General features: G+C 44.7%; 1 protein-coding gene across 1 annotated transcript; it reads right to left on the bottom strand.

The window, feature by feature from the left end:
* Positions 1-5,134: 5,134 nt before the first annotated feature.
* NDUFA6 (NADH:ubiquinone oxidoreductase subunit A6) lies at positions 5,135-129,963 on the bottom strand. Its single transcript, XM_044301706.1, has 3 exons — positions 129,775-129,963; positions 76,396-76,511; positions 5,135-5,371 (listed from the first exon to the last, which is right to left on the bottom strand). Exons 1-3 carry the CDS (start codon positions 129,902-129,904, stop codon positions 5,240-5,242), a joined length of 378 nt encoding a protein of 125 aa, XP_044157641.1. The 5' UTR covers positions 129,905-129,963; the 3' UTR covers positions 5,135-5,239.
* Positions 129,964-288,358: the final 158,395 nt, after the last annotated feature.

A 288,358-nucleotide genomic window follows, 5' to 3' on the forward strand; every position in this document is an offset into this window, starting at 1 on the left:
TATTTTTTTTTCCAGTTACAAAGCAAGGGTTAACAGCCAAACAAAACTCAATATTTATGGCCCTGATTCTGTAGTTTACAGAAACACCCCATATGTGGTCGTAAACTACTGTACGGGCACACGGCAGGGCGCAGAAGGAAAGTAATGCCATACGGTTTTTAGACGGCAGATTTTGCTGGACTGTTTTTTTTTGATACCATGTCCCATTTGAAGCCCCCCTGATGCACCCCTAGAGTAGAAACTCCCAAAAAAGTGACCCCATTTTAGAAACTACAGGATAGGGTGGCAGATTTGTTGGTAATAGTTTAGGGTACATATGATTTTTGGTTGCTCTATAATTACACTTTTTGTGAGGCAAGGTAACAAGAAATAGCCGTTTTGGCACAGTTTATTTATAACATTCATCTGACAGGTTAGATCGTGGTATTTTTATAAACTAGGTTGTCACGGACACGGCGATACATAAATTTAAAAAACAAAGTATGCATATTATGTATCGCCGCGTCCATATCGACCGGCTCTATAAAAATATCACATGACCTAACCCCTCAGGTGAATACCGGAAAAAAATAAAATAAAAACTGTGCTAAATAAACAATTTGTCACCTTACATCACAAAAAGTGTAATAGCAAGCGATCAAAAAGTCACACGCACCCCAAAATAGTGCCAAACCATCATCTCATCCCGCAAAAATCATACCCTACTGAAGATAATCGCCCAAAAACTGAAAAAATAATGGCTCTCTGACTACGGAAACACTAAAATATGATATTTTTTGTTTCAAAAAAGAAATCATTGCGTAAAACTTACCTACCGTATTTTTCGCCCTATAAGACGCACCGGCCTATAAGACGCACCTAGGTTTTTGAGGAGGAAAATAAGAAAAAAAATATTTTGAACCAAAAGGTGTGCTTTTGGTGGGTTTTGAACTAATTGTGGTCTGTGGGTGACGCACACTTATGGGGGATCTGTGGGTGACGCACACTTATGGGGGATCTGTGGGTGACGCACACTTATGGGGGATCTGTGGGTGACGCACACTTATGGGGGATCTGTGGGTGACGCACACTTATGGGGGATCTGTGGGTGACGCACACTTATGGGGGATCTGTGGGTGACGCACACTTATGGGGGATCTGTGGGTGACGCACACTTATGGGGGATCTGTGGGTGACGCACACTTATGGGGGATCTGTGGGTGACGCACACTTATGGGGGATCTGTGGGTGACGCACACTTATGGGGGATCTGTGGGTGACGCACACTTATGGGGGATCTGTGGGTGACGCACACTTATGGGGGATCTGTGGGTGACGCACACTTATGGGGGATCTGTGGGTGACGCACACTTATGGGGGATCTGTGGGTGACGCACACTTATGGGGGATCTGTGGGTGACGCACACTTATGGGGGATCTGTGGGTGACGCACACTTATGGGGGATCTGTGGGTGACGCACACTTATGGGGGATCTGTGGGTGACGCACACTTATGGGGGATCTGTGGGTGACGCACACTTATGGGGGATCTGTGGGTGACGCACACTTATGGGGGATCTGTGGGTGACGCACACTTATGGGGATCTGTGGGTGACGCACACTTATGGGGGATCTGTGGGTGACGCACACTTATGGGGGATCTGTGGGTGACGCACACTTATGGGGGATCTGTGGGTGACGCACACTTATGGGGGATCTGTGGGTGACGCACACTTATGGGGGATCTGTGGGTGACGCACACTTATGGGGGTCTGTGGTGACGCACACTTATGGGGGATCTGTGGGTGACGCACACTTATGGGGGATCTGTGGGTGACGCACTTATGGGGGATCTGTGGGTGACGCACACTTATGGGGGATCTGTGGGTGACGCACACTTATGGGGGATCTGTGGGTGACGCACACTTATGGGGGATCTGTGGGTGACGCACACTTATGGGGATCTGTGGGTGACGCACACTTATGGGGGATCTGTGGGTGACGCACACTTATGGGGGATCTGTGGGTGACGCACACTTATGGGGGATCTGTGGGTGACGCACACTTATGGGGGATCTGTGGGTGACGCACACTTATGGGGGATCTGTGGGTGACGCACACTTATGGGGATCTGTGGGTGACGCACACTTATGGGGGATCTGTGGGTGACGCACACTTATGGGGGATCTGTGGGTGACGCACACTTATGGGGGATCTGTGGGTGACGCACACTTATGGGGGATCTGTGTGTGACGCACACTTATGGGGGGATCTGTGGGTGACGCACACTTATGGGGGATCTGTGGGTGACGCACACTTATGGGGATCTGTGGGTGACGCACACTTATGGGGGATCTGTGGGTGACGCACACTTATGGGGGATCTGTGGGTGACGCACACTTATGGGGATCTGTGGGTGACGCACACTTATGGGGGATCTGTGGGTGACGCACACTTATGGGGGGATCTGTGGGTGACGCACACTTATGGGGGATCTGTGGGTGACGCACACTTATGGGGGGATCTGTGGGTGACGCACACTTATGGGGATCTGTGGGTGACGCACTTATGGGGGATCTGTGGGTGACACTTATGGGGGATCTGTGGGTGACACTTATGGGGATCTGTGGGTGACACTTATGGGGGATCTGTGGTGACACTTATGGGGGATCTGTGGGTGACACTTATGGGGGATCTGTGGGTGACACTTATGGGGGATCTGTGGGTGACTCTTATTGGGATCTCTGTGTATGACAGTTATGGGGGGGATCTGTGGATGACACATATATAGCATCTTATGCTATGTGTCATCCACAGATCCCCTCCATAAGTGTCCCTGTAGTGAATGACCCTCAATACAGGGCTGGGGGCCGGCATCTGGCTTTATAATGACAGCGGGGCCCATGCAGTGACTGTATTCTACTACACGGGGCCCGCTGACTGTATAATCGTATGTCTAATAGTAAATAGTTATGTGCATAATCGCATAATGAGCGGAGTACTTACAACTACAAGCGCTCGCCGAGAGGAGGCAGGAGGCAGGCCGGGAGGACAGGCGCTGGCAGCGTGAGTCATACGTCATGCGCCCACGCCGCCTGCTTCATTCATAAAGTCGGCGGCACAGGCGTGTGACGTATGACTCACACTGCCAGCGCCCGTCCTCCCAGCCTGCCTCCTCCTTCCTCTCGGCGAGCGTTTGTAGTTGTAAGTACTCCGCTCATTATGCGATTATGTACATAACTATTTACTATTAGACATACGATTATACAGTGAGCGGGGCCCGTGTAGTAGAATAGTCACTGCACGGGCCCCGCTGTCATTATAAAAGCAGACGCCGGCCTCCAGCCCCTCCTCCCTCACAGCTGATACACCCGCCGCGCGGCATCGCGGCGGGTGTATCATTGAAAATCGCAAAATAATTTGCTCCAAAAATTCGCGCAAAAATTCGCACGAAAATTCGCAAATCGCAAAATAAGCTGCATTCGCCGTATAAGACGCACTGCTATTTTTCCCCCACTTTTGGGGGGAAAAAAGTGCGTCTTATACGGCGAAAAATACGGTAATATGTATACTTTTTAAAAAAACTTTTTTTTTTATGTACGTTTTACACAATAACAGCTTTTTTAAAACAAAAAAAATTATGTTTTAGTGTCTCCATATTCTGAGCCATATTTTTTTTTTATTTTTTTGGGCGATTGTCTCGGGTAGGGGCTCATTTTTTGTGGGATGAGGTGACTGTTAGATTGGTACTATTTTGGTGGGCAAACGCCTTTTTGATCGCTTGCTGTTGTACTTTTTGTGATGTAAGGTGACAAATATTTATTTAGCACAGTTTTTATTTTTTATGGTGTTCATCTGAGGGGTTAGATCATGTGATATCTTTATAGAGCCGGTCAATACGGACGCAGCGATACCCAGTATACATCCTTTTTCCCCCCCTTATTTTTTACCAATTTTTTGCAACTTTATTTGGGGAAAATTACGTTTTTGTTTATTTTTACTTGAAATGTAATTTTTGGGGGGACAACTTTATTTTTTCAACTTTTTTTGTTTATCTAATTTTTGGGGGTCTAATCCTTTACAATGCATTCCAATACTTCTATATTGGAATGCATTGGCTGTATGAGTAATACAGTGAGTATTACTCATACAGCTTCCGGCCTGTGAGATCCAGGGGGCTGGATCTCACAGGCTCGTCACCGGAAGGCATCGCACTGCCTTCCATGCCACCTGGTCCCCCCTACAGCCGCATGGGGACCCGATGGCACCGCTGCCAGCCGCCGCAACCACAGGTAAAAGCCGCAAACCGCAGGTCTGAATTGACCTGCGGTTTGGGGGGGGTCACGGGACCGCCCTGCGCATTTAGCAAGGTGCCTGCTCAATGATTTGAGCAGGCACTGGGTTCCGATCACCGCCTGCCGGTGTTCTGAACTATACATGACGTTCCGGTACGTCATGTGTCCTGAAGAGGTTAAGTGGTTATTTGCCCTCTGGAGGACACTGAATTATTTATTTTTACAGTTTCCACTGTAACTCGTGCATCCACAGAAGCCCCAGTTACAGGGGTAAACAGTCCCCTGTGGGGGTATTAAGACCATGCAGAGCTTATCAGGGTCTCCTTAGACCATGCAGCTCTGCTCCTGTCCCAGACACCCCCAGAGGTCACGTGACCGCCAGGACTAACAGAAGAAGCAGCTCCACCGCTTCCTGCTTTCCCGCCGGCACAGGTGAAGGCAGAAGCGGTAATAAACCGCTCCTGTTTTCTTCTCAGGGTCCGCGCTGTGTCTTACAGCCGGGACCTGACCTGCTCCTGCTAGATTGCAGGAGCTTTAATCTCAGTGCTGGGATCGAATCGCTGCCTGAACACTTATATATGTGCTATCTGCATGGGGCATGTGCACATAGGACGTATATACCCGGTGGGCAGTCGGAAAGGGATTAAGAATGGATCCTATTGTCGCTAGGACCAGCTCATCTTCTGTACTATACTATCCATTCAATCTGTTTATAAGTACTTACACCCTTCTGTACTTCATATATACAGCACCTTACAAATAATGGCACTATAATAAATCATAAAATGAATCCGTCATAATACAAATGCTCTCACAAAATCAGTCTCTAGAGCAGGAAAATAATACGTTGCAACTTTAAATAGGTATATATCAATTTATTATTATTTTTTTAACATTTGCACACTAGTTTTAAGTTTGCCACATAGTCCTGCTTGAGTAACGTTAAATATAATTTTTATGAACTCTTAATGGTCCTGGCCAACATAGAAGTTAGAAAGAAAATCATCAGGTTGTAGACTCTCAGTCTCATGGAAAAATCGCATAATGTGTGTCCGTTGCTTCCATACCTTTATGGTTTCTTCTAAATCCATCTTCCCCTAAGAAAAAAAACACAATATTACAATTTAATTGCATTTTATTTTAGGACTACCAATTTTGTGGGTCATACTGTATTTTGAAGAATGATCAGAAAAGAACAAATTCATAAAAAGTATTGTATTTTTCGCTGTATAAGGCCTCATGCACACAGCTTATCCTTGTTCGTGAAATGGACAAGAATAGGATATGTTCTATTTTTTCCGTGTAATGGAGGTATGAGGCCTTAAGACACATTGCCCACCCCCACGAAAAAAAAAAAAAAAGTGGATGGAAAATTGAAGTGCATCTTTTAATGTGAATACTAGTGAGTGCTTCCATTATGGAAGAGCTCACTAGCATGAAGTAGGCGCAGGGAGTGGTGAGTGAAGCACTTCAAGCATTGGATGTACTCACCTCTCCCTGGTCTTCCCCAGGCCCCTGATGCACTATCCTGACTGAATACAGATTCAGGATGTAGTATGCACATTATGACCTGCCACTGTGCAACATCAGGTCAAGTGCAGTGCGGGCCAAAAGGGAGCAGTGAGTGAAGGAAGAGCGGGTACCAAGTGGTGGCACCATCTGAAGAGTTAAGTTTGTTTGATAGATATTTTTTCTCACAATGACATTTTAGTTAGGCTGTAATAACTTTTTTTTTTTTTTTTAAGGGGGGGGGGGAGATATGCAGAGACAATTAAAATACATCATATGAACAAAAGCATTTGGGCACCTACATATGCCTAGTTGAGTTTTTATGGCATCCCATTCTAAATCCATTCACATTAATATGGAGTTCACCTCCCTTTGCAGCTAAAAAACTTGCACTCTTCTGGGGAGTTGTTCTACAGGATTTCGGAGTGTCTCTTGGGGACAGTTTGCCCTTTAATCAAGAACATTTGAGTCAGACACTGATCTTGGGCCTTGCTTGCAATCTCTGTTCTAATTCATGCCAAAGGTATTCCATGCGGTTAAGGTCAGGGCTCTGTGCAGATCAGTCAAGTTCTTCCACACCAAACTCACACAAGATGCTTTGCTTTGGGCAATGGGACACAGTCAATCTGGAAAATAATATGGCATTCCCCAACTGTTCCCACAATATTGAAAGCATACAATTGTCCAAAATGTCTTGGAGCCTATAGTATTTAAACTATGTGGACGAAAGTATTGAGAGTTGGGACACATTTTTTAATAATTTAATTCAGTAGGGGGTGGAATAATGCTACGGGGCTGTCTTTCAGAGGTTGGCCGCGGCCCCTTAGCTCCAATGAAGAGAAATTTTAATGCTTTACCATTGGGTTGTTCAATCATTTACATCATTAGATTAAATATGCAAGAAATTATGAGAGAACTGGTAACAACTGGTAGAATGGAAAGATCAGCATCATACCAACATACCAAATGATCAAATATGATCTTATAAGAAATAAAGTTAAAGTTAAACAGATGCCCGTGATAAGAACATAGTCCTACCACTTTACAAATCGCTAGTCAGACCACACATGGAGAACTGTGCACAGCTCTGGGCTCCTGTGAACAAGGCAGACATAGCAGAGCTGGAGAGGGTACAGAGGAGGGCAACTAAAGTAATAACTGGAATGGGGCAACTACAGTACCCTGAAAGATTGTCATAATTAGGGTTATTCACTTTAGAAAAAAGACGACTGAGGGGAGATCTAATTACTATGTATAAATATATCAGGGGTCAGTACAGAGATCTATCCCATCATCTATTTATCCGCAGGACTGTGATGAGGGGACATCCTCTGCATCTGGAGGAAACAAGGTTTGTACACAAACATAGAGGAGGATTATTTGCAGTAGGAGCAGTGAGACTATGGAACTCTCTGCCTGAGGAGGTGGTGATGGTGAGTACAATAAAGGAATTCAAGAGGGACCTCAATGTATTTCTGGAGCGTAATATTATAGGCCACGGGTGTCAAACACAAGGCCCGCGGGCCGTATCCGGCCCGCCAGACCTAGTCATGTGGCCCGCGTAGCCGCCGGCCGCCAGCCTTCACCTTTTATCATCACTACTACAAGCGCTTGCCGAGAGGAGGGAGGAGGCAGGCTGGGAGGACGGGCGCTGGCAGTGTGAGTCATACGTCACGCGCCACCCACTTTATGAATGAAGCAGGCGGCGTGGACGCATGACGTATGACTCACGCTGCCAGCGCCTGTCCTCCTGACCTGCCTCCTCTCGGCGAGCGCTTGTAGTTGTAAGTACCGGTAATACACAGCGCTCCTTATGCGATTATATACATACGGTAACTATTAGAGATACAATTATACAGTGAGCGGGGCCAGTGTAGTAGAATAGTCACTGCACGGGCCCCACTGTCATTAGAAAAGCAGATGCCGGCCCCTAGCCCGTGTATTGAGGGTCATTCACTAATACAGGGACACTTATGGAGGGGATCTGTGGATGACACACAGCATAAGATGCTATATATGTGTCATCCACATATCCCCCATAAGAGCCACACACAGATCCCCCATAAGAGCCACCCACAGATCCCCCATAACAGTGCGTCACCCACAGAAAACCCATAATAGTGCCATCCACAGATCCCCCATAACAGTGCCACCCACAGACCACAATTAGTTCAAAACCCACCAAAAGCACACCTTTTGGTTCAAAATATTTTTTTTCTTATTTTCCTCCTCAAAAACCTAGGTGCGTCTTATATGGCAAAAAATACGGTAACCCTTACAGTTCTGGAATGTGTTGGATAACACTGACAGAAATTATGTCAGTGTTATCCAACACATTCCAGAAATGTAAGGGTTACATAGCATCATAAATCAGTATAATGCTATGTGACCCCAGTCAGCAATTGCAGGTCAAGCTTTCAGAGCTAGTTACCGTATTTTTCGCCGTATAAGACGCACCGGCGTATAAGACGCACCTAGGTTTTTGGGGAGGAAAATAAGAAAAAAAATATTTTTAACCAAAAGGTGTGCTGTGGGTTTGGAACTAGGTGGTCTGTGGATGGCACTATTACTGGGGATCTGTGGATGACGGACACTGTTATGGGGGGATCTGTGGATGACGGACACTGTTATGGGGGGATCTGTAGATGACGGACACTGTTATGGGGGGATCTGTGGATGACTGACACTGTTATGGGGGGATCTGTGGATGACGGACACTTATGGGGGGATCTGTGGATGACGGACACTTATGGGGGGAACTGTGGATGACGGACACTGTTAGGGGGGAACTGTGGATGACAGACACTGTTATGGGGGGATCTGTGGCTTTCACTGTTACAGGGGGATCTGTGGCTGGCACTGTTACAGGGGGGGATCTGTGGATGGCACTGTTATACATGTGTCATCCACAGACCCTCCCAGCCCATAACTGTGCCATCCACAGATCCCCCGCCGCTCCTGTATACTAATATAATATGTCTTATTCAATTAATAGTTATTAAATATGCCTCTTTATTCCTAAAAGTACCTTAAATCCGAAGCGCTTCAGTACAATGCCGGCAGGCCGGGCAGCCGGCGCGGCGCGTCACTCACTGACGTCACTTGCCTGCGCTGCCTGCTTCATTCATAAAGTAGGCGGCGCAGGCACGTGACATCAGGGAGTTACGCTGCCGCCCGCCCAGCCTGCATACTACTGAAGCGCTAAGGATTTAAGGTACTATTAGGCATAAAGGGGCATATTTAATAACCATTCATTGAATATGACATATTATATTAGTATAGCGACGGGGCGGGCCTTTAGTACAGTGACTGCACCGCCCCGCCGCTATTGCCGGCCCCAGCTCCTCCTCCCAGTCCCTCCCCGAGTCCTCGCTCTCTTTACATCGCTGCCAGCGATGTAAAACTGACTGCATTCGCCGTATAAGACGCAGGGGCATTTCTCCCCCATTTTGGGGGAAGAAAAAGTGCGTCTTATACGGCGAAAAATACGGTTACTTACATTATTACAAAAAACAGTAATAATTGAATGCAGTGTAGAGTTGTTGCGATACCAATTTTTTGATTCGGTTTCGATACCATGAAAAAGTATTGCGATACTCGATACCATTCGATACCACGCGAAAAAAATAAACAAAAAAAGCCACGTGCATTCCTCATTTTTAAAAATGGCGAATCGCGCAGTTTTTATTTTATTTTTTCTGTTCCGGCATTCACCACCTAGATTTTTTTAATATATTTTAATAGTTTGGACTTTTCTGACGTGGCGATGTAATATGTTTATTATTTATATATTTTATATGTGAAATTGGGAAAAGGGGGTGATTTATACTTCATATTTTAGTGTTTTTTTTTTTACACTTTTTATTTAATAACTATTTCCCCCTTAGGGGCTAGAACCTGGGATCTTTCATCCCTTTTCCTATTCAGCCTGATAGATCTCTATCAGGGTGAATAGGACTCCACACTGTCCCTGCTGCTCTGTGCTTTGTGCACACAGCATCAGGGATGTTACCATGGCAACCAGGGCTTCTGTAGCGTCCTGGCTGCCATGGTAACCGATCGGAGCCCCAGGCTTACACAGCTGGGGCTCCGATCAGAAGCTGCCACTGCACCACCAATGAGGGGGGGGGGGGGGGAGAGGTCCCTGTGGCCACTGCCACCAATGATTTTAATACTGGGGGGTTGAGAGGGGCCGGCGCACTGTGCCACCAATGATTTTAATGGGATGGGTGGGTTGAGGGGGGGGGCAATGATAACTACCTCTTTATACAGGAGGCGGGTACTGGCAGATCAGCGGCAGTTAACTGCCGCTGATCGCAGCTCCCTGTCAGGGGCAGGGTGCCGGCAATGCGATTCTGCTGCCGGCACCCGCCTCCTGTATGTGTTAAAGACTGACTACTGTATATGAGTCCAGACTTTCACTATCAGGCCACACAGAGCGGCGCCCAGCAATGTCCCAGCACTCACCATTAGTCCTGGGCGCCGCTCCGTTCGCCCGCAGTGCCCCATTACTGTCTCCTGTCCTGCTCCACATGCTGCTGATTACTATCGGAGCGATGGGAGGAGACATCAGATTCACTAGTGGGCGTTCCTTCTCCCTGGCTGTAGCGCTGTCCAATCGCAGCGCAGGGAGAAGGAACGCCCACTAGTGAAGCTGATGTCTCCTCCCATCGCTCCGATAGTAATCAGCAGCATGTGGAGCAGGAGAGGAGACAGTAATGGGGCACTGCAGGCGAACGGAGCGGCGCCCAGGACTAATGGTGAGTGCTGGGACATCGCTGGGCGCCGCTCTGTGTGGAAATAATCCTATCATTGGTGGCGCAGTGCGCCCGCCCCTCCTCCGCCCCTCGCTTCTCATTGCCGCCCCTCCTCCGCCCCTCGCTTCTCATTGCCGCCCCTCCTCCGCCCCTCGCTTCTCATTGCCGCCCCTCCTCCGCCCCTCGCTTCTCATTGGTGGCAGCGGCAGCAGCACAGGGGGAGGGAGGACAGCTTCCTTCTCCCCGTGCTGCTGAGAGAGAACATGAGCGCGCCGATAGCAGCGCGCTCATGTTCAGAGATACTAGACTGCGCAGAAGCGCAGCCCAGTATCGAAAAAACGGAAATCCCGGTATCGTATCGATACCGGGACAAAAGTATCGATTGGGTATTGAAATTTCGATACCCGCAACAACCCTAATGCAGTGACAATAATTTATGATGATAAAGAGTGGACACATAGTCCTACAGATACAACCGGCCCTTTGAGGGTGACCAAACTGCTGATGCGGCCCCTGATGAATTTGAGTTTGACACCCCTGTTATAGGCTATAGCTACTAGAGAGGGGTCGTTGATCCAGGGAGTTATTCTGATAGCCTGAATGGAGTCGGGAAGAATTTTTTTATTCCCCTAAAGTGAGGAAAATTGGCTTCTAACTCAGTTTGTTTTTTGCCTTCTTATGGATCAACTTGCAGGATGACAGGCCGAACTGGATGAACAGTTTTTTTTATACATAAGGCCAAAAAAAGACAACAACACACAATCACAATAATAAAATAAAACCTGGTGATTCTTGTCCATTCAGCTGCCAGTGTGGGGCCAATATGGCTGCTGATATACTGCTAAGACAAATTAAAAGTAGGGCTTTGTCTAATTATTAATCAATAGAGTACAATGTATTCAATGCAATGAATATTTCATCCAATAATGAATAGTAGATCGTCCTTTGTTTTTTTCTTTCACCATGCATTAACATCTCCATATACTAACAACTGCCGGTCATTTAGTATTTGTCCCACACTACAAATCTATTCACAATCCACACATACAGATAGGCCAATATCAATCCAATGCTGATGAAAGGATCTCTCCACAACAGATGTTAGTGGAATGTGGTGACAGAGGTATCCAGATATCAAAATAAGGAGTAGGCACCCCTCCCTTTACATTCCTGTAGTGGGTCATCACCTCATCGGTGTCCCCTTCCCAGGTCAGGAGATTGTAGCAATAAAACCAATAAGAAGGAACCACTTCCATAGTCCCCTCTGATAAAACTCTAAGACAGTGTGTGGGTCATACACAAATCTCTCACAGATCAGAACAGTTAGAGGGGTCAGGAAAAGACTAACGTCCTCTCCAGCTGAGGTCACACATAAAACCCCTATTTTACAATATACATCAAAGAAATACATGGCCTAATCCATATTTGGGCCATGTGCTTCCTCCTTAGAACTCAGGGCATGTATATGCTTCTATGGTATGAAAGTCAAATCATTCAAACAGGGAGAAATTAAATAACTCCAGCCATCTAGCCATTGCCTCCACGCAAGTGTGCAGGACATTAGGACGGAGTTAATGGAGGAAATGTGGAGATGTTAGGATGCATGCCCAAAAAGATCTTTAATACAAAGATTTTGAGGCAGACCTAGTGTTCAGCAGTTATTAGGTTCTGCTTAAAAAGTTAGGGGTATTTGGCTTTCGGGTGAAATTTATGGAAAACAAACTTCACGCTACAGTGATATTATATTAGGAAAATAGGGCATTTAAATAGAAGCATGCAATGGCCATTTCCTCATCTCAAACAATTTATTGAAACAAAGCCAACAACATTGTTGGGTATCCCTTCGCCGCGCCCCCTCCCCCTCCCCCCCAAAAATTTTTGCGGAACTAAATTGCGGACCCATTCATTTCCGTGTCCGCAATTCTGTTCCCGAAAAAAATAGAACATATCCTATTCTTGTCCGCAATTGCGGACAGGAATAGGCATATTCTATTAGTGCTGGCAATGTGCGGTCCGCAAAATGCAAAACGCACATTGCCACCGTTCGTGTTTTGCGGATCCACAAGACGCGTTGCGGACGTGTAAATGGACCCTTATTTGCATATTAATAAAATGCTGGATTTCTGTGCTTCCGACCTAAGTAGTTAGTTTACTATGGGTAAGGGTGCATTCACACAGCAGCCCCCCAGCATACAATCCCACACATCCACCCCCCCAGTATATAATTTCACACAGTCCCCTCCCCCCAGCATACAGTCCCACACAGAATCCCCCCCATAACATACAATTCTCAACCCCTCCCCAGTAGTTACATCCACCTCTCCAGCACTTTCAGACGCTCTCCCCTCTCAGTGCTGCAGACCTTCCTACTCCATAAACATTCGGCCAGTGCCTATGATAACAGAGCACTCTGGCTGCCGACCCACGTGACCTAGGGATGTCATGTGATATTGTGACATCAGCAGGTCCTTACAGTGTCTCTGAAGTCTGCACTGCAAACAGAGCATGCGCGGCTCTGTTTCAGACGTGCTCGTTCATAAATGAATTGAAAGGCCAGCCACTGAATAGATGTGGTTCATCTGAGCAGGCGCGGCCCATGGAATAGTCAGGCAGCTGTGGCCGTAACTATGGAAGACCAAAGGACAACACGAGGTAGGAGAAATAATTTTATCAAGAAGGGTGGGAATTTGCTTATACAATATATTTACAAAAATTATCATTGGCACCCTATTAACATAATAAAATGTGATCATTTAATGATTTAAATCAAGTAGTATGGACTTGACACAGTACCATTCACAAAGTGTAGTGTATTGACTACACACACCTACCCAAACTGTAACACCTGGTGACAACAAGGACTGATGCACAATGCTCTCTTTGACGTCTCCAACATAGTTGGCGACCATTTCTGCTCAGCGTGAATCGACTTTCATCAGTGAAAGCACTGAGACCTACTGGTCCCTCATACAGCTTAGATGCTCCCTGGCACATGCAAGATGATGACGTCTGTACCTGGTGATGTGGTCCTGTACCCTATTAAGCAGACCAAGCTGATGTAAACAGTTTTCGAATGTTCTGACGTAACACTTGGTTGCCTCTCACCTCCCTTAAAGTGTAACTGTCTTTTTTTTGTTGGCGTATTAGATTGTGGTGATTAATATCTCATTGGTGGCCCTAATTCAACTTTTCACTGTGTAGTCAATTACCCCTTAATTCCACAGTTTTGTTCCCTGTACTGCCTACCTATAACTGCTTAAAATAAGGTTGCTAGGCATGGTCCGTCTATGTGTTGAAGAACGGAGGACGCAGAAGCACGCAGCGTGCAGGGTCACATTACTGACAGCCAGGGACTATAAGAAAATGATTAAAGCCAGGTCCTCCCCAGCAGCTGATAACAGTGCCTGGGCTGTGTGCACTTCTCCTTGTCCCTGCGCTTGGCAGATGCTCCCTCACTCAGCAGAGCTGGAGAAGTAGAGTCGAAGCAGCGCAGACCAGGGAAGGGAGATCTGCCATCTGCTCAGTGTATAAATTAAAGCAACATGTGGTAAGAGGACCCCTTTGTGCTGCAGGAGATTAACCCTTTGGGGGGGGGGGGGGCTCTAGTTACTGACACTTTTGGGGGGCTATTGTTACTGGCTAGTGAGGGCAGGCGGGATTAGCCTCAGAGTGAGGGCAGTGGCGGCCATCTTAACTGAATAGTGAGATTGCAGTTTTATGCAGACTGGTTGCTAAGGGCTGAATCTTATTGAATATGGGGTAAGTCAGTCTAATAGTAACTGATTTTGGAATATTATGTTATTAGTAACTATATATATGAAAATTGAAATTAGGGTCTAAGTGTGACAGTTATCCTTTAAGCACTTCACATCCGCCAATAGTATATAAACGTCCTATGGGTGGATATTTCTCTCTGAATGGATGTTCTGGAAGGTTCATTCAGAGATGGCAGCTGCATGCTAATTGTGCAGCTGCCGAGCGGGGAGCCCGCTGTCAGTGATAGCAGGGCAACCAAGAGAGAAGGCAGGGGCAGTTCCCAGGTGTCCATGCCTTCTAGATCGCTGTATACACAGCGCTCAACGAGCGCTGTGTATACATATCAGCGCTATGCTTCCTGTCACAGCCCAGTGGTCATGTGACCGCCAGGGCGGGAGAGTGCAGGAGCTGTCGGGTCTTCTACAGACCGCAATCAGCCCTGCATTGAGGCTGTACAACGTTGTATTCTGCTGTACAGCCTCTCTGGGGGCCGTTTTTCCCCTGTAACTACTATGTCAGCCCCAGTTAGAGGAGAAATCAATGGTGAAAAAATAAATAAAAAATTGACGGTATGGAAGGCCTTGTATGGGCTTGTATGACCTTATGGGGGACGCAAAGTGTAAAATAAAAAAAATAAAAAAATAAAATGTTCTCACATGTAAAAAAAAATTATTCCCCAATTAAGTAGGTAATTAAAAATAAAATGTTAAAAATAAAAAAATAAAATAGACATTTGGTATTGCCACATCCTTAACGACCGATTCTATAAATATATCACAAGATCCACCCTGTCCGATAAACACCATAAAAAAATTAAAATAAAAACAGTCAATAAAAGCCATTTTTGCCACCGTGCATCACAAAAAGTGCAACTCCAAGTGATCAAAAAGGCTTATGTCCCACAAAATGGTACCAATAAAACCATCACCTCATCCCGCAAAAACATAAGAAAATCGCTCAAAAAATAAAATAATAAACTATAGCTCTCAGAACATGGACACATTAAAAGATTTTTTGTTAAAAAATGCTATTATTGTATTAAAGTATAATAAATAAATAAAAATACATATTTTTAGGTATCGCCGCATCTGTAACACCCAGCTCTATAAAAATATCCCATGACCCTCAGGTGAAAACCGTAAAAAAATAACAGTGCCAAAACAGAGCCATTTTTTGTCACCTTACATCACAAAAATTGCAACACCAAGTGATCAAAAAGGCGTATGTCCCCCCAAATAGTACCAAACAGTCACCTCATCCCGAAAAAAATGAGACCCTACCTATGACAAATCGGTCAAAAAATAAAAAAGCTATGACTCTCAGACTATGGAGACACTAAAACATCATTTTTTTGTTTCAAAAATGCTATTATTGTGTAAAACTTAAATAAATAAAAAAGTATCCATATTAGGTATTGCCACGTCCGCAATGATCTGCTCTATAAAAAATGTCACATTACCTAACCCAGCATTTTACAGGTGAATGCTGCAAAAATAAATTAAAACCACCAATTTTTTGGTCACCTTGCCCCATAAAATGAAATAATAAATGATCAAAAAAATCATGGTACCAATAAAAACCTCAACTCTTCCGTAACTACTTGGTCTATAAAAATAGCACATGATCTACCCGGTCAGATGAATGTTGTAAAAAATAAAAACTGTGCCAAAACAGCCATATTACCAAAAAAAATATAATATAGAGCAATTAAAAATGATATGTACCCCAAAATAGTACCAATAAAACTGGCACCTTATCCCCTAGTTTCCAAAATGGGGCCACTTTTTTGGGAGTTTCTACTGTAAGGGTGCATCAGGGGGACTTCAAAAGGGACATGTTTTATTTGGCTGTTAACCATCGATATGTTAAAGAAAAAAATGGATTGATTTTGAAATGGAAAATCTGCCAAAAAAGTGAAATTTATAAATGTCATCTCCATTTTCCTTTAATTCTTGTAAAGTTTGTAAAATCAGTTTTGAGTAACTTTAGAGGTATAGTTTCTACAATGGGGTCATTTATGGGGGGTTTCCAGTATGTAACTCCCACAAAGTGACTTCAGACCTGATCTGATCCTTAAAAAGTGGGTTTTGGAAATTTTCTTAAAAATTCTAAGCCTTCTAACATCCTAAATTTTTCCCCCAAAATGATGGCAACATAAAGCAGACATATGGGGAATGGTAAGTAATAAATATTTTATGAGGCATCACTTTGTTTTAAAAGCAGAGAAATGTTCATTTTGAAAATTGGTAAATTTTGGATTATTTTATAAATAAAGGTGAATTATATTGACTCAAATTTACCACTGTCATGAAGTAAAATGTGTCACAAGAAAATCTCAGACTGGCTTGGATAAGTAAAAGCGTTCCAAAGCTATTACCACATAATGTGACATGTCAGATTTGCAAAATTAGGCTCTGTCAGGAAGGGGGAAATGGCCCGGATAGGAAGTGGTTAAAGGGTTTCTGTCAGCAGGAAAATGGTTATTAACCTGCGCCCTTTAAATGTGCCTGCAGTTGTGTGCCATTCATTTTCCAATTCTACAGAGCTTCACAATTAAGCTGTCATCAAGTGTGGAAGGTGGCCAAAGGAAGTCCACTTTTATGCCTGTGACTTCCAGTTTCTCTGTTGCGACCTGCTGACGACACTAAGCTCAATGGCCACTTTCGTATGAGAATATCCTGCTTAAAGCCTCGCAATCTTTATCAATTGTTGTTAGGTGTCCTCTTGGTATCATTATGTCAAAATGTGAACAGCATGATAAGGAGGACTGTTTAACCACTTCAACCCCCCTAGCTGAAACCCCCTTAATGACCAGGCCACTTTTTACACTTCTGCACTACACTACTTTCACCGTTTATTGCTCGGTCATGCAACTTACCACCCAAATGAATTGTACCTCCTTTTCTTCTCACTAATAGAGCTTTCATTTGGTGGCATTTCATTGCTGCTGACTTTTTTACTTTTTTTGTTATTAATCGAAATTTACCGATTTCTTTTTGCAAAGAAATGACATTTTTCACTTTCAGTTGTAAAATTTTACAAAAGAACCAACATCCATATATACATTTTTCACTAAATTTATTGTTCTACATGTCTTTGATTAAAAAAAAATAATAATGTTTCGGCAAAAAAAAAAAATAATGGTTTGGGTAAAAGTTATAGCGTTTACAAACTATGGTACAAAAATGTGAATTTCCGCTTTTTGAAGCAGCTCTGACTTTCTGAGCACCTGTCATGTTTCCTGAGGTTCTACAATGCCCAAGACAGTACAGACAACCCACAAATGACCCCATTTCGGAAAGTAGACACCCTAAAGTATTCGCTGATGGGCATAGTGAATTCATAGAACTTTTTATTTTTTGTCACAAGGTCACAAGTTAGCGGAAAATGATTTTTATTTTTTTTCCTTACAAAGTATCATATTCCACTAACTTGTGACAAAAAATAAAAACTTCCATGAACTCACTATGCCCACCACAAAATACCTTGGGGTGTCTTCTTTCCAAAATGGGGTCACTTGTGGGGTAGTTATACTGCCCTGGCATTTTAGGGGCCCAGATGCGCGAGTAGTTTGCAATCAAAATCTGTAAAAAATGACCGGTGAAATCCGAAAGGTGCTCTTTGGAATGTGTGCCCCTTTGCCCACCTAGGCTGCAAAAAAGTGTCACATAATCTGGTATCGCCGTACTCAGGAGAAGTTGGGAAATGTGTTTTGGGGTGTCATTTTACATATACCCATGCTGGGTGAGAGAAATATCTTGGCAAAAGACAACTTTTCCCATTTTTTTTTTTATACAAAGTTGGCACTTGACCAAGATATTTCTCTCACCCAGCATGGGTATATGTAAAATGACACCCCAAAACACATTCCCCAACTTCTCCTGAGTACGGCGATACCACGTGTGACACTTTTTTGCAGCCTAGATGCGCAAAGCGGCCCAAATTCCTTTTAGGAGGGCATTTTTAGACATTTGGATCCCAGACATCTTCTCACGCTTTAGGGCCCCCTAAAAAGTCAGGGCAGTATAAATACCCCACATGTGACCCCATTTTGGAAAGAAGACACCCCAAGGTATTCAATGAGGGGCATGGAGAGTTCATAAAAAAAAATTTTTGGGGGCACAAGTTAGCGGAAATTTTTTTTTTTTTTTTTTTCCTCACAAAGTCTCCCTTTCTGCTAACTTGGGACAAAAATTTAAATCTTTCTTGGACTCAATATGCCCCTCACGGAATACCTTGGGGTGTCTTCTTTCCGAAATGGGGTCACATGTGGGGTATTTCTACTGCCCTGGCATTTTAGGGGCCCTAAAGAGTGAGAAGAAGTCTGGAATATAAATGTCAAAAAAAAAATTACGCATTTGGATTCCGTGAGGGGTATGGTGAGTTCATGTGAGATTTTATTTTTTGACACTATGCAGTGGAATATGAGACTTTGTAAGAAAAAATAAAATAAATGGAGCCTTACAGGGGGAGCCTTACAGGGGGGTGATCAATGAAAGGGGGTGATCAGGGAGTGTATATGAGGTGATCACCCCCCTGTAAGGCTCCATTCAGACGTCCGTATGTGTTTTGCGGATCCGATCCATGTATCCGTGGATCTGCAAAAATCATACGGACGTCTGAATGGAGCCTGATGGGGGGGTGATCAGGGAGTCTATATGGGTGATCACCCCCCTGAAATTGATCACCCCCCTGTAAGGCTCCATTCAGACGTCCGTATGTGTTTTGCGGAACCGATCCATGTATCCGTAAAAATCATACGGACGTCTGAATGGAGCCCGACAGGGGGGTGATCAATGACAGGGGGGTGATCACCCCCCTGTAAGGCTCCATTCAGACGTCCGTATGTGTTTTGCGGAACCGATCCATGTATCCGTGGATCCGTAAAAATCATAATGACGTCTGAACTGAGCCTGACAGGGGGGTGATCAATGACAGGGGGGGTGATCAGGGAGTCTATATGGGGTGATCAGGGAGTCTATATGGGGTGATCATGGGTTCATAATAAGTGACTGGGGGGGGGGGTGTAGTGTAGTGTTTTGTGGTACTTTACTGAGCTACCCGTGTCCTCTGGTGGTCGATCCAAACAAAAGGGACCACCAGAGGACCAGGTAGCAGCTATATTAGACGCTGTTCTCAAAACAGATTATACCTGTTAGGGGTTAAAAAAAAAAATTGCATCTCCAGCCTGCCAGCGAACGATCGCCGCTGGCAGGCTGGAGATCCTGTCTCTTACTTTCCGATCCTGTGAACGCACGCGCGCCTGCGTCCGTTCACAGGAAATCTCGCCTCTCGCGAGATGATGCACGGATGCGTCCAGGAGGAATAAATCAACCGCCTCCCGGACGCAGCGGTCGGGAGGCGGTTAAAGAGGACCCTTCAGTTTTTTTTTGTTTTTTTTGCTTAAATACCTCCCCCCCCCCCCCCCGCTGATGCTGCCACCCTGCCTGTTTTTTCAAATAACGCTCCCCTGCTGTGCCCCCCCTGCAGTTTTCCCGCTCAGTATGTTAATCCTGAGCAACGGTCTAGGGAGGAGGAGGAGACGCCAGGGTTTCTCAATGGGTGTTTCCTTCTCCCTGGCAGTGCCGCGGCACAATCACAGCGGAGAGCGTCTCAGCCAGAAAAAAAATAAAAAAAAATAAAAATAAAAATAAAAAATAAAAGCACACCTTCTCCCTGGCTGTGACAGTTCTCCGCTGTGATTGGATCGCGGCACAGCCAAAGAGAAGGAGACGCCCATTGAGAAACCCTGGCATATCCTCCTCCCTGTACCAATGCTCAGGATTAACATACCGAGCAGGAAAACTGCAGGAGGGGAGAGTGGGGCGTACAAGAGATATTTGAAAAAAAAAATACATGGCAGGGTGGTACCCCGCAAGGAAAGGTATTTAAACTAAAAAAATAAACTAAAAAACATGAAAGGTCCTCTTTAAATATCAACTCTAATTTAACCAGGGTGATTCATGGATCAAATACCTGTTGTCAATTTTGACATGAACTCCTTAAGGATCGGGCTCATTTTCACCTTAAAGAACAGGCCATTTTTTCCAAATCTGACCATTGTCACTTTATGTGGTGATAACTTTAAAATGCTTTGACTTATCCAGGACATTCTGAGATTGTTTTTTCGTCACATATTGTACTTCATGACACTGGCAAAATTGAGTCAAAAAAATTCATTTTTTTAAATAAAAAAATACTAAATTTACCCAAAATTTGGAGAAATTTGCAAATTTCCATGTTTCAATTTCTCTACTTCTATAATACATAGTAATACCTACAAAAATAGTTACTACTTTACATTCCCCATATGTCTACTTCATGTGTTCCACAAGAATTTATGGAAAATAGAGACAATTTAAAAATTATTTTTTTGGCAGATTTTCAATTTTAATATTTTTTTTCCCAGTTACAAAGCAAGGGTTAACAGGGAAACAAAACAATATTTATGGCTCTGATTCTGTAGTTTACAGACACATCCCATATGTGGTCAGAAACCTCTGTATGGGCACACGGCAGGGCGCAGAAGGAAAGGAATGTCATATGTTTTTTGGAAGGCAGATTTTGCTGGACTGGTTTTTTGACACCGTGTCCTATTTGAAGCCCCCCTGATGAACCCCTAGAGTAGAAACTCCAAAAAAGTGACCCCATTTTAGAAACTACGGAATAGGGTGTCAGTTTTGTTGGTACTATTTTAGGGTACATATGATTTTTGGTTGTTCTATATTACACATTTTGTGAGGCAAGGTAACCAGAAATAGCTGTTTTGGCACCGTTTATATTTTTTTGTTATTTACAACATTCATCTGACAGGTTAGATCATGTGGTATTTTTATAGACCAGGTTGTGACGGACGCGGCAATACCCAATATGTATACTATTTTTAATTATGTAAGTTTTACACAATGATTTCATTTTTGAAACAAAAAATTATAATGTGTTAGTGTTTCCATAGTTTCAAAGCCATAGTTTTTTCAGTTTTTGGGCGATTATCTTGGGTAGGGTATGATTTTTGCGGGATGAGATGACTGTTTAATCGGCTCTATTTTGGGGTGCGTATGACTTTTTGACCGCTTGCTATTACACTTTTTGTGATGTAAGGTGAAAAAAAAATTTTTACACCTTTTTTTTTTATGGTATTCACCTGAGGGGTTAGGTCATGTGATATTTTTTACAGAGCAAGTTATTAAGAACGCGGTGATACCTAATATGTATACTTTTTTATTTATGTAAGTTTTACACAATGATTTCATTTTTGAAACAAAAAATTATAATGTTTTAGTGTTTCCATAGACTAAGAGCCATAGTTTTTTCAGTTTTTGGGCGATTATCTTAGGCAGCGTCTCCTTTTTTATGGGATGAGATGACTGTTTAATTGGCACTATTTTGGGGTGCATATAGCTTTTTGATCACTTGCTATTACACTTTTTGTGATGTAAGTTGACAAAAAATGGCTTATTTAGCACAAAATGGTTTATTTTTTACAGTGTTAATCTGAGGTCATGTGATATTTTTATAGAGCCGGTCAATACTGACACAATATCATCTTTAAAAAAACAAACATGTTTTAGTGTCTCCATATTCTGAGAGCCATAGTTTTTTCAGTTTTTGGGCAATTGTCTCAGGTAGGGGCTAATTTTTTGCGTGATGGAGGTGACGGTTAGATTGGTACTATTTTGGTGGGCATGATTGCTTGCTGTTGTACTTTTTGTGATGTAAGGTGACAAAAATTGTTTTTTAGCACAGTTTTAATTTTTTACAGTATTCATCTGAGGGGTTAGGTCATGTGATATGTTTATAGAGCCAGTCGATACGGACGCGGAAATAACTAACTTTTTTTACCCCCTATTTTTTTTAACAAATTTTTTTCACTTTATTTGAGGAAAATAACGTTTGTTTATTTTTACTTGAAACTTAATCATTTGGGGGGAACTATTTATTTAAACTTTTTTTTGTCCCACTTTGGGACTTCAACTTTTGGGGGTCTAATCCTTTACAATGCATTCCAATTCTTCTGTATTGGAATGCATTGGCTGTATGAGTAATACAGTGAAGCTCATACAGCTTCCGGCCTGTGAGATCCAGGGGGCTGGATCTCACAGGCTCGTCACCGAAAGGCATCGCGCTGCCTTCCATGCCATCGGGTCCCCCCTACAGCCCCACGTGGACCCGATGGACTGCCGCCAGCCGCAACATTGAAAAGCCGCAAACCGCAGGTCTGAATTGACCTGCGGTTTGCGGCAATCGCCGACACAGGGAGGGGGTCACAGGACTCCACCGCACCTTGTTCCGATCACCGCCCGCTGATCGGAAATACACATATGTACACATCCTCATATGTTCAGATGTCATAATTAAATGTTCCCTTTATGATATGAAATGTATACTAAAATTATATATCTTCTGTTCACGGCCATCTGAAGAAGGCCACATGGCCGAAACGTAACATTTAAAGCCGCAGTAACCATACAATAAAAATACATCAAGTAAATCCAAATTACGCTGGAGTCTTTCTTGATGTGTGTGTTTATAATATATATATATATATATATATATATATATAAATATAAGAGAGAGAGAGAGAGAGAGAGAGAGAGAGAGAGAGAGAGAGAGAGAGAGAGAGAGAGAGAGAGAGAGAGAGAGAGAGAGAGAGAGAGAGAGAGAGAGAGAGAGAGAGAGAGAGAGATTCTCACAAATGAAAAATTGAGCACAAAAGCGACCAGTAAAAAAGGTACTTAATGGTACTCAGGGCTGCATGACGCATGCAAGCTGACGTTTCGTGCGTCCATGCAGACACTACAGTATAAAAATTTACTGCAGATACAAAAAAAAAGAACACTATCTAAAAATCCACATATATACAGGTCCTTCTCAAAAAATTTGCATATTGCGATAAAGTTCATTATTTTCTGTAATGTACTGATAAACATTAGACTTTCATATATTTTCGATTCATTACACACAATTGAAGTAGTTCAAGCCTTTTATTGTTTTAATATTGATTTTGGCATACAGCTCATGAAAACCCCAAATTCCTATCTAAAAAAAATTAGCATATTTCATCCGACCAATAAAAGAAAAAAGTGTTTTTAATACAAAAAAAGTCAACCTTCAAATAATTATGTTCAGTTATGCACTCAATACGGGAATCCTTTTGCAGAAATGACTGCTTCAATGCGGCATGGCATGGAGGCAATCAGCCTGTAGCACTGCTGAGGTGTTATGGAGGCCCAGGATGCTTCGATAGCGGCCTTTAGCTCATCCAGAGTGTTGGGTCTTGCGTCTCTAAACTTTCTCTTCCCAATATCCCACAGATTCTCTATGGGGTTCAGGTCAGGAGAGTTGGCAGGCCAATTGAGCACAGTAATACCATGGTCAGTAAACCATTTACCAGTGGTTTTGGCACTGTGAGCAGGTGCCAGGTCGTGCTGAAAAATGAAATCTTCATCTCCATAAAACTTTTCAGCAAATAGAAGCATGAAGTGCTCCAAAATCTCCTGATAGCTAGCTGCATTGACCCTGCCCTTGATAAAACACAGTGGACCAACACCAGCAGCTGACATGGCACCCCAGACCATCACTGACTGTGGGTACTTGACACTGGACTTAAGGCATTTTGGCATTTCCCTCTCCCCAGTCTTCCTCCAGACTCTGGCACTTTGATTTCCGAATGACATGCAACAGTCCAGTGTTGCTTCTCTGTAGCCCAGGTCAGGCGCTTCTGCCGCTGTTTCTGGTTCAAAAGTGGCTTGACCTGGTGAATGCGGCACCTGTAGCCCATTTCCTGCACATGCCTGTACACGGTGGCTCTGGATGTTTCTACTCCAGACTTAGTCCACTGCTTCCGCAGGTCCCCCAAGGTCTGGAATCGGTCCTTCTCCACAATCTTCCTCAGGGTCCGGTCACCCCTTCTCGTTGTGCAGCGTTTTCTGACACTTTTTCCTTCCCACAGACTTCCCACTGAGGTGCCTTGATACAGCACTCTGGGAACAGCCTATGCGTTCAGAAATTTCTTTCTGTGTCTTACCCTCTTGCTTGAGGGTGTCAATGATGGCCTTCTGGACAGCAGTCAGGTCGGCAGTCTTAGGCTACTTTCACACTAGCGTTCGGGCGGATCCGCTCATAATAATGCAGACGGAGTCTCCGTTCAGAACAGATCCGTCTGCATTATTTTTAGCATAGAACAGCTAAGTGTGAAAATAGCCTAGTACGGATCCGTCCAGACTTTCAATGTAAAGTCAATGGGGGACGGATCCGCTTGAAGATTGAGCCACATTGTGGCATCTTCAAACGGATCCGTCCCCATTGACTTACATTGAAAGTCTGGACGGATCCGCACGGATCCGCACGGCCAGGCGGACACCCGAACGCTGCAAGCAGCGTTCAGCTGTCCGCCTGTCCGTGCGGAGGCGAGCGGAGCGGAGGCTGAACGCCGCCAGACTGATGCAGTCTGAGCGGATCCGCCTCCATTCAGACTGCATCAGGGCTGGACGGCTGCGTTCGGGTCCGCTCGTGAGCTCCTTCAAACGGAGCTCACGAGCGGACACCCGAACGCTAGTGTGAAAGCAGCCTTACCCATGATCTTTTGCAGGTGTTTAGAGTTAATTAGTTGATTCAGATGATTAGGTTAATAGCTTGTTTAGAGAACCTTTTCATGATATGCAAATTTTTTTAGATAGGAATTTGGGGTTTTCATGAGCTGTATGCCAAAATCATCATTATTAAAACAATAAAAGGCTTGAACTACTTCAGTTGTGTGTAATGATTCTAAAATATATGAAAGTCTAATGTTTATCAGTACATTACAGAAAATAATTAACTTTATCACAATATGCAATTTTTTTTTTAGAAGGACCTGTATAATATAAAAAAAAAAGCTTGATAAAAGTTTGTTTTCTTAGCAGACAGGGAGGAGGGGTATAGGGATTAGCTTGCACACAGAAAAAGTGGCACAGAGCAGGGGGGGGGGGGGGGGATAAAAACCGTGAAAAAAGTGACTGAAAAAATTGTTCACCATCTGGAAAAAGCGGACAGTGGGGAGGGACAGGGATTAGGGTTTGGAAAGGTGGATTAAGAATCTGGAGCTTCTGCTTCAAAAAAACAACAAACAACAACAACAACAAAAAAACACTGCAGCAGATGTCTTGGATGTTCTTTCTTTGCGGGAATCAGTAAATCGTTTCATTTGGTCTCATTGTTTCCATTTTTGTAATCCATCTGCTTTCGTGTTGTAATAATTAAAAAATTATTATATTCTGGTGTATTACCTAGACTAATATATTCCAATATTGTTAATTTTATTTCATGCCATTTATGTCTCATTTCATGACAGTGTTGCAATAATGTAGTTTCACTAGATTTCCTCTTTTTTCTTCTTTATTTTTATCTGGGGCTTCTATATATCGTTTAATATTAGACTTATGTTATCGTATTTTTCGCTTTATAAGACGCACTCCACCCCCCAAAAAAGGGGGGGGGGGATAGCTGTGCGTCTTATAAAGGCGGATACCTCGCTGGCTGCTATGCTGCACAGCGAAGTATCAGTGTGGAGGTCGGAGGCGGAGACACTCATGGCAGGCCTGATGCAGTGATTCTACTCTAATACACCGGGCCCCGCAACTGTTAAATACATTCGATCCGATCTATATCTAAATGTATACCACACTGTTCGGTACTTACTGTAGTACCGTAAGTTTAGCATTTATACTTGCACCGTCTCGCCCTAAATACACCAACATGCCCTCAAATTCTTGTAGTGGTGACCAGACCAGTCAGCCGAAAGGATCCTTCAAGCGCAGTTCTAGACGCTGTATGTGCTGTCTTAGCATATCCGATCATGTGGATACAGTCATCATTTCCAACACAGGCGAAAGTATCCCACTCAAATATAGTATGAATTGTGGCTCCAGATATGTCATCTACATGTTAGACTAACCGTGTAGCCTACAGTATATAGGTCGCACCACTCAAATCTTGAGAGAAAGTCTAACATTCAACGGGAATACCTAAAACATGGAGTATCCAAACATTTTTCGGAAGTCCATGGGGCAATATTACGGGTCTAAAATTGACCCCCATAGACTCAGTTCCACAATCTTATTTACAGCTCTGCAAGAGAGAGGTTTATTGGATTTTTAGGTTCAATATTTTGGCTCCATTTGGTCTTAATGAGTCCTTGGAATATAGTCATTACTGTAGATATCCGCCCACCTTTTGACAAACAAATGGAGCCCAATATTGAATATACAATATAAGATTTGCCCTAATAAAATAAAATCAATGATATAAAATCCACATTTATCAGCATATGGGGTATTACCATAATGAAAAAGGGCAACCTGGTGTACCCCAGAAAAATATCATTGACAAACAGAATGGGGGCCCGTGAACAAATAAATAGAGAAATAAATAACAGATTCACAGAACCCCCCATAACAGTGCGTCATCCACAGATCCCCCCATAACAGCGCGTCATCCACAGATCCCCCCCATAACAGCGCGTCATCCACAGATCCCCCCCATAACAGCGCGTCATCCACAGATCCCCCATAACAGCGCGTCATCCACAGATCCCCCATAACAGCGCGTCATCCACAGATCCCCCATAACAGCGCGTCATCCACAGATCCCCCCCATAACAGCGCGTCATCCACAGATCCCCCCCATAACAGCGCGTCATCCACAGATCCCCCCCATAACAGTGCGTCATCCACAGATCCCTCCCATAACAGTGCGTCATCCACAGATCCCTCCCATAACAGTGCGTCATCCACAGATCCCTCCCATAACAGTGCGTCATCCACAGATCCCCCCATAACAGTGCGTCATCCACAGATCCCCCCATAACAGTGCGTCATCCACAGATCCCCCCATAACAGTGCGTCATCCACAGATCCCCCCCATAACAGTGCGTCATCCACAGATCCCCCCCATAACAGTGCGTCATCCACAGATCCCCCCCATAACAGTGCGTCATCCACAGATCCCCCCATAACAGTGCGTCATCCACAGATCCCCCCATAACAGTGCGTCATCCACAGATCCCCCCATAACAGTGCGTCATCCACAGATCCCCCCATAACAGTGCGTCATCCACAGATCCCCCCCATAACAGTGCGTCATCCACAGATCCCCCCCATAACAGTGCGTCATCCACAGATCCCCCCATAACAGTGCGTCATCCACAGATCCCCCCCATAACAGTGCGTCATCCACAGACCACCATTAGTTTAAAACCTACCAAAAGCACACCTTTTGGGTCAAAATATTTTTCTTAATTTCCTCCTCAAAAACCTAGGTGCATCTTATAAAGCGAAAAATACAGTAATTTAACCGTATCCGCACTTCTCTTTTTGTTTGTCCGATATACCACATGCTACATGGACATCGAATGCCATAAATTACATTTTCAATCATATATTTAAGTATAATTTATATAAAAACATTTGTATATGACGTAACATACTTAGAGCATATCTAAGGAGCCCGATTACATTCCATGATCAAGCATGAGTAAGGGGACGTGTCCCACAAAACATCGTGCAGCATGGGATAGAGATCAGCTCAGAGTTCTCAAAGAAAAAGTACGTACAAAAATTATGAAATGTATATAAAGAATAAAAGAAATTGAAAACGCAACCTGTGTTCAGAAGAGTGAGTACTATTTATTCCTCACTTATGATTATTGAGCAGAAGATACGGCCAAGTGAAGTATATTGCCTACAGTCAAGCATGGTGGGTGGTGGGAGTGTCATGGTTTGGGGCTGCATGAGTGCTGCCGGCTGTGGGATGCTATAGTTCATTGAGGGAAACATGAATGCCAACATGTACTGTGACATACTGAAGTAGAGCATGATCTCCTCCCTTCGGAAACTGGGCTGCAGGGCAGTATGCCAACAAGATAATGACCCTAAACCCACCTCTAAGCTGACCACTGCCTTGGTAAAGAAACTGAGGATGAAGATGGTGGACTTGTGGGGCTTCCTCAAATGGAAGATGGAGCACAAGGTCTCTAACATCCACATCTCTGTGATGTCGTCATTGAGGAGTTGAAGAAGCTCTATACAACTCCATGGCCAAGAGAGTTAAGGCAGTGCTGGAAAACAATGGTGGTCACACAAAATATTGACACTTTGGGCACAATTTGGCCATTACTCACTTTTGTTGCCAGTGGTTTAGACATTAATGGCTGTGTGTTGAGTTATTTTGAGGGCACACCAAATTTACAATCTTTACATTGTATCAAAGTGTCATATCTTCAGTGTTGTACCATGAAAATATATAAAATATTTACAAAAATGCAAGGGGTGTACTCACTTTTGTGAGATACTGTACATTATAAAAACTTGACTGCAATTCTGGTAGCTGATCGATTCACCCTGCTATATAGCCAAATGTGTTTCAGAGAAAATATGCTCCATCATTAGTATCATGAACTATGAAATATACAGAGGGGATATGTAGTTTACATCTCTATACATTGACCAAGAAGGAGAACTAAAATATGGACCGGATCTGTTCTCTGAGGACATTTAACCCCTTCAAGACCCTGCCAATTTTTGCAAATCTGACGTGTCACTTTATGTGGTGATAACTTTAAAACGCTTTTACTTATCCAAGCCATTCTAAGATTGTTTCTGGTCACATATCGTACTTCATGACAGTGGTAAATTTAAGTCAAAATATTTCACATTTATAAAAAAAAATACCAAATTTACCAAAAATGTTGAAAAATTTTCAATTTTCTAAATTTCATTTTCTCTGCTTTTAAAACGGATAGTGATACTGTACCTCCTTAAATAGTTATTACTTTACATTTCCCATATGTCTACTTCAGGTTTGGATAATTTTGTAAATTACATTTTCTTGTTTTGGGACATTAGAATCCCATTTTAGAAACTACAGTCGTGGCCAAAAGTTTTGAGAATTACATAAATATTGGAAATTGGAAAACTTGCTGCTTAAGTTTTTATAATGGCAATTTCCATATACTCCAGAATGTTATGAAGAGTGATCAGATGAATTGCATAGTCCTTTGCCATGAAAATTAACTTAATCCCCAAAAAACCTTTCCACTGCATTTCATTTCTGTCATTAAAGGTCCTGCTGAGATCATTTCAGTAATAGTCTTGTTAACTCAGGTGAGGAGCACAAGGCTGGAGATCATTATGTCAGGCTGATTTGGTTAAAATGGCAGACTTGACCTGTTAAAAGGAGGGTGATGCTTGAAATCATTGTTCTTCCATTGTTAACCATGGTGACCTGCAAAGAAACGCGTGCAGCCATTATTGCATTGCATAAAAATTGCTTCACAGGCAAGGATATTGTGGCTACTAAGATTGCACCTCAATCAACAATTTAAAGGATCATCAAGAACTTCAAGGAAAGAGGTTCAATCTTGTTAAGAAAGCTTCAGGGCATCCAAGAAAGTTCAGCAAGTGCCAGAATCGTCTCTAAAAGAGGATTCAGCTGCGGGATTGGAGTGCCACCAGTGCAGAGCTTGCTCAGGAATGGCAACAGGCAGATGTGAGCGCATCTGCATGCACAGTGAGGCGAAGACTTTTGGAAGATGGCCTGGTGTCAAGAAGGGCAGCAAAGAAGCCACTTCTCTCCCAAAAAAATTTCAGGGACAGATTGATCTTCTGCAGAAAATATAGTGAACGGACTGCTGAGGACTGGGGCAAAGTCATATTCTCCGATGAAGCCTCTTTCCGATTATTTGGGGCATCAGGAAAAAGGCTTGTCTGGAGAAGAAAAGGTGAGCGCTACCATCAGTCCTGTGTCATGCCAACAGTAAAGCATCCTGAGACCATTCATGTGTGGGGTTGCTTCTCATCCAAGGGAGGGGGCTCGCTCACAATTTTGCCCCAAAACACAGCCAAGGTACCAAAACACCCTCCAACAGCAACTTCTTCCAACAATCCAACAACAGTTTGGTGAAGAACAATGCATTTTTCAGCGCGATGGAGCAAAAGTGATAACTAAGTGGCTCGGGGACCAAAACGTTGACATTTTAGGTCCATGGCCTGGAAACTCCCAGATCTTAATCCCATTGAGAACTTGTGGTCAATCCTCAAGAGCCGGGTGGACAAACAAAAACCCACTAATTCTGACAAACTCCAAGAAGTGATTATGAAAGAATGGGTTGCCATCAGTCAGGAATTGGCCCAGAAGTTGATTGAGAGCATGCCCAGTCCAATTGCAGAGGTCCTGAAAAAGAAGGGCCAACACTGCAAATACTGACTCTTTGCATAAATGCACAGAAAGTGGAGCAAACAAACGTTTTTCACCCCTTTACAAGGCGCCACCATCCCTTAGATAAGCGATATACAAAAAAGAAAAATATATATATAAAAGTGATTTGCTTTTTTAGATAGATTATTAAAATTCACATTTTATGCGTTTAAAATTCAAATTACTAGCATATATATTCTCACAGGTTCAAATAGTGGCTATGATGTCATATTATAAAAAATATATTAGATATATTATATATATTAAAAACAATTTTCACTCACTTCACCCAGGAGGTACCGGATGGGATAAACTCAAAACACCCACCGGATCACCTCCTGCGCCTGGGTCGCCTATAAGATCCCACGGAATGACAGCAGTCCAGTCAAGCTTCTTGTCAATCGACTTTTATTCAAACCACAGGGTGGGGTGAAGGTATCTTGCTCTACGCGTTTCGGGGTATAAAGGACCCCTTCATCAGGAGCATATGACATCATACATCTTTTGGGGGGTATAAATACACAAACTGTTTGTGGAAAAAGCGCCAAAAAACGCTGGAAAACGTCACTTCCGGTTTGCGTTCCAGCATGGAACGCACCGGAAGCGGCGTCTCCTCTTACATGCACATATTGTTCTATAGAGATCATAACATATAGGTAATAGAATACAGTTTCAGTAATAGAATGTAGTTTCCGTTATTTTAGCATAAGATTTAGATTTATTAGCATAATTTGTCCTGCAGTCTGGACAGGGTCCTAGGCGTCACTTCCGGTTTGCGTTCCACTAGGAACAAGCCGAAGGTGGCGTTTTTTTACAGGTTATTGTGATTGGATACTGATTATTATGGTTGGATGCTCTTATCTCAGCGGCTAGTGTTTACAGCATTCATTTTAGTGCTGGATTTTAGCTATCTACTGGTATCGGAACGTCACTTCCGGTGTGCGTTCCAGCATGGAGCGCACCGGAAGTGGCGATCTCCTCATCCAAAAGACTCGATTAGGGGGATATAGGGAAATTGTTTTTTAATCTCCGTTTTTATTTTGTTTAGATTGTTGGGACCCTATGGCCAGGCCTCTCATTGTTTTTTATTTATTATTTACTTAGAACATTCTCTCCATATGGAGAGAATGTTCTAAGTAAATAATAAATAAAAAACAATGAGAGGCCTGGCCATAGGGTCCCAACAATCTAAACAAAATAAAAACAGAGATTAAAAAACAATTTCCCTATATCCCCCTAATCGAGTCTTTTGGATGAGGAGATCGCCACTTCCGGTGCGCTCCATGCTGGAACGCACACCGGAAGTGACGTTCCGATACCAGTAGATAGCTAAAATCCAGCACTAAAATGAATGCTGTAAACACTAGCCGCTGAGATAAGAGCATCCAACCATAATAATCAGTATCCAATCACAATAACCTGTAAAAAAAACGCCACCTTCGGCTTGTTCCTAGTGGAACGCAAACCGGAAGTGACGCCTAGGACCCTGTCCAGACTGCAGGACAAATTATGCTAATAAATCTAAATCTTATGCTAAAATAACGGAAACTATATTCTATTACTGAAACTGTATTCTATTACCTATATGTTATGATCTCTATAGAACAATATGTGCATGTAAGAGGAGACGCCGCTTCCGGTGCGTTCCATGCTGGACCGCAAACCGGAAGTGACGTTTTCCAGCGTTTTTTGGCGCTTTTTCCACAAACAGTTTGTGTATTTATACCCCCCAAAAGATGTATGATGTCATATGCTCCTGATGAAGGGGTCCTTTATACCCCGAAACGCGTAGAGCAAGATACCTTCACCCCACCCTGTGGTTTGAATAAAAGTCGATTGACAAGAAGCTTGACTGGACTGCTGTCATTCCGTGGGATCTTATAGGCGACCCAGGCGCAGGAGGTGATCCGGTGGGTGTTTTGAGTTTATCCCATCCGGTACCTCCTGGGTGAAGTGAGTGAAAATTGTTTTTAATATATATAATATATCTAATATATTTTTTATAATATGACATCATAGCCACTATTTGAACCTGTGAGAATATATATGCTAGTAATTTGAATTTTAAACGCATAAAATTTGAATTTTAATAATCTATCTAAAAAGCAAATCACTTTTATATATATATTTTTCTTTTTTGTATATCGCTTATCTAAGGGATGGTGGCGCCTTGTAAAGGGGTGAAAAACGTTTGTTTGCTCCACTTTGTGCTTATATCTCCTCCATTAGGGGACTCCCCCAGATGGTTTGTTTACCCCTGGCAGCCTAATATCCCTCTAACACCAAAAATACCAAAATATATAATACCTCCTTGCTTTGGCAAATACAAATACATTTTTAAATCCTTCCTCTGGCGCCCTGCTGGAAACTCTCAAAACTTCCTTTGGGAAGAATAGAGATTAACCCCCCCCCCCTCTTTTTTTTCTCCTTTTCTCCATCTTTGCATAAATGTCATGCAATTGTCGATAAAAGCCTTTGAAACGTATGAAGTGTGTGTAATTATATTTCACTACATCACAGAAACAACTGAAACAAAGATCTAAAAGCAGTTTAGCAGCAAACTTTGTGAAAACTAATATTTGTGTCATTCTCAAAACTTTTGGCCACGACTGTACACCCCTCAAAGTATTCAAAACTCATTCTACAAACTTTCTTAACCCTTTAGGTGTTCCACAAGAATGAAAGGAAAATGGAGGTGAAATTTCAGAATTTCACTTTTTGGCAGATTTTACATTTTAATCCATTTTTTCCAGAAACAAAGCAAGGGTTAACAGCCAAACAAAACTTAATATTTACAAACCAGATTCCAAAAAAGTTGGGACACTATACAAATCGTGAATAAAAACTGAATGCAATGATGTGGAGGTTCCAACTTATAATATTTTATTCAGAATAGAACATAAATCACGGAACACAAGTTTAAACGTACCATTTTAAGGGAAAAATATGTTGAATCAGAATTTCATGGTGTCAACAAATCCCCAAAAAGTTGGGACAAGGCCATTTTCACCAGTGTGTGGCATCTCCCCTTCTTACAACACTCAGACGTCGGGGGACCGAGGAGACCAGTTTCTCAAGTTTAGAAATAGGAATGCTCTCCCATTCTTGTCTAATACAGGCCTCTAACTGTTCAATCGTCTTGGGCCTTCTTTGTTGCACCTTCCTCTTTACGATACGCCAAATTTGAAAGATCTGGACTGCAGACTGGCCATTTCAGTACCCGGATCCTTCTAAACAGCCATGATGTTGTGATTGATGCAAAATGTGGTCTGGCATTATCTTGTTGAAAAATGCAGATGACGTCTGGGTGGGAGCATATGTTGTTCTAGAACCTGAATATATTTTTCTGCATTGATGGTGCCTTTCCAGACATGCAAGCTGCCCATGCCACACGCACTCATGCAACCCCATACCATCAGAGATGCAGGCTTCTGAACTGAGCGTTGATAACAACTTGGTCCTCTTTGGTCCGGATGACATGGCGTCCCAGACTTCCAAAAAGAACTTTGAATCGTGACTCGTCTGACCACAGAACAGTCTTCCATTTTGCCACACTCCATTTTAAATGATCCCTGGCCCAGTGAAACCGCCTGAGCTTGTGGATCTTGCTTAGAAATGGCTTCTTTGCACTGTAGAGTTTCAGCTGGCAACGGCGGATGGCAAGGTGGATTGTGTTCACTGACAATGGTTTATGGAAGTATTCCTGAGCCCATTCTGTGATTTCCTTTACAGTAGCATTCCTGTTTGTGGTGCAGTGTCGTTTAAGGGCCCGGAGATCACGGGCATCCAGTATGGTTTTACGGCCTTGACCCTTACGCACAGAGATTGTTCCAGATTCTCTGAATCTTCGGCTGATGTTATGCACAGTTGATGAACATAGTTGCAAAGTCTTTGCAATTTTTCGCTGAGTAACACCTTTCTGAAATTGCTCCACTATTTTTCTGCGCAACATTGTGGGAATTGGTGATCCTCTACCCATCTTGGCTTCTGAGAGACACTGCCACTCTGAGAAGCTCTTTTTATACCCAATCATGTTGCCAATTGATCTAATTAGTGTTAATTGGTCTTCCAGCTCTTCGTTATGCTCAAATTTACTTTTTCCAGAAGTTATTGCTACTTGTCCCAACTTTTTGGGGATTTGTTGACACCGTGAAAATTTGAATCAACGTATTTTTCCTTTAAAATGATACATTTACTCGGATTAAACGTTTGATCTGTCATCTACAAATAAAATATTGACATTTGCTACCTCCACATCATTGCATTCAGTTTTTATTCACAATTTGTTTAGTGTCCCAACTTTTTTGGAATCCGGTTTGTATTAGGCTGAATGCACACGGCCATTTTTCACGGCCGTGCGCGGTCCGTGGAACCGCAGCCTGGATTCCTGCTGAGAGCAGGAGCGCACGGCGTCATTGGTTGCTACATGATCTATACCAGTGTAGTACTGTACTGTGGTGGCAGCAGGGAGCGCACGGCGTCATAGCAACCAATGACGCAGTGCGCTCCTGCTCTAAGCAGGAATCCAGGCCGCGGTTCCACGGACCGCTCACGGCCGTGAAAAACGGCCGTGTGCATTCGGCCTTACCTTGATTCTCTAGTTTACAGAAACTCGCCATATGTGGTTGTAAACTGCTGTACGGGCACACGGCAGGACGCAGAAGGAAAGGAACGCCATATGGTTTTTGGAGGGCAGATTTCACTGGGATAATTTTAAGTTGCCATGTCACAATTAAAGACCTAGAGTATTAACTCCAATAAAAATACCCCATTTTGGAAACTACGGGATAAGGTGGCAGTTTTGTTTGGTACTATTTTAGGGTACATATGATTTTTGGTTGCTCTATATTACACTTTTTGTGAGGCAAGGTAACAAAAAAAATTGCTGTTTTGGCACCATTTAAATTTGTTGTTATTTACAATGTTCATCTGACAGGTTAGATCATGTGTTTTTTTTTTTATAGAGCAAGTTGTTACAGACATGACAATACCAAATATGACTACTTATTTTAGTTGTTTGTTTCAGTTTTACATAATAAAGCATTTTTTTTTAAACATTTGTGTCTCCATATTCTGAAAGCCATATATTTTTTTATTTTTAAGGCGACTGTCTTATGTAGGGGCTCATTTTTTTTGTATAAGATAACGGTTTGATTGGTACTATTTTAGAGTGCATATGACTTTTTGATCGCTTGCTATTACACTTTTTGTGATGTAAGGTGACAAAATGGCTTTATTTTTTTACGGTGTTCATCTGAGGGTTTAGGACATGTGATATTTTTTACGGACGTGGCAATACCCAATATGAATACTTTTTATTCATTTAAGTTTTACACAATAAAAAATTTTAACCCAAAAATCAAGTTTTAGTGTCTCCATTAGAGATGTGCAATTTTTTTTTAAATCAATTAGCCAAATTTGGGGATTTTTTTTAAAATTAAAACCGAATATATTCGCAGCGAATTTAGTTAAAAAGCGCCTATTTCCTGGCTGCAGAGAGCATTTATAGTGGTGTGGAACACTGTGCCTTGCAGTAACACACAGAGAGTCTGCTTTGGTAGTGAAATAATACTGTGAGTTAGTATGACATTCAGATGACAGGCATCGCTCTTATTTGGGCAGTCAATCAACTCAGCCTTACAGGTCGATGTTAGCTCCAATAAGAAGCACACTCCTTTTACACCGTTGTCAGCTGATTCTACATAGATGCCTACAGAACCGGTTCTATTAAACGCTTATATAAGTAGAGCCCCCGACAGAATGGAGAGGGTGTCAGCAGTAAGTTTGTGTCATCACTGATTATTTTGCCCTTCCTCTGGTTCGTCAGACCAAAAAAAAAAAAAAAAAAAAAAAGATCCTGTCCGTTGAGCATCTGCCTTCACTCGGTCAGCATTTGGTTAGTAATCCATCGGTATTGCTAATGTAAAAAATATAAAAATATAAAAAAACAGGAGAGGATCCAAAACAGAGAGGACACGTGAAACTGAAAATTTGCATCTCTTGTGTTTTGTACCCACTCCTGCTTTCGGCTACCAAATCATAAGCCAATTCTGATTGGACTATTCAGGCCTTACAGCTGCTACACAGGGAGGATCCGTTGCAAGTCTTGTTTTTCCTTCCTTCTGACAGATCAGAAGGGTCAAATAAATGATGTCAACCAGGCCAAAAAGGCAAAGTAGTGGCCCAGTCATGGAGTGGGGAGGTGGCAGCAGCATGAGGAGAAAACATAGTGGCCCAGTGACATAGTGGTGAGGTGGCAGCAGCATGAGGAGGTGGGTGGCAATAACAGTACCTGCTGATGATGGTGGTTGTAAGAAGGAGCACTTGGCATCCGATGTGTGGCATCATCAGAATAGTAGCTGAGGCAGGTAGCCAGAAGAAACTGGACTCTTGTTAAAATTTTGGTGTGGCACCATGGATGATCTAGTCTGATGCATCAGGCATTGGTGGGTGGAAATCCTGGCTGATCCATGCCCGATTCATCTTGACAATGGTCAGTCTTCCCACATTTAGGGTGCACAGGCGAGTTCTCCTTGGAGCAGTTCCTCCCCTGTGTGACTGTTCGACCAGGCAAACCAGGTGCAGAACAGCGTGAGAGTGATGAGAGGGGTTGCACATGGCTTGCATACACTACATGCCTCCAACATAATTCTTGGATCTCTACATGAAAATCATCTATTTGCTGTAAATAGCGAGAGGGGCATAGTTTGAGACATTGACTTCACAAGATATACAGAGCTGTGAAATTCAGCCACCTCCATTTGCTTACTGCTGTTTACTACTCCTGAATTAAAATTGGGGAAACCAGCTTCAGCCTCCTCTGATGTGTATGCCTCCTTTTGTAATGGCTTTGCACAGGGTGCAAGAATGTTACGCACAATTCAGAAAAAACTCATGTTAAGAAACTGGACTTGGACTCCAAGGCAAAGGCTCTCCTGTCATGTTTTATGTGCTGTGGAGATCGAATGCAGACGGAGCAGATAAAAACACATGAATATTTTCAACTTGCAGAAACTGCTTGATTTAATTGTGAATAGATGGTAAAGGCAAAGTCTGCTGGTATGTGGTCATCAGCATCTTTATTAGGTTTACTGCAGGACCCAGGAGAACATAATTTAGTCCATACAGCAAAAGCTATATGTGACAAAACCAACCTCGCCACTGGGTTTTGGAGGGGACTGGTTGCCAGCCTCTTGCCCCAGGATTATGGCCCATACTAACTTTGAAGGAGAAGACAGACCAGCCGCACAGCTTAAATCTGTGGAACTGTTTTGGGCAGGAAAGCCATGCTTGCGGCCGGCCAAATGTGACTTCCATGGAATTCGGGAACCCCTGCTCGGATCTGGGTGATTTTTGGATATGTTGTTCACCCAGATCAGAGCTATCCATGGATGTATACATTATGGGGATGTGTGGGGTTGTGAGGTGTTTTCTGTGTGTTGGGAAAAATGTGTGTTTTCTGTGAGTGATTAAGTTAGCCCATTACGTTTGGCAATTGTATTTTGTTGATTGCGTCTCAGACAATGCCAGTGTGTTAGTTAACTGCGTCAAAGACAATGCTCATTTTATTATGTTGATTGCGTTACAGACAGAGGGAAGGGGGTTTTGTGTACAATTGCTGGGAAGGTTTCAATACAAATGCATGTAAATGCATGTGATTGGCTAAAATATAAACTGTCACAGTCTTCTACAAGGGCCCCAGGGGGAATGTCCCTTGCTAGGAGACCTGCATAAAAGGCTGAAAAATAACCCATTAAAAAGTTGCTGTTTTACATTCAACATAGAGCTTCGTCTCATGTGTGTGGGGATTGCTATACGCTGAAGATTTGCTATACGCCCCTGGCTATAACTACTAGCTCTTGCAAGAGCTGTTCCTGGTTCCTGTGGTGGTTTTGGTGTAGAGCGCAGTGCTTGCAGTCCTCGGGAAGCACTGGGAGCATCCATCAACGGAGGTACCCGGTCAGGGTGCTAGGAGATCGGTTACACTGTATCATTACATAATTAGAATGACAGATAAGACAGGAGCCACGAGTCACAGTAGGTGATTCTCAAAGCTTATCTAATCTTTCCTTGTAGAATGACCACTGCACAGGTCACAGAACATGGCTAGAAAATTCTCCCATAGAAGTCAATGAGATCCCCTTCCAACCATTGTGTCTATGGACCATGAGACTGCTGTAAAGCAATTTTTTTATGCTCTGTAAACGCTGTTAACAGCAGGAAGGCAGCCACATAATCGTGTTCATAAAATAGCATGAATAAATAAATCTGCAACCAGAAAAATAAAAATCTGATTAGAAAACAAATTCATGTGTGTGTTACTATCTGGTTTTAACTGGCAGAAAACATTTTTTGTGACTTTTCCTTTAAGTCACGGTGGCTATTAAACCTTTGATAGGATTGCTGGATGATCGTGGCTATGATTAGGCTGAATTATCAGTACTTATTGTGGACATAATTTTATTTGGAAGTCATTAGTTCATTGCCATGCGTGATTTAGAAATACATTTGCATAAGGCTAGTTTCACACTAGCGGCAAGGGACTCCGGCAGGCTGTTCCAGCAGATGAACAGCCTGTCGGATCCATGCTGCAGCTAGTGCACGCGTGCCCCCGGTCTACCGCTCTGGCCCCATTCACTATAATGGGGGCGGAATTCTGGAGGCAGCATATGCCGAGAGGAGGCCGAAATAAAAGTATGACATGCCTCCTGCACATGACCATATGTCTTTTTCAGTGATTTGCGGGCCGTTTTTGACAGATCCGTTGTTCCGTTTTTTTGTTTCAGTTTCATATGGCCGCAAAAACATATCCATATGGTTCCCACGGATCGCAAACGGAAGAAAAGATTTGACATTTTTGGAGACATACATTTTTTCACTCCCCCTATTTAACTTGGTCATGTGATAGTTGTGACTCCATTTAATGCAGCTTGTTGCAGCATTGAGAGCGCATTTGGAATCCTGTGTTTGGCAGACATACATTTCTTGCTATAATTTTCTGTTGTATCATGGCTGAGGAGTAAATGCTTCTCTTGTGCTGGCTGATTTATCAGGAATACGAACAGCAGCCAATTACGCTGAACGTGGAACAGAGGAGGCAGCGGCATTAGGTTCACCCAATTCTGTCAGCGGCATAGGAAGGGTCATTTTCAAGGGTTTTGTCATATGGCTAAACAGCTTTGACTTGTTGTTAGTGTCTCTGCGCCCTGGCCTCACACACCAGGACACAAATATGGGGCGCTGTATTTCTCCTGAGGAACGGCTCACCGTGACGTTAAGATAAGTCTATTTTACCTCATTTATATGTTTATGTGATAGTTTAAATGCAATGTGATTACAGTATATCTGTGTTGCATGACTGTGCAGTCCAGATTTTTGGCATCTGGAAATTCATTTGTATCTCTGCATTTTGAGTTTCTGCTGGGAGTCTCGACGATTTCTCGGATAGTTTGTCAAACCTGTGATTTGATATTTTTCAAGTCCTGAGGGAGCATTGCCGTGGCAGATGGATGTAGTTCATGGCAGACTATGAAGTGTCTGGACTCTGGTCATCTTCGTTTTTTTTGTTTTTATAGTGAGATGTTTTTTTATGTTCGTGGGGGGGTTATATGTAGATAGTGTAGGGACTCAAAAGACAAAGAGGACCCTTGATGTGGGCTTGTGGGCTGGGGTTAAAATGTAGCCACTTAAAAAAATAAAAGTATGCTGTAAATCATGTTCTATGTTAACATGTTCATGATTATATAATTATTTTTTATAGTTGTCTACTATAACCCTCTAATACCTCCTAATACTTATATGTAAATGACCTATTGTGTGCTGATATGGCGTCATGTTTCTAATCATTTTACAACATATTTTCTTTCCTTAGCCATGCAGAGCACTTCAAGATGCTGTCCAAGGTCCAGCCATTGGAGGTTACCCCAGTACTTAGAACATTTTGGCTATAAATCCATTTGGCATATGTATGTTTGTCTTACGGCATATGAATGTTTTTGTCTTACAGCTGTCCACCCAGCGACCCTTCAGCTGTTGCAATACTTAATTTTAAATCATGTCTGGACATACTACAGCTATTAGGACATGCAGGTAGTTGCAGTTTTGAATCAGCTGTAGGGTGGCAGGTTGAGCATAGCTGTCAAAGTATATGTACAGCCCTAGTTGTAAGTTATAGAAAATTTTCACAAATCACCTATGTTGATGTTTGCATGTGAATAAAAAAATGTAATGTAATTTTTGCATTTATTTAGAAGTTTTCTTATTCTTTTCTTATGGAGCAGGAGAACGGAAAGGCTGAACGCTGGTGAGAACTCAGCCTAAGTTTGATGTGTCACATGACCCTCTTCCTATTGAAAAAACAAAAGTTGGATTCAAAATGGCCGACTTCATCACCACCCATCTTGAAAAGTTCCCCCCCCCCCTCACATATACTAATGTGCCACAAACAGGAAGTTAATCTCTATATCTGTATGTATGTATAGCTCTCTATATCTAACTCTATATATATCTATATCTCTATATATCTATACACACACACACACGTGCATCACACACATATGCATGGGTTACCTTACCTAAACTGCGCCGTTTAGAGGCCTTCTCACACTCTCTGGCCAGCATCTCCTGAGTGATCTCCTCCCAGGCACGCTCCTTAAGATTTCGGTCGTGGTACGCATCCGTGCGGGTGTCCCATAGCTGGGGACGCTCTTGGATCAAACAGATTAGTTTCTCAACATCCATCTTGGTTTGCAGCCAATCCGGACAGGTTGGGGCCAGTTTCAGCACCTGGACACGTGCTCAGCTCGAAGTTTGTAAACACCAAACATATGGACACAGTGGGCTGAGCCTATCATTTGTAAATCACGGATCCGCAAAAAAAAGGGATGACATACTATTCCGTATGCATTCTTTTTTTTTTTTTTTTTTTTTTTTTGAGGACCCATTGACTTGAATGGTTCCGTACACTGAACTATAAAAAAAAAAAAAAACGGCACGCAAACGGAAAAAAATAATGTTTGTGTGCAAGAGGCCTAAGGCCCCTTTCACACGGGCAAGTATTCCGCGCGGATGCGATGCGCAAGTTGAACGCATTGCACCCGCACTGAATCCCGACCATTCATTTCTATGGGGCTGTTCACAAGAGCGGCGATTTTCACACATCACTTATGCGTTGCGTGAAAATCGCAGCATGTTCTATTTTGTGCGTGTTTCACCTAACGCAGGCCCCATAGAAATGAATGGGGCTGCGTGAAAATCTCAAGCACCTGCAAGTAAGTGCGGATCCGGTGCGATTTTCACACACGGTTGCTAGGAGACGATCGGGATGGAGACCCGATCATTATTATTTTCCCTTATAACATGCTTATAAGGGAAAATAATAGCATTCTGAATACAGAATGCATAGTACAATAGCGCTGGAGATGTTTAAAAATGTATTTATTTTTTCTCACCTTCATCCACTTGCTCGCGCAGCCCGGCATCTCTTCTGTCTGTCTTCTGTGCTGTGTGGAGGAACAGGACCTGTGGTGACGTCGGATCATGTGATGGATCACGTGACGTCACCACAGGTCCTGTTACTGCACATATCTAAGAAGAAGACAGGAGATGCCGGCTGCGCGATCAAGTTATTTTTTAACCCCTCTAGCGCTATTTTACTATGCATTCTGTATTCATAAATTATATTATTTTCCCTTATAACCATCTACAATCTACAGAACACCGATCCCAAGCCCGAACTTCTGTGAAGAATTTCGGGTTTGGGTACCAAACATGCACGATTTTTCTCACGCAAGTGCAAAACGCATTACAATGTTTTGCACTCGCGCTGAAAAATCGTGTGTTCCCACAACGCACCCACACATTTCCCCGCAACGCCCGTGTGAAAGAGGCCTAAGAGGGTTGTGGAATGAAAATACAGATGGTGGCTATGATTACTCCATAATTAGTAACATCCACTAAGGCCCCTTTCACATGGGCGAGAAGTCCGCGCGGGTGCAGTGCGTGAGGGGAACGCATTGCACCCGGACCCATTCACCTCAATGGGGCTGTTCAGATGAGCGGTGAGTTTTCACGCATCATTGTGCGTTGCGTGAAAAATAGAAGCATGTTCTATGTTCTGCGTTTTTCATGCAGGGCCCATAGAAATGAACAGGGATGCATGAAAAGCGCATAGCATCCGCAAGCAAGTGCGGATGCAATGTGATTTTCACGCATGGTTTCTAGGAGATGATGATGTAGTAAATTGATAAAAGTCAATTTACTGTATTATTTTCCCTTATAACATGGTTATAAAGGAAAATAATAGCATTCTTAATACAGAATTATTACTAAAAGGATGCTTGAGAGGTTAAAAAAAATATAATAAAATGAACTTGCCTCATCCTGTTTCCGCAGCCAGCATGGTCTTTCTTCATCTTTCAGGACCTGTAAAAGGACCTTTGATGACGTAATCGTGACGTCAGCGCAGGTCCTGCTGAATGAAGATAAAAGATTCTATCTTTATTCAGCACGACCTACGATGACTTCAAATGTCCTTTTGCAGGTCCTGAAAGATGAAGAAAGAAGACCATTCCGGCTGCGTGAACAATAGGATGAGCCGAGTTAATATTTTTAATAATAATAAAAATAATTATTATTAGAACACCTAACCCAAACCCGAACTTGGGTTCTGGGTACCACATTCAGTTTTTTCCTCACGCACTTGCAAAACACATTGCACTCGCGCAGACAAAAAAAAAAAGCATCGGAACGCAATCGCAGTAAAAAATTACTGCAATTGAGTGCCTACTCGCGCAGTTTTACCGCAATGCATCTGGAGCAAATCCGGGCCTAACATCTATTGTGGACAGATTCAGTCATCATCATTGAAATGACATTGGCCTTTGTAGGTGTGGATTGTGAATAGATTTATATTATGGTACTTTAATCAATCATATGTACTTAAAGGGAACCTGTCACCTTCAAAAACCATCCCAAGTCGGCAGCAGTACCCGAGAGTAGCCAGCAGCGTGTTTGTAACGATAATTTTCTTTCTGCAGGCAGATGAAGCAAAAGCTGTTCTAAGGTTAGTGACCCTTAGGGACCACTAATACGCCTTTTTACTGACGTAAACAACGGGGTTTTTAGCTAAGCAGCTGGCTTTAATGAAGCATTACATGTTCCCAAAATGATGCATTAAAAACTATAACTTATCCTGAAAAAACTCATACAAGTACATTGATGAAAAAAAAAAAATATATATAAAGTTATAGCTTATGGAATGCGATTTTTTTTAAAATTGGGTGGTCACTAAGGGGTTAATCCCCTGCCGATGTGCTTCTCTAGTCAGGCTTGAAGTCACGGAGGCAGCAGCCTCCTTGCTTCAAGTCACGGTAACCCCGCCTCCTTCCCTGCCCCTTCGCTGTGAATGACATCGCTTATGCACGACAGTTCGGCTGGCTTTGCCGAACTGCCGGCTGTCAGTCACAGCGAAGGGGCAGGGAAGGGGGCATGGTTACCGTGATTTGAAGCAAGGAGGCCGCTGCCTCTGACTTCAAGGCTGACTAGAGAAGCGCGCCGGCAAGGGATTAAATAACTTTTTTACAGCTTTTGCTTCATCTGCCTGCAGGAAGAAAATGATTGTTACAAACACGCTGATGGCTCTCTCAGGTACTGCTGCCGGTTTGGGATGGTCTCTGGGGACCTGACAGGATGGTGGTGATCGGTGGTGTGACATCACCTCTCAGGATCGCTCTCATTGGTCGGCTGGGCGGGCATTTCAAATTGCATCAGCGCTCCTCTCCTTCTCCTTTTCAGTCTGGGAGCCGAGGAGACCGGATCTCCAGCCAGCACCCCCATCTGAAAAAAGCTCAGGATCGTCAGCCAGGACCCCCAACTGTGCCCCAGCACCCACAGGTATTTAGGAAAAGGCTAGGGACAGGTTAGATTAGGCAGGGATATTTAGGGAAAGTTAATGGAAGAAAGAAAAAAGAAAGAAAAAAAAAAACAAACGTTACTGATTGCATCACCCTAAATCGGGTGTCTGGGGTCCACAGCACAGGTGTGCAGGGGAGCACCCAGGAATTTTGTCTAGGGGGGGTCCGAAAGGCAAAAAAATGTGGCATGTGTAGTGCGCTGTGCTAATTCAATTTTTCAAAGCCCCCTTTATATTTAAAACTGCAGGGACGGGGGTGTAGCGTGTTGCGCTGATTCTTTTACTTGGCGATTCTATAAGCTCTGCAGGAAAACAACAATGCGGCGCGCGAAGGGCGACGCAATTTTTTTGGGCCACGCCCATTATTAAATGCCCCTCCTACATATAATAGGCCACTCCCAACAAACACTGTACAGCTGACATTCTATAGTTGCGGCCTGTCTCTACACATCATACGGAGAGGGGGGGGGGAAGTCTGTCCTGGCTGCTCTGCCTGCTTCAAATCATACAATAGACAGCAGGCTGCAGCCAGGAAGCTCCTCTGCTCTCCTCCCTCCCCAGATCCTGCTCAAGGCCTGTGGTTTCCCCCACCATCTGCCTGCTGCCCCCTTTGGCTGTCCTCACCCAGCTCTGAATCCTCCTTCTGCAAGTGGCAGGGGAGGAGCCAGAGCATCTCCCATACCTCTTACATCCAGTGATGTCACCTTTGTTGTAGACGTTCTCTTTCCTCATCTTCTCCATTCAGACCAGACCGCCATGATGATTTTTCTGCCATCTCCCGTCTCTGCAGAGATTAACAAACAGACATTAGTTTCCCACATTTCCATCCTCTTCACATCTTCTGAACACCCTTTCCTGCCACCCCCAATACTGTTCTCACTGTGCCCCCAATACTATACTGCAGAAACAGTCCCCCTGGAAATACTGCTACCACACAGATAGTGCCCCCTTCAACAATTATTGGCACACAGTGCTCTAAAAAAAAAATATAACTGCGCCCAGACACTACTAGTATAAAGATAATGTCCCCCAAAAATTATTGTACCCCCGCTTAGTACCCGCTGTTGAGCTAATGTCCCCATAATGTATGCCAGTATAAAATACCCCTATATAGTGCCCCAGTAAATGCCCTCAGTGCTCCTCTCCCCTTCCCCATAGTGTCGCCCATAATATGCCAGTAAAAAATGCCCCTTCTAAGTGCCACCATATGCCCCAATAGTGCTCCTTTCCCCCATAGTGCATAGTGCCTTTAGAGCCCCCACTTCCCCTTAGTGCCCCCAAATAATGCCCCTATAGTGCCACCAGATGCCCCATAGTGCCATTCTCCCCTATAGTGCCCCCATAATGTGTAAAAAAAAAAAAAAAAAAAAGCCCCTTTAGAGCCCCCAATCTTCCTCTCCCCCATGGTGCCCCCCAAATAATGCCCCCATAGTGCCGTTCTCCCCTTTAGTGCCCCCCATAGTGCCGTTCTCCCCTTTAGTGCCCCCCATAGTGCCGTTCTCCCCTTTAGTGCCCCCCATAGTGCCGTTCTCCCCTTTAGTGCCCCCCATAGTGCCGTCCTCCCCTTTAGTGCCCCCCATAGTGCCATCCTCCCCTTTAGTGCCCCCAATAGTGCCGTTTTCCCCTTTAGTGCCCCCATAGTGCCGTTCTCCCCATTAGTGCCCCCCATAGTGCTGTTCTCCCCATAGTGCCAGCTCCCCCCCTCAAAAAATAAAAAAAATAAAAATACACAGATACTTACCAGCAGCGATGCGATGCAGCCTCTTCCGGCCCGAGTCCCTGCTGTGTGCTGCCTGGCTCAGGCGGCGCGATGATGACGTCATCGCGCCGCCAGAGCCGGCCTCTGATAGGCTGCAGGCATTAGTGCCTGCGGCCTATCAGAAGAACAGAGGAGGGACACACCTCTCCCTCCCCTGCCACAGCACAGATATGGAGATGAGCGCTTCCACAATGGAAGCGCTCATCTGCTACTGCCCCCCCGCCCCCCAAAAAAATTAAAAATGACTTTAGTGGGGTGACAGAAGCCCTTTAAACTTTTGCTTCCAAATACCATTTGGTTTGCTCAAAAGGAAACATCAATTCCTTGATTTCCTCTCTCGTCAGGATATGTTCAACCAGCTTCCTCCACTTTATGAATTTTGCCACTGCCTTATCCTTACTTTTACCCGCTTCCAGCCTCTCCAAATAAAGTATCCTCTTTACCAGACCTACAACTTAATCTTTTGTAGGATATGTACTAGACAGCCAGTGACGCAATAAACATTTTTTAACTGCCATGAGGACAATATGTATCCCTGGTTCCGCCACCCCTTTCCCCTGAGAGTCATGTTGTCCCACCGGGATATATTGAAATATACATTGCTTGGTTCTGCCTTCACCTCTACCTCCCAAACCTCTCTAATAAAGAAAATTATGTTGTTCCACAATGGCTTGATATGTGGGCAACTCCATAAATTATGTAAGAGATCTGCTTTTGGTTGTGACCATTTAGGTCACTCCCTAAGATAGTGAGCCGGGGCATTGAAATACTAAAGGTTAAAAGCATATGTTGCTTTATGCAGGATTCTTAATTGCGTTTTTGCATTTTTTTTTGTCTGTTAGATTTAGGGTAAGTTCGCGAACACCCATGCCCACGCACACACGCGCGCGCACTCCCCTATGGCCTGCCGGATGTTCTCGGCCGAGGAGGCATACGTCCAGCTTGCCTCCGACTCAGGGTTCCAGTGAGGATGAGGATGACCCCACTTTCCTTTCGTCATCCGCGTCTTCCTCATCATCTAGCGATGATGAGCCCCCAAGCGGAGCAAGGGGACTGCCATGCTAGGGACCCTGTGGCCCACCCTAGTATGAGCAGCTCTGGGGCTCGTACTAGTTTTACCTGCTAGTGAACTTGTCTGGTATACCGCAGAGCGTTTTGAGCCTGTGATTCCTGATTTTGATGGCCAACCAAGAATCCAGATTTCCACAGTGGGCTTCACTGAATAGACTATTTTAGTCTTTTTTTCAGTGACCACTTTGTAAATCTGATGGTGGAGCAAACAAACCTGTACGCCCAACAGTGTGTTGCTCAACACCCGGGCTCCTTTTTGGCTAGGCCTGGTGGCTGGACCCCGGTCAGTGCAGCCGACATCATGACATTTTGGGGGATAGTGCTGCACATGGGCCTAGTCAAGAAACCTAGTGTCAGGCATTACTGGAGTGAGGACGTCCTCTACCAGACCCCACTTTACAGTATGGCCATGACACGCTCCCGGTTTGAGGCCACCCAGAAATGCCTGCATTATTTAGATAATGCAGCATGTCCCCCGATCCTGCCTATGACTGCCTGTACAAAATCAGGCTGGTCATCGATCACTTTGGGGCCAAATTTGTACAGGCCTATGTACCTGGAAGGGAGGTCACGGTTGAGGAGTCTCTCATTGATTTCAAGGGGAGACTCATTTTCCGCCAGTATGTTCCCTCAAAGTGGGCGAGGTATGGCGTGAAGCTGTACAAACTTTGTGAGAGTACCTCAGGGTACATTTTCAAGTTTTGTGTGTACAAGGGGCGATATTCCCGTATTCAACCCCCAGAATGTCCCCCCACTCTGGGGGTTAGCGGGAAACTTGTGTGGGACCTTATGCACCCACTGCTAGATAAGGGTTATCACGTGTACGTGGATAACTTTTATACTAGTATCCCCTTGTTCCAGTCCCTTGCCGCCAGATCCACGTCCGCTTGTGGGACCGTGCGGAAAAATCAACGCAGCCTACCTACCCCCTCCAGGTACCTATCCCCAGGGGTGCGACCCGTGCCCTTACTAGCAGAAACCTGTTGCTGGTCAGATATAAGGACAAGAGGGATGTCCTAGTACTGTCCACAATTCATGGTCCCTGTGCGAGGTACCGCGGCAACGGTCCTCAAGCACGATTGCATCGTCGACTACAAATCGGTATATGGGAGGAGTTGATCTCTCTGATCAAGTCCTCAAGCCATATAATGCAAATTTTCCATTTTATGGCAAATTTTCCATTTTAATACATTTTTGTTACAGGGAAAAAATTAAAATGGAAAATTTGCCCAAAAAATCTAAATTCTGAAATGTTATCACTATTTGACATTAACTCTTGTGGAACACCTAAAGGGTTAACGACGTTTGTAAAATCAGTTTTCAATACCTTGAGGGGTGTAGTTTCTAGAATGCGGTTATTTTGGGGTGCTTTCTATTATGTAAGCCTCACAAAAGTGACTTCAGACCTGAACTGGTCCCTAAAAAGTGGGTTTTTGAAAATTTCACAAAATTTTCAAGATTTGCTTCTAAACTTCTAAGCCTTGTAACATCCCCCAAAAATAAATCATTCCCAAATTGATCCAAACATGAAGTAGACATATGGGGAATGTAAAGTTATAACTATTTTTGTAGGTATTATTTTGTATTACTGAAGTAGAGAAATTGAAACTTTGAAATTTTTGGTAGATTTGGTATTTTTTTTTATAAATTATTTATTTTTTTAACTTTATTTTACCAGTGTCATGAAGTACAATATGTGACGAAAAACAATCTCAGAATGGCCTGGATAAGTCAAAGCGTTTTAAAGTTATCACCACTGGTCAGATTTGCAAAAAATGGCCTGGCCCTAAGGTGAAATAAGGCCGTGTCCGCGTCATGTGTATATGATTGATTGCCTAGATTTATTGTATACAACATGGATGTCAAACTCATGGCCCTCCAGATGTTGCAAAACTACAACTCCCATCATTCCCTGATAGCTGTAGTATGCCCAGGCATGATGTGAGTTGTAGTTTTGCAACAGCTGGAGGGCCACGAGTTTGACATCCCTGGTATACAATGATTTTAAACATTCCTGTTGTGTCTGTTGCTTTAAATAAATTTGATATATTTTTTAGATGTGCGTATCTCAGTATTTTTTTATTTATTTTTTTAGCTATATTGTGTATTTAATACCGTGTGCCGGCACTCATTTTATTTTTGATGTGCCCCCGTTCTTTGAATCATATGATCACCACTTAAAGTGACACTGGTCAGATTTGCAAAAAATGGCCTGGTCCTTAAGGTGAAATATGGCTATGTCCTAAAGGGGTGAACTTATCCTGCAAAAAATAAGACCTCATACAAATACATTGATGAAAAAACTAAAGTTATAGCTTTTGGAATGCAATTTTTAAAAAATGCACATGGTCACTAAGGGGTTAATTTATCTTACCAGCAGCCATAGTGTATGTGGGCTCTGCAGGGGAAGCCGATTGGACCAGTATCACATTCATCTTAGGTTTTATTTTATTGTGTTACTGTTTTTGGATTTTTATCGTGCTATAACATTTGTGATTAAACAATACTTGGGAATATATAAGATTCCCTATTATATATTTTTTCAGACATTGCAACTTGTAGAGTCAGTCATTTCAAATGACATGAAAACCTTGCATACAAAGTAAATTTACAATGTCAAATTTACAGAGCTTGATGGTGTCAGTCAAGCACTCCTATCATGAAGTGAAAGCACACAGTGGCTCTATGAATTTCATCCTTAAAGGGGTTCTGCAGGTTTTTTTTTTTAACCGATTATCTATTCTCTGGATAGATAATTAGCATTTGATCGGCAGAGTTCTGACACTCGGGACCCCTGCCAATCAGCTGTTTGAGAAGGCATCGGTAGTGCCGCGGCCTTCTCGCTGTTTACCGCAGGCCCAGTGACATCACGACTTTTATCAATGGCCTGGACAGGGCTAAGCTCCATTCAAGTGAACCCCACCGATCAGATGCTGATCTATCCAGAGAATAGATCATCAGTTTAAAAAAAATGCAGAATCCCTTTAATTTTCTAGAGTATGCCAAGAATCATAGGAATAACATTTTTAGACTCAGAATAAAAGAAAATCCAATATGGAAAGCAGCGTCATCGCCAATATGAGTGAGCATATTCAAAATAACCATTGTCCAACAATAACTGTTATTGTTAAAGGTTCTAAAACGTGTTTCCACTGTTTGCAGTAATGAATTTTATGGAATCTTGAAATTAAGTCTGACGATTTTATTGCTATACCCGATTCTTTTGAGGTTTTCCCTGCTTCCTGTGTAAAATAAACATGGCTACTGATTCTTCTGCTGATCCATCCGAAGGGCTCCTGTTGGGGACTCGGTGTAATTAAAACCTACTAAGGACTGCTAAGAGCACATCAGTAAGATGGAGGAAATATTTTACAGTCACATATGGAACACTTAGTTAAAGGCGTTATCAGAGTCTAAAAAAAAATGCCCCCCATATGCCCGGGCCCATCATACTGAATCTACTTACCTGGCCCAATAGCAGGTGGTGACGGGGCCCCCCTAGCATTGCGGGTGACGATCGGAATGGCTCGTCCCAGTCTGCCATTGGCTCCTAAACCCCCACACCAGAAGTTTTCATCCGCGCAGGGGGAGAAGCGGTAGCAGTGGTGCAAGGACCAGGAACAGTGGGAGGAGCATTTTTTAGTCCCTGATAACCCCTTTAATTATCCAGAAGTCCTCCTGTACAAGGCTACTTGTACAGGAAATAAAGACTTGGTGGGACTTGACCATTATATGTACCTACATTGAAAAGCATATGCTGCTGCAAGGACTGTGGACTAAGAAAATGACTGGCTGCTATTTCTTATTGGCTTTATACTCAGCAAATGTAGTCAATTGTCAGACTGATCCTTAAAAACTCATGGGACTTAGTTGCACATGAAGAAAACAATTTTGCTGAACGTCCACCAACAGATTGAGTCCACCCAGGAATCAAAATGTGTTTCTCTAATCATTTGCACAATTGGATAAGATACTGAAGGAAATTGCAAAACAAGAGGCTAACATTATTAAACTAAGGCTACTTTCACACTGGCGTTTTGGCTTTCCGTTTGTGAGATCCGTTCAGGGCTCTCACAAGCAGTCCAAAACAGATCGTTTTTTCCCTAATGCATTTTGAATGGAAAAGGATTCGCTCAGAATGCATCAGTTTGCCTCCATTCCGTCTCCATTCCGCTTTGGAGGCGGACACCAAAATGCTGCTTGCATTGTAAAGATAATACAAACGTTCTGAACGGAAGCAGGCGGTTGTATTATCCGAATGGATCCGCCTGTGCAGATCCATGACGGACCCGCACCAAAACGAGAGTGAAAGTAGCCTAATGCATAGGTCATCAATATCGGATCGGCAGGGGCCCAACATCTTGCACCTCCACCTATCAGCTGCTTCAAGAAAAGGCCAGTGTGTCTGACCCCTGCTGATCTGATATTGATGACTTAACCTGAGGATAGGTAATCAACAAAAATAACTTTGACAACCCCTTAAAGGGACATGCAGTACTAAAAAACAGCAGGTATAATTAGACAATGTCCAAACCTACTTCGAGATGCCTTGTAAGAAAGGATCAATTATCTATTAGTCCAAGATCTGTGTTTGGCTCTGACAAAGCACTTCTATACCAGACTATTTTAGATGCCAATCACTTTACACATAATCTAACAGTTAAAAAAAAAATCAGAACTCATCATGCACCATTCTGTGATAATGTAAAAAATGAAGTTTCCATTTTAAGTACAACCATCGAGCTTGTTAATACCATAACATCTGATTGTATAGATTTAGGGAAATCAAGGTGTTATATATGATTGATAATCCACTACCTAAATTTATGTTTCATTAATAGGTTTTATCGGAATTAAAGTGTCTAGACGATGAATCAAGAATCAAATATGTCATCATCACATGGCCATTTTTTTCCAAGTGCTGGTAGAAAGGAATTGGACTACAGAGGACAAAAAAAGTAGCTCACCAGAACTGAAGAAAAAAAAAAAATATGAGAAAAGTGGAACTTAAAGCGGTATTCTGGTAAAGTAACGTAATTTTTTAAAAACTGTATTAAGGCTGCAAGCTGTGACCCAACCAGAACATATAACCAGAGCGTTAATTTAGGCTACTTTCACACTAGCGTTCGGGCGGATCCGTTCTGAACGGATCCGCTCATAATAATGCAGACGGAGGCTCCGTTCAGAACGGATCCGTCTGCATTAAAATGGTAAAAAAAAAAGCTAAGTGTGAAAATAGCCTCGGACGGATCCGTCCAGACTTTCAATGTAAAGTCAATGGGGGACGGATCCGCTTGAAGATTGAGCCACATTGTGGCATCTTCAAACGGATCCGTCCCCATTGACTTACATTGTAAGTCTGGACGGATCCGCACGGATCCGCACGCCTCCGCACGGCCAGGCGGACACCCCAACGCTGCAAGCAGCGTTCAGCTGTCCGCCTGTCCGTGCGGAGGCGAGCGGAGCGGAGGCTGAACGCCGCCAGACTGATGCAGTCTGAGCGGATCCGCATCCATTCAGACTGCATCAGGGCTGGACGGCTGCGTTCGGGTCCGCTCGTGAGCCCCTTCAAACGGAGCTCACGAGCGGACACCCGAACGCTAGTGTGAAAGTAGCCTTACCTTGCAATCCATTTGTGAGCCTACAACACAGTATCAAGGCGCCTGATCTTCAAAGACTACAATTCCCACAATCCCTAGTTTGTGCTGATTAATGAGTGTTGATGCTTATTGATTGGCTTTATAGGTAATGTTACCCAGCTCACCTGGTCGGCGTGTAATATCCCATGTGCACGGAGTCAAGCCAAGTTCCTGGGCGTAGACAAAGTGAAATAGAAAAAACGATTCCGGCACCTATTTTTCTTCCCATAAAATCTTCCTCTTTATTCAATCATATCATATGCGGGACAGTGCCACAAACAAGCCGTTTACGCGTTTCGGAGACCTTCTCCTAAGGCCTCATGCACACGGACGTTTTTTTTCACGGTCCGCAAAACGGGGTTCCGTTGGTCCGTGATCCGTGACCGTTTTTCCGTCCGTGGGTCTTCCTTGATTTTTGGAGGATCCACGGACATGAAAAAAAAGTCATTTTGGTGTCCGCCTGGCCGTGCGGAGCCAAACGGATCCGTCCTGAATTACAATGCAAGTCAATGGGGACGGATCCGTTTGATGTTGACACAATATGGTGCCATTTCAAACGGATCCGTCCCCATTGACTTTCAATGTAAAGTCTGGAGTTCTGTTATACCATCGGATTGGAGTTTTCTCCAATCCGATGGTATATTTTAACTTGTAGCGTCCCCATCACCATGGGAACGCCTCTATGTTAGAATATACTGTCGGATATGAGCTACATCGTGAAACTCATTTCCGACAGTATATTCTAACACAGAGGCGTTCCCATGGTGATGGAGACGCTTCAGGTTAGAATATACAAAAAAAACTGTGTACATGACTGTCCCCTGCTGCCTGGCAGGTGCTGCCAGGCAGCAGGGGGCAGACCCCCCCCCCCCTGTTTTTAACTCATTGGTGGCCAGTGGGCCCCCCCTCCCCTGTTGTTAACTCGTTGGTGGCCAGTGTGCGCACCCCCCTCCCTCCCTCCCTCTATTGTTTTAATACATTGGGGCCAGTGTGCGCACCCCCCCAACCCCCCCCCCCCCCCTCCCTCCCTCTATTGTAATCATCATCGGTGGCAGCGGAGTAGAAGATTCATACTTACCTGGCTGCTGGCTGCTGCGATCTCTGTGTCCGGCCGGGAGCTCCTCCTACTGGTAAGTGACAGGTCTGTGCAGCGCATTGCTGTCACTTACCAGTAGGAGGAGCTCCCGGCCGGACGCAGACATCGCAGCAGCCAGCAGCCAGGTAAGTATGAAAATCTTCCACTCCGCTGCCACCGATGATGATTACAATAGAGGGAGGGAGGGGGGGGGGGGGGGTTGGGGGGGCGCGCGCACACTGGCCCCAATGTATTAAAACAATAGAGGGAGGGAGGGAGGGGGGGTTGGGGGGGCGCGCGCACACTGGCCCCAATGTATTAAAACAATAGAGGGAGGGAGGGGGGGTTGGGGGGGCGCGCGCACACTGGCCCCAATGTATTAAAACAATAGAGGGAAGGAGGGAGGGGGGTGCGCACACTGGCCACCAACTAGTTAACAACAGGGGGGGGGGGGCCGCACAATGATATTCAAACTGGGGAGGGGGGGGGGGGTCTGCCCCCTGCTGCCTGGCAGCCCTGATCTCTTACAGGGGGATATGATGGGGTTAATTGTACTATCATATCCCCCTGTAAGAGATCGGGTGCTGCCAGGCAGCAGGGGGCAGTCTTGTACAAAGTTTGCAGTGTATTCTAACTAGAAGCGTCCCCATCACCATGGGAACGCTTCTGTGTTAGAATATACTGTCGGAAATGAGTTTTCACGAAGTGAAAACTTAGATCAGAAAAAGCTTTTATGCAGACGGATCTTCAGATCCGTCTGTATGAAAGCAACCTACGGCCACGGATCACGGACACGGATGCCAATCTTGTGTGCATCCGTGTTCTTTCACGGACCCATTGACTTGAATGGGCCCGTGAACCGTTGGCCGTGAAAAAAATAGGACAGGTCATATTTTTTTCACGGCCAGGAAACACGGCTCACGGATGCGGCTGCCAAACGGTGCATTTTCCGATTTTTCCACGGACCCATTGAAAGTCAATGGGTCTGTGAAAAAAAACGGAAAACGGCACAACGGCCACGGATGCACACAACGGTCGTGTGCATGAGGCCTTAGTCATAACGTTATGACTAAGGAGAAGGTCTCCAAAACGCGTAAACAGCATGTTTGTGGTACTGTCCCGCATATGATATGATTGAATAAAGAGGAAGATTTTATGGGAAGAAAAATAGGTGCCGGAATCGTTTTTTCTATTTCACTTATTGATTGGCTGACTGATACGTCCGTCACAGCGCCGATATACTGCCAGTCTTCATGCCACTATGTGCGATTGTTGAATATCTGTTGATACTCTGTTACAACACCTGCTCCTGATGACATGCGAGGTTACTTTTGGCTGTAGTTTGCCCATCACTGCTCTAGACCATACAAACTAAGGTCCTGGTCAAAACCAGCAGGTCCCTTTAGCCGTTTCTCAAATAGGCAGTTAAGTGTAGCAATACTACTTACCGGTTCCACACGGGAACGGTTACTGTAATGTTTGTGCTACAGCAACATTGTGACTACTATGTTTTAACACAATGTTAACTGTTATGGGTACATGGCTGCCATTACGGGCTGATTTAGTGTAACCCATTCCTTTATAGGGTATATCATTATACCTCTCCCCATTGTCTGGGTTTATATCCTGCCTGAACACCAAGTTAAAAATGAGAGGTTATGACTTCAATTTTAATTGCAAGATATAATAAAGATTTATTATTTTATTTTTAACGTCCTAGTCTGGCAAGTTTTCTAATGTGAATATTGGGGACGTATACCACTGAACATGTTCGATTGTATTTAGTACTGTGGAGGTCACTGATAAAGGGGCGGCCACTGTGGAGGTCACTGTTAAAAGGGCGGAATGCTGTCGAGGTCACAGTTAAGGGGATGGTCTGCTATGGAGGGGAGGTCAGTGTTAAGGGGCAGGGTGCTGTAGAGGTCACTGTTAAGGGGGCGGGTGTTGTGGAGGTCACAGTTTAAAAGAACGGAGCTCTGTGGCAGTCACTGTTAGGGGGAGAGTTATTGTGGAAATCACTTAACGAGACCAGGTACTGTGGAGGTCACTAATAAAGGGGCAGGCCGCTGTGGAGGTCACTTTTAAAGGTGTGGGGTACTGTAGAGGTCAGTGTTATAGTGGATACTGTTGATATATTTTAATAAGACAAACAAACATTAAATGAAATATAGCTATGCGAAGTCGGGTCCTTCTGCTAGTTCAATATAAATCTGAGTTGGAAGTGTTAGTCTAAACCAGGTTTCCTTCCTCCCCTATATTCAACTGCTTGTGACAAAAATCTTGTGAATGGGTTTACTACAACCATTTATCCCTTTCATCCCTGGGTTCATTCTACACGCCAAATATGTTTGGTCAGCCCTACATCAAGTTAAATGAAAACAATCTTGTATAGATTATAGCAGATGTCATGTCATCAAGCACAGTGATCAGCCATGATATTGGTATTATCGTTCAGAGATGGTTCTTCTCCAAAGCAATTATACACCAGTGTTAACCATTTTTTTGTGTAATGTCGTTTGGCGTCTTGTGAAATTATTTTTTTGCTATAAAAATATTTTTTCCTCCAGGCTACTGGGCACTTCTATGAGGCAATGTTCTCTCCTTTATTTGTCAATACAGTATTTTTATGACATGACTACCTCCATAGTGTCATCTTTCATCTAGTATGGCCACGACATAGATGACCTTTTTATCAAGGATTCGGAAGTGGCGGTCATACCAGATTTTGCTACTTCCCTGAACAATATACTTATTTTGGTCTTTGATTCATTAGAAAATTGGCATTCTGGATTTCAATCTTAATGGTGATGTTCAGGAATTAATCAAAAATAGGGTCCGCTCACCTTTGTCCCCTCAGGGCAGGTGCTCTAGTCCAAAAATTGAGACACCCCTCAAAGCAAATTAGTAATAGAAAAATGGGTTGGACTGGCACTCATAAGGAATAACACGGTTTATTACATATGAATACAATGTAAAATATAGTTTTCTTCACCTGTCACAAATAAAATACGAATAAAATACAATGAATACACTATTCAAACCTAAAAACTTGGAAAATAAAAATTCTAAAAATTGCAGGAACCGCAGGCACCAACCGTTCACAGAATTCAATGGTTCTGGTTGTATATCCAAAGGTCAATGATGCCACCGGTTACTGCAAACCCATATGGTATTAAAACAACAGTTTCGTTTCCACGTGTTATTCCACCTTTAAAATTCCACAAGTTAGGAGATCTCAGAAGCGCAAGGTTCAGAGCTTTCAATATGTTGGTACTAGTATTTTCAAAAGTATAGCAACTTTTCAATATAATATTGTGGCTTTATCCTCAATGTTGCAAGACAACGTTTAATAGTCAGTGTTTAGGATGATAGTTCCTGCACAGCAAATTTTCAGGAAGACAGTGTAGCAATTTCCACAGCTGACACTGTTCAAGCAAATTATCAGCTGTTTAGAGTTACCCGCAGAGATATTTTCTTTAGGTGGAAAGCTGTTATTTAATCCACTGTGTAATGCGGTTCTATTATTTTCTTATATGGTAGCGGCAATGATCGCTGTAGTGGGTGTCAATTCAGTGAAAGGGTTGTAAGTTTTCCCACAGGTGTGGGCTTACCTCCGCCTGCGCTCTGCTCAGTGGGACTAGTAGATGGTCTTTTTCAGCCGCTCAATGTGCCGGCGTCCCGGCTGCGGTATTCGCGTCCCTCGTGTCTCTTCACTGCTGCTTCTCACGTGATGTACTTGCGTGAGGTATGAAGTCGCTTGTTTCTGAGCGCTGGCGGGATGATGTAATCACTCTTTTCCAGTGCGTGTCCAGGAAATCTCTCTTTGTATAAGTGCACTTATTCTCCAAGATAGGATTCGGGGTCTTTTAGTCTGGGATGTTACCCAGATGCTCACCAAACACGTTTCGGGGAGACGCTGTCCCCTTCCTCAGTGGACCACTGTGGTGTCAGCTGTGGAAATTGCTACACTGTCTTCCTGAAAATTTGCTGTGCAGGAACTATCATCCTAAACACTGACTATTAAACGTTGTCTTGCAACATTGAGGATAAAGACACAATATTATATTGAAAAGTTGCTATACTTTTGAAAATACTAGTACCAACATATTGAAAGCTCTGAACCTTGCGCTTCTGAGATCTCCTAACTTGTGGAATTTTAAAGGTGGAATAACACGTGGAAACGAAACTGTTGTTTTAATACCATATGGGTTTGCAGTAACCGGTGGCATCATTGACCTTTGGATATACAACCAGAACCATTGAATTCTGTGAACGGTTGGTGCCTGCGGTTCCTGCAATTTTTAGAATTTTTATTTTCCAAGTTTTTAGGTTTGAATAGTGTATTCATTGTATTTTATTCATATTTTATTTGTGACAGGTGAAGAAAACTATATTTTACATTGTATTCATATGTAATAAACCGTGTTATTCCTTATATGAGTGCCAGTCCAACCCATTAATGGTGATGTTGTTAGCAAAGCTATTGCAAGAAGTCAGTTGTAAACTTCAAACCACTTCTTGCCACCCTTCATATGTCCTCAAAAATATTCCTCTTAGCAAAATTATCAAGGCTAGGGGACAGGGGATTTTAATATAGAAGTTGATAACATTACTAACAGACCTAGATGATGAGGCATTTCTGACCCATCCATTAGTAGACAGATATACAGAGTAGCTCAGAGAAGGGGGGAACTCCTAGGGTTAAGTCTGTGAAGGTTCTTATTTATCCAGGTCATGGTATATCTGTAAAGAATCAAATCAAGGCAACTGGACTTACTGTAGATTTCTTGAAAACGTTTCACTCGTTCTTCCAACGAGCTTTCTCAATTCTGAGTGACTGTACAATAATTATCTGGGAATAAATATGTAACTGAATCAACATCTGGCAATTATACCCATAATTATACCCACGCTTGACTGCCACATACAATGCTGTCTTGACACCTTTTTCTGGGAGGTCATTATCACCTACTGATTCCAATTAGGGGAATGGTATCAGCACCTTTGACCCCATGCTGGGTATAATTACCAGATGTTGATTCAATAGAGATGTGAATCTCCTGGCACTCTGGAGAATGTTGCTTGGAGTCGGGTTCCCACCCCATATAATAAAGAGAAAACTCCAGCACTTTTTGCCGCTGTCTGCACTTCTATAGGCCTTCTCCCTACCTATATACAGTGGGATGCGAAAGTTTAGGCAACCCTGTTAGTCGTCATGATTTTCCTGTATAAATCGTTGGCTGTTACGATAAAAAATGTCAGTTAAATATATCATATAGGAGACACACACAGTGATATTTGAGAAGTGAAATGAAGTTTATTGGATTTACAGAAAGTGTGCTATAACTGTTCAAACAAAATGAGGCAGGTGCATAAATTTGGGCACCACACAAAAATAAATTAAATCAATATTTAGTAGATCCTCCTTTTGCAGAAATTACAGCCTCTAAACGCTTCCTGTAGGTTCCAATGAGAGTCTGGATTCTGGTTGAAGGTATTTTGGACCATTCCTCTTTACAAAACATCTTTAGTTCATTCAGGTTTGATGGTTTCCGAGCATGGACAGCTCTCTTTAAGTCACACCACAGATTTTCAATTATATTCAGGTCTGGGGACTGAGATGGCCATTCCAGAATGTTGCACTTGTTCCTCTGCATAAATGCCTTAGTGGATTTTGAGCAGTGTTTAGGGTCGTTGTCTTCTTGAAAGACCCAGTCCCGACGCAGCTTCAGCTTTGTCACTGATTCCTGGACAATGGTCTCCAGAATCTGCCGATACTGAGTGGAATCCATGCGTCCCTCAACTTTGACAAGATTCCCAGTCCCTGCACTGGCCACACAGCCCCACAGCATGATGGAACCACCACCATATTTTACTGTAGGTAGCAGGTGTTTTTCTTGGAATGCTGTGTTTTTTCCTCCATGCATAACGCCCCTTGTTATGGCTAAATAACTAAATTTTAGTTTCATCAGTCCACAGCACCTTATTCCAAAATGAAGCTGGCCTGTCCAAATGTGCTTTAACCCACCTCAAGCGGCACTTTTTGTGCTGTGGGCGGAGAAAAGGCTTCCTCTGCATCACACTCGCATACAGCATCTCCTTGTGTAAAGTGCGCCAAATGGTTGAACGATGCACAGTGACTCCATCTGCAGCAAGATGATGTTGCAGGTCTTTGGTGCTGGTCTGTGGGTTGACTCTGACTGTTCTCACCATTCATCGCTTCTGTCTATCCGAGATTCTTCTTGGTCTGCCACTTTGAGCCTTAACTTGAACTGAGATTGTGGTCTTCCATTTCCTCAATATGTTCCTAACTGTGGAAACAGACAGCTGAAATCTCTGAGACAGCTTTCTGTATCCCTCCCCTAAACCATGATGGTGAACAATCTTTGTCTGCAGGTCATTTGAGAGTTGTTTTGAGACCCCCATGTTGCTACACTTCAGAGAAAATTAAAAGAGGAGGGAAACTTAAAATTGACCCCCTTAAATACTCTCTCATAATTGGATTCACCTGTGTATGTAGGTCAGGGGTCACTGAGCTTACCAAGCCAATTTGAGTTCCAATAATTAGTTCTAAAGCAGGGGTGTCAAACTCAAATTCATCGGGGGCCACATCAGCAGTTTGGTCACCCTCAAAGGGCCGGTTATATCTGTAGGACTATGTGTCCACTCTTTATTATCATAAATTATTGTCACTGCATTCAATTATTACTGTTGTTTGTAATAATGTAAGTAATAACTACAATCTGTGGGTGGCTCTTAGGGGGGGGATCTGTGGGTGGCTCTTAGGGGGGGGAATCTGTGGGTGGCTCTTATGGGGGGGATCTGTGGGTGGCTCTTATGGGGGGGATCTGTGGGTGGCTCTTATGGGGGGGATCTGTGGGTGGCTCTTATGGGGGGGATCTGTGGGTGGCTCTTATGGGGGGGATCTGTGGGTGGCTCTTATGGGGGGGATCTGTGGGTGGCTCTTATGGGGGGGATCTGTGGGTGGCTCTTATGGGGGGATCTGTGGGTGGCTCTTATGGGGGGATCTGTGGGTGGCTCTTATGGGGGGGATCTGTGGGTGGCTCTTATGGGGGGGGATCTGTGGGTGGCTCTTATGGGGGGGGATCTGTGGGTGGCTCTTATGGGGGGGGGATCTGTGGGTGGCTCTTATGGGGGGGGATCTGTGGGTGGCTCTTATGGGGGGGATCTGTGGGTGGCTCTTATGGGGGGGGGGGGGGGGGGATCTGTATCATCCACAGATCCCCTCCATAAGTGTCCCAGTAGTAGTGAATGACCCTCAATACACGGGCTAGAGGCCAGCATCTGCTTTTATAATGACAGCGGGGCCCGTGCAGTGACTATTCTACTACACGGGCCCCGCTCACTGTATAATTGTATCTCTAATAGTTACCATATGTATATAATCGCATAAGGAGCGCTGTGTATTACCGGTACTTACAACTACAAGCACTCGCCGAGAGGAGGCAGGCCGGGAGGACAGGCGCTGGCAGCGTGAGTCATAAGTCATGCGCCCACGCCGCCTGCTTCGTTCATAAAGTGGGCGGCGCAGGCGCGCGACGTATGACTCACACTGCCAGCGCCCGTCCTCCCAGCCTGCCTCCTTCCTCCTCTCGGCGCGCTTGTAGTAGTGATAATAAAAGGTGAAGGCTGGTGGCCGGAGGCGGCTACGCGGGCCTTGTGTTTGACACCCGTGTTCTAAAGGTTTTGGAATCAATAAAATGACAACAGTGCCCAAATTTAGGCACCTGCCTATTTATAAATTTTTTTTTTTTTATAATAATTATAGCACACTTTCTGTAAATCCAATTAACTTCATTTCACTTCTCAAATAGCACTGTGTGCGTCTCCTATAGGATATATTTAACTGACATTTTTTATCGTAACAACCAACGATTTATACAGGAAAATCATGACGATTAACAAGGTTGCCCAAACTTTCGTATCCCACTGTATATGTAGGATAGGAGATCCACTTACCATGTTCTATACAGAGTATTTGTCCTTAACCTTTATGTACGGATATCACCCCCACAGGTCTCCATCGACTATATGAGTATTAACTCACCCCACTATGATTATTAACTTGAATTTGATGCCTCTCTCTGATGTTTATTTATGTATTTATAATGTTTTGGTTTTTCCTGTATATAATGCTATTGTGGGCATTTGTGTCCTAGACCATCCTATGTTAGTATCACCCATAATTTACACGATGTGTTGGATTTGATGCACGATTGTAATTATTGCTTCTTTGTATTTCTTGTCACATAGTTTGATAAAGGCCTTTTGTGGCTGAAACATCACGTTGTTACGACGCCGCATTCCAAATAAACAAGCTTTGACGCACAGATGTTGATTCAGTTACATATTTATTTCCAGAGAATTCTTGTACAGTCACTCAGAATTGAGAAAGCTTGTTGGAAGAACGAGTGAAACATTTTCAAGAAATCTACAGTAAGTCCAGTTGCCTTGATTTATTTATAGGGTTAAGCCATGTTAACTTTTGGCTGGCTCTATTAAAGAGGATAAGTCACCTTTCCTGATATTCTTACGACTCTGTTGTGCTATTCTTTGATTATACCTGCTAGAAGTTTGTGAAGAAGTTGCTAGCAGTCTGCAATAAAGGACAAATTGTGCGATTCCAGTTCAGGATCCCTGAACACTCTGACACTATCCCATCGGTGTTGCCAGTGTCAAATTAAGCAGGGACATACTCCGTCTGGTAACACCAAGTTGGACCTTTATTGCAGACTGCTGGCAATTAAATCAAAAACTTCTGATGTCTCCTGCCCATCGCTCCAATAGTAGTAATTAGCATAAAGAGCAGGAGACCATAATAGGGCACAGCGGGCGAACGGAGCAGCGCCCAGGAATAATAACAGGTGCAGGGAGATCCTTGGGCGCCGCTCTACATGTCCTGCTAACTAAGTCCGAACCCATAAAAAAGGTCATCCTATCATTGGTGGCGCAGTGCACCCGCCCCTCCTCCTCCCCTCTCCCCCCATTGGTGGTGGCAACAGCATCACAGGGGGAGGGAGAGACTGCTTCCTTCTCCCCGTGCTGCTGAGGGAACATGAGCACGCTGACAGCAGCACGCTCATTTTCAGTGATACTGGGCTGTGCAGTAGCACAGGCCAGTATCGATTGAGTATCGAAATTTCGATACCCGCAACAACCCTAAGGGTCCATTCACATGTCCACAAATGGGTCCGCATCCGTTCCGCAATTTTGCGAAACGGGTGCGGACCCATTCATTTTCTATTGGGACGGATCCACATTTGCATCCACATTTGCAGAGCAAGGCCCCTATCTTCGGGTCCGCAGCTCCACAAAAGATAGAACATGTCAGCTGCAGACAAGAATAGGTATTTCTACATTAATGTAGGGCTGCAGTAAATTATTATTAATTAGTAATCGAGTATTCTACCGATTAATCGAGTACTCCAATAAGAAAAAATGAATAGGCTGTTTTCCTTATATAAAAACTCAGACCCCCCTGCCATCAGTCCCCGACACCCTTCGTTCCCCCTATGTGATCAGCCCAAGTGCATCAGTTCCCCCCCAGAGCAATCAGCTCCACTATCTCCCAGTGCCATCAGCTCCGTTCCCCTACCCCAGTGCATCAGCTTGCCCCCCCCTAAGCGCCAATAGCTTACCCCCCCTAAGAGCCAATAGCTTACCCCCCCAAAAGCCAGTCCGAGTGATGAACCTGGCGGCAGCGGTCCAGAGTGCCCTGGACAGCAGGAGGCAAGTCATCCAGCCATGGAGCATGAGTCTGACATATATTACAGAGAAGAAGCAGTGACCCCCCCCACCCCCCCACACATGCATCAGTCTTTTACCGTTCTTATTGTACCGTTATTGCTGAGCGTGCAGCTCACACCCTGGTGTTTATTACATACACCCCCTCTATGCAGACTCTGCCCTTCCCTTTCCCAGACTCGCCAGCTTCTTGATAATCGTCCCATTGACTGCGGAGTGTTAGTGCCGCTCATTCGCAATCCTGACACCTAGTCGGGATGCTTTTCATAGATTATCTATCCGGCCTCTGGAAGCCCTGAGCTCGGCAGTAATGAAACTCGCAAGTGCGCATTGCCTGCAGTCCCCGGCTCAATTCAATCGAGCAATCGTTTCAGCCCTACATTGATGCAATCAGTTTTTGATATCTTTTTCATGCATTTGATGAAAAACATCTGGATGCCTTCTGTTTTTCCCGCAAGCACGATTCATTTCTGTGGAGCCAGGGGTGCATGAAAAACTCAGATTTTTCCTAAAAGCAGTGCAACAGCACTCTTCAAACCAGATAGAGTACAATAATGCCATAGTCACAAAAAATATTATAGTGCTAATGCTAAGCTTATTTATGAAGTGAGATGCTTGGCAAATGCATTTTGTGCAAAACCATTTGAGCCCGTCTGCCGAACGTCAAGGTGATCTCTGCAAGACGGGAACCTAACGCTAAATACTACTTGTTATGCGCCGAAAATATCTCTCGCTTAATCATTGGGGGACACAGGACCATGGGTATAGCTTTCTGCTGCCACTAGACACTAGGCTGAAAACTGTTAGCTCCTCCCCTGCAGGCTATACCCCCTCCAGCCTGGAGAGATCACATCAGTTTGTGCTCCAGCAGTAGAAGAAGCAGAATTAAACTGAAAACCAACAGGAACTGCACAATGCCGTAAGACCGAACCATAAACAAGGTCCCAACTGGCAAAACATTGACCCCACTTGCCGTACAAAGAACACTGGGTGGGTGACGTGTCCCCCAATGAATAAAGCGAGAAAGATTTTACAGGCGAGTTCACAAAAATCTCGTTTTCTCGCTCATATCATTGGGGGACACAGGACCGTGGGACGTCCTAAAGCAGTCCCCGGGGAGGGAAAAAACAAATCCCCTGAAACGAGCTCCCTCATGGAAGTCACTACACTTCAGCCTGCAAGACTTTGCTAAAGAATGAACTCGGTAAAATTTTGTGAAGATGTGTAGGGAGTACCAAGTCGCCACCTTACACAACAGACGCAGAAGCGTGGTGGAGGTGAGCCCAAGAAGCCCCGACCACTCTGTTAGAGTGAGCCGCGATCCCGGGCAGAGGCACCTTGTCCCTGGAGCGATAGGCCTCGGTAATGGCTGACCGAATCCACCGGTTAAATAGTTACCTTGGAAGCCGCCAAACCTCTAGGAGGACCTTCTGATATTAAAAACGGAGCATCCGTGCGCCTAAAAGGGGCCACAACAGACAGGTATATCTTCAAAGCCCGCACCACATCCAGACGATGGAGAGAAACCTCCCGTGGATGAGAAAGTTTAAGGCAAAACAAGGGTAGAACAATGTCCTCGTTAACGTGAAATGCGGAAAATACCTTCGGTAGAAAAGACAGCACTGGACGGAGTACCACCGTGTCTTGATGGAACACCAAGAAGGGTTCCTTGTAGGAAAAAGCCGCCAGTTCTGAAACCCTTCGAAAACCAAGTGAGACCTCTCTCAGAGGTTCAAATGGAGCGGCCTGGAGCGAACCCAGAACCAGGTTCAGGTCCCAAGAGTGGAAGGGCGGCCGATAGGGAGGCACGGTGTGAGCTACCCTTGTATAAAAAGGTCTTGATTGGACTTAAGACGGCCAGTGTACGCTGTAAAAAAAAAAAAAAAAAAAAAAAAAAAAAAAAAAAAAAATGGATAGGGCTGAGACCTGCCCTTTCAGGGAACTAAGAGCCATACCCAGTTCCAATCCAGACTAAAGAAACGCCAGTACCGTAGGAAGGGAAAACCTCCTGGGAGGAAGACCACGTTCCTTACAGAAGCTCAGGAAGGACTTCCAGGTCAGATAGTAAATCCTGGAAGAGGAGGACTTCCTGGCCCTAATCATAGTTCAAATGACCGCATGAGAAAACAATATTGCTTACCGGTAATCGTTTATCTCGATACCCATGATAGCACCCCATGCGACTCAGGACCTCCCACCTTGACAGGAAACCTGAGAAGAGAAAAAAGGTTCACACCCCCACCAAGCCTCAGTGGAAGAAATACATTGTACTCCATATAAAGCTGTGGTAGGAATTCCTAACATTCAAGGTACATACACCCATATTACATCATATAGGTATATAAATATATACACAAAGAAAATAATTCTCTCTATATCTACAAACTTTTTAATTTTTTATTTTTTATTTTTTTTAGGGAAGGGAATTTAAGGGGGTGCTGTCAAGGGTATCGAGAAAAACGATTACCGGTAAGCAATATTGTTTTCCCCTAACCCATGACGGCACCCCACGCGAGATAGACTATAAATTGGACAGCCGACGCTGCGCTCAGCCCTGATCACGCACTCATGCGATGACGCCCATGAGTGCGCCGTGACGTCGCGTTGAAGCCGCACGGTGAATGGGCTGCCCTCATGGCAGGTGCGCATGCGCAAGTGGGTACGTGGTTCGCCTCATCGGGTGACATACACCTCATCACGTGGGCGGCGGCCACGTCCATCACACATGCGCACAGCCACCCCGCTCCTATCTTTTCTAGGATGTCATCCAAAAAGGATCCAAAAAGTCTGTTGCCTTCACATGGAAGGGAGCAGAGTCTAGCTTTTGAGCAGTGATCCCCTTTCTAAGATTTGAGCCATATTGCCCTTCTAGCTGCGTTTGTCATAGCAGAGGACTTTGCAGCAAACCGGATGACGTCTGTAGATGCGTTTGTTAAAAAATCTGCAGCCTTAGAAAAGGTAGGTAGTGAAGCTAGGATCTCTTCTCTGGATTTCTTTTCTTTAAGGTGAATTTCCAGTTGGTCTAACCAAAGACGGAGAGACCTAGATACCCAGGTGGCTGCGATAGCCGGTCTAAGGCATGTGGCTGCCGTCTCCCAAGCCCGTTTTAAATTGATATCAGCTTTCTTATCTAACGGATCAGCCAGGCAACCCAGGTCATCAAAAGGAAGAGACGCTTTTTCGCTATTTTGGCGACCGGGGAATCCACTGTCTGAGCCTTATCCCACACTGTGGACACAGATTCGTCATATGGGTATTTCCTCTTAACAGAATTAAGGATGAAGAATTCTCTGTCAGGGGTCTTCCATTCTTTCCCAATTAAGGCCTGTAAATTTTCGTGAATAGTGAATACTTGGTGCTTCTTAGGGCCTAGGGCTTGAAAAGCTTGGTCCGCAAGTGACAGATTGTTTAAGATACTCCAGTTGCATGGTAGATCTGACTGCCTTAAGTAAGGCTGCGTATCCTCAGTAGGAAAAAAGGATCTCCCAGAATATTCCGCTTCTGAAGAATCAGAGTTACTGGAAAATAATTAGCCCGATTCTTTATCTTCATTGCCGGAGGAGTCATTATCTGAACTGTCATACTCCGGGGATTTATCCGGGGATCTGGGATGACACTTAGTGAACGCTTTAAGAGAGGCTTTGACTTCTGACCTAATTAGCGACTTAATGGATCTGGTTAAATTCTGGGACTCTTCCGCCACTAGCTTATAAATACATGTTGGACATAACGGATTAAGATATGAAGCTGCTAGGGCTGTTTTACATCCTGCACACTCTTTGTGCTTGGTCTTGCCAATAGATTTTTTTGGGGGGGCTTTGAGATCTACAAAGAATAAGAACAACCCCCCTCACCAACAGATGTAGACATTTTTCCTTCCCCACTCCTTAAGGACCTGTACCGGACTGAAGGGCCTCAAGGGTTCCAGGGGTTCAGCGCGTTCATCTGAGGGTTCAGACATACTGCCACAAGTTAGAATGCTCTGAGCAGAAACACTGTGCCAATCCGCTGGCTGCCTGCTCCTGAAGCCGCATTTCTAGCTTTTAAAGGACGCGCAACGGCTCTACTTCCAGCCCTGCGGCCAGGGAGGAGGCTCCGCCCCTTCAGCTGACATCACCGAATAAGCACCAGGCAGAACGCAGCCATGCGCATAAGCGCCGATGCATGCGGCCTACCCGAATGCTGGCGGAGGTCCCAACCCGGAAGTAGACCTGGGGAGCCGCCAGAACACAGCCACAGCAGCACCTCGCAGGTCCAGGCAGTAGGCAGGACCCAGGCAGACTTATGGGAGCAGCTTCCGGACACGGCCACAGGACTACCGCTCCTCTGGGAAAGGGTCCCCTACGGTGGAGGCTGCCCTGGCCCCCCCCCCCCCAGCAGCAGGGGCTATAGATGAGGTGAGGAATCCCAGCGGATCTCCGCTGGTCATGCTTCTCAGGATCTCCCATCCGGAGGACAGGAAACCTGAACTGGGGCGGGGTGAGGGTGTGAACCTTTTATCTTCTCATATTTCCTGCCCAGGTGGGAGGTCCTGAGTCGCATGGGGTGCCGTCATGGGTGAGGCGAAAAACCCCTCTGTTTCAACAGCCACGCAGTTAAACGGAGCGTATCTAAACTCTGATAGAAGACTGGGCCCTGGGACAGCAGGTCGGCTCTGAGCCATGAGGCATCCCCCAGAAGAATGAGCTCAGGATTGTCTGTATGCCCTCCATCCTGATTCTGCGCAGGAACCGAGGCGGGAGTGGTAAGGGTGGGAACACAAAAGGAACGAGAAGCTGTTCCATGGTGCCACGAGAGTGTCTACGTTGTACGCCGCTGGATCTCTTGCGTGAGACAAGAAGCACGGGAGCTTGTGATTGAGTCTGGATGCCATCAAGTCCACTTCCGGACGTCCCCACTGGAGACAGAGATCCTCAAACACCTCCGGGTGGAGAGACCACTCCTCCAGGTCTACAAGACCTTGCGGCCGATCTTCCCCTTGCGAAGCTCCAGTCATTGGCGATACAAATTTTGCAGGCAGGGAAGTATCTCTGTGAAGTGGCTCTGGACACGGGGACGATGGTCGCCCGCTCCTCAGTCTCTGTATCTCTGTATCCGAATCCACAATCTTACCCTCTGATAGCGCTACACCTAAGAGGGAGGACGCCTGTGATCGGAAACCGGGAGGTGGAGGGGATGCGGAGGAGTCAGAGGAGGAATGGGGACCTGTCCTAGGACGCTTGCTAGGAAGCCTACTCCTGGTTTGTACGCCTAGCGATGGTGTGGATTTCTCAACCAAACTACCCAGCAAAGAAAGGGTGGAATGGGAGATTTTATAGAGGTCTTCCACTGCCCGGGACAGGGACCTTGCCCAGTCAGGTTCCCCACAGCCAGGATGGCCCTGCACTTCTGTGGGCTGCTGTAAAATGGAGGGATGGCTCTGTGCAGGCGCATGACATGCAGAGCATAGTGAAAGTGACTGGCCACGAGGGAACTTTACCGTGCATGAAGTGCAGGCATAAAAGTGGTCCTGCAGGGTTCCTGAGGGGAGGTATTGGACGGATCAGACATTGTGGCACAGATCTCTATGCTGGAGGGGGTAGCGATCTCCTACCAGACAAAACTGATTAACCCTTTTGCCACCAGCACCATACATGTACAGCACTAGAGCGATAGGAAAACATGGCGCCCGCTCACAGGTGCAGCTGGCGTCATGGCCAGCAGGTCTCTGCTGTTTCAAACATGCGGAGACCTGATGCTAATTACCGCAACCAGCAATAATGCCGATTGAGTTAATAAAAGCCTTTAGATGCCGTGATCAAGTGAGCTTGTAACCGGCCCCCTGAAGAGGCCGAGAGACATGAAGTTGCAATTTTTAGGGCTCTTTCACAAGAGCCGATGCTGTGCGGCTAATCCGCTGCGTGAAAGAGTGCCAAGCCCCACTCAGTTGCCTCTCAGATCTTTTTACTACAAAATCACGGTGACAACTTTATCTCACTGTGATTTTGGAGTAAAAAGATCACAGAGAGACTTAGAGCATTATTAATCATGTTAATGCTCTGTGTCTCTGCTGTCCGGAGCAGAGCTTGGCACTCTTTCACGCAGCGGATTACCCACACAGCATCAGCTTGTGTGAAAGAGCCCTTATTTTGGCCACCAGGTGGCAGGCCAACATAAGAAATGAGCAATAGTCAATAATAAATGCATTTTAAAAATCCATGATTGTTCAAGATTAAAAAATCAAAAATGCATTTTGTACTCATATACGAGTACTCATATTCATTACAAAAGTAAAAAAAAAAACAAAAAAAAAACTTGATATTAAATAAAATATAAAAGTTAAAAAAAAAAAAAATCACCCTCGTACCTTTCCGTATAATAAAAAAAAAATATATAAACATCATTTTGTAAATGTCATTTTATTTTTTTAAGACATTAGGAAGATTTATTTAAGTTTTAGAAGCAATTTTGACATTTTTAAAGAAAATTTCAAAACCCACTTTAAGTACTAATTCAGCTATGAAGTCATTTTGTAGGGTTTACATAGTAGAAACCACCCATAAATTACTCAATTTTAGAACCTACTCCCCTCAAATTATATAAACACCAATAGTAAATGTCTCCAGGACAGAGGACATTGTGCATTGTCCTGCCTGGGATAGTTATGTTAACCATTGTACCATAATTATATCACAGGCAGACGGGAGGATGTTATGTGGGCTTCCAGTAAAGTATTTCTAGCATTCTGCTTCGGCTCATGTATAGACTTATTTGGCGATACCAGCGATAAAGATACCAGCGTGCTATTTCAAGGGAAGACTGTGACATGGATGATACCGTCACAACTGGTGGCAAGCAGCGGGATTTTCCCTTCTTTTTGCCTGCACAGAGGATTCAAGGAAGGCACTAGTGTATGGTGCATGGAGGGCAACGCTGGCACTCGTGCAGCGACCCTGGCTTTGAAGGAGCTCAAGGGACAGAGCTAGCTACCGGGCAGCGTTCCTATCCACAGCAACATGGAAGAGGAGTTTTGCTGGAGGTTGCAGCAGTACTTGGCCCAAGAGGATGGGCCTGTATCAGAGGAGGGCATACTGGACTACAGAGATGCCACTCGAAAGGGGCTGTGGTATGACGCCTTAGAGGAGGTACAGCGGAGAGAGAGCCTTCCCGATGAGGAACAGAGGTTCCAGGTACTCGTGGCCCTGCGGTCACCCTTCATAGGAAAGCAACCCTTGGCTGAGTGGGTGACAGAACAGTGGACCCTGATTTGGAGGGAGTTGTGGCTGGACCAGAAACTAAAGTGGTATGCCACCCATGGATGACTAACCACTATCTGCCGGAGGGAGAGGATTATAATGGTCCGGGCTTACTGTGGGAAGCCTTTGATGAGGGCAATGACTTTGGATGCCCCACAGAATGTCGGTTCTGGGACATCCACGACATCAGTGAAACCGAGCTGGACCTTCCCCAAGCAGACGGCCTTGGGCCAGACCTGATTCATCTAGTCACCATGGAGTGGGAGCTGGAGCAGAGCTACCGTCAACTGTTTAACCTAGCTCAACCACCATCCCTCAGCCCAGAGGATTGCCTGGAAATTATACCCTCTTTTGCCTGAGAGGTGAGCAACCTCATAGCCTTGTCCTGGGAGGACCCACAGATGGCAGGTGGAGATGGGACAGAGGTCTCTCTACCAGCCCTACAGGGATGCTGGGCCGCCTGCCCTCTATCTGCATCTCCAGCGGCAGTGCATATCACAGGGAGAGGAGACAACCGGTCTCTCTCCCCAGCGGCAACCTGAGTTCCAGGGGGAGGAGATGCTGGGTCCCTCTGCCCCACAGCAACCAGAGTCCTGGGGAGGAGAGGCAACCGGCCTCACCTTCCAACAGCAGCCGGAGGTACCGGGAAAAAGGGAACACAAACCCCTCTACACGGCGGAGATGAGACCGCGGGCTCTGTGCCAGTCCTACAGGGATGCTGGACGGTCGGTCCAGATCCCCAGCAATCTCCGGAGGGATACCAGGAGGAGGAGGTAAGCGAGCCCTCCCCTTCCCAGCTACTTCCCACAGAGTTCTGGGGGCAGGGGATGAGCCTGTGATACCCACTGATCCCTTCCCAATGGAAGAGCTGGCATCCGGGCAGAGCGCCGCTAGCCTCTGCTCCACCGACCCCCTTGTTACAGGGCTGGCTTGCCAGCACTTCTGCTGGGGCGAGGGGGGTGCATCAGTGCAGAACACCGCTGGCAGCTGTTCCCCAAGTAGCCCCAGCGGTCTGCCTAGCTGCCCCAGGGAGACTGAGGATGCAGAACTCTTTCACCACAACCTGGGACCTACAGACCAGCACTGTCCCTGGTGGGTGAGCTACCCTGTTAACCATTTACCGTGGGTGGGCAACTCTGCTAATGTTTCTTTGTGGGTGGGCTTCCCAACTAATCTAGGTACTGACCGACAGGAGGTCAGATACCTGTTTAGTCTTAACCCCAAAGGGAAGATATGTGACAAACTCCCCTCTTTTGAGGTTGCCACGAGTGCTTGGAGAGGACTACTCGCCTGCCTCTTACCATGTGATTACGGTCCCATGTTGTATGTACCTGTTTTATGCAATAGCAGCATAGTTATATAAGTTCATGTATTTTGCTGTCTTTTGCTGCCATGTGGCTAATTGAGTCTGGCCTCTGTCCTTGGGAGATAAGTAGATCACTTCTCAATTGTCTCCAGGACAAAAGACTGTGTAGAACTGGTTTTGGATAGAAAAGCCATGAGTACAGCCAGGCCCAAGAGACTTGTACAAAATTTTGAATTCCTGGTCTAATTCATGCCATTTTGGGATGTATTAAATGTATATGTGTATTGTAAAGGGTGGGACATTGTATATTTGAGTAAGTGATGTCTGTCCTATTGTCTCCCCGTGTGTATTGGCGATTTCCCTTTGTCCTGATAGATAATTGACTTACACCTCGGTTGTCTCCAGGACAGAGGACATTGTGCATTGCCCTGCCTGGGATGGTTATGTTAACCATTGTACCATAATTATATCACAGGCAGACGGGAGGATGTTATGTGGGTTGTAACCTTTGTGTTATGGGTTAATGTATATTTGTTGTGGGTGTCTCCCTTGCATGGGAGCAGGGGATAAAATAAATTGTATTTTTGAATGTGGGGCCTTCCAGTAAAGTATTTCTAGCATTCAGCTTGGGCTCATGTATAGACTTATTTGGCGATACCAACGATACCAGCGATAATAGCGATTTATTGCTCTGTGGATTACTTGGCGGTGCTATTTCAAGGGAAGAAGGGAATACTAGACGGTGACACGGATGATACCGTCACACATATAGCTAACCAAAGCTATCAGGACAGAATCAGAATCTAATACAATACACAAAAAGGTATAAAGTGCATAGTGCAAATATAACAAACGCACGTTTCGCATAAGCTTCTTCAGGGGGAGAATGTGCGTTTCTTCCCCTGAAGAAGCTTACGCGAAACGTGCGTTGGGGCTCTGCTGGTTCACCACTCAGGTATTCACTTTATGGCTCCCTAATGGGCATTTCAGCATAATATATCCATGCACTTTGCTATATTTGCACTATGCACGTTATACCTTTTTGTGTATTGCATTAGATTCTGATTCTGTCCTGATAGCTTTGGTTAGCTATATGTATTTGACATCTTGTCTGGGCCATACATACATTTTATGATATTTATATCATCTCTTTAGCCTTGATACGTTTACTGGTGTACCATATCATTCTGTGTGCTCTCTATCCACCATTACATTGTCTTTTATTTGTATTTTTATGCATTCTGTCTCGTGTTGAGACAATAAAAGTTTATATTTATTACTATTTGTGCTAGCCTCGTTTTCTTTTTTGGTGTCTTGCCCTCAAATAATTAAAAACTGATTTTACAAACTACAAACAAGCTGATACCTAATACGTGTACTTTTTATTTTCAAGTTTTACACAGTAAAAGCATTTTTAAAAAGAAAAAAAAGCCTTTTTATGTTGATTATCTTATGTGGAGCATCATCTTTTGCAGGATGTGATGATGGTTTCATTGGTACCATTTTGGGGTGCATAAGACTTTTTGATCGCTTGCGATTACGTTTTTCATGAGGTAAGGTGACAAAATGGCTATATTGGCACAGTTTTTATTTATTTTTATGGCGTTCGCCTAACAGCACTCCAGCTGTTCAGAAACTACAACTCCAAGAATGCTTCACTACACTTCTGTGGAAGTTAGAAGAACAACTGAGCATATTTGCATTCTGGGAGTTGTAGTTTCACAGCAGCTGGAGTGCTGAAAGTTGCTGATGCCTGGCATAGATCATGTCACATTTGTACAGAGCCTGTCATTACGGACACAGCGATACCCAATATGTATTTTTTATATTTATTATTATACATTCACTTTTTATTTTTGTCCCACTGTGGGACTTCAACTTTTCAGGGTCTGATACCTGTTTCAATGCAGTACAATGCATGCTGTATTGCACAGCATTGAACTATCAGTTTAGTACACTGACCGTTGCCTAGGAGACCCAGCATGGGGGCTGGATCTCCTAGGCTTCTCTAGATGGCATTCTCTGATGCTTGTGTAAGGCATCAGCGCTGCCATAGCAACCATCATCCCTGTCAACTCAGGGGGCCGATTGTGTCAGAGGGAGCCCCCTCCCTCTGTAAACCCTGTATGTGCCGCAGTCAGCGCTGACAACTGAATGTGAATGGTTAATCCGCTGATAATGGCTTTTTCAGTAATGTCAGCAGATACAAAAGGGGCCGAGCTGTCAGTAACAGCTGGGCCAGTGATGCTGATGGCACAGGCGCTGCTCCTGCAGCCACCTGATCACATGACGTACATGCACGTGAGAATGCGGCAAAGGGTTAAGGAGCAATACAGTTTTGAAGAAGTGACTTTGAGGGGCTTACATAATAGAAAACCACCCATAAATTACCGCTTTATAGAAACTATTCCCTCAAATTATTCAAAACTAATTTTACAAAGGAATTAAAGCAAAATGGAAGTGACTTTATTTGCAGATTTTTCATATTAATTATTTTTTTTCATGCAACACACAAGTCTTAACAGCAAAACAAACTTCAATTTTTTATTACCCCAATTCTGCATTTTAAATAATCACCCCAAATGTGGTGGTAAACTACTGTATGTGCACACAGCAGGACTTAAGGGAGAGAGTGCCATTATGTCTTTTGGAGGGCAGATTCTTCTGAGATGGTCATTGGGCGCAATGTCACATTTGAAGAGCCCTAAGGTACACTCCCACAGTGGAAACTCCCCAAGCAATTACTCCAATTTGGAAACTAAGCCCGTCAAGCAATTTATTCAGGGGTGCAGTGAACATTTTGACCCCATGTCAAGTGTTTTCCAGAAATTATTGTGCGGTGGATGGTGAAAAGTGAATATGCAAGCTGTGTAGAAATATCAATGTTTTATTAGAGGCAGTAGCGAAGCCTACTAATAAAAAAATGCAAATCCTGGCATTGTACCGAAGCAGGTGAAAAAAAATGTCAAATATTGAATGTTCGATACCCGACACAACCCTATATGGCAGTTTTAAATAGAGACAGTTTTTCACAGAAAAATGCTGCATATAAATCAATATATAGCGCATCACGTAAATGTCATTTTTAATACTTTGAGGGGTGCAGTTTTGACAATGGAGTAAACAATGGGGAGGGTTCTAATATATAAGCCTCTCAAAGTCACTCCAGAGCTAAAAAGGAACCTAAAAAAATTGGATTTGGAAATATTTAGCAAAAATTGCCAAAGTATTAAAGGGATCTTCAAAGAGTCAGTAGCCAGGTACACATAAGGTAAAAAATAAAATAAAAATAAATGTATGTGAAAATGGAGTTGTTCCACTTAGAATAGTCTTTATAGTCAATTCTAGACCATAATTAAATATTTTTTGTATTTATACTTATAGACCCATATATTCCTGGAATAAAGTTAGAATAGCACTACCTGCTCTTTCTATGGATCAGTCTCAGTAATGCTACATTCACACATCCGTGGTGTTTTGCGGATCCGCAAAACACAGATACCGGCCCATGTGTGTTCCGCAATTATCGGACCGCACATGCCGCTGCCATCATAGAAAATGCCTATTCTTGTCCACAATTGCGGACAAGAATAGGACATGTTCTATTTATTCTCATTGAAATGAATGGTTCCGCACCCATTCCACAATATTGCGGAACGGATGCAAACTCATTCATACAATTGTGTGAATGTAGCCTAAATGTGTTGAGGTGGATACACATGCTCAGTCTTGCTTCTCTCTCTTCACCTTTTCATTTGTGGATCCCTGGTGTGGCAACCTGGCTGTAGCAGAAGCTGCATAGTCTTCTTTGCTTCTAAACTGCAGTAACACTATCTCACTCCCAAATTACTTGCTTGTCATCTCGTCCGAGAAGAAGAAAAGTCTCAGAAGGAGCCAGTTCACCACACCAGGGATCTGATACCTGATAAAACGAAGAGAGGCAGGACTGAGCAAGTGTGTCCATCCCAGCACCTTTATGGAGGCGGCACCTTTATGGAGGTACCGTAGAAACAGAAGGGGTGTCATTTTAAAAAGGGGCTATCCGGGAATTTATATTGATGACTAGGTAGAACTCAACATTTACAGAGACAAAAAAGGTTTTACCTTGATTACAAGAAGATCAATGAGCCTAGGATCGGTTACATCAGCATTTCTTTGAAACCTCTCTCTCACCATTTCCCTTCCTTGTTTCACAGTGATATCTAGCTGAAACACATGCACTGCAAAGCAAAACAAAAAATATATTAGCAATTAGACCTTGAGTATTTTTTTCTTCTAATGTGTAGGGACAGTGATGGGGAAAATTTGTCTAATGCACTTTATTTAGAGTACTTTACAGAAGAGACTTTTATATGACAAAACTTGTCCCAAAATGTCTTAGGCTACTTTCACACTAGCAGCACAGACCTCCGGCAGGCTGGTCTGTCGGGAGAACAGCCTGTCGGATCCGTTCTGCCGCTAGTGAACGCGTGCCCTCGGACTGCCGCTCTGTCCCTGGAGAGGCACGACGAGAGTTTGCCAGAAAAAATTTCTGACATGTCGCAGTTTTATTTCAGGAGCCTCTCGCAGTGCCTCGCCGGGGAACTCCACCCCCATTATAGTCAATGGCATTCCTGGGGCACACGTTCACTAGCAGCAGGACGGATGGAACAGCCTGCCGGAGGTTCGTGCCGCTAGTGTGAAAGTAGCCTTAGCAGTGTTCTCTAAATGAGTAATGTTAAGGCATGTCCATTTACACAAAGGGTACCGTTTTGTGGTATATTTGGCTTTTCCGATTGGTTTTTATTTAAGCAGATTTTCTCACTTCAGCAAATGGCATTTGCCATGTAGACAATTTTTTTAACCCTTTCAGGCCAAGCCATTTTTCACCTTTCTGCCCCGGCCAGTCAAAAAAATGTAATTTTTATTTATAATAAATATAAAATACCAAATTTACCAAAAATTTAGAAAAATTTGCAAATTTCTATTTCTCTACTTTTATAATAGATAGTAATAACTCCAAAAATAGTTACCAATTTCCGATATGTCTACTTCATGTTTGGATAATTTTGTGAATGCCATTTTATTTTTTGGGGACATTAGAAGGCTTAGAAGTTTAGAAGCAAATCTTGAAATTTTTCAGAAAATTTCCAAAACTCACTTTTTAAAAGTACCAATTCAGGTCGGAAGTCACTTTGTGAGGCTTACATAATAGAATCCACCCAAAAATGACCCTGTTTAAAAACTACACCCCTCAAGGTATTTAAAACTGGATTTTACAAACTTTGTCAACCTGGTGTTCCACAAGAATGGAAAAATGGAGATGAAATTTCATAATTTCACTTTTTGGCCAGATTTTCCATTTTTATACATTTTTTTCCCCACTAACAAAGCAAGTGTCAACAGCCAAACAAAACTCATTATTTATTGCCCTGATTCTGTAGATGAGCAGAAGGAAAGGAACGCCATATGGTTTTTGGAAAGCAGATTTCACTGGGATAATTTTAAGCTGCCATGTCACATTTGAAGACCCCCTGATGTGCCCCTAGAGTAGAAACTCCAAATAAATGACCTTATTTTGGAAACTACGAGATAAGGTGGCAGTTTTGTTGGTATTCTATGATTTTTGGTTGCTCTATATTACACCTTTTGTGAGGTAAGATAACAAAAAAAAATGTTTTGGCACCTTTTTTGTTATTTACAATGTTCATCTGACAGGTTAGATCATGTGCTATTTTTATAGAGCAGGTTGTTACTGACGCGGCAATGAATATGACAACTTTTTTGGTTGTTGGTTACAGTTTTACATAAAGCATTTTTGAAAAATTATTTTAGTGTCTTCATAGTCAGAGCCATAGGTTTTTTTTTTGTTTTTTTAGACGATTGTCTTAGGTAGGGGCTAATTTTTGCGAGATGAGGTAATGGTTTGATCACTTGCAATTACACTTTGTGATGTAAGGTGACAAAAAAAAACGCTTTAATTTCTTTTACGGTGTTCATCCGAGGGGTTAGGCCAAGTGGTATTTTTATAGAGCAGGTTGTTACGGACACGGCGATACCTAATATGTCAACTTTTTTTTTCTTACATTACATTTTAACACAATAAAAGCATTTTTGAAAATAAAAAATAATCATGTCTTATAGTGTCTCCATAGTCTGAGAGCCATAGTTTTTTTTTATTTTTTGGGCGATTGTCTGCGGGATGAGGTGACGGTTAGATTGGTACTATTTTGGGGAGCCTTTTTGATTGCTTGGTGTTGCACTTTTAGTTATGTAAGGTGACTCTTTTTAGCACAGTTTAAGCACACTTTTTAGCACAGGGGTTAAGTCATGTGATATTTTTATAGAGAGCCAGTCGATACAGATGCGGCGATACCCAATTTTTATTTTAAATTTTATTTTGGGAAAAGGATGCTTTTATTTTAACTTGAAACGTAATTTTTTTTTTCGGTAAAAAAACTTTTTTTTCACTTTTTTACGCTTTTTTTTGTCCCACTCTGGGACTTTTGGGGGTCTGATACCCTTTACAATACATCACAATACTTCCATATTGTGATGCATTGGTTGTAAGTGTATTACCAGTGTAATACATTTACAGCCTGCTTACGTGTGTGAGACCCAGGGGTCTGGATCTTACAGACTCTCACGGAAGGCAGCCAAAATGCCTAAGGAATGCATTAGGCTGCCTTCCCTGCCCTCAGGTCCCCGTCACAGCAGCGCGTCTGAAGTCCGCATGTGCCGGCGCATACAGCAGGGGTCCAGCTATCATCGACTGCCGGACCCCTGCCGCTGATCGAGCAGGTGCAGGAGCACTAGGCGTCATGTCACGTCCAGTTGCGCCGTTCATGTACAGCGCTGGGCTTTAAGGGTTTAAAGGCTTTATCATTTTAAAAGAGAAAAATAAAAATACAATAACAAAATAAATAAACAAATGACATCCAGACTCGCTCTAATTGATAAACAGTGTCTCCAAAGAATCACAAAACAGTGACATTTCACAGAGGCTCAAGTAGAAGGTAGACAGCTGTAGCATCCAATACAATCCAATGTGTCCAAACTTTGTCAAACTTCGGAGGACACTGTCTATTAGCATAAAGTTTTGCATAACGGAACATACTTATTAACTAATCCAGTGGGTCAGACTAGGCAGGGCAATGAATTTCCAAGATCTTATCAACATTTTCCGAGCAGAGAAAAGAACAAAGTGAAAGAATAAATCTACCATATGCCTACCCGACTACATCTTCCATGATGTCGAGCAGACAAATCTGGGAAGTGAGGATTCTAAGAAATTGAAAGCGAGTGTACAGGAAAAGAAGTACACAGCCAAACATACATTTGAGTCTTCTCAGGGCTGTAATATACCCCGTTAGGCTTCTTACAGACGACAGTGTCCAGATTAGGTTTGGATGTGTTGCGTCTGCGATCAGGAAAAATTGTGCGAGTAGGTACGCAATTGCAGTCAGTTTTGACTGTGATTGCGTTCTGATGTTTAGTTTTTAATCGGGCGGGTGCAATACGATAAACTGACTGTGGTACCCAGACCCAAACCCCTTCACTGAAGTCCGGGTTCGGGTTAGGTGTTCTGTATTTTTTCTTTATAACATGGTTATAAGGGAAAATAATAATAAATAGCAAAAAAAATAGCATTCATGCAGCCAGCATTCATCATGATCCTGCTGAATGACGATAGTGAGCACGTTGTGAGCGCGATTACGTCATCAAAAGGTCCTTTGGCAGGTCCTGAAAGAAGATGATGCCGGCTGCGCGAACAACAGGATGAGGTGAGTTATTTTTTTTTATTTTTTAACCTCTCAAGCATCATTTTAGTGGGCATTCTGTATTAAGAATGCTATTATTTTCATCTATAACCATGTTTTAAAGGGAAAATAATACAGTAAATTGACTTAATTTACTTACATCATCTCCTAGCAACCATGCGTGAAAATTGCACTGCATCCGCACTTGCTTGCAATTTTCACTCAGACCCATTTCTATGGGGCCTGCGTTGCGTGAAAACGGGGCATGCGCAGAATACAGAACATGCTGCGATTTTCACGCAACATACAAGTGATGCGTGAAAATCACCACTCATCTGAACAGCCCCATTGAAGAGAATTAGTCTGCATTCAGTGCGGGTGCAATGCGTTAACCGCACGCATTGCATCCACATGGAATTCTCGCCCGTGTGAAAGGGGCCTTAAAGAACGTTGTTCGAATAAGCAGATCACTGGCATTAAGAGAAGCAAAAGCTCTCCACCTCCCTGGAGAGACTTTTCCTGCGGCTGCCTTGCTCGTGTGCTCTGAGGACGAAATTACAAAACGTATTACTTCCCGCAGTGGGCCGCCCCCGGCTCTCCCTCCTCCTTGCTCCCATATTCAAATCTCCACCCACCGTCATCTCATGTCAGAATCAGAGCACACAAGCGAAGCAGCCGCGAAAAAGTCTCTCCAGACTCCCTCCACAGAAGAGTTTGCCACTTCGCCCGACTCCTGGCCTGCGAGGAGTGTCCAGGCAGAGGAACAGGAGTGAGTGAGAGACCCTAAAAAGCATAGAATAGTGTCAGCACATTGATCTATAATAGCAGGAATTAGGGAATAATGGGTCACATTAGTCCCCCAAACATGAGCAACAAGACTATTATAACGTCTCCTTGTGGCTGCCCCCATACAGTATAACGTCTCCTTGTGGCTGCCCCCATACAGTATAACGTCTCCTTGTGGCTGCCCCCATACAGTATAACGTCTCCTTGTGGCTGCCCCCATACAGTATAACGTCTCCTTGTGGCTGCCCCCATACAGTATAACGTCTCCTTGTGGCTGCCCCCATACAGTATAACGTCTCCTTGTGGCTGCCCCCATACAGTATAACGTCTCCTTGTGGCTGCCCCCATACAGTATAACGTCTCCTTGTGGCTGCCCCCATACAGTATAACGTCTCCTTGTGGCTGCCCCCATACAGTATAACGTCTCCTTGTGGCTGCCCCCATACAGTATAACGTCTCCTTGTGGCTGCCCCCATACAGTATAACGTCTCCTTGTGGCTGCCCCCATACAGTATAACGTCTCCTTGTGGCTGCCCCCATACAGTATAACGTCTCCTTGTGGCTGCCCCCATACAGTAGAATGTCTCCTTGTGGCTGCCCCCATACAGTAGAATGTCTCCTTGTGTTTTTTTCTTTTAAACAGGTATTTTTCACAATATATATCGTTATTGCAATACATTTCTTAATATAGTTATCGTCTGAATATTTTTGATATCGCCCAACCCTACCCTGGGCCCCATAGATGTGAATGGGGCTTTAGTGAAAAATGCATTGTATCCGGATGTAACCTAGATGCAGTCTGGGTGTGATGCATTTTTCACTCATGGTTTCTAAGAGATATTGTTTGTAAACCTTCAGGTTTTTTTGTTTGGTTTTTCACGCACGTGAAAAACTCATCAAAATACATTGCACCCACAGGGAAAAACCTGAAACACTGAATGCAATTGCAGACAAAACTGCTTTCTTTGCTTGCAAATGGCACTGAATGCATCCTGATCGTTTGTGCGAAAGAGGCCTAAATCTTGGTACCAATTCCCAGAGGTAGGGCCACTCAATTGAATCAAAGGCTTTGCAAGCTATCCAAGAACACAACAAAGCCTGGGGTTAGAAGAGCCCCCCACAGCTTCCAAGTTTAAATATAACCTCCGAATATTAATATCAGTGGTCCTCCCTGGCATGAAACCAGTTTGGTCAGAATGGACCAGAGACGCTATTACATTCTTCAGCCTCATGGCTAGTATCTTGGCCAGAAATTGATTATCAGAGTTAAAGGTGTTTTGTCACTTCAGCAAGTGGCATTTATCATGTAGAGAAAGTTAAAGGGGTTAGGCTACTTTCACACTAGTGTTTTTCTTCTCCGGTATTGAGTTCCATCCTAGGGGCTCAATACCGGAAAAAACTCATCAGCTTTATCCTAATGCATTCTGAAAGGAAAGCAATCCGTTCAGTCTGCATCAATTCAGTCCTTCTTACGTTTTACGGCATTAAAATTGGCGCATTCGTTCTTCCGGATCCGTCTGACAAATGCATCTGTTTGTGTCCGGCAGGCAGTTCCGGCGATGGCGCAAGTGTGAAAGTAGGCTTATCCGACCCCTGAAATACCCCCCCCATAGGCCCCTCACACACAATGTACTTACCTAATGAGTATTAGGGCTCATGCACATAAACGTATTTTTTATTTTTTGTGGACCACAAAATAAAAACTGATGACATCCGTGTGCAATCAGTGTTTTGCGGAACGGAACAGCTGGCCCCTAATAGAACAGTACTATCCTTGTCCGTAATGCGGACAATAATAGGACATGTTCTATTCTTTTGCGGAACGGAAATATGGACATACGGAAATTGAATGCACACGGAGTAACTTCCGTTTCTTTTTGCAGACCCATTGAAATGAATGGTTCCGCATACGAAACGCAGAAGGGGGAAAAAAAAAAAAAACACAACAACGGAACGGTCACGGAAAGAAAATCTGTTTATGAGCATGAGCCCTTACACTCACCAGTAATCCGATTTCCTGGAAGTCTCCATGACCACACATCCCAAGACCGACTTCCTCTGATAGGGGGAATAAAAAAAATAAACGTTTTAATCCGCACCCCTTCCCCTCACCACCAGTGCATTTCTTAACGGAAAATGATAATTACTCTTAGCGGTAATTTGATTTTCCAGAACCCAAGACAGCACCATAGAGAGAGATGGATCCGCCCCCACAATTAGGGCTGTTTCACACGAGCGGATGCCGTGCGTGACATCCGCTGCGTGAATGACAGCCAAGACCCGATGCGGACAGCAGAAGGACGGAGCATTAACATGATTGATAATGCTCTGTGCCTCTCTGTGATCTCTTTACTACGAAAATCACAGCGAGATAAAGTTGTCACTGTGATTTCGTAGTAAATGATCCGTGCTTCTGCTGTCCGCATCGGGTCTTGGCTGTCATTCACGCAGCGGATGTCACGCACAGCATCCGCTCATGTGAAACAGCCCTTAGAGCAATCAAAATAGGAACACCCACTTCCTACCTCAGTGTTGATTCCAGAGTAGTTCAGTAGGAGCCATAGAAATAATTCCTATTACTTCATTTTTTTAATTTTTATACTTGAAAGACAAACAATTCTCATCAACCATAAGCACCAGGGAGGGAATTAGAGGGGTGCTGTCATGGGTTCTGGAAAATCCAATTACCGGTAAGTGCAATTATAATTTTTCCCTTCACCCATGACAGCATCACCATAGAGAGACCGAATAGCAGAGATATAAAAACGCCCCCAGGGCGGGACCGTGCTTGAAAAGTAATCTAAGCTAAGAATACCCAGATGGAAGCATAGTGAACCCAAAGGTTAACAAGAGATCCGAACTAAAAAATACTAGACATTATACTTAAAATCCAGCATAATCTTATAAAAAAATAAAAATAAATCTCATATGGGTTTCTCATCAAGTGTTTATCAAAATAATCATAACAGTCCTAACAAAACATCTTAGGCTACTTTCACACTTGCGGCAGTGTGATCCGGCGGACAGTTCCATCATTGGTACTGCCCACCGGATCCGCCGATCTGGCTGTGACTGAAAGCATTTGCGAGACGGATCCGGATCAGTCTCACAAATGCATTGCAAGAACGGATCCGTCTCTCCGCTTGTCTTGTATCTAACATTTTTACCGGTCTGCACAGGCCTGAAGGACTGATCCGGCATTCCGGTATTTTGAATGCCGGATCCGGCACTAATACATTCCTATGGGGAAAAATGACGGCATTCAGGCAAGTCTTCCATTTTTTCCGCCGGAGATAAAACCGTAGCATTCTACGGTTTAATCTATTGCCTGATCAGTCAAAACGACTGAACTGAAGACATCCTGAATGGATTACTCTCCATTCAGAATGCATGGGGATATATCTGATCAGTTTTTTTCCGGTATAGAGCCCCTGTGACGGAACTCTATGACTGAAAAGAAAAACGCTAGTGTGAAAGTACCGTTAACGCCCCAGGACGAGATGGCTCGTCCTCAAACGCCGGGACTTAGGGCTCGAGAACGAACGCTCTCGTCCTGGAGTCTTTCCTCCTTCCGGTCAGCAGCAGAGATCCAGCGGATCTGCCGGATCCCTGCTGCATCCACCATCATCGGCGATAACGCAGATGCCGGTGGATTAACCCCTCATATGCCACGGTCAGCGCTGACCGCGGCATATAGGAGGTTTGTGCTCCCTCACCTGATGGATCAGGTTCCCGCTGTGCTGTGGCGGGGACTCAATCGTTGCCATGGCAGCCCCAAGCCATTCCAAGGCTTGGGGCCTGTTAACTATGGAAGCCTGAGAGGCCCAGCCCCCAGGCTAGGTCTTCTAGGCAACTGTTAGCGTCTTACAGCGTTAGACACTAACAGTTCAATACAGCACAATACCTGGGCGTAGGCGCCACAGGCGCTTGGCCGACCGGGCTTAGGCGCCACAGGCGCTTGGCCGACCGGGCGTAGGCGCCACAGGCGCTTGGCCGACCGGGCGTAGGCGCCACAGGCGCTTGGCCGACCGGGCGTAGGCGCCACAGGCGCTTGGCCGACCGGGCGTAGGCGCCACAGGCGCTTGGCCGACCGGGCGTAGGCGCCACAGGCGCTTGGCCGACCGGGCGTAGGCGCCACAGGCGCTTGGCCGACCGGGCGTAGGCGCCACAGGCGCTTGGCCGACCGGGCGTAGGCGCCACAGGCGCTTGGCCGACCGGGCGTAGGCGCCACAGGCGCTTGGCCGACCGGGCGTAGGCGCCACAGGCGCTTGGCCGACCGGGCGTAGGCGCCACAGGCGCTTGGCCGACCGGCGTAGGCGCCACAGGCGCTTGGCCGACCGGGCGTAGGCGCCACAGGCGCTTGGCCGACCGGGCGTAGGCGCCACAGGCGCTTGGCCGACCGGGCGTAGGCGCCACAGGCGCTTGGCCGACCGGGCGTAGGCGCCACAGGCGCTTGGCCGACCGGGCGTAGGCGCCACAGGCGCTTGGCCGACCGGGCGTAGGCGCCACAGGCGCTTGGCCGACCGGGCGTAGGCGCCACAGGCGCTTGGCCGACCGGGCGTAGGCGCCACAGGCGCTTGGCCGACCGGGCGTAGGCGCCACAGGCGCTTGGCCGACCGGGCGTAGGCGCCACAGGCGCTTGGCCGACCGGGCGTAGGCGCCACAGGCGCTTGGCCGACCGGGCGTAGGCGCCACAGGCGCTTGGCCGACCGGGCGTAGGCGCCACAGGCGCTTGGCCGACCGGGCGTAGGCGCCACAGGCGCTTGGCCGACCGGGCGTAGGCGCCACAGGCGCTTGGCCGACCGGGCGTAGGCGCCACAGGCGCTTGGCCGACCGGGAGTTCAACAAAGCAGGTAAAGATGCAAGACATTTAACCAAGCAGGCATAGATGCAAAAGCGTTCAGCCAGACATGCATCAGAATTCAGCCAAACCAGATTAATACCAACCACATAACACAAATATTCGCTGTATAACCGAAGTTCAATCCATCAAAAGGTGTTCCTTGTTTCACAGCCCTGGAGGCTGCTTGCTCCAGACTCCTCTGTCCGGAGGACAGGAAACCACATAGAGAGGAAGTGGGTGTTCCCTTTTTGATTGCTCTGAGGCTTCCTGTCCAATTGTGGGAGCGGATCCATCTTGCTCTATGATGCCGTTATGGTTGAAGGGAAAAACCAGGGTAAAGGGAACCTTATCAAAATAGCATATCAAAACAAGAACAAAATCAAAAGATAGGGTGGGAAATGTGTATGTGCCAGATTACCGGTGAGTGTAATACTCATTTTCCCAGTCACCTCCATGACAGCACATCCTGAGAAAAAGTAAAAATACAGGCTCTTTTCCAAGTGGCAGCCCTACAAATTTGTTCTGAAGAAGCAAAAGATCTCTCTGCCCAGGAGGCAGAGACAGCTCTGGAGGAATGGGCCTTAAGAGAAAGATGGGGAATTTTCCCTACTGCTCTATAGGCTTCTGAAATTGCCAATCTTATCCAGCAGGAAATTGAACATGCTGCCTCTATTCACTTGTTAAGCCCACACAACTGAATAAATCGTTTTTTGTCATTTCTCCAGTCCTTGGTGGACTCTAGGTAATGAAGAACTGCATGTCTGACATCGAGATTATGGAATTTAGCTTCTTGTTCATTTTTAGGGTTGGCAAAGAACCGTACAGAACAGTATTATGATGTCTTGGGACCTGTGGAACAAGGTAACTACTTTAGGTAAAAAATGTGGATCCAGCTTGAATGTTAGGATGTACGACTGAAGACTCCTGGACCAGAACTGAGACAATTTTACCACCAGAATGCATGACGTCATCAACTCTAACACTGACATGGCTTCCCTTTAGAGTAGATACTTTGTCACAATCCCTCAGATGACTGATGTCAGGAAATCAAGGAGACTGGCTGAGCGTGGAGGAATCTAACGGCCTCCTTGATTTCTCTTGATTCAGTGTTGATAAGGTTAAAAGGGCTTCTGTCGCCCCCAAAACTCATTTTTAAATTTAATTTTTAGGCATATTAACCCCTTAGGGACACATGACAAATCATTCAGCGGGAATCCTGTAACAACGCCTGTAATACTAGCCCCCCCCCCCCCATCCCGTATGGGATTAAACTTTAAAATGCCCCAAATAAAGTTTTTTATGCCAGCGGGAGGTGCAGGGGGGGGGGGGGTGTTGCGGGCAGTGCGGGAGGTGCAGCAGGCGGGATCTCGATCCCCCACCCGCCTCCTCTTGAATATTCATTGGCGTCCAGTGGTATACCAGAGTGTCAGCACATTGCTGACACTCTGGTATAAACGGCTGACATCGGTGATGCGATGTCAGTCGTTTAACCCTTTCCATACCACGGTCCATATGGACCGCGATATGGAAGAGCAAAGGTTAACAGTCGGGAGCTCCCCCCCTCTCCCATCGGGGGGCTGCTGTGCCTTTGCAGCCCCCAGACAAGATGGGGGTCACAGAGGGAGGGAGTCCCCCTCCTTACCCTTCCCCGACTGCTCAGTTGTGGCCACAACTGAGCAGACGGAAAAGGTTCCCATGGCAACAGGACGCCTTCTCAGGCATCCTGCTGTCCATTGTGCTGAACAGATCTGTGCTAAAGGCATAGATCTGTTCAGACAAAGTGTAAGTAAAATACAGTACACTATATAGGATATCAGACCCACTGGATCTTCAAGAACCAAGTGGGTCTGGGTCAAAAAAATGTAAAAAGTGAAAAAAGAAAAAAAAAAACATTTATCACTAAATAAAATAAAAATAAAACACACTACACATATTAGGTATCGCCATGTCCGTAACGACCTGATCTATAAAAAAACGGTCATGTTACTTTCCCCGCATGGTGAACGCCATAAAAATAAAAACTATGCGAAAATAGAAATTTTGCCCACCTTACTTCCCAAAAAAGGTAATAAAATTAATCAAAAAAGTCACATGTACGCCAAAACAGTACCAATCAGTCATCTCATCCCGTAGAAATCATACCCTACCCAAGATAATCGCCCAAAAACTGAAAAAACTATGGCTCTTAGACTATGGAAACACTAAAACATGAATTTTTTTGTTTCAAAAATGAAATCATTGTGTAAAACTTACATAAATTAAAAAAAAAGTATACATATTAGGTATCACCGCGTCCGTATCGACCAGCTCTATAAAAATATCACATGACCTAACCCCTCAGATGAACAGCGTAAAAAATGAAAATAAAAACGGTGTAAAAAAAAAAAAAAAACTATTTTTTTGTCATCTTACATCACAAAAAGTGTAATAGCAAGCGATCAAAAAGTCATATGCACCCCAAAATAGTGCCAAACCGTCATCTCATCCCACAAAAAATGAAACCCTACCTAAGATAATCGCCCAAAAACTGAAAAAACTATGGCTCTCAGACTATGGAGACACCAAAACATTTTTATTTATTTTTTCAAAAATGAAATCGATGTGTAAAACTTACATAAATAAAAAAAATGTATACATATTAGGTATCGCCGCGTCCATGACAACCTGCTCTATAAAAATACCACATGATCTAACCTGTCAGATGAATGTTGTAACATAGTACATAAGGCCGAAAAAAGACATTTGTCCATCCAGTTCGGCCTGTTATCCCGCAAGTTGATCCAGAGGAAGACCCCTCTCTAGTAGCTATAGCCTGTAATATTATTAAGCTCCAGAAATACATCCAGGCCCCTCTTGAATTCCTTTATTGTACTCACCATCACCACCTCCTCAGGCAGAGAGTTCCAGAGTCTCACTGCTCTTACCGTAAAGAATCCTTTTCTATGTTTGTGTACAAACCTTCTTTCCTCTAGACGCAGAGGATGTCCCCTCGTCACAAATAAAAAAATAAAAAATAAAAAAATGGTGCCAAAAAAGCTATTTCTTGTTACCTTGCCTCACAAAGCGTGTAATATAGAGCAACCAAAAATCATATGTACCCTAAACTAGTACCAACAAAACTGCCACCCTATCCCGTAGTTTCTAAAATGGGGTCACTTTTTTGGAGTTTCTACTCTAGGGGTGCATCAGGGGGGCTTCAAATGGGACATGTGTCCAAAAAAACTGTCTAGCAAAATCTGCCTAACAAAAACCGTATGGCATTCCTTTCCTTCTGCGCCCTGCCGTGTGCCCATACAGCAGTTTACGACCACATATGGGGTATTTCTGTAAACTACAGAATCAGGGCCATAAATATTGAGTTTTGTTTGGCTGTTAAAGGGCTTCTGCCACCCCACTAAACTGATATATATATTTTTGTGCACTTATAATCCCTATCCTGCGATATTGCTATACCTTATGTTATTAATAATTTTCGTTCAGTAGATTTTGCTAAAAACTTACTTTTAGGATATGCAAATTACCTTTCTACCGCCTCTTGTTGATTGACAGGGCCAGCCGCGATCTCCTCCTCCGGCTGGCCCTGTCAGCATTTCAAAAATCGCGTGCCTGTGTTGATTCGGCGCAGGCGCTCTGAGATAAGGAGGCTCGCCTCCTCAGCACTCCCTCAGTGTGCCTGTGCCAATGACGTCAGGCGGGCAATTTTTGAAATGCTGACAGGGCTGGCTGGAAGAGAAGATCGCGGCTAGCCCTGTTGTGGCGAAACCAACCTCGCCACTGGGTTTTGGAGAGGACTGTTTAAAAGCCTCTTGCCTCAGGATTATGGCCCATAGTAACTTTAAAGGAGAAAACAGACCGGCCGCACAGCTTAAATCTGTCTGTAGAATTGTATTTTATGTTATTATGCGTTCGGTTAAATTGTATGTTATGTGAGGGCACCCAGATAGCTAATATTATTGTATTCATGTATTCTGAGTGCCATTCACCTAATGATATGCACTCAGACTTGAGCTATCTGGGGATATGTTAAATGTCTGTGTTTGCTGTGGGGTGTGCCATTGTGTGTTTGGGTGGTGATTCCTGTCCTGTTGTCTCCACATGTGTATTGGTGATCTCCCTTTTGTCCTGAGAGATAATTGGATTGTCTTCGGTCGTCTCCGGGACAGAGGGGAGGAAACCATGATGCATTGTGGGGATATGTTGTATCTGTCCTGTATTTGCAACAACTAATAAAAACCAGGCTGGGTGTGCCAGCACGTCAGATCACTGCTGACCCTCAAGACGGAGCCTTGTCTCGTTATTGGGGGGATTCCCTGTATGCTGTTGGAGACTGATTGCCAGGAGTGTAAGCTGACTGAATGCTTTTCCTGTTCGCCTGCTGACAGCTACTTGCGAGGTTCCAGTTTGGAGTGCTATTTTGTATCCAGTTCGGGAGGTTGGTGTTCTGCAGTAGCTGTGCCCGTCTCTCGGAAAGGGGCATATCGCCTAAACGGATTTTAACCCCTTGTCTGCGGAAACGGTTCGTTACATTGGTGGCAGCAGTGGGATCGTTCCTACAGCCAGAAGGACAGCTACAGGAGACACCATTTCTTTGGATTTTACAACTTAAGGGCAACGCATGTCTCAGTACAGTGACCCTAAAAGCACCAGGATGGAACCAGCAGTGGAGTACAGATACTCTGTGGAGGAATTTGACCGTATGATGTGGTTGCGGCTGAACTTCTTCGGACCCAATCCAGCTGAGAAATACGTGAAGTTCGTGAGGAATCTAGTGTCTAAGACCCTACTATACCGGGCAGAAGGTGACGGTCAGCTGCCACGTTGGGTGGACCTCCATCGGAGGTTACGGTTGCGGGACAGTGGGAGCCTAGTCTCCATTCCCCAGCGTCAGTGTGAAGTGCAGGGAGAGGAGAGCAGCGGCCTCCCTCCCCAGCGGCAGGCTGAGTTACAGGGGGCAGAGGTAGTTGTTCCTGCCCCCCAGCAGCAGAGTGATGTGCCGGGAAGGCAGTGTGAAGTGCAGGAAGAGGAGAGCAGCGGCCTCCCTCCCCAGCGGCAGGCTGAGTTACAGGGGGCAGAGGTAGTTGTTCCTGCCCCCCAGCAGCAGAGTGATGCGCCGGGAAGGCAGTGTGAAGTGCAGGGAGGGGAGAGCAGCGGCCTCCCTCCCCAGCGGCAGGCTGAGTTACAGGGGGCAGAGGTAGTTGTTCCTGCCCCCCAGCAGCAGAGTGATGTGCCGGGAAGGCAGTGTGAAGTGCAGGGAGGGGAGAGCAGCGGCCTCCCTCCCCAGCGGCAGGCTGAGTTACAGGGGGCAGAGGTAGTTGTTCCTGCCCCCCAGCAGCAGTATGATTTTTTGGGAATTGGGAGCAGAGTCTCCATTCCCCAGCGGCAGGCGGAGTTACAGGGGGCAGAGACAGTCGGTCCTGTCCCCCAGCGGAAGAGTGTCCTACAGGGAATAGAGAGCCCAGTCTCCTTTCCCCAGCAGCAGGACACTGTATTGGGAGCGGAGGCGGTCGGTCGCACTCCCCAGCGGCTGGAAGTATGTATGGGAGAGGAGCTCGTTACCCCCTCTCCCCAGCAGCAGCTTAACGCACCAGGGGGAGACAGTAAGCCCCACAACAGTGCAGATGGGACCGTGGTCTCTGCACTTACAGCACAGGGGGTAGAGACAGTCGGTCTCCCCCTCCAACAACCAGGCTCCAACCAGGCTTCTTCCGTGGTAGCGCTGGCACCAGGGCTGAGTACCGCTGATCCCTGCCCACAAAGCAACCTCCACTCCAAACCAGGGAGCAACACAGAGACCGGGAGTACCAGCTTCCAACATCACCTTGGTGGACTTACTGGACAGAGACGGGCTACGAAATTCAGCAGGTCCAGTATTGGGTTGTGGGTGGGCTGCCAGACTAACTCAGGTACCGACCGGCGTGAGGTCAGGTATCTGGTTAGTCTTCCCTGGGGGGGGGGGGGGGGGGGAGATGTGTGGCGAAACCAACCTCGCCACTGGGTTTTGGAGAGGACTGTTTAAAAGCCTCTTGCCTCAGGATTATGGCCCATAGTAACTTTAAAGGAGAAAACAGACCGGCCGCACAGCTTAAATCTGTCTGTAGAATTGTATTTTATGTTATTATGCGTTCGGTTAAATTGTATGTTATGTGAGGGCACCCAGATAGCTAATATTAATGTATTCCGAGTGCCATTCACCTAATGATATGCACTCAGACTTGAGCTATCTGGGGATATGTTAAATGTCTGTGTTTGCTGTGGGGTGTGCCATTGTGTGTTTGGGTGGTGATTCCTGTCCTGTTGTCTCCACATGTGTATTAGTGATCTCCCTTTTGTCCTGAGAGATAATTGGATTGTCTGCGGTCGTCTCCGGGACAGAGGGGAGGAAACCATGATGCATTGTGGGGATATGTTGTATCTGTCCTGTATTTGCAACAACTAATAAAAACCAGGCTGGGTGTGCCAGCACGTCAGATCACTGCTGACCCTCAAGACGGAGCCTTGTCTCGTTATTGGGGGGATTCCCTGTATGCTGTTGGAGACTGATTGCCAGGAGTGTAAGCTGACTGAATGCTTTTCCTGTTCGCCTGCTGACAGCTACTTGCGAGGTTCCAGTTTGGAGTGCTATTTTGTATCCAGTTCGGGAGGTTGGTGTTCTGCAGTAGCTGTGCCCGTCTCTCGGAAAGGGGCATATCGCCTAAACGGATTTTAACCCCTTGTCTGCGGAAACGGTTCGTTACACCTGTCAATCAACAAGAGGATGGGGGCGGTTTTCTGTGGCTGCTACCAGGAAGTAGACTCCCTACTTGCTGGTAGAAAGGTAATTAGCATATCATAAAAGTATTTAGCAAAATCTACTGAACGAAAATTATTAATAACATAAGGTATAGCAATATCGGAGGATTATAAGTACACAAAAATAAAATTAAAAAAAAAAAACAGTTTAGTGGGGTGACAGAAGCCCTTAAACCCTCGCTTTGCAACTGGAAAAAAAAAATATTAAAATGGAAAATTTGCCAAAAAAGTGAACTTTTGAAATGTTATCTCTATTTTCAATTAAATCTTGTGCAACACTTAAAGCGTTAAAGTTTGTAAAATCAGTTTTGAATACCTTGAGGGGTGTAGTTTCTTAGATGGGGTCACTTTTATGGAGTTTCTACTCTAGGGGTGCATCAGGGGGGCTTTAAATGGGACATGGTGAAAAAATAAAAATAAATCTGCCTTCCAAAAACCATACGGCGCACCTTTCCCTCCACGCCCTACTGTGTGCCCGTACAGTAGTTTACGGCCACATATGGGGTGTTTCTGCAAACTACAGAATAGGGGCAATAAATATAGCATTTTGTTTGGCTGTTAACCCTTGCTTTGTTACTGGAAAAAATGGATTAAAATGGAAAATTTGCCCAAAAATTTAAATTCTCAAATTTTATCTTCATTTGCCAATAACTCTTGTGCAACACCTAAAGGGTTAACAAGGTTTGTAAAATCAGCCTTGAATACCTTGAGTGGTGTAGTTTCTAGAATGGGGTCATTTTTGGGCGGTTTCTATTATGTAAGCCTCACAAAGTGACTTCATACCTGAACTGGTCCCTAAAAAGTGGGTTTTTAAAAATTTCTGAAAAATGTCAAGATTTTCTTCAAAACTTCTAAGCCTTGTAACATCCCCCAAAAATAAAATATAATTCCAAAATGGATCCAAACATGAAGTGGACATATGGGGAATGTAAAATTATAACTATTTTTGGAGGTATTACTATGTATTATAGAAGTAGAGCAATTGAAACTTGGAATTTTAGAAATAAAAATTGGTAAATTTGGTATCATTTTAATAGTGTCATAAAGTACAATATGTGACGAAAAAAAAAAATCTCAAAATTGCCTGGATAAGTCAAAGCGTTTTAAAGTTATCAGCACTTAAAGTGACACTGGTCAGATTTGCAAAAAATGGCCAAGTCCTTAAAGGGGTATTATCATCTTAGGGCTCTTTCACACTTGCGTTGTCCGGATCCGTCGTGTACTCCATTTGCCGGAATTACACGCTGGATCCGCAAAAAAGCAAGTGAACTGAAAGCATTTGAAGTCTTCAAAATGCGTTCAGTGTTACTATGGCAGCCAGGATGCTATTAAAGTCCTGGTTGCCATAGTAGTAGTGGGGAGCAGTATACTTACCGCCCGTGCAGCTCCCGGGGTGTTCCAGAATGACGTCAGAGCGCCACATGCGATCACGTCATCCATGAGTGTGGGGCGCCCTGACGTCACTCCCTACTACACTTTACCATGGCAAACAGGACTTTAGCGTCCTGGCAGCCATGGTAACCATTCAGAAAAATGCGCCGAAACGACATTTAGCTTAAGGCCGGATCCGGATTAATGCCTTTCAATGGGCATTAATTCCGGATCCGGCCTTGCGGCAAGTGTTCAGGATTTTTGGCCGGAGAAAGAAGCGCAGCATGCTGCAGTATTTTCTCCGGCCAAAAAACGTTCCGGTCCTGAACTGAAGACATCCTGATGCATCCTGAACGGATTTCTCTCCATTCAGAATGCATGGGGATAATCCTGATCAGGATTCTTCTGGCATAGAGCCCCGACTACGGAACTCTATGCCGGAAAAGAACAACGCAAGTGTGAAAGAGCCCTTACTTAGTCCCTGGCTGTCAGTAATGTGACATTGCACGCAGCCTGCTTGCAGAAGGTGCTCCGTCTATCAACAGATAGACGGACCATGCCTAGCAACCCTATTTTAAGCACAGGTAAAAATAGGCAGCACAGGGAACAAAAATGTGGAATTAAGGGGTAATTGAATACACACTACTGGGAAGAGATACGAGAAATCATAGCCGTAACAACTCAGATACGATTGCCCAATAATCCCAGAATCTGTGTGCTGGGTATACTAGACTCCATAGGATTAAAATGATAAACTATCCTTATGGCCTCATGCACACGACCGTTGTGTGCATCCGTGGCCGTTGTGCCGTTTTCCGTTTTTTTTTCGCGGACCCTGGCCGTGAAAAAAATAAGACCTGTCCTATTTTTTTTTCACGGCCAACGGTTCACGGACCCATTCAAGTCAATGGGTCCGTGAAAAAACACGGATGCACACAAGATTGTCATCCGCGTCCGTGATCCGTGTCCGTTTTTTCCTATCATTTCCATGGCAAACTTGACTTAGATTTTTTTTTTCATTTTTCATGTCCGTGGATTCTCCAAAAATCAAGGAAGACCCACGGACGAAAAAACGGTCACGGATCACGGACCAACGGAACCCCGTTTTGCAGACCGTGAAAAAATACTGTCGTGTGAATGAGGCCTATGTATTCACAGAATGTTGCTCCAGGCAAGGGTCTTAATAACTAAGCATTGGATAAGAAATAGGCCTCCTAGCAAGCAAGAATATAAATAGGATGAATACAATTCAACGTCTTGAAAGTGGGGTATATGTCAAAAGAAAATGCCAAAACACTGTCAATGTGGCAGGGCTGGATTGAATCTGGAAGCTTAGCTTCGTTGGCACTGGCTAGGGATTGTTTGAGAAGAAAACTGTTCTTTATGGGATGTCTATCTTCGTTTTAGCTACATTTTAATGAGGATCGAGTGTTCAACTTATTGTTATCTTAGGTGGATATGACATCCTTTGTGAAATGTTTAATACAATTCACTGAGGTTAAGATCATCTCTCTGTTGGGTGAAAGTTAAATTTGTTATTTAACAAAATCTCTGTACTATTCTGTAATGTCATTGCACCAGATTTCTGTCCATGTAAATGACTGACAGGATCTTGATCATTATGTACAAATGTGTATTTTATTAATAGTTTTATTTAAAATCAATAAAAATTATTTTTATTAAAAAATAAAAAATAAAGGATGGAGACTCCCCTTGAGTAGTTAGAGTAAACTACATGGCAGCCTTTAGCTATCCAAGCTCTACGAAGGGCCCCGTTACATGGGGTTCCTGTAAACACACAAGGTGCAGAGAATATTTTTTAACATAATCAAATACCATAGTATGTTAACCACTTCAGCCCCGCTAGGTGAAACCCCCTTCATGACCAGAGCACTTTTTACACTTCGGCACTACACTCCTTTCACCGTTTATCGCTCGGTCATGCAACTTACCACCCAAATGAATTTTACCTCCTTTTCTTCTCACTAATGGAGCTTTCATTTGGTGGTATTTCATTGCTGCTGGCATTTTTACTTTTTTTGTTATTAATCAAAATGTAACGATTTTTTTTGCAAAAAAATGACATTTTTCACTTTCAGCTGTAAAATTTTGCAAAAAAAACGACATCCATATATAAATTTTTCACCAAATTTATTGTTCTACATGTCTTTGATAAAAAAAAAAATGTTTGGGCAAAAAAAAAAATGGTTTGGGTAAAAGTTATAGCATTTACAAACTATGGTACAAAAATGTGAATTTCCGCTTTTTGAAACAGCTCTGACTTTCTGAGCACCTGCCATGTTTCCTGAGGTTCTACAATGCCCAAACAGTATAACTACCCCACAAATGACCCCATTTCGGAAAGTAGACACCCTAAGGTATTCGCTGATGGGCATAGTGAGTTCATAGAACTTTTTATTTTTTGTCACAAGTTAGCGGAAAATGATGATTATTTTTTTTTTTTTTTTTTTTTCTTACAAAGTCTCATATTCCACTAACTTGCGACAAAAATTTTTTTTTAGGAACTCACCATGCCCCTCACAGAATACCTTGGGGTGTCTTCTTTCCAAAATGGGGTCACTTGTGGGGTAGTTATACTGCCCTGGCAATTTAGGGGCCCAAATGTGTGAGAAGTACCTTGCAATCAAAATGTGTAAAAAAATGACCGGTGAAATCCAAAAGGTGCACTTTGGAATATGCGCCCCTTTGCCCACCTTGGCAGCAAAAAAGTGTGACACATCTGGTATCGCCGTACTCAGGAGAAGTTGGGGAATGTGTTTTGGGGTGTCATTTTACATATACCCATGCTGGGTGAGAAAAATATCTTGGTCAAATGCCAACTTTGTATAAAAAAATGGGAAAAGTTGTCTTTTGCCAAGATATTTCTCTCATCCAGCATGGGTATATGTAAAATGACCCCCCAAAACACATTCCCCAACTTCTCCTGAGTACGGCGATACCAGATGTGTGACACTTTTTTGCAGCCAAGGTGGGCAAAGGGGCACACATTCCAAAGTGCACCTTTCAGATTTTGCAGGCCATTTTTTACACATTTTGATTGCAAAGTTCTTCTCACACATTTGGGCCCCTAAATTGCCAGGGCAGTATAACTACCCCACAAGTGACCCCATTTTGGAAAGAAGACACCCCAAGGTATTCCGTGAGGGGCATGGCGAGTTCCTAGAATTTTTAATTTTTTGTCGCAAGTTAGTGGAATATGAGACTTTATAAGGAAAAAAGAAAAAAAAAAAGAAAAATCATCATTTTCCGCTAAATTGTGACAAAAAATAAAAAATTCTAGGAACTCGCCGTGCCCCCCACGGAATACCTTGGGGTGTCTTCTTTCCAAAATGGGGTCACTTGTGGCGTAGTTATACTGCCCTGGCAATTTAGGGGCCCAAATGTGTAAGAAGTACCTTGAAATCAAAATGTGTAAAAAATGGCCTGCGAAATCCGAAAGGTGCCCCTTTGCCCACCTTGGCTGCAAAAAAGTGTCACATATGTGGTATCGCCGTACTCAGGAGAAGTTGGGGAATGTGTTTTGGGGTGTCATTTTACATATACCCATGCTGGGTGAGAGAAATATCTTGGCAAAAGACAACTTTTCCCATTTTTTTATACAAAGTTGGCATTTGACCAAGATATTTTTCTCACCCAGCATGGGTATATGTAAAATGACACCCCAAAACACATTCCCCAACTTCTCCTGAGTACGGCGATACCAGATGTGTGACACTTTTTTGCAGCCTAGATGCGCAAAGGGGCCCAAATTCCTTTTAGGAGGGCATTTTTAGACATTTGGATCCCAGACTTCTCACACTTTCGGGCCCCTAAAAATCCAGGGCAGTATAAATACCCCACATGTGACCCCACTTTGGAAAGAAGACACCCCAAGGTATTCAATGAGGGGCCTGGCGAGTTCCTAGAATTTTTTTTTTTTTTGCATAAGTTAGCGGATATTGATTTTTTTTTGTTTTTTTTCTCACAAAGTCTCACTTTCCGCTAACTTAGGTCAAAAATTTCAATCTTTCATGGACTCAATATGCCCCTCACGGAATACCTTGGGGTGTCTTCTTTCCGAAATGGGGTCACATGTGGGGTATTTATACTGCCCTGGCTTTTTAGGGGCCCTAAAGCGTGAGAAGAAGTCTGGAATATAAATGTCTAAAAATGTTTACGCATTTGGATTCCGTGAGGGGTATGGTGCGTCCATGTGAGATTTTATTTTTTGACACAAGTTAGTGGAATATGAGACTTTGTAAGAAAAAACAAAAACAAACAAAAAATTTCCGCTAACTTGTGCCCAAAAAAATGGCTGAATGGAGCCTTACCAGGGGGGCAGTGATCAATGACAGGGGGGTGATCAATGACAGGGGGGTGATCACCCATATAGACTCCCTGATCACCCCCCTGTCATTGATCACCCCCCCTGTAAGGCTCCATTCAGACATCCGCATGATTTTTTACGGATCCATGGATACATGGATCGGATCCACAGAACGCATGCGGACGTCTGAATGGAGCCTTACAGGGGGGTTATCAATGACAGGGGGTGATCAGGGTAATCAGGGTGATCACCCCCCTGTCACTGATCACCCCCCCTGTAAGGCTCCATTCAGACATCCGCATGATTTTTTACGGATCCATGGATACATGGATCGGATCCACAAAATGCATGCGGACGTCTGAATGGAGCCTTACAGGGGGGTTATCAATGACAGGGGGTGATCAGGGTAATCAGGGTGATCACCCCCCTGTCACTGACCACCCCCCCTGTAAGGCTCCATTCAGACATCCGCATGATTTTTTACGGATCCATGGATCGGATCCCCAAAATGCATGCGGACGTCTGAATGGAGCCTTACAGGGGGGTTATCAATGACAGGGGTTGATCAGGGTAATCAGGGTGATCACCCCCCTGTCACTGACCACCCCCCCTGTAAGGCTCCATTCAGACATCCGCATGATTTTTTACGGATCCATGGAGACATGGATCGGATCCACAAAATGCATGCGGACGTCTGAATGGAGCCTTACAGGGGGGTTATCAATGACAGGGGGTGATCAGGGTAATCAGGGTGATCACCCCCCTGTCACCCCCCCTGTAAGGCTCCATTCAGACATCCGCATGATTTTTTACGGATCCATGGATACATGGATCGGATCCACAAAAAGCATGCGGACGTCTGAATGGAGCCTTACAGGGGGGTTATCAATGACAGGGGGTGATCAGGGTAATCAGGGTGATCACCCCCCTGTCACTGATCACCCCCCCTGTAAGGCTCCATTCAGACATCCGCATGATTTTTTACGGATCCATAAAACGCATGCGGACGTCTGAATGGAGCCTTACAGGGGGGTTATCAATGACAGGGGGGTGATCAGGGAGTGTATATGGGTGATCACCCGCCTGTCATTGATCACCCCCTGTAAGGCTCCATTCAGACGTCCGCATGTGTTTTGCGGATCCGATCCATGTATCCATGGATCCGTAAAAATCATGCGGACATCTGAATGGTGCCTTACAGGGTGGTGATCAATGACGGGGGTGATCAATGACAGGGGGTGATCAGGGAGTGTATATGGGTGATCACCCACCTGTCATTGATCACCCCCCTGTAAGGCTCCATTCAGACGTCCGTATGCTTTTTGCGGATCCGATCCATGTATCCGTGGATCCGTAAAAATCATACGGACGTCTGAATGGAGCCTGACAGGGCGGTGATCAATGACAGGGCGGTGATCAGGGAGTTTATATGGGGTGATCAGGGGTGATCAGGGGTTTATAAGGGGTTAATAAGTGACCGGGGGGGGGGGGTGTGTAGTGTAGTGTAGTGTGGTGTTTGGTGGGACTGTACTGACCTACCAGAGTCCTCTGGTGGTCGATCCTAACAAAAGGGACCACCAGAGGACCAGGTAGGAGGTATATTAGACGCTGTTATGAAAACAGCGTCTAATATACCTGTTAGGGGTTAAAAAATTCGGATCTCCAGCCTGCCAGCGAGCGATCGCCGCTGGAAGGCTGGAGATCCACTCGCTTACCTTCCGTTCCTGTGTGCGCGCGTTCACAGGAAATCCCGGCCCTCGCGAGATGACGCGTATATGCGTCGTTGAGCGCAGGGCTGCCACCTCCGGAACGCACATGTGCGTTAGGTGGTCCGGAGGTGGTTAATGGAGTTAGGAGCCCATACATATTTTAAAGGAATGCTATACTAAATGAGCAGTGGAGCCACAGAGACAGCAATGGGACAACTTTCCCATTCACACAAACATACATACTGTATAAGCAATTTGACGCAATAGTAAGTCATAGTGATAGCGCGGACCCCCGGAGTGGTGCGCATGCGATCACTGCAGGGGCCTGGCAGTCCGTGGTAGCCAGGCCCCCCGCTGTATCCGCCGGCATCGCTGTAAAAGCCGATGCCGGCGGATTGACCCCTTCTATGCCACGGGTCGCACTGACCGCGACATAGAAGAGGTTTGTGTCAGGTGAACGATCACATAGAGTCCCCGCGATGCCGTGGCGGGGACCCGATGCGACAAGGCAGCATGATGCCGTGCAGAGGCTGCCCAATGCCTTGCACAGCATCAGGAACTGCCTTCTACGGGAGCAGAGGAGATTCAGCCTCAGGCTGAGTCTCCTAGGCAACCTGTTAGTGTATGACTTAATATATGACTCAGTGTCATACACTAACAGGCAATGCATTACTATACAGATGTATTGTAATGCATTGCAGAGGGGAACCGGACCACTAAAAGTGAATGTAATAAATAAGCCCCTTTCCCCTAATTTTATAATAAAAAAACAGAAACACAAAACAAAACCCACACATATTAGGTATCGCCGCATCCGTAATGACCGGCTCTATAAATACAGTCCTGATCAAAAGTTTAAGACCACTTGAAAAATGGCATTAAAAAAAAAAAAAAAAAAGTGGCGATCATTCGCTGGCAGGCTGTAGATGCAATTTTTTTTTTTAACCCTTGAAAGGTGTATCAGACGCCGTTTTGTTAACAGCATCTGATATACCTGCTGCCTGGTCTTCTGGTGGTCCCTTTTGCTTGGATCGACCACCAGAGGACACAGGCAGCTCTTTAATAAGTAGCACCAAGCACCACACTACACTACACCCCCCCCGGTCATTTATTAACCCCTGATCACCCCCCACCCCCCCCCCCCCCCCCATTGATCACCCCCCTGTAAGGCTCCATTTAGACTTCCGTATGTGTTTTGCAGAGCCGCGGATCTGCAAAACACGGACACCGGCAATGTGCTTTCCGTATTTTTGAGGATCTACACATTGCCAGAACTATATAGAAAGACATACATTACTCTTACCGGTAATCGTTTTTCCCCTTTAGCCTCTACAACAGCAGTAACATTGAGATTATCCCGCCTTCTCAGGGACAGGAAACAACTTGCGGACCAGCCCATATAAGGCAACAAAATACAAATATCAGAGCCAGAACTCTCTAACTTACAGGATTAGAAAAACATATATTCAAACTGATATATAAAATAAAAAAAATAAAAAATATATATATATATATATATATATATATATATATATATATATATATATAATATTATTTTATTAGGGGTGGGCGGTATAGGCGATATGCGATATGAATTTGGGCCACAATATGGATTTTCACCATATCGCCGGACCGCGATATGATCACGCGCACCATTTTCTCCTGAGCCGGCCGGCACAGCGGAGGGAGTCCCTCCCTCCCTCCCCCCCTTGAAAAATGTACATGGATTGGACCATGTGGCTGCACTGCAAATGTCCTCTAAGGAAGCTTGAAGCACCCTCGGCCCAGGACGTGGCTAGGGCCCTGGTAGAGTGAGCTTTGAGAAACGGTGGAGGAGAAACACCCTCTGTCTGGTAGGCTAGACAGATACAGGACTTGATCCACCTTGATATTGAAGTTTTGCTGGCAACGTTTCCCTTAAACACGCCCAAGTATTGAATTAGCCGTTGATTAGTTTTCCTAATCTCCTTGGTAGCTTCCAGATATTGAAGGACACATCTCCTGACGCCCAGGTTATGAAAGAGTTTCTCTTTTTTGTTTTTTTGCCTGAGAACAGAAGGAGGAAAGGGTAACTTCCTGTTGGCAGTGGAATTTAGACTACTTTTGGAAGGAATTCAGGAGCATGTTTTAATGTGATCCTGTCGTCTGAAACAGAAAGGTATGGATGCAGGATAGAAAAGGCCTGTATTTCACCTACCCTTCTGGCCGTAGTGATGGCTAGCAGGAATGATGTCTCAAGAGTAAGAATTCTTAAGGGTAGATCTGCAATTGTCTCAAATGGAGGGTACATAAGTTTGGACAGTACCAAGTTTAAGTCCAAGAAAGGCACTAGGGATCTTAACCTAGGGAGAATCCTGGTAGCTGCTTTAAAAAATATATTTTTATTATTTCCATGTCAGCCATTTTAATAGTCTAGAAACACGCTCAAGGCTGCTATCTGAACTTTCAATGTGCTTACTGCAAGACCTTTATCCAACCCTGCCTGAAGGAAATCCAGTATGAGGGACAATTGAGGCCCTCGTGATGGATCATATCTGTTTTCCTCAAAGAGTAGAAAGGATTTCCAGGCCCTCAGTAGAAAACTTGTTGCCTCAAAAAATAAAAATAAAAAAAATAAATATTTTTTTTTTAGATCTATATGTAAAGTGGAGATCACTTTTTCAGAGAAGCCTTTGTTCCTCAGGATATTTCTTTCAGCCTCCATGCTGTCAGACCGAGTTGAGAAACCTGAGGATGAGAAACCGGACCCTGAAGTAGAAGGTCTGGGCGAGGGGGGAGAATCCAGAATTCTTCTCTTACAAGGCTCTTCAGGACCGGAAACCACAACCTTCGGGGCCAGAAGGGCGCGATTAGGATGATCTGGACTTTTTCTTCCCAAATTTTGCTATGACCCTCTGTATGAGGGAAAATGGAGGGAACGCATATAACAGGATTGGCGGACAGGGTACCGAAAGTGCATCCACCTTTAAGGGCTGATCTTCCACTGAAAGAGACTGAATATTTTTTTCTGCCCAACTGAAGATTTTTTTTCACCACCAGGGCTAGAGATAGACTTCTTGTACCTCCCTGTTTGTTCAGATATGCCACCATCGTAGAGTTGTCCGACAAGATCTTTACATTCTTCTGTAGGAGGGAGGAAGCGAATGTTTTCAGGGATTTCCAAACCGCAGTCAACTCTTTTGTTGGAAGAGGCTTCTTGTAGAACAAGACTCCACTGGCCCTGGGCTAGTTTATCTTCCATGTGGGCTCCCCATCCTTGTGGGCTGGCGTCTGTGGTAATAACTACCTGGTCCGATGGTCTCCAGGGCACTCCTTTCGAAAAGTTTTTCCAGTCTAACCCCCAATTCAAGGATGTATTTACTGGCTGTGAGATATTCACCTTCCTGTTTAAAGGATGTCTGCTTTTTGTCCCAGGTTATTAAGAGGAATGTTTGAAGGATCCTTGAGTGAAACTGTGCCCATTTTACTGAAGGGATAGTGGATGTCATTAGACCCAGGATGATCATTATCTCTCTGAAAGAGAGAGTTCCGTTTCTGAAATTTCCTCACAGTCGTGATCAGGAAGTCTTGTTTCTGTACAGGAAGAAAGGAGGTCATTTTCTCAGAGTCTAATAGCACTCCTAGAAAGTTTATCTGGGTTGAGGGCAGGAAACAGGATTTTCCCATATTGATTATCCACCCTAGGCTGGCAAGTGTGGTCTGGATTGTCTGTAGCTGTAGGAGTAACAGATGCGTTGATAGGGCTGCTATTAGAAAATCATCCAGATAAGGATAAAATAGAATTTCCTTTAGATGAAAGAATTTTGACACCTCTGTCATGACCTTTGTAAAAAAAAAAAAAAAAAAAAAAGTCTTGGAGTCGAGCTGAGACCGAAAGGAAGTACCCGGAATTGGAAGTGGCACAGTTCTCCCTTGAACCATATCGCCATTCTCAGGAATCTCTGATCTTCTTTCCTGATGGGTATATGGTAATTGGTGTCTGCCAGATCTAATGTTACCATAGCGCCACTCCCTGGGAGCAGGCTGATTACTGTCTTTATAGTTTCCATTTTTAACTTTTTGTATATGATGTATTTGTTCAATATCTTCAGGTTTATAATTACCCTGAAAGAGCAGTTTGGTTTTCTTACCTAGAAGATCAGGGAATAGAAACCTTTCCTCTGTTCCTGCTTTGGAACTGGGATGATGGTCCCTTATTCCAGCAGAAGTGTCAGTTGGTGATCAGTGGCTTTCTGGCTTACTTCCTCCAGACGAGGGTTCTCCATATATCTGTCTGGTGGGCAGGATTTTAGTTCTAGACTGTACCCGATTTTTATTACCGATAGAACCCATAGAGAGGCCTGGATATTTACCCAGGCAGGATAAAACTGGGACAGTCTTTCTCCCACCACGCCATTGGCGTCATTGAGAAGAGGTGTGGGCGGATTTATCAGGGTTAAAAAGGAACTCTTTGCCTTTACCCTTATTGGACTGCCAGGATGGTCTTGCGTCCTTTATCTTTTGGTCAGGTCTACCATGTTTCTGGGACCGAAAGGAGCATCTTTGGTGAAAGAATTAAGATTCTGTAGGGAACCCTTTCTTCTCATCTGAAGCTTTCTCCAGAATGTCATCCAAGGCCGTACCGAACACCCTATCCCCCTCACATGGTAAAGTGCACAGCTTGTTTTTAGAGGCTGTGTCACCAGACCAGGTGCGTAACCTTACTGCTTTTCTAGCAGAGTTAGAGAGGGCGCCTGATCTGGCCGACAGTTTGACTGTATCCGCTGACGCATCTGCCATGAAGTTAGCGGCCTGCTTTAATATTGGTATGGAGGCCAAGATGTCTTCCCGTGGCGTGCCTGACTCTATATGTTCCTCTAATTGTCCAAACCAAAGGCCCAGGGTTCTTGCAGTATAAGTAGCAGAGATTCCAGGTCTTAGAGTAGCCATAGAAGATTCCCACATCTTTTTAAGAAGGCTCTCACATTTCTTGTTCATCGGATCTTTAAATGGAAGGGCATATTTTTTTTAAATTTTTTTTTTTAAGAGATTCTCGCCACTGGGGCATCTACTTTAGGGGTCTTATCCCAGGCTACAGAATCTTCTTCAGAGAATGGGTATTTTCCTTTTTAACCATTTAGAGGCAGATTGTTTTTTCTCAAGGTCTTTCCATTCTGATTGTATTAACGCTCTGATGTTAGGGTGGACGGGAAAAACTAGTTTATTCTCGTCTCCTAACCCAGCAAAAAATTGATCCTGTACGAAATGGGTTCTCTGGGCTCTTCCATTTTTATCGTAGCCCTGATTGTTTTCAGTAGATAATCCGTCTCTTCAACTGAACAGAGAGGTTTACCGTATGCTTGATCTGAGGAATCAGGATCAGACTTAAATGAGATTTCACCCTCATCTAAGTCAGAGTCTTCTACAGAGGCTATGGCTCTGGAGGTAGACTGCCTGGGCGGTAATTTAGATAATTTAGCTTCTACAGCTTCACCCACTTCAATTATGGTTTCTTGTATCAACTAGACAGTAATTTTCTGCAGATAGCGCTTTTTTTTTTTCAGGGGTGGTTCTTTTTTTGAGCACTCTTTACCCTAAGAGACACAAAATTTCGAGATTTTATTTTCCTTAGTCTCTTAAAAAGGGTAAAGAACCACCACCAAGGAGACCCTAAGTGCAGGACAAAGCAAACCTGACACCTAGTAACGGGAGGAGGCTTACCGGGCTAGAGGGCCTGGATGTGTCTGTGGGCCGCCTGGGCGATTCATCTGCTTGCTGGGACATCTCTTTTCCAGGAGAGGAGCACTGGAGCTGCATCGGGACGCCGGCAGACCACGCTCCTTTTACTTCCTAGTCCCCGATGATGACGACATCCGGCTCCGCCACCTCCATGCGCCGCGCGCCGGCCAGGAGGAAGATGTGGAGAGCGTTCCCAGGCCCAGGAACGCTCCCCCGGCTCACAGAACAGGGCTGGTCCGCACTGGACGTGGGGCCATAGCCCAGGGTAGCCAGCATCGCTGGGCTTATACCGGAGGGAAGGAGGAACATTAAGCAAAGTTCCGCGGCCCTATCCCCTGCCTCAGCCCTCCGGCCAGAGCCGGGATAACAAACCAAAGGCTGGGCGTATGACTGGTCCATACGGCAGGTCCTGACCTTCTGAGGGAAAGGAAAATAACTGGAGAGGTAAGAGGGCCTTATATGGGTTGGTCCACAAGTTGTTTCCTGACCCTGAGAAGGCGGGATAATCTCCATGTTACTGCAGTTGTGGAGGTGTGGGGGAAAAATGCCTTTTCTTGTCCGCAATTGCGGACAAGAATAGGACATGTTCTATAGGCTCTACAAAAAACGCAGTGTTTGCCCGATCAGACCTGATCTTGTGCGCACACTTGCGTTCAGTCCGCCCCACCGCAGTGACAGAATTTTTTTTATGATCACTGCAAAAACACCGTAAAATCGCTGCGGCGCTATATAGATCACTTTTGAGGGACATGGCGAGTTCATAGAAGATTTGTTTTGGCACAAGTTAGCAGAATTTTTTTTTTGTTTTTTTGTTTTCTCTTACAAAGTCTCATATTCCACTAACTAGGGACAAAAAATAAAATCTCACATGAACTCACCATATCCCTCACGGAATCCAAATGCGTAAACATTTTTAGACATTTATATTCCAGACTTCTTCTCATGCTTTAGGGCCCCTAAAATGCCAGGGCAGTATGAATACCCCATAAGTGACCCCATTTTGGAAAGAAGACACCCCAAAGTACTCCGTGAGGCGCATGGCGAGTTCCTAGAATATTTATTTATTTTTTTGCACAAGTTAGCGTCAAATTTTTATTTATTTTTTCCCTCTCTTCCAAAATCAATTTCCGCTAACTTGTGCAAAAAAAAATAAAAAAAAATATTCTAGAAACTCGAATACCGAATACTCGAACCCGTGCCCCTCACGGAATACCTTGGGTTGTCTTCTTTCCAAAATGGGGTCACATGAGGTGTATTTATACTGTCCTGACATTTTAGGGGCCCTAAAGGGTGAGAAGTCTGGAATCCAAATGCCTAAAAATGCCCTCCTAAAAAGATACTCATTGGAATGTGGGCCCCTTTGCGCACCTAGGCTGCAAAAAAAGTGTCACATGTGGTATCGCCATACTCATGAGAAGTTGGGCAATGTGTTTTGGGGTGTATTTTTACATATACCCATGCTGGGTGAGAGAAATAGCTCTGTAAAATGACAACTTTGTATAAAATAAAATTTAAAAAAAGCAAAAAGTTGTCTTTTAAAGAGAGATATTTATCTCACCCAGCATGGGTATATGTAAAAAATACACCCCAAAACACATTGCCCTACTTCTTCTGAGTATGGTGATACCACATATGTGACACTTTTTTGCAGCCTAGGTGCGCAAAGTGGCCCAAATTCTAAAGAGCGCCTTTAGGATTTAACAGGGCATTTTTACGCATTCGGATTCCAAACTACTTCTCACGCTTTTGGTCCCCTAAAATGCCAGGGCAGTATAAATACCCCACAAGGGACCCCATTTTGGAAAGAAGACGACTCCCCAAGGTATTCCGTGAGGTGTATGGCGAGTTCATGTAAAATGTAAATTTTTTGTCACAAGTTAGTGGACTTTGTAAAATATGGGATTACACTTACCGGTAATCGTTTTTCCTTGAGTTTTTCCTCAGGACAGGAACCAGGAAGCACAGCCTCTTCAAAAGGGAGGTACAACCCCCATCATGCCAGTCCTATTCCAAGAACTAAGGAGACAAAAAAAAACCAGACTACACCGCAACAAATCTACAACAGAACAAACGCTTATATCCATGTGTATATCTATATCTATAATATCCATGTGTATATCTATAAAAATAAAAATTTTAGTTTTTACTTTTTATTTTTTTATTTGGGAGGGTATTAGGTGGGTGCTGTCATAGGCTCAAGGAAAAACTATTACCGGTAAGTGTAATCCCATATTTCCCCCCTCGCCTATGACAGCACCTATGGATATCTAGGCGAGATAATCTAGGGTGGGACAACTGCTTGGAGGACTTTACGCCCAAACACTAAGCCGTCCTGTGAAGGAAGCTGCAATCTATAGTGTTTAAAGAAGGTATGAGAAGAACTCCACGTAGCAGCTCTGCAAATCTCATCAATAGAAACGGAAGCTCTTTCTGCCCAGGATGTAGACACCGCTCTCGTTGAGTGTGCTCCAAACCCGGCAGGAGGAGGAGCCCCTTTAGAGGAATATGCAAGATAAATGGCTTGTTTTATATATCTGGCAATGGACTGAGAGGAAGCAGGGGAGCCCTTCTTCTGTCCCTGAAAGGAAACCACAAGCTTAGAGGACGACCTCCAGTCCCGAGTGGCAGAAACGTATTGAATTAGACACCTTCTAACATCGAGGCAATGGAATTCCCTTTCCTTCTGATTCTTGGGTGAAGAACAGAAGGAAGGTAAAACTATATCTTGAGACCGGTGAAAGGATGATGAAACCTTTGGAAGGAAGGCAGGGTCAGGAGATAAAATAACCCTATCTTCTAAGATATTAAGATACAGTCTCTCGATTGAGAAGGCCGATATCTCGCTCACTCTTCTAGCTGAAGTAATGGCTAGCAAAAAAAATAATTTATAGGTTAAGATCTTTATTGGGATATCCTCAATGGGCTCAAAGGGATCCCTGGTTAAAGCAAACAAGACTAAATTTAAGTTCCAGGGGGGAACTTAAATTTAGTATCGGCCCCTGCACTAGTAGCCCCGGGAAGACGGAAGTACCCAGGGATCTGCTACTGACATCCTCCTTAGCCAGGAAAACCAGACCCTCCTGGGCCAAAAAGGGGCTATAGTAATTACTAGGGCCTTCTCCTCCCGAATCTTCTTCAGGACTCTCAGGAGTAGCTTTATAGGAGGGAAGGCTTACAGGAGGCCTACTCTCCATGATTGGGCCAATGCGTCCACCGCCGTGGGCTACTCTAATGGGGATAGAGAGAAGAATCTTTTCACTTTTCTGTTTTCCCTTGTGGCAAAGAGATCTACCACCGGGAGACCCCAAAGAGCCACAATATCATTGAAGACCTGTTGATTCAGGGACCATTCCCCCTGCCGAACACAATGCCTGCTCAGAAAATCTGTCGTCACATTCTCCTTTCCCTTTAAGTGCACTGCCCTGATCGATGGAAGGAAACCCTCTGCTAGCTCGAAAATCTCTTTGGTGAGAGACATTAGGTCTGGAGATCTGGTCCCCCCCTGACGATTGATGAGCTACTGCCGTCATGTTGTCCGAGTAGATCAAAATATTTCTGCCTTTTAGAGGTGGAGGCTCCTCTTCAAGGCCATGAGAATCGCTAGAAGTTCCTTGAAGTTGTGAGATTTGGGAACTATCTCCTGATTCCACTGTCCCTGCAGAAGTAGAGAATCTGTGTGAGCTCCCCAACCCCAAGGGCTTGCATCTGTAGTCAGAGTAAGGGGATCCTTCCTTGACCAAGGGACTCCTTTTTGAAGGTTGGAAGGCACCGTCCACCATTCTAGATCTTTTAACGTTTGAGTTGAAAGGGAAAAGAGAATCCAAGGATTGGGGATATTTGTACCAAGCCCCCAGGATCTGCAACTGAAGTGACCTCGAGTGGAAGTGGGCCCATTCCACCCCCGGGATTGCGACCGTCATTAGGCCTAGAACTGACATAGCTTCTTAGAGAGATTGAGTGGCGAGCTACAATGTCCTGAACCCTGGAGACTAGCAGAGATATTTTTTGTGTTGGAAGAAAACACATTTGTTTCTGGGAGTCCAGGAGTAGCCCCAGAAAGGTGCATATCTGGCTTGGCACAAGATTGGATTTCTGGAGATTTAACTCCCAACCCATCTTCACCAGAACCTCCCTGAACCAGGAAATCTGATCGATTATCTGGCCTGGTTCCCGAGAGAGAAGGAGGAAATCGTCTAGATAGGGAATGACAATCAGATCCTTCTCCCTCAGATGAGCCATCATCTCTGCTACAATCTTTGTGAAAAGCCTGGGTAGGTCTGGCAGGCAGGTTTACCCCAACCGGACGGTAGCTTTCATTTGCAAATAGCGCAGCCCCGCTCCTTGGACCTTGACCCCCTTCTCTCTTTGGAAGGCTAAACACACAAGATAAACAAAGACTCCCATCAGGATACTGAAATAAAAGGAAAAGGCACGGCATCCACCCCTGTTACCCCCACCGGTACCAAGGATTCGTTGGTGGTTTCAGTGGGTTCTGCGCGCTGTGTGGGCTCCATTTTCTGCTACTGGCTTTCGTCTATGGAGGTCACTGCAGGCCAAAACACTAGCCTGCAGTGAGAGCTGGCTGGATTTGAACTTGCCAGGCGCGTACCAGCACCCTCCCCTTCCGGCCCAAGGCCACGCCTCCTCCCACCACCAAAACCGGAGGCCAGGACGTCAGCGCCGGCCTGACCTACCCGGAAGTGACAGCGTCGCGCGAACGCCAGACCGCAGCCAAACATATGGCACGGCCGCAGAGGTTCGCCGTGCTGGGGACACACAGGGCAGCCCCGACGGGGGAGTGACCGGAACGAGGGGGGAGTCCAGAGGTCCAGGCTTCCGCAGCGGCTTCCAAAGAAGGCTTACGCTGCTCGGGTAGGCCCTCCTCCCACGGGTAACAAACCAAGGGGCTCCCGCAGCTCCGTCTCTTCATGCTGTGCATTCCACCCTGTCCCTTAACAGGAAACAGAACTGGCATGATGGGGGTTGTACCTCCCTTTTGAAGAGGCTGTGCTTCCTGTTTCCTGTCCTGAGGAAGGGGGCGGATGCTATCCATGGGTGCTGTCATAGGCGAGGGGGGGTAAAAATCTATATATTAAAAAAAATATATCATTTTCCGTTAACTTGTGACAAAAAATATAAACTTCCATAAACTCACTATGCCCATCAGCGAATACCTTAGGGTGTATACTTTCGAAATGGGTTCATTTGTGGGGTGTTTCTACTGTCTGGGCATTGTAGAACTTCAGGACAGGTGCTCAGAAAGTCAAAGTGCGTAAATTCACATTTTTGCACCATAGTTTGTAAACGCTATAACTTTTACCCAAACCAATAAATGTACACTTATTGCATTTTTTTTTTTTATCAAAGACACGTAGAACAATTTAGAGAAAAAATTATATAGAAATGTAGCTTTAATTGAAAAATTTTACAACAAAGTGAAAAAAACCGCAATTAGACTTACCGGTAATTCCATTTCCTTGAATCCACCATGACGGCCCACATTGAGATTGACCCTTGACCTCTGTAGGGGCAGGAACACAGAGAGTTTAAGAACCCCCCCACCCCTCCACCTCCTCAGTGCTTTACAACTACCCGAAAAGGTGGAACAAAAGTAAAAGGATATCGATTCATACCCTTAAATTCCTATTTAGCTTAAAGTATGTATATATGAAAAATATATAAGTATACATCCCCTTTTTTTTTTTTTTTTTTTTATAAAAAAAAATTATTTTATTTTTTTGGGAAGGGGAATAGTATGGGCCGTCATGGTGGATTCAAGGAAACGGAATTACCGGTAAGTCTAATTGCGGTTTTTCCATTTCATCCACCATGACGGCCCACATTGAGATATAACAGATAACTAAGAGGGTGGGGATAACGCCTGTAAAACCTTCCGGCCGAAAAGAGCTTCATTCGAATCCGTAAGATTAAGACGGTAATGTTTTACAAAAGGTATTAGCGCTTGACTAGGTTGGCAGCTTTGCAAATCTGGTCCAGCGAGACTCCTCCTTTCTCAGCCCAAGAGGAGGCAGTGGCCCTAGTAGAGTGGGCCTTAACATTATCAGGACTGGGTTTGTTCTGGATCCTGTAACAGCATTCAATGGTGGATCTGATCCATCTGGCTATGGAAGACCTAGCTAGTTTCTTTCCCTTATTTTTCCCAGAAAACTGAATGAGGAGATTGTTATCAACCCTAAAATCTTTGGTAGAATCCAGGTAATGGATAACTGTATCCCTGACATCTAAGAGATGTAAATTAACGCTAGACCCTGAAAATTCAGATCTGGGGATAGAGGGTAGGAAGATCTCCTGTTCTCGATGAAAGGGGGAGACCTGGGAGAAAACCTGGATCGAGAGTTAAACTGATGTGATTTTTGCTGATCTGGAGATAGGGTTCTCTACAAGAAAGGGCCTGGATGTCTCCAATACGTCTGGCTGAGGTGATAGCAATCAAAAAGGCAGTTTTCAGGGAAAGGTGTTTTAAAGAGATTTCTGATAATGGTACAAAGGGAGGTTTTGTTAGGCCCTCTAGGACGATGTTAAGGTCCCAAGTAGGAGCTCTGGATTTCAGAGAGGGTCTCAATCTTGAAACCGCTCTAAAGAACCTCCTGATCCATCTGTGATTAGCTAGGCTGCAGTCATAAAAAGAGCTGAGAGCAGAAACCTGGACTTTCAGAGTACTAGGTCTTAGGCCCAATTCCAAGCCGCACTGTAGAAAGTCCAAGATCCTATTGATGGGAGGGGAGGAGGTGTCTGGGCGCTCCACTCCTAACCAAGAACAGTATCTCTTCCAGATCTTTAGGTAGATGGCAGACGTCACCTTTTTCCTACTTGCCCTTAGGGTAAGTATCACCTTTTCCGAAAGACCCCTGTTTCTCAACGTCTCGCTCTCAGGATCCAGGCTGACAGTTTGAATAGCCCGGGGTCTGGATGAAGTAGAGGGCCCTGGATTAGAATGTCCCTCTGGAAAGGGATCTCCCATGGATCCTCCAGCGATAGCCGTTTTAGAGTGGAGAACCAACTCCTCTTTGGCCACAGAGGGGCTATTAGGATAAGAGTAGTTGGTTCCCCTAGGAGCTTCTGGATGACCCGGGGTAGAAGAGGTATTGGGGGGGGGAAGGCATAGGCCAGATTCCAATTCCAGTGTATTGACAGGGCATCGATTGCCCAGGGTCTGTCCTCTAGGTTTAGGGAGCAGAAGCATTCCACCTGCGCATTTTTTCTGGAGGCGAACAAGTCTACCTCCGGACGGCCCCATCTTTCCGAGATCTTCTGGAAGATAGCCCTGTTCAGAGACCATTCTCCTGGATCTATTATCTTCCTGCTCAGGAAGTCTGCTATCGTGTTTTCGCAGCCCCTTAGGTGGATGGCGGAGAGAGATAAGACGTTCTCTTCTGCCCAGGAGAAGATTCTTCTTGCTATCGCACCCAGAGGCCGTGACTTTGTCCCTCCTTGATGTCGCAGATAAGCCACCGTTGTGGTGTTGTCGGACATTACTCTTAGGTGTCGCCCTTTTAAAAGACTCTCTCCCCTTAATAACGCCTCCAGGACCGCATACAGCTCTCTGTAGTTTGAGGATCTGACTCTTATCTCGGCTGGCCAGGAGCCCTGCAGAAGATGATCTCCTATCTTTGCACCCCAGCCTCCGAGGCTTGCGTCCGTGATTACCTGAACGGTCAGATGGTTCTGCCACTGTAGGCCTCCAAGCAGTCTTCTTTCTTTCCACCAATGTAGGTCTGTCTTTACGGCCTGCAGAATCCGGAAAGTCTTACTTGCTTCCCGTCCCAAATAACTAGGATACAACTCGATCACCCTTGTGTGGCTTTGGCACCAAGCAACCGAGGGAATGCAGGCGGTTAGGCTTCCCAGGAGACTCATGGCCTTCCGGATGGAGCAACTGCGAGTCCTCTGGAACGCTCGGATCCTTTCCGTCAGTGTAGTGGCCTTGTCCTGAGGGAGGAAAGTTTTCAACAGGGATGAGTCCAGTTCCACACCCAGGAACCTTATTCTCCTGGATGGGATTAGGGTGATTTCTTTAGATTTATGATCCAGCCGAGATTTTCTAAGAATTCCGAGAATCTTTGAGTTGCCAGGAGGTTTTCGGACTCTGTGTTGCCCAGAATCAGGAAGTCTTCGAGATATGGGATGATTGTAACTCCCTCTTGACGAAGATAGGCCACCATCTCTACTACGACCTTTGTGAAGACCCTGGAGGCCAAGGACATACCGAAGGGAAGGGCCACGTATTGAAAGTGATGGATCGATCCGTCTGGACCCTTTAGAGCAAATCTTAAATACTTCTGAGAGAGATGATGAATGGGGACATGGTAGTAGGCGTCCTTTAGATCGATTGATTGATGACATCAACGTCCAATTCTGGATCAGGGGAATTGTGGATGGGATGGTCTCCATCCTGAACCTCCTGTATAGAATAAACTTGTTTAGGGGTTTTAGGTTTATAATAGTGCGAAAGGAATGGTCTGGTTTTTTTACTAAAAAAAGGCTGGAATAAAAACCCTCTCCTTTCCTCTGGGATAGGGACCTTCTGAATCACCCCTAGGTCCAAGAGGTCTTGGACGCCCTGCCAAATTTTTGGAAGTTCTGATCTGCGCTGGGGTGAGATACAGAATCTTCTTGGGGGACTGATGTGAATTCTATCTTGTAGCCCTGAGAGATTACAGAACCCAGGGATTTGAGGTTACCCGTTTCCAGGAAGATAGAAAACACATCAGTCGCCCCCCTACTCTGGCGTCACTGCTGTTTATTTTGTCTATTTTGGGGATTGAGGATGAAGCCTCTTCCTCCACCCTCCTTTGGGATAGCTCCATCGGCCGGTTTTCCCTTTCCCCCTGTAGGATCTCTGCTGAGGCTGGAATTGACGAAAGGGCTTCTTTTTAGAATCCTTCTCCTCTGGGAACCCCTTTTTCTTGTCTGCTGCCCCCTCTAGAATTTTATCCAGAGTGGGACCGAAGACAAATTCCCCCGAAAAGGGGATGGAGCAAAGTTTGGCCTTGGAAGCCTTGTCCCCGGACCAGGCCTTCATCCATAACGCCCGCCGGGCTGCATTAGAAAGATCCGCATCCTTGGCTGAGAAATGGATCGACTCTGCAGAAGCATCGGCCAAAAATGCTGTGGCGGAGCGGAAGAAGAGGGAGCGAATCTCTGATCTCTTCTCTTGGGGTTTTATTTTTCAGGTGTTCGTCCAACTCTCCTAGCCATATATACATTGCTCTGGCAACGGAGGTAGCAGCGATATTAGTTTTGACCCCAAACATAGCTGATTCCCAGGATTTTTTTAGGAGCCCATCTGCCTTTCTATCCATAGGATCGCCCAACTGTGAGGAGTCTTCAAAGGGTAGGGCGGTCTTCTTTACTACCTTGGCCACCTGTAGATCCACTTTAGGGGTCTGATTGTAAAGTTTGCTTTCAGCCGGGTCAAAGCAGAGTCTGTTTCTGAACTCTTTGGGAACGCCTAATCTTTTCTCCGGGTCTGACCATTCTTCCATTATCATCTCTTTTATATTTTCATTAATGGGAAAAACTATAGAAGATTTGGATCTAAGACCCCCAAACATTTCGTCCTGTACCGTACGGGGTTTAGGGGTATCCTCGATACCCATTGTGGATCTGACTGCTCCTCAGCAGCTCCTCCATTTCATCAGCAGAGAAATATTTTTTATCCTCGTCCGGAATTTCCCCGTCAGACAAGGGTTCCTCATTAGGAAATTGTCTGGATGAGGCGGAAGCCACTTCAACATCTTCACCCTCGGAAGAGGAGATAGCGGACAATTTGCGTTTCTTGGAGGGGTTGGGAGTACTAGCGGGGGCAGACAAGGTGGCTAAAGAGGACTTAATTTCGTCTGCAATAAAAGATTTCACCTCAGAAAGTATATCTGGTTGTTCTTCCTTCCAAATTTGCACAACCTTTTTTTGTAGTTCTCAGGGAGACGCTTAGAGCAAGCGCAGCATTTTAAGAGTTTGGATTTTGGTTTTGACTCCTTGCTGCCCTGGAGTGAGGAAGCAACCAGATATGCCACAATTAGTATTTCAATGACAGGAGACTGAAATATATACCCCCCAGGAGGGGACTCACTGTACCGGCAGCAGTGGGATCAGGGCCTTCCTGGCGGGGAGCAGGTGTCTCAGACATTGTGGCGCAGCAGGCAAGGGCCGGAGGGAACCGCGGTCTTCTTTTTGAAATATCCCGGCGTCTGACGTCATCTAGCTGTGCCCTTAGTGACGGCAAGAGCCGGCGCCGCACCGGCCTATGAGAGGATACGTGCGACGTCCGGCCTGCCTCCTGAGCGCTCCATGCAACGCACCTGCTCCCCCAGCCGGTCACAAGTGCACAGCATGCCTCCAAAGGAAGGAACGCCGCACACCGCGCGCGCCCGTGAAGCCGGCACCCCCGACTGCTTCCCCATGAAGGGAAGGAAGTGCAAGAGGTATGGGGGAGGACCACAGGCCTCGGCATAAGCCAAGACGAGGGTCCTCGATGCTCCAAGCTGGCCAGCCGTAGCCCATGCCGCGGGAGGCCAGCTTGAGAACCTGCAAAGGAAATAATGATGCTATCCTCCTTGAGGAGGATCCTCTCCACGTGTTGGCCCCTGTAGGGGCAGGAAAGCACTGAGGAGGTGGAGGGGTGGGGGGGTTCTTAAACTCTCTATGTGTTCCTGCCCCTACAGAGGTCAAGGGTCAATCTCAATGTGGGCCGTCATGGTGGATGAAATGGAAATTTTGACTAATGTCAAAAAAAGTTTAACTGTCAGCAGCAATGAAATACCACCAAATGAAAGCTCTATTAGTGAGAAGAAAAGGAGGTAAAATTCATTTTGGTGGTAAGTTGTATAACCGAGCAATAAACCGTGAAATTAGTGTAGTGCAGAATTGTAAAAAGTGGTCTGGTCATTAAGGGGGTTTAAGCTAGAGGAGCTGAGGTGGTTAACAAGGTTCCAAGTAGAGCTTCAACATGCAACAAGAAATTAGAGGGAGATGAAACATTTGGAATTTCTTAAATGATCCTGAGGGTTTTGGAACAAAAAAGTCAAGTGGAAGACCCCCAAAAAAATAATTCACCAGCACTGAGCCGGAGGATCCAATTGGCTGTCCATCAAGACACTGGACGATCCTCGAACCAAATTAAGGCCCTTACTGGTACTGACTGCAGCCCCATAACCATCAGACGGCATCTGAGACTCAAGGGAGTCTCCTTAAATGCCACAGAACTGCTCGTTTGGACTTCGCAAGAGAGCACCAAACATGGGACATTCAAAGGTGGAAGAAAGTTTTATTCTCTGATGAGAATTTTTTTTTGCCTTGATGGTCCTGATGGTTTCCAATGTTACTGGCATGATAAGCAGATCCCACCTGAGATGTTTTCTACGCGCCACAGTGGAGGAGGCGCCATAATGGTCTGGGGTGTTTTTTCCTTCAATGGAGCAATGGAGCTTCAGGAAGTGCAGGGCCATCAAACGGCCGCTGTCTATGTCCAGATGTTGCAGAGAGCATTCCTCATGACTGAGGGCCCTAGTCTGTGTGGTAATGACTGGCTTTTTCAACAGGACAATGCTACAGTACACAATGCCCACAGGACAAGGGACTTCTTCCAGGAGAATAACATCACTCTTTTGGCCCATCCTGCGTGTTCCCCTGATCTAAATCCAAGAGAGAACCTTTGGGGATGTTTACAAAAATGGACAACAGTTCCAGACAGTAGATGGCCTTCGTGCAGCCGTCTCCACCACTTGGAGAAATGTTCCCACTCACCTAATGGAAACGCTTGCATCAAGCATGCCGAAATAAATTCTTAAAGTGATCAACAATAACGGCAGAGCTACTCATTACTGAGTTCATGTTTGGAAGTTGGATTTCTGTTTTTGGGGGGGGGCTTTAGTTTTTTTTTGGGGGTGTGGTCCTAAACTTTTGATCAGCTGAAAAACCGCCTGTTTCAGTTTATTTGTTGTTTTCATTAAATTGAATGCTAAAAAAAATGTTTTGCCTCACTCCCATTTCTTCTTGTTGCATGTTGAAGCTCTACTTGGAACCTTGTTAAGATCCAGCCATGATAAATATGTTTTTTTGCCATTTTTCAAGTGGTCTTAAACTTTTGATCAGGACTGTATTTCACATGATCCACCCTGTCAGATAAGCACCATAAAAAAAAAAAAAAATTAAAAAAAAAGAAATAGTGTTAAAAAAGTATTTTAAAAAAAAAGCAATTTTTGTCACCTTACATCACAAAAAGTGCAACACCAAGCGATCAAAAAGGTGTATGCCCCCCAAAATGGTATCAATAAAACAGTCACCTCATCCTGCAAAAAATGAGCCCCTACCTAAGACAATCACCCAAAAAAATAAAATAAACTATAGCTCTCAGAACATGGAGACAAACTTTTTTTTTTTGTTTCAAAACTGCTAAACTGCTTGTGCTAAAGTGAAATGCACTATAAAAAAAATAAAAAATAAAAATAAATTGTCCACATCCGTAACAACCAGCTCTATAAAAATATTACATGACCTAACCACTCAGGTGAACACAAAAAAAAAAAAAAACCTTAGGGTACACCACTTATAACCTGGGACCATTCTGACTAGGAATCATTGACCACATTTCTCTGGACACAGTCCTTCAGCCAGTTTTCAATGCAACTACAAACTATACCTTCCAAGCCAATAGGTCTGCAATTACCTGTGGAGGACCTTGATATAATAATATATATATATATATATATACACACACCACACCAGTCCCTAGAGAATCCTTAACAATGATAAACAGGGGCACAGCAATGACTGAACAGAACTCTTTAAGCACTCTTGGGTGCAATCCATCTGGACCCGGAGTTTTGTTCACAATTACCCTAGTTAACTTCTCTTGGACGATACCTACAGTTAGCCAATTGAGTATATCACTGGATGTACTAACAGCCCCGGCGCCACAGATATCAGCTCCTTTCTCTTCTCTTGTATATACAAAGCTAAAATTAACTATTTAGGAACTCTGCCTTTTCCTTATATTCAGTGACTACCCCCCCTATAACTCTATTCAAAAAGTAAATCGAGTCAAAAAATTAATCAATGTAGTTTCCCTGCATCGAGTAATCGTTACATCACAGGATCACAGAGCAGGAGCGAAATTAAGCGTCTCACTCACCGCTTCCGTGTCCCCTGGAGGCCAGAGAGGCAGGACTTTGCGTAATGCGCAGTTGCCATCATACATCATCATCGAGCTGGCTAACGATGTGTGTCTGACGTCACTTAAAGTCCCAGTGCGTGCTGGGATGAAGACTGTCTCGGACCCCATGTGTCTGCGGCTGCGCCCTCCTCACTAATGCCATTAGGTAATTTAAGTTAACAGCACTTGAGGCACGCCAGGGGGGAAATCGGGGGCACTGAGTCACTGTAAATTGATATTGAAATGAAAGGCAGATGAAAGGCAGATGGAGAGAGAGTGGTTAATGGAGGCTGCCGGCACCACCTTGGCATGTATAAAGTTATTGGTGTAGAGAGGGGTTAATGAAGGCACCTCCAAGGTGCTTTCATTAACCCCTACAAACCCAATGGGCATGTATAAAGTTATTGGTTTGGAGGGGTTAATGGAAGCACCTTGGCATTAGGCATGTATAAAGTTATTAACCCCTCCAAACCAATAACTTTATACATACCTAATGCCAAGGTGTTTCCATTAACCACTTCAAACCAATAACTTCATACATGCCTAATTACGTACGTTATTTTAAGTTGGTTTTTATTAGATTACTCGATGAATCGAGAAATATAAGTCGATAGAATACTCGATTACTAAAATATTTGTTTACTTCAGCAATAATAAATATAAATATATTATATATATATATACACACACACACACACACTTTGGGATTTGTTTTGCTTTCTTTTGATACCTGCTGTTCATTTTGTATCTTTGCTAATTTTATCTCCTTTTTGCAGATGTTATTAAGCCCTTTGTAATCTTCAAAAGCTACAGCTGACCTCTCAGATCAGCTTTTTTTAAATGCCCTCTTTTCGTCTTTTATTGCTCTTTTTACAGTAGCTGTAATCCATGAGGGGTTTAATTTTAGCCATTTATACGCGTTACCTAAAAGGGATACATTTTTTTGTGTGCAATTACTCAATGTGGATTTGAAGCTCTCCCATTTATCCTCTGTATTATGTGACAGTAGCTGCTCCCAGTCTATGCCCTGAAATGCTGCCCTCAACCCAGGGAAATTAGCCTTTTTGAAATTCAGTGTCTTTGCTCTGCCTGAGAGTTTGCTTTTTATAGTTGAGGGGAAATATAATTATATTGTGGTCTCCATTACCTAGTGTTTCTTGAACACTAACATTACCAACAAGCTCTGCATCATTAGAAATTACCAGATCCAACAGCATGGCCCCTAGTGGGATATTCTACAAACGGGCCCATAAAGTGGTCCTGCAGCAAGTTGAGGAATTTTCTCCCCTTTGCAGTTGAGGCAAAACAATGACCCTAGTCAATGTCTGGGAAGTTAAAATCTCCCATTATGACTACTGTACCAGACTGTGCCGCCCGCTCTATTTGGTTATACAGTTGCTTTTCTGTCTCTTCTGTGATGTTAGGGGGTCTCTAGATTACACCAAGTATTTTTTCAGTGTTTATATGCCTTTGAACTTTCACCCATAAGGTTTCCACATCCTCACAATCCTAACCCACAATTGCCTCTTTCACACTTGTTTTCAGATCACTCTTCACATACAGGCACACACTACCACTAGTGTTGAGCGAACTTGTGGCGTCTAAAGTTCAGGTTATCGAAGAATCACGTTATAGATTCTAAATACCGTTATGGTCCGTGGTAGTTGAATCCATAACACGATTCTACGATAACCCGAACTTTAGACGCCGAACTTAAAACACAAGTTCGCTCGACACTAACCACCACCTTTTCTATTGACGAGGGTTTTTACATATTTAGGAAAGACCGGGTCAATAGAAAAGGTGGTGGTTAATGTTCAGCATCTAAAGTTCGGGTTATCGAAGAATCATGTTATGGATTCAACTACCATGGACCATAACGGAATTTAGAATCCAAAACTCGATTCTTCGATAACCCGAACTGAAAACACAAGTTAGCTCAACACTAAACACCACCTTTTCTATTGACCCGATCTTTCCTAAATAGTGTAAAACCCTCAATATTAACAGCCCAATCATGCGAAGAGTCCAACCATGTCCCAGCCACACCAATACATCTATGTGTTCTTCTAGTACCATAGCCTCCAACTCCCCAATTTTGCTAGTTAGACTTCTGGCATTTGTGAAAATACATATTAAATTACTATTACCTGTAAAGTGATTATCCAGGATTTATTGGTTACCTTCGTTAATTTTTGTATGTAACAGGTTCTTGTTACAAGCAGTTCTATTTTTTTTTTATAAATGTATAGTTATGCCCAGTCTTCTCCCCATTTTCCTTACTAAACCCAACCCCACTATCCTCTTCTATAACCCACTCTCTATCTTCCCCCTTATTAGTATGACACCTCCCCCCCAGATTCTAGTTTAAAAGCTCCTCCAGCCGTCTAACCATTTTTTACCCCAGGGCAGTTGCACCCTCCCCATTGAGGTGCAGCCCGTCCCTACTGTAGAGCCTGTAACCGACCACGAAGTCGGCCCAGTTCTCCATGAACCCAAACCCTTCCTTCCTGCACCAGTTTCTGAGCCACTAATTTAACTCCCTAAAATCGTTTTTAAAAACCTTCCATCTCCCGCTGACTTTGTCATTGGTGCCAATGTGCACCATGACTGCCGGGTCGTCCCCAGCCCAACCCAGCAATCTGTCAATCCGATTCGCAATATGCCGAACCCGAGCACCCGGCAGACACACTGTTCGGCATTCACGGTCTCATCGACAGATGACCCTGTCTGTTCGCCTAATAATAGAGTCCCCTACCACCAGCATCTGTATAACCTTTGCTGCACTCCTTTTCCCATCCTTCCTGCAGCGGTCATCCTCCTGGTTGCTAGGAGAAACGCCTTGCTGCAGTGTTGCTGGCCCTGGGCTTTTATCTCTAATATCAGCCAAACAGGCATATTTACTAGGGCGTTCCAGCTCAGGACTAGCCTCCCTGGCACTTATCCCTCTACCTCTTCTTTCTACATTAACCCAGCTGCTGATCTGATAGTCCTGATCTTGCCCTCCTCCACCCACCTCCATTTCACTGACCCCAGCCAGTGCCTGCACAGTGAGGTCTAAGCCTCTCCAGTTTTGCAATGCCCTAAGTATTTCAAGCTGCTTATTTAGATCCGAGATCTGGGCTTCCAAATATGCAACACGATTGCATCTACTGCAAATGTATTCACCCTCAAACACCTCTTCAAGGCACGCATACATTGCACAGGACACTGTGGCATTGACCATGGAGCACATGTTTAATGGGGATGAACAGTAAAGAAGGAAAACCGTAACTATGAGTTAGAATTAGACCCTGTCTGCTGTAGTTGAAGGACTAGCTAGAATCAAGCCAACACACAAGGAAATTCTATCCGCCCTTAGATTTTTGCTCCTTGCCTTAAACTCCTTTTCTTTAACTCCAAGCCACTTAATCAGAAGCCACTTGGTACAGCAAGCCTCAGGAAGAGTAAGCTCTGGGATAGTTCAGTGGTTCAATTGATAGCACCTGGTTGCCCAAGCCACTCCCCTTAACCAGGCAGTGTTTATCAGTTTATCAGTGTTTGTATGGCCAGAAGTGACATCCCCTCACTTCCGGTTCCCGCCTGAAATCAATTCACAGTTCAATTGATCAAATGTATGGCATCACGTAGGTTTTTATTGCATCTTTCTCTTGAGAAAGAAAGAAAAGGGGGATACACCCTGAAATGCGTTGAGCTTATATTAAATAAAGAGTCTTCCATTTGAAGCCCTGGTTACTTTCCTTTTGGGACGTGAAGGCGATATTTATACCATCTCACAAGCGACCTCGGCAGGGGAGGAGAAGATGATAAAGGGGTTTTATGCTTATCCTATGCCTCCCTCCCTGGTGAAGTCCCCCACTCGATGCAACTTTTTTTAGATGCAACACAGAGTATGGTTTTTAAATTAATATTTTAACGTCCCAGTACCACTTTTCACCTGCCTAACTAATCTCATAACTGATCACGCATGAGTTTCTAATCTCTCTATTGATAATTCTTTCACATCATCTTGTTTTAGCATAATCTAACACAGTTCGTCTGTGTCTCCCTTTTCTCCATCTGATATCATTTGAGTTCAGAAGGGGAACACCACATCTTTTCTTTATTCATCATGTTGGCTAAATGGCACAGAACCAGGCTCACCACAAAAGTCACTCTTCCTCTGGCTAAGGAGGGCACGGAGAGAACTTAGTAGAGACACAAAGAGCAGGTAGTTTGAGTATATAAGGACAGTATACAGGCAGCAGGCACCAGTAGTTAGGTATAGGCACACAGCATAAAAAGTAGATAGAGCCAGGAGGCAGGCTCCAGTATAGTTAGATATAATTAGCAGAGGGCAGATTTAGCAGGCAGCAGTCAGGTGGAAGCACACTATGGATGCAGCAGATAGGGCCACCAGACAGACAGTCAGGATGCTGCTTTTCCCTCCAGCACTGGTGACCTGACAGACTGTAAAACACAAGCAGGAGAAGGAAGCACGGATATAGTGTAAATGGGCCGACCGAAGATGGTGCCATCAGCTTTGTGTTTGCGCCACCACATGCAAGGAGGAGGGGAGTGATCTGGCCATTCAGGAAATTATAAGAGGGCAACAGGGCGCCAACACACCAGAGCTCCCCACTACGGGCTCCAACAAAGCTCAGGTCCCCTCCAGACCATTTATCCCCCTAGCACAGCCACTCACTGCGGATTCCAACCAGGCCTGGTGGAGGACACCAAGAGGTCGCAGCAGTCACTATGTGGCGCAGAGGCAGGTGCCGTTCAAGTAGATGAGGCAGCAGTGCACCAGCAGCAATCTATGGCCATTATAGACTTCTATTGTGACAGAATGCTATACGGAATGCCTCTTATAGGCTTCCGTGGTGCATGCAGTCATAGAATTCCATTATAGTCTGTGGTAAATTAATCCATTAGGCCTTATGCACATGACCGTTGTGTGCATCTGTGTCCGTTGTGTCGTTTTCCGTGATTTTCTGTGGACCCGTTGAAAACTCGGAAAATGCACCGTTGTTCATCCGCGTCCGTGATCCGTGTTTCCTGTCTGTCAGAAAAAAAAATAGGACCTGTCCTATTTTTTTGTCAGACAGCGGTTCACGGACCCAATTCAAGTCAATGCGGCCTCCCCTGTATTAATTTCATTGGTGGCCAGTGCGGCCTCTTCCCCCCCCCCCCCATCAATGAGAGTTCCAATCGGAGTCCCAGTTTAATCGCTGGGGCTCCGATCGGTTACCATGGAAACCAGGACGCTACTGCAGTCCTGGCTTCCATGGTTACTTAGCAATTGTAGAAGCATTATACTTACCTGCTGCGCTGTCTGACCGGCCAGGCGCTCCTCCTACTGGTAAGTGACAGGTCTGTGCTATAGGAAATGCGCCGCACAGACCTTTTACTTACCAGTAGGAGGAGCGCCCGGCTGGTCACAGACAGCGCAGGTAAGTATAATGCTTCTACAATTGCTAAGTAACCATGGAAGCCAGGACAGCAGTAGCGTCCTGGTTTCCATGGTAACCGATCGGAGCCCCAGCGATTAAACTGGGACTCCGATCGGAACTCTCCGCTGCCACCAATGATGGGGGGGGGATTTTAATTAGGGGGGGGGGGGGGGAGGCCGCACTGGGCACCAATTAGTTAAATACAAGGAAGGGAGGGGGGCCTCACTGGCCACCAATGAGTTAAATACAGGGGAGGGAGGGGGGCCGCACTGGGCACCAATTAGTTAAATACAGGGGAGGGAGGGGGGCCGCACGGGGCACCAATTAGTTAAATACAGGGGAGGGAGGGGGGCCGCACTGGGCACCAATTAGTTAAATACAGGGGAGGGAGGGGGGCCGCACTGGGCACCAATTAGTTAAATACAGGGGAGGGGGGGGGGCCGCACTGGGCACCAATTAGTTAAATACAGGGGAGGGAGGGGGGCCGCACTGGGCACCAATGAGTTAAATACAGGGGAGGGAGGTGGGTCTGCCCCCTGCTGCCTGGCAGCACCTGATCTCTTACAGGGAGCTATGATACGCACAATTAACCCCTCAGGTGCGGCACCTGAGGGGTTAATTATGCGGATCACAGCCCCACTGTAACATGATCCTAAAACAGTTATGTTTTATTATTTTTAATTACTTTTTAATACCTTGTTCACACTGGTCAGTGATTTCCATCGGCGATTGTGAGCCAAAACCAGGACTGAAGGCCTACACATAGGTCAGGTATAAGGGAAAGATTTGCACCTGTTCTGTGTTTAGATCCACACCTGGTTTTGTCTCAAAAATCACTGAGCAAAACACTGACACGTGAAGAGCAACTAAACCTTTATATTAACTTTTAATATGTTGTCCCTAATAAAACTACTTCTAATATACTTTATCAATTTAGTATTTTTATTATACTTTTGTTTCCCACCATTTCTACACCATTCACTTTGCGCTTAAAACTCAGTTCTCTGCACACCGCTGACTGCTCAGCGGTGTACGGAGTACACGTTTTATAAACGAGGCCACAGCAGCGCTGCGAGTAAAGGCAGGAACACATATTGCGGCTCCTGCCCGTGCTCCCCGTGGGATTATTAACTCCTGGCATAGTACACGGGTACAGGGTACCCATGTGCTATGCGAGGATCTGCATGTCACCCGCGATGCTAGGGAGGCTCATTCTTGTCGCAGCCTGCCATTTTCATCCACGTGATGGGGTGATGCAGCGGCGGCCGTGCCAGCATCAGAAGCGACGAGGGTGCCGGAAAGCAAGGTAAGTAAAACTCAGAGACCCGGGCATATGAGGGGGCATTAAAGATCTTGGATATCCCCTTTAAATTAAATTTAAAATATATATGCTTTTTTCCATTGAAAAACGCTTTGCAAAGAAAAAAAAAAATAATTAATAGCAAAAATAAAGTCTCCCACACGTTTGGTACCATCACGTCCTAAACCTAGCTTGACCCAGGTTACAATTAATACTTCACTTTTATTATTCATTCATGATTACAGGTAACATGTCAGGGGGCAGTCTTAGCTTTTAAACGCAGCTCTCCACTGTGATAGTCCGGCTAGACTACATTCCAATGCTCAGTCCGTTAATATGCTCAAGGCCGAATGCACCGGCCGTTTTTCCGTGGAACCGCGGCCTGGATTCCTGCTGAGAGCAGGAGCGCACGGCGTCATTGGTTGCTATGACGCCGTGCGCTCCCTGCTGCCGCCACAGTACAGTAATACACTGGTATGATCTATACCAGTGTATTACTGTACTGTGGCGGCAGCACGGAGCGCACGGCGTCATAGCAACCAATGACGCCGTGCGCTCCTGCTCTCAGCAGGAATCCAGGCCACGGTTCCACGGACCGCTCACGGCCGTGAAAAACTGACGTGTGCATTCGGCCTTAGATAGACACGGTATCAAGACTGTGTGCTATATATGTTTGCAGGGTTGCTAACAGGCTTCATAGCAGCCTGTAAGCACCTGCAATTGTTAGGCTACTTTCACACTAGCGTTCAGGTGTCCGCTTGTGAGTTCCGTTTGAAGGGGCTCACAAGCGGCCCCGAACGCATCCATCCAGCACTAATGCATTCTGAGTGGACGTGGATCCGCTCAGAATGCATCAGTCTGGCAGCGTTCAGCCTCCGCTCAGCAGGCGGACACCTTAACGCTGCTTGCAGCGTTCGGGTGTCCGCCTCGCCGTGCGGATCCGTCCAGACTTACAATGTAAGTCAATGGGGACAGATCCGGTTGAAGATGAGAATTTTGTCTGGACGGATCCGTTCAGGCTACTTTCACACTTAGAATTTTTTTTAACAATATAATGCAGACTGATCCGTTCTGAACGGAGCCACCGTCTGCATTATGTGAGCGGATCCGCTCTGAACACAAGTGTGAGAGTAGCCTTAGGGTACTTTCACACTTGCGTTTTTCTTTTCCGGCATAGAGTTCCGTCACAGGGGCTCTATACCGGAAAAAAACTGATCAGTTTTATCCCCATGCATTCTGAATGGAGAGTAATCCGTTCAGTTTGCATCAGGATGTCTTCAGTTCAGTCGTTTTGACTGATCAGGCAAAAGAGAAAACCGCAGCATGCTACGGTTTTCTCTCCGGCCAAAAAAACTGAATACATGCCTGAATGCCGGATCCGGCATTTTTTCCCATAGGAAAGTATTAGCGCCGGATCCGGCATTCAGAATACCGGAATGCCGGATCCATCGTTCCGGCATGTGCAGATCGGCAAAAATATGAAAAAATGTACAAGACGGATCCGTCTGTCCGCATGACAAGCGGAGAGACGGATCCGTCCTTGCAATGCATTTGTGAGACGGATCCGCATCCGGATCCGTCTCACAAATGCTTTCAGTCAGCGGCAGATCGGCGGATCCGGCGGCCAGTTCCGACGATGGAACTGCCCGCCGGATCACACTGCCGCAAGTGTGAAAGTAGCCTTAGGTGAAAATATTTGTCAGTGGGTGGAAGGCATTCAGGTTCCCACTGCATGACACGGCTGGCTTGTCAATTTCACCTAGTCAGCAATAGCCCTGTATGCATTGACACAGCAGCACTCTGCATTTAAAGTGAAAGGGTGGGAGATAGTGCACATCTCCTGTCCGTCCGTCCGTCCGCCCCCCCCCCCCCCCCCCTCACTGACCAATATTTATATCCACCTGTGAAGTGTCGACTGTATTTTTAAAACTTTTTTGAGTTTATCAATAAAAATAAAAAACTGCACTTGTTCGCATTTCAATTTTAGCTTATAAATTAATAATAAAAGTGAAGTACTCATTTTTACCTGGGTCAAGATAGGTTTATCGCCTTTTTAGGCATTTGCTAATAAATATGTTAAATAACCTTACCCAGGCTAGGTCCTGATTATGAGTACCACCATGTCCAGTACACAAATATTAAAGGGGTATTCCCATCTTGCTAAATAAGCCTGAGCTGCAGTTACAGCATAATTAATTTCCTGGTTTTCTGCTACTAAGGCTGGGCGGGCTTAGGCAGTTTGAGTGAAGGCCAGGCCCACCTCCTTATGATATTACACTGAGAACTCAGTCCTACCATGCTAGTTTATGTGAAGAGTATGAGTCATCAGTCTGGCAGCCTACAATATCTGTGAGGGCCGGCTGTCCCAAGCAGAGTCACGCATCTACGCGTCATATCGCGAGACTTCCTGTGAACGCGCTCACACAAGCGCGCGCGCTCACAGGATCGGAAGTTAAGAGAGTATCTACAGCCTGCCAGCGGTGATCGTTCGCTGGCAGGCTGTAGATGCGATTTTTTTTTTTAACCCCTAACAGGTATATTAGACGCTGTTTTGATACCAGTTCTATGAACTCACTCACTATGCCCATCAACAAATAACTTGGGGTGTCTACTTTCCGAAATTGGGTTATTTGTGGGGTTTTTCTACTGTCTGGGCATTGTATAACCTCAGGAAACATGACAGGTGCTCATACTGTAAAACAATAAATTCAGGGAAAAATGTATATATAGATGGAGTTTTATTTGAAAAATTTTACAACTGAAAGTGAATTTGGGTGGTAAGTTGCATCATGACTGAGCAATAAACGGTGAAAGTAGTGTAGTGCAGAATTGTAAAAAGTGGTCTGGTCATTAAGGGTGTTTACGCTAGGGGGGCTGAGGTGGTTAATGAAATCTACAATTCATCCCACAAAAATGTATTTAAATATATATGTATTTGTTATCGTTGTAATCGTACTGACACAGACAATAAAAGATATCATGTTATTTATTATGAAAAATGAACACAAAATTCAGAAAAATGTGTACCCCAAAATGACACCATTAAAAACTACAACTTGTCCCGTAAAAAAAACAAGCCCTCATACAGCTAGCTACATTAGAAGAAAAACATAAAAAAAAAAAAAAAAAAAGGTAAAGCTTTTTGAATGCGACAATGAAAAAAAATGAAGAAAAACGCTCCTCAGTAGTATTGAGTGAACTTTGTGTTCAGCGTCCAAAGTGCAGGGTATCGAAGAATCCCGATTATGGATTCTGCTACCACAGACCATAATGGAATTCTATTATGATGCACCACGTAAGCCTATAAGAAGAATTCCGTCATAATAAAAGTTCGCTCAACACTACTTGCCAGCAAGGCCCAAAACAGGCTGGTCACTGAAGGGTTAATACTAAATCCTGTTTACACAGAAGCTGCCTGACCTGCACATCGGTGTGGTTTCAGAACATGGCCCGGCCAGGGTCTCTTTACCTAGATGCTGCAAGCTAGTCATGTTAAGGCTAGTTTCACACTTGCGGCAGGGCGGCTGTTCACCATGTCGGATCTGTCCTGCGGCTATTTCACCATGCCCGCGGACGGCCGCTCCATCCCCATTGACTATAATGGGGACTGGGGCGGAGCTCCGGCGCAGCACGGCGGTGCACAGAGAAAGCCGCCTGACATGCAGTAATTTTAGTCCAGCGGCCTTTCTCCGTGCAGCGCCATGCTGTGCCGTAGCTCCGCCCCGTCCCCATCATAGTCAATGGGGACGGAGCGGCGGTCCGGCGAAATAGCCGCAGGACGGATCCGACATGGTGAACAGCCTGAGGGATCCGTCCTGCCGCAAGTGTGAAAGTACCCTAACATCACAGGTTTTTTTTTCACCCCGAGATGGAACAACCCTTCCACCAGAAGCATACTTCACATGTTAGGTGAAAACTAGGGATGAGTAAACGCTACTCGTCGGAAAAGAAAAACGCTAGGGTGAAAGTACCCTTAGGTACCCTGAACCTTGTGCCGAACTTGAAACCACAAGTTGGCTCAATACTAGTGAAGACCTTAATGCTAGTAATATTTGATATCCTCATACAGAAATGCCTGGTGGGGGCCATTAACACATTTCTGAAAATAGGCAGATATTTGGACTGTGATATCAGATTTCAAAAACTGATTTAACGAGATAAACATATGATTTAAAAAATGAAATACGTTTCCTAGGTGCTAGTACTGCCATTGCAAAACAGATTGAAAAATTTCTCCTCAGGCACTCTGAAGGTCAGCGAAGTTTTACCGTGTGTACTCCAGCAGGCGGCCTCACCTGTATTAGGCACTTCCCGGTACCATGCTCTGTACAACTCTCGCACCCTGCGTTTCGCATCGCTCAAATCTCGGCTAAGAATCGGTTTAACCGAACCAATTATGCGACTAGCGCTTTTTGTCGCAGCCATTTTCCACGGCAGTATCTAGAAAAGAGTTACGCCTGGTCGATATGAGGTCACAGGAAGAGGCGGAATCTCGTGGTCTAATGGGCGGCGACTCCCAGATTATGGAGAGGTAATGGCTAAATACTATATTCGGGAAGGACCTTCTGACGTCATAACATCACGTGGCTCTCCTAGATCACGTGGATCGGAAATAGGAGAGCCGCGCTCTTTTTTACATGCATCATGGAGCTCGCTCGGGTCAGCAGTGCGGGGAGTGAACTAAAAAACGCCTGCAGCGATGTAGAAGTCCGCGGAGCCTACTGATGGAGTAACTGATTTTGTATTGAAACTGTTGGTGATGTGCAGTGAGGGATTGTACACCGGGGGGTATATCTTGTATGGAGGGGGGTATATCTGTATGGGGGGGGGGCAGCTGCGTTGATGCTGAGGGGGGGGAGGGTATATCTGTATGGGGGGACAACTGCGTTGATGCTGAGGGGGGGGTATATCTGTATGGGGGGACAACTGCGTTGATGCTGAGGGGGGGTATCTTGTATGGGGGGACAGCTGCGTTGATGCTGAGGGGGGGGTATAGCTGTATGGGGGGGCAGCTGCGTTGATGCTGAGGGGGGGTATCTTGTATGGGGGGACAGCTGCGTTGATGCTGAGGGGGGGGTATAGCTGTATGGGGGGGCAGCTGCGTTGATGCTGAGGGGGGTATATCTGTATGGGGGGGCAGCTGCGTTGATGCTGAGGGGGGGCTATCTTGTATGGGGGGCAGCTGCGTTGAGGGGGGTATATCTTGTATGGGGGGACAGCTACGTTGATGCTGAGGGGGGGGTATATTCTGTATGGGGGGCAGCTGCGTTGATGCTGAGGGGGGGTAATATCTGTATGGGGGGACAGCTACGTTGATGCTGAGGGGGGGTATATCTGTATGGGGGGTCAGCTGCGTTGATGCTGAGGGGGGGTATATCTGTAGGGGGGGCAGCTGCGTTGAGGGGGGTTATATCTTGTATGGGGGGACAGCTACGTTGAGGCTGAGGGGGGGGTATATCTTTATGGGGGGGCAGCTGCGTTGATGCTGAGGGGGGTATATCTGTATGGGGGGACAGCTAGCGTGATGCTGAGGGGGGGTATATCTGTATGGGGGGGCAGCTGCGTTGATGCTGAGGGGGGGTATATCTTGTATGGGGGGGCAGCTGCGTTGATGCTGAGGGGGGGTATATCTGTATGGGGGGCAGCTGCGTTGATGCTGAGGGGGGGTATATCTTGTATGGGGGGCAGCTGCGTTGATGCTGAGGGGGGGTATATCTGTATGGGGGGGCAGCTGCGTTGATGCTGAGGGGGGGTATATCTGTATGGGGGGCAGCTGCGTTGATGCTGAGGGGGGGTATATCTTGTATGGGGGGGCAGCTGCGTTGATGCTGAGGGGGGGGTATATCTTGTATGGGGGGGGGCAGCTGCGTTGATGCTGAGGGGGGTATATCTTGTATGGGGGGGACAGCTGCGTTGATGCTGAGGGGAGGGTATATCTTGTATGGGGGGGGCAGCTGCGTTGATGCTGAGGGGGGTATATCTGTATGGGGGGGCAGCTGCGTTGATGCTGAGGGGGGTATATCTTGATGGGGGGGCAGCTGCGTTGATGCTGAGGGGGGTATATCTTGTATGGGGGGCAGCTGCGTTGATGTGGGGGGGTATATCTTGATGCTGAGGGGGGGCAGCTGCGTTGATGCTGAGGGGGGTATATCTTGAATGGGGGGCAGCGCGTTGATGTGAGGGGGGTATATCTTGTATGGGGGGCAGCTGCGTTGTATGTTGAGGGGGGGTATATCTGTATGGGGGCAGCTGCGTTGATGTTGAGGGGGGGTATATCTTGTATGGGGGCAGCTGCGTGATGCTTAGGGGGGGTATATCTGGTATGGGGGGGCAGCTGCGTTGGATGCTTTGAAGGGAGGGGGTATATCTTGGTATGGGGGGGGCAGCTGCGTGGATGCTGAGGGAGGGGGGTATCTGTATGGGGGTGGCAGCTGCGTGGATGCTGAGGGAGGGGGTATATCTGTATGGGGGGGCAGCTGCGTGGATGCTGAGGGAGGGGGTATATCTGTATGGGGGGCAGCTGCGTGGATGCTGAGGAGGGGGTATCTTGTATGGGGGGGCAGCTGCGTGGATGCTGAGGGAGGGGGTATCTTGTATGGGGGGGCAGCTGCGTGGATGCTGAGGGAGGGGGTATATCTGTATGGGGGGGCAGCTGCGTGGATGCTGAGGGAGGGGGTATATCTGTATGGGGGGGCAGCTGCGTGGATGCTGAGGGAGGGGGTCTATCTGTATGGGGGGGCAGCTGCGTGGATGCTGAGGGAGGGGGTATATCTGTATGGGGGGCAGCTGCGTGGATGCTGAGGGAGGGGGTATATCTGTATGGGGGGGCAGCTGCGTGGATGCTGAGGGAGGGGGTATATCTGTATGGGGGGGCAGCTGCGTGGATGCTGAGGGAGGGGGTATATCTGTATGGGGGGGCAGCTGCGTGGATGCTGAGGGAGGGGGTATATCTGTATGGGGGGGCAGCTGCGTGGATGCTGAGGGAGGGGGTATATCTGTATGGGGGGGCAGCTGCGTGGATGCTGAGGGAGGGGGTATATCTGTATGGGGGGGCAGCTGCGTGGATGCTGAGGGAGGGGGTATATCTGTATGGGGGGGCAGCTGCGTGGATGCTGAGGGAGGGGGTATATCTGTATGGGGGGGCAGCTGCGTGGATGCTGAGGGAGGGGGTATATCTGTATGGGGGGGCAGCTGCGTGGATGCTGAGGGAGGGGGTATATCTGTATGGGGGGCAGCTGCGTGGATGCTGAGGGAGGGGGTATATCTGTATGGGGGGCAGCTGCGTGGATGCTGAGGGAGGGGGTATATCTGTATGGGGGGGCAGCTGCGTGGATGCTGAGGGAGGGGGTATATCTGTATGGGGGGGCAGCTGCGTGGATGCTGAGGGAGGGGGTATCTTGTATGGGGGGGCAGCTGCGTGGATGCTGAGGGGGGGTATATCTGTATGGGGGGGCAGCTGCGTTGATGCTGAGGGGGGGGTATATCTGTATGGGGGGGGCAGCTGCGTGGATGCTGAGGGAGGGGGTATCTGGTTGTATGTGAAGGGGGGCAGCAGTGTGTGGCAGTGTATGCTGTTGGTAGTGGGTGTAAAGTCTGTATTACAGAGGCAGATTTTCCAGGCGCTAAGGAAGGACTCGGCAGCTGAGGAGGACGCCGCTCTTACATGCAGCCATCGTTATACCATCGCTTGTCTCCAGGCTGTACAGACTGTAATTAGCACAATCTGCCTTTTGCTTGCTCATCGGGTAATTACCGGCGGTATTAGGCCTCATGCACACGACCGTTTTTTTTTTTTTTTGTGGTCCGCAAAAACGGGTTCCGTTGGTCTGTGATTCGTGTACATTTTTTCTTCTGTGGGTCTTCCTTGATTTTTGGAGGATCCACGGACATGAAGGAAAAAGTCGTTTTTTGTGTCCGCCTGGCCGTGCGGACCCAAACGGATCTGTCCTGACTTGCGATGCAAGTCAATGGGGACAGATCCGTTTGACGTTGACACAATATGGTGCATTTGCAAACGGATCCGCCCCCCATTGACTTTCACTGTAAAGACAAGGTATATTTTAACTTGAAGCGTCCCCGTCACCATGGGAACGCCTCTATGTTAGAATATAACATCGGATTTGAGTTAGATCTTGATAACTCAGATCCAACAGTATATTCTAACACAGAGGTGTTCCCATGGTGATGGGGATGCTTCAAGTTAGAATATACTAAGGACTGTGTACATGACTGCCCCCTGCTGCCTGGCAGCACCCGACCTCTTACAGGGGGCTGTGATCAGCACAATTAACCCCTCAGGTGCCACACCTGAGGGGTTAATTGTGCATATCATAGCCCCATGTAAGAGATCAGATGCTGCCAGGCAGTAGGGGGCAGACCCCCCCCCCCCCGACCTACCACACGCTTCTATTACCACACGCAGCTCACACTGCCCCACACGCTTCTATTACCACACGCAGCTCACACTGCCCCACACGCAGCTCACACTGCCCCACACGCAGCTCACACTGCCCCACACGCAGCTCACACTGCCCCACACGCAGCTCACACTGCCCCACACGCAGCTCACACTGCCCCACACGCAGCTCACACTGCCCCACACGCAGCTCACACTGCCCCACACGCTTCTATTACCACACGCAGCTCACACTGCCCCACACGCAGCTCACACTGCCCCACACGCAGCTCACACTGCCCCACACGCAGCTCACACTGCCCCACACGCAGCTCACACTGCCCCACACGCAGCTCACACTGCCCCACACGCAGCTCACACTGCCCCACACGCAGCTCACACTGCCCCACACGCAGCTCACACTGCCCCACACGCAGCTCACACTGCCCCACACGCTTCTAATACCACGCGCAGCTCACACTGCCCCACGCGCAGCTCACACTGCCCCACGCGCAGCTCACACTGCCCCACGCGCTTCTATTACCACACGCAGCTCACACTGCCCCACGCGCTTCTATTACCACGCGCAGCTCACACTGCCCCACGCGCAGCTCACACTGCCCCACGCGCAGCTCACACTGCCCCACGCGCAGCTCACACTGCCCCACGCGCAGCTCACACTGCCCCACGCGCAGCTCACACTGCCCCACGCGCAGCTCACACTGCCCCACGCGCAGCTCACACTGCCCCACGCGCAGCTCACACTGCCCCACGCGCAGCTCACACTGCCCCACGCGCAGCTCACACTGCCCCACGCGCAGCTCACACTGCCCCACGCGCAGCTCACACTGCCCCACGCGCTTCTATTACCACACGCACCTCACACTGGCCCCACGCGCTTCTATTACCACACGCACCTCACACTGGCCCCCTGCGCTTCTATTTCCACACGCACCTCACACTGGCCCCCTGCGCTTCTATTTCCACACGCACCTCACACTGCCCCACACGCAGCTCACACTGCCCCCTACGCTTCTAATACCACACGCAGCTATCACTGCCCCCCACGCTTCTAATACCACACGCACCTCACACACGCTGATGTGTGTGTGAGATGCATGTGGCGAATGCAGGCTATTAAAGCCAAGTGGTAAAGTACAGGGAGCATCCGCCATATTGGCCCGGACTTTCTCACTTCGCTATCATTACCTCATGTTATTTAGACCAGTAACGGTTTCCTGCATGCTCACCTCTTAGGCCCCTGTACACACCACCGCTATTTATTTCTGTTCCGCTGAAAAATGAATCTAGCCAGCAATGGAGGCAATGTGGAGAATCATCGCACATTAGAAGGTGGCTTGTATTAACTTTATCTACATCAGGGATGCTCAATCTGCGGCCCTTTAGCTGTTGTAAAACTACAACTCCCACCATGCCCTTCTGTAGGCTGAAAGCTGTAGGATGTAGGCCTCAGGTTGAGCAGGCCTGATCTACATGATGAATGCTATGTGCAGAAGTGAGAGGACCCCTTTAACTGGGTTAGAGGTGGGCTAGGTCAGGATTTGGGGAGTACAGTTTAGGCATGTTTATAATGGTGTACTACTGGTTAGGATTCTGTGGGTGCACTGGGGTAACATGGTTTAGCACTGGCACGGTGTGCTGGAGGGACACAGAGGATGGTGGCATGCTTGAGATTTTTTATTTATTTATTTATTTTTTTGTCCCTTACAAAAGGTATATGTAAAGCTTGTGGGGTGCTTGTAACAGTGTGGGTGTAGTCTGGGGGTACATGGGGGACCAGAAGTGTTAGAATATTGCAACTCCTCTGTAGAAGATTACAAATCGCTGACATGGGCGAGATTACATTGGTTATTCCGGTCCCCAGTGCATGGAACGGGCGACACGTGTCTCAATATGGGAGCATCTCACCAGATAAAAAAAAAAAAAAAAGGCCTGTTTGAAAGAGTGTGACGTGCCCTACAATGCTGTTTAGTTTACCATTTTTAATCCTGCATATTTTTTTTATAGGGATAACCATAATTTGTGGTTAAATAATGTTTTTAGATGAATAAAATATGTAAACATTTCAAATAATTGTCTTTTTTTTTTAAATAACTATATACTTTGGTAAACTGTTTGCATGTGTCTCCGATGGCACACTCTGGGGGAATTGATCATGAGGAGAGTATTTGAAGTCCGTTTTGCTTGAGTCTGGGTTGGAGACCTTTATTCCGCATTCATCACACGTCACAGGCGGTCTGATAAACGTGGCTCGTTCTTACACCCAACACGTCTTCTAGAGAAGCTCCTCCCGTTTTCCTATTTTTCCCTCCTGGAGTGAGACTTTTAAAAAATCTCAATGATAAATCTGGAGTAATAATCATTAATGTAGCTAACCACACCCACTTTTCCATCCATATTGCAAAACTGGCATGAGTTGTGTAAAAATGCTAAATTTGGCGCAATTAATAGCAAAAAAAGTTACAAAAGCCATATTTTGCACTTTTTGATGCCAGAATTCTGGAGTGAAGTTCTGATAAATCAGGGCCTATGTATGATGTAGCAGACACACACATTACACAGCCTTGGTGACCTTTGCTACTAGGGAGCAGCATCTACTGCTAGAATGGGGACTCCCTGCATTGTACAATGCTTCCATCATGTGTCACAGAAAGGACACTTCTGATGCTCACCTACCCTAACAATGGTCCTAACTGTTTGCACGATCTCTCCTAGTCCACAGTCACTCCTTAATTCCCCCTATACGGGGAAGGTACAGTGGGGTCAAAATAACGGACTAGTGACAGATCAGCCAAAACAAAGTGGAAACCAAATTAGCCAGGACAGACAAAAACACACGGAAACAGCAGACACAAATCAATAACCAAATTCCACCAAAATCAATACTGGGAGAGACACAGGAGACGTTTACACTGTCGCTCCTGCACAGTATGCCAGGCAGGGTCGCTAAATCCTATCCCTGAAAAGGACCTCAGCAGTATGAATCCTCCATAATAAAGGGAAAAGGTCCTTTTGGGCTATGGGAAATAGTCACTTCAGTGTGAGTCGGCTAAGGGTCCATTCACATGTTCGTAAGTGGTTTACGGATCCGCAGGACACAGCAATGTGTGTTCCGCAATCTGCGGACCGCACATCGCCGACACTATAATAGAAAATGACTAATCTTGTCTGCAATTGCAGACAAGAATAGGACATGTTCTATTTTCCCCTTTCATCCTTCATGACGGCATACCATGAGAGATGACCCTTCTCCAACCAGGTAGGGACAGGAAGAATAAATGACCCTCCTCCGGCTCCTCACTGTCTTCCTGTCCCTCCAGGTGGTAGACGGGTTAATCCTCACGGCACTTGCTGTGGGTCCACTTTTGTGCCGGAAGGTAGAGGTGGCGATTTTACTGTCATTATGCCTAGGCACATGAGGGATGCAGGCAGCACCCGTTCCCTAGTTGGGCTTTGGGGTGCTGGAAGTCTGTACGTAAGGGATCCTGCACCTTACCTCCTCTGCGCGCTGGGGTGGAGGTCCATGTGCCAACCAGACACTTAGTTCCTCCTGTCTTTTCAGCGCTCCTCATGGCATCCCGAATCTTCGGTGCATGACTATGAAGTCACAGGAAGTCGCATGCGTTCCAGCGGTACTTCTGGTTCTGTGACTAACGTAGATCAAGGCGGAAGTCGCCCTCTGATCTGAGGTCTGCAGGTGAGGAGAAATAAAAAGGGGGGCAAACATGGCAGAGGTCTGACAGTTTGTTGGAATTGGGATCAGGCCAGATGGAGTCCGCCATGAGTCCTGCTGCTGTGGGTTATTTTCACTTGGGGGATGCTGTATACTTATGCTAACCTCTTGTGTTTCTGTCAACCCTCTCCTATATGCGTGCAGAGTGATAAGGATGGTGTGCAGAAAACAAAATCCACCCCTAAAATTAGGAAATGTGTAGTGTGTTTGGTAAAAATACCAGAAACATGTACTGCAAATATGGCCAAAGATTTGGTTCCATCTATCAGGGAGGAATTAAGGGATGTAATTAGAGAGGAGATTCGCTCAGCTTTATCCAAACAGCCCGGGCCCGTCTACCACTAAACGTAGGGAACAAAAAATGTGGTATTCTAGCTCCTCAGATTCAGACCAAGGAAGTTTGGACTCTGTTGATTCCTCTGGATCTGATACAGATTTTAATTGAGAGAATTGATTAAAGCCATTAGGGTGACCATTGACCTCTCAGACGAGAAAGTCCATAGGTCCGTCCAGGACAAAATGTTTAGTGGACTTGAACATAAGAAAAAACGAGTCTTCCCAGTCCTTAAAAATATGCATGATATGATAAAAAGGGAATGGAAGACGCCAGATAGGAAATGATTTATTCCCAAACAATACGGCGTAGATTTCCCTTTAGTGAGGAAGATGAATCCTTGTTAAAGGGTTTCCATCATCACAAAATTTGTTATGTAGCTGGCTGACATCAGCGATGTGCTAATGTCGGCAGTACATAACTGTGTAACTTTTATCTGCCTACATGCCGCCGATCGCCCAAAAAACTAACTTTAAAAATATGCAAATGAGCCTCTAGGTGCTATTGGGGCGTTGCTGCAGCACCTAGAGGCTCCGTCTCCTCACCGTTCGGCGCGCCCATTTTGCTTTGATGGATCCCATCCCTGAAAAGGACCTCGGCAGTATGATTCCTCCATAATAGAGGGGAAAAGGTCCTTTTGGGGTACGGGAAATAGTCACTTCAATGCGAGTCGGCTAAGGCTGCGTTCACACGGGCGAGATTTCCGCGCGGGTGCAATGCAGTAGGTGAACGCATTGCACCTGCACTGAATCCTGACCCATTCATTTCAATGGGGCTGTGCACATGAGCGTTTTTTTTCATGCATCACTTCTGCAATGCTTTAAAATCGCAGCATGTTCTATATTCTGCGTTTTTCACGCAGCCCTGGCTCCATAGAAGTGAATGGGGCTGCGTTAATAACGCATTGCATCTGCAAGCAAGTGCGGATGCAATGCGTTTTTCACTGATGGTTGCTAGGAGATGTTGTTTGTAAACCTTCAGTTTTTTATCACGCGCGTGAAAAACGCATCAAAACGCATTGCACCCGCGCGGAAAAAACTGAACAACTAAACGCAATTGCAGCCAAAACTGACTGAACTTGCTTGCAAAATGGTGCGAGTTTAACTGAACGCATCCGGACCTAATCTGTCACGCCCGTGTGAACTCAGCCTAAGGGTCCATTCACACGTCCTGTTTTTTTTCATCCTGAAAAACGGTCCGTTTTTTGCGGATCCGTTGTTCCTGAAAATGTTTCCGTATGTCATCCGTTTTTTGCGGATCCGCAAAAAACGGAAACATGTATACATTACAATAATCTAATAAAGTTGTTTGGATTTCTTTGAAAAAAAATTGAAAATAAAAAAAAATTGTTATGTGTTTCCAGGAACGGAATCCGCAAAAAACGAATGACATCCGAATGTCATCCGTTTTTTGCGGATCCATTGACTTTGTATTGTACCAGGATCCGATTTTTCAGGACAAGAATAGGACATGTTTTATATTTAAACAGACATGCGGAACGGAACAACGGAAACGGACAGCACACATTGTGCTGTCCGATTTTTTCCAGGACCCATTGAAAATGAATGGGTCCAGATCTGGTCCTGATCTGTTCCTGAAAAAACGGAACAGATCAGGAAAGAAAAAACGGACGTGTGAATGGACCCTAAATCCTATCCTTGAAAAGGACCTCAGCAGTATGATTCCTCCCTAGTACAACATAGATGGAAAAGGTCCTTTTGGGGTACGGGAAATAGTCACTTCAATGCGAGTCGGCTAAATCCTATCCTTGAAAAGGACCTCAGCAGTATGATTCCTCCCTAGTACAACATAGATGGAAAAGGTCCTTTTGAGAATATAGGACATTTCTAATTTGTTTTTTAAACAAATAATGTTAAAGGGGTTATCTGATATCGAAAATATCTCGGGCCCCTTGTATGGATTATACGTGCTCAGGGCACCCGCGTCGCTCCCGATCCCTGCATGGCCACCTCTGCATCTCCCCGTCACTCGAATCAAAATATCTGGCAAGGGGGAGAGCAGGCAATAGCAGGCCACGACTGGAACGAGCCCCCTTGGGTCTGGTCACCGTTGCGGCCTGCTATTGGCTGCTCCCCCGTCACTGGATCTTTTGATCCGAACGACATGGAGATGTAGCAGTGGCCATACAGAAATCCGCAGCGACGCGGGGGCCACTGAGCAGGTAAGTATAATCCATACAAGGAAAGTACAGAGATCACATGACCAGATGTTTCTGCAAAGCGTTTTACCATGAATATCACAGGAACGACATTTCTGAAGATACAAGTCTCAGAAGTCACATGAGGTTTTTTTTATTGTAAAGATTTTTCAGAAGTAGAAATAAACATAAAAGAGGCTTATTCTACAATAGTCACCTATATAATTTTTTTGTATACTATAACACTGTATCCATGTAGATGTGTTACTGGTCATAGTTAATGACCAAGTCCTAATAGACAAGGGGATTTAGCCAAGTCATTGAGAAACAACTAAATCCTAACAGAGTTCAATAACCAGATCAACGAAGCAGAAGAAGAGGTCCCTACAAATGGTGGGAAACAGACAGCTCCTCTACAGTCGGCTATCTCCTATCACTGGGGAGGACCAGGTCCTTATGGAGTATAGTATTTAGCCAACTCACTGTGAACTGGCTATATACTATTTCAGTTCAGGACCTGACCACTAGGGGGCAAAAAGGTCCTTACCGGTGATAGGAAATAGCCAGCTCACACTGAGTCGGCTATTTACTATCACTGGTGAGGACCAGGTCCTTACAGAGTAGTATATAGCTGGTTCACAGAGAGTTGGCTAAATACTATACTCCTTAAGGGCCTAGTCCTTAACTGTGATAGGAAATAGCCAACAGAGATCGCATGGGCAGATGTTTCTGGAAAGCGCTTTACCATGAATATCATAAGACCGGACATTTCTACCAATTCAAGTACTCCAAAGTCACATTGGTTATTTTAAAGATTTTTCAAATATAAAAATAAACATAAAAGAGGCTCATTCTACTATAGTCACCTATATAACTTCATTGTATACTATAACACTGTATCCATGTAGAAGATGTGTTACTGGACATAGTTAATGGCCAGGTCATAATAGACAAGGGGATTTCACCAAGTCATAAAGAATCAACTAAATCCTAACAGAGTTCAATAACCAGATCAGGGACCAGGTCCTTACGGAGTATAGTATTTAGCCAACTCACTGTGAACTGGCTAAATACTATTTCAGTTCAGGACCTGACCACTAGGGGGAAAACCTGGTCCTTACCAGTGATAGTAAATAGCCGACTCAGTGGGAGCTGGCTATTTCCTATCACTGGGGAGGACCAGGTCCTTATGGAGTATAGTATTTAGCCATCTCACTATGAACTGGCTAAATACTATTTCAGTTCAGGACCTGACCACTAGGGGGCAAAAAGGTCCTTCCCGGTGATAGGAAATAGCCAGCTCACACTGAGTCGGCTATTTACTATCACTGGTAAGGACCAGGTCCTTACGGAGTATAGCATTATGGAGACACGTCTGTTGGAGTGGTGAAGAGAGAGAGCACTGGCTTGTTAGTGCTGTGTGTGGAGGGGAGCAGTGTTTTCTATTAAACCGACAGTTTTTGTTTGGGGATTTTTTTGGAGGTGGCGACTGAATCTTAGAGGTGTTGAAGAGAGGAGAGTGCTGTTATTTACATGGGGTTATGTTGGCGTTTTAGGGTTGCCACACGGCTGGTATTCTAACGGCATAGCCGGTATTTTGTTTGAAAAGCCGGTGCCGGTATTATAATTGACGGTATACTATGTAAGGTCCCCTGCTCCCACTAGAGTCAGTCCTTCTGCACATAGAGTTCTGCCTGTTATATATTAAACTATTATTACAGCTCTGCAAATTTAAAAGGAACTTGTCACCGTTTTTTAACCATAAGAATCATTGGCATCCTGAGATAGTTCTCACCCACCCTAATCATCCTAGGTTTTTATTTTATTTGTTCAAGACCTCTTTTAAGTACTTCTTTAAGGCTCCATTCACACGTCCGCAAAATGGGTCCGCATCCTTTCCGCAATTTTGCGGAAAGGGTGCGGACCCATTCATTCTCTATGGGGACGGAATGTGCTGTCCGCATCCACATTTGCGGATCCGCACTTCCGCATCCATGCTTCCGTTTCCGCCAAAAAATAGAACATGTCCTATTCTTGTCCGCAATTGCGGACAAGAACAGGCATATTCTATTATGTCAGCAATGTGCGGTCCGCAAAATGCGGAAAGCACATTGCCGCTTTCCGTGTTTTGCCGATCCGTGTATCCGCAAAAAACACATTGCGGACGTGTGAATACAGCCTTACAGTCCACTTTTGTTTTTTCAAGTTATGTAAATTAGATGCTTACCTCATCACTTCCCATTCCTAACCCCACCTCCCATTATGAGTGGCAGAATCTAAAGATCCTACCCTCCTCCCGAACTCGCGTCCCTAATACCGCGCTTGTGCGGAACCAGTCACCTCACTCACTGATGAAAAAAAATCTAGAATATTCGCAATTGCAAAGTGCCGATATTTGCAAAAAAAAAATTTGCGATTATAATATTCGCGATGAACACTTCTACTGATCATATAATGCAGCGGTCCCCAACCGCTGGTCCGTGGTCCAGGATCGTGCCCTGGAAGATTGCCGGGCCGCGGCGATCAGGGTTGTCTTTAACGCGGTACTAATGAAGCGCTTCCATTATGGAAGTGCTTTATTAGTACAGGAGGACCACGAAGCGGTGAAGGATCTGTACTCACCGCTGCCTGGTCCTCGGCCCTGCTATCAGCTGTGCAGGGCGCCGCGATACACAGCTGACAGTAGAATGAAGAGGATCGTGATGGTGACCAGGAGCAGGAGAGGTGTTTTTTGTTTTATTTTATTTTCACTGGGGGCTGACATAAGGGCTTATGACTGACATGGGGGGGGGGGGCTTATAGCTGAAATGGGGGGGCTGATGGCTGACATATAGGGGGGCTGATGGCTGATATATGGGGGGGCTGGGCTGATGACTGACATATGGGGGGTGAGGAATATGGATTAATATTTACTGTCAGCCATGTCCTCACACCCCCATTTGCTGACAGATAGCAGAGGTAAGGAACTCCATAGGAGGGCCCTGCTTCAAAGCCCCAGCGCCCCCCCCCCCCGCCAGTCATCTGAGTGTCAGTTGGCCAGGAAGACAGCCCCCAGGGGGTCCAAGCTTCAAGGAGAAGTTCACACCTCAGAGCACCAGTTTGGAGCCACCTGAATCCTACAGGAAAACCCTCAGCATGGGGTATCCGCTCTGGCCCAGGATCAATGAGACCTCCCAGACATGTTGGCACCTACCTTTCATAAGGAATTATGAATCGCCTGGCCATCGCAGGCGCAAATTGGATACATATTTGTGTCCCGGTGGCCACGAGGTATGTTCCCATGGTCTTTGTTTACTGGGACGAGGTCAGGATAGGGAGCTATTCATATCTCCCCATAGAAACCACATAACGGTACCGGGTTTGGGCTCTACTTGTAGCCGGAACCCAGGCAAGTCCATTAGTCCCAGAACCATCTCCCTGTGACCCTCTGGTCTGGAGCTATGAGCTCTAAAGGGTTTTGTGGGTCATTTGCTGCCAGCCCAGAAGAGGGGGAGTGGACCCCTCCCTGAGGCAGGGAGTGGATGGGCCGGATACAGGTTAAAAGTCTGGTGCCAGCAAGTAGGCACGTCTTTCTCTGAAGAGGGGTCACATCCTACACATGTGTTTAGAGGGACCCAGGAAATAGCTGAGCCCACGGCCCTTCATGTGAGCACCAGCAAAGAACATCTCAAAGGAACTTTCATCATACTCGGTAACTGACTTTTACACTGCTTAACCCTGTTATAACCATATAACCTGTATCTGTAACCTCAGACCACTTTATATATTGTCTGTGTATATTGTGTTATATCTAGTGTGCTCTTACGGCAATTAAATCTATAATTTAATATTGTGCTATCTTGTATCTCGATCACGAATCCCCACATCCGTGTTTTGGCCTAGTTATAAGCTACCGCGGGTTGGTTTCTGACCCTATATAATCCCGTTAGCGGACCGGGCTTATATCAAACGAGAAACTGGTGGCAGTTACCCGAGCTGAGGGTGTGCTGTTTTCACTGCGGCAGTGAAAAGGCTCTCTCAGCTTGTTGCCTCTCTCTGCCCGCGTGGACAGGAGGTGGGTGTGTAAACTATACCAGCCTGACCTTACATGCTCCTCTTGAGGGCGTAACTTCACGTTTTTGGTAAACCCTGTGATCATACCAGGTCTCGTGAGCTCGACGTGGTTGACGTCAGCGGGCACGAGGGCTGGTATTCATCACAGGAGGGCTGGGCTGATGGCTGACATATGGGGGGGCTGGGCTGATGGCTGACATATGGGGGGGCTGGGCTGATGGCTAAAGGTTGGGGGGTTGATGTGAGGTCTGATTAACATTTGGGGTCTGATTGCTAGTCTGACCTAAGATGTAATGAAAAATATTTTTTTTCTTATTGTTCTACTCTAAAACCTAGGTGCATCTTATATAGGGCGAAACATATGGTACAATGCAGCAGAGACCCTAGTCAGTTTATATAGTCGTTATATATTTTAATATGCACCTTGTGTGTGTTATGCGCGTGAATCAGTCAGCACCACCTAAGCCCCGCCCACCCGATCCCTGGGAAAATTGTCTTGCATGAAACTGGTCCTTGGTGCAAAAAAGGTTGGGGACCACTGATATAATGTATACTGCACAGCTGCGAGACTTGGAAGAGAAGGGGTGGAGAGGAGCAATTGTAGAGGGTGTGTCTTATTCGTTTGTGGGCATGGCTGCACTCCAAGAGTCAGAGAATGCTGGACTCATCTCTGAATTATGAAGGACTTATCTAAGGTGCATTTACATATATGGCAGGAACATTTATTTTAGGTTTTTCTCTGAACTGATAGTTCGTTCAGAATTTAATTTAATATCATTATTAATGTATTAAAACGTATTTATAGAAAAAGTGAGTGGATAAACAGGCTTAGAAAGTGATGATAGGTTTCCTTTAAAGGGATTCTGTCAGCTAGATTTTCGATACAGAGCTGTTCATATCATCATATCAGTCTCCTTTAGCTAAATAAAAATATACTAGTTTTACCCCCATGCACGTTTTCCCTGGATAAGGCTGCTGCCAGGACACCGCGCATGCCCGTACGTGTGTAACATTGGCGCATGCGCGAGATTACAGCGCACTGTGGAAAAAAAAGCAGAGGTGAGGAGTGAATAATTAACAGCGGGGCAGCGCTGGGCCAGAGGGACAGCCCCTTGGGCACCTTATGAAGGTAATTAGCATATAAATAAAAGCGATTTTTAACAAAAATGAAAGGACAGGTGGGGGGGGGTAAAACTAGTATATTTTTATTTAGCTAAAGGAGACTGATATGATGATATTAACAGCTCTTTATCGAAAATCTGGCTGACAAAATCCCTTTAAGTCCCCGATACCAAAGCAAAGGATGCTAAAGCCTAGAGGTATTGGTTTATTTGTGGGCATGACTTCATGAGATTGTGTGACTGCTTTTTCCCGCCCCTTACAGACTGTGCCAGATGCAGCAAAAGAGCTGTAAGGTGAAGCAGAGCAAGAGCAGCAGCTATGTCGGGAGCAGGGAGAGTGCAGGCACTTTTGCTGTGGTCAGTGATATCTGGTGAGGGGTCTGAGAGCTGAATTTTATGTAGTTTGTAGTGGAGTTTATAAGGATTCTGAGAGCTGCTAGAAGCTCTTATAAAGTCACCTACAGTTACATTGCTCACCATACATCACCTTACAACGTATTTTTAACTGCTTAGTGCCACCTTCATTAGGTGATTTTCTCCTCTGTGCCCCCTCCACACGGCCCACCTCTGTGAAGTCCCTCCCCCCTTGCCGGCCGGGGAAAAAAACGGATGGAGGAGAGGGAAGAACTTTCGGAATGGAAGGTGAGCTGGGGGCAGCTGATGTGCTTCTCTCTCCCTCAGTCAGCCACAGAGAGCCATGTCTGCGGCTCTAGTGACTGACTAGGGGTGAGAGAAGCCTCAGTCAGTTGCTGCAGCTCACGCTCAGACAGCGCAGTGCTGCTGTCTGAGTGTGAGCTACTGAAAGGGTGGACCCCTGTGTCGGTCCAGGCCATGCGCTGGACAGAGGACAGGGAGCCAGAAAATTGGACTGTCCTGCCTAAAACCGGACGTCTTGCCACCCTACACGGTTGTTGTGCCCTGTCCACATGGCGGTTTTTCCTCCTCCGTACCCTGCTCCACACGGTGGTTTTGCCTCCTCCTTGCCCCGCTCCACATGCCAGTTTTGACCCCTCCACATGGCGGTTTTGCCTCCTCCGTGCCAGTGCTCCAAACAAAAAATAAATAAACAGGAGCCATTGACTCCTAAACTCAAAAATTTAGGAGTCAAATTACATTTTTAGTCGCCAAAGTGAAAATACATAAAATTATTTAAAAAAAAGACTTGGAGAAGATAAGACGCAGGTCACAGTAGTGAGCCAGCACTACTAATATAAGAGAATACAGCGCCGAATACCTATTACATCCAGTAGACCTATGGCCAGTAATGTCCCCCGGGAGCCCCCCTGCCGGCCAGAAATGCAAAAAAAAATTTTTTAATCCTATACTCACCTGTGTCCTCTCGCTGGCACTCTCTAGCTGCTGGTATGGCCTGGCGACACAGACGCGCACACCTCACTGCTTTCTGCCTGACACAGGCAGGCATGATGACGTCATCACTCCCAGGACACAGGGGAGTGTGATGATGTTATCACGCCGGCCTGCCCTGGGATTTCACTACCAAATAGGCCACAGGCCTGTATCCTATGACAGCGTATTTGATCGGCAGCGGTGCAAGGAATTAAGGAATTATTGTCTCCCGTGCCCTGCCGCAATATTTAGTTACAGTGCGGCAGCCCAGTCGCAAATGGCGACAAGTCTTGTCGTCTGCAAATTTTACAGCGCATTGGCGACCGTTTTGGTCACCATCTGGAGCGATGCGTGCCCCCCCCCCCACGCGGCGGTTTTGCCTCCTCCGTGTCCCCCTCCAAGTTTTCTTCATGCCCCTCTTTAATGTTGCCCTGAAAGGACCGGGAGGTTCTTTCAGACGCACTGGCCGTTCTCTCCTGCAGTGTCAGGAAACGCCGGGACCGCGCCATGCCTCCTTCCCCAGTGCACGAGGGACGCAAATCTGGCAGTGAAGTAGCTAGATACTTACACTAAGAGTGGATGCGTGGGGCCCTACTTGGCCCCTTATGTAAGCAGGGTCAATGGGCACTATAAAAATTCTATCCAGAGGGATAGGAAAGCGCTTCAGGGAGCCCCCAGCCAGCCTCAGTTTGGTTCTGCCAGCACATAGTGGCTTTTTCTGAACCCTGATTTCTACCACACCTTCCTTAGAGAAATGAAGATGTGAGAAGAAGAGTATGTGGGTCAGCGAGCTGATATTCCAGAAGGACCAGATGACAGATCGGTATTCCCTGGAAAGGGTAAGGGGGTTTCTTAACCCTAAATGTTTTGTAGCAATGTGAACATTGAAGTGTTTTCCCCAGGTTCCAGTCCGGGACTTAGGGCATGCTCATGTCCAGGGATCCTATTTAATCCTGCTACTGGATCTTGAGTGTGTCTCACTCTGGAGAGTGTGCAGACAGAGGCCTGGTGAGGCTCTGTCAGTGTGGTCTCAGATAAGCCAGGCTGAGGGGCTATGAGGCTATGCAATAGCCTGGACTTTGGGGGACTTGCACACAGAAGGCTGGAGTGGCTCAGTGTGGTCTGAGCCAGGAGGGCTGAGAGACCACTATCCCCCAAGAGACCCTGGTGTGAGAGCAGCCTGGAGGCTGCTGAAGGTTGGGCTGGGAAAGCCGCATCTCATCACGGGTCATCACTGTGTTACGCTTTAGGTGAGTCAGGGAAACCTATGTGTTTAGATAGGGCCCAGACGGGCAAGGTATTTTATTTTGGCTTTGTGTGTTTTTCTTTATGCCGTGTGCCACAATAAAGAACAGTTTGGCCCCTAAATCCTGGTGTCTGTGAAGAAGCGTGTGTTTGCGACCCCTGGAAAAGAGCTAATCCCCCTACAGTTTTTATTGCACTTTGGGTCTGATATATTAAATTTTGTGATTCTAGAGTCCCAAAGAAGGGTCAAGAAAAGCCACAGCCAAAGTTAAAGGGCTTCTGTCACCCTCCAAAACTCATTTTTCATTTTTGGGCATATTAAAATCCCCATTGGACGACTATTCCCTATATAGGGCTCTTACCTTGTTCTGTGGCTTGGTTTCACTAAAAATCGATCTTTTAAAAAATGCAAATGTCTTCACTACCAGCAAGTAGGGCATCTACTTGCTGGTAGCCGCAGCATCCTCCTTTTAAAAAAACGCCCCCTCCTCCTGTTGATTGACAGGGCCAGAGGTGATCTCTTTCGGGTTTAGAGGTGACGTCATCGGCGCAGGCGCTCTGAGAGAAGGGCGCTCGCTTCCTCAGTGCGCCTGCGCCGATGACGTCACCTCTAAACCCGAAAGAGAAGACGTCATCGGTGCAGGCGCACTGAGGAAGTGCTGAGGAAGCGAGCGTCCTTCTCTCAGAGTGCCTGCGCCGAATGAGGTGCAGGCGCGGGATTTGAATTGCAAACAGGGCCAGTCGGAGAAGGAGAGCGCTCGCTGGCCCTGTCAATCAGCAGGAGGAGGAGGAGGCGTTTTTTTTAAAGGAGGATGCGGCAGCTACCAGCAAGTAGACGCCCTACTTGCTGGTAGTGAAGTCATTTGCATATTTTAAAAGATCGTTTTTTGTGTGAAACCAAGCCACAGAACAAGGTAAGAGCCCTATATAGGGAATAGTCGTCCAATAAGGATTTTAATATGCCCAAAATTGAAAAATGAGTTTTGGAGGTGACAGAAGCCCTTTAACCACCTCAGCTCCCCTAGCTTAAACCCCCTTAATGACCAGACCACTTTTTACAGTTCTGCACTACACTACTTTCACGGTTTATTGCTCGGTCATACAACTTACCACCCAAATGAATTTTGCCTACTTTTCTTCTCACTAATAGAGCTTTCATTTGGTGGTAATTCATTGCTGCTGACATTTTAACTTTTTTTGATATTAATCAAAATTGACAGAAATTTTAGCAAAAAAAGAAATTTTTCACTTTCTGTTGTAAAATTTTTCAATTAAAACTACATTTCTATATAAATTGTTCTCTAAACGTATTGTTCTACATGTCTTTGATTTTAAAAAAAATGCAATAAGTTTATATTTATTGGTTTGGGTAAAAGTTATAGCGTTTACAAACTATGGTGCAAAAAAATGTGAATTTACGCACTTTGACTTTCTGAGCACCTGTCATGTTTCCTGAGGTTCTACAATGCCCAGACAGTAGAAACACCCCACAAATTACCCCATTTCGGAAAGTAGACACCCTTAGGGTATTTGCTGATGGGCATAATGAGTTCATGGAAGTTTTTATTTTTTGTCACAAGTTAGCGGAAAATGATTATAATTTTTTTCTTACAAAGTCTCATATTCCACTAACTTGTGACAAAAAATAAAATTTGACATGAACTCACCATACTCCTCACGGAATACCTCGGGGTGTCTTCTTCCAAAATGGGGTCACTTGTGGGGTATTTATACTGCCCTGGCATTTTAGGGGACCTAGAGCGTGAGAAGTAGTTTGGAATCCAAATGCGTAAAAAATGCCCTGTGAAATCCTAAAGGTGCTCTTTGGAATTTGGGCCCCTTTGCGCACCTAGGCTGCAAAAAAGTGTCACACATGTGGTATCGCCGTACTCAGAAGAAGTAGGGCAATGTGTTTTGGGGTGTATTTTTAAATATACCCATGCTGGTTGAGATACATATCTCTGTAAAATAAAATTTTTCCAATTTTTTTATACAAAGTTTACAAAGGGCTGTTTTCAAAACTCATGGCAGAGGTGATGGTACCTTACTTGGACGATTTTCTGTTGATCACAAAATCCCCAGGAATTCTGCTAGAACATCTTCATTGAGACAGTAACTAGGCCACTGTTTAGCCTTTTTGCCTCATTGACATCATCGTTTGTTTGGCCCGTCTTCTGGTCTGTCACGGCGTATCCTGTCTGTGTGGTGGCTGTCGGGCCTGTATGGTCTTTTTTTTTTTTTTTTTTTTTTTTTTTTAGAATTTGCTCATCTCTAAATGCAGAGCTTGCAATAAAGTCACTGCCCATGAAAACCTTGGTAACAGTGACCTCAATATAATTATATTCCAACGAAACTGTAAAAAATAAACTCGGGTCGGTAAGGCAAACACTTCATTTTAACCACTTCAACCCCCCTAGCTGAAACACCCTTAATGACCAGGCCACTTTTTACACTTCTGCACTACACTACTTTCACCGTTTCTCGGTCATGCAACTTACCACCCAAATTAATTTTACCTTCTTTTCTTCTCACTAATAGAGGTTTCATTTGGTGGTATTTCATTGCTGCTGACATTTTTACTTTTTTGTTATTAATCGAAATGTAACAAAATTTTTGCAAAAAAAATGACATTTTTCAGTTGTAAATTTTTTAAAAGAAAAAACGACATCCATATATAATTTGTTCGCTAAATGTATTGTTCTACATAAAAAAATGGTTTGGGTAAAAGTTATAGCATTTGCAAACTATGGTACAAAAATGTGAATTTCAGACAGTATGTCAGCAGCAAAAAAGTGTCACACATCTGGTATCGCCGTACTCAGAAGAAGTAGGGCAATGTGTTTTGGGGTGTCTTTTTACATATACATATATACCCATGCTGGGTGAGAGAAATATTTCGGCAAAAGACAACTTTTCCCATGTTTTTATACAAAGTTGGCATTTGACCAAGATATTTATCTCACCCAGCATGGGTATATGTAAAAAGACACCCCAAAACACATTCCCCAACTTCTCCTGAGTACGGCGATACCACATATGTGACACTTTTTTGCAGCCTAGGTAGGTGGGCAAAGGGGCCCACATTCCAAAGAGCACCTTTCGGATTTCACAGGCCATTTTTTACACATTTTGATTGCAAACTACTTTGCACGCATTTGGGCCCTTAAAATGCCAGGGCAGTATAACTACCCCACAAGTGACCCCATTTTGGAAAGAAGACACCCCAAGGTATTTCATGATGGGCATAGTGAGTTCATGGAAGTTTTTATTTTTGTCACAAGTTAGTGGAATATGAGACTTTGTAATAAAAAAATAAAAAAAATCATCATTTTCCGCTAACTTGTGACAAAAAATAAAAAATTCTAGGAACTCGCCATGCCCCTCACGGAATACCTTGGGGTGTCTTCTTTCCAAAATGAGGTCACTTGTGGGGTAGTTATACTGCCCTTGCATTTTAGGGGCCCATATGTGTGAGAAGTAGTTTGAAATCAAAATCTGTAAAAAACGCCCTGTGAAATCCGAAAGGTGCTCTTTGCCCACCTAGGCTGCAAAAAAGTGTCACACATGTGGTATCGCTGTACTCAGGAGAAGTTGGGGAATGTGTTTTGGGGTGTCATTTTACATATACCCATGCTGGGTGAGAGAAATATCTCGGCAAAAGACAACTTTTCCAATTTTTTTATACAGAGGTGGCATTTGACCAAGATATTTATCTCACCCAGCATGGGTATATGTAAAATGACACCCCAAAACACATTCCCCAAATTCTCGGCGATACCACATGTGTGACACTTTTTTGCAGCCTAGATGCGCAAAGGTGCCCAAATTCCTTTTAGGAGGGCATTTTTAGACATTTGGATCCCAGACTTCTTCTCACGCTTTAGGGCCCCTAAAAAGCCAGGGCAGTATAAATACTCCACATGTGACCCCATTTTGGAAAGAAGACACCCCAAGGTTATCAATGAGGGGCCTGGCGAGTTCATAGAATTTTTTTATTTTTGGCATAAGTTTGCGTAAAAAATGTTTTTCCGTTTTTTTTCTCATAAAGTCTCACTTTCCGCTAACTTGGGACAAAAATGTAAATCTTTCATGGACTGAATATGCCCCTCAGCGAATACCTTGGGGTGTCTTCTTTCCAAAATGGGGTCATTTGTGGGGTGTTTGTTCTGCCCTGGCATTTGAGGGTCTCTGCAATCATTACATGTAATGGCCAGCATTAGGAGTTTCTTCTATTCTCCTTATATTGAGCATACAGGTAATGAGATTTTTTATTTTTTTTTCCATTCAGCCTCTGGGCTGAAAGGAAAAAATGAACGGCACAGATTTCTTCATTTGCATCGATCAATGTGGATGAAAAAATCTCTGCCCAAAAAAAAAAAGGAGGGGAAAGGCGTATGCCAGGACATAGGAGCTCCGCCCAACATCCATACCCACTTAGCTCGTATGCCCTGGCAAACCCGATTTCTCCATTCACATCAATCGATGTGGATGAATAAATCATTGACGGGATTTTATTTTATTTTTTTTATATACAAAGTGTTTGCCAAAGCATATGAACACCGCCACCTCCTCAGCTCATATGCCTCAGCAAACGTATCTTTTACTGCAGAGTAGAAATCTTGTCTTGCAGCGCCGCATACACCGACTTGTGTGTAATCTGACAGCAGCGCAATGCTTCTGTCAGAATGCACATCAGTGCTGCAGCTAGTCGATCGTTTGGTACACCTGGAAGGTGAAAAAAATGAAAAAACCAGGCCGCAACGCAATAATTTTATTAACTTTATAATAACCTTTGAACAGAACATATAAACTTTATTTAACTTTTGGAACTGAACGTTTACTTTTTTGCTTACTGGTATTTTTTATTTTTATTTTTTTACCTTTATAGGACAAACCTCATTATGCACTTTGTTCCGGGAGAAAGGAGAGGTTTGCAGAAGCTGTGTCTGAATGGGCCCTAATAGCCCTGTGTACCTGTCCTGTGAGATGTGATCCCTGTGCAAAGTGTACCTGTGTGTGGTACTTCTGGAAACACCCCCCTAAGCATAGGGCGGGGTGGTCAGGGCAGTCAGGACAGAAATAGCGGGTGTCACGCCTTATTCAACTCCTGCTACAGACAAGACATCTTTTTCGGGGTGACGGTTGGGTTGAGGTACCAGCAACGATATTGGGGAATTGGGGAAATGTCGCTCGTGTAGACAGCTAACTTCACTGGTGGATGGGGCCACGGAACCTCCTGGATACAGGAGGTTCTCGATGATCTCTTCCTGAAATTTGAGGAAGGATCCTGTTCTCCCAGCCTTACTGTAGAGAACAAAACTATTATATAGAGCCAATTGAATTAAATATACAGACACCTTCTTATACCAGCGTCTGGTGCGTCGGGAAACTAAATACGGAGACAACATCTGGTCTTTGAAGTCCACCCCTCCCATGTGAAGGTTATAGTCGTGGACTGAGAGGAGCTTTTTAATGACACTGGTTGCTCGCTCAATTTGGATTGTCGTGTCTGCGTGAATGGAGGAAAGCATGTAAACGTCACGCTTGTCTCTCCATTTCACTGCTACCAGTTCTTCGTTACACAAGGCAGCGCTCTCCCCCCTTGCAAGACGGGTGGTAACGAGCCATTGGGGGAAGCCAGCGCGACTAGTTTGCGCGGTGCCACAGCAGCCAATCTGTTCTAGAAACAAATGCCTGAAGAGGGCCACACTTGTGTAGAAATTGTCCACATAAAGATGGTACCCCTTGCCAAATAAGGGTGACACCAAGTCCCAGACTGTCCTCCCACTGCTCCCCAGGTAGTCAGGGCAACCGACTGGCTCCAGGGTCTGATCTTTTTTCTCATAGATCCGAAATTCGTGGGTATAGCCTGTGGCCCTTTCACAGAGCTTATACAATTTGACCCCATACCGGGCGCGCTATCTTGGGATGTATTGTTTGAAGCCAAGGCGCCCGTTAAAATGTATCAGGGACTTGTCTACGCAGATGTTTTGCTCAGGGGTATACAAATCTGCAAATTTCTGGTTGAAGTGGTCTATGAGGGGCCGAATTTTGTGGAGCCGGTCAAAAGCTGGGTGGCCTCTGGGACGGGAGGCAGTGTTGTCGCTAAAGTGCAGGAAACGCAGGATGGCCTCAAATCGTGCCCTGGACATGGCAGCAGAGAACATGGGCATGTGATGAATTGGGTTCGTGCACCAATATGACCGCAATTCATGCTTTTTGGTTAGACCCATGTTGAGGAGAAGGCCCAGAAAAGTTTTAATTTCGGAAACTTGGACTGGTTTTCACCGGAAAGGGTGGGCATAATAGCTTCTCGGGTTGGCGGTTATAAATTGTGTGGCATACCAGTTTGTTTCTGCCACGACTATGTCCAAGAGCTCCGCAGTCAAGAACAGCTAAAAAAATCCCAGGGCCGAACCGATCTGAGCTGTCTCAACCCGAACTCCAGACTGGGCGGTGAAAGGGGGAACTACTGGTGCGGCTGAAGTTGGGGACTGCCAATCAGGATTTGCCAGCACCTCAGGGATTCTAGGGGGTCTACGGGCCTGTCCGGGGTAACTACTGCACGTGCCACCGTACCAGCTTCAACTGCCCTTCTGGTGCTCGCCACTTCACCATGTTGTACAGCAGTGCTGGTACTAGGTCCAGGGAGGGCTGTGCTGCTGGTGTATGCCTCATCACGTAATCCGACAGCGCTAGCCCCACTCTACTGCCCTTGAAGCGGATCCTGCGCAACCTGTGGTCTAGCGACACGGGGCCGGGTGCGCCTGGTGGAGGGACCTCAACCTCCTCGTCCGAACTTTGTGTCAGACTGCCACTGCTTTCTACAGGTTCATATTCTGACCCACTAGATTCATCAGATGAGGGTTCCCATTCCTCAACCAACTGGGTCAGAAGCCTGTAGGCCTCTTCAGAAAAATACCCCCTGTTTGACATTTGGGCTACTAAATTTAGGGGTATTCCCTGAGACTACCCAAGAATAAAAGCAAGCCTGTCTTACAAATGGGAGGCTAGCGAAGTACCGGAGGCCGCTGCGGTTGATAAAAAATATCAAAACTGATATTTTTTGTCACTGCGGCGGGGCGGGCGTGGGTGACCGCACGTGTGGGCGACCGATCAGGCTTAATTGGGCAAACACTGTGTTTTGGGTGGAGGGCGAACTAAGGTGACACTAATACTATTATAGATCTGACTGTGATCAGTTCTGATCACTTACAGATACTATAAAAGTACAAATGCTGATTAGCGATACGCTAATCATCGAATAAGTGACTGCGGTGCGGTGGGCTGGGCGCTAAATGATCGCTAACTACCTAACCAATGGGCCTAAACTATCCCTAAAACCTAACAGTCAATACCAGTGAAAAAAAAAGTGACAGTTTACACTGATCACTTTTTTCCTTTCACTAGGTGATTAACAGGGGTGATCAAGGGGTTAATTGGGGTGCAGGGGGGTGATCTGGGGCTAAGTGTGCTGTTTGGTGCTACTCACTGTGATGCCTGCTCCTCTGCTGAGACCAACCGACCAAAAGGACCAGCAGAGGAGCAGGGAAGCCATTTAACACATTATATTTGCAAATATAATGTGTTAGATGGCTTGTGATTGGATTTTTTAAAAATCATCAGCTTGCCAGCCACGATCATTGGCTGGCAAGCTGATGATGTGACCCCCCTCGAACAAATGCCGGCCCACGATGCCCATGCGTGGGCCGGCTAAGCGCGTCATCTCGCGTCTCGCGAGATGACGCATCGCTGCGTGACTCTGCCTGGAGCTTCCGCCTCCGGACCGCGATCCTGCGTTAGGTGGTCCGGAGGCGGTTAAAAAGGATAATTTCCCCAGGTTGAGCGCGGCACTTCAGAATATAGACTGGGAGTAACTATTGTCACATAATGACATTAATAATACATGGGAGCGCTGCTTTACATCTACACCAGGAAATTATAGACCAGTAAAGCTTAAGCAAATTTGAAATAATGGTCACCTTTAATATATAACTTTTATTAATATTTATAATAAAATAAATGCCCCTTTATTATCTGGCGGGGGTCGGTGGGCACCTTCCGAGATCTGGTGGACACTCTCAATGTTAACCATCTTGGATTACGGTTCACATATGAGATGTCCGCTGGCTCCCTGCCTTTCCTTGACATTCGGATCGATAAGGGACCGGAGGGTGAACTCCTCACACAGACCTACAGAAAACCCACGGCTACAAACTCCTTATTGGAGTGGGAGAGTTTTCACCCCGGCCCTTTGAAGCGAGGTATCCCCACAGGTCAATACCTAAGGATGCGAAGGAACTGTTCCTCCATCCGGCAGTTCAAGGAACAGGCGGGGGACCTCCGCAAAAGATTTTTGGACAAGGGGTTTCCTGACTATGTCCTGAGAAAAGCCTACCAGAGGGCACTTGCCTCTGATCGTACAGGGCTGCTACATCCACAGAGATCTAGAAGTGATGATAAAATGATGTGGCTGATAGGTACCTTCGACATGGGGGCGGAAGAGGTAAAGGAGATTCTCAAAAAAAACTGGAGTACTCTCCTGTTCGACCCAGATATTGAAAAAATGGTGGCCCCATTTGCGCAAGTCACGTATCGTAGGGGGCGTAACATCAAAGATCATGTGGTACATAGCCATTACTCGGGTGCCGGCACCGCATCGATTGGATGGTTGAGAGCTCCAATTGGCTCCTACCATTGCAGTGGGTGTGTTGCCTGCCCCTACATCAAACAGGGACATAGCTTCACTGGTCATGTGACTAATCACACCCATACCATCAAACAGTTTATCAACTGTCGTAGTAGAGGTGTGATCTATCGTGCACAATGTATATGCGGCCTTGAATACATTGGCAAAACCAAGCGGGAGCTGCGCAGGAGGATAGGAGAACACTTGGGGGACCTACGTCATCACAAGGATACCCCTTTGGCACGCCATGTGACCTTGGTCCATGGCGGGGACTACTCAGAAGTCCGTTTTATGGGTATTGAGGCTGTCCCACCCCCAAATAGGGGAGGCAATTGGGACCAAAAGATCCTACAAAGAGAGACCTGGTGGATCTTTCAATTAAAAACTGTTCACCCACAGGGTCTGAATGAGCAGCTTTCATTCAGCTGTTTCATCTGAGTTTATCTCCTACTTCCTGCGCAGCCTTATTTATCCCTGCGTACCATTAGGGTCAGATACTGTCACTACGTGACCTTCTTGACATTATGTCATATACTTCAGGGATGTTACTCTGAACTATTATATGGGTAACTGGAGTATATGGGGGTCCAAATTTATGGACATACGTTTCATTACATCTCTTCTGGCCAAAATACTCTAAGAAGTGACGCTGCGCCACATAATGTGTGGTTTATAGCGGCGCACCATTCATTTGAATGAATATGGAATTTCATTTATTAAATGGTGGGGACTCCCCTATCCCTGTAGGGCATCCCGACACAATTTCTCCGTCTCAGACTTATGGGGACTCAATTCCAGCTACCCCATGAGGTCCAAGTACAGTCGGTTAGCGATTGTGTTTTACATACAGTAAGCACACTTGTATATTGCAATAACCAGCTGTCGATCTCGCCCCATCTCACTATGGTCGCAGGACCTGCGATCATGTGATGCCCCACGTGACTGTGGTGTTGCGGTCACGTGATGGGTCACATGACGGCGATGATGGGCGGAGCTTAGATGACGCAGATGGCTCAAATGGTGCAGCTGAGCCGGCGTATCTTGCTGCACTGCCACACGCAGGATCCAGCACACAGACTGTGTAGGAATAAGAACCAGACTGCATCGCAGGGACAGGTCCACTGACTGGCCACTCCTGACGAGCTAAGTACCTCCTTTCACCCCCATTTGTGACTGCGGCTTGTTGTTATAATGCCACACTATGGGGGTTTGTTTGAAAGATACATGATACATATCAGCTGTTAATAACCGTTGCTGTTTATAGTTTAATTGTGAATTGGTGAACTGTCCCGACTGATGGACAAGTCACCGCTACTGTTGCTGACATCCATTTCTTTGGGCCCCTGACGAACTGTAACATAACAGAGAAACGCGTCGGGCCATTTTATGGTTATTGAGCATCTCAGCATCATCAATATTGCATATATGTGGGGTGTTCAACCTTGACACCCACACATATAATTTTTTCAGGACACTTATCCTCACAGGTCAAGTGTACCATTGGCGATCGCCTCCAGGGACCTGGTGGCGTATCTGCAGGTGGTGTACAACAATCACGTCTAGGGAATTCCTCCCCCCTCACTTGCTCCTTGTAAGGACGAAGCTGGGCAGTCAGAGCACTGCTTAGGGAGAACTGAGGGCTTCTGTTAGGAGGCCGCGGAGTACGGGAATAGGGCTCTTTTAATAGGGCGCTAATAGGGGCTGAGACCCAGCATCCCTCCCCCCCCCCCCTTCCTCCCTCCCTCCCTAGAGTTTTAGTATATTCACCAAGAGTAGGGTGGACCCCCACCCTGCTCCTTTACATATTTTCTGCACCTTATCCTAGGGCATTTATTTTATTATAAATATTAATAAAAGTTAAATATTAAAGGTGACCATTATTCCAAATTTGCTTACTCAATCACTAGGTACCTAAATCCCAACGGCTCATTATCTGTGTAGTATAACCAGTAAAGCTTAACATCCATAGTGGGAAAAATGTTTAAGAGCCTTCTACGGGATGACACACAGGATTATGTAACTGTCAATAATATAATAAGTGATGGGCTACATGGGTTTACTGAGGACAGAAGCTCTCAGACTAACCAAGGTAAGTAGAAGCCTGGACAGAGGGAAGGCTGTGGATATGGTGTTTTTGGACTTTACAGAGGCATTCGATACTGTCCCACATGGACGACTAATGGGTACATTGAGGTCTATTGGTTTAGAAAATAGACATTGTAATTGGATTAAAAATTGGCTTCACGATCGTATCCAAAGAGTTATGGTCAATGATTTCTACTCTGAATGATCCACTCTTATAAGTGGTGACCCCAAGGTTCATTGCTGGGTCTGCTATTATTTAACTTATTCATTAATGACATAGAGGATGGGAGTAGTAGTGCTGTTTCTATTTTTGCAGATGAGACCAAATTTAGTAACATCTTCCATAGACTGGACCGTATTACAAAGTTGCAAGCTTACTTGGAGAAACTTACTGTTTGGGCCTCCACTTGGAAAATGAGGTTCAATATTGATAAATATTAAGTTCTTCACCTGGGGGCTAATAATCTGCATGCAGCAGATGTCCTGGAGGAGTAACACTGGGAGAGTCACTGGTTGAGAAGGATCTGGGTGTATTAATAGATCATATACTAAATAACAGCATGCAATGCTAGTCAGCTGCCTACAAGGCCAACATAATTTTGGACTGGGATGTAATATTCCCGCTATACAAAGCGTTGGTATGGCCTCACCTGGAATGCACGGCTCAGGTCTGGGTACCAGTCCATAAAAAGGAGTTAGAAAAAGTACAGAGGAGAACAACTAAACTAATAGGGGGCCTGGAAGATCTTAGCTACAGTAGGTGCAAAGATTAAACAAACAGAATTTGTTTAGCCTTGAAAAAAGACGTCTAAGGGGGGACATGATAAACCTGTACAAATATATAAACGGACCATACAAAAAATATAGAGGGAGGCTATTCTGTGTTAAACCCCCTCAAAAAACAAGGGGCCACTCACTGCGCCTAGAGAAAAAGATTCAGTCATAGGAGGCGAGAAGCATTCTTTACAGTAAGAGTGGTAAATCACTGGAATAGCTGCAGGAGCCGCTCACAGCAAATACAGGAAATGCTTCAGAAAAGTTTTAGATGACTTTTTAATTCAAAATAACATTGAGGCTTCTGACAATGTATAGAAATCTTGTTCTATGTACCCTTTTCCCTATGGCCCAACCCCTTTTTAAAAGGAAGATTGACATTGATCCAGGGAATTGATCAATATAGCAGGATTACAAGTTGGACTTGATGGACTTTTGTCTTTTTCCAACTTTAACAATTATGTAACTACTGGTTACTGGTAAGACAATTACAATGTACTGGTAAGACAATTACCATTCTGCAGAAATTGGGTTGACAGATAAACTGGGAGAAATCATCCCTAATTCCGTCCCTTCAATGTCTTTTTATGGGTTTTATTCTGGACTCCTTGAATCAGAAATGTCTTTTCCCTCAGAAAAAGATACACGCTTTAGTTCAGGAGGTTTAGTATCTGTGTTGAGTAGGGACTACAATGATCAGAAGGGGGTATGGCAGTGTTAGTAAGGACAACCTCTTCCATTCCCTCTGTGAATTAGGCGCTCTTTCCGTCTCATCCACTTTAATTGAAGATACTGGAAATCTGGGACGGTTCTCCCCAGACTTTAGACCAACCCCTTCAGTTAGACACACAGGTGCTTTCATCTTTGACTTGGATGTCCCTAGAAAACCTAATTCAGGGGTTACCTTGGGTGTTACAGGATCAGTTGGTAATTACGACAGATGCCAGTCCAGACAGTGCCCATTCTGTACTAGGTGTCCTCCAAGGCAGTTGGTTGGAGATTCAGTCACAGGAGTCCCAGAACGTGAGGAAATTAAAGGCTATCCTTTTTGCTATTGGGGACTATCTGTCAAAGCTCAGGGGTCGACACCTCAAGATTTTCTCAGACAATTTCACAGCAGTTGCATATCTGAACAAGCAGGGAGGCACCAGCTCTCCATCTTTGATGTCATTAGCTCAGGAAATTTTTTAAACTATTATCCCTTGGGTTCTGTCAATAAGAGCTCTACACCTCAAAGGGGCGGACAACATTGAAGCAAATTATTTGAGACCTCATTCCCTAGATCAGGGGGAGTGGTGTCTAAACCATTCAGTTTTTCCTTAGATATGCAACCTCTGGGATCAGCCGGAATTAGACCTCTTTGCTTCCAGAGAAAACAAGAAATATCATCTTTTTTTTTTTCCCTCAACCCCAGGGACAACCCAACATGGAGATACGGTTTTTCCCTTTCTTGGCCAAACCTTCCTCCTCTGAGATTCAATTCTCAGATTAGTTCAGAAAGTAAGGTCAGAGCAGGTGAGACTAATCTTGATAGCCCCCTTTTGGCCAAGGAGGACTTGGTTCACCTCGTTGAGAAGGATGTCCCTCTCAGATCCCTGGGTTCTACTTTTACGGAAGGATCTCCGATTTTTCATCCATATCTAAACAAATTACAACTGACGCTCTGAAATTTGAGTGGGGGATCCTGAGTAGAAAAGGCTTATCTAACCAGGTTGTTTCTACTCTGTTAGCCAATAGGAAGCCGGTCACATCAATTACAGTTGCAAGAAAAAGTATGTGAACCCTTTGGAATGATATGGCTTTCTTCACAAATTGGTCATAAAATGTGATCTGATCTTAATCTAAGTCACAAAAATTGACAATCACAGTCTGCTTAAACTAATAGCACACAAACAATTAAATGTTACCATGTTTTTATTGAACACATCATGTAAACATTCACAGTGCAGGTGGAAAAAGTATGTGAACCCTTGGATTTGATAACTGGTTGAACCTCCTTTGGCAGCAATAACTTCAACCAAACGTTTCCTGTAGTTGCAGATCAGACGTGCACAACGGTCAGGAGTAATTCTTGACCATTCCTCTTTACAGAACTGTTTCAGTTCGGCAATATTCTTGGGATGTCTGGTGTGAATCGCTTTCTTGAGGGCATGCCACAGCATCTCAATTGGGTTGAGGTCAGGACTCTAACTGGGCAACTCCAGAAGGCGTATTTTCTTCTGTTTAAGCCATTGTGTGTGATTTACTTCTATGCTTTGGGTCGTTGCCCTGTTGCAACACCCATCTTCTGTTGAGCTTCAGCTGGTGGACCGATGGCCTTAAGTTCTCCTGCAAAATGTCATGATAAACTTGTGAATTCATTTTTCCTTCGATGAAAGCAATCTGTCCAGGCCCTGACGCAGCAAAGCAGTCCCAAACCATGATGCCCCCACCACCATACTTCACAGTTGGGATGAGGTTTTGATGTTGGTGTGCTGTGCCTCTTTTTCTCCACACATAGTGTTTTGTGTTTCTTCCAAACAACTCCACTTTGGTTTCATCTGTCCACAGAATATTTTGCCAGTACTGCTGTGGAACATCCAGGTGCTCTTGTGCAAACTGTAAACGTGCAGCAATGTTTTTTTGGACAGCTGTGGCTTCCTCTGTGGTATCCTCCCATGAAATCCATTCTTGTTTAGTGTTTTACGTATTGTAGATTCGCTAACAGGGATGTTAGCATATGCCAGAGACTTTTCTAAGTCTTTAGCTGACACGCTAGGATTCTTCTTCACCTCATTGAGCAGTCTGCGCTGTGCTCTTGCAGTCAGCTTTACAGGACGGCCACTCCTAGGGAGAGTAGCAGCAGTGCTGAACTTTTTCCATTTATAGACAATTTGTCTTACTGTGGACTGATGAACAGCAAGGCTTTTGGAGATACTTTTATAACCCTTTCCAGCTTTATGCAAGTCAACAATTCTTAATCGTAGGTCTTCTGAGAGCTCTTTTGTGCGAGGCATCATTCACATCAGGCAATGCTTCTTGTGAAAAGCAAACCCAGAACTGGTGTGTGTTTTTTATAGGGCAGGGCAGCTGTAACCAACACCTCTCATCTCATTGATTGGACTCCAGTTGGCTGACACCTCACTCCAATTAGCTCTTGGAGATGTCATTAGTCTAGGGGTTCACATACTTTTTCCACCTGCACTGTGAATGTTTACATGCTGTGTTCAATAAAAACATGATAACATTTAATTATTTGTGTGTTATAAGTTTAAGCAGACTGTGATCAGATCACATTTTATGACCAACTTATGCAGAAATCCATATCATTCCAAAGGGTTCACATACTTTTTCTTGCAACTGTATTTATTTGATGACCCTGTACTTTTCCTTCCTATGCCTAAGATTTTAGATTTTCTTCAGGAAGGTTTAAACAAAAATTTGAAACTTAGTACTCTTAAAGTTCAAGTCTCGGCGTTAAGTGCCTATTTAAAATTATCTTTGACCTTATATCCTTGGGTTAAACAAAATTTTTTAAAGCAGTAAGTAGACTTACTCAACCTGACAACCTAAAAGTCCCGCTCTGGGACCTTAATTTTCTCCTCTCTAGCCTGATGAATCCCAAGTTTGAGCTTTTGGTTGAGATCCTCATTATCATCCTATCAGTTAAAACAGTTTTTTTGATTGCCGTCACCTCAGCCAGAAGGGTGGGAGAAATGAGTGCCCTTTCTGCTAACCCTCCTTTTACTAATTTTCTTGTAGATAGAGTGGTTCTTAGAACCGACCCGGCTTTCCTTCCCAAGGTGATATTATTTTACCTTTTCGTCAAAACCCTAAGAACGAGAAGGAAATAACGCTGCATTGTCAAGAGATGTTTATCTAAATACTTAGAAGTGATTCAACCTTGGAGAAAGACTTCTAGGCTGTTTGTCCTTTATCATGGTAGAGATAAGGGAAAACAGGTTTCTTCTCGCACTCTAGCCAGGTGGATAGTAAAAGCCATTTATTTAGCCTACTCCTCGGCGGGTAAAATTCCACCTTCGGGATTTGGCGCTCACTCAACTCGGTCGATTTCAACCTCCTGGGCAGAGAGCCAATGCCTCTATAGAGCAGATATGTCGGGCTGCAACTTGGAGTTCTCCTGACACATTTTTCAGACATTATAAACTAGACTTGGGTTCTTCTTCTTTGGTAGAAAAGTCCTACAAGTAGGGCTGAAATGATTATTCGAATTAAAATGAGTAACTCGACACCAGAAAATCCTTGATGCTAATTTTTTCATAGAGGATTCGTTCGTGTCATTTGAGTGAAGCTTTTGATATTACTCACCGCTCTGTGGTCACCCACTGGCCCGCATTGCGCTGGACATAGTGCGCGCTTACGTGCACTAAGACCTGACGCTGTTTTTTTTTTCTTATTAGAGTATTGGATTAATCAAATACTTTTTACTAAAGCAATCGATAGCTGCAGCCCTACCTACAAGCAGTAGCCCCACCTTAATCAGTATTTTCTATTCTAATCAGTCTCTCAGGGTGCTGTCATGGGCATAAGGGAAATTTAAGATTACTTACCAGTAATCACTTTTCCATGAGCCCATGACATCACCCATATTCTCACCCTTATGGTTTGGTGCTTTTTCTGTACATATGTATATAAAATAGAATAAATAAAAAAAAAGAGAATATTTATAAAGTAGTATGTAGTGAGATAAGGACAGTCTTCTTGCTATTAACTGGTGTGATGTGGAGGGGCTCCTCCTTTTAAACTCCCCACAGAAGTTCCTGTTTCCTGTCCTGGATGGGAGGAGGTCTCTCTCATGGTGCTCATGGAAAAGTGATTATCGATAAGTAATTGAAGATTTTCCTAGTTTCAAAGAAGTAAAATATAGTTTTTTGAAAAACAGGAGACGGAAATTATGCTAATATCTTTCTCTTTTTACTCCCAGCAGCAAAATAGTTAACAACTTAAACAGAGAAACATTTTTTATAAAATGTATAAATGAGGCTCTAGGAGTATCCAATGAACGGACAGAAAAGGTTATATAAGGTTTAGCCCCACATAAAAGCGTCCTTCTTTCTTGATGATGCGATGAAGGATAACTGGAACTTGGTATGATAAACATCCATTGTAAATACAGTCGTTGGAAATTAAATCTGGATTTGATAATCCACCAAGAATACATAGTAACATAGTACATAAGGCCGAAAAAAGACATTTGTCCATCCAGTTCGGCCTGTCCTCCTGCAAGTTGATCCAGAGGAAGGCAAAAAAAAACCTGTGAGGTAGAAGCCAATTTTCCTCACTTTAGGGGAATAAAAATAAAAATAAGAATAAAAAACTCCAATCAGGCAATCAGAATAAATCCCTGGATCAACAATCTCTCTCTAGTAGCTATAGCCTGTAATATTATTACACTCCAGAAATACATCCAGGCCCCTCTGTACTCACCATCAAAACCTCCTCAGGCAGAGAGTTCCATAGTCTCACTGCTCTTACCGTAAAGAATCCTCTTCTATGTTTGTGTACAAACCTTCTTTCCTCCAGACCCAGAGGATGTCCCCTCGTCACAGTCACAGTCCTGGGAATGAATAGATGATGGGAGAGATCTCTGTACTGACCCCTGATATATTTATACATATTAATTAGATCTCCTCTCAGTCGTCTTTTTTCTAAAGTGAATAACCCTAATTTTGATAGTCTTTCAGGGTACTGTAGTTGCCCCATTCCAGTTATTACTTTAGTTGCCCTCCTCTGGACCCTCTCCAGCTCTGCTATGTCTGCTTTGTTCACTGGAGCCCAGAACTGTACACAGTACTCCATGTGTGGTCTGACTAATGATTTGTAAAGTTGTAGGACTATGTTCTCATCACGGGCATCTATGCCCCTTTTGATGCAACCCATTATCTTATTGGCCTTGGCAGCAGCTGCCTGACACTGTTTTTTGCAGCTTAGTTTGCTGTTTATTAAAATTCCTAGATCTTATTCCATGTCAGTGTTACCGAGTGTTTTACCATTTAATAAGTACGGGTGACTTGCATTATTCCTTCCATGTGCATAACTTTACATTTGTCAGTGTTAAACCTCATCTGCCACTTATCTGCCCAAGCCTCCAATCTATCCAGATCACTCTGTAGTAGTATACTGTCCTCTTCAGTGTTAATTACTTTACACAGTTCAGTGTCATCTGCGAAAATTGATATTTTACTATGCAAGCCTTCTACAAGATCATTAATAAATATATTGAAGAGAATAGGGCCCAATACTGACCCCTGAGGTACTCTACTAGTGACAGTGACCCAATCTGAGTATGTATCATTAATAACCACCCTCTGTTTTCTATCATTGAGCCAGTTACTTACCCACTTACAGATGTTTTCTCCCAGTCCGAGCATTTTCATTTTATATACTAACCTTTTATGTGGTACAGTGTCAAATGCTTTGGAGAAGTCCAGATACACGGCATCAATTGATTCGCCGCTGTCAAGTCTAGAACTTACCTCCTCATAGAAACTGATTAAATTAGTTTGACATGCTCGATCCCTCACGAAGCCATGCTGATATGGCGTTATTTGGTTATTTCCGTTAAGATGCTCTAACATAGCATCTCTCAGAAAACCTTCAAACTGTTTACCTACAACAGATGTTAAACTTACCGGCCTATAGTTTCCAGGCTCTGTTTTTGGACCCTTTTTGAATATTGGCACCACATTTGCCATGCGCCAATCCTGTGGGACATTCCCTGTCAACATAGAATCTGCAAATATCAGAAATAAGGGTCTGGCTATGACATTACTTAATTCCCTTAGGATACGGGGGTGTATGCCATCCGGTCCTGGCGATTTGTCTATTTTAATCTTTTTAAGTCGCTGTTGTACTTCTTCCTGGGTCAGACAGGACACTTTTAATGGGGAATTTATTTCAACATTCGGCATGTCATCTGACAGTTTATTTTCCTCAGTGAATACATTGGAGAAAAAACGATTTAACAGCTTTGCTTTCTCCTCGTCGCTCTCTGCAACTCCCCCCTCATTACTCTTTAACAGGCCGACACCTTCAGATTTATACTTTTTAACATTTATATAATTGAAGAACATTTTAGGGTTAGTTTTACTCTCTTTGGCAATTAATCTCTCGGTCTCTAGTTTGGCCGCTTTTATTTGTTTTTTACATGTTCTATTTTTTTCCTTATAGTTTTTCAGTGCTTCCGTGCTACCTTCCTGTTGTAGTGTTTTATATGCTTTCTTTTTGTCATTTATTGCTTTCTTTACAGTTCTGTTTATTCACATTGGTTTCTTTTTGTTCCTTAACCTTTTATTCCCATACGGTATGTACCTCTCACAATGAGATTTTAGGATGCTTTTAAAGATATCCCATTTTGTGGCTGTATTTTTATTTGTGAGGACTTTATCCCATTTAGTTAGGCCTATGGCCTCTCTTAGTTGGCTAAATTTAGCTTTTTTGAAGTTTGGTATTTTTGTTCCTCCCTGTAGAAACGCTCTTTTGAATGATAATTGGAAGGTTATTACTTTGTGGTCACTATTTCCCAGGTGTCCCCCAACCTGCACGTCTGTTGTTCTGTCAGGCCTATTGGTTAATACTAAGTCCAGTATGGCCGTCCCTCTAGTCGGGTCCTGAACCAGTTGGGAGAGGTAATTGTCTTTGGTTATTGCCAAGAACCTATTTCCTTTATGAGATATAAAAGTTTTAGTTTCCCAGTCTATATCTGGGTAGTTGAAGTCCCCCATAATAACCACCTCATTATGATTTGCCGCCTCGTCTATCTCGTTTAGTAGTAGATTTTCTGTGGTTTATAGTAAACTCCTATTAGTAATTTATTATTGTTTTTAGCGCCATGTATCTCTACCCACAGTGACTCCACATGTTCATGTCCCTCACTTATATCTTCCCGGAGTGTGGTCTTTAGACTGGACTTTACATAAAGGCAGACCCCTCTCCGGTTTTGACGATCCTTTCTAAACAGGCTGTAACCCTGTACATTAACTGCCCAGTCATAGCAATCATCCAGCCATGTCTCAGTTATTCCCACTATGTCATAGTCCTCCTCACACATCACTAATTCCAGTTCACCAGTTTTATTAGGCTTCTGGCATTAGTATACATACATTTGAGAGGTTTATGTATATTTTTTACTCTACACCTTTCCTTCTGAACTGTTCTAGTCCCTCCTTCCATTCCTCCCCCAGTCTCACTACCTTGCCCCCGGTCTCTATCTGCACTATCTTCCCATTCTATAACATAATTACCCTCCCCCCCAGTCCCTAGTTTAAACACTCCTCCAACCTTCTAGCCATCTTCTTCCCCAACACAGCTGCCCCTTCCCCATTGAGGTGCAGCCCGTCTCTACGATAGAGCCTGTAGCCAATAGAGAAGTCGGCCCAGTTCTCCAGGAACCCAAACCCCTCCTTCCTACACCAGTTCTTGAGCCACTTGTTAATTTCCCTAATCTCCCGCTGCCTTTCTTGTGTGGCCCATGGTGCAGGTAGTATTTCGAAAAATACTACCTTTGAGGTCCTCGCCCTCAGCTTTTTACCTAAATCCCTGAAATCATTTTTAAGGACTCTCCACCTACCCCTAACTTTGTCATTGGTTCCGATATGGACCATGACCGCTGGATCTTCTCCAGCCCCTCCCAGTAATCTGTCAACCCGGTCCGCGATGTGTCGAACTCTAGCGCCAGGAAGACAGCACACTGTTCGGCGATCACGGTCTTTAATCACACCATCTTGAATATAAATGGTGTATTAAACTGAAAGGAAAGAAAAATATAGGTAATATGGGTCGGGTCAATAGGGTGGGATAATGTTTATCTCCTGTCTTTCATAAAATCTATATTTTCCTTCCTTGAAACTAGGAAAATCTTCAATTATAATTCAAGACAGGAGACTCCATTATGCAAGTTCAAAGCTTCATTTTAGATATGAATGTAAAACAAAATATCACGATACTGTTACTGGTTATTAAATAATACCATGGAAACATGAGCTTCAGGTCTAAAATAAGTTTTTAAAAGTTGATTCGGAAGACCAATTAGCTGCTTTCAAGATGTCTGTTAGAGGTCCTCCAGCTTGTCTAACTTTAGTAGACATAGCTCCTCTAGGGAAGTGTGCTCCAAAGATTGAGGTATCAACTCCAACTAAAGACATAGTTTGAGATACCCATCTAGCCAGGGTTGCTGATGACACTGGTAGGAGAGGTTTGCAATAAGAAATAAGGAGTTGAGATACCGATGGATTCCTGAGTGGTAAGGTTTTTAGTTCATAGGTTTGTAAACACCTAACTACACAAAGTTTTGCTTGTAAAGGGAACGCAGGGTAGAAAACCAATGAGATATTAGTTAGAGAATTGGATGCCTTGTGGTAGGAACTGTCTACGGGATATATTCAAAGATCTGACATCTGATACTCGTTTAAATGAAATAAGGCATAATAACATGGTTAGTTTAAATTAGAACAATTTCAACGGAAGAAGATAATTATCCTCCCAATTTAGGAACAAATTCCAAACCAAATTTACGTCCCAAGTAGAATTATATTTGGGCATAGGAGGTCTTCGAAATCTAATAACCTTCATGAGTTTGCAAACTAAAGGGTGTTTGCCTACTGGTAGAGTTTGGATAGGGGAATGATAAAAGGAAATGGCCGATCGGTAAACGTTAATCGTTCTATATGCTTTTCCTGCATCGATAGCATCCGACAGGAAATTCATAATCTGATTTAAAGGTGCACATACGGGATCCAATGACCGTTGACTGCACCAATTAGACCAAATCTTCCAGGCTGATCTGTAAGAAGATTGGGTGCCTGGAGCCCAGGCATCAGAAAGAATTTCGTTAGCTGACGACCGGAAATTAACCAGGCTATTAGGATAGATGGTTCGATAGAATTAACGGATGCTGTTGTCCTGCTGGATTTAGAAGGATTGAGGAATGAATGAGAAGGATACGTGGGTAATCTATCGTCATTGCCAGTATCTGGGGAAATCATGTTTGAGTTGTTCAGAGTGGGGTTATCAGAACCAGAGTTGATTGTTGTGACATGGTTAGAAGAAGAGTTCTCGGGATGAGATTGAAAGGAGGAAAAGCATATAACCTCTTCTCGGGCCGTATCTGAGATACAGCATCGGTACCTAACGATTCTGGATCAGGATGCCAACTGAAAAAATGAGGAAGTTGACGATTGAGTCGAGAGGCAAAAAGATCCAGGTACATTGGACCCCAAAGTGAATCGATCTGATGAAAGATGTTGGGATCAAATCTCCAATCGCTGGAATCTGTGAGAAGGGGAGTGCCCTGGGCAACCAGGTGCTAAAAATTGAACCACTTAAACTCTCCAGAACCTGCTCTTCCTGAGGCTTGCTCTACTAAGTGGCTTCTTATTAAGTGGAGTTAAAAAACAAGGAGTTCTAGTGTTGAGTGTGGTTTTGTGGGAGTGATTGCAGGTGGCTGAGTGTGGATTACAGCAGAGATCCTTGAAAGTTAAGTGTTTGCATTCTAGTACTGCCATTTTAAACTTTTTTTTTCTCTCTGCTTGATTAATGGGAGTGCCCTGGGCAACCAGGTGCTATAAATTGAACCACTTAAACTCTCCAGAGCCTGCTCTTCCTGAGGCTTGCTCTACTAAGTGGCTTCTTATTAAGTGGAGTTCGCGGATCGGGTTGACAGATTACTGGGAGGGGCTGGAGACGATCCAGCGGTCATGGTCCATATCGGAACCAATGACAAAGTTAGAGGTAGGTGGAGAGTCCTTAAAAATGATTTCAGGGATTTAGGTCAAAAGCTGAGGGCAAAAACCTCTAAGGTAGTATTTTCCGAAATACTACCTGTACCACGGGCCACACAAGAAAGGCAACGGGAGATTAGGGAGATTAACAAGTGGCTCAAGAACTGGTATAGGAAGGAGGGGTTTGGGTTCCTGGAGAACTGGGCCGATTTTTCTATCGGCTACAGGCTCTATCGTAGGGACGGGCTGCACCTCAATGGGGAAGGGGCAGCTGTGCTGGGGAGAAAGATGGATAGAAGGTTGGAGGAGTGTTTAAACTAGGGACTGGGGGGGAGGAAAATTACATTATAGGAGGGGAAGATAGTGCAGATAGAGAACGGGGGCAAGGTAGTGGGATTGGGGGAAGAATGGAAGGAGGGACTAGAACAGTTCAGAAGGAAAGGTGTAGGGTAAAAAATATACATAAACCTCTCAAATGTATGTATACTAATGCCAGAAGCCTGACTAATAAAACTGGGGAGCTGGAATTACTGATGTGTGAAGAGAACTATGACATGGGAATAACTGAGACATGGCTGGATGATAGCTATGACTGGGCAGTTAATGTACGAGGTTACAGTCTGTTTAGAAAGGATCGTCAAAACCGGAGAGGGGGAGGGGTTTGCCTTTATGTAAACTCTTGTCTAAAGCCCACACTCCGCGAAGATATAAGTGAGGGACATGAACATGTGGAGTCACTGTGGGTAGAGATACATGGAGCTAAAAACAACAATAAATTACTAATAGGATTTTGCTATAAACCACCTAATATACCAGAGTACACAGAAAATCTACTACTAAACGAGATAGATGAGGCGGCAAATCATAATGAGGTGGTTATTATGGGGGACTTCATCTACCCAGATATAGACTGGGAAACTGAAACTTGTATATCTCATAAGGGAAACAGGTTCTTGGCAATAACCAAAGACAATTACCTCTCCCAACTGGTTCAGGACCCGACTAGAGGGACGTCCATACTGGACTTAGTATTAACCAATAGGCCTGACAGAACAACAGACGTGCAGGTTGGGGGACACTAGGAAATGGTGACCATAAAGTAATAACCTTCCAATTAGCATTCAAAAGAGCGTTTCTACAGGGAGGAACAAAAATACCAAACTTAAAAAAAGCTAAATTTAGCCAACTAAGAGAGGCCATAGGCCAAACTAACTGGGATAAGGTCCTCAAAAATAAAAATACAGCCACAAAATGGGATATCTTTAAAAGCATCCTAAAATCTCATTGTGAGAGGTACATACCGTATGGTAATAAAAGGTTGAGGAACAAAAAGAAACCAATGTGGATAAATAGAACTGTAAAGAAAGCAATAAATGACAAAAAGAAAGCATATAATTCACTGAAACAGGAGGGTAGCACGGAAGCACTGAAAAACTATAAGGAAAAAAATAGAACATGTAAAAAACTAATAAAAGCGGCCAAACTAGAGACCAAGAGATTAATTGCCAAAGAGTAAAACTAACCCTAAAATGTTCTTCAATTATATAAATGTTAAAAAGTATAAATCTGAAGGTGTCGGCCCTTTAAAGAGTAATGAGGGGGAAGTCGCAGAGAGTGTTGTGGAATGGAAATTTTATTAGGATGTGTATTTGATATATTGTCATCATGTCTCTCAGTGTCAGGGTAAACCATTGGAGTGGATATCTTCCCGTGTATGTCCTGTCACAGCTGCTGGGCGCAGGGGTCTCCATCGGCGAATGGTCCATGTGCTAAGCACTGGGCTGTGGGCTGGGGGAGACTGATGTGTTCAGCAGAGCAGTGTTTTGTTGGCTCATGTATTGCCGCCGGCTAGGGCCCCCGTGCAAGACGCGGATTTATTGGCTTGGCGTGGATGCATTTGTTAAGAGAACAATATAAACTAAAGGAACGTGCGTTTGTTGTCTCTAGTGCGCCTGATCAGCCGCTGGAGATAATGACGTTGTCCTGTAAATAAACCTGCATGTGGATCATAGTAACTTTATCTGGCATTGATCACTGAGCAAGGCTGGATAGAGTTCACTCCAGTGGTAATGGTAGATTATAGTATACATGTGTTTGTTAGATGTTATTCTAAATGATTGTATCTTGTCTTCCTATGTCATCACTTCCTGTACGTCATCACTTCCTGTATCCTTGTCTTGGGGCAGCCCCTTTTACACCTTTTGTTTACTTAATAAAAGTGGACACACTGAGCAGGGTGGGAGAGGATTGCTCAGGAGAATTCAATCAAGATGGTAACGACTGGGTGTCTCTGACTGCAGCTGATGGAGAATGGATTTACCTTTTTCCTTACACAAACTTTGATGCGAGCTGATTACACTATTAATTTTTCTACAACAGATTATTACAGATTTCTATTTCAAGAGCGACGAGGAGAAAGCAAAGCTGTTAAATCGTTTTTTCTCCAATGTATTCACTGAGGAAAATAAACTGTCAGATGACATGCAGAATGCAAAAATAAATTCCCCATTAAAAGTGTCCTGTCTGACCCAGGAAGAAGTACATCAGCGACTTAAAAAGATTAAAATAGACAAATCGCCAGGACCGGATGGCATACACCCCTGTATCCTAAGGGAATTAAGTAATGTCATAGTCAGACCCTTATTTCTGATATTTGCGGACTCTATACTGACAGGGATTGGCGCATGGCAAATGTGGTGCCAATATTCAAAAAGGGTCCAAAAACAGAGCCTGGAAACTATAGGCCGATAAGTTTAACATCTGTTGTGGGTAAACAGTTTGAAGGTTTTCTGAGAGATGCTATATTAGAGCATCTCAACGGAAATAAGCAAAAAACGCCATATCAGCATGGCTTTGTGAGGGATCGGTCATGTCAAACTAATTTAATCAGTTTCTATAAGGAGGTAAGTTCTAGACTTGACAGCGGCGAATCAATGGATGTCGTATATCTGGACTTCTCCAAAGCATTTGATACTGTACCACATAAAAGGTTAGTATATAAAATGAGAATGCTCGGACTGGGAGAAAACATCTGGTTGTGGGTAAGTAACTGGTTCAGTGATAGAAAACAGAGGGTGGTTATTAACGGTACACACTCAGATTGGGTCACTGTCACTAGTGGGGTACCTCAGGGGTCAGTATTGGGCCCTATTTTCTTCAATATATTTATTAATGATCTTGTAGAAGGCTTGCATAGTAAAGTATCAATTTTTGCAGATGACACTAAACTGTGTAAAGTAATTTACACTGATGAGGACAGTATACTACTATAGAGGGATTTGGATAGATTGGAGGCTTGGGCAAATAAGTGGCAGATGAGGTTTAACACTGATAAATGTAAAGTTATGCACATGGTAAGGAAAAATGCAAGTCACCCGTACATACTAAATGGTAAAACACTCGGTAACACTGACATGGAAAAGGATCTAGGAATTTTAATAAACGGCAAACTAAACTGCAAAAACCAGTGTCAGGCAGCTGCTGCCAAGGCCAATAAGATAATGGGTTGCATCAGAAGGGGCATAGATTCCCGTGATAAGAACATAGTCCTACCACTTTATAAATCGCTAGTCAGACCACACATGGAGTACTGTGTACAGTTCTGGGCTCCTGTAAACAAGGCAGACATAGCAGAGCTGGAGAAGGTCCAGAGGAGGGCATCTAAAGTAATAACTGGAATGGGGCAACTACAGTACCCTGAAAGATTATTTAAATTAGGGCTATTCACTTTAGAAAAAAGACGACTAATCTAATTAATATGTATAAATATATCAGGGGTCAGTACAGAGATCTATCCCCAGGACTGTGACTGTTACGAGGGGACATCCTCTGCGTCTGGAGGAAAGAAGGTTTGTACACAAACATAGAAAAGGATTCTTTACGGTAAGAGCAGTGAGACTATGGAACTCTCTGCCTGAGGAGGTGGTGATGGTAAGTACAATAAAGGAATTCAAGAGGGGCCTGGATCTATTTCTGGAGTGTAATAATATTACAGGCTATAGCTACTATAGAGGGGTCGTTGATCCAGGGAGTTATTCTGATTGCCTGATTGGAGTCAGGAATGATTTTTTTTATTCCCCTAAAGTGGGGAAAATTGGCTTCTACCTCAGAGTTTTTTTTTTTTGCCTTCCTCTGTATCAACTTGCAGGATAACAGGCCGAACTGGATGGACAAATGTCTTTTTTCGGCCTTATGTACTATGTTACTTACAGATACTATAAAAGTACAAATGCTGATTAGCGATACGCTAATCAGCGAATCAGTGACTGTGGTGCGGTGGGCTGGGCGCTAAACGATCGCCAACTACCTAACCAAGGGGCCTAAACTATCCTAAAACTATCAGTCAATACCAGTCAATTTCGGCCTTATGTACTATGTTACTATGTAAATCAGGAATTCTAATCTGCAATGGTATTAGATAAGCCTGGAAGGTATTCTGCCTTCAAAGTGATATGTTTGTCTAGGCAGAAATGCCAAAAATCTTTGGCAATGTTGGCTAACTTCTCTGATCTGGTTCCTCCCAAGCGGTTGATGTATTGTACAGCCGCTATATTGTCCATCCGAAAAAGGACACAACAATGGGATATTTGTTTCATAAAACTCTTGAGGGCAAAAGAGCCTGCCAGAAGTTCTAAACAATTGATATGAAGGGAAGACTCCTTTTCGGACGATTTCCCTCCTGTGGAACTGTGGAAAGGGAGCCACACCGAGCACCCCAACCCAGTAAACTGTCGTCCAACTCGATAATTATATCTGGAACAGAATTGAATATAGTTTTACCATTCCAGTGTTGGATATGTTGTAGCCACCAAATTAACTCCTCCCTGGTGTCTGGGGTTAGGATTACTTCGTCCTTCTCTTAAATGTTGTGCTTTTAAATGTTGGAGCGCCATATAATGTAAGGGAGCAGGGAAAATTGCTTGGATTGAGAGTAGGCCTACAATCTGTGCTATGGTCCTCAGAGATACTAAATTCTTGTTGAGGACGGATCGGATTTCTTTCCTGATAGTCTTCAATTTCCTGGATGGAAGACTCAGAGTAGCAGATTGAGTATCTACCAGGAAGCCCAAAAATTTCACCTGTTTTGATGGATTTAATTTAACTTTTTCGTAGTTGACTAGAAATCCCAAATTGGTCAAAAGAGTTAGTGTCCACTGGATATGAAGGTGAATTAGTGAAAGAGATTGAGCCATGATAAGAATATTGTCTAAATGATGAGCCGTACCTTTTGTCTGAAGGATTACTACCACTGGTTTTAATAGTTTTGTGAAACACCAAGGAGTGGAAGACAGTCCGAATGGTAGGCTGGCGAATTGATATTTGTGACCCTTCCATAGAAACTGGAGGTAAGGTTGAGACATCGGATGCATAGGCACTGTGAGATAGGAGTCTTTCAGATCTATTTTTGCGAGCCAATCTTCTTGTAAGAGTAGGTCTCTCAGTAAATGGATACCTTCCATTTTGAAATGTCTGTAGACAACATAATTGTGGGTTTTCAGATTGATTACAGGTCTGTGACCCCCCATCCCTCTTTTTCACTAAGAAGAGATTGCTAAAAAAAAAAACAGAGATTGTACAGGTATTTCTATTAAAGAGCCTTTGGAACATAGTTCCTTGATTTCTAATTGTATCAGATTTTGATCTGTCTGGGAAAATGTGATCGGTGGTATCTGAGTTTGAATTGGTTTGTAGCCAAAGTCTATTTGGTAGCCTCTTACGGTGTTTGATATCCATGCATCTGGTGAAATCATACCCAGACGTGGAAAGAGATTTCTTACCTGCAGAGGGTCTTGATTTCGCAAATCCTCCATTTCCTCTCGCACGCCATGGTCTTCCTCTTGTAGGGAAGAACGGAGTGGTAGTGTAGGAGGTGGATGGGTAAGTAGTATATTCTTGTTGTTGTGGAGAAGGGCCTTTAAAGAATTGTCTGTCGTGGGATCCTCGGCTGGGAAACCGTCCCTTTCATCTCCCAGCCCTTCCAAAAACACGCCCTTGGAAGACTGGTTTTAAAGAAGCCTGGGCCTTATCAAGTGATGAAAATAGCCCCACATACTTGTTAATATCTTTAACAAAATAATCTCTAAAGAGTAATCCATCGGAGGATGGATTATTATCCGGGTCATTGTGTACCGTGGCAAGGTGCGTCAATTGTGGGTCTAACCTCATAAGAATAGATCTCTTTCTTTCAGTCCATATGGTCGCATTTGTATTACCTAATAGACATATTGCCCTTTGTGACCATCCTTTTAGGACTGATAAATCCACAGGTTTATCTGAAGTGGAGCCTGTTTGGTCAAATCGAATATTTTTGTCAAAGGACTGACCATATCTAGTAATCTATCTTGGATTGTCCTAAAGAAATGATCTACTCCTTTTTTGTGTTTTTTTTTCCCAATTTTGATAAATATTTAACCAAGGTTGGATCAATTTCAGGTGTATATGAAATTTTATGTGGCAGAGTGGGTCTAGGGCATTCGGCTCGTAGTTTGTTTCTTGCAGATCTTTCTAGTGGCTTTTTGAGCCAAGAAGAAACAAATTTAGACACCTGGGGTAATGGTACCCATTCTCCTAACCTGGGATGCTTAATCATTCCAGGGTCAAAGAAAGGTACCCCTGATCCATCCAAAATAATGGATGAAGAAAGATTTCCTTATTCCAGGGTTGTCTCCTCTTCATCAGAAATATCTACATAGGAGATATATCACTCTTAGAAAAATTATCTTCTTCACTAGATGATTCAGGAGGGGAAGAGATAAATTAGTCAGTCTTAACTCTTAAAGCCTTAGATGCCAACTTCGTGACGTCATCCTCAGGGGCAGAGGGTGCAACATTAACTGCTTTAGCAGTGGTTATAGTGCTTTTTGAAAAAGATCTAGATTTTTCCTGATCCCAATTATTATGTATTTTTTGTAGCTTTTTAGGAGTGGGATCGGTAAAAAACCATCCGCAAGGCGGGAAGAGGTTTCCTCCATAGACCAGATTTGGTTGGACGGGGTTAACAGGGTCATTTGGTTTTTGCGAGGTTTGCACATTAGTCATAGCCATGGTCACAGATTGTTTAATGATATTTTGCAATGACGAAATGGCTGTGTACATATCTAGATACTGTTTCATTGACCATGGATTGGAGGAGGTCTTCCTCCACAATAAGTGAACCTGGAGTTCCAGGAAGATTTTTATGATTTTCAGCAGACATGTTGGCTGACAATATAAAAATCCATTCCGGTTTCCATGTCGACTTGCTTGCGCACTCTATCAGAGTCTGTCGTGCATCCACATTTACAGTCAAAAACGGGTTCGCAAGAGGATACGCGGTCGCGTGTATGCGCTTCTTATGCGCTTCGCCGACCAGCGAAGGGAATAGCACCTGGCCACAAGTTCAAAACAGGGCCAGCATTTGTCTAATAGACTAATGACCGACCAAAGCCTTTTACACAGGTGTAGGGCAGGATCATAACCTATGGGGAGTGGACAATTGGCGCCCTGGTATTTATTAGCAGGCACATAAAAGGTGGCCTCCCAGGTCAGTCAGTGCCCACTGTTATCTTCCCTCATCCAGGTGTAGGTTAGTACTGCTTGCTGCTGAACGAGGTTTGCTTGGACTTCATCCATTCCAGTGGGACCCAGGACTCTGGATTTTCTGTGTCGCATCCGTTCACTTGGCAAGTTACACAAGGACTTATGCACGGATCGGGACTACTCCTGGCTTCCCTTTGTTTTGTTTGCCTGATATTAGCTCCAGTGACGTTTTGCCTGGACTTTGTTTATTTTGTTAATAAACCCCTTGACTTCATCTTCACTGGTCTGTTTTGTTGGTGCCTTGCATTACAATACGTTAAATGGACAGGAAAAAAATTATGTGAACCCACTCTTAGTGCCCCCAGGCAGTATGATGCGCCCTTTGTGTCCCTCGACACAGTATGATGCCAATTTAGTGCCCCCACAGAGTATGATGCCCCTAAGTGACACCCCCATAGCAGAATGTCCACTAAGTGTCCCTCACACAGTGATACTCCCTTAAGTGGACCCACACTGTGAAGCCCTTTAAGTGCCCCCCACACATTAGTTATGATAATCACAATAGATGTGCCCCTTTACAGTAGATATGCCCCTTTAGTGCACCCTCACCATAGATATATACACTATATACCCTCCTCCACTCCTCCCTCTTTATACACTATAAACCCTCTGTGAGACAGTGACAGGTTTCAAACAGGTTAGAGGCAAGGAAAGGGTGGATAGTTCAGTCCACACCCCTATTCCACCACAGGCGAGACCAGCTGGAGGTAATCGGGCTGGCACAAAGCACCTCCCAGGGTGTGTTGCCTGTGGACAGAGGCCTGAAGGCTCTGTATGGTCCAAGCCAGGAGGGCTGAGAGACCACTATTCCCCAAAAGGTACTGGAATTGCCACAGCCTGGAGGCTACTGTATTGAGGTTGGTTGAGGAAAGCTGCATATGATGTACATGTGTGAACTGTGCTCTACAAGTGAGGTAGAGACGTAGTTTGTTTAGGTAGCGCCTAGACGGGCAGGAGGTTATTTACATGCTCTTCTTTATGCTGTGTGCCACAATAAATGCACAGTTTGGACATGAAAATCCCTTGTCTAGTGAGAGATCTGTGAGTGTGACCCCCTGAAAAGAGCCGATCCCTTACAATTGGTGTCGGATGCGGGCAAGTTGTCCATGCGAGAAGGGCAGCAGTCGGTTGCTAGGGGCAACGATGAGAAAGAGCAGGTGCTGCTGAATCCTGCTGTGCTGGAGTTAAAGGGCCGGAAGCCTGTATGTTCGGTGGAGCAGGTGCTGCTCATGCTTTTGTGGACTATTTTGCTGTAGTGCAAGTAAAACTGCAGTGAATTAAAGGGCCAGTAGCCCAGCAAAAGTGAACTTGCTGCTGAAAGTTTTTCGTGCTATGAGACTGTTTGTTGCCATGGGTCTCGGGGAAGAATACGTCCGACGGATGTTGGAGATTAAACGGCAGGAAAACCTGGTCAAACAAATGGGTTGTGCCCCAAGTGAGTTGGCGAAATTTGATGCTGACCGAGAGGCTCTAGAGCAGGGGTGCACAACGTTTCCTGGTTGGGGGCCACATTGCCAGACTGAACCAATGACGAGGACCAAAATTAAAATTTAACGGTGTATTAACAACTGAAATATTGTACTTATGGCATATTAAACATACATTATATACCAGTAATGTCTAGTTACACTTCCAGGACTCCCATCTAATGGGAGAAATACATGAAAAATGCATGTGAGCAGCCACAAGACATAGGCATACATGTCTGTTACCAGATGGTTGGGGGCCGCACAGAATGGTATCAAGGGCCGCATGTGGCCCCCGGGCCGCAGGTTGTGCACCCCTGCTCTAGAGGCACAGCTGCAGCTAGCCCTGAATAGAGGGTCATCCACGCTGTATGGACCCTGCACAAAGTTCCAAGAGGTCGGCAGTGTGCCAGGAACGCCGGAGAAAAAGCAAGGATATTCCGTTGCCAAGGGCAGCCGTCGGGAAGATAAAGAGGGGGAGAGTGGTTCAGCTCTCAAGAAGTCGAGTGTTCCCTACCAGTGGAGACAGAGTCCTAGAAAAGATGTACCGAGGATCTGCGTGGCGGTTGCTAAGGGCGACCAACCACAACAGCGTAAGGCTACACAGCAGTTATGGAGCGGAGAAAGTGGCTCATATTCTGCGGCTGGAGTATCCTTGGCTCCCGGGACTGCTACACCCGTGACATCGCTGGGTAAGATTGTTCCTGTTATTGGTTATGTGGCAGACCCAGTGACAGTAAGCTGGCGGCAGTTGATACCTGTCGGGCCCGTAGGTGATAAGTCGCGGAGGCAGGAAACTATTGCAAAAATGTGTGATAACATGGAAAAACCAGTGTCTGAACAGGCAGGTAAGCTTGTTGTGATTGCTCCCTCGCAGGAATGTCCGGAATCAAGGCTAAACATGGGATGACAAGGATGCGGGATCCCATGCTAGCCCGGGTAAGAGGCAGCACAATATTGAAACCTGAGACTGCTGGACAGTCGTGCGGATAAGGACTATCCGCTGATTTTCACTGAGCGTGAGACTCTAATGCAGGGACTTATGAACTTGATGTTACAGATACGCTGTCACCACCAGATCTTTGAGAAATTCTGATAGACGTTCTTCAGTACCTAGAAAGTTATAACGTGCTCTTAAAAACAATACCTTTATTGTACCTTATTGGGTAAATGGAGCAGAATGCTGCTCATATAGTGATCGAGACTCAATACTATTCGGTTTTGAGTCTTTTTTACACAAACTCCTACTTAGATTTGGATGCCACAACACGATTAAAAAATAACCTGATAAAGAGGGAAAATCTGCAGTCAACTAGGTAATAAATCCAAAGACAGGGATTGTGGGGTATCAGACGGGAGGAATTCACTCTCCCTAGATGTCCCTGACAGACTAGGCCCTCAGCCCAGGGATATCCCCATATGGTAGAGATACCCTGTCCCCGTGCCTATGACTGTAGTTAACCTAATAAAGCCCTACCTATATAGATGATAGCAGGTTGCAAAAATAATAATAGTGAAACGAACCCCGACGCGTTTCATCTGCGCCCGGCAGATCATCAGGGGGTGATAGACAACCCTATTTTGTAGGGAAAAGAATTTAATATATATAATGATGTAACGGATATGAATATCTGATACTTAGCTCCTATTGTTGATCAGTGGGGGTATAGAGATACTAGGTCCTGTCAGTAAGTAGGTAGCTGCGCAGGGCAATCCCACTGTCATATTTAGATACTCATCATAGGAGAGCAGATGTGGCCACATCTGCTCTCCTATGATGAGTATCTAAATATGACAGTGGGATTGCCCTGCGCAGCTACCTACTTACTGACAGGACCTAGTATCTCTATACCCCCACTGATCAACAATAGGAGCTAAGTATCAGATATTCATATCCGTTACATCATTATATATATTAAATTCTTTTCCCTACAAAATAGGGTTGTCTATCACCCCCTGATGATCTGCCGGGCGCAGATGAAACGCGTCGGGGTTCGTTTCACTATTATTATTTTTGCAACCTGCTATCATCTATATAGGTAGGGCTTTATTAGGTTAACTACAGTCATAGGCACGGGGACAGGGTATCTCTACCATATGGGGATATCCCTGGGCTGAGGGCCTAGTCTGTCAGGGACATCTAGGGAGAGTGAATTCCTCCCGTCTGATACCCCACAATCCCTGTCTTTGGATTTATTACCTAGTTGACTGCAGATTTTCCCTCTTTATCAGGTTATTTTTTAATCGTGTTGTGGCATCCAAATCTAAGTAGGAGTTTGTGTAAAAAAGACTCAAAACCGAATAGTATTGAGTCTCGATCACTATATGAGCAGCATTCTGCTCCATTTACCCAATAAGGTACAATAAAGGTATTGTTTTTAAGAGCACGTTATAACTTTCTAGATACGCTTAATACTAAAGACGTGGTGACTATCAAATATATCATACTTATTTTCTTTTTGAGTTCTTCAGTACCTCCTGCATGATCTTCTTTTGTTTTGCTTTTGTTTTGACACCTCTCCTCCCTCTCCCAGCTGTCATCTATTAGCAGTGATTGCCTCCCTATATATCTCCTCCCCATACTGTCTCACCTTGCGGTTTATACAACTTCCTGGAGTGTGCTCATGCTGCAAGCTGCAACTGATGCTTCTACAGAGAAGTCTGTTCATTTATTTGTGTTTTCCTGTTGCCTTGATCCTAGGTGACCCTGACTCCCTCCGTATTAAGTGTAGGGAGCTGGTGGTCGTGTCCCCTCACTATTATAGGGTGTTCAGGTGTCATACAGTCGAGGCACAAGGGCATGCAATTATCTATCATAGAGATCTTTGCATGGGCTGAGAAGACAGGGAGAGCTTCAGGGCTTTCCTAGGGGTCACCCTTTAGTCGGATCCTTATTTGTAACTTCTTGTTTTCTGTTACACCATCCGTGACATTATAAACCGCCAAAACCGTCCTAAGCATGGATCCGGTTTCAGCCTTGATTGACTGCATGCAGGGTCTTTCACTGGAGGTCGCAGAGCTCCATAAAACTGTATCTCAGTTTCAGGTGACCGGTTCTGCTTGCATTCATGGAGTTTGTTCTGAGCCTAAGATCTCGCTTCCGGATACATTCTCTGGGGGTAGTGAGAATTTTGTTCTTTTTAGAGAGGCTTGCAAACTCCATTTTCGCCTACTTCCCCATTCCTCTGGTGATGAGGAGCAGAGGGTGGGGATCATCATCTCACTGCTCAGAGATAACGCTCAGTCTTGGGCCTTTTCGCTGCCTGTGGGGGCACAGCCCTTCCGATCAGTAAATGAATTTTTTGTAGCCCTGGGTCAGATATATGATGATCCTGATCGTATTGCTCTGGCTGAATCTAAATTGCGTCTTTTATGCCAGGGTAAACAGTCCGCAGAGATATACTGTTCAGATTTTCGGAGATGGGCAGCTGATACTGGTTGGAATGATGCTGCACTCTGAAGTCAATTTTGCCATGGTCTTTCAGAGGGATTGAAAGATGCATTTGCCTTTCATGAGAGACCTAACTCCTTGGAGTCTGCCATGTCTCGGGCCGTTCGTATTGACAGGTGTCTTAGAGAGAGAGGAGAGATCACTCCTTCCTGTCATACTCAGTCCAGGGACAGTCGGGCGGTCTCATTCAATGCACAGGGGTCTCAGTCTCTCTTAATCCCCTCTGAGCAGGAGCCTATGCAGCTGGGTTTGCTTACATCTGACAATAGAGTATTCAGCTCTCAGGAGGGTTTGTTTCTGTTGTGGAGGTATAAATCATTTGGCAAATGGTTGTCCCTCTAGGAGATTCAGGCAGTTTTTTTTAGAGTAATAAAGAAACAAAAAGAAAAAAATCCTCTAAAAACGTTCCATCCATTACTATTGGCAAGGTTGATGCGGAAATTGAAGGTTTTCTGTTTGCTTGTAGTTCCCGTTTTGTCCTACCTGCCAGTGTGGCGCTAAAGAGCAAGAACATTCTTTGTGAGATTTTTTTAGATAGTGGAGCAGCTGTCAATCTCATTGATAATCATATGGTTTCCAGGTATGCACTTTGGGAAAGGATATACCTGTTTTTGCTATTGATTCCGCTTCACACAGACAGCAGAGGGATGCAAAGAATGTGCCTGGGCCCCCCCGTCCCCCTCCTCTCAAGCCAAATTTTCAACATAACCTATTCCGTCCTAACATTACTTATAGCAATACAAAACATACAGGGTAAGGCTACTTTCAGACCTGCAGCACTACGCCACAGCCATGTGATGCGGCAGAGAATGCATGGAATTGGCCGGACACAAACTCAGGCATGCAGCGGTTTGTGTCCCACTGATTCTCTGCATTTTTGCCGGATTGTGGCCGATCTCTGCCATACCCCATTATAGTTAATGTGGCCGGCGGACATTCTGTCTGCATCCAGCAGTGCTGGAGCATTCCGGAAGGCTGTTCTCTACTGGAAGAGCCTGCCAGAATCACTAACTCAGATGTGAGGGTAGCCTAATACAGGTCCACATACCTCTTATATCCAGGGACGTCTTTGTTGATGTAGATGTTCTCTGTCCTCATCTTCTTGTTTCAGACCACACCCCCATGATTATTTTCTTAAAAAATAACTGCGCCCAGGAAACAGTGTCCCTGACACTAATAGTGTAAACATAATGTTCCCCAAAAATAAGTGTGCTAAGCTGATACTGTGCCAGGGTGCCCACCAAAGTAACAGTGCTCCCCAAAATCCTACCAATAGAAATCATTATCTACCAGACAACACATGGTAGTAATAGTGCCCCTACAGTAATAATGACCCACTGTGTCCCAGAAGTAATAATGCTCCCATAGTGCTCATACTAGTATTCAAGTTCCTCATAGTCCCTCAACTGTAATAAAGTCCACCATAATGTCCCCAGTGGTAATAATTCTCTTTATAATGTGTAACAGTAGAAAAATGCCCCCTTATAATGTGCGCCAGTACATAAAAGTGCCCTGTTGTGTGGCAGTATAAAAAAATACCTCCTCTTAGAGCCCCCTGTAGAGTCAATGTCCCCATAGTACCCTCATAACGTGTGCCAATGCCCCCTACTGTTTGCCCAAAAAAAACTCTTAGTGCCCCCAGTTAAGCCAAGGTCCCCATAGTGCCCTATAATTTGTTCCAGTATGAAATACTCCTATTTCATGTGCCTCCCCTTGTCCCTATGGGGCCTGACAATGTGCCAGTATAAAATGCCCCCAAATGTGTGCCAGTATATAAAATAGGGTCACCAGTAGATTCCCCCATACTGCTCCCCCCTTCTTAGTGCCCCCATGTCTGCCAATATATAACATAAGGTACCCATAGTGCTCCTCCCCCTCCATAGTACCCGCCATGTGTGCCAGTAACTAACATAGGGCCCCCCATAGTGCTCCTCCCCCTCCATAGTGCCCCCATGTGTGCCAGTATATAAAATAGGGCCCCAATAGTACTCCCCCCTCCATAGTGCCAGCATGTGTGTCAGTACTTAAAATAGTGCCACCCATAGTGCTCCTCCCCCTCCATAGTGCCCCTCTTGTGTGCCAGTATATAAAATAGGGCCCCAATAGTACTCTCCCCCTCCATAGTGCCCCCATGTGTGTCAGTATTTAAAATAGGGCCACTGATAGTTCTCCTCCCCCTCCATAGTGCCCCCCACGTGTGCCAGTATATAAAATTGGGCCCCAATAGTACTCCCCCTCCACAGTGCCCCTATGTGTGTTAGTATTTAAAATAGCACTCATGTCCTCCTGCTGCCGGTAGGAAGGGGCCCCCTCCTGCTCTGGGCCCCTGTGCAACTGCACCGGCTGCACATGCGGTATGTCCACCCCTGCACACACAGGTCCGGACCAGTCATACGTCTCTTGTCAGCCATTCGCTTGTACCTCTCACCCATTCTCTCCAAATTCACTTGAATATTCCGCCAGATAGAGGACAAGGCAGAAGAAAATCTCTAGTCCCAGAAAAGTTACCAAACTGAGGATGAAAACCGTATGCACCAAAAAATGGCGACTTACCCGTGGACTCCTGCCTACGGTTATTCAAAGCAAACTCTGCTGGAGATAAGAATGATGATCAGTCCGCCTGGTTTTCAGCCACAAAGCACCTGAAGTAGGTCTCCAGGTTTTGATTAGTACGCTCTGTCTGTCCATTCGACTGCGGATGAAAAGCTGAAGAGAATGAAAGTTGGATACCAAGACGAGAGCAGAACGCCCTCCAAAATCTGGAAACAAACTGTGTGCCCCTGTTAGAAACCACATCCGAAGGAATGCCATGTAATTTCACAATGTTATCCACAAAAACCTGAGCAAGAGTCTTAGCATTGGGCAGACTAGCTAACGATACAAAGTGAGCCATTTTACTGAAATGGTCAACAACCACCAAAATCACAGTTTTACCGGAGTAACTCGGCAGATCAGTAATAAAGTCCATAGACAAGTGCGTCCAAGGACGAGATGAAATAGACAAAGGAAGAAGTGAACCAGAAGGTCGAGTGTGAGCAACCTTTGTCTGTGCACATATCCCACAAGCTGCTACGTAATCCTCAACACTCTTACGTAACCCGGGCCACCAGAACCTGCGAGAAATTAGATCAAAGGTGGACTTGCCACCAGGATGTCCCGCAAGGACAGTATCGTGATGTTACAAACAACCTACATGGGGGACAAGAATCCGGAGCCTCCTCCTGGGCTCCCAATACCTCCATCTCCAACTCAGGGTACAGAGCGGAAACAACCACCCCATCAGCCAGAATCAGAGCAGGATCCTCTGAATCACCTTCCCCAGGAAAACTACAAGACAATGCATTCACCTTGATGTTTTTAACCCCCGGGCGAAAAGTAACCACAAAGTTGAACCTAGTAAAGAACAGTGACCATCCAGCCTGTCTAGGATTCAGACGCTTGGCAGTTTGCAGGTAAGCCAAGTTCTTATGATCAGTATATACCGTAACGGGCTGCATCAGAATAGGAGCAGACGCAAAACATTCCTTAAAAGGGCTTCTGTCACCCCACTAAAGTCATTTGGCTACTTAAAATCCTTATACTGCAATATATCAATATATAATGCTCTTACTCATTTTCATTCAGCAGTTTCTTAAAAAAACAGACTTTTATAATATGTAAATTACATTTCTACCAGGAAGTAGGGCGGCTACTTGCTGGTATCAGCCGCATCCTCCTTTCATAAAGACGCCTCCTCCTCATGTTGAATGACAGGGCCAGCGCTCATCCTCTGGCTAGCCCTGTCTGCGTTCAAAATCTGGCATCTGCGCCGTACCGGTCTACAGTCGGCGCAGGCACACTAAGAGGAGAACGATCGCTCGGCCGCTCCTTCCTCAGTGCACCTGCGCCGGGTGTAGATGTGACGTCATCGGCGCAGGCGCATTGAGGATGGAGCGGCCGAGCGAGCGTCCTCCTCTCAGTGCGCCTGCGCCGACTGAAGACCGGTATGGCGCAGAAACCAGATTTTGAACGCAGACAGGGCTAGCCAGAGGACGAGCGCGTTCGCTGCCTCTGTCAATCAACATGAGGAGGGGGCGTCTTTATGAAAGGACGATGCGGCTGCTACTAGCAAGTAGCCGCCCTACTTGCTGGTAGAGAGGTAATTTACATATTATAAAAGTCTGTTTTTTGAAGAAACTGCTGAACGAAAATGAGTAAGAGCATTATATTTTGATATATCGCAGTATAAGGAATTTAAGTAGCCCAAAAAATATATAACTTTATATATCAATATATAATGCTCTTACTCATTTTCGTTAAGTAGTTTCTTAAAAAAACTGACTTTTATAATATGTAAATATGACCCTTTGCCAAACTCTCGGCAATATACTTCTGCATGACCTCTCTTTTTCGGGTTGAAAAAGATTGTATAGCCGAGACTTTGGCAACTTAGCCCCTGGGATGAGATTAACCGGGCAATTATATTCACGATGAGGAGGCAATTCCTGAGCCACACCATCCGAAAATACAGTACAGACCAAAAGTTTGGACACACCTTCTCATTCAAAGAGTATTCTTTATTTTCATTATTTTTTTTGGTTTTTTTATTTTTTTTATTTAATAAATTTTATTATAATCAACAATAATAACTTACACATATCATTTCAGCAGTCTTAGTTCAGTATTCACAAAAAAAATAGTTACATTTCCATTTTCACCAGAACAGACTGCTTTTTCTGTGCATACAAAATTATTTTTAATCCCCCCTTTACCCACCCACTCACCACCCTCGTGGGGGAGGGAGAGGGAAGGGACGTGAAGAGAAAAAAATAAAATAAATGTATATATAAAATTTTTCAACACTCCAGCCCTAAAGTATCCAATTCTTCCAAACTTCATCAATACTTTTGGGTTTTTTGTTATGGCCCTCCCTCACCCGTTCTTCTTTGATCAGGTTGTCCACTGCTTTTCTCCATTGTCCCACTGTTGGAGAGTCCACCCCTACCCATTTCTTAAGTATAAGGAGTCTAGCTTGGAACAGCACCTTACAGAGAACCATTCGTTTATCTCTATCTAAATTCAAGTGTTCGGTTGCCCCCAATATACAAATCACAGGGTCTTCAGATATTGAAACCTTCAGAATTGAATTAACAGTCTCTACTATTTCTATCCAATATCTGACCAATCTTGGGCATCTCCAAAAACAGTGTATTAAATCGGCACTCTCTCTCCCACATTTTATACATTTATCCAAAACTCTCAGACCCATTTTTTTCAATATCCATGGGGATCGGTGCAACCTGTGAACCACGAAAAACTGTGAAATCTTATGTGAACCCCTATCAGAGACCCCAGAGTAACTTCTGAAGATTGAAGTTCATTTTCCCATTTTATTTTGGCAAGTATTATGATCCGTTTCTTTTTAGCCTCCATCAGTATCCTATACCTTTTTGCAGTTAATCCTCCACTTTCACCCTCTTTAGTGAATTTATACATTAGATCTGATTTTTCTATTCTATATCTATCGTCTACAACTGTCCGCAACGCATTCCTAAGCTGAAAGTATTTATAGATATCTTTTTGGGAGATCCCGAATTCTCTAACCAGTGTATTAAACTCTTTCAATTTACACTGTTCGAATATCTTGCCAAGGTATTTTATCCCTTTTTTTTCCCCAATCTATATAAAACTTAATCGTTTGCAATTCCTTAAGATTTATATTTTTCCATATAGGTGTATAGTGCAAAAACCCTGTAATATCTAGTGTTTTTTTTATCTCTAACCATATATATTCCAATAAATTTAATATTCTATTCCCTGTACTTTTTTTCCCCAATGTACCTGATTCCAATACCTCTAAATAGTTCCATTCCTCTTTCCTTCCCAGTCTGTTTATAACCTGTCTGCCTACTAAACCAGTGGTTCCCAACCAGTGTGCCTCCAGCTGTTGCAAAACTACAACTCCCAGCATGCCCGCACAGCTGAAGGCTGTCCAGGCATGCTGGGAGTTGTAGTTTTGCAACAGCTGGAGGCACACTGGTTGGGAAACACTGTACTAAACCATTTAAACTCCCTTTTATGTGACCATATTGTGATATTAAATAATAAAAAAAACTATTCGGGACAGCCAGTCCTCCCTCTCTCACTGGGAGCTGTAACACTTCTTTCTTTATTCTAGGAACAGTTCCTTTCCAAAGAAAATCCCCCATTAAATTATCAAGTAACTTAAAAATACTCTGTGATAACCTCAATGGGGCATTTTGAAGAACATAAAGTATTTTGGGAATAAAAATCATTTTTATAAGATTTACCCGACCCTGTATTGACATTGGTAATCTTCGCCAAATATATATTTTAATCCTAAATTCTTTCAATAAGGGGAGTACATTTAATTTTTCATATTCTGTTATATTTCCTGATATTTGTATACCTAAGTATTTAAAATTCTCGTGTTTCTCTAACAGACGCACCCTTAAATCTTCCTGTGGTTGTATATCACCCAACATCAACATATGTGATTTCCCCCAATTAATGTTTAATCCAGAAAAGGATCCAAATTTATCTATTATATCTATTACTCTATTAAACTGATCTCCAGTGTTGTGCGTAAATAATAAAATATCGTCCGCATACATTAACAGTTTTTCTTCTCCTCCCTCGTATTGAAAGCCTTTAATCTCCCTATCGTTTCTTATTATACATGCGAGCGGCTTGATCGCAATAGCGAATAATAGTGGAGAGAGAGGGCTTCCCTGCCTAGTGCCCCGATACAGGGCAAGGGGCAGGGACAAGCTCCCATCCACCATCACTCTAGCCCTAGGATTATAGTATATTAACTGAATCCATCTTATGAATCCCTCCCCTATACCAACCCTTTTTAATACTGCCCACAAGTATTCCCATTCAATACAGTCGAATGCCTTTTGGGTGTCCAGTGAAAGTACCGCTTTCTCCCCTGGTTCTAATCTATAAGCTTCAATATTTAGAAACAGCCTTCTTATATTTGAATATATCGTTCTCCCGGGTATAAAACCTGTCTGATCTTCCTTTATAACTCCACAAATCACCTTCAATAGCCTATCGGCCAAAACTTTTGCCAAAATTTTAACGTCCGTATTTAGAAGAGATATTGGCCTCTATGATCCAGGGTCTAGTTGTTCCTTACCCTTTTTTGGGATTAAGGTGATAATTGCCTCTTTCATAGAATCTGGTAACTCAACTATTTTTTGGGCCTCATTCAGTGTTATTTTTAACTCTGGTACTAACACCTGAGAAAAAGTTTTGTATATTTCAAAAGGAAGCCCATCACTACCTGGTGCTTTATCGGATTTTACCTTCCCCAAAAACTCGTTTATTTCCGCCATCGATATTTCTTTTTCTAGATACATTTTTTGGGCCTGAGATATTTCTCCAAGAGATATCCTGTCTAGGTATAGGTCCAGATCTTGTTTTGTATATTGTACCTTAGATTTATATAGTCCCTGGAAATATTCTAGAAACACTTCTTTAATTCCTTCCGGTGCACTAATTATGTCACCCTTTTTATCTTTAATCGCTCCTATCCAGGATTTCCCTCTTTGGTTTCTTACTATATTTGCCAAAATTTTACCAACCTTTTCTCCCTCAGAAGTTAAACGGATCCCTTGAAAGAGTAGTTCTTTCCTACTTCTATCCATTTGATATGCCTTTAGCTTTTCTTGTTCTTCCTCCCATATTTTCTTATTATACTCAGTGGGGTGTGTCATACAAGTTATTCTTACTTCTTGTAGTTTTTTTTCCAGTGCATTACCTATTTCTCTAGTACTTTTTTTTTCCAATAGTTCACCTTTTTAACCTCTTAAGGACCAGGCTCATTTTCACCTTAAGGACCAGGCCATTTTCTGACCAGTGTCATTTTAAGTGGTGATAACTTTAAAACACTTTGACTTATCCAGGCCATTCTGAGATTGTTTTTTCGTCACATATTGTACTTCATGACACTGGTAAAATAAAGTCAAAAAAATTAATTTCAAAGTTTCAGTTTCTCTACTTCTGTAATACATAGTAAAACCCCCACAAATTGTGATGACTTAACATTCCCCATATGTCTACTTCATGTTTGAATTATTTTGGGAATGATATTTTATTTTTGGGGGATGTTACAAGGCTTAGAAGTTTAGAAGCAAATCTTGAAATGTTTCTAAAATTTACAAAAACCCAATTTTTAGGGACCACTACAGCTCTGAAGTCACTTTGCGAAGCTTACATAATAGAAACAGCCCAAAAATGACCCCATTCTATAAACTACACCCCTCAAGGTATTCAAAACTGATTTTACAAACTTCGTTAACCCTTTAGGTGTTGCACAAGAGTTATTGGCAAATGGGGATGAAATTTGAGAATTTCATTTTTTTGCCTAATTTTCCATTTTAACCCATTTTTTCCACTAACAAAGCAAGGGTTAACAGCCAAACAAGACTGTATCTTTATTGCCCTGACTCTGCTTTTTACAGAAACACCCTATAAGTGGCCGTAAACTACTGTACGGCCACACAGCGGGGCGTAGAGTGAAAGGTGCGCCGTATGGTTTTTGGAAGCCAGATTTTGCTGGACAGTTTTTTTGACACCATGTCCCATTTGAAGCCCCCTGATGCACCCCTAGAGTAGAAACTCCATAAAAGTGACCCCATCTAAGAAACTACACCCCTCAAGGTATTCAAAACTGATTTTACAAACTTTGTTAACCCTTTAGGTGTTGCACAAGATTTAATGGAAAATAGAGATACAATTTCAAAATTTTTTGGGCAGATTTTCCATTTTAATATTTTTTTTCCAGTTACAAAGCAAGGGTTAACAGCCAAACAAAACTCATTATTTATGGCCCTGATTCTGTAGTTTACAGAAACACCCCATATGTGGTTGTAAACTGCTGTACGGGCACACGGCAGGGCACAGAAGGAAAGGAATGCCATACGGTTTTTGGAAGGCAGATTTTGCTGGACTGTTTTTTTGACACCATGTCCCATTTGAAGCCCCACTGATGCACCCCTAGAGTAGAAACTCCAAAAAAGTGACCCCATTTTAGAAAGTAGGGTGGCAGAACGGAATAGGGTGGCAGTATTGTTGGTACTAATATTACACTTTTTGTGCGGCAAGGTAACAAGAAATAGCTTTTTTGGCACTTTTTTTGTTATTTACAACATTCATCTGACAGGTTAGATCATGTGGTAATTTTATAGAGCAGGTTGTCATGGACGCGGCGATACCTAATATGTATACTTTTTTTTAATTTATGTAAGTTTTATACAATAACTTCATTTTTAAAACCCAAAAATTGTTTAGTGTCTCCATAGTCTAAGAGCCATAGTTTTTTCAGTTTTTGGGCGATTATCTTGAGTAGGGTCTAATTTTTCGCGGGATGAGATGACGGTTTGATTGGCACTATTTTGGGGTGCAAATGACTTTTTGATCGCTTGCTATTACACTTTTTGTGACGTAAGATGGCAAAAAATTGCTTTTTTTACACCCTTTTTTTATTTATTTTTACGGTGGTCACCTGAGGGGTTAGTTCATGTGATATTTTTATAGAGCCGGTCGATACGGACGCGGCGATACCTAATATGTATACTTTATTTTTATTTATGTAAGTTTTACACAATGATTTTATTTTTGAAACAAAAAAAAATCATGTTTTAGTGTTTCCATAGTCTAAGAACCATAGTTTTTTCAGTTTTTGGGCGATTATCTTGAGTAGGGTCTCATTTTTTGCGGGATGAGATGACGGTTTGATTGGTACTATTTTGGCGTACATGCGACTTTTTTGATCACTTTTATTACCTTTTTTGGGAAGTAAGGTGGGCAAAATTTCAATTTTCTCATAGTTTTTATTTTTTTATTTTTATGGCGTTCACCATGCAGGGAAAGTAACATGACCGTTTTATAGATCAGGTCGTTACGGACACGGTGATACCTAATATGTGTAGTGTATTTTATTTTTTTAATTTTTATTCAGTGATAAATGTATTTTTTTTTTATCTTAACTTTTTTCACTTTTTTTTACATTTTTTTGACCCAGACCCACTTGGTTCTTGAAGATCCAGTGGGTCTGATGTCTGTAAAATACAGTACAGAAGCCTATATAGGTTTCTGTACTGTATTTTACTTACACTGAACAGATCTATGCTTTTAGCATAGATCTGTTCAGCACCATGGACAGCAGGACGCCTGAGCAGGCGTCCTGTTGCCATGGGAACCTTCCCCGTCTGCCACAACTTCACAGACGGGGAAGGGTAAGGACTAGGGCTTCGGGGGGCTGCCTGGGGGCTCTCTCCCTCTCCATCGGGGGGCTGCAAAGGCACAGCAGCCCCCCGATCGGAGAGGGAGGGAGCTCCCTGCGCTGTTAACCTTTTCCATACAGCGGTCCGTACGGACCGCTGTATGGAAAGGGTTAAACGGCTGACATCGCATCAACGATTATACCCACTAGACGCCAACGATTATTGAAGGGGAGGCGGGCGGGGGATCGCGATCCCGCCAGCCGCACCGCCCGCCTCCCGCACCGCCCCCACCGCCTGCGACACCCCCCCTGCACCACCCGCCGCCATCAAATCGTGCAGGGGGGGTGCAAAACCTTGATTTTAGGCACTCTGAAGTTTCTGATCCCCGCAGTCAGGGACCGCGGGGATCAGAAACTGCAAAAAGCGTAGCAAACCGCAGGTCTGAATTGACCTGCGGTTTACTGCGATTGCCGACACGGGGGGGGGGGGGTCACATGACCCCCCCTGGCGTTTTGACAGGATGCCGGCTGAATGATTTCAGCCGGCATCCTGTTCAGATTAACCCCTGGGGCGGCGGAATGCCGATTTAAAGATAGGACGTACCGGTACGTCCTTGGTCCTTAAGGACTTGGGAAATAGGGCGTACCGGTACGCCCTATGTCCTTAAGGGGTTAAAGAGCAATCCTCTCAGATATGCCTTAGCGGTGTCCCAGACAATTAACCTACTGGCGGTATCTTTATTCACCAAAAGAAAATCTTTTAATTCTTGTATTATACTCTCTTTGGCCCCATGCACACGGCCGTGTTTCACAGCCGTGTGCGGGCCGTGGAACCGCGGCCTGGATCCCTCCTGAGAGCAGGAGCGCACGGCGTCACTGGTTGCTATGACGCCGTGTGCTCCCTGCTGCCGGCACAGTACAGTAATACACTGGTATAGATCATACCAGTGTATTACTGTATTGCGGCGGCACAGGGAGCGCACGGCGTCATAGTAACCCATGACGCCGTGCGCTCCTGCTCTCAGGAGGGATCCAGGCCGCGGTTCCACGGCCCGCACACGGCTGTGAAACACGGCCGTGTGCATGGGGCCTTTATCTGAGATCATCGTTAACCAGTGGGAATTAAACTTAAATAGTGGTAGAGCCTTCTTTTTATTCAGATCTATTTCCATTACCACTGCTCTGTGATCTGATAGAGCCATGGGCACATATTTTACCTTAATCCTATTTTGGGACATTAGATTTTTATTTCCCAGAATCATATTTATTCTTGACCAAGTTTGATGTGTTTTGGAATAACAGGAGTACATAGTTTCGTCCGGGTTCTGGAAGCGCCAAACATCAACCCAATTAAATTCCTGGGCTAGTTTAAAAAGATCTACTTTTAACGCTCCTCCGCCTCTGCCAGACTTTCTATCCCTGAGTGGATCCATTACAGCATTGTAATCTCCTATCACAATCATTTTAGCTTCCTGTCTATTCAACATAAATCCCTGTAGTTGGTACAAAACATCTGGATTATATGGTGGTGGAATATATATATTCGCAATAACCATTTTGACACCTTCTATATTACAATATAAAAAGAGGTACCTACCATAACCATCCGCCTCATATGCCAAACACTCAAATTTAATCTTATTATGTATCAAAATTGAGACCCCTCTAGAATAGGTGGTATATACTGAGTGGTAACCTGCCACAATCCATCTCTTCTCTAACCACCTTAAAGATTCCTTATCCAAATGTGTCTCTTGGAGGCAGATGCTAGCTGGCAAGAACCTCTTTATCCACTCCAGGATAGCATGTCTCTTTACTCTCTCCCGTAGACCCCTCACATTCAATGAAAGAATCCTAACCATCTAGCAGAGGCGGTGGAGCACACAAGAAAGAAAGAAAAAAAAAAAAACACTGCACGTCCCCCTCTCCCTCCTCCAATAAGTACCCCACCCAACCGAGATAGCCCCCCCTTCTGCTGAACAGCAGTCGGGGCGGCTCCATAACTTAGCATAATAACTCCTTTCCCCTCCCCCGACCTCAAAGACCCTTGCCATCCGCCCACTCACTAACCTCCCCCGGAGTCTGAAAAAAAACAGTCGTACCTTTGTATTCTACCCTTAATTTAGCCGGGAAAAGTAAGTTATATTTTAAGCCTGCCTCCCTCAGTCTCTTTTTAACGGCACTGTATTCTTTCCTATGGGCATTAGTATAAGCGGAATAATCTGGAAACAATCTTATTTTTTCACCCTGTATCTGGTATTTTTCTGAGTTCCTAGCGTCCGATATTATTGCATCACGATCCCTGGCAAGTAAACATTTAACCAGTATCTGTCTAGGATATTCCCCAGGGACCCTCTTTCTTGTAGGGACCCGATGTGCTCTTTCAATAACAAAAAGAGGGGAGAGGGTACCCGCCTTGCAATTCTCCCTTATCCATCCCTCCATATATTTAGTACAGTTGTCTCCCTCTACTCGCTCTGGGATCCCTAGACATCTTATATTAGATCTTCTTGATCTATCTTCTTGGCTTATTAGTTTTTGTTCCATCTTGGAATTTAATTCATTTAGGACAGCCACCTCCTTCTCTGGGTGCTGTACAGAATGTTCCATACCAGGGACCTTTTTCTCCATCTCATGTAAACGCTGCCTAATTTTCTCCATCTCATCCCTTATTATGCTGACATCCGTCTGTACTGTCCCGATCTGGGTTGCTATATTCCCCATTACATTTTCCATCCTCGAGACAGTACAAAATATGTCCTTCATCATCCTTGCATCTATCTCTGTAAATGTCACTGGAACTCCCCTCTCTCCCGTTCCCTCCTTAGACCCGTTTTCATGCCTCAAGCCCTGGGGTCCTGGCTCTATAGTTTTTTCTTTTTGTGGAGATCTAAAGCCCGGCGAGTTTGGAGCTAAAAATTTATTTAAGCCCTGTTGTTTGGGCCCACTCTCTAACCCTGTGGCTGACCTCCTATTTTCATAATCTAGCTTCTTTTACATATAGCTCCCTGACACGTGTTGGGACTATTATATAATTTTATTTACAATTGGTCCTCAGGACCATAGGTGTCCCTAGATTTACACATGTCATTAATATTAAAATATAGCATTTATTTCTTGTCCGTAAAAAATAATGGTAGTATCTAGAACCTCTAAAGTTAAAATTATCAGCTATGTCTGTCTGATATATTCTTGGTCATCCTATATCTGATTACAAGGTACATCCACTAGAGGGAACTCTGCACTTTCATCTGTTATCTTCTTAATTTATTCTATTATAACATGATCTATGCCCAGACAGTGCTCACTGTTAATTGCACAGTGTACTGCCTTCTGGCAGCGATTGCCTTAGTAGACTGTATTCCTATTCCTATTCCTCGTTTGACTATCACATTCTATGGGTTCATACATACGCTGGCTAAAAAACACATATCACTATCTGCCCCCCGACATGTTTTGCCAGGAACTTGGCGTCTTCAGGGGTATGGGCAGTGAGTTTGTGTGTTGGGGCGGAGCCAGGTTTATAAAACCTTCCTATATGTGTGCCGATCTCCTGAGCCAATGTGTATCTTTGTTATAATACACTGAAAATCGGCAGCCTATCAGTATATGTCTAGCAGATGAAGGTAACCCCTCCCACTCACTAGTTAACCTATAGGCTCAAAGCTGCGCTGTTGGATTGCGCTAATACTTCATGCCTATTTGATCCTATGGTGAGTCATTGCGCATGTCCAGATACTTGCTATCTAACTTGGTATGGATCGTGTTATTACGCGTACTTCTGCACGTCTGACGCATAATCTATGCAACACCGAATCCATTGCATGTCTGCGCATGTCATATGACTTTGGGGATTTATTCAAAATTAAAGGCATACTGAACCAGCATGGCTACCACAGCATCTTGCAGCGGCATGCTATTCCATCCGGTTTGCGTTTAGTTGGACCCTCATTTATTTTTCAACAGGACAATGACCCCAAACACACCTCCAGGCTGTGTAAGGGCTATTTGACCATGAAGGAGAGTGATGGGGTGCTGCGCCAGATGACCTGGCCTCCACAGTCACCGGACCTGAACCCAATCGAGATGGTTTGGTGTGAGCTGGACCGCAGAGTGAAAGCAAAAGGGCCAACAAGTGCTAAGCATCTCTTGGAACTCCTTCAAGACTGTTGGAAGACCATTTCAGGTGACTAACTTTTGAAGCTCATCAAGAGAATGCCAAGAGTGTGCAAAGCAGTAATCAAAGCAAAAGGTGGCTACTTTGAAGAACCTAGAATATGACATATTTTCAGTTGTTTCACACATTTTTGTTATGTATATAATTCCACATGTGTTAATTCATAGTTTTGATGCCTTCAGTGTGAATCTACAATTTTCATAGTCATGAAAATAAAGAATAGGCTCAAAGCTGCGCTGTTGGATTGCGCTAATACTTCATGCCTATTTGCTCCTATGGTGAGTCACTGCGCATGTCCAGATACTTGCTATCTATTATTGGATCGTGTTATTACGCGTACTTCCGCACGTCTGACGCATAATCTATGCGACACTGAATCCATTGCGTGTCTGCGCATGTCATATGACTTAGACATTTGCGATCCTAGAATGAACTGCATCTGCTCACAGTGATAGAGCAGGTATCGTGGATTTTCAATGCGCACTCATTGGGATTAGGATGTTTGTAGTCCATAGATGTACTGCATCTGATCGCAGTGATAGAGCAGATGTCGCAGGTTTATATCGCGCATGCGTTGGGACTTAGTTTCTGCTTGATATATTGTCATTTCTATCTTGAGTTGTCTTTGACACAGTGGGATGAGGATTCTTTATATAACTCATTAATCTAATGATATCTTATTATCCATATGAAATAAAAGAATTCTGCAGCACATCCACGTAGTAGAAAAAATGAAAAAACTTTATTCACCAAGCATGCAGCGTTTCAATCTTCTCGATGGGATTTTCCTCAAGCAGTGACATAGTGGGCAGTGCTCTATGCCTATTTAAGCACAATCTCATGATTGAACAATCCATAGTTAAATTACATTCATTACAAGTAATATATATAAAAAACATGATACAAGCAGTGTTAATAGTATGTTAATACAATCAAATCTTATCACAGATTCATGTGCAGTGATATAGTGTACATAATACCCCTAACCTATCTAATATACAATATGCAGAGACAATACTTTAATAACGATCATAATTGATTCAGGTGTCGATCATATAAATAACTAAGGTGTGTTAATATCGATGTTAAAGATGAGGATATATAAATATATAAACAATGCATACATTGAGTTCCTAAGCCGCACTGTCTATATCAAAAATATATATAGCCATCCAAAAAGAATGGGGATTGAGAATACAGGCATAAGAACAAAAATATACTAGCAGTGCGACTTGGCAGAGACTAATCACACTCCACATTGTGTCGACTCACCCGGAAAGAAACATATATGAGTCAATTCGCAAAAATCGTGCAAAAATCTTTCCGGGTGAGTCAACACAATGTGGAGTGTGATTAGTCTCTGCCAAGTCGCACTGCTAGTATATTTTTGTTCTTATGCCTGTATTCTCGATCCCCATTCTTTTTGGATGGCTATATATATTTTTGATATAGACAGTGCGGCTTAGGAACTCAATGTATGCATTGTTTATATATTTATATATCCTCATCTTTAACATCGATATTAACACACCTTAGTTATTTATATGATCGACACCTGAATCAATTATGATCGTTATTAAAGTATTGTCTCTGCATATTGTATATTAGATAGGTTAGGGGTATTATGTACACTATATCACTGCGCATGAATCTGTGATAAGATTTGATTGTATTAACATACTATTAACACTGCTTGTATCATGTTTTTTTATATATATTACTTGTAATGAATGTAATTAAACTATGGATTGTTCAATCATGAGATTGTGAGATTTTTTCTACTACGTGGATGTGCTGCGGAATTCTTTTATTTTATATCGTTGGAGGTGGATCGCCTACTCAGCCGCTGGCACTCCGAGTATACTACACAGACAGTGGTGCTGCCCACATCCCTTTTTTATTATCCATATGTCCATTTATCACGGAAGTATTGTTTTATTATTAAAGATAAATGTATTGATGGACTGAAAAATCTGTCATTACATTTCCTGGACAAGTTGGGACTATTCTTATTATTTCATTTTTGACACTTACTGATTTTATTTATTTGATTTCCTTAGTCCATATTATTGTCTTAGCTAAAATTCTACGATCTTAATCAGTGATAGAGTTCTCCCATTGTCCGTCTTTATCCAATACATTTATATTTATTGTATATTGTTTTTATTTTATTTTGCTATTATTTATATCTATTTTTAATTATTTTATATTTATTTTTTAATTATTTGATATTGAAGAGTTGTACTGTTATCTCCTCTACATAAATATATATATTCTTTTTATATATACAGTATCGGTGCAAGCTATGATGCCCTCATTTCCCGTAACTTCCCTATGGAACCTCTCCATCATCAGGTGAGTATTTTTATTAATCGTACTGCTGTGCAAGTCATTAATATATATAGATGTATATTCTTTACTAAGTGTTTTTAATTCTTTCTATATTTTTCTTTCTATTTTTAATAGTTAATTTATACTTGTTACTACTTTTTATTTTTATATATTCTTTAAGAGTTATGTTTTTGATGCTTATTATTATCTTTTAGTTAATATTTTTATTTTTATTTTAGTGCCTAGATCTCGTTATGTCCTATTTACTATAGCTCATTTATTATTACTTCTGTGAATTTTTAATTAATAATTATTATGGTGGAATAATGTAAGTGTGTATATCACCTCATATTATTTAAGTATTGAGCTGGGGCTCTTTATATGTGGCTATTTTTCAAAGCCACATTGTGATACGTCACTGTATTTCTTTTTTAGTTGTTATTATGGAGTAATTTTTCTATTATTATTTTTATTTTATTTCTTTTTTTCTCTTTTTTATTTTTTTATAATATATTTTTTTATTATTATTTTTATTATTTGTTGATTTTAATTTTAATATTTAATAACATTTTATTTATTTTATATTTGATATGCATTTATTTTGGAGACTACTATTTCAGTACTATATCCTCCTGTATCCTCTGGTTTATGCCAGCAACTCGTATTCGCATTAATCATATCACATATTTGATGCGCTTATTTTTCGGTCTTGTTACAAAATTCCTGGTTTATTAGTTAGTCTGGCTGCCCTACTTATACTTATCATAGGTTCTATTTCTCTTCCGTATATTGTAATTTTTTACTTAATCATATTCCTGGATTCTCTCTCATACGAACGAGGCATAAGTAAATCCTTCATTTAGTCCAGATGGGGCTGAACTTCCTAAGCGATATATCCATCGGGCTTCCTCCTGTTGTAGCCTCTTATCCAAGTTGCCCATTCTTGGGCCCAGCTGAAGTTTTTGTATGCCCCATACTTTTAAGTTTTGGACATTCCCATTGTGCACTTGGTGCACATGCCTTGCGAGGGGTGAATCACTGATAGTGTTTATTATACTGAGGTGTTTGGAATTGCGTCTTCTAAGTTCTTGCGTGGTCTTGCCCACGTAGATTTTTGGACAACCACATTGTATGGCATATACTACTTCCATAGACTTGCAATTGATGTATTCTTTAATCTTATATTTCTTGTTATTTCCAGGATTCAAGAATTCTTTCTTTGGTGACATCATCCTGCAAAAGCTACAGTCCCCACATGGATATGACCCAATTGTTCGGAGCCAGGTGGGTTTGTTTTGTTTTTTACCCTGGGTGAAGTGACTGTGCACTAATTTCACTTTTATGTTCTGCCCCCTTCTATATGTGATAGCTGGTTTGGGGGTGATAATCTCTTTCAGTTCATCATCTGAGAGTAGTATATGCCAGTAACGTGTCAGGATCTTTCGTATCTTCTCACGTTGTCCATCATAGTTTCCAATACACCGTATTGTTTTAACATTTTGAGTTTTAGATTGTCCATTATCCAGGAGTAACCCTATTCTGCTACTTTTTTGGCTCTGTTATATGCATAATGTAAAGTTTTCTTGGGGTATCCTCTTGCTAGGAATTTATCATATAGGAGCCCACATACTGCTTCAAAGCTTTCAGTTGTCGAGCAATTCCGTTTAGCTCGATCCCTTCACATAGATTTTGATTGCCTGAAACTATCGGTCCGCCTGGGATTGGATCTCGTTGTTTGTGTACCTTAGAGATCGCATGGAAGGTAGCTATTGTTGGGTGAGGATTATAGAGGACTTTCTGCTCTTCTTTGGTGATGAGACCTCTCTCTTTTGCTCCATCCAAAATGATTTTTAGGTCTTGCTTGAATTTCTCTGTGTGATTTTCTCTCAGTGATCGATACGTATTAGTATCTTCTAAAAGAGTCATCACCATCTGTACATAGTACTCTTTTTTTAGGAGTACTACGTTTCCTCCTTTGTCTAGGGCTCCTCTCTCTTGTGGAGTCAGATTAAACCCCAAGAGTTTTTTTACTGGTTTTTATTTTTTTGAAGATCCTTATTAACCAGGTCCATGAATGACTCTATTTTCCCATATTTCCCAAATTATGGGGTATATCTGGATTGTGGAGTTAATGTACTATGAGGTGCCCTAGGTAGTACTATCTCACCACTATGCTCCTTCTGTAAATCTTCTAAAATTTGTAGCGCTTCTAGTTCTTTGGCACTCTGTTTAGTTGGATCCCTTTCCAGGTTTTTATGTTCTTTATACAGAGCCAGTTTTCTCGCAAAAAGGTTCACATCCTTGACCCAACTGAAACAGTCGAAGTAGGGCAATGGTGTAAATGAGAGGCCTTTGCTTAATAAGGTCTCGTGTTCTGATGTGAGTGTCAGGTCTGTGAGATTAATAATTCGCATTTTATTATGAGGTGATCCAGCAGCTATGTCCCCTGGCGGTATCCCCACTTGTCTCTGTCCCTCAGTGTATCCCAAGCACCAAAAAATGAGGCATGATTGTTTGGGTGGTATTTCCTGCTTGGGTGGTGGTTCCAACAGGACCACTCCCTATGGGTTGAGATGGTAATTGTAATGGACCGTTTCAGCAGGCAAGGGGATAAGATCCGTTTAGGCGATATGCCCCTTTCTGAGAGACAGGCACAGCTACTGCAGAACACCAAACTCCCGAACTGGATACAAAATAGCACTCCAAACTGGAACCTCGCGAATAGCTGCTAGCAGACGAACAGGAAAAGCATACAATCAGCTTACAGTCCTGGCAATCGGTCTCTAACAGCATACAGGGAATCCCCCCAATAACGAGACAAGGCTCCGTGTTGAGGGTCAAGCAGTGGTCTGACTGTACTTCAAGTACAGCCTCTTTTATTCATAAAAAACAAACATAGTACTGCCCACAGGGTTTTGAAATCCAACCAATCAATATCTTACAACACACACAATGCAAGTACAGCAACCAATCGTTCACGCCCCCTAGAGGACCTGAAGGGAGACTGCAACACAGAACAGATACAACACATCCCCACAATGCATCATGGTTTCCTCCTCTCTGTCCCGGAGACAACCGAGGAGCAATCCAATTATCTCTCAGGACAAAGGGAAATCGCCAATACACATGTAGAGACAACAGGACAGACATCACCATTTAAACACACAATGGGACAATGGCACAATGGGACAATGGAACACACACAGCATTTTCCTCCCCTCTGTCTATCCACCCAACTGTCTCCCAAGCTGACAAGTTACACAAACATATATATACGCTTGGTTCTTCAAAGTGGTATACCCATATGCCCTAACATCATACGTACAGGAATTACCGTATATAGTAGCTGGGTTGGCCACAGGGCCATAATCCTGAGGCAAGAGGCTTTTAAACAGGCCTCTCCAAAACCCAGTGGCGAGGTTGGTTTCGCCACAGTAATGAACGAGATAATGGCTGTAATGCAGCTGACTGTCCCCCACTTCCTCCCATTACTCCCCCTATATTTGTGATTGCTGAATTTGAACATTGTAGCGTATCTTGCATATACCCTCTACTATTCGCCTGTTTAGAGTAGGATCTATTATTCCCTCTTCTTTTGTATCTAGATCTGTAACCTCTTTTATATGTGGCAGTATAGCTCTAAGGTTCAGACACGTCTGACTCTGAAATGTCAGTATATTCGCTGCGGTTGTAATTGCTGCGATAATTCGTTTGACTACTTCTGTTGTATATATTCCCCGTTTCAAAATATTTTTTATCCCTATTGTACTTGCAGTGTTTTCTTTCTTTCACCTCGCTTTGCAAATATTCTATATTTTTTTTTAGTTTGGTTTCTAGATTGGTAAATTCTGTTTGAGACCGAAAGGTTTGTATATCATTGATCTCTTTTTCTAGTTGTATTGCAACTTTGCTGAGTGACTGTTTCTCATACTCCAATAGGTATGTCTGCATACGTAAAGAGCATTCGGTCAACAGGTCATCCCAGCCTTTCAAGAACTGTGGATCACCCTGGTGGGAGGTTGGTTTTATATTAATCCTGATACCACGATATATGATGTTTTGTTGTAGGTAAGTCTCTAGACTGGTTATTTCCCAAATTGACCGTATATATTGTTTATAGGTTTTATTGAGCTCTTTGAATGCAAAGTTGATATCTAAAGCGTTAACAGGTAGATTTTGTGTAGAGAATACTCACCTGATGATGGAGAGGTTCCATAGGGAAGTTACGGGGGAGAAATGAGGGCATCATAGCTTGCACCTATACTGTATATATAAAAAGAATATATGTATTTATGTAGAGGAGATAACAGTACAACTCTTCAATATCAAATAATTAAAATAAAAAATAATAAAATAAATAATATAAATAATAACAAAATAAATAAAATAAAAACAATATACAATAAATATAAATGTATTGGATAAAGATGGACAATGGGAGAACTCTATCACAGATTAAGATCGTAGAATTTTAGCTAAGACAATAATATGGACTAAGGAAATCAAATAAATAAATTCAGTAAGTGTCAAAAATGAAATAATAAGAATAGTCCCAACTTGTCCAGGAAATGTAATGACAGATTATTCAGTCCATCAATTCATTTATCTTTAATAATAAAACAATACTTCAGTAATAAATGGACATATGGATAATAAGATATCATTAGATTAATGAGTTATATAAAGAATCCGCATCCCACTGTGTCAAAGACAACTCAAGATAGAAATGACAATATATCAAGCATAAACTAAGTCCCAACGCATGCGCAATATAAACCTGCGTATCACGATCGGCGTAACGGTCACATACGTGACACGGAGGGAGGAAAAGAGGGAGGCCCTGCCCTAGTGAGAGGTAAGGTGGTGACCTCTGACTCACCTTGCGGCTGGCGCCTGGCTGCCCTGTCGTCCCTAGACGGGTTCCTCACCCGTACGCCGATCACGTGCCTAAAACCCTGGCTTTCCCTAGGATGAGCCCTAGATAGTGAACAGGGCGGTGGGAACACTAGTCCGCACCACTAGCTCTAAAGGAAAACACCAAGGGGAGGACAGACAATACAAACTAAACATATAATCCCAGGTGGGCAACAACAGGAGACAACAAAAGCCCAACAGGGATCCGGAGGGTAGCACTCTGGAACAACAACCAGATTCTCAGCTCCAGTGGGTCAGCATAGATGTCCAGGCAGGAAGCTCTATAACTGGCAACAAGAGAAGTGTGAGAGGAGAATATAAGGAGTTTGGGAGTGGCAGACAAGAAACAGCTGAGGAGGAGAAGCTACGGATCCCTGAGTGAGACAAAAAGGATAGCAAGGCAAACACAGAAAACAAACACTAAGAAACACCGTGATCTTTAGACATAGAGCGCGCAGCCACCCGCTGCGACTTCCTGACCCCGGGTATAACGGAGTCAGACGTGGCTCTTGACACCCTCGTGACACTGCGACATCTGCTCTATCACTGCGATCAGATGCAGTACATCTATGGACTACAAACATCCTAATCCCAATGAGTGCGCATTGAAAATCCACAATACCTGCTCTATCACTGTGAGCAGACACAGTTCATTCTAGGATCGCAAATGTCTAAGTCATATGACATGCGCAGACACGAAATGGATTCAGTGTCACATAGATTATGCCTCAGACGTGCGGAAGTGCGCGTAATAACACAATCCAATAATAGATAGCAAGTATCTAGACATGCGCAGTGACTCACCATAGGAGCAAATAGGCATGAAGTATTAGCGCAATCCAACAGCGCAGCTTTGAGCCTTTTCTTTATTTTCATGACTATGAAAATTGTAGATTCACACTGAAGGCATCAAAACTATGAATTAACACATGTGGAATTATATACATAACAAAAAAGTGTGAAACAACTGAAAATATGTCATATTCTAGGTTCTTCAAAGTAGCCACCTTTTGCTTTGATTACTGCTTTGCACACTCTTGGCATTCTCTTGATGAGCTTCAAAAGGTAGTCACCTGAAATGGTCTTCCAACAGTCTTGAAGGAGTTCCAAGAGATGCTTAGCACTTGTTGGCCCTTTTGCTTTCACTCTGCGGTCCAGCTCACCCCAAACCATCTCGATTGGGTTCAGGTCCGGTGACTGTGGAGGCCAGGTCATCTGGCGCAGCACCCCATCACTCTCCTTCATGGTCAAATAGCCCTTACACAGCCTGGAGGTGTGTTTGGGGTCATGGTCCTGTTGAAAAATAAATGAGGGTCCAACTAAATGCAAACCGGATGGAATAGCATGCCGCTGCAAGATGCTGTGGTAGCCATGCTGGTTCAGTATGCCTTTAATTTTGAATAAATCCCCAACAGTGTCACCAGCAAAGCACCCCCACACCATCACACTTCCTCCTCCATGCTTCACGGTGGGAACTAGGCATGTAGAGTCCATCTGTTCACCTTTTCTGCGTCGCACAAAGACACGGTGGTTGGAACCAAAGATCAAAAATTTGGACTCATCAGACCAAAGCACAGATTTCTACTGGTCAAATGTCCATTCCTTGTGTTCTTTAGCCCAAACATGTTCTGCTTGTTGCCTGTCCTTAGCAGTGGTTTCCTAGCAGATATTCTACCATGAAGGCCTGATTCACACAGTCTCCTCTTAACAGTTGTTCTAGAGATGTGTCTGCTGCTAGAACTTTGTGTGGCATTGACCTGGTCTCTAATCTGAGCTGCTGTTAACCTGCGATTTCTGAGGCTGATGACTCAGATGAACGTATCCTCTGCAGCAGAGGTGACTCTTGGTCTTCCTTTCCTGGGGCTGTCCGCATGTGAGCCAGTTTCTTTGTAGCGCTTGATGGTTTTTGTGACTGCACTTGGGGACACTTTCAAAGTTTTCCCAATTTTTCTGACTGACCTTCATTTCTTAAAGTAATGATGGCCACTCGTTTTTCTTTACTTAGCTGCTTTTTTCTTGCCATAATACAAATTCTAACAGTCTATTCAGTAGGACTATCAGCTGTGTATCCACCTTACTTCTCCACAACGCAACTGATGGTCCAACCCCATTTATAAGGCAAGGAATCCCACTTATTAATCCTGACAGGGCACACCTGTGAAGTCAAAACCATTTCAGGTGAGTACTTGAAGCTCATCAAGAGAATGACAAGAGTGTGCAAAGCAGTAATCAAAGCAAAAGGTGGCTACTTTGAAGAACCTAGAATATGACATCTTTTCAGTTGTTTCACGCTTTTTTGTTATGTATATAATTCCACATGTGTCAATTCATAGTTTTGATGCCTTCAGTGTGAATCTACAATTTTCATAGTCATGAAAATAAAGAAAACTTTTTGAATGAGAAGGTGTGTCCAAACTTTTGGTCTGTACTGTACATCCACAAAATCTGAGAGATACTGGGGTAAAACTGTAGTAGACACCCCAGAGATAGAGGCACTAAGACAATTATCCGAACAAAATTCACTCCAACCAATCTGCCTTGCCTGCCAATCTATAGTAGGGTTATGTTTTATCAACCAGGGTAACCTTAAGACCATAGGAGTGGGCAAGTCCTTCATGACAAAACATGAGATGATCTCAACATGTGAATCACCCACCCTTAACTGAATACCATGAGCAATATGAGTGAGACTCCTTTGAGAAAGAGGGGAAGAATCGATTGCGAACACCGGAATCTCTCTTTCTAAGGTGCAAGTACTTAGGCCCAGATTTTGAAGAAAAAGATAATCAATAAGGTTTACCCCAGGACCACAATCAAGGAATACTTAAAAAAAAAAAATATCTTGAGTCTAGCGCCACCATAGCTGGAAGGAGAAAATGAGTATTGCAGGGAGATTGCATATTTGCTTGCTCCGGCAGCCCATTCACACTACCAAGAGTCAAGGATGTTTTTTTTTTTCTCTTTATGTAAACCTGTTTGTGGTTCTTTATCATCAGCACGCGATTTAAGGACAAGCATAAACAAAATTACCACTTTCTCCACAGTAATAACATAGCTTATGCAACCTCCTAAAGTTCCTACCAAGTTAACTCCTGCATGCAATCAACCAACGAATCAATTGACTCCATCTCAAAGCTGCTGAGAAATTGAAGTCTAGGTTTTGGCGGGTTATAATGTCACGCTGGACAAATCCCTACCAGCTCTCCCTAGACCTCTGTGCCGCGTTCAGACCCTAGAGGTGGGAATAAACGTGCCCCCATATCTAAGGCTGAAGATTCCAAACAATCCCTAAAATGGTGACAGGGGGAAAGAGAGAGCTTGCCTCCTCAGACCTAGAGGAGGCAGGCATCTCTCTAACAGCCTAGACAGAACACACACAAGCAAACAAAACCAACTTATCTTGTCACAGAGCAGATACAGCAAATCCTTCTTTCTTTCCTTTCTTCCTTCCACTGAGCAAGATAGAAGCTATAACCCGCACAGGACACTGGCAAGGGGCGTAATTTAAACTCATACAAACGACCCCACCCAGTGCACCTGAAAGGAGGTAGATACAGCTCAACTCCAAAACAAAAACAAATAACTACACACGTGCTGCTAACCTGGCAGACCTCAGGACATAACCTGAGCAGGGCATGACAACGGAGTACTGTCACTGATAAAGGGGCGGGCACTGTCAAGGTCTCTGTTAAGTGGTCAGGGAACGATGGATGATCCGATATGGATATATCTGTTAAAGGGGGTGGCACTGTGGAGGTATCTGTTAAAGGGGCGTGCACTGTTTATGTCACTATTAAAGGGATGGGCACTGTGAAAGTCACTGGTAAAGGGGCGGCCACTATGAAGATCACTGCTAAAGGGGTGTTCAATGGTAAAGGGTCGGGCACTGTGGAGGTCATGCAGCAATGTAGAGAAGGTATAAAAGTGATGTGCGTAACTCACTGAAGTAGTAAATAAGTATCTTCTTTATTATTCCTTCATAAGAAAAGTTACATGCGGGATGCTGGGGCGGACACTTTGTTGCAGATGGTAGTGGCTAGTCCTTTTCATCGCATACTGCAAAAAAGGTGTCCGTTCCTTCTCGTCCCTGTATAAGACCGCATGTGGCTTCAGAAGCGGCTATGGCGGCTGGGGCCTGGGAGTTTTCAGCGTGCTCTGCCATTATCGAGGTCATCGAACAATGTAAGTAAAGAAGGGGATACGGCGGCACTGCTACAAATTCAGGCTACAATCCAGCCACTGCTTTTAACCAATCGCCAGCACTGCAGTGAATGGAAACTTTATGCACGGTGCTCTACACTTTGAGGAGGAGGTGGTTCAAATGCAGCAATGTAGAGAAGGTATAAAAGTGATGTGCGTCACTCACCGAAGTAGTAAATAAGTATCTTCTTTATTATTCCTTCATAAGAAAAGTTACATGCGGGATGCTGGGGCGGACACTTTGTTGCAGATGGTAGTGGCTAGTCCTTTTCATTGCATACTGCAAAAAAGGTGTCCGCTCCTTCTCGTCCTTGTATAAGTCCACATGCTGCTTCAGATGCGGCTATGGGGGCTGGGGCCTGGGAGTTTTCAGCGTGCTCTGCCATTATCGAGATCATCAAACAATGTAAGTACCTTCTCTACATTGCTGCATTTGAACCACCTCCTCCTCTAAGTGCAGAGCACCGCACATAAAGTTTCCATTCACCGCAGTGCTGGCGATTGGCTAAAAGCAGTGGCTGGATTGTAGCCTGAATTTGTAGCAGTGCCGCCGTATTCCCTTCTTTACTTACACTGTGAAGGTCATTGTTAAAGGGGCGAGCACTATGGAGGTCACTATTAAAGGGGCGGGCACTGTGGAGGTCACTATTAAAGGGGCGGGCACTGTGGAGGTCACTGTTAAAGGGGAGGGCACTGTGGAGGTCACTAATAAAGAAGCAGGCAGTGCGGAGGTAATTGTTAAAGGGGCGGTCACTGTGGAAGTCACTGTTAAAGGGGCGGGTACTGTGGAGGTCACTTTTAAAGGGGCGGCCACTATGAAGGTCACTGTTAAAGGGGTTGTCAATATTAGCACTGGGTACTGTCACTGTTAAATGGATGGGCACTGTCAAGGGGTCTGTTAAGGGGTCAGGGAACGGTGGAGGTCACAGTTAAGCGGACGATCCATTATGGAGGTCAATGTTAAGGGGCAGGGGGTTGAAGAGGTCACTGTCAAGGGGGAGGGATGTTGTGGTGTTCAAAATCTAAGGTAACGAAGCTCTGTGGAGGTCACTGTTAAGGGGACGGGTTAATGTGGAAATCACTGTTAAGGAGACAGGGTACTGTGAGGTCACTAATAAAGGGGCAGCCACTGTGAAGGTCACTGTTAAGGGGTGGGGTGTTTTGGAGATTGTATTTTAAGGGAATGGAGCACTGTGAAGGTTAATGTTAAGGGGGCGGGTTATTATGGAAATCACTGTTAAGGCAGCAGGGTACTGTGGAAGTCACTATTAACCGCATCCGGACCGCCTAATGCATGGATGCGTCCTGGAGGCGGTCGATTCATTCCTCCTGGACGCATCCGTGCGTGATCTCGCGAGAGGCGAGATTTCCTGTGAACGGGCGCACACAGGCGCGCGCGTTCACAGGCTCGGAAGGTAAGCGAGTGGATCTGCAGCCTGCCAGCAGTGATCGTTCGCTGGCTGGCTGTAGATGCCATTTTTTTTAACCCCTAACAGGTATCAAAACAGCGTCTAATATACCTGCTACCTGGTCCTCTAGTGGTCCCTTTTGCTTGGATCGACCACCAGAGGACACAGGCAGCTCTGTAATAAGTAGCACCACACTACACTACCCCCCCGTCACTTATTAACCCCTTATGAACCCCTGATCACCCCCCTGTCATTGATCACCCCCCTGTAAGGCTTCATTCAGATGTCTGTATGTGTTTTACGGATCCACGGATCCATGGATCGGATCTGCAAAACACATACGGACGTCTGAATGGAGCCTTACAGGGGGGCGATCAATGACAGGGGGTTGATCACCCCATATAGACTCCCTGATCACCCCCTGTCATTGATCACCCCCCTGTAAGGCTCCATTCAGATGTCCATATGTGTTTTACGGATCCACGCATCCATGGATCGGATCCGCAAAACACATACGGATGTCTGAATAGAGCCTTACAGGGGGGTGATCAGGGAGTCTATATGGAATGATCACCCCCCTGTAAGGCTCTATTCAGACGTCCGTATGTTTTTTACGGATCCACACATCCATGGATCGGATCCGCAAAACACATACGGACGTCTGAATGGAGCCTTACAGGGGGGTGATCAATGACAGGGCGGTGATCACCCCCTGTCATTGATCACCCCCCTGTCATTGATCACCCCCCTGTAAGGCTCCATTCAGACGTCCGTATGTGTTTTGCGGATCCACGGATCCATGGATCGGATCTGCAAAACACATACGGACGTCTGAATGGAGCCTTACAGGGGGGCGATCAATGACAGGGGGGTGATCACCCCATATAGACTCCCTGATCACCCCCTGTCATTGATCACCCCCCTGTAAGGCTCCATTCAGATGTCCATATGTGTTTTACGGATCCACGCATCCATGGATCGGATCCGCAAAACACATACGGATGTCTGAATAGAGCCTTACAGGGGGGTGATCAGGGAGTCTATATGGAATGATCACCCCCCTGTAAGGCTCTATTCAGACGTCCGTATGTTTTTTACGGATCCACGCATCCATGGATCGGATCCGCAAAACACATACGGACGTCTGAATGGAGCCTTACAGGGGGGTGATCAATGACAGGGCGGTGATCACCCCCTGTCATTGATCACCCCCTGTCATTGATCACCCCCCTGTAAGGCTCCATTCAGACGTCCGTATGTGTTTTGCGGATCCACGCATCCATGGATCGGATCCGCAAAACACATACGGACGTCTAAATGGAGCCTTACAGGGGGGTGATCAATGACAGGGGGGTGATCACCCCATATTGACTCCCTGATCACCCCCTGTCATTGATCACCCCCCTGTCATTGATCACCCACCTGTAAGGCTCCATTCAGACATTTGCTTGGCACAAGTTAGCGGAAATTGATTATTATTATTTTTTTTGCTTTTTTCTTTTTTTCTTACAAAGTCTCATATTCCACTAACTTGTGTCAAAAAAGAAAATCTCACATGAACTCACCATACCCTTCACGGAATCCAAATGTGTAAAAATGTTTTAGACATTTATATTCCAGACTTCTTCTCACGCTTTAGGGCCCCTAAAATGCCAGGGCAGTATAAATACCCCACATGTGACCCCATTTCGGAAAGAAGACACCCCAAGGTATTCCGTGAGGGGCATATTGAGTCCATGAAAAATTTCAATTTTTGTCCCAAGTTAGCGGAAAGGGAGACTTTGTGAGAAAACACAAAAAAAAAATCAATTTCCGCTAACTTGTGCCCAAAAAAAAAAAAAAATTCTATGAACTCGCCATGCCCCTCATTGAATACCTTGGGGTGTCTTCTTTCCAAAATGGGGTCACATGTGGGGTATTTATACTGCCCTGGCATTTTAGGGACCCTAAAGCGTGAGAAGAAGTCTGGGATCCAAATGTCTAAAAATGCCCTCCTAAAAGGAATTTGGGCCCCTTTGCGCATCTAGGCTGCAAATAAGTGTCACACATGTGGTATCGCCGTACTCAAGAGAAGTTGGGCAATGTGTTTTGGGGTGTCATTTTACATATACCCATGCTGGGTGAGAGAAATATCTCGGCAAAAGACAACTTTTCCCATTTTTTTATACAAAGTTGGCATTTGACCAAGATATTTATCTCACCCAGCATGGGTATATGTAAAATGACACTTCAAAACACATTGCCCAACTTCTTTTGAGTACGGTGATACCACATGTGTGACACTTATTTGCAGCCTAGATGCGCAAAGGGGCCCACATTCCAAAGAGCACCTTTCGGATTTCACCGGCCATTTTTTACAGATTTTGATTTCAAACTACTTTGCATGCATTTGGGCCCCTAAAATGCCAGTGCAGTATAACTACCCCACAAGTGACCCCATTTTGGAAAGAAGACACCCCAAGGTATTTCATGATGGGCATAGTGAGTTCATGGAAGTTTTTATTTTTTGTCACAAGTTAGTGGAATATGATACTTTGGAAGGAAAAAAATAAAAATTCATAATTTTCCGCTAACTTGTGACAAAAAATTAAAAGTTCTATGAACTCACTATGCCCATCAGTGAATACCTTAGGGTGTCTACTTTCCGAAATGGGGTTATTTGTGGTGTTATTTCTACTGTCTGGGCATTGTAGAACCTCGGGAAACATGACAGGTGCTCAGAAAGTCAGAGCTGCTTCAAAAAGCGGAAATTCTCATTTTTGTACCATAGTTTGTAACGCTTTTACCCAAACATTTTTTTTTTATCAAAGACATGTAGAACAATAAATTTAGAGAAAAATGTATATAAGATGTCGTTTGTTTTAGAAAAATTTTACAACTGAAAGTGAAAAATGTCATTTTTTTGCAAAAATTTCGTTAAATTTAGATTAATAACAAAAAAAGTAAAAATGTCAGCAGCAATGAAATACCACCAAATGAAAGCTCTATTAGTGAAAAGAAAAGGAGGTAAAATTCATTTGGGTGGTAAGTTGCATGACCGAGCAATAAACGGTGAAAGTAGTATAGTGCAGAAGTGTAAAAAGTGGTCTGGTCATTAAGGGTGTTTAAGCTAGGGGAGCTGAGGTGGTTAAAGGGGCGAGCACTGTGGATGCCTCTGCCAAGCGGGCAGGGTACAAGGTACTGTTGAGGTCACTGTTAAGGGGGTGGGGTACTGTGAAGGTAACTGTTAAAGGGGCAGTGCTGTAGAGGTCACGGATAAGGGGGCAGGGCAATGTGGAGGTCTCTGTTAAGTGGGCGGCGTGCTGTGGAGGTCCCCATTAAAGGGGTGGAACGGTGTGAGGGGGGTAATTTTTACGGGAATAGGCCTCTCTGGAGGTCACAGTTAAGAGGGCGCAGTGCTATGGAGGTCAATGTTAAGGGGACAGGGCCATGTGGAGGTCACTGTTAAGGGGTAGATCACTGTAGAGGGTCACTGTTAGAGGGCAGGCCGCTGTGGAAGCCTTTATTAGGGGGCGGTCAGGGTGCTGTGGAGGTCATGGTAAAAGGGGTGGGCTTCTGTTGAAGGTCAAAGTAAAGGCTGTGGCAGTCCCATTTTAAGGAGGCTGGGCGCTGTAGGGGTTCAGTGTTAAGGGATGGGGGGTATACTGTACAGGTAGCACTACTGCGTCAGGTCTCCTGGATGGGTGCTCGCAGCCATCAGATTCACCCAATCTATAAAAAAGCTAAATATCAAAAAGAGGTTTAAGACGGATCCTCCCAAAAATCGGGTCCTATTGGAGAACATTGTTTTAAAGTCTGGCCAGACCTCAATTTTATATAGGTTATTTGCATTTATTGTGAGTTTTTTATTTGCATTTACTGTGAGTTTTTAAACATTGTATCTGGTTCCCTATGTTTTTTATCGCATCTGACTATTCTTAAAATTAAAGTGCCACTTACTCCAGTGCGAGTGCCCAGCCTCTTTAAAAAAAAAAAAAAAAAAAAATATATATATATATATATATATATATAGTGACACAGTGATGGGTTGTGTCTGGCAAGGCAGGTATTTTTCTCCGAGCATGTTCGGCTGGGCTGGTTTCTAGCCAGGTGAGGTCAAATACCGGACCGGAGTTTAAGTGCCGGTCTTGGTTTTGGCAGCTGTCTTTGACCACCTCCAGACCGCCTAACGCAGATGTGCGGTCCGGAGGTGGCAGCCCTGCGCACGACGACGCATATACGCGTCATCTCGCGAGGGCCGGGATTTCCAGTGAACGCGCGCACACAGGCGCGCGCGCTCACAGGAACGGAAGGTAAGCGAGTGGATCTCCAGCCTGCCAGCGGCGATCGCTCGCTGGCAGGCTGGAGATCCGAATTTTTTAACCCCTTACAGGTATATTAGACGCTGTTTTCATAACAGCGTCTAATATACCTCCTACCTGGTCCTCTGGTGGTCCCTTTTGTTAGGATCGACCACCAGAGGACTCAGGTAGGTCAGTAAAGTCGCACCAAACACCACACTACACTACCCCCCCCCCCGTCACTTATTAACCCCTTATAAACCCCTGATCACCCATGATCACCCTGGATCCGATCCATGTATCCATGGATCCGTAAAAATCATGCGGACGTCTGAATGGAGCCTTACAGGGGGGTGATCAATGACAGGGGGGTGATCAATGACAGGGGGTGATCAGGGAGTGTATATGGGTGATCACCCGCCTGTCATTGATCTCCCCCCCTGTAAGGCTCCATTTAGACGTCCGTATGCGTTTTGCGGATCCGATCCATGTATCCGTGGATCCGTAAAAATGAACGGAGCCTTACAGGGGGGGTGATCAGTGACAGGGGGGTGATCAATGACAGGGGGGTGATCAGGGAGTCTATATGGGTGATCACCCCCCTGTCATTGATCACCCCCCTGTCATTGATCACCCCCCCCCAGACATTTTTTTGGGCACAAGTTAGCGGAAATTTTTTGTTTGTTTTTGTTTTTGTTTTTTCTTACTAAGTCTCATATTCTACTAACTTGTGTCAAAAAATAAAATCTCACATGAACTCGCCATACCCCTCACGGAATCCAAATGCGTAAACATTTTTAGACATTTATATTCCAGACTTCTTCTCATGCTTTAGGGCCCCTAAAAAGCCAGGGCAGTATAAATACCCCACATGTGACCCCATTTCGGAAAGAAGACACCCCAAGGTATTCGCTGAGGGGCATATTGAGTCCATGAAAGATTGAAATTTTTGTCCTAAGTTAGCGGAAAGTGAGACTTTGTGAGAAAAAAAACCCAAAAAATCAATTTCCGCTAACTTATGCAAAAAATAAAAAATTTCTAGGAACTCGCCAGGCCCCTCATTGAATACCTTGGGGTGTCTTCTTTCCAAAGTGGGGTCACATGTGGGGTATTTATACTGCCCTGGCTTTTTAGGGGCCCGAAAGTGTGAGAAGAAGTCTGGGATCCAAATGTCTAAAAATGCCCTCCTAAAAGGAATTCGGGCCCCTTTGCGCATCTAGGCTGCAAAAAAGTGTCACACATCTGGTATCGCCGTACTCAGGAGAAGTTGGGGAATGCGGTTTGGGGTGTCATTTTACATATACCCATGCTGGGTGAGAAAAATATCTTGGTCAAATGCCAACTTTGTATAAAAAAATAGGAAAAGTTGTCTTTTGCCAAGATATTTCTCTCACCCAGCATGGTTATATGTAAAATGACACCCCAAAACACATTCCCCAACTTCTCCTGAGTACGGCAATACCAGATGTGTGACACTTTTTTGCAGCCAAGATGGGCAAAGGGGCACATATTCCAAAGTGCACCTTTCGGATTTCACAGGCCATTTTTTACAGATTTTGATTGCAAGGTACTTCTTACACATTTGGGCCCCTAAATTGCCAGGGCAGTATAACTACGCCACAAGTGACCCCATTTTGGAAAGAAGACACCCCAAGGTATTCCGTGAGGGGCACGGCGAGTTCCTAGAATTTTTTATTTTTTGTCACAAGTTAACGGAAAATGATGATTTTTCTTTTTTTTTCTTTTTTCCTTACAAAGTCTCATATTCCACTAACTTGCGACAAAAAATAAAAGATTCTAGGAACTCGCCATGCCCCTCACGGAATACCTTGGGGTGTCTTCTTTCCAAAATGGGGTCACTTGTGGGGTAGTTATACTGCCCTGGCAATTCAGGGGCCCAAATGTGTGAGAAGAACTTTGCAATCAAAATGTGTAAAAAATGACTGGTGAAATCCAAAAGGTGCACTTTGGAATATATGCCCCTTTGCCCACCTTGGCTGCAAAAAAGTGTGACACATCTGGTATCGCCGTACTCAGGAGAAGTTGGGGAATGTGTTTTGGGGTGTCATTTTACATATACCCATGCTGGGTGAGAAAAATATCTTGGTCAAATGCCAACTTTGTATAAAAAAATGGGAAAAGTTGTCTTTTGCCAAGATATTTCTCTCATCCAGCATGGGTATATGTAAAATGACACCCCAAAACACATTCCCCAACTTCTCCTGAGTACGGTGATACCAGATGTGTGACACTTTTTTGCTGCCAAGGTGGGCAAAGGGGCACATATTCCAAAGTGCACCTTTTGGATTTCACCGGTCATTTTTTACAGATTTTGATTGCAAAGTTCTTCTCACACATTTGGGCCCCTAAATTGCCAGGGCAGTATAACTACGCCACAAGTGACCCCATTTTGGAAAGAAGACACCCCAAGGTATCCCGTGAGGGGCATGGAGAGTTCCTAGAATTTTTTATTTTTTGTCGCAAGTTAGTGGAATATGAGACTTTGTAAGGAAAAAAGAGAAAAAAAAATCATCATTTTCCGCTAACTTGTGACAAAAAATAAAAAATTCTAGGAACTCGCCATGCCCCTCACGGAATACCTTGGGGTGTCTTCTTTCCAAAATGGGGTCACTTGTGGCGTAGTTATACTGCCCTGGCAATTTAGGGGCCCAAATGTGTGAGAAGAACTTTGCAATCAAAATGTGTAAAAAATGACCGGTGAAATCCAAAAGGTGCACTTTGGAATATGTGCCCCTTTGCCCACCTTGGCAGCAAAAAAGTGTGACACATCTGGTATTGCCGTACTCAGGAGAAGTTGGGGAATGTGTTTTGGGGTGTCATTTTACATATACCCATGCTGGATGAGAGAAATATCTTGGCAAAAGACAACTTTTCCCATTTTTTTATACAAAGTTGGCATTTGACCAAGATATTTTTCTCACCCAGCATGGGTATATGTAAAATGACACCCCAAAACACATTCCCCAACTTCTCCTGAGTACGGCGATACCAGATGTGTGACACTTTTTTGCTGCCAAGGTGGGCAAAGGGGCACATATTCCAAAGTGCACCTTTTGGATTTCACCGGTCATTTTTTACATTTTGATTGCAAAGTTCTTCTCACACATTTGGGCCCCTAAATTGCCAGGGCAGTATAACTACGCCACAAGTGACCCCATTTTGGAAAGAAGACACCCCAAGGTATTCCGTGAGGGGCATGGCGAGTTCCTAGAATTTTTTATTTTTTGTCGCAAGTTAGTGGAATATGAGACTTTGTAAGAAAAAAATAAAGAAAAAAATCATCATCATTTTCCGCTAACTTGTGACAAAAAATAAAAAGTTCTATGAACTCACTATGCCCATCAGCGAATACCTTAGGGTGTCTACTTTCCGAAATGGGGTCATTTGTGGGGGGTTTCTACTGTTTGGGCATTGTAGAACCTCAGGAATCATGACAGGTGCTCAGAAAGTCAGAGCTGTTTCAAAAAGCGGAAATTCACATTTTTGTACCATAGTTTGTAAATTCTATAACTTTTACCCAAACCATTTTTTTTTTTTGCCCAAACATTTTTTTTTAATCAGAGACATGTAGAACAATAAATTTGGCGAAAAATTTATATATGGATGTCTTTTTTTTTGCAAAATTTTACAGCTGAAAGTGAAAAATGTCATTTTTTTGCAAAAAAATCGTTACATTTTGATTAATAACAAAAAAAGTAAAAATGTCAGCAGCAATAAAATACCACCAAATGAAAGCTCCATTAGTGAGAAGAAAAGGAGGTAAAATTCATTTGGGTGGTAAGTTGCATGACCGAGCGATAAACGGTGAAAGGAGTGTAGTGCCGAAGTGTAAAAAGTGCTCTGGTCATGAAGGGGGTTTCACCTAGTGGGGCTGAAGTGGTTAAATAGGCAGCTGGGCTTAGCAGAGAGGTCTCAGTTTTTGGGATCTGAGGCTTTGTGCCGTGCTGGAGTGCTGAGAGCCGCATGCTGGGGAAACAGGCCCCCTAAAGCCTGCTGTGGACTACTGGAGGCAGAACTGCCAGCAACGTGACTTGTGTTATCTGAACTTTCCATTGTGTGTGTATTAACACCAAGACTGCAAAGTTACATGCTGTTTTGTGCAATTGCCTCAAGTGTGAATAAACACAGACGTTTTGAGTTTTTGAGTTAAGAACTTGTATTTCGCCTCTGTACTGAGCCCGCTTACTTTATCTACCAGAGCGAAACCCCACAATTGGTGGATGTGAACGCCAATATTTTTGGTTTCTGCATTTTTCAGGCGCGGTTTTATATCGTACATTAAACCAGCTGTATTACAACTAGTGCCGCACGACAAAATGTTGTGAAGGCCCTCATAGAGGATAATCTGCAGTAGTGAGAGACAAACCTGGTGGAGCGCTACGAGTCTACTAAGACTGTTACAAGAAGTTCTTTTGTCTTTACGGGCAGTCAAACCCCGTAAATCTCCATCCCAGACCCGGTGACTTGTACCAGCTAAACCCACCCGGGGTGTACCCTCTTCAGACCTGGCTCTGATAGTCTGGAGTCGGGCCATGTAAGAGCTGACTGTCCTCATCAGGTGGAACCCATGAATACTAACTATGGCTACTGTCAGTCCTTATATGCCAGGAAGCTGTGTGCAGCAGGTATCCCAAAAACCCTAAACCACCTGTGCCAGGTGGAGGAAGGAGACACTCCAGCAGAGGCTCTGCAAGGACTCGCCTTGTACAGTCAGTGGAGTACATTGGCCAGAAAGTCGGGGTCATGTGCATCCATGGAGACTTAAAAGACTATCCCATCACCCTGGTGTCTCTAACGACAGGGTCTGGTAGATGAACTCACGAAGTGGCAGTTGCCCCAAATTTACACTACAAACTTATAATAGGGAGAGACTTCCCGGGCTTCCCGTCACTGTGGCCTGCTATGAGAGTGACTGATACCCATGAGACAGGTGTAACCCTAGCAGAGTGGCCCTGTTCAGGAGGGAGACCAGAACCCTGGGAACCTGAGACTGAAGGGCCAGCAATGGGGGTGACCGCCACTTCGATGGAAGAGGGGGGAGACAACCCCGCTAAGTGTGATGGTGGGAGACGTGAAGGACTTGCCGCCGGGTCCTAAATTGTCTCCTGGGATACCGCCCCAACGCCAGGACCCAACCCTATCCCGCACCTGGGAAAATGTGTTAATAGTAGATGGTGAACCACAACAACCTAGGGCAGAGTCAGTGTTTCCCCGTTTTGTGGTTCATCAGGATATGTTGTATCGGGTAAACCAACTACTGGGTGAGGCTATTGAACAGTTGGTGGTCCCCAAGGCTTATCACAAGCTTGTGTTATATCTAGCCCAAAAACACGTTCTCGGAGGTCACCTGGGGATGCAGAAAACTCAGGATCGTATTCTACAGTGGTTTTACTGGCCCAGCATTTTCAAAGAATTGGAAGTCTTGCCCGACCTGCCAGATAACTAGCCCCCAGCCACATTTCCGTAGTCCCCTAGTACCGCTCACGATTATCAAAGTACCATTTGACTGAATAGCTATAGACCTGATAGGCCCAGTACCAAAGTCCACAGAGGGCATCAACACATCTTAGTCATTCTAGACTACGCCACTCGGTACCCGGAGGTGGTGCCACTGTGACATATATTGGTCAAACTCATAGCAAAAGAGTTAATGGAGATGTTTTCCTGATTGGGGATACCCAAAGAGGTTCTGACTGACCAGGGGACTTCTTTTATGTCCAAGGTCATGCGGGAGCTCTGTAAGTTGCTGAATATCAAACAGATACGGACATCCGTCTATTACCCGCAAACTGATGGCCTAGTAGAAAGGTTTAATCAAATGTTTAAAACTATGTTAAAATGAATAGTAGGTAAGGATGGAAAGGACTGGGACATCCTTCTGCCCTATCTTACGTTCGCAGTGGGAGAAGTGCCCAAGGCCACTACTGGGTTCTCGCACTTCAAACTACTATATGGCAGACATCCACGTGGTCTGTTGGACAAAGCCAGTGGCGTACATATAGGGGTCGCAGTTGCAACCGGGCCCGGCACTCCAGGGGGCCCAGCCGCTTGTGTACCCCTGGCCCCGCCCTGCGGTAGTGCTGTGTACCATAGTACCCGGGGCCTGCCACCCAGTGCTCCTCGTTTCCGCGCGGCCCACCGCCCCGCCCCTTTAATATACTTACCCTCCCCTCCCCGGCCGACGCTTCACTGTCCTGAGCGTGTACAGCGCCAGGAAGTAGTGCGCGCACTATGACCTGACGCTGCACGCTGTCAGGTGACAATGCAGCGCTGGCTGGGAAGGCAGAGAGAGGAGCTGAACGCGACTTCTGCCGGAGGCCAGAAGAGGAAGAGTAGCCCCGCGGTGCATAACAGGTAAGTATTGTGGCCTGGGGGAATGGGGATCACTCTGGGATGCCGCCGCTGAATGATCTGAGCCGATGGGGACTGAGTGGGGTCTGATGATGATGGGGTCTTTGGGCTGATCTGGGGTCTGATGGGGGTCTTTTGGCTGATCTGAGGTCTGATGGGGGCTGACTGGGGGTCTTTGGGCTGATATGAGGTCTGATGGGGGCTGAGTGGGCTGATTTGAGGTCTGATGGAGGCTGAGCAGGCTGATTGGGGGTCTGATGGGGGCTGAGTGGGCTGATCTGAGGTCTGATGGGGGCTGAGTTGGCTGATATGAGGTCTCTCTGCAGTGGCAGAGAGACTCACTGAGGCCAGCAGCAGCCATTTTAGTCAGATTACAGCCATTCTACAGCTTTGTCTCTAATCTGATTGAAATGGCTGCTGCTGGCCTCAGTCTTTCTGCCACTGCTGCTCTTAGGGTTTTAGGCCTGACAGTCTGGTTTTTAGACTCCTGGTCTGGCGCAAGGCCAGGCCGGGGGGCCAAAAGTCCCACTTTTTTGTTATGGATGATGGGATGGCGAGTCCGGCTCAGGCATGGTCACTTTAAGTAATAATGGCAGGGGGCAGGGCCTGGCAGCATGTCCAGATCACACTGCGTGCTTACGCGACATCACAAAGTTATCAGCACTGCAGGTCCGGCAGGAAGCTGGAACAGAGGATCACGGGAGCCGCTGCTAGTCTGCCACTGCCCATTTGCCCAGTAGTCTGACTCTATACTACAGTCACTCACCCCACCTCGCCCTTATTCTCTCTCACTCTCTCTCTCTGCCCGACATTTCTGCCAGCCTGAGCAAGGCCTAGGAGCAGCACTCATTCAGCCAGCCAGAGCCCACACTGAGCCCAGCCAGCCTCCAGCATTCAGCCTTGTCAGTTGCCACTGACTTTCAGCAATTCGATTCAGCAGCTTTCAGCCTGAGCCAGCCCTGGTAATAGCTACTATCTGGCCTTGGTATGTTCTGTATATTATTATATGTGAGCTGTCCTAGTATAAGTTATACATCTTCTGGTATATTAAGATGTATAATTTATGCCCTCCTCCCCCCACATGTCCCAGTATCATAGTGCCATCTCGCCCCCTAATGTGCCAGTATCATAGTGCCATCTCTCCACTCAGTGGGCCAGTATCATAGTGCCATCTCCCCCCAAATGTGCCAGTATCAAGTGCCTCTCTCCTCCCCACCCCCATGCGCCAGTATCATAGTGCCAACCCCCTCATGTGCCAGTATCCAGTGCCAAACCCCCTCCATGTGCCAGTATCAAGTGCCTCTCTCCTCCCCCCCATGTCCCAGTATCATAGTGCCATCTCCCCCCAAAAAAAGTTCCAGTATCAAGTGCCTCTCCCTTTCATGTTCCAGTATCATAGTGCCATCTCCCCCCCGAAAAGTGCCAGTATCAAGTGCCTCTCTCCTTCCCCCCATGTGCCATTATCAGAGTGCCAACCCCCCCATGTGCCAGTATGAGGTGCCAACCCCCTTCCCCCCATGTACCAGTATCAAGTGCCTCACGCTCCCTCATGTGGCAGTAACAGTCGGGTATAAAAAATAAAAAAACTTATGCCTCTTTCACACGGGCGTCAGTTTTTTTGCCCGGATAAGAGCCGGGTGCGTTGCGTGAAAATGCGCGATTTTTCCGCGCGAGTGCAAAACATTGTCATGCGCTGCACTCGCGTGAGAAAAATTGCGCATGTTTGGTACCCAAACCCGAACTTCTTCACAGAAGTTCGGGCTTGGGATTGATGTTCTGAAGATTGTATTATTTTCCCTTATAACATGGTTATAAGGGAAAATAGCATTCTGAATACAGAATGCATAGTAAAACAGCGCTAGAGGGGTTAAAAAAAATAATAATAATTTAACTCACCTTAGTCCACTTGCTCGCAAAGCCGGCATCTCCTTGTGTCTCCTCTGCTGATGAACAGGACCTGGGGTGAGCTGCTGCATTAAATACCGGTTAAGGACCTTTGATGACGTCACTCCGGTCATCACATGGTACGTCATATGATCTTTTACCATGGTGATTCACCATGGTAAAAGACCATGTGATGACCGGAGAGACGTCATCAAAGGTCCTTAACCGGTATTTAATGTAAGAGCTGACTGTCCTCATCAGGTGGAACCCATGAATACTAACTATGGCTACTGTCAGTCCTTATATGCCAGGAAGCTGTGTGCAGCAGGTATCCCAAAAACCCTAAACCACCTGTGCCAGGTGGAGGAAGGAGACACTCCAGCAGAGGCTCTGCAAGGACTCGCCTTGTACAGTCAGTGGAGTACATTGGCCAGAAAGTCGGGGTCATGTGCATCCATGGAGACTTAAAAGACTATCCCATCACCCTGGTGTCTCTAACGACAGGGTCTGGTAGATGAACTCACGAAGTGGCAGTTGCCCCAAATTTACACTACAAACTTATAATAGGGAGAGACTTCCCGGGCTTCCCGTCACTGTGGCCTGCTATGAGAGTGACTGATACCCATGAGACAGGTGTAACCCTAGCAGAGTGGCCCTGTTCAGGAGGGAGACCAGAACCCTGGGAACCTGAGACTGAAGGGCCAGCAATGGGGGTGACCGCCACTTCGATGGAAGAGGGGGGAGACAACCCCGCTAAGTGTGATGGTGGGAGACGTGAAGGACTTGCCGCCGGGTCCTAAATTGTCTCCTGGGATACCGCCCCAACGCCAGGACCCAACCCTATCCCGCACCTGGGAAAATGTGTTAATAGTAGATGGTGAACCACAACAACCTAGGGCAGAGTCAGTGTTTCCCCGTTTTGTGGTTCATCAGGATATGTTGTATCGGGTAAACCAACTACTGGGTGAGGCTATTGAACAGTTGGTGGTCCCCAAGGCTTATCACAAGCTTGTGTTATATCTAGCCCAAAAACACGTTCTCGGAGGTCACCTGGGGATGCAGAAAACTCAGGATCGTATTCTACAGTGGTTTTACTGGCCCAGCATTTTCAAAGAATTGGAAGTCTTGCCCGACCTGCCAGATAACTAGCCCCCAGCCACATTTCCGTAGTCCCCTAGTACCGCTCACGATTATCAAAGTACCATTTGACTGAATAGCTATAGACCTGATAGGCCCAGTACCAAAGTCCACAGAGGGCATCAACACATCTTAGTCATTCTAGACTACGCCACTCGGTACCCGGAGGTGGTGCCACTGTGACATATATTGGTCAAACTCATAGCAAAAGAGTTAATGGAGATGTTTTCCTGATTGGGGATACCCAAAGAGGTTCTGACTGACCAGGGGACTTCTTTTATGTCCAAGGTCATGCGGGAGCTCTGTAAGTTGCTGAATATCAAACAGATACGGACATCCGTCTATTACCCGCAAACTGATGGCCTAGTAGAAAGGTTTAATCAAATGTTTAAAACTATGTTAAAATGAATAGTAGGTAAGGATGGAAAGGACTGGGACATCCTTCTGCCCTATCTTACGTTCGCAGTGGGAGAAGTGCCCAAGGCCACTACTGGGTTCTCGCACTTCAAACTACTATATGGCAGACATCCACGTGGTCTGTTGGACAAAGCCAGTGGCGTACATATAGGGGTCGCAGTTGCAACCGGGCCCGGCACTCCAGGGGGCCCAGCCGCTTGTGTACCCCTGGCCCCGCCCTGCGGTAGTGCTGTGTACCATAGTACCCGGGGCCTGCCACCCAGTGCTCCTCGTTTCCGCGCGGCCCACCGCCCCGCCCCTTTAATATACTTACCCTCCCCTCCCCGGCCGACGCTTCACTGTCCTGAGCGTGTACAGCGCCAGGAAGTAGTGCGCGCACTATGACCTGACGCTGCACGCTGTCAGGTGACAATGCAGCGCTGGCTGGGAAGGCAGAGAGAGGAGCTGAACGCGACTTCTGCCGGAGGCCAGAAGAGGAAGAGTAGCCCCGCGGTGCATAACAGGTAAGTATTGTGGCCTGGGGGAATGGGGATCACTCTGGGATGCCGCCGCTGAATGATCTGAGCCGATGGGGACTGAGTGGGGTCTGATGATGATGGGGTCTTTGGGCTGATCTGGGGTCTGATGGGGGTCTTTTGGCTGATCTGAGGTCTGATGGGGGCTGACTGGGGGTCTTTGGGCTGATATGAGGTCTGATGGGGGCTGAGTGGGCTGATTTGAGGTCTGATGGAGGCTGAGCAGGCTGATTGGGGGTCTGATGGGGGCTGAGTGGGCTGATCTGAGGTCTGATGGGGGCTGAGTTGGCTGATATGAGGTCTCTCTGCAGTGGCAGAGAGACTCACTGAGGCCAGCAGCAGCCATTTTAGTCAGATTACAGCCATTCTACAGCTTTGTCTCTAATCTGATTGAAATGGCTGCTGCTGGCCTCAGTCTTTCTGCCACTGCTGCTCTTAGGGTTTTAGGCCTGACAGTCTGGTTTTTAGACTCCTGGTCTGGCGCAAGGCCAGGCCGGGGGGCCAAAAGTCCCACTTTTTTGTTATGGATGATGGGATGGCGAGTCCGGCTCAGGCATGGTCACTTTAAGTAATAATGGCAGGGGGCAGGGCCTGGCAGCATGTCCAGATCACACTGCGTGCTTACGCGACATCACAAAGTTATCAGCACTGCAGGTCCGGCAGGAAGCTGGAACAGAGGATCACGGGAGCCGCTGCTAGTCTGCCACTGCCCATTTGCCCAGTAGTCTGACTCTATACTACAGTCACTCACCCCACCTCGCCCTTATTCTCTCTCACTCTCTCTCTCTGCCCGACATTTCTGCCAGCCTGAGCAAGGCCTAGGAGCAGCACTCATTCAGCCAGCCAGAGCCCACACTGAGCCCAGCCAGCCTCCAGCATTCAGCCTTGTCAGTTGCCACTGACTTTCAGCAATTCGATTCAGCAGCTTTCAGCCTGAGCCAGCCCTGGTAATAGCTACTATCTGGCCTTGGTATGTTCTGTATATTATTATATGTGAGCTGTCCTAGTATAAGTTATACATCTTCTGGTATATTAAGATGTATAATTTATGCCCTCCTCCCCCCACATGTCCCAGTATCATAGTGCCATCTCGCCCCCTAATGTGCCAGTATCATAGTGCCATCTCTCCACTCAGTGGGCCAGTATCATAGTGCCATCTCCCCCCAAATGTGCCAGTATCAAGTGCCTCTCTCCTCCCCACCCCCATGCGCCAGTATCATAGTGCCAACCCCCTCATGTGCCAGTATCCAGTGCCAAACCCCCTCCATGTGCCAGTATCAAGTGCCTCTCTCCTCCCCCCCATGTCCCAGTATCATAGTGCCATCTCCCCCCAAAAAAAGTTCCAGTATCAAGTGCCTCTCCCTTTCATGTTCCAGTATCATAGTGCCATCTCCCCCCCGAAAAGTGCCAGTATCAAGTGCCTCTCTCCTTCCCCCCATGTGCCATTATCAGAGTGCCAACCCCCCCATGTGCCAGTATGAGGTGCCAACCCCCTTCCCCCCATGTACCAGTATCAAGTGCCTCACGCTCCCTCATGTGGCAGTAACAGTCGGGTATAAAAAATAAAAAAACTTATGCCTCTTTCACACGGGCGTCAGTTTTTTTGCCCGGATAAGAGCCGGGTGCGTTGCGTGAAAATGCGCGATTTTTCCGCGCGAGTGCAAAACATTGTCATGCGCTGCACTCGCGTGAGAAAAATTGCGCATGTTTGGTACCCAAACCCGAACTTCTTCACAGAAGTTCGGGCTTGGGATTGATGTTCTGAAGATTGTATTATTTTCCCTTATAACATGGTTATAAGGGAAAATAGCATTCTGAATACAGAATGCATAGTAAAACAGCGCTAGAGGGGTTAAAAAAAATAATAATAATTTAACTCACCTTAGTCCACTTGCTCGCAAAGCCGGCATCTCCTTGTGTCTCCTCTGCTGATGAACAGGACCTGGGGTGAGCTGCTGCATTAAATACCGGTTAAGGACCTTTGATGACGTCACTCCGGTCATCACATGGTACGTCATATGATCTTTTACCATGGTGATTCACCATGGTAAAAGACCATGTGATGACCGGAGAGACGTCATCAAAGGTCCTTAACCGGTATTTAATGCAGCAGCTCACCCCAGGTCCTGTTCATCAGCAGAGGAGACACAAGGAGATGCCGGCTTCGCGATCAAGTGGACTAAGGTGAGTTTAATTAATTTATTTATTTTTTTAACCCCTCCAGCGCTGTTTTACTATGCATTCTGTATTCAGAATGCTATTATTTTCCCTTATAACCATGTTATAAGGGAAAATAATAATGATCGGGTCTCCATCCAGATCGTCTCCTAGCAACCGTGCGTGAAAATCGCACCGCATCCGTACTTGCTTGCGGATGCTATGCGATTTTCACACTTACCATTCACTTCTATGGGGCCTGCGTCGCGTGAAAATCGGACAATATAGAGCATGCTGCGATTTTCACTCAACGCACAAGTGATGTGTGAAAATCACCGCTCATGTGCACAGCCCCATAGAAATGAATGGGTCAGGATTCAGTGCGGGTGCAATACATTCACCGCACGCATCGCACCCGCACGGAAAACTCGCCTGTGTGAAAGGGGCCTTATACTTACCTCCATGTCAGCGATGGAATGCAGGCCTCTTCCGGCCTGTATGTCTATATATGGAGTCAGTGCTTGTGTATTCTAATTTAGCCTGCATTTCAGAAAAGTTTCTGCTGGGACTCGAACCCACGACCTTTTTTATCAGAGGCAAGGTACTTAACTACACAGCTATAAGAGCTGCATAGCCACTGACTGAAAAAATATGAGACTTCTACTGTAGACTCGTTTATAGTTTTGATAGTGTACATCCATACACATGACAGCTTCCCCAGCACACTCAGCTCTGTTATATCTCTATCCAAGCTGTATAGGCTCGAAAGCCTACTACCAATTAAGCATATTAGGTGATGTGCATCTCTGTAATGAGAAGGGGTGTGGTCTAATGACATCAACACCCTATATCAGGTGTGCATAATTATTAGGCAACTTCCTTTCCTTTGGCAAAATGGGTCAAAAGAAGGACTTGACAGGCTCAGAAAAGTCAAAAATAGTGAGATATCTTGCAGAGGGATGCAGCACTCTTAAAATTGCAAAGCTTCTGAAGCGTGATCATCGAACAATCGAGCGTTTCATTCAAAATAGTCAACAGGGTCGCAAGAAGCGTGTGGAAAAACCAAGGCGCAAAATAACTGCCCATGAACTGAGAAAAGTCAAGCGTGCAGCTGCCAAGATGCCACTTGCCACCAGTTTGGCCATATTTCAGAGCTGCAACATCACTGGAGTGCCCAAAAGCACAAGGTGTGCAATACTCAGAGACATGGCCAAGGTAAGAAAGGCTGAAAGACGACCACCACTGAACAAGACACACAAGCTGAAACGTCAAGACTGGGCCAAGAAATATCTCAAGACTGATTTTTCTAAGGTTTTATGGACTGATGAAATGAGAGTGAGTCTTGATGGGCCAGATGGCTGGATTGGTAAAGGGCAGAGAGCTCTAGTCCGACTCAGACGCCAGCAAGGTGGAGGTGGAGTACTGGTTTGGGCTGGTATCATCAAAGATGAGCTTGTGGGGCCTTTTTGGGTTGAGGATGGAGTCAAGCTCAACTCCCAGTCCTACTGCCAGTTTCTGGAAGACACCTTCTTCAAGAAGTGGTACAGGAAGAAGTCTGCAAGGTAAGAAAAACATGATTTTCATGCAGGACAATGCTCCATCACACGCGTCCAAGTACTCCACAACGTGGCTGGCAAGAAAGGGTATAAAAGAAGAAAATCTAATGACATGGCCTCCTTGTTCACCTGATCTGAACCCCATTGAGAACCTGTGGTCCATCATCAAATGTGAGATTTACAAGGAGGGAAAACAGTACACCTCTCTGAACAGTGTCTGGGAGGCTGTGGTTGCTGCTGCACGCAATGTTGATGGTGAACAGATCAAAACACTGACAGAATCCATGGATGGCAGGCTTTTGAGTGTCCTTGCAAAGAAAGGTGGCTATATTGGTCACTGATTTGTTTTTGTTTTGTTTTTGAATGTCAGAAATGTATATTTGTGAATGTTATATTGGTTTCACTGGTAAAAATAAATAATTGAAATGGGTATATATTTGTTTTTTGTTAAGTTGCCTAATAATTATGTACAGTAATAGTCACCTGCACACACAGATATCCCCCTAAAATAGCTAAAACTAAAAACAAACTAAAAACTACTTCCAAAAATATTCAGCTTTGATATTAATGAGTTTTTGGGGTTCATTGAGAACATGGTTGTTGTTCAATAATAAAATTAATCCTCAAAAATACAACTTGCCTAATAATTCTGCACTCCCTGTATATCTATCTACTGTATAGTAATACTTAGATATATATAGATATAGCAGAGCTGAGTGTGCAGTGGCAGCTGTCATGTGTATAGATGTAGCAGAGCTGGGTGTGCTGGGGCAGCTGTCATATATAGGGATATATTAGAGCTGAGTGTGCTTGGGCAGCTGTCATGTGCATTAGATGTAGCAGAGCTGGGTGTACAGGGGCAGCTATCATATATAGAGATATAGCAGGCTGAGTGTGCTGGGGCAGCTGTCATATAGAGATACAGCAGTGCTGGGTGTGTTGGGGCAGCTGTCATGTGTATAGATGTACACTGGCTATAACAGCTATAACAGAGTCTACAGTAGAAGTCTCATATCTGTTGCATTCAGTGGCTATGTAGCTCTTATAGCTGTGTGGGTAAGTGCTTTTCCTCTGATTCAGAAGGTCGGGGTTTCAAATCCCAGCAGACATATCTCTCCCTCTCCTGAGGATGGCAATACAGATGACTGTGCCTACGATTCGTCAGATTTGAATCTCGTAAATGAGAAGCGTGCAAGTTGTGACAGGGTGTCTATATATACAAGATGGTATAACATCTTCTTGTATATAGTGGACCATGCTGATGATATAACCTGGGTATCTCCTGTATATAATAATATATGTACAGCTGGTATAAGTTATACATCTTGTATATAGTGATATGGACAGGGCCAGCCTTTGGGGTGTGCGAGCTGTGCGGCCGCACATGGCAACATGGGTGCCCGGCGGCCAGGGCCGAACTGTGCCGACAGCCTTCTCTCACCTTCTGGCAGTGCCATTACTACTTGTAAGGGCGCTGTCGGGAGGTGAGAGAAGGCTGTCGGCACAGTCCGCCATGGCCGCTGGGCGCCCATGTTGCCATGTGCAGCCGCACAGCTCGCACACCCCAAAGGCTGGCCCTGTCCATATCACTATATACAAGATGTATAACTTATATAGATGTACATATATTATTATATACAGGAGGTACCCAGGTTATATCATCAGCGTGGTTCACTATATACAAGAAGATGTTATACCATCTTGTATTTAGTGATATACAGTATATAATATATATATCAGTTTCGCCCTGGGGCACCATGTACGCCACTGGACATAGCCAAAGAGGCGTGGGAGCAACGTATTTTTCCCCTGTACTGCGCCTCTGTACTGCGCACTGTACTACCTTATCTACCAGAGCAAAACCCCACTATATATATATATATATATATATACAGTCATGTGAAAAAATTAGGACACCCTTTGAAAGCATGTGGTTTTTTGTAACATTTTTAATAAAAGGTTATTTCATCTCCGTTTCAACAATACAGAGAGATTAAAGTAATCCAACTAAACAAAGAAAACTGAAGAAAAGTATTTTCAAGATCTTCTGTAAATGTCATTCTACAAAAATGCCTATTCTAACTGAGGAAAAAGATAGGACACCCTCACATGTATTCCCTCTTAAATTGGCTCAGATCTCACACAGGTATATCACACCAGGTGCACATAATTAGTAGATCGTTACTCTGCATGTTGAATGAGGCTTGCCCTATTTAAACCTCAGACATTTAGTTTGGTGTGCTCCTGACTGTTGAAGTGAGAGTGAGCACCATGGTGAGAGCAAAAGAGCTGTCAGAGGACTTCAGAAAAAAGATTGTAGCAGCCTATGAGTCTGGGAAGGGATTTAAAAAGATCTCAAAAGATTTTGAAATCAGCCATTCCACTGTCCGGAAGATAGTCTACAAGTGGAGGGCTTTCAAAACAACTGCCAACATGCCCAGGACTGGTCGCCCCAGCAAGTTCACCCCAAGAGCAGACCGCAAGATGCTAAAAGAGGTCTCCAAAAACCCTAAAGTGTCATCTCGAGAACTACAGCAGGCTCTGGCTACTGTTGATGTAGAAGTACATGCCTCTACAATCAGAAAGAGACTGTACAAGTTTAACTTGCATGGGAGGTGTGCAAGGAGGAAACCTTTGCTTTCCAAGAGAAACATCGAGGCCAGACTGACATTTGCCAGAGATAAAGTTGACAAAGACCAGGACTTCTGGAATAATGTTCTTTGGACAGATGAGTCCAAAATTGAATTATTTGGACACAACAGCAGAGGACATGTTTGGCGTAAACCAAACACAGCATTCCAAGAAAAGAACCTCATACCAACTGTGAAGCATGGAGGTGGAAGTGTCATGGTTTGGGGCTGCTTTGCTGCAGCAGGACCTGGTCAGCTCACCATCATAGAATCCACGATGAATTCTACTGTGTATCAGAAGGTGCTTGAAGAACATGTGAGACCATCAGTTAGAAAATTAAAGCTGAAGCGGAACTGGACCATGCAACATGACAATGACCCAAAACATACTAGTAAATCAACCAAAGATTGGCTGAAAAAGAAGAAATGGAGAGTCCTGGAATGGCCAAGTCAAAGTCCAGATTTGAATCCCATTGAGATGCTGTGGGGTGACTTGAAAAGGGCTGTACGTGCAAGAAACCCCTCAAACATCTCACAGCTGAAAAAGTTCTGCATTGAGGAGTGGGGTAAAATTTCCTCAGACCGATGTCGAAGACTGGTAGATGGCTACAAGAACCGTCTCACTGCAGTTATTTCAGCCAAAGGAGGTAACACTCGCTATTAGGGGCAAGGGTGTCCTATCTTTTTCCTCAGTTAGAATAGGCATTTTTGTAGAATGACATTTACAGAAGATCTTGAAAAGACTTTTCTTCAGTTTTCTTTGTTTAGTTGGATTACTTTAATCTCTCTGTATTGTTGAAACGGAGATGAAATAACCTTTTATTAAAAATGTTACAAAAAACCACATGCTTTCAAAGGGTGTCCTAATTTTTTCACATGACTGTATATATATATATATATATATATATATAGGTATAGCTAATATATAATGTCTGCTAAAGGAATCTGCACCGTCACATTTACAATCACGAAATTTTGCACAGCCTCCTGTGACTCGGGGAACATCATAGACTACAGGACTACATGTCGCTACAGGTCATGAGCTCTGATTGGTTGCTATAGGCAACAAAGGACATTCTAAGTATAAGACAGCTTATGTGTGAGTTAATGTTTTCCATTGCGACGCATAGCCAACGTTGTAGTGGCTGATGTAACGCACATGACCTTAAAGGGGTTGTCCGGGTTCAGAGCTGAACCCGGACATATCCCCATTTTCACCCAGGCAGTCCCCCTGACTTGAGCATCGGAGCAGTTCATGCTCCGATGCTCTCCTTTGCCCTGCGCTAAATCCGGACAACCCCTTTAAGTGTATACTAATTCTGTGGGGTTTTATATAATGTCAATTAAAGACAAAAATGACAAATAAGAAAAGGAATTTGATTGGAAGATTGTCGTCAGACGCTAAGAGAAAAGCTGTATAAATGGGCGGAACTGGAATTAGTGATGTGTGAGGAGGACTATGACATAGTGGAAATAACTGAGACATGGCTGGATAATAGTAATGACTGGGCAGTTAATGTACAGGGTCTGTTTAGAAAGGATCGCCAAAACCGGAGAGGGGGAGTAGTCTGCCTTTATGTAAACTCCTGTCTAAAGGCCACAGTGTCAGAGAAGATATGGAGGGACATGAACATGTGGAGTCACTGTGGGTAGAAATACAGTTGCAAGAAAAAGTATGTGAATCCTTTGGAATGATATGGATTTCTGCAGAAATGGGTCATAAAATGTGATCTGATCTTAATCTAAGTCACAACAATAGACAATCACAGTCTGCTTAAACTAATAACACACAAATAATTAAATGTTACCATGTTTTTATTGAACACACCATGTAAACATTCACAGTGCAGGTGGAAAAAGTATGTGAACCCCTAGACTAATGACATCTCCAAGAGCTAATTGGAGTGAGGTGTCAGCCAACTGGAGTCCAATCAATGAGATGAGATTGGAGGTGTTGGTTACAGCTGCCCTGCCCTATAAAAAACACACACCATTTCTGGGTTTTCTTTACACAAGAAGCATTGCCTGATGTGAATGCTGCCTTGCATAAAAGAGCTCTCAGAAGACCTTTGATTAAGAATTGTTGACTTGCATAAAGCTGGAAAGGGTTATAAGTATCTCCAAAAGCCTTGCGGTTCATCAGTCCATGGTAAGACAAATTGTCTATAAATGGAGAAAGTTCAGCACTGCTGCTACTCTCCCTAGGAGTGGCCATCCTGTAAAGATGACTGCAAGAGCACAGCTCAGACTGCTCAATGAGGTGAACAAGAATCCTAGAGTGTCAGCTAAAGACTTACAAAAGTCTCTGGCATATACTAACATCCCTGTTAGTGAATCTACGATACGTAAAACACTAAACAAGAATGGATTTCATGGGAGGATACCACAGAGGAAGCCACTGCTGTCCAAAAAACTCATTGCTGCACGTTTACAGTTTGCACAAGAGCACCTGGATGTTCCACAGCAGTACTGGCAAAATATTCTGTGGACAGATGAAACCAAAGTGGAGTTGTTTGGAAGAAACACACAACACTATGTTCAAAAAAGGTAGTTTAAACGCACAGGTTTGCGTGACCACCACACGGGGTGCCCACAGTCAAGTAGTAACACCCCACTACTGAAGAAGGGGACCCTCTAGCCCCGAAACGCGTCTGGTCAGACCCCCCCATCATTTAAAGAAGTAGTGCACTACTCAAAAGGATAAAGACTGCTGCTCATTGTCCACTGAAAACCCACGTAGAGGACATTACTATACTGGATCCGAAGCCAAACCGGCGGACCCACATGCACAAACCTACGCCAGGGTAAGAAATTCTGGAGGATAGAGAGCGCAAGTCCATCCGATTTTCGTAGGACGGCTGGGGCCGCACCAAGCGGCTAAGACCGTTCCGACTTCGAGGTTGATATAACCTAATGTGCTATCAAGTAACTGTGCAGTGAAACATTGTTGAATTATATATACAGCGGGACGCCACCGTATGTTTAGCTCCCCCCTGCACTGAACTAACTTCACTGTATGCGCTATACAGGCAGTACATAGCTGCCTGTGAGACACGAAGTGTAGTCAATGGCAATGGGAGCGTTCCTTAGGAGCTGCCGTGCACTTGAACAACTGGATGAATGTTCTTCTAAGGTAGTTACCTTAGAAGAACATTCATCCAGTTGTTCAAGTGCACAGCAGCTCCTAAGGAACTCTCCCATTGCCATTGACTGCCATTCTCTACTATTCCAGTATCGCATATTGCTATATTCATATGACTGCTGCTGAGCTCTACCTTATAAATTATTATTAGCGCTTTGGTCCCAATCGTATTTTTAGTATCTTTAGTATTTATGTATTTTACTAGTAGTATAGTATTATATTATTTATAGGGTTTTATATACTATTGTCTGCCTAAATATAATATTGATGTTTATAAGGTTTTAATATACTATTGTTTGCCTCAATATACTACTGTCTGCCTTAATATTGATATTTTTAATCATTAAAACTAGTGGCCCATTATCTGGAGGTGTTCCAAGTCTCTTTCATATATACACAACACTATGTGTGGAGAAAAATAGGCACAGCACACCAACATCAAAACCTCATCCCAACTGTGAAGTATGGTGGTGGGGGCATCATGGTTTGGGGCTGCTTTGCTGCGTCAGGGCCTGGACAGATTGCTATCATCGAAGGAAAAATTGAATTCCCAAGTTTATCAAAACATTTTACAGGAGAACTTAAGGCCATCTGTCCACCAGCTGAAGGTGAACAGAAGATGGGTGTTGCAACAGGACAACGACCCAAAGCATAGAAGTAAATCAACAACAGAATGACTTAAACAGAAGAAAATACACCTTCTGGAGTGGCCCAGTCAGAGTCCTGATAGACTGATAGAAACATAGAAACATAGAATGTGTCGGCAGATAAGAACCATTTGGCCCATCTAGTCTGCCCAATATATCTGAATCCTATGAATAGTCCCTGGCCCTATCTTATATGAAGGATAGCCTTATGCCTATCCCATGCATGCTTAAACTCCTTCACTGTATTTGCCGCTACCACTTCTGCAGGAAGGCTATTCCATGCATCCACTACTCTCTCAGTAAAGTAATACTTCCTTATATTACTTTTAAACCTTTGCCCCTCTAATTTAAAACTGTGTCCTCTTGTGGTAGTTTTTCTTCTTTTAAATATGCTCTCCTCCTTTACCGAGTTGATTCCCTTTATGTATTTAAAAGTTTCTATCATATCCCCTCGGTCTCTTCTTTCTTCCAAGCTATACATATTAAGGTCTTTTAACCTTTCCTGGTAAGTTTTATCCTGCAATCCATGGACCAGTTTAGTAGCTCTTCTCTGAACTCTCTCTAGAGTATCTATATCCTTCTGGAGATATGGCCTCCAGTACTGCGCACAATACTCCAAGTGAGGTCTTACCAGTGTTCTGTACAGCGGCATAAGCACTTCACTCTTTCTACTGCTTATACCTCTCCCTATACATCCAAGCATTCTGCTGGCATTTCGTGCTGCTTTATTACATTGTCTTCCCACCTTTAAGTCTTCTGAAATAATTACTCCTAAATCCCTTTCCTCAGATACTGAGGTCAGGACTGTGTCAAATATTCTATATTCTGCCCGATTGAGATGCTGTGGCATGAACTCAAGAAAGCGATTCACAGCAATTACTCCTGACCGCTGTGCACATCTGATCTGCAACTACAGGAAACGTTTGGTTGAAGTTATTGCTGCCAAAGGAGGTTCAACCAGTTATTAAATCCAAGGGTTCACATACTTTTTCCACCTGCACTGTGAATGTTTACATGGTGTGTTCAATAAAAACATGGTAACATTTAATTCTTTGTGTGCTATTAGTTTAAGCAGACTGTGATTGTCTATTGTTGTGAGTTGGATGAAGATCAGATCACATTTTATAACCAATTTGTGCAGAAATCCGTATCATTACAAAGGGTTCATATACTTTTTCTTGCAACTGTACATGGAGGCAAAAACAATCATAAATTACTAATAGGAGTTTATTATAAACCAACTAATATAGTCCACAGAAAATCTACTACTAAATGAGATAGACGAGGCAGCAAATCACAATGAGGTTTTTATTATGGGGGACTTCTACAACTACCAAGATATAGACTGGGAAACTGAAACCTGTACATCTCATAAAGGAAATTGGTTCTTGGCAATAACCAATAATCAAAGAAAATTACCTTTCACAACTGGTTCAGGACCCGACTAGAGGGACGGCCATACTAGACTTAATATTAACCAATAGACCTGAGAGAACAACAGATGTGCAGGTTGAGGGACACCTGGGAAATAGTGACCATAAAGTAATAATATTCCAATTATCATTCAAAAGAGTGTTTCTTCATGGAGGAACAAAAATACCAAACTTCAAAAAAGCTATACTTAGCCAACTAAGAGAGGCCATAGGCCTAACTAACTGGGACAAAGTCCTAAAAAAAAGAAATACAGCCACAAAATGGGATATTTTTAACAGCATCCTAAAATCTAATTGTGAGAGGTACATACAGTGGATATAAAAAGTCTACACACCCCTGTTAAAATGTCAGGTTTCTATGATGTAAAAAAATGAGACAAAGATAAATCATTTCTAAACTTTTTCCACCTTTAATGTGACCTATAAACTGTACAACTTAATTGAAAAACAAACTGAAATCTTTTAGGTAGAGGGAATAAAAAATATAAAAATAAAATAATATGGTTGCATAAGTGTGCACACCCTTAAACTAAAACCTGGTTGAAGCACCTTTTGATTTTAATACAGCACTCTGTCTTTTTGGGTATGAGTCTATCAGCATGGCACATTTTGACTTGGCAAGATTTGCCCACTCTTCTTTAAAAAAACACTCCAAATCTGTCAGCTGTGCACAGCCCTCTTCAGACCACCCTACAGATTTTCAATCGGATTCAGGTCCGGGCTCTGGTGAAGCCATTCCTTTGTTGATTGGGATGTATGCTTTGGGTCGTTGTCATGCTGAAAGATGAAGTTCCTCTTCATGTTCAGCTTTCTAGCAGAAGCCTGAAGGTTTTGTGACAATATTGACCGGTATTTGGAACTGTTCATAATTCCCTCTAGCTTAACTAAGGCCCCAGTTCCAGCAGAAGAAAACCAGCCCCAAAAGCATGATGCTGCCACCACCATGCTTCACTGTGGGTTTGGTGTTTTTTTGGTGATGTGCAGTGTTTTTTTTTGCGCCAATCATATCTTTTGGAATTATGGCCAAAAAGTTCAACCTTGGTTTCATCAGACCATAACACCTTTTCCCACATTCTTTGGCTAGACTTCAGATGTATTTTTGCAAAATGTTGCCTGGCTTGAATGTTTTTCTTCGTAAGAAAAGTCTTTCATCTTGCCATTCTACCCCATATCCCAGACATATGAAGAATACAGGAGATTGTTGTCACATGTACCACACAGCTAGTACTTGCCAGATATTCCTACAGCTCCTTTAATGTTGATGTAGGCCTCTTGGTAGCCTCCTAGACCAGTTTTCTTCTCGTCTTTTCATCAATTTTGGAGGGATGTCCAGTTCTTGGTAATGTCATTGGTGTGCCATATTTTCTCCACTTGAAGATGACTGTCTTCACTGTGTTCCTGTAATGACCGGCAACACGCACAGGGAGGAAAAGAGGGAAAGTCCTGCCCAAGGGAGAGGGAAAGGTGGTGACCCCTAACTCTCCTTGCGGCTGGCACCTGACTGCCCTGACGTCCCTAGACGGGTTCCTCACCCGTGCGGCGATCACGTGCCTAAACCCTGGCTTTCCCTGAAATAAACCCTAGATAATGAACGGGCCGGTGGGATCGCTAGTCCTCACCACTGACACTAAGAGGGAAACACCAGGGAGAGGACAAGACAAACACAAACACCCAGGTGGACGACAACAACTGTCCACAAAGGTCCAACAGGGATCCGGAGGGTAGCGTTCTGGATCAACTACCAGAGAAAGCAGCAACACAGCTCCAGTGGGTCAGAATAGATGTCCAGGCAGGAAGCTCTATATCTGGCAACCAGAGAAGTGTGAGAGGAGAATATAAGGAGGATTGGGAGTGCTGGACAAGGAACAGCTGAGAGAAGGAGCTACGGATCCCTGAGTGAGCCAAAAGGGTTCGCAAAGCAAACCCAGAAAGCTACAATAAGGAAACATCCCTATCTAACATAGAGCGTGCAGCCAACCGCTGCGACCTCCTGACCCCGGGTACAACGGAGTCAGGCGTGGCTCTTGACACCCTCGTGACAGTACCCCCCTCTCTACGAGGGGCCTCTGGACACTCAGGACCAGGTCTCTCAGGATGAGAGGCATGAAAAATCCGAACTAGCCTGTCGGCGTTTACCTCAGACGCAGGAACCCACATTCTTTCCTCGGGACCGTAACCTCTCCAGTGCACCAGATATTGGAGAGAGCGGCGGACCCAACGAGAATTAATCATTTTGGATATCTGAAATTCTAAATTACCATCCACGACAACAGGAGGGGGTGGCAGCGGTGACGGTTCTAGAGGTGGAACATATTTTTTGAGTAACGACTTATGAAAGACATTATGGATTTTAAAAGTCTGAGGCAACTCCAGGCGAAAAGCCACGGGGTTGATGATGGCTACAATCTTGTACGGACCAATAAACCTAGGACCCAGTTTCCAAGAGGGAACCTTCAATTTGATATTCCTAGTAGATAACCACACATAGTCATTCACTCCTAGGTCCGGACCTGGCGACCGTCTCTTATCAGCCATGCATTTGTATTTACCTCCCATATTTTACCTCACATCTTAGATATGTCTCCAGGTTTTGGTTGGTACGCTCAGTCTGTCCATTCGACTGAGGATGGAAAGCTGAGGAAAAGGACAAGTGAACCCCCAAACGGGAACAAAAAGCTTTCCAAAATTTAGAAATAAACTGGGTTCCCCGATCCGAAACAACATCGGAGGGGACCCCGTGAAGCTTCACGATCTCACTGACGAATACCTGAGCAAGAGTTTTAGCATTAGGTTGTGCGGGTAACACAATGAAGTGTGCCATTTTGCTAAACCTGTCCGCTACTACCAAAATAACTGTTTTACCTGCAGACAAAGGTAAGTCAGTAAGAAAATCCATAGACAGATGTGTCCATGGTCTATTGGGAATGACGAGTGGTAATAGAGACCCTGCAGGACGTGTATGTGAAACTTTTGCGCGCGCACAGGTAGAACAAGAAGACACAAAATCCAATACATCCTGACGCAACCTTGGCCACCAAAAACGACGAGACAATAGCTCCAAGGTTGCTTTACCACCCGGGTGCCCAGCAAGTACCGAATTATGATGTTTCTTTAATAATTCGAGACGTAGGTTCAACGGTACAAACAATTTCTCTGAGGGGCAAGAGACCGGGGCGTCCCCCTGGGCCTCTAACACCTTCCCCTCCAAAGAAGAGTGTACCGCAGAGACAACCACTCCTCTTTGAAGAATGGGCACCGGATCACTCACATTACCCCCTCCAAGGAAACAACGAGACAGTGCATCAGCCTTGGTATTCTTTGCCCCAGGACGATAGGTAATCACAAAGTTAAACCTGGTAAAAAATAGCGACCACCTAGCCTGTCTAGGTGAGACGCTTTGCTGATTCGAGGTACAGCAGATTTTTGTGGTCCGTAAACACAGTGACGGGGTGGACTGCCCCCTCTAAGAAGTGACGCCACTCCTCAAACGCAAGTTTAAAAGCTAACAGTTCCCTATTGCCAATATCGTAGTTCTGTTCTGCTGCAGATCGTTTTTTAGAAAAGAAAGCACAAGGACGCCATTTGCCAGGAGACGGACCCTGAGACAGTACAGCCCCCACTCCCACCTCTGATGCATCGACTTCAACAATAAAAGGCTGAGAGACATCAGGTTGGATTAGTACAGGTGCTGAGGTAAACCTCTCTTTTAGAGAGGAAAAAGCAACTTTAGCGGCGTCAGACCATTTAGAAAAATCAGTCCCCTTCCTAGTCATGTCAGTAAGGGGTTTTACGATCACCGAATAATTTTTAATGAATTTCCTATAGAAATTCGTGAAGCCCAAGAACCGTTGTAATGCTTTGAGGTTCTCAGGAAGATCCCAATCTAAAATTGCCTGGACCTTCCTAGGATCCATACGGAAACCTGACGCAGATAAATAATAACCTAGGAATTGTATCTCCTGAACTGCAAAAACACATTTTTCAATTTTAGCATATAATTCATTCGTCCGTAGGACCTGTAGTACTTGTCTGACATGCTCCTCATGTGTTCTCAGATCAGACGAATAAATTAAGATATCATCTAGGTATATTACCACAAACCTGCCGATTAGATGACTAAAAATGTCATTAACGAAATGTTGAAAGACGGCAGGAGCATTGGTCAGGCCGAAAGGCATAACTAGATTTTCATAATGCCCCTCAGGGGTGTTAAAAGCTGTTTTCCACTCATCCCCCTCTTTAATACGAATCAGATTGTAGGCGCCCCTAAGATCGAGTTTGGAGAACCACCTAGCACCCGCAATCTGGTTAAACATGTCAGGAATGAGAGGAAGAGGGTATGGGTCTCGGATGGTTATCCGATTTAATTCACGAAAATCTAGGCAAGGACGCAGGCCCCCATCTTTCTTTTTAACGAAGAAAAACCCTGCAGCCACGGGTGAAGAAGAGGGTCTGATGTGTCCCTTAGCCAAACTCTCGGAGATATAATCCTTCATGGCTTGTCTCTCTGGACCTGAAAGATTATATAACCTGGTCTTGGGTAATTTTGCGCCAGGAATAAGGTTAACCGGGCAATCATAAGGACGATGAGGTGGTAACTTCTGACAACCCTTTTCAGAAAAAACGTCCTCAAAGTCCGAAACAAAAGTAGGTAGGGTAGCTATGGAGGCGACTAAGCAATTGCTATTTAAGCAATTTTCTCTGCACGGCTCACTCCACTCCGATATCTCCCTGGCCTGCCAATCCACCACTGGATTGTGCGCTACCAACCAGGGAAGGCCCAGCACTACCGGAGTGGGAAGCCCCTCCAGAACATAACATGAGAGCATCTCGTTATGGTGGTCCCCTACCCGAAGGTGTAAGTTATGAACAATGTGGGTGAGATTTCTCTGAGACAGAGGAGCAGAATCTATAGCAAATATGGGAATAGGTCTCTGTAGTGTACAGAGAGACAAACCCATAGTGCAGGCAAAATGGGCATCTATCAAATTTACCCCTGCTCCACTGTCTAGAAAGAAAGAAATAGTCTCTGTCTTATCACCAAAAACAATAACCGCTGGCAACACAAATTGTGATGTACGTAGGGAGGAAACGTATACCCCCCGGCTGACATCCTCCACACAGCCTGGGGTTAGTAGTTTTCCGACGGTTTTTTTGTTTCTGAGGAAAGAAGGACAGACATTAATGAAATGACCCCTCTCCCCACAAAAAAAAAAAAAAACACGCCTACGGCGAACCTCAGGAGGACGGACCTGGCGAGTAGTTCCTCCTAGCTGCATTGGCTCGTCTAAGTCCGTACAGACTAACTGCTGCTTGGGAGGGGTTACCAATGGCTCCGGTTTTTTCAACCTGTCCCTAAGACGTCTATCTATACGGATAGAAAGGGACATAACTGCATCAAGGGAAAAGGGGGTCTCATACAATGCAAGCGCATCCTTAACCCTTTCGGATAACCCAGAGCAGAACTGACTCCTGAGAGCCGGGTCGTTCCATTGGGTATCCGTAGCCCATCTACGGAAGTCAGAGCAATACTCCTCTACCGGCCGCTCTCCTTGTAGGAGTCTCCGTAATTTTGATTCAGCCAGTGCGACTCGGTCAGGGTCGTCATATATGAGACCCAAGGCCCCGAAAAACTCATCCACTGACCGAAACGCCTGAGAATCAGTAGGTAAAGAGAACGCCCAGGACTGCGGGTCCCCCTGCAGCAGGGAAATAACAACCCCCACCCGCTGTTCTTCATTACCGGAGGAGTAAGGGCGCAGTTTAAAGTATAATTTACAGGCCTCACGGAAAATCAAAAACTTGTCCCTTCCCCCAGAAAATCTGTCAGGGAGAGGGACCTTGGGTTCCGCAACAACCTGGTTACCAGTAGCAACCGCTGGACTTGCGGTCTGTTGTAATTGCTGCTGTTGCTGGAGGACCGACACCTTCAATCCTGCCACCTCCAAAGACAGGCGATGAGATTGTTCAGACAGAGCAGCAATTTGATCCATGCTGGATTCTAAGTAGGTAAAAAAAAAATATTTTTTTTTTACCTACACAAAAATAAGGGCCAGATATAATGTAATGACCGGCAACACGCACAGGGAGGAAAAAAGGGAAAGTCCTGCCCAAGGGAGAGGGAAAGGTGGTGACCCCTAACTCTCCTTGCGGCTGGCACCTGACTGCCCTGACGTCCCTAGACGGGTTCCTCACCCATGCGGCGATCACGTGCCTAAACCCTGGCTTTCCCTGAAATGAACCCTAGATAATGAACGGGCCGGTGGGATCGCTAGTCCTCACCACTGACACTAAGAGGGAAACACCAGGGAGAGGACAGACAAACACAGACAAACACAAACACCCAGGTGGACGACAACAACTGTCCACAAAGGTCCAACAGGGATCCGGAGGGTAGCGTTCTGGATCAACTACCAGAGAACGCAGCAACACAGCTCCAGTGGGTCAGAATAGATGTCCAGGCAGGAAGCTCTATATCTGGCAACCAGAGAAGTGTGAGAGGAGAATATAAGGAGGATTGGGAGTGCTGGACAAGGAACAGCTGAGAGAAGGAGCTACGGATCCCTGAATGAGCCAAAAGGGTTCGCAAAGCAAACCCAGAAAGCTACAATAAGGAAACATCCCTATCTTACATAGAGCGTGCAGCCAACCGCTGCGACCTCCTGACCCTGGGTACACCTTGGAAATTCTTTTGTACCTTTCTCCTGGCTGATACCTTTTAACAATGAGATCCCTCTGATGCTTTGGAAGCTCTCTGTGGACCATGGCTTTTGCTGTGGGATGCGACAAAGAAAATTTCAGGAAAGACCAACTAGAGCAGCTGAACTTTATTTGGGGTTAATCAGAGGCACTTTAAATCATGGTAGGTGTATGCTGACTCCTATTTACCATGATTTTGAATTGATTGCTTAATTCTGAACACAGCTACATCCCCAGTTATAAGAGGGTGTGCACACTTATGCAACCACATTATTATTATTATTTTTTTCCCTCCACCTAAAAGATTTTAGTTTGTTTTTCAATTGAGTGGTACAGTTTATAGGTCACATTAAAGGATAACTGTCACACTTAGATGCTAATTTCAATTTTCATATATGTAGTTACTAATAACATGATATTCCAGAATCAGTTACTATTAGACTGACTTACCTCATATTTAAAAAGATTCAGCCCTTAGCAACCAGTCTGCATAAAACAGCAAATCAGTTAAGATGGCCGCCACTGCCCTCACCCTGAGGCTAATCCCGCCTGCCCTCACTAGCCAGTAACAATAGCCCCCACCACATGTTGCTTTCATTTATACACTGAGCAGACGGCAGATCTCCCTTCCCTGGTCTGCACTGATTCAGCTCTGCATTGTCCCAGTCTGCTGAGTGAGGGAGCATCTGCCAAGCGCAGGGACAGGGGGAAGTGCACACAGCCCAGGCACTGTTATCAGCTGCTGGGGAGGACCTGGCTTTAATCATTTACTTACACTCCCTGGCTGTCTGTAATCTGACCTTGGAGACTGCATGCCTCTGTCCTCCATCCTTCAACACAGAGGACGGACCTGCATAGCAACCTGATTTTAAGCACAGGTAAAAATAGGCAGTAGAGGGAACAAAACTGTGGAATTAAGGGGTAATTGAATACACAGTGAAAAGTTGAAATAGGGCCACCTAAGAGATATTAATCACCACCGTTCAATACAAAAAAAAAAAGTTATACTTTAAAGGTGGAAACAGTTCTGAAATGATTTATCTTTGTCCCAATTTTTCACAGCACAGAAACCACACACATTTTAACAGGGGTGTGTAGACTTTCTATATCCACTGTAAGTAGATACAGGTAAAACTCAAAAAATTTGAATATTGTGCAAAAGTTAATTTATTTCAGTAATGCAATTTAAAAGGTGAAACTAATATATGAAATAGACTCATTACATGCAAAGCAAGATATTTCAAGCCTTTATTTGTTATAATTTGGATAATTATGGCTTATAGCTGTTGTAGACAAATTATTAATAGTTGCAATCAGCTTGCATCAAAGTTTGCGTAAGGAAAAAGGTAAATACATCTTCCCTCAGCTGCAGTAAGAGACCGACCCACGTGCTACCATCTTGATTGAATTCTGAGCAACTCCTCCCTCCTCCTTGCCCAGTGTCTGTCCTTTATTGACTAAACAAAAGGTATAAAAGGGGCTGGCCCAAGACAAGGATACAGGAAGTGATGACATACAGGAAGTGATGACATAGGAAGACAAGCATTTAGAATACATGTGGATAAACAGAACTGTAAAGAAAGCAATAAATGACAAAAAGAAAGCATATAAAACACTAAAACAGGAAGGTAGCACGGAAGCACTGAAAAACTATAAGGAAAAAAATAGAACATGTAAAAAAACAAATTAAAGCGGCCAAACTAGAGACCGAGAGATTAATTGCCAAAGAGAGTAAAACTAACCCTAAAATGTTCTTCAATTATATAAATGTTAAAAAGTATAAATCTGAAGGTGTCGGCCCGTTAAAGAGTAATGAGGGGGGAGTCGCAGAGAGCGACGAGGAGAAAGCAAAGCTGTTAAATATTTTTTTCGAGTAAAATATCAATTTTTGCAGATGACACCAAACTGTGTAAAGTAATTAACACTGAAGAGGACAGTATACTACTACAGAGTGATCTGGATAGATTGGAGGCTTGGGCAGATAAGTGGCAGATGAGGTTTAACACTGACAAATGTAAAGTTATGCACATGGGAAGGAATAATGCAAGTCACCCGTACTTATTAAACGGTAAACACTCGGTAACACTGACATGGAAAAAGATCTAGGAATTTTAATAAACAGCAAACTAAGCTGCAAAAAACAGTGTCAGGCAGCTGCTGCCAAGGCCAATAAGATAATGGGTTGCATCAAAAGGGGCATAGATGCCCGTGATGAGAACATAGTCCTACCACTTTACAAATCATTAGTCAGACCACACATGGAGTACTGTGTACAGTTCTGGGCTCCAGTGAACAAAGCAGACATAGCAGAGCTGGAGAGGGTCCAGAGGAGGGCAACTAAAGTAATAACTGGAATGGGGCAACTACAGTGCCCTGAAAGATTATCAAAATTAGGGTTATTCACTTTAGAAAAAAGACGACTGAGAGGAGAGCTAATTAATATGTATAAATATATCAGGGGTCAGTACAGAGATCTATCCCATCATCTATTCATTCCCAGGACGGTGACTGTGACGAGGGGACATCCTCTGCGTCTGGAGGAAAGAAGGTTTGTACACAAACATAGAAGAGGATTCTTTACGGTAAGAGCAGTGAGACTATGGAACTCTCTGCCTGAGGAGGTGGTGATGGTGAGTACAATAAAGGAATTCAAGAAGGGCCTGGATGTATTTCTGGAGTGTAACAATATTACAGGCTATAGCTACTAGAGAGGGGTCGTTGATCCAGGGATTTATTCTGATTGCCTGATTGGAGTCGGGAAGGAATTTTTATTCCCCTAAAGTGAGGAAAATTGGCATCTACCTCACAGTTTTTTTTTGCCTTCCTCTGGATCAACTTGCAGGATGACAGGCCGAACTGGATGGATAAATGTCTTTTTTCGGCCTTATGTACTATGTTATGTACTATGTTACAACCATGCCCAACGAATTCACTTCAAAGTACTTACAAATACATACAAGGCCGTCCATAACCTGTCCCCTCCCTACATCTCTGAGCTAATTTCCCGATACACCCCCACACGCACTCTCCGATCCTCACAAGACCTCCTTCTCTCCTCTCCTCTTATTGCCTCTTCCCACAATCGACTCCAGGATTTCTCCCGTGCATCCCCCATACTCTGGAACTCGCTACCCCAACATATCAGACTCTCACCTACAGCGGAATCCTTCAAAAGAAACCTGAAAACCCACCTCTTCAGACAAGCCTACAACCAGTGACCCTGCTGCCTCTATACCGCCATGACCAACTTAACCCGCACCTACTGTGTCCTTCTCCCATACCATGTAGATTGTAAGCCCTCACGGGCAGGGCCCTCTCTCCTTCTGTACCAGTTTGTAACTCATTTTGTTTATGATTAGTGCAATTGTCTGTATTATGTATGTGCACCCCTTATCATATGTACAGCGCTATGGAATGAATGGCGCTTAAATAATAAATAATAATAATAATAATAATAATAATGTTACATAGCTAGCTAACAAACACATGTATACAATAATCTAACATTACCAGTGGAGCGAACTTTATACAGTCTTGTTCAGTGATCAATGCCAGATAAAGTTACTATGATCCACATGCATGTTTATTTGCAGTACAGCGTCATTATCTCCAGCGGCTGATCAGGTGCACTAGAGACAACAAACGCACGCTCCTTTACAGGACATACACCGGCAGATATCCACTCCAATGCTTTACCCTGACACTGAGAGACATGATGACAATACACAATATATTAAATACACATTCTAATAAAATTTCCACAACACAGCTTATGAAAAACCCAATTTCACAATCTCAGAAAATTTGAATATTACATAAAATCAATAAAAAAAGCATGTTAAATAGAAAAATTTAGGACCTCTGAAAACTATAATCATGCATATGTACTCAGTACTTGGTTTGGACCTCTTTTGCATCAACTACTGCCTCAATGTGGCATGGCATGGATGCTATCAGCCTATGGACCTGCTGAGGTGTTATGGAAGACCATGATGTTTCAATAGCAGCCTTCAGCTCTTCTGCAATTGAAAGGCGTCCCTCTTTGAAACGCTTCATACTTCACTTTTTTAGTCAGTTACGGGTAAAAACCGACCAAATAACTTGTGTGAACTTAACCTATAGGTCAATGTTAGCGTCAGATAAAAAGAACCATGCAATGACGCAAGATAGTACTATAGAATGAAAGAGCACACTCCTTTCACACCGTCGTCAGCTTATTCCACATAGATTTCTACAAAACCTGTTCTGTTACACGCTGAAAAAATTAGTGGCCCATGACAGAGTGAAGAGGGTGTCAACCGTAGATTTGTGTTGACGTCACTGTTTATTTTGCCCTTCTTCTTATCCATCATATGAAAAGATCCTCAAAAAACTGATACTGTCTTTTGAGCATCTGCCTTTACATGGTTAGCATTTGGTCAGTAATCCATCAGTATTGCTAAGGCCAAAAAAACTAAAGTGGATCCAAAATAGAGATGACACGTGATTGGAAGGTTTGCATGTCTTCGGTGTTTTGTACCCACTCCTGCCTTTGGCTTCCAAATCATGAGCAAATATCTTAATACAAGCCTTACATGTGCTCCAAAGACAGGATCCATTGTGTTTATCATTTTTCCGTCGTTCTGACAGATCAGAAGAAGGGTAAAATAAATAGTGATGTCAACAAAGCCAAAAAGGGACAATAGTGGCCTTTTACAGAGTGGGGAGGGTGGCAACCACCTGAGAAGTCAACACAGTGGCCCAGTTACAGAGTGGTGAGAGTGGCAACCTCATGAGGACTCAATATAGTGGTCAGTCACAGAGTGGTGAGGGTGGCAAACACACAAGGAGTCAACATAGTGGTCAGTCACAGAGTGGTGAGGGTGGAAAACGTATGAGGATTTAACACAGTGGCCCAGTCACAGAGTGGTGAGGTGGAAACTGCATGAGGAGTCAAAACAGTAGCCCAGTCATAGAGTGGTGAGGTGTCAACCGCAAGAGGAGTCAACATAGTGGTGAGTCACAGAGTGGTGAGGGTGGCAAATGCATGAGGAGTCAACACAGTAGCCCAGTCACAGGGTGGGGCACAACAGCAGTTGCAATAACAGCGCAAGATAGTGGGTGGCAGTAGGAGAACATGGCAGCAGATTCAGCAGGTAGGTGGCATCAGGCGAATGGTAGCATCAGAATAGTGGGTGAAGCAGGCACCCAGAATGATCTAGTCTGATGCATTAGGCACTGGTGTAATGCCCCAGAGTGGCATTATCACTTCTTCACCCAGCTACTGTCTTTATTGGTTTAATATCATGTCATCTATGCATTTATTTCAGGTTTATTTAACACTGTGCGTTTCCAATGTTTTGTAACTGTTATGTTAACATGTAATGTGTCTGGTTCACCAGAAGGTGGCAGCAAACACAGCAGAGCTATGCTTAGGAAGAATGGAGCCTAACCCCCCATCTATGGGGGAGTGGACGAGTCCCACTTCCTGCAGGAAGGGTGGGGACCAGTTCTAGTCAGTCTAGCTTACCCTCTGCTAAGGGAGGGTGTGCTGGGCACTTCTCTTCTGGAGATGCCCAAGCCAAGCCAACCAGAGCACACTAAGCTCTGCTGGATATGGAGTCCAAAGCTTCAAGCCTCAGGAGCCAGAAGGAGTGTTCTCTGGCCTAATCTAGAGTCAGAATACAGAGAGAAGTTTGCAGCATAAAGAAGAAAGCAAACTTACCAAGTCAGCCTATCAGTGCAGCAGAGCAAGAAAGCAACAGATGTAGCAGAGAAAAGTTTCACTGCCAGAGTTTCCTGCTAAAGCCTGCTGGGACCAAGACAAAGTTGGAAAATTGTTTTTGATGAAAGTTTACCAAAGCTGCTTTTCAACTGGTTCTTAAGGTCTGGCCTCAAGTTATTCTTTTATCCCTCAATTATCCACCCCTATTTGTCTACTTCGGAGCCAACGCCTGGGGTCTAGCCGTATCCAGGTAGAAGCACTGTGACACTCACACCACATATAAAGGAACATTTTAGGCCGCCCTATACCACTTGGCCATTCCTACACCTGGGTACAAATCCCCTATAATAGGGCCCAAGGGGGCGGCCCATTGAAATGGCGTTTTGGAAATCCTGGCTGATCCACACCTGATTTATCTTCACAAAAGCTCAGTCTATCCACATTTTAGGTGGAAAGGCAAGTTCTTCTTAGGGTAACTATGCCCCCAGCCGTCCTCGCTGAAAAGTTGAGCCGAGCTGACGGCATACAATATGTCTCGAACAGAAAGAACTGAAAAGGAAAGAGACAGATTCAGGAAAGGTGGTGGGCACAGAACTTGTTCCAAGGCCATGCCAACTAAGTGTGGTGTCAGAGGAATCCACCGACTGGCTAGGGGTGTCTGATGTCACTTGAGATCTTGAGATGATGTAGAAGACCGAGTCAACCAATCAAGGACAGATGGTTTGCTGGTCAAAACACGACCACTGGATGACACTGGCAGCTCTGGCCTGAAGCTGCGACTCCTGCTACCACCCCCTTCCTTCTTCTGCTGCTGCTACTTCTGCCAGTTCCAGAAACATTTTGGCAACTGCCTGTTCCCTTAGAAGGGCCTGTCATCTGTCTTTTGGGCATACTGTACTATAACTGTAAGGATAAAAGAACAGTAGTGTCAAGGCACAATTTCACCCCTGAAACAAGGATAAATTAAATATATAAAAAAGTAAACACCCCAATACTTTTACTATCAGGCTGCAATTTCACATCAACTCCACAATTTGGGATTAACGGATATATGTTCAGTACAGACCAAAAGTTTGGACACACCTTCTCATTCAAAGAGTTTTCTTTATTTTCATGACTATGAAAATTGTAGATTCACACTGAAGGCATCAAAACTATGAATTAACACATGTGGAATTATATACATAACAAAAAAGTGTGAAACAACTGAAAATATGTCATATTCTAGGTTCTTCAAAGTAGCCACCTTTTGCTTTGATTATTGCTTTGCACACTCTTGGCATTCTCTTGATGAGCTTCAAGAGGTAGTCACCTGAAATGGTCTTCCAACAGTCTTGAAGGAGTTCCCAGAGATGCTTAGCACTTGTTGGCCCTTTTGCCTTCACTCTGCGGTCCAGCTCACCTCAAACCATCTCAATTGGGTTCAGGTCCGGTGACTGTGGAGGCCAGGTCATCTGGTGCAGCACCCCATCACTCTCCTTCATGGTCAAATAGCCCTTACACAGCGTGGAGGTGTGTTTGGGGTCATTGTCCTGTTGAAAAATAAATGATGGTCCAACTAAACGCAAACCGGATGGAATAGCATGCCGCTGCAAGATGCTGTGGTAGCCATGCTGGTTCCGTAGGCCTTTTTTGAATAAATCCCCAACAGTGTCACCAGCAAAGCACCCCCACACCATCACACCTCCTCCTCCATGCTTCACGGTGGGAACCAGGCATGTAGAGTCCATCTGTTCACCTTTTCTGCGTCGCACAAAGACACAGTGGTTGGAACCAAAGATCTAAAATTTGGACTCATAGGACCAAAGCACAGATTTCCACTGGTCTAATGGCCATTCCTTGTGTTCTTTAGCCCAAACAAGTCTCTTCTGCTTGTTGCCTGTCCTTAGCAGTGGTTTCCTAGCAGATATTCTACCATGAAGACCTGATTCACACAGTCTTCTCTTAACAGTTGTTCTAGAGATGTGTCTGCTACTAGAACTCTGTGTGGCATTGACCTGGTCTCTAATCTGTTGTTAACCTGCGATTTCTGAGGCTGGTGACTCGGATGAACTTATCCTCCGCAGCAGAGGTGACTCTTGGTCTTCCTTTCCTGGGGCGGTCCGCATGTGAGCCAGTTTCTTTGTAGCACTTGATGGTTTTTGTCACTGCACTTGGGGACACTTTCAAAGTTTTCCCAATTTTTAGGACTGACTGACCTTCATTTCTTATAGTAATGATGGCCACTCGTTTTTCTTTACTTAGCTGCTTTTTTCTTGCCATAATACAAATTCTAACAGTCTATTCAGTAGGACTATCAGCTGTGTATTCACCTGACTTCTCCACAACGCAACTGATGGTCCCAACCCCATTTATAAGGCAAGAAATCCCACTTATTAAACCTGACAGGGCACACCTGTGAAGTGAAAACTATTTCAGGTGACTACCTCTTGAAGCTCACCAAGAGAATTCCAAGAGTGTGCAAAGCAGTAATCAAAGCAAAAGGTGGCTACTTTGAAGAACCTAGAATATGACATATTTTGGTTGTTTCACACTTTTTTGGTATGTATATAAATCCACATGTGTTAATTCATAGTTTTGATGCCTTCAGTGTGAATCTACAATTTTCATAGTCATGAAAATAAAGAAAACTCTTTGAATGAGAAGGTGTGTCCAAACTTTTGGTCTGTACTGTAAGTGTAAAAGATTTTGAGCACCCTAAAATCTGTAGTATCAGGCCGCAATTTCACACCAATTCCACAATTAGGAATTAACAGAGATATGTATGTATAATACAACTAGAGCATCCTAAAATGTGTAGTATCAGGCCACAATTTGACCCTAATTGTACAAGTAGGGATTAAAGGATATATTTATGTATAATAAAATATGACTGCCCTAAAATCTGTAGTATCAAGCCTCAATTTCCCCCCGATTAGACAATCAAAGATTAACGGATTGAATTATATATAAAAGAATGCGAAGACCGTAAATTCTGTAGTATCAAGCCATAATTTAACCCCAATTAGGCAATCAAGGATTAACAGATTGTTTTATATATAAAAGAACGTCAGGCCCTAAAATCTGTAGTATAAAGCCGCAATAACACCCCATTTAGACAATCAAGGATTAATAGGATTGAATGATATACAGGGAGTGCAGAATTATTAGGCAAGTTGTATTTTTGAGGATTAATTTTATTATTGAACAACAACCATGTTCTCAATGAACCAAAAAAACTCATTAATATCAAAGCTGAATATTTTTGGAAGTAGTTTTTAGTTTGTTTTTCCTTTTAGCTATTTTAGGGGGATATCTGTGTGTGCAGGTGACTATTACTGTGCATAATTATTAGGCAACTTAACAAAAAACAAATATATACCCATTTCAATTATTTATTTTTACCAGTGAAACCAATATAACATCTCAACATTCACAAATATACATTTCTGACATTCAAAAACAAAACAAAAACAAATCAGTGACCAATATAGCCATCTTTCTTTGCAAGGACACTCAAAAGCCTGCCATCCATGGATTCTGTCAGTGTTTTGATCTGTTCACCATCAACATTGCGTGCAGCAGCAACCACAGCCTCCCAGACACTGTTCAGAGAGGTGTACTGTTTTCCCTCCTTGTAAATCTCACATTTGATGATGGACCACAGGTTCTCAATGGGGTTCAGATCAGGTGAACAAGGAGGCCATGTCATTAGATTTTCTTCTTTTATACCCTTTCTTGCCAGCCACGCTGTGGAGTACCTGGACGCGTGTGATGGAGCATTGTCCTGCATTAAAATCATGTTTTTCTTGAAGGATGCAGACTTCTTCCTGTACCACTGCTTGAAGAAGGTGTCTTCCAGAAACTGGTAGTAGGACTGGGAGTTGAACTTGACTCCATCCTCAACCCAAAAAGGCCCCACAAGCTCATCTTTGATGATACCAGCCCAAACCAGTACTCCACCTCCACCTTGCTGGCATCTGAGTCGGACTGGAGCCACGGGCCCATCCATCTGGCCCATCAAGACTCACTCTCATTTCATCAGTCCATAAAACCTTAGAAAAATCAGTCTTGAGATATTTCTTGGCCCAGTCTTGACGTTTCAGCTTGTGTGTCTTGTTCAGTGGTGGTCGTCTTTCAGCCTTTCTTACCTTGGCCATGTCTCTGAGTATTGCACACCTTGTGCTTTTGGGCACTCCAGTGATGTTGCAGCTCTGAAATATGGCCAAACTGGTGGCAAGTGGCATCTTGGCAGCTGCACGCTTGACTTTTCTCAGTTCATGGGCAGTTATTTTGCGCCTTGGTTTTTCCACACGCTTCTTGCGACCCTGTTGACTATTTTGAATTAAACGCTTGATTGTTCGATGATCACGCTTCAGAAGCTTTGCAATTTTAAGAGTGCTGCATCCCTCTGCAAGATATCTCACTATTTTTGACTTTTCTGAGCCTGTCAAGTCCTTCTTTTGACCCATTTTGCCAAAGAAAAGGAAGTTGCCTAATAATTATGCACACCTGATATAGGGTGTTGATGTCATTAGACCACACCCCTTCTCATTACAGAGATGCACATCACCTAATATGCTTAATTGGTAGTAGGCTTTCGAGCCTATACAGCTTGGAGTAAGACAACATGCATAAAGAGGTTGATGTGGTCAAAATACTAATTTGCCTAATAATTCTGCACTCACTGTATAAAAGAATGTGAACACCCCAAATTCTGTAGTATTAGACCACAGTTTCAGCCCAATAACAGAATCAAGGATTACTGGAATTACTGATGTATCCAGGAATGCAAATAGCCTAAAATCTGTAGTATTAGATCACTTTTAGTAACCCCAATTAGTGCAGCAAGGTGTAATAGAATAGCCCCTATTAACCAGGCTTTAAACTGTTCAATTGTTCCCTGCTCTCTTCTCTAAAGTGTGTATAATACCTCAATATTATATCCCTACACTATCAATCGTTTGTCCCTGAACTGCTGAATAGTAATTTTTTGTTAATAAAGTATTTCCTAAACACTGTCTCTAATGTCTGTAATGTCTCTCCCTTAGTTCAATGGAAAATGGTGTAGACGGGGCAGGAGGAGACTTTTTATAGGGCTTTGACATCACAGGGGCTGGCTATCTGCTGATTGTCTATCTGCATGGCATTATGTGTGCTTCCTCGTTCCCGGGCTTCTTACTTTCTATTTCTAACATGTGCATCAAGCAGACGAAAAAAAGTGGATCGCTTGTATGGCGCTGTCGCAGAGATACCTTATCAGTAGTGTAGTAGTAGTGGGCCAGGTCCCTCAGCACCGTCGAATCCTGATCCTTGTGAAGTACTATTAGCTCTTTTAGTTATATGGTGCCTTGTAAGTGTAAGCAACCAGCATCGATGAAAGAAGACTCGCGGACAGTCTGCTTAGTTTCCAATAAATTCTGTGTCTCTGTTTACATGTGTTAGACCTTTTACTGGGCTATCCCCGCCCTCCATGGCACATGGCCGCCCAAAATTATTACAGATAGGCAGCCACAATCCACCTCGTGCCTTGACCAATAGGAATGCATTTCAGAACTGGAAGAGACACATTTGGACACCCCCTGAGAGTGCCGGTGGGTGGAGCTCAAACATGCCCACAATCCACCACCACACCCAGAAAATGTGCAAATGCTTCCAAATGAATCAGCCTTTACTTAAACAGATATTGCCCAAATCGGACAACATTCATTTAATCCAGTACAAATCTCCTACTGACCCAAAGTGAACCTCTGTTAGACATGGTTTCGAAAGGGGGGTCAGACCCTGAGGAAGGTCTTTTAAAACAGAGTCGACCAAGAAAGGTGATATAGCATTCACATGGACACCAGTCCCACCAACCAATGTTTAGCAGCATGTTGGGGCCCTCATGGTTCAGTGAGACCGACATCAGTGTGCTATACCCCACTGTTGCTGATGAGGACCCGCTGGTAGCTTTCACTAAGAGCATTGCTCTCAGAGCCGGCAGCCAACAGATCCCTCGCAAACCAACGGTGGCTCTCACATGGGGGACTAGGAACCCGAGTGCTGATCTATAGAATTTCCCTGGTACGGTCCTGACCCGATCACGCTCTCTTATAACCATAATCCGGTCAGACTTTACACAGGGAGGAATATACAAAATAAACCTAAATAACATTCCTAAGCTAAAGAGAATGTCCACTATAGTCATCCTATGCTAATAAAAATTTCCACAACAGTTCCCTCCTCTTTGTAATATGTCCACTGTGTTCTTTGAATCGCTTGCTGAATCTTCGGTTATGTGAGCTTGCCCGCTTCGATTGTGGTGCTCCTTGGGTGTCATTGGCTCCATGATGATGATCCAACCGTTGGCTCGATTCTTCAGGGAGTTGACTCTGAGGGAGGTCCTGATGTGGGGAGGTGTGGCGTGGCAATGGATGTTTAGTTGGACATCCTTTCCATCAAATACATATGTTGATCTATAATATATCCAGGAGCTGCGATAAGGATGTGATCATCTGCACGTGCCTGGGCGATCCAATTGATCAAACAGCAGGAAAATCTCCCCAGGATATATAGGATAAAGAGAAAAAGGAAAAACCTAAGGATATATACTCCTACTTCCTTCCACCAGTTACCTATAGAAAACAGGAAATCCCCAAAACCACACAAAGCTGTGAAAGGATTCCATCCTTAATTAGCAATAGCCCTAGCTCTGCTCTGAAGTACAGTAACCTTATCCATATGGGCCTGGACCTTATCACTGATATCTGTGATCCAAGTACAGCAGTCCTCTCCTATAAACTCACAGAAACCCCCCTTAGAAGCTAAAAGATAATCCAGTGCCATTTTCTCCTGTAAGACGAGGGTTTTCATCTACTTTTGTTCTTCAATGATCTCCCGCACTGCTGCAATGGTCTCGTTGAACATCTCTTCCACAATAGACGAGAAGTTGTTCAGTCGCTTCATTAACTCGATACCCCACCCAGTCCAAGCTTGGAACCATGCCCACACCTGATCATGGGAGGAAAACAGCTCTCTGCGATTCCTGGCCTGCATCCTTGCCCTTCTCCGCAATAGCAGAGCCTCTCGATCAGCAGCAATATATGAAGCAGGTACGAATTTCACTAACACACATGAACCTCTAGCATTATGGGGAATCACCTTGTAAGCTGCAGAGCTACACAAAAAGTAGTAGGGACCTGTCAGCACTGCGCATGATTAATTTTTCTGACGATCACAGGCACTTAGTAGGAGCATGATGGATTGGGGAATTGCTCCCTTGGTCTGGACATCACAGCCTTCCTTCCAGCAAATGTAGTCTGGCCTATTAGTGTTATTGAAGAGCTTGGGAGTTTCGTTTGTCAGGTTGACTTTTATACCTGTCTCACAGGTAGTGGTCCCTATGAATTTACTCTCTGTGCCAAACTTAAGGTTGAAGCACATCTGGGGACTACCTAACTGTCCTGATACCCATATAGGTTTGTCTAACAACAAGCCGGAATCAGAGCTAACATTAAAACTATAGCTGATATTTGCTTTCAGGAATGTGTAGTTAAATTCTATAGATAAATGTCTTCTAGTGGTTTAGGCAAGCTTCTCGTACTTTTTCATACCAATACGGACGTCGTATATGGTCGTAGTGACTAGGAGGGGGTTTCGAGCATACCCAGCAATTGGTCCTATTCGCTGCCTTACTAATTGGAGGTGTATTTTAAACAATAGATTAGGATGATTATAATCACTACCATTGATAAAATACAAAAGCTAAGAAAGTTAGTAAAAATGATACACCTCATTCTAGCCTGTGGTTCAGCAGCTTCTTGCAATGACTGGCGTGGACCCAGTTGTCTCGTCCTTTGAACTTCAGTGAGGTTTGCGTCGTCAGCTGAACCTGGTACAGCCCAAGATATCTCAGTTTCTAGTCGGGGTCCGGGAGAGACTGCTGAACCCGGTGGTGGACCTTTTTGAAGCTCCCTTTGTAGAGATGACAGCTGTTGGAGGTAGTACAATCCTGTCTTAGGAGGGCTTCAAAACAAGACCTCCTAGGGTGATAACCCATGAGGTTTCCTGGGGGCACTCCTGATGGAATAAAGAGCAGTAGGGAGACATTCAGGCCATGGTTTCCGAGTGTCAGCCCTAATTTTGGAAACCTGATTCTTAATGATCCCGTTGAGATGCTCAACCTTACTAGTGCTCTCAGGATGATACGGAGTATGACCAGGTTGCCTCTTTGATATGGAGTATGCATCGGCAGTCACCGTGCAGTGCTGCGCCAAATTTAGAATAGGGTACCATTCAAAGAGGCAACCTGGTAGCGGTGAGTGGGCCTATGCTTTTTCATCAAATTGTATACTAATGCCTCATGTTAGTATGCAGTATAAGGGTAGGTATATGATTAATTACGCTGAGAAGTGATGTTTATTATGCTGAGAAGCAGTTAGATAAAAGCATAGTATTGAGGATGTTCGATCCAGTTCTGTCTCTTGTTTATACATGTATTGTAGAGTCTACGCTTTTTCCCTACTGGTATCAGCACTGATCCTCATTCGGCCCAGGTGTTTTTAATTAGCAGGAGTCTGCATAAGGTTATATATTCCTATTTTTCAGTTGGAGTTCCTGAGAGTATGTGATAGGGTGAGTTCCATACCGGTTCACATGGTGAGAGTATGTGATGGGGTTGGTTCCACACTTGTTCACATGGTGCAGTACTGCAAGGCGCACTGCAAGGCGGCCGTTGATGCTTTGGTGCTGTCCTAGGGGGTCAGTGGGGCCCAGTGCCAGGGTGTCTTTGTCATACAGCGGGGGCGCTGTTTGACTGCTGTGTCCCGCTGCCTGCTGGGGTGGTGCTGCAGTGCAGTGCTGCGCCAAATTTAGAATAGGGTCCCATTTAAAGAGGCAACCTTGTCGCGGTGAGTGGGCCTATGCTTTTTGATCAAATTGTATACTAATGCCTCATGTTAGCATGCAGCATAGGGGTAGGAATACGATTAATTACGCTGAGAAGCGATGTTTATTATGCTGAGAAGCAGTTAGAAAAAAGCATAGTATTGAGGATGTGCGATCCAGTTCTGTTTCTTGTTTATACATGGAAGATACGGAGTATGTAAACCTTGGTTGATGTGAAGAGCTCTGCATGCCTCTGCAAAGATCTGCCCGGTGAACTGAGAGCCGTGATCCAACTTGATAGTCTCAGGCAGACAATCTTAGACAGGATCTTCGTTGCGGTGGTCGTGGCATTGGCACATTGACGGGCCATGCTTAACCTCCTCACGACCGCCGTACGCAGGATTGCGTCTTCGCGGCGGTCGTGCTGTTCTGGCTGGACGCGCCGGTGCGTCCTCTCGCGAGACGCGAGATTTCCGGGTATGCCGGCCCGCGCATGCGCATCGCGGGCCGGCAAAATTCAAAGAAGAACTTCGTCATCAACCTGCCCGCCACGATCATTGGCTGGCAGGTTGATGATTTTCAAAAAAACGAATCAGCAGCCAGATAACCCATCATATTAGTAAATATGATGGGGTTATATGGCTGCTGTGCTCCTCTGCTCCTTCTTTTGGTCGGTTGGTTCCAGGAGAGGAGCAGAGGAGCACATCATTACTGTGAGTACCCACTACAGTACACTTAGCCCCCAGATCACCTCCCAGCACCCAATTAACCCTTTGATCACCCTGTCAATCACTAGTGAAAAGGAAAAAAAGTGATCAGTGCAAACTGTCACTTTTTTTTTTTTTCACTGGTATTGACCGTTAGGTTTTAGGTATAGTTTAGGTCCCTTGGTTAGGTAGTTAGCGGTCAGTTAGCGCCCAGCCCACCGCACCGCAGTCCGTTATTCGCTGATTAGCGTATCGCTAATCAGCATTTGTACTTTTATAGTATTTGAAAGTGATCAAAACTGATCACGGTCAGATCTATAATAGTACTAGTGTCACTTTAGTTCGCCCTCCACCCAAAACGCAGTGTTTGCCGATCAGGCCTGATCGGTCGCCCACACGTGCGTTTGCCCACGCCCGCCCCACCGCAGTGACAAAAAAAATTTTTTTTTTTGATCACTGCACATTCACTTTACACGCACTGCGGCGATAAAAAAATCAGTTTTGATATTTTCTATCAACCGCAGCGGCCTCCGGTACTTCGCTAGGCTCCCCTTTGTAAGACAGGCTTGCTTTTTTTTTCTTGGGTAGTCTCAGGGAATACCCCGAAATTTAGTTGCCCACATGTCTAACAGGGGGTATTCTTCTGAAGAGGCCTACAGGCTTCTGACCCAGTCGGATGAGGAGTGGGAACCCTCATCTGATGAATCCAGCGGGTCAGAATACGAACCTGTAGAAAGCAGTGGCTCTCTGACCCAAAGTTCGGACGAGGAGGCTGAGGTCCCTGATAGCAGCAGGCGTAGCAGCAGGTCCCGAGACGCGAGATTTCCGGGTATGCCGGCCCGCGCATGCGCATCGCGGGCCGGCAAAATTCAAAGAAGAACTTCGTCATCAACCTGCCCGCCACGATCATTGGCTGGCAGGTTGATGATTTTCAAAAAAACGAATCAGCAGCCAGATAACCCATCATATTAGTAAATATGATGGGGTTATATGGCTGCTGTGCTCCTCTGCTCCTTCTTTTGGTCGGTTGGTTCCAGGAGAGGAGCAGAGGAGCACATCATTACTGTGAGTACCCACTACAGTACACTTAGCCCCCAGATCACCTCCCAGCACCCAATTAACCCTTTGATCACCCTGTCAATCACTAGTGAAAAGGAAAAAAAGTGATCAGTGCAAACTGTCACTTTTTTTTTTTTTCACTGGTATTGACCGTTAGGTTTTAGGTATAGTTTAGGTCCCTTGGTTAGGTAGTTAGCGGTCAGTTAGCGCCCAGCCCACCGCACCGCAGTCCGTTATTCGCTGATTAGCGTATCGCTAATCAGCATTTGTACTTTTATAGTATTTGAAAGTGATCAAAACTGATCACGGTCAGATCTATAATAGTACTAGTGTCACTTTAGTTCGCCCTCCACCCAAAACGCAGTGTTTGCCGATCAGGCCTGATCGGTCGCCCACACGTGCGTTTGCCCACGCCCGCCCCACCGCAGTGACAAAAAAAATTTTTTTTTTGATCACTGCACATTCACTTTACACGCACTGCGGCGATAAAAAAATCAGTTTTGATATTTTCTATCAACCGCAGCGGCCTCCGGTACTTCGCTAGGCTCCCCTTTGTAAGACAGGCTTGCTTTTTTTTTCTTGGGTAGTCTCAGGGAATACCCCGAAATTTAGTTGCCCACATGTCTAACAGGGGGTATTCTTCTGAAGAGGCCTACAGGCTTCTGACCCAGTCGGATGAGGAGTGGGAACCCTCATCTGATGAATCCAGCGGGTCAGAATACGAACCTGTAGAAAGCAGTGGCTCTCTGACCCAAAGTTCGGACGAGGAGGCTGAGGTCCCTGATAGCAGCAGGCGTACCAGGCCCCATGTCGCTAGACCGCAGGTTGCGCAGGATCCGCTTCAAGAGCAGCAGAGTGGGGCTGGTGCTGTCGGATTACGTGGTGAGGCATACACCAGCAGCCCAGCCCTTCCTGGACCTAGTACCAGCACTGCCGTACAACCTGGTGAAGTAGCGAGCACCAGAAGGGCAGTTGAAGCTGGTACGGTGGCACGTGCAGTAGTGACCCCGTCGCAGCCACCGCAAAGACGTGCCCGTAGAGCCCCTAGAATCCCAGAGGTGCTGGCAAACCCTGATTGGCAGTCCCCAACTTCCGCCGCACCCGTAGTTTTCCCTTTCACTGCCCAGTCTGGAGTTCGGGTTGAGACAGCTCAGATCGGTTCGGCCCTGGGATTTTTTGAGCTGTTCTTGACTGCGGAGCTTTTAGACTTAGTTGTGGCCGAAACAAACAGATATGCCACACAATTTATAACCGCTAACCCGGGAAGCTCTTATGCCCAGTCTTTCCGGTGGAAACCAGTCCAAGTTTCCGAAATTAAAACTTTTCTGGGCCTCCTCCTCAACATGGGCCTGACAAAAAAGCATGAATTGCGGTCATATTGGTCCACGAACCCAATTCATCACATGCCCATGTTCTCTGCTGCTATGTCCAGGACACGATTTGAGACCATCCTCCGTTTCCTGCACTTTAGTGATAACAGCACCTCCCGTCCCAGAGGCCACCCTGCTTTTGACCGGCTCCACAAAATTCGGCCCCTCATAGACCATTTCAACCTGAAATTTGCAGATATTTATACCCCAGAGCAAAACATCTGCATAGACGAGTCCCTAATACATTTTACCGGGCGCCTTGGCTTCAAACAATACATCCCAAGCAAGCGCGCCCGGTATGGGGTCAAATTGTATAAGCTCTGTGAAAGGGCCACAGGCTATACCCACAAATTTCGGGTCTATGAGGGAAAAGATCAGACCCTGGAGCCGGTCGGTTGCCCTGACTACCTGGGGAGCAGTGGGAAGACAGTTTGGGACTTGGTGTCACCCTTATTCGGCAAGGGGTACCATCTTTATGTGGACAATTTTTACACAAGTGTGGCCCTCTTTAGGCATTTGTTTCTAGAACGGATTGGCGCCTGTGGTACCGCGCGAACTAGTCGCGTGGGCTTCCCCCAACGGCTCGTTAGCACCCGTCTTGCAAGGGGGCAGAGGGCCGCACTGTAACGAAGAACTGCTCGCGGTGAAATGGAGAGACAAGCGTGACGTTTACATGCTCTCCTCCATTCACGCACACATGACAATCCAAATTGAGCGAGCAACCCGTGTCATTGAAAAGCCCCTCTCAGTCCACGACTATAACCTCCACATGGGAGGGGGTCGACTTCAATGACCAGATGTTGGCTCCGTATTTAGTTTCCCGACGCACCAGACGCTGGTATAAGAAGGTGTCTGTATATTTAATTCAATTGGCTCTGTACAATAGTTTTGTTCTCTACAGTAAGGCTGGGAGAACTGGATCCTTCCTCAAATTTCAGGAAGAGATCATCGCAAACCTCCTGTATCCAGGAGGTTCCGTGGCCCCATCCACCAGTGTAGTTAGCCGTCTACACGAGCGACACTTCCCCAGTGTCGTTGCTGGTACCTCAAACCGACCGCCACCCCGAAAAAAATGTCGTGTCTGTAGCAGGAGTGGAATAAGGCGTGACACCCGCTATTTCTGTCCTGACTGTCCGGACCACCCTGCCCTATGCTTTGGAGAGTGTTTCTGGAAGTACCACTCACAGGTACACTATTAGCATAGGGATCATCTCACCAGGATAGGCACACAGGGCTATTAGGGCCCATTCACTCACAGCTGCTGCAAACGTCTCCTTTCACATGGGACAAAGTGCATAACGCACTTCGCCACATCTTTGGGCGATTTGCGCTTTGCACATTGACCCATGGGGAAGGAGAGGTTTGTTCTATAAAGGTAAAAAAAAAAAAAAAAAAAAAAAAAAAACAGGTAAGCAAACAGGTTAATGTTTAGTTCCAAAAGTTAAAGTTACATGTTCTGTTCCAAAGTTAATAAAATTATTGCGTTGTGGCCTGGTTTTTTCATTTTATTTTATTTTTTGTCTTTTTACCTTCCAGGTGGACCAACCGATCTACTAGCTGCAGCACCGATGTGCATTCTGACAGAAGCATTGCGCTGCTGTCAGATTACACGCAAGTCGGTGTATGCGGCGCTGCAAGACGGGATTTTCTCCTCTGCAGTGACAGATACGTTTGCCGAGGCATACGAGCTGAGGAGGAGGCGGCGTTCCTATGCTTTGGCAAGCACTTTGTATGTATGTATATATATATATATATATATATATATATATAAAAAAATCCCGGCAATGATTTATTCATCCACATCGATTGATGCGAATGGAGAAATCTGGTTTGCCAGGGCATACGAGCTAAGTGGGTATGGATATAGGGCGGAGCTCCTATGTCCTGGCAGATGCCTTTCCCCTCCATTTTTTTTTTTTTGGCAGAGATTTTTTCATCCACATTGATCGATGCGAATGAAGAAATCTGTGCCGTTCATTTTTTTCTTTCAGCCCAGAGGCTGAACGGAAAAAAAAATCTCATTACCTGTATGCTCAATATAAGGAGAATAGCAGAAACTCCTAATGCTGGCCATACATGTAATGATTGCGGAGACCCTCAAATGCCAGGGCAGTACAAACACCCCACAACTGACCCCATTTTGGAAAGAAGACACCCCAAGGTATTTGCTGAGGGGCATATTGAGTCCATGAAAGATTGAAATTTTTGTCCTAAGTTAGCGGAAAGTGAGACTTTGTGAGAAAAAACAAAAAAAAATCAATTTCCGCTAACTTATGCGAAAAAAAAAAAAATTTCTATGAACTTGCCAGGCCCCTCATTGGATACCTTGGGGTGTCTTCTTTCCAAAGTGGGGTCACATGTGGGGTATTTATACTGCCCTGGCTTTTTAGGGGCCCTAAAGCGTGAGAAGAAGTCTGGGATCCAAATGTCTAAAAATGCCCTCCTAAAAGGAATTTGGGCACCTTTGCGCATCTAGGCTGCAAAAAAGTGTGACACATCTGGTATCGCCGTACTCAGAAGAAGTTGGGGAATGTGTTTTGGGGTGTCATTTTACATATACCCATACTGGGTGAGATAAATATCTTGGTCAAATGTCAACTTTGTATAAAAAAATGGGAAAAGTTGTCTTTTGCCAACATATTTCTCTCACCCAGCATGGGTATATGTAAAATGGCACCCCAAAACACATTCCCCAACTTCTCCTGAGTACGGCGATACCAGATGTGTGACACTTTTTTGATGCCAAGGTGGGCAAAGGGGCACATATTCCAAAGTGCACCTTTCGGATTTTGCAGGCCATTTTTTACACATTTTGATTGCAAAGTACTTCTCACACATATGGGCCCCTAAATTGCCAGGGCAGTATAACTACCCCACAAGTGACCCCATTTTGGAAAGAAGACACCCCAAGGTATTCTGTGAGGGGCATGGTGAGTTCCTAGAATTTTTTATTTTTTGTCGCAAGTTAGTGGAATATGAGACTTTGTAAAAAAAAAAAAAAAAAAAACATCATCATTTTCCGCTAACTTGTGACAAAAAAAAAAAATCTAGGAACTTGCAGTGCCCCTCACGGAATACCTTGGGGTGTCTTCTTTCCAAAATGGGGTCACTTGTGGCGTAGTTATACTGCCCTGGCAATTTAGGGGCCCATATGTGTGAGAAGTACTTTGCAATCAAAATGTGTAAAAAATGGCCTGCAAAATCCGAAAGGTGCACTTTGGAATATGTGCCCCTTTGCCCACCTTGGCAGCAAAAAAGTGTGACACATCTGGTATCGCCGTACTCAGGAGAAGTTGGGGAATGTGTTTTGGGGTGTCATTTTACATATACCCATGCTGGGTGAGAAAAATATCTTGGTCAAATGCCAACTTTGTATAGAAAAATGGGAAAAGTTGTCATTTGCCAAGATATTTCTCTCACCCAGCATGGGTATATGTAAAATGACACCCCAAACCGCATTCCCCAACTTCTCCTGAGTACGGCGATACCAGATGTGTGACACTTTTTTGATGCCAAGGTGGGCAAAGGGGCGCATATTCCAAAGTGCACCTTTCGGATTTCACCGGTCATTTTTTACAGATTTTGATTGCAAAGTACTTCTCACACATATGGGCCCCTAAATTGCCAGGGCAGTATAACTACGCCACAAGTGACCCCATTTTGGAAAGAAGACACCCCAAGGTATTCCGTGAGGGGCATGGCGAGTTCCTAGAATTTTTTATTTTTTGTCGCAAGTTAGTGGAATATGAGACTTTGTAAGGAAAAAAGAGAAAAAAAAAATCATAATTTTCCGCTAACTTGTGACAAAAAATAAAAAATTCTAGGAACTCGCAGTGCCCCTCACGGAATACCTTGGGATGTCTTCTTTCCAAAATGGGGTCACTTGTGGCGTAGTTATACTTCCCTGGCAATTTAGGGGCCCATATGTGTGAGAAGTACTTTGCAATCAAAATCTGTAAAAAATGACCGGTGAAATCCTAAAGGTGCACTTTGGAATATGCGCCCCTTTGCCCACCTTGGCATCAAAAAAGTGTCACACATGTGGTATCGCCGTACTCAGGAGAAGTTGGGGAATGTGTTTTGGGGTGTCATTTTACATATACCCATGCTGGGTGAGAAAAATATCTTGGTCAAATGCCAACTTTGTATAGAAAAATGGGAAAAGTTGTCTTTTGCCAAGATATTTCTCTCACCCAGCATGGGTATATGTAAAATGACACCCCAAAACACATTCCCCAACTTCTCCTAAGTACGGCGATACCACATGTGTGACACTTTTTTGCAGCCAAGGTGGGCAAAGGGGCGCATATTCCAAAGTGCACCTTTCGGATTTCACCGGTCATTTCTTACACATTTTGATTGCAAAGTTCTTCTCACACATTTGGGCCCCTAAATTGCCAGGGCAGTATAACTACCCCACAAGTGACCCCATTTTGGAAAGAAGACACCCCAAGGTATTCTGTGAGGGGCATGGTGAGTTCCTAGAATTTTTTTTTTTTGTCGCAAGTTAGTGCAATATGAGACTTTGTAAGAAAAAAAAAAAAAAGATCATCATCATTTTCCGCTAACTTGTGACAAAAAATAAAAAGTTCTATGAACTCACTATGCCCATCAGCGAATACCTTAGGGTGTCTACTTTCCGAAATGGGGTCATTTGTGGGGGTTTTCTACTTTCTGGGCATTGTAGAACCTCAGGAAACATGACAGGTGCTCAGAAAATCAGAGCCGTTTCAAAAAGCGGAAATTCACATTTTTGTACCATAGTTTGTAAATGCTATAACTTTTACCCAAACCATTATTTTTTTGCCCAAACATTTTTTTTTTATCAAAGACATGTAGAACTATAAATTTAGCGAAAAATTTATATATGGATGTCGTTTTTTTTGCAAAATTTCACAGCTGAAAGTGAAAAATGTCATTTTTTTGCAAAAAAATCGTTACATTTTGATTAATAACAAAAAAAGTAAAAATGTCAGCAGCAATAAAATACCACCAAATGAAAGCTCTATTAGTGAGAAGAAAAGGAGGTAAAATTCATTTGGGTGGTAAGTTGCATGACCGAGCGATAAACGGTGAAAGGAGTGTAGTGCCGAAGTTTAAAAAGTGGCCTGGTCATGAAGGGGGTTTCACCTAGCGGGGCTGAAGTGGTTAAGGACAACCAGAGAATATGTCTACGCAGACCAGGACGTGCACGTACGCCCCACTCCTTGTTAACGTAATGTAGTCTATCTGGATTCGCTGGAACGGGTATTCTGGTTTGGGTGAGTGCCGTTGTGGTGGCTTTGCAGTCCTACAGGGGTTGTGCAGAGCACACACCAGCCAAGATTTTGCAAACGTGTTGGCCACAGTGCAGAACCCAGGTGCAATCCAATGCTCTTCCACCTGCGCACACATAGCCGCTTTTGACAGGTGCCCCGGGTAATGGGATGAGTGGGCCATCATGGGAAAAATTGACTTTGGCAGGCCCCATTTTCCATCAAGGCCCCAAATATCATTGTGCCCCAGGGTGGCCCCCAATGCCTTCCAACTCCTCTTTTCCTGCATCTCTGCCTGAGACTGCATTTTTTTTTAACTCCTCTAACGGTACATCAGAAGGGATGGCAAGCATTAGGGTCCCACCCCCTGGATTCAAAGCACCCTCCTTAGCAGCCCGATCTGCCAAGGCGTTCCCAGTGGCCTCCAGGGTCGTCTCCATAGTATGGGCCTTAATCTTCAAAACGGCCATTTCGTGCAGCAGGCTAAAGGCAATTAACAACGTATCAATATGTTCTGCATACTTTACTGGCTTACCTGGACTGGTCAGAAACCCTCTTGCCTTCCAGATAGGTCCAAAGTCACGAGCTATTCCGTAAGCATATCTCAAATCCGTATAGACATTAATCCTCCGGCCTCGGTGGATCTCGCATGCCCTTGCCAAAGCCCACAGCTCTGTTTCCTGTGTCGACATGTGTGAGCTCAAAGAGCTTTTATCCACCACTTCGCTAACCGTTGTCACTGCATACCCGGTGTGTGGCTTACCGTCTAGGGTGTAATACTTGGAACCATCGACAAAAAGATTTTTGGCATCTGTGATCGGTGTCTCCATCACCGGACTGATAGCTGCTGACTCGAGTATCATCAGAGAAAGGCAGTCGTGATGTTCTTCGACGTGGCTATCTGAAAAAAAATCATCCCGTCGGTCATGAGTCGGTCATTAGCACCTCTATCCCATCATTCTTTTCATCCTCAGTAACAGGAAGAAGAGAAGCCGGATTCAAAATGGTGCACCGTCTAATCGTCAAGTTGGTAGGAGTCAAGAGGGCTACCTCTTGGTCAGTCTGGCTGCAGAGAGATGTTTTGGTTTGGACTTGGATCAAGATCTCTTGCACCCAATGAGGAGTATAGAGAGTGACGCCAACTTTTTGTACTAGTACAGAGCAGGCAGCCACAGCCCTTACACAACCCAGTGACCCTCGGATAACTGGATCTAAGGCAGTTGACAGGTATATGATGGGTCGGTGCCTGGACCCATGTAGTTGGGTCAATAATCCTGTCGCGTGTTGCTTTAGCAGCAAAAAAGGTAAAAGGGTAGGTCATAGTTGGGCAGACCTAAAGCCAGTGCTTTAGAAAGTTCTTGGGTCAGATCCTGGAGGATTGAACAGTTGTCTGACATTTGGAATGGTGTTTTAGATGTCATCTCATAGAACGGTTCCAGTTTAGAAGAGTTGTTTGGTATCCAGTCCCTGCAGTAGTTGACCAGTCCGAGGACAGCCCTCAGTTGCCGGTGATTTTTCGGTCTCTGCAGATCTTTCAGAGTCTGGACTCTTTGGGTGGTCAGGTGTCGGGTTCCCTGAGAGATACAGTGCCCCAAAAAGATAACTTTCTCCCTGCAAAACTGTAGTTTTTCCAGGTGGTTGAGCAGTGACACAGTATGTTGATAAGAATCCTCTGAGGTGGGACAGCAAATTAGCAAGTCGGCCACATACTGTAGCAACGTCAGCCCTAGATTCATCGGGGTCCACTAATCCAAAACATTTTTAATTTTCAGCTGTATTGTGAGGGTCTGGTCACTGACCCCTGAGGGAGACGTGTCCAAGTGAGTTGCTGACCCTGGAATGAAACAGCAAAAAGGTATTGGCACTGGGGATCCAGTGGTACTGAAAAATATGCGTTTGTTAGATCAATGACCGAGACAAATTTTGCGTTTGATGGTATTGAGGCCAGTAGAGTGTGTGGGTTGGGCACCATAGGAGCGTTGCTGATGATGATCTTGTTTACATCTTTCAGATCATGTACTAGTCAGTATGTTGTTTCCTAGCCTTTGTCTGTCTTTTTGGCTACTGGGAACAGTGTGGTGTTACAGGACGATGGTGTGAGGACCCCTATCTGTAGATAACGGTCTATCTGGATTTTCAGACTGTCCATTTTGGCCATGCTTAAAGGGTATTGTGAAAGTCTGGGCAAAACGCTCCCCGGCCTAACGTTGACTGTAGCCGGTGGTATCGGCAGGAGACCCACATCATATTTGTCAACCGCCCAGATTTTGGAATCAATCTCTGCCAATGCATCCAGCTCCAGAAAACATGTTGGCTCAGTGAGGAAAAAGCTACCATGGTACACAATCTTTCTGCACTACTCACCACAACGCCCATTGGAGTGTACACAATGACTGCCTGAATTTCCAATAGGATATCTGCCCCCAGCAAGTTGATGGGAACATCATCCGAGACCAATACTGACTGGATAGCTTCTGTGTGCTGACCCAATCTGCAATGGAGTGGTTTGGTGGTCTGTAATGACACTGTCTGACCTGTGAGCCCTACTGTTTGCGTGCTCTCCCTAGAGAGGGGGACCTTGCCTCGAAGATCCTGAGATCTCAAAACAGTTCTGGCTGCAACGGTGTCAATGAGGCAAGGGAGCAATATTTCATTTGTGTGGAATGGCAGGGTATTTATACCCTTTGTCTGTAGTTAGAATGGAGCCAAATTAGCAAAAGGGCACCAAAAAACATGGAGGGACCGCCCACAGGAGGAGAAAAGACCGCCAAACGACTGGCCGGAAGTGTCCGGCCGCGACATTGCGCATGACCGGAAGTCGTCGCGTGACAGGCTGGGCGGCTTGTGCGCATGTCCGGAAATGGGCTCTCGAGGTGTAGCGTTCCAAGCTGGAACACATGATGTTCTTCCTTCCGGCTGTTGCGATCTTCTCTGTTTTTCTCCTGGATATCTTTATGCTGCTTACGGTCATGTTAGTTCGGAGGCAAAAAAGGGCCATATAAGAGCATATTTGTGGTAGTCTTTTCGATAAAAACATCATCATTGGGTCAAATCATTGTTTTGTGTGGGACATAAAAAATAGATATTGAGATGTATTCGGTAAAACATCATAGGGGTGTCTGGACATTGATATACATGAAATGACTATTGACTAGGAAAATCAATAGGGGGGTTAAATATTATACATCAATATCAGGTTATACATGAATTGGGTATTTAGATGCGATGTTACATGTGAGGATTACGGTATATATAGTTCATGCATTCATATAAAATATAAAATATAAAGAATAAAGATGAGAAATCTAGAATTGGAGGTAGAGGTAGTGATGAGGGTGTGTACTGGAAATACATTATTAGAGATAAAATCCATGAGAAAAAATAGAGATAAAATCCATGAAAAAATATATGAAAAAAATTAATAAATAATATGGGGCTAGATCTCCTTATTTGTGTCGCTATTTATTTATTTATTAAATGATATCGCTAAACATTTTTCTGTTGTTCCTATCTATCTTATTTTTAGGGTAGCTTTTTGATGTAGGTGTAAATGAAGATATGGTGTGGTGATGATGGGTCAAGGGATTTAAACAGGATACGTACATCAATCTGATAATATGGGGCTGGATCAATTTCTTGGTGCATGTATCTGAAGTTATAGCGATTGGGCGGGTCTTTCGAGTGATGTTGGTTTGTCTGTGAATTCGTTTATTTGTGATTATGTGTATATGGGCTTTAATACATGTGAGGGATGTTTCTTATCTGGGGGGAGGGGGGGTGTTTGGGGGTGTTTTGGGTGGATATTTTAGGGGGTGGGATCGGGGGGTCGTTTCTCATTGAGATCTGGATTTTTGGGTGTTTTCTTGTGATTGTAGTGGTAATTAGTAGTTGACGTGTTCTAGTGTTTCATTTAGACCGAACGGAGTGAGGGTGTTGAGTTTGAAAATCCAGAACATTTCCTTCCTACAGAGTTGTTGGAAGGAAGGGGCTTGTTCTAATGGGATCACTTTCAGATCAAGGGGATTGCCTTCATGTAGTAATGAGAAATGACGCGATACACTGTGTGTTAGAATTTTTTCTTTTTATGTTTGATCTATGTTCATTCATACGCTCTCTCAGCGTTTGTGTGGTGCGGCCTACATAGTAGATATTACAGGGGCATTGGAGTAGGTAAATAATGTTTCTGCTTGCACATGTCATTTGTTGTTGAAATTATAGTTTCCCTATGGGGTGTGGGATGTCAATCTCTCTTTCTGCCGTTTTTATCATTTGGCAACATATGCATTTTTTTTGTGCCACATTTGGAGGATCCCTTGAATTCTAGTGTTTTTTTAATCTATATGTTCAGTTGTTTTCGGGGTATGTTTATTTGCGCATGATGGGGCTAAAATGTTTTTTAGGGTTTTGGCTCTTCGGAAGGTGAGTCTCTGTGTTTTTGGTATTTCCCTACCTAGTATGGGGACTTTTAGTAGTACAGACCAGTGTTTGGTTAGAATATGTCTGATTGTTTGGTGATTCTGATTATATCTTGTGATTAAACCTGGTCTGAAGGGAGTTTCTTTAATGTCTTTTGGGTTGGAGGCTTTCTTTCTGGTCTATTTGAGAGATTTTCTTTTTCAAATTCTTGATGAATGTCCTCAAACGATCCATATGGGGTAAAAAGGGAGAGAGAGAGTTTGAGGGTCAGACAGATGTGTTGGAAGGGATTCCACTGGATCTGAAAAACTTGAGGCGCCAAGGGTTTGTAGGAGTGGAGTGGAAGAAACGGAGTGGTAAAGGCTAAAGGCTGCTCAGGGTTTGTCAGGCCGACTAGAGTGTCTGCCTGCAAAAGATATGGGAGTATATCGAACTGGGGGGACTTATGGGTGTTGATAACACCTCAATCTCGCCTTTTCTTGGAAAAACCCTATACAGCGCCAATAGTGGTAGGTCAGTGTAGAGATATTTTTGGGTAAAGAGGATTTTATCTCTTATATATATATTTTTTTCTCATGGATTTTATCTCTAATAATGTATTTCAAGTACACACCCTCATCACTACCTCCAATTTTAGATTTCTCATCTTTATTCTTTATATTTTATATGAATACATGAATTATACCTTAATTCTTACATGTAACATCGCATCTATATACCCAATTCATGTATAACCTGATATTGATGTATAATATATTACCCCCCTATTGATTTTCCAAGTCAATAGTCATTTCATGTATATCAATGTCCAGACACGCCTATGATGTTTTACCGAATACATCTCAATATATATTTTTTATGTCCCACACAAAACAATGAATTGACCAAATGATGATGGTTTTTATCGAAAAGACTACCACAAATATGCTCTTATATGGCCCTTTTCTGCCTCCGAACTAACATGACCGTAAGCAGCATAAAGAAACAGGAGAAAAACAGAGAAGACAGCCGGAAGGAAGAACATCATGTGTTCCAGCTTGGAACGCTACACCTCGGAAGCCCATTTACGGACATGCGCACAAGCCGCCCAGCCACTCTGGAAAGAAACAAACACCGCCGGATGCCGCATTGCGTTCCAGCCTGACACGCATCGACTTCCGGTCATGCGCAATGTCGCGGCCGGACACTTCCGCTTCCGGCCAGCCGTAAAAACGGGTTTGGCGGTCTTTTCTCCTCCTGTGGGCAGTCCCTGCATGTTTTTTGGTGCCCTTTTGCTAATTTGGCGCCATTCTAACTATAGACAAAGGGTATAAATACCCTGCCATTCCACATAAATGAAATATTGCTCCTGATGAAGGGACGTGCCTGTCCGGAAACGCGTTGAGTCGGATTTATACATATATTCCTTCTTCTTGTTAAGATTCTAGAAGCGATCCAGGCTGGGGGGGTGTTTGGTTTACAGATGTATTATGCTTATCCTAGTAAACCACCCCCCTCGTGAAGTGAGTAAATAAGTATACGATACGCCAATATTTTTATCATATTTACTTGTATCCTTTTAAACAGATTTTACTTATTTGTTACAACTCACTCGCCCCATTATACCACACTTTGACGTGTATGACACTACAGAAAACGGTCTCTTAGGCACTTGAGACCCAATGTAGTGTACCTATGCTCATCCATTTCTGAATTGTTCCTACCATTCCCTTTACATATATATATATATATATATATATATATATGTTAAATATCATTATTTTATTTATCTATATAGTTATACACATTTTATTACACTTTTTTGAATTTTTTGTATATTTGAAACCCGCTTTACCCAAACATATCTCTACACTGACCTACCACTATTGGCCCTGAATAGGGGTTTTCCAAGAATAGGCGAGATTGAGGTGTTATCAACACCCATCAGGCCCCCCAGTTCGGTATACTCCCAGGTCATGCAACGAGCCGGAGCGCACATTTGAGAGATTGAGGTTTCGTGGGAGGACTGAGATGTATCACCTCACTCACAGGTCCATCCAATCTGAGGTCATCCAGGTTGGGATACAGTTTGGGAGTTGTGGTCGTTTCAGAGGTTTTGATCTCATTGATGCAGTCCACCCGATTTTTTTTTTATCTGATGTCGATCCCTCTAGACTCACAGATTGTTTTGTAGGTCACAGGTGGAGAAAGCCTCATAGTTAGATATAGAGGGAGGAGATGTAGAAGGAGTGGGTTCCGGAAAAGATTGAGGGACAGGAAAGGGGGGTTGAGAAACAGTTTGGGAAGGGCTGGCAGTGTCAGAAGTGACCCTGTCAGCAGTGGAGGTGGAAGTGACAGTTGGGGACTTACTTACCTTAGGTAGTGGTTGTGTTTCAGTAGGCCTGGGTTTAGTGGATCCAGCCTGCTTCAACAAAGTCAGCCCATATAGAGCCTCCTCTGCTTCCTGCATTGGATCCCTAACATCAGTTACCCCATCCGGCCAGGTGTACATCACTCGGTTCTTCTGGATTGAAACTGTTTTCTGTACGCCCTGCTTACTTACCATGATTGACTTTTGCAGCCACCATTGCACTACCTCCAACATGTTTGTCGACTGGAGCCTGGGCCTGAACTCTGCAATACATTTTTCCCATCTCCATATGTCAAAAATACTTTCCAGAGGGATACTTCAATTAGTTCCCTTGGACCACCTACTCCATTCTTTAAGGGGTTTTGTTGCCTTCAACCCATAACTAGATCTCATGTACTGAGCAGCCGTCTGACACCTCAAGGGGACTATTTTTTCCCCCACGAACATGGATCTGCCACAACCCATCCTTGGTTAACCAAGCCGTTATTAGTGTTGCCTGCATCCAGGGACACGCTTTTGACCGTACACGGAGGGTACCACCCGGCTCCTTCTCACGGTACATCTGTCTGACCCCGACTTTTACACAGCCTATGTCAGACAGCTAGAAATCTTGTGCACTGATAGCGGCCTATTGCTACTCTCAATGCTATTTTCCCTCCCACAGGGCCTTTAGGCCAGAGCTCCTTTTGCTGGATTCCCAGTATGCCTCCTAAAAGGCTATACACACAGTGTACACAGTGTACACACACAGTGTGAGATGTGTTTGGTCAGAGGAGGCTACCCAATTAATGAGACACGCTTTTCTCCAGCTCATTGTGGCTCCTCCAGTCAATCTCCTGCTGATAAAGAAAAAAGAAATACGGGGTTAACCTCTGGTTGTTAAAGAGAGAAGAGTCCTGGAGCGGAGAACTGTTACTTGGGAAAGAGAAATAGAAGGAAAAAAGTATGCTAAGATCGAATATAGAACTGCAGAAAAATCCAGTTTGCATGCAGGCCTGCCTCTTCTTCTCCTCCTCCTCCTACTCCATCTTCCATCTCCTCTTTTTCCACTGCTACCGGCTCTTCCGCTGCACCCCCCAAGCTCCACAGAACCTATTCAATGTGCCAGGTGAGACGTTGCCATGCTGTGCTGTGGCTGTTGTGTCTGGAAGCCAAGATCCACACCGGTCCAGCAATGCTTTCACCTCTGCAGTCACAGGCCGATCAGTGGCTAACCCCGCTCAATTTGACAGTTGGTGAAGTGGTGTGAGACAACGGTGCCAATCTGCTGAGCGCGCTGAAACAGGGCAAAATGACACACTTGCCGTGCATGGCACACATCCTGAATTTAGCCGTGCAGTGATTCATTGCAAGATACCCCGGGGTCCAGGACGTCTTGCGGCAGGCCAGGAAATCTCTAGCCATTTTAGAAGATCTTACACGACCATGGCTCTCCTTGCTGACGTTCAGCGGCGACACCACTTGCCCGTCAGATGTCTGATTTGTGACAGCCCGACACCCTGGAACTCCACCTCCTATATGCTTGATAGGCTGCAGCAGCAGCAACTTGCCGTTAATGACTACCTGAACGAACTCTGCGGCAGAACAGGTTCTGGGAAGCTTGGTATCTATTCCCCACGCCAGTGGCTGGTCATGCGCGATACATGAATACTTTTGAGACCATTTGATGAGATCACCAAACTGGTCAGTTGCAGCCAGCGCGCCATCGGTGACATTGTACCTTACGAGTTCTTTTTGGAGCGTGCATTGCATCGTGTCATTGATCAAGCCGTCGAGGAGCAGGAGCTGGAAGATGAGGAAGTCATAATGCTGAATTAATTCCCAGGGGGGCTACTCCATCTGAGACAAGTCAGCAAGAGTCTGAAGAGGAGTCAGAGAAGGATGGTGGCTGGGGGGTGAAGGAGGAGGAGGAGGAGCAAGAAGGTTTTAAACTTTTCGAGGATCCCTGGTGTTGTCCATGGCTGGGGGGAAGCCAAATGGGGGCCTTCACACTCCAGTGTTTGAAGAAGGACCCCCGTATAAAAAGCATAAAGGTCAAGGACCTGTACTGGGTGGCAACGTACTTAGACCCTCGGTGCAAACAAAAAATGGCGGACATGTTACCAGCATCACAGAGGGCTGTCAGAATGCAGCATTTTCAGGCATTTCTTGACATTAGAAGGTCCTTATGGTGAATGCGGGTACTTTCACACTTGCGTTTCTATTTTCCGGCATAGAGTTCCGTCCTAGGGGCTCTATACCCGAAAAGAACAGATCAGTTTTATCCTCATGCATTCTGAATGGAGAGCAATCTGTTCGGGATGCATCAGGATGTCTTCAGTCTTTTTGACTGATCAGAACAGATATAAAACCGCAGCATGCTACAGTTTTATCTCCGGCCAAAAAAAACTGAACACTTGCCTGAATGCCGGCATTTTTTCCCATAGAAATGTATTAGTCAAAATATTGAAATGCCATATCTGTGATAAAAATAAATTTTCCGATCAAACATAGCCTCACCTGTAAATCCTCCTACATGATTTATCTAAGAGAATGCAGTTGCGGATTACAAAATGTGGGACACACTACCCAAGCTCTACATTGCAAAAACACCCTCTACAAATTACTCCAATAGACCAGGTACCGTGCAATCCTTATAACCGGTTCGACATTCTTCAAAAACGTGAGGTCTATTGGATTTATCAGCTAAATACACTTGCACCATATGGGATAAACAAAATAAACGAAACAATAATATTAATATATATATGAAAAGCTAGCTACACATATTTAATTTGCTTTTGTTTTTTACCATCATCTTTTATATATACAATATATGTGTGTTTGTTTGCATATATGTATATTTATATACATAATAATTTATGCATAATAATACCATTACATTCAGCTTTTTTCAGGGACCAGTTAAATGAGCGGATACTCAGCCTACGAGTATGAGCGGCATCACGATGCCACCAGGCCCGCAAGATTACTGTTAACACATACCTAGACCATATATCAGTTTTGCCCTATATATAACTAATCATATCATCACGTGCCTCCTGGTTTCAGCATCCTTCCATGAGTGCGACATCTAACTCCATGAGGAGCACGGTATTGCAATGTTTCTGAACGCTCACCATTAAGGAGATTGCATTTGGTGACATAGAGCAATGTTTTAGTTCATAATAAACGTTCATCTGGAGGGTCACTTAGATAGTTATACCACATTGGCCCTTTTTTTACATGTTTGATTGGCTAGTAGAATCTTGGAGCGATGGATACATTTGAACCCTGATATAACTATTCTACTCTGTTGAATTGAATAAGATACAACGTGAGGATATTGATTGATACTATGTTTCTTACTAGAGGTCGCGCTACTGATAAGGTAATAGATACAGTACTATAAATGTAGCGCACCTACACTGGATGTTACATGATTAAATATTCAGGATTAATAGTGCAATTTTATATATCTTATTTTTTATATATTAGTTTTGAATCCCAAAGTTATTGTATTTTGTCCAGCTAGGTGCGAGCAGCCAAACACCGAGAATACTGCCCATACTCCATACTGTTAATCAATGAAAGTAAAGCTCAAACACTGGCCTTGTCTTCCTGCGCGCCAAAAATGTACTATTTTAGAAGTAAGATTGTGAGTTTAATTTTAAGCTGTATTGTTCTGAGGAAAAGACTACTAAAAGAACTCGAAACGCGTTGACCATATATGAATAAAAGCCGTCTTCATACTACATAACTAACTTCTGGAAAAGAATCTCTGCAACAGCGACTGTCACAACCATGGTCATTGTCATGACTCCTGTAACCGCATGCAGTTGCCTGCGGTCTTGGTTTTGTTGTCAATCACAGGTGAGGGCTAAAGTATGTTGCCTCACCTGTGGTTGCCGCTGGCAACATTGTTTATGTGGAAGCAGAGCAGCCTGAGCGTTGCTAGGCAGCTTGCTGCAATCTGCATGCAGTTACACTTGGCAGCGTGTGTTTATATGTGTGCACTTTCCTTGTCTGGTGTGTACAGGGTTTATTGTGTGTATTCCCCTTTTAGTTGCTGTCTTCCCTTCCCTGGTGTGAGAAGGGTTAATTCCCTTCCTAGTTTGTGAGCACTGGGTGTGTCTGCGTGGGTGTGGCTACATGGGCTATTTAACCTCATTTGAGACCTGAGTTCTGAGGGGTACTCCAGCCTTGTAGTAAGCTGGAGGCACTCTCCTGGTCCCATATGCCATCTGCCAGTGAGGGCCACCCTTGTGGTCACAAATTGTGATACCAGGGGCGTAGCTATAGGGCAGTGATGGTGAACCTTTTAGAGACCGAGTGCCCAAATTGCAACCAAATACCCACTTATTTATCGCAAAGTGCCAACGCGGCAATTTAACCTAAATACCAACATAGTATATCTTCCATGTACTTTATTATTTAGCTATAATAGCTTAATAGCCTACATTCAGTGTGCTGCCTGTGCTGTTCATAGTGCGTCCTGTGCTGATGAATGGTAGGAAAATGTCTAAAGCATATTGGTACACCATAGACTTTTTCCAAGGCACGGGTGCCCACAGAGAGGGCTCTGAGTGCCGCCTCTGGCACCCGTGCCATAGGTTCGCCATCACTGCTATAGGGGGTGCAGAGGTAGCAGTCGCTACTGGGCCCAGGAGCTTGAGGGGGCCCAAAAACCCTTGTGCCACATAAGACACTGGCATTATAGAAAGTGCATGCTGGTCAATTTACACCTCTGGCTGAAGGGAAAGGGATTAGGTCAAGAATTTCTGTGCTCCCCTGCCCCTTGCCAACAAGCACTAAGGGAAGGGGGGCCCAAGCTGAATTCTTGAACAAGGGCCCATGAGCCTTTAGCTATGCCCCTGTGTGATACTATATGTTTATGTGATGTTAAGTTTATGTCTATGTGGTGTCTGTTATTATTTGCAGCTATGGTTCTGGGTCCCTGTGTGTTTATGTGTGCTGTGTCCTTTTATGTTTGTGTGTGGACAGCCAGCACTTGTGTCCAGGGATCCAGTCAGTATGTCTGTGGCAGGTAAAGGTGGAAGTCTTTCACTCTCCTGCCATATCCATAGTCTGTTTATGGTTACATCCTATTGCAGCTCTGCCAGTTTTAGACTCCTGTTTCTCCGCATCCAGGAGGAACAGGTGGTCTACCCAGCTCCTAGTTCAGGGATCGGCGGAGGGTGAGTAGGGATCCGAGGTTCCTGAGCATGGGCCCTCCTACCTTCAAGGTCGGCTCATGCAGCTAGGAGTTAGGGTCGGATTAGGGATGCTTTAGGAGGTGACCTGCTCCCTAATTCTGTCCTCCTAGTTAAGTAGCCACTAACATCTTCCGGCATCGCACGGCTGAGGGTTTTCCCCATCCTCAGCCGTGACAGCGACGTACAAACGGTCCAATTTTCCTCTTCTGTTTACCTGTTGTTCTCCTGGCCACCAAGCGTAGCGTGGGAAAAAGGTTCGTGGCTGCAGTCAAAGAACCCCGTTCTGCTGGTCGGGTTTAATAACGAGCAAGGTGGATTACAGCTGTTGTGACTCCTCACAAAACATAAGGCTAAGTGAAATATTATCCCTCACCCTAAAATATATACATAGACACCACACATGTGGCGCTGACTTTTCTCCTTTTTTCTCTTTTTTTTCTATATAACATGTGCAGCAGCCATTTTAGTAAAAATATGATTCGTTACCATGAAGCGCAAGGAAATTAGACTTCGGGACGATGTAACAGAGTTCCGAAGACGCACTCGGTCTCCCATCAGCCGCAGACCTGCTGCTTAGCTTCAGGAGCGAGGATCTGTGTTTGACCTCGTTCCCAGGGCGGCTTTGCTAGCTGGGAGGCTCCCAGCTCCTAGGTCGGCCTTGAGCGCCGAGCTGATCACTCGGTGCTCAACTGGTCGGTCTGTCGGCCATGTGATGCTGGCCACGTCATATGACCCTCACTCCCCACTATAAATACAGGCAGCCTGCTGGCCACAGGTTGCCTGTTAATTTAGGTTCCTGGCAGTTGTTGGATACTTGTGTACTTGCCTGATCCTGTTCCCTGACGATCCCTTGCCTGCTCCTCCTGTACTGCGCATCCTTCCTGACATATTGACCTCAGCTTCCACCTGACTATTCTTTGCGGACTTCTTTGGTACTTCTCGACTCTCCTGGTATTTGACACCGGCTTCTCCTGACCTTTCTTTGCTTATCCCTCTGTACTGTGTTGTCCTCTTGGTTTTGACCCGGTCCGTTCACTATCCGTTATTTGTCTTGTCTGTCCTTCCCGCACGTATTCTAAGTTAGGGACTGCCGTCCAGTTGTCCCCTGTCATCAGGACTTGTGAGGCAAGTAGGCAGGGCCAGGGGTGAGGGTGGAGCGCAGTGGTCACTATCCTCCCCCCTGTGTGTGTGTGTGTGTACGTGACCGTTACAGATTAACAGGCCCAATAACCACTGTATAATGAATCCTCTGGTGACCCCGGCTAACCATGTCTCTAATTTGACGCAGATGGTGCAGGAGCTAGGGAAAAAAACTCAGTTCTTTTAAATTAGAGCAAGGTTCTTCCACTCCTCAGGACTCCAGTCTGCATTTTGAGCCCCAGATTAAGCCCCCAGAACCCTTTTCTGGAGACCGGAAGAAGTTTCTCTCTTTTAAGGAGAGTTGCAGACTTTACTTCCGTTTGTGCCCTGTGTCCTATGGCCCCGAGAGTCAACGTGTGGGCATTATCATTTCCCGACTACAGGGTGATCCCCAGGACTGGGCGTTCTCTTTACCTGCTGGCGCCAGTTGTTTAACTTCTGTGGAGGGGTTCTTTCAGGCCCTGGGTACCCTCTATGATGAACCAGACAGGGGTCTAGTAGCCGAGACGGCTCTAAAGGCACTGGTTCAGGACAATCTACCTGCAGAGGATTATTGCACCCAATTCAGAAGGTGGTGTGTCCCCTCAGGATGGAACGAACTAGCCCTGAAGAGTCAATTCAGGTCAGGTCTGTCTGATAATTTAAAGGATCTTCTGGTCAGTTATCAACTTCCAGAGACCTTAGAGGAGATGATGACCCTTGTTGTCTGACGTGACCGACGGGTTAGAGAGAGACGACAGGAACGACAGTTCTCTTCCCAGATGGTGGTCCAGCCAGAGGCCTATCCCAGAGACAATGCTGAGGTCTCCACGGAGGAACCCATGCAGGTTGGCATGACCCGAGGGAATCTTCGCCGCAGACGTGGAAAATGCTTTTACTGTGGAGATCCTGACCATTGGATCAACCAGTGTCCTAAGAAGACTTCTGTCAAGTCTTCTAAGGCAAGGCAACCTAAAGACCAGGTACACCCTGATTTTTCTAAATGTAAGCTTTTGGTACCCATTACAATTTCTCTGGGGGTAGATAAATGGCCGGGTAAGGCCTTTATTGATTCTGGCTCAGCGGCCAGCTTTATTGACTCTGAGTACGCTGTAGCATTGGGTATTCCAATGTTTGCTTTACAAACTCCTATCCATGTCATGGCTATTGATGCTACTCCTCTTATTAGTGGTACGGTGAGCTCATGTACCTCAGAGATTTCTCTAACCGTGGGTGTGTGCCACTCAGAGATGTTCCCTTTTTGTCCTGGAGAACCTACCGGTTGAAGTGGTACTCGGGTTGCCTTGGCTCCGACTACATAACCCCACTATAGATTGGTCCAAGGGGGAGTTGGTGAGATGGGGGCCTAAGTGTGACTCGTGCTTGTCCGTGGTACAGGCTGGGGTCTCAGTAAAGTCTGATACTTTACCCACTGTTATTAGGGAAAATTCTGATGTATTCTCATCACCAACCCCGAAGGTTCTACCCCCCCATAGACCTTATGATTGTACTATAGAGCTAGTAGAGGGGGCCAAGTTTCCTAAGGGGCGAATTTATAATCTTTCTAAGCCCGAACGCATGGCCATGGAAGATTATATTAAAGGGAACCTGTCACCGGGATTTTGGGTATAGAGCTGAGGACATGGGTTGCTAGATGGCCACTAGCACATCCGCAATACCCAGTTCCCATAGCTCTGTGTGCTTTTATTGTGTCAAAAAAACCGATTTGATACATATGCAAATTAACATAAAAGAGTCATATCTTACTTGTGTGACCAGAGAAGAGTCATATTTTCAAGCTCTGACTCATCTCAGGTTAATTTGCATATGTATCAAATCGGGTTTTATACACAATGAAAGCACACAAAGCTATGAGGACTGGATATTGCGGATGTGCTAGCGGCCATCTAGCAACCCATGTTCTCAGCTCTATACCCAAAATCCAGGTGACAGGTTCCCTTTAAGGAGAGCCTTGGTAAAGGGCATATTAGACCTTCTGTCTCTCCTATGTGGGCGGGGTTTTTCTTCATTAAGAAAAAAGATGGTGGTCTTAGGCCATGTATCGATTACTGGAGATTAAATAAAATCACTGTCCAGAATAGATACTCCCTCCCATTGATTCCGGATTTATTTAACCAGGTTCTGGGGGCAACCTGGCTTTCCAAGATTGACCTGAAAGGGGCATACAATCTAATCCGAATCAAGGAGGGAGACGAATGGAAGACGGCGTTCAATACTCCGGCAGGACACTTTGAATATCAGGTGATGCCTTTTGGACTCAGCAATGCCCCAGCTGTGTTCCAAAACTTCATGAATGACATTCTTAGGGAGTTCTTAGGTAAATTTGTTATTGTCTATCTTGAAGACATTTTGATATTCTCTCCTGACTTTGAATCCTATGTGTCTCATGTTAAACAAGTATTAGAGGTGTTGAGGGAGAAACAGATTTCTGCTTGATAAAGGGGATATTAATTATTGATTGTTGAGGAAGGGTTGAGACGTATGCATATACAGGTCCTTCTCAAAAAATTTGCATATTGTGATAAAGTTCACTATTTTCTGTAATGTACTGATAAACATTAGACTTTCATATATTTTAGATTCATTACACACCAACTGAAGTAGTTCAAGCCTTCTATTGTTTTAATATTGATGATTTGGGCATACAGCTCATGAAAACCCAAATTTCCTATCTCAAAAAATTAGCATATTTCATCCGACCAATAAAAGAAAAGTGTTTTTAATACAAAAAAAGTCAACCTTCAAATAATTATGTTCAGTTCTGCCCTCAATACTTGGTCGGGAATCCTTTTGCAGAAATAACTGCTTCAATGCGGCGTGGCATGGAGGCAATCAGCCTGTGGCACTGCTGAGGTGTTATGGAGGCCCAGGATGCTTCGATAGCAGCCTTAAGCTCATCCAGAGTGTTGGGTCTTGCGTCTCTCAACTTTCTCTTCTCAATATCCCACAGATTCCCTATGGGGTTCAGGTCAGGAGAGTTGGCAGGCCAATTGAGCACAGTAATACCATGGTCAGTAAACCATTTACCAGTGATTTTGGCACTGTGAGCAGGTGCCAGGTCGTGCTGAAAAATGAAATCTTCATCTCCATAAAGCTTTTCATCAGATGGAAGCATGAAGTGCTCCAAAATCTCCTGATAGCTAGCTGCATTGATCCTGCCCTTGCTAAAACACAGTGGACCAACACCAGCAGCTGACATGGCACCCCAGACCATCACTGACTGTGGGTACTTGACACTGGACTTCAGGCATTTTGGCATTTCCCTCTCCCCAGTCTTCCTCCAGACTCTGGCACCTTGATTTCCGAATGACATGCAACAGTCCAGTGCTGCTTCTCTGTAGCCCAGGTCAGGCGCTTCTGCCGCTGTTTCTGGTTCAAAAGTGGCTTGACCTGGGGAATGCGGCACCTGTAGCCAATTTCCTGCACAATGCCTGTACACGGTGGCTCTGGATGTTTCTACTCCAGACTCAGTCCACTGCTTCCGCAGGTCCCCCAAGGTCTGGAATCGGTCCTTCTCCACAATCTTCCTCAGGGTCCGGTCACCTCTTCTCGTTGTGCAGCGTTTTCTGCCACACTTTTTCCTTCCCACAGACTTCCCACTGAGGTGCCTTGATACAGCACTCTGGGAACAGCCTATTAGTTCAGAAATTTATTTCTTTGTCTTACCCTCTTGCTTGAGGGTGTCAATGATGGCCTTCTGGACAGCATTCAGGTCGGCAGTCTTACCCATGATTGCGGTTTTGAGTAATTAACCAGGCTGGGAGTTTTTTAAAGCCTCAGGAATCTTTTAGAGGTATTTAGAGTTAATTAGTTGATTCAGATGATTAGGTTAATAGCTCGTTTAGAGAACCTTTTCATGATATGCTAATTTTTTTAGATAGGAATTTTGGGTTTTCATGAGCTGTATGCCAAAATCATCAATATTAAAACAATAAAAGGCTTGAACTACTTCAGTTGGTGTGTAATGAATCTAAAATATATGAAAGTCTAATGTTTATCAGTACAATACAGAAAATAATGAACTTTATCACAATATGCTAATTTTTTTAGAAGGACCTGTATATCCATGCATGCCTGCAAACACGTGCGGGCATGTATGGTATATATGTGCATACATTAACCACAGCATCATGGGACGATGTGCGCAGATGTGCCCAGCATCTGCGCACGTCTGCCCATGGTGATCCCCAAGGGCTCATGGTGGCCCCTGTGGGAAATATGTGCCTCCTTTAGACCATGCCCCTTATAATATATATATGGCTGTGGCCCCTTATGACATATATATATATGCCCCTTATATATGTGTATATATATTATCAGGAGGACATATATATGTATCTGCCCCTTTATAGATGTGGATATATATATATATATATATATATATATATATGTACTATGTATATGTGTATAATTGTGCATATGTGCGTATATACATATATATTGGCCCTGTATGGCCAGAGGGGGGAAGGTCATAGTGTTATGTCTGTATATGTGGATATGTCTGTATGCTGCACACATGTCCATTTATACTTACATTAGAGTTGGGTATATATAGATATGCCCCAATTGTCTTATATGCATGTGGCCAGTTATGTCCCCCAGCCATAGAGCCCCCCCCCCCGCCTACCTGCGGGTGATGGCAACAGATGGCTGGATTGTCCAGTTTCTGGTCACTTCAGAAGATGAATAGAGCTCTTTAAAACATGCCCAGCAGGGCTCCCCCACCTTCTGTCTAGAGACTGTTTATGACATGGGTGTGTGTGTTTGTGGTGCCATGGTGTCTTTGGCTGTACAGATTGTGAGCCTCAGGGGGCCAGCCAGTTGTCTGCTGCAATCTGAGTGCATGCATTCCGTCACACGCACACGATGATGTCAAACCCCTGGAATGGGGGGGGGGGGGACTTATATATCAGTCCAAGACAAAGGAACAGTCTCTTTTGCAACCAGACTAGATTCAGAGACACATGAGGACTGCTGCCTGAAGGAAGAGAGGCCCATTTGGCCCTGGAGATGGCTGAGTATACGCTGGCATGGCATTGTACCTCCCTTGCAGTGCCAACCATATTCACCCCCCTTATTTCCCAACCACTACCACTATCCCACCAACGATTTAACCCTTTGTATCCCAGACCCCATGCTGCCCCTTGTTACCCCTGATTAACCCTACTGTTTAACCTCTTCCCTGCCACCCCAGCTCCCCTGCCAGGACCATGGTGGCCCTGATTCTGTGCCCCTGATGTCCCTAATCCATTAACCCCTTCCCTGCCAGAACCCCAGCTCTCCTGCTGGTATTAATCTCAGCACTCACTGGCAAATAACCCTTACAGTGCTGAATCTATAGTGTCTGTGGCCTGCACTCGCCCCTGCAGCGCCACTGGTGACCCTCTTGTAACCCCGTAGGGACAGTGAGCAGATAGACGGGTGGGATAATATTACTTGTATGTGTGAATTGTATAGTTAGTTTGTGGGTGGAATTTGGGAACGTGTAGTGTAGTTGAGTATTGAATATTTAGTGCTGTATTGTTACTGTATTGCGTGCTTAGTGTATTTTAATAAATACTGTTATATTTGTACCCTTTGTGTAGTGTGTACTTGTTAGCGGTAGCGAGTTAGTAAGGCGCATGCAGCTAGCATTAGTGATTAGTGCAAAGCATAGCGAATGTATTGTGTTATTTGTTATATAAAGGCATAAATAGGCGGAGTCTTCACTAGACGGCTCCTCCTATTTAGGAATATGAATTATCGATATTCGCATAATATTGGTGATTATTATTCCCCCTTTACATTGATATTTATGTAAATCTCAATAATTAATATTCATAAATAGGTGTAATCGTCTTATGATAACTCCGCCTATTTATGCCTTAATGAGTAACAAATCACTGCTGATTGCCTTACGCTAATCACCAACTACCCTAACTGCATGCGCCTTACTGACTACCGCTAGTAATCACACGTTACACAATAGGTACAAATGACACAGTATTTATTAATCCTTACAGAATACACTAGTAATACAGTGTCAACAATATACTACCTCTATTGCGGCGATTCCTTACAAATATAAAGGAATTATTATGTTTATAACTATATATATCTATAACAAGTGGATATATATATATATTGTTATAACAGTGCACTACAATATAAGTACACACACTAATACAATACACTAACACGGTTCTAACTACACTAACACAGTCCCAAATCCACCCCAAAATCTATCTATAATTAATGACAATACACATTCATACACTTTACCAGCAGCCCACCCAATCCTGACCATATGCTATCCCTACGGGGTATAACCAGGGGTTATTTCAGACACTGTTGCTGCTGGGGTAAGCAGGACAGCCGCGACGGGGGTAGAGACACCGGGGAACAGGTTATATGAACGCAGGGGATATCAGGACTTGGGACAGGGGAAGGTAAGGGTAACCAGGGGTACAGGGGGTGAGGGTATACAACAGGGGAAGGTAATTTGGGAGTATGGGGGGCAGTAAGGGTATTGTATGGGGGATAGGGGAAATAAGGGGCTAATGGGAGGAATAAGGGAATAATATGTAGGGTATAGGGGTAAATAAGGGGATGATATAGGGCAGGGTAGATAGGGTGATATAGGGTTCGTTGGTGGTATAGGGTATAGGAGGGTGATACTTATTGTTTCTTGCTCGTTGTCCAGGGGGGCTCGTTTGTCCAGGGATGATTCTCTTCAGCTGGGGCTGATGGTCCGCACTGCCTCAGCGTAGCGCATTCCTTTGATCCTCCGCCTGTAGTGCCTCTGCATACCCTGCGGCGCGATGACTATGGCGACGGAGGTATGCAGATAACAGAGGGAGGGATGTTTGTTTCCCTCTCTCTGTTATGTTAACTATCCCCAGCAGCTGGGGATAGTTAAATACCAAAAGGCATCGGATCTTTATTGATCCTATGCCTTTTGAGGTTACCAGAGGCTGGACATGATTGTCCAGCCATCTGGTGACCTTCCTCATCCCCTGCAGGGATGCAGGAGGAGGGCTCATCTTGTCTTATACTATATGTGTATGGATGCTTGGGGCACATCCATACACACATATATATATATATATATAAAATAACATATATATATATATATATATATATATATATATATAATCTATTAAACATAAGTATACCTACATATATGTGTACATTCATGGATGCTTTTTGCACATCCATAAATATACACATACACACCGGCCAAAAACATTAATCCCATCAATACATATACACAGAGATGTATGTCGCCAAGGGGCCTACATACATCTCTGTGCATATCTACAGATCCCACCTGGACGAGCCCATAGACAAGGGCTAATATATATGAATATATGTCAAGGCATATATACATATATATTTAAATATGACACCTCACTCAACAATCCCCCTGTTGTCGGGAATACGACAATAAACATTTTGGGGGAAGGGTTGGGTTGCATTTGCCTCCTCAATCGTACCCTTGGTGACAGTTCAGGGAGGACTAACGTAATCTGACTCTTAGGTACCTAGACATCACCCATCGTGCTCCATCCTGCCTCTCATCAAAACGTCTCCATCCACCGAATACACCATCTTCTTCCCCTTGGATAACTTTCTTGGTATCTTATGATCTTTAGGTGTCACGGAAGGTGTGCAGGAAACTAGAAAACACAAAATGAATATACGATTGACTGGATCCAAAACTAAGGAACAAAAAAGGGAGAGACCTGCATCAGACCTGTGTCACGGAAGTTGTACAAGAAACAAGACAATGCAAAATGAATATATGACTCACTGGATCCTTTGAAGGCTTTATTGAAAATCAAGCTGTAAGGCAAAAGTCCAAACGGATGGCTAAACCGAAGCAGGGTCTTGCGAAACCAGAGGTCAGGAACCAGAAGGGTAGTCAGACGAAGCCTGGATCAGGAACCAGCAGGGTAGTCAGACGAAGCCTGGATCAGGAACCAGCAGGGTAGTCAGACGAAGCCAGGATCAGGAACCAGAAGCAGCAGCAGTCTTAGAAGCATGTGAACACAGGAGGACCAAGCAAGGAACTGAAGCCACAGACCTCCTATATATATGAGCTAGGCATCCAGCTCCTCCCAGTGGGAAGGAGGAGCCGCAGGGTGGGAGGCTACAAGAAACCCAGAAACCAAGATGGCCGCCAGCACATGTCAAACGAAGGAGAACAGCAAGAAGGTAAGACCATGACAGTACCTCCCCCTCAAGGGACCATCCTCCGCGGAGTAAAGAACGGTTTCTGAGGGAAGCGTGCGTGGAAGGCTCGGAGCAAGGCAGGAGCATGGACATCTGCGGAGGGAACCCAGGAACGCTCCTCTGGACCATAACCACGCCAATGGACCAAAAACTGCACCCGACCGCGGATCAGGCGTGAGTCCAGGATATTGCTCACCTCATACTCCTCACGATTGCCCACTTGGACCGGACGAGGCCGAGGAACCGAGGAAGTGAAACGATTACACACCAGTGGCTTCAACAGGGAGACATGAAACACGTTGGAGATCCGCATGCCAGGAGGAAGCGCAAGGGCATAGGCTACCGGGTTTACCCTGCGAAGCACTCGGAAGGGACCAACAAAGCGAGGCGCCAGCTTGGGAGTGGGCACTCGAAGGTTGAGGTTGCGGGTGGACAACCATACGCGGTCTCTGACCTGGTAGGAAGGAGCGGGCGCTCATCTGCGATCAGCCTGCAGTCTCTGGCGCTGCGCAGAGACCTCAAGGGACCTCTGGATCTGTACCCAAGAAGCACGTAGGACGGAAAGGTGATCCTCCACAGCCGGAATATCCTGGGGAGAGAATACCTCCGGTAACACGGCAGGTTGGAACCCATAATTGGCCATGAAGGGAGACGTCCCAGAGGAAGAGTTCACCGCCGTGTTCCTGGCAAACTCAGCCCAAGGCAGGAGGTCAACCCAATTGTCTTGGTGATCGGAGACATAGCAACGAAGGAATTGCTCCAAGGCCTGATTGGATCGTTCTGCGGCCCCATTGGACTGAGGGTGGTAGGCCGAGGAGAAAGAGAGATGAATCCCCAACTGGGAGCAAAAGGAGCGCCAGAACCTGGACACAAACTGACTCCCCCGATCCGACACAATCTCCTTGGGCAAACCGTGCAACCGGAAGACCTCCCTGGCAAAAATCGTGGCCAACTCTTGTGCAGAGGGTAACTTCTTGAGAGGAACACAGTGGCACATTTTGGAAAACCGATCCACAATCATTAGAATGACCGTATGGCCTCGGGATGCAGGGAGGTCCACAATGAAATCCATCCCCAGATGTGACCATGGACGCTCCCCGGTGGCTATGGGTTGCAAAAGGCCCAACGGACGGTGCCGAGGGGACTTACTCTGGGCACAAACGGAGCATGCCGCTACATATGCGGCGATGTCGGAACGTAGAGAAGGCCACCAGAACAGACGTGAAACAGCCCAGGACAGCTGATTCTTTCCAGGATGCCCCGCGGCCTTGGAGTTATGGTAGGTTCGCAACAACCGAGTGCGCAACTCCTCAGGCACAA

Source organism: Bufo gargarizans, chromosome 7 (assembly GCF_014858855.1).
Source record: "Bufo gargarizans isolate SCDJY-AF-19 chromosome 7, ASM1485885v1, whole genome shotgun sequence".
Classification (NCBI taxonomy): domain Eukaryota; kingdom Metazoa; phylum Chordata; class Amphibia; order Anura; family Bufonidae; genus Bufo; species Bufo gargarizans.

Excerpts from the sequence above, each read along its gene's own strand:
- NDUFA6 (XM_044301706.1), bottom strand. The coding sequence starts at position 129,904 with ATGGCTGCGACAAAAAGCGCTAGTCGCATAATTGGTTCGGTTAAACCG. Across the intron at positions 76,512-129,774 it reads CCGGGAAGTGCCTAATACAG|TGCATGTGTTTCAGCTAGAT; the intron begins GTGAGGCCGCCT and ends TTTGCTTTGCAG. Across the intron at positions 5,372-76,395 it reads TTGATCTTCTTGTAATCAAG|GGGAAGATGGATTTAGAAGA; the intron begins GTAAAACCTTTT and ends TTTTTTTCTTAG.